This window comes from Epinephelus lanceolatus, chromosome 20 (assembly GCF_041903045.1).
Source record: "Epinephelus lanceolatus isolate andai-2023 chromosome 20, ASM4190304v1, whole genome shotgun sequence".
NCBI classification, from domain to species: domain Eukaryota; kingdom Metazoa; phylum Chordata; class Actinopteri; order Perciformes; family Serranidae; genus Epinephelus; species Epinephelus lanceolatus.
The window spans coordinates 23148307-23436664 of NC_135753.1; the positions used below are offsets into that span (position 1 = coordinate 23148307).

General features: G+C 41.9%; 15 protein-coding genes and 1 non-coding gene across 19 annotated transcripts in view; 8 read left to right on the forward strand and 8 right to left on the reverse strand.

The window, feature by feature from the left end:
• The first annotated feature begins 15683 nt into the window (after positions 1-15683).
• On the forward strand, positions 15684-21709 carry LOC117264265 (uncharacterized). The gene is made up of 6 exons (XM_033638111.2): positions 15684-15921; positions 17579-17626; positions 20289-20399; positions 20727-20843; positions 21084-21164; positions 21249-21709. The coding sequence occupies exons 1-6, from the start codon at positions 15799-15801 to the stop codon at positions 21318-21320; spliced, it is 552 nt and encodes a 183-aa protein (XP_033494002.1). The 5' UTR covers positions 15684-15798; the 3' UTR covers positions 21321-21709.
• Positions 21710-33500: 11791 nt separating this feature from the next.
• On the reverse strand, positions 33501-35786 carry LOC144458847 (sperm-associated antigen 16 protein-like). Its single transcript, XM_078162501.1, has one exon. The coding sequence runs from the start codon at positions 35682-35684 to the stop codon at positions 34875-34877; it is 810 nt and encodes a 269-aa protein (XP_078018627.1). The 5' UTR covers positions 35685-35786; the 3' UTR covers positions 33501-34874.
• ndufb4 (NADH:ubiquinone oxidoreductase subunit B4) lies at positions 35772-38621 on the forward strand. The gene is made up of 3 exons (XM_033638112.2): positions 35772-35981; positions 37445-37588; positions 38470-38621. Exons 1-3 carry the CDS (start codon positions 35805-35807, stop codon positions 38530-38532), a joined length of 384 nt encoding a protein of 127 aa, XP_033494003.1. The 5' UTR covers positions 35772-35804; the 3' UTR covers positions 38533-38621.
• A 1738-nt stretch (positions 38622-40359) lies between these two features.
• Positions 40360-49946, reverse strand: hgd (homogentisate 1,2-dioxygenase). The gene is made up of 14 exons (XM_033638315.2): positions 49796-49946; positions 48506-48577; positions 48087-48175; positions 47876-47981; positions 46063-46122; positions 45890-45981; positions 45750-45784; positions 45557-45636; positions 45118-45217; positions 43507-43631; positions 41663-41767; positions 41442-41568; positions 40824-41005; positions 40360-40732 (listed from the first exon to the last, which is right to left on the reverse strand). Exons 1-14 carry the CDS (start codon positions 49808-49810, stop codon positions 40589-40591), a joined length of 1332 nt encoding a protein of 443 aa, XP_033494206.2. The 5' UTR covers positions 49811-49946; the 3' UTR covers positions 40360-40588.
• Positions 49947-63549: 13603 nt separating this feature from the next.
• On the forward strand, positions 63550-70900 carry arxa (aristaless related homeobox a). Its single transcript, XM_033638223.2, has 5 exons — positions 63550-64117; positions 64400-64964; positions 66271-66316; positions 68007-68338; positions 68917-70900. The coding sequence occupies exons 1-5, from the start codon at positions 63928-63930 to the stop codon at positions 69182-69184; spliced, it is 1401 nt and encodes a 466-aa protein (XP_033494114.1). The 5' UTR covers positions 63550-63927; the 3' UTR covers positions 69185-70900.
• A 4291-nt stretch (positions 70901-75191) lies between these two features.
• On the reverse strand, positions 75192-158617 carry pola1 (polymerase (DNA directed), alpha 1). The gene is made up of 37 exons (XM_033639364.2): positions 158444-158617; positions 157866-157993; positions 156368-156464; positions 156201-156278; positions 155994-156109; positions 155787-155849; positions 155398-155499; positions 155135-155288; positions 154872-155040; positions 154585-154757; positions 154349-154461; positions 152633-152746; positions 152452-152526; positions 152209-152347; positions 151943-152097; positions 151536-151620; positions 151331-151392; positions 150540-150629; positions 150306-150422; positions 150046-150221; positions 149822-149951; positions 149088-149207; positions 148913-149003; positions 148702-148832; positions 148431-148580; positions 146340-146462; positions 125862-125894; positions 124738-124830; positions 124427-124632; positions 124175-124307; positions 122870-123001; positions 122460-122634; positions 121667-121848; positions 112507-112638; positions 99800-99916; positions 88850-88946; positions 75192-76222 (listed from the first exon to the last, which is right to left on the reverse strand). The coding sequence occupies exons 1-37, from the start codon at positions 158490-158492 to the stop codon at positions 76086-76088; spliced, it is 4437 nt and encodes a 1478-aa protein (XP_033495255.2). The 5' UTR covers positions 158493-158617; the 3' UTR covers positions 75192-76085.
• Positions 158618-160696: 2079 nt separating this feature from the next.
• On the forward strand, positions 160697-180607 carry pcyt1ba (phosphate cytidylyltransferase 1B, choline a). 2 transcript variants are annotated; one of them, XM_033638362.2, is made up of 8 exons: positions 160697-160862; positions 171637-171736; positions 174457-174573; positions 174681-174832; positions 175835-175913; positions 175999-176141; positions 176377-176565; positions 178038-180607. In XM_033638362.2, exons 1-8 carry the CDS (start codon positions 160782-160784, stop codon positions 178260-178262), a joined length of 1086 nt encoding a protein of 361 aa, XP_033494253.1. In that variant the 5' UTR covers positions 160697-160781; the 3' UTR covers positions 178263-180607. The 2 variants fall into 2 exon arrangements, with proteins under 2 accessions (XP_033494253.1, XP_033494254.1); XM_033638363.2 differs by lacking the exon at positions 160697-160862 and adding an exon at positions 165200-165371.
• Positions 180608-180615: 8 nt separating this feature from the next.
• Positions 180616-195351, reverse strand: pdk3a (pyruvate dehydrogenase kinase, isozyme 3a). The gene is made up of 12 exons (XM_033638922.2): positions 195100-195351; positions 191653-191794; positions 191466-191537; positions 190022-190206; positions 189844-189933; positions 187614-187691; positions 187315-187391; positions 187080-187181; positions 186890-186997; positions 186647-186760; positions 184401-184521; positions 180616-181238 (listed from the first exon to the last, which is right to left on the reverse strand). Exons 1-12 carry the CDS (start codon positions 195200-195202, stop codon positions 181204-181206), a joined length of 1227 nt encoding a protein of 408 aa, XP_033494813.1. The 5' UTR covers positions 195203-195351; the 3' UTR covers positions 180616-181203.
• Positions 195352-201215: 5864 nt separating this feature from the next.
• slc51a (solute carrier family 51 member A) lies at positions 201216-213121 on the reverse strand. Its single transcript, XM_033638412.2, has 8 exons — positions 212915-213121; positions 207140-207291; positions 206980-207053; positions 206545-206703; positions 204653-204764; positions 201972-202118; positions 201633-201738; positions 201216-201480 (listed from the first exon to the last, which is right to left on the reverse strand). The coding sequence occupies exons 1-8, from the start codon at positions 212988-212990 to the stop codon at positions 201335-201337; spliced, it is 972 nt and encodes a 323-aa protein (XP_033494303.1). The 5' UTR covers positions 212991-213121; the 3' UTR covers positions 201216-201334.
• Positions 213122-224378: 11257 nt separating this feature from the next.
• Positions 224379-237276, reverse strand: zdhhc20b (zDHHC palmitoyltransferase 20b). Of its 2 annotated transcripts, XM_033639102.2 has the most exons (14): positions 237124-237276; positions 233700-233726; positions 233251-233345; positions 233034-233154; positions 232878-232947; positions 232696-232728; positions 230650-230770; positions 230069-230104; positions 229679-229811; positions 227366-227492; positions 227089-227178; positions 226850-226962; positions 226699-226746; positions 224379-224494 (listed from the first exon to the last, which is right to left on the reverse strand). In XM_033639102.2, the coding sequence occupies exons 1-13, from the start codon at positions 237239-237241 to the stop codon at positions 226703-226705; spliced, it is 1128 nt and encodes a 375-aa protein (XP_033494993.1). In that variant the 5' UTR covers positions 237242-237276; the 3' UTR covers positions 224379-224494; positions 226699-226702. The 2 variants fall into 2 exon arrangements, with proteins under 2 accessions (XP_033494993.1, XP_033494995.1); XM_033639104.2 differs by lacking the exon at positions 230069-230104 and having other exon boundaries at positions 237124-237263.
• A 1426-nt stretch (positions 237277-238702) lies between these two features.
• Positions 238703-241560, forward strand: LOC117264543 (arylamine N-acetyltransferase 1-like). Its single transcript, XM_033638574.2, has one exon. It carries the CDS (start codon positions 238872-238874, stop codon positions 239727-239729), a length of 858 nt encoding a protein of 285 aa, XP_033494465.1. The 5' UTR covers positions 238703-238871; the 3' UTR covers positions 239730-241560.
• Positions 241513-260421, reverse strand: LOC117264764 (E3 ubiquitin-protein ligase MARCHF6). The gene is made up of 25 exons (XM_033638984.2): positions 260025-260421; positions 259375-259474; positions 255829-255902; positions 255494-255637; positions 254936-255008; positions 254635-254803; positions 254064-254253; positions 252334-252395; positions 252183-252215; positions 252029-252080; positions 250463-250521; positions 250288-250368; positions 249837-249905; positions 249456-249530; positions 247959-248093; positions 246600-246820; positions 246147-246284; positions 245846-246065; positions 245269-245338; positions 244857-245038; positions 244368-244502; positions 244124-244213; positions 242664-242796; positions 242146-242281; positions 241513-242065 (listed from the first exon to the last, which is right to left on the reverse strand). Exons 1-25 carry the CDS (start codon positions 260041-260043, stop codon positions 241975-241977), a joined length of 2751 nt encoding a protein of 916 aa, XP_033494875.1. The 5' UTR covers positions 260044-260421; the 3' UTR covers positions 241513-241974.
• Positions 260422-261454: 1033 nt separating this feature from the next.
• Positions 261455-261528, forward strand: trnat-agu (transfer RNA threonine (anticodon AGU)). The gene has a single exon. It is a non-coding gene; the product is annotated as a tRNA-Thr (tRNA).
• Positions 261529-263222: 1694 nt separating this feature from the next.
• cmbl (carboxymethylenebutenolidase homolog (Pseudomonas)) lies at positions 263223-266598 on the forward strand. Its single transcript, XM_033638236.2, has 6 exons — positions 263223-263348; positions 264365-264579; positions 264693-264800; positions 265459-265601; positions 265735-265826; positions 266071-266598. Exons 2-6 carry the CDS (start codon positions 264365-264367, stop codon positions 266248-266250), a joined length of 738 nt encoding a protein of 245 aa, XP_033494127.2. The 5' UTR covers positions 263223-263348; the 3' UTR covers positions 266251-266598.
• A 13-nt stretch (positions 266599-266611) lies between these two features.
• On the reverse strand, positions 266612-271263 carry cct5 (chaperonin containing TCP1, subunit 5 (epsilon)). Its single transcript, XM_033638235.2, has 11 exons — positions 271020-271263; positions 270526-270586; positions 270186-270350; positions 268937-269135; positions 268614-268806; positions 268164-268313; positions 267953-268072; positions 267571-267756; positions 267339-267476; positions 267001-267181; positions 266612-266909 (listed from the first exon to the last, which is right to left on the reverse strand). Exons 1-11 carry the CDS (start codon positions 271122-271124, stop codon positions 266782-266784), a joined length of 1626 nt encoding a protein of 541 aa, XP_033494126.1. The 5' UTR covers positions 271125-271263; the 3' UTR covers positions 266612-266781.
• Positions 271264-271454: 191 nt separating this feature from the next.
• The window catches only part of mtrr (5-methyltetrahydrofolate-homocysteine methyltransferase reductase), a 36502-nt gene continuing 19598 nt past the window's right edge, over positions 271455-288358 (forward strand). Inside the window, exons 1-10 of one of the 2 annotated variants that reach the window (XM_033638234.2) lie at positions 271455-271539; positions 273187-273331; positions 273516-273669; positions 273852-273969; positions 274081-274597; positions 274674-274787; positions 274888-275041; positions 275235-275323; positions 279908-280088; positions 285844-285886. In XM_033638234.2, coding sequence (XP_033494125.2) covers positions 273188-273331; positions 273516-273669; positions 273852-273969; positions 274081-274597; positions 274674-274787; positions 274888-275041; positions 275235-275323; positions 279908-280088; positions 285844-285886 — 1514 coding nt within the window. In that variant the 5' untranslated portion in view covers positions 271455-271539; position 273187. Of the gene's footprint in view, positions 271540-271701; positions 271944-273186; positions 273332-273515; positions 273670-273851; positions 273970-274080; positions 274598-274673; positions 274788-274887; positions 275042-275234; positions 275324-279907; positions 280089-285843; positions 285887-288358 lie in introns of those variants that run through there. The other variant, XM_078162687.1, reaches the window with a different exon arrangement.

The window sequence follows — 288358 nt, forward strand, 5'->3', positions numbered from 1 at the left end:
TACAGGTCACAGTGTACGCTTGTGAACCGCATCTCGTTGCCGTCGCCATCAAAGACAAGAAGTTAAAGTGCCACTGAAGTTAAGGTTTTTGGCTCAGAATATGAGAAAAGGATAATGGTCTTTTTACCGTCTTTACCAAGAGTGTCTCTCCGTTAGTTTGGTGCTACAGTATGTATACACATTTACACTTTCATTCAGCATAACGTTTGCCAACCTTTGTTATCTCTGCGATTACAGATAAATTAATGACGCTAGGCTCCAGAAGTTAACGTTAGCTTAACTAGAGCTTTTAAAGCCTTTAAAGAAGACATTTAACCATGTGTGAGTGAGCGCATAAGTAAGTGTAATGTAATTTGAAAATCTGTTTCCACGCATGTGTTAAGACGTAAAGAGCATAATTTCCATCAGCAGGGCTGACCTCTCTGGAGTAGAATTTCATATGATTACCCTGTAAACTACAAGTGGCTGTAAAGCAGATGTTAACGAGCCCAGTTAGCATATTCACTTCACAGTTCTCAATCAATGGACACAATTAATAACATACATGAGTTGTTGTAATTGGTATTAAAAAATGAAAGGCCTGAGATAACACTGACCTCTGGGTAAACATATTGATTTTGTATTAAAGCTCCGTCTTTTAAACCACCAATAATACGAGTGTTAAATCCTCTGCCGAGATGAGCAACACATTTCCCCGCTCACTCGTTCAGTCTGCAGCCCCCTCGGCGTATTCCTTTTAAACATACATTTTCTTTGTGTTTGTCATTGGCGAGGTGGAGGTGAAGCCTCGGCCCACTCAACATGACTAATTGCCCATAAGTGGTCATCCCAGTGTTGGAAACAAAGCATCACAAATAACAAACAAACAAAGTGATTCACACCGTGCATTGTTCTGTTATTCACAGTGTGCAGTAAAGGGAGGAGAGGGTGTTTCATTTTATAGGGAGAGGAAAGAAAGACAAGCTTGTCTCACATTTGTTTACAGACAGATGGGCTTCATTTTTATATTTGATAAATGCCTCCAGGTTGGATGGGGCTTCAGTGGCGGAGGTCATGAAGCCATTTCCCCTGTTACAGCTAATAAACAAGAGCTGATGGTCCTCTGGCCTGGGGTAATGAATAAAAGCAGGGGTTGAGGAAAATCACACTCGTAATGGAAAACAACTGCTTTAACTCCTCGTTGCGTTGAACATGACTCAGCCGTGAAGGTTAGTGCTGGATGGAGCCAGTTTGCTAGCGGATGTTCGTTGAGGCTGATTTGCATTTGAGAGCAGACAAAAATGTAATGCATGAACACGGGAGGTCATGGAAAGTGAAGTGTCTGGACAGCAGGAGGTCAGATATTCCTGTGAGAAACGTTAGGCTGCAGCTTCAAACCTCCTCACAGTATGATCATTTTCTGGCTGGATCCCATTTCACTGTGTATTTCATGAACAGTGCAAAGCTTTCAAGCTTGGCACATACACTTAAAGATGTTCCTTTTAGTCCTCCGGTAGCCCGTAACTAATTCTTTTCCCTTCCAGTGTTTAGAAACCACAACATATTGACAGTCTGGTCAATCTCCTTCCAGACTATATTAGTCACACAGCACAGAAGCCGGCTAACCCCCCCTCCTTTCCTGTGTTTATTTCACAAATGTGGATGAGTGAGAGTAAATTTGCCAGCAGCTCCACTTCCCGGGTTGCCTGCCAATGGATTTCTCCAGCCAAGTTTAGCCACAGCTGTTTACAAAAGAGGTGTTTTTGTTTCTAGCCGCCCAGATTTAGCAACACTTGTTAACACAAACCACCAGCGAATGAGCCCCTCGGCTTCAGCAACATATAAGGGCACCTGGACATCTGAGGAAATGTAGGTAAGATAATGAAATGCCTCATTTATCTTCCAGTCCATTAGCTGGCTCAAAGCAGACTAGCACCAGTTTAAAAATGCAAAACGCCACAAATTGAAGCTGCACTAATCAACATTTTTATACCAATAATGGATCAAATTACTATGTGCAATGTGAGAGGGTCGACCGTTGTGAGAATCTCACAGAGAATCGTCACCAATGTTTCCCACAGCTTCACAATTTAACATCTTTTAGCTCATTATTTTGGTTTTACAGCCCTTAACTATGTCCTATCAACTTAGTCTGAAAGCACTCATCAACCAAGCATTTCAAGCCGTAGCACACAGCTGAATTCAGAAAATAAAAAGTTCTAGTAGACCCACTGCAGGCTACCTGCCCAGCAACCAATGGCAGAGGGACCATTAGCGGCTAGCTGGTGAACACAGCAGAGCAATCAGCTGGTAATGAGCTACATGTTTTATTCCAGAGTTAATGAAGACTAAAGCAGAGCTAAAAGGAGATTGAATATCACACTCACATTCACCAGGTAGTTTATAAAGTGAATGTTGGTGTTTTTATGAGCTTAAGCTGTTTTCTCATACGAGAAAACAGCTTGTGGGAGAAACAGGTCCGGACATTGTCCAGGTTTCCCTTGGACTGTCCTCGTCAGAAGTGTTCTCACCTACAGGCAATACTCCACTTGGTTTGGGTAAGGGATGGGCCTGGGTAGAGCATGCACGAGGCAGACTATGACGTGGATCAAAGAGCCAGTTCATAATTGCCATTCCTTGAATTTGTCTGAGGATTTTGGTGTTGCACCTTCCTGACAGAAGTTCTTGAAGCTTGTCGTCTCTCCAGTTGGACATGTGTTGCTGTCTTCGTGTAAATTGCCCTTCTTCTTCATTTGTTTTCTTATAGTTTTGCACAAGCCACATGTTAGAAACATCATCCATGCTTGCTTACTTATGGTGAATTCTTTGGACAACTACCGAGTCTATGTACACCATAGGCTGTATAAATAATGGACGGAGCCTCGAGTTCGGCATTTCAGCCCATCTTGGTGCCAGAAATGATCATATTTAGACAAGAGGCTGCTGCTGTGGAGAGGCGAAGGGAGGCTCTGTCTCACAAGCCCTTTTTAGACAGAGGTTGAGTTATAGAGCCGCTATAAAGTCCCTTCCTTATGCCTCCTTTGCATTTTTACATAGAACCAAACGACGGCGACATAATTTTACACACACACACAGCAGTGTCGGCCTCTAATGTGACTTATAACATATGTGTCAGCGGCACTTTCTAAACACAACAATGGCATAAATCACTCACAATCATTTACCTTCTCTGTTATATGGCGGTCGATCTTGTCCTCTGCTCGGAGGGTAAGAAGCTTCCGAATCTCATTGTTTTCCCAATTTGCAGACATTTATGACTGCTGCTCTTCGTCTTTGAGTTAGCCACTAACTGCTAACAGCTGTTTATCAAATCTCCCACCAACATAATATGTACTTAAAACGTCACACCTATTCCAACCATGGTCATGTCTTTCCGTCTATACATTGTACACAGATCTTGTTTCAGGGCTGTTACTGTTCGGCCCAGGGGCAAGACGACTCTGTCTCCCCTTTATGCAATCATACCTTACAGAATGGCAAGGCGGCACAATGGCATGATATTCCCCCTTGAACAGGCAGTGTAAAAGTGTCTACAGACCACAGCAACAAGAAGCAACACCACAAAGTCTGTTTAATTTCCGATCCAAGTGATTCACTCAATTGCGTTCTTACATACAGCACCTCAGGGTAATATCTACTGTAGATACTTCCAGGTTTACAGTGCATGTGTGAACAAGGCTTTAGTTACCAGGTATGTGAAGATTTCTTCATATACTATGCAATTACTGAACTCCTTTTCTGTAACTGAGAACCTTTGACACTGGGTTCTATACTTGCAACAAATTAGGACAGTAAAAGGTAAGCACATGAATACCAAATATTTTTACAGATTTTTACCACATTGAAATTCTGCTAACGTTGCTCGTCCACTCTGGGGAGCAAGTTGGTTTGCTGCCAATCATCAAAGGCTGCAAGACTCGCAAGTTTTTAGTATGCGGACAAAGTAGCAGACCAAAGTTCTCACTTCAGTGCAAAGACATTTGACATGTGGTGTCGGACACAAAGACACTCAATCAGTTTTAAAAAGCAAAAAAGGCCTGTTCATGGTGGTCAAATAATTACTTCATTCTATGCGTTGACACGAACAAAGAGAATTTCAATCCCTTACTGCACCTGAGCAACACATCCAGAGGAAAACACCTCTTCATGGATCCATATTCACCCAATAAAAACAGCCTGTACTCTGGTTATGATACGTATACAATAATGCATGCGTGGCAGCAGCTGGAGAGAGCTGTACAGCAAGTGCACGTCACACTGAGCCATCCACACCTCGTCTCGCCAAGATACCAGATACGGTCGGCTCTCTCCTCTCGTCAAAGGCTTCAACCCTCGGTGGCATTGTTTGAATCCAACTCCTTGCTGCCATGGTAACCAGAGCAGAGAGAGGATGGGATAGAAATGAGAGATAGTGAGAGGCCATGACCCTTACTACGTCTGACAGTCCTCTCATGATATTGAGTTTGGTATTCTGGCTGAATGAACAATGGGCAGTGTGTGGTGATAATAACGGGACGTGCCGGGTTCAATTGATCACTTTCCTAGTTACATCACTGCTTGTGTAATGTACAATACAGTACCACTTATATATGATCATGTATGGTGGGGGTATCCTGCGTCTTCTCAAAGACACTGTATGGTGGAAATGATCTTTTGAGAGATTTATAAAACACATATTGACACTCTTACACTATGTTGATCAAGGAGAGATATCCTGCAACTGATTTACTTTTGTAAACACATTTCCCTCCAACACGCTCATCCTCCTCAGGTGCTGATGTTCTTCATTTTACATATGCTTTTCAATGACCCCTCTAATACAGTGGTTTCTAAAATAGGGTGCTGCAGGATTTGTTCATATCCGTAGTTTAACTACATTTTTATATCATGTTTGAGTGAAAGCTATTTGGATTACAGGAAAGGTTAGCTGTTGTACAGTGCTCATTCAAATAGATCAGTAAAAGCTGCTGACTCCAAATGATTAAAAACAGACCTAAACATCAATGGGTAGCATGGTGGTGCAGTGGTTAGCATTGTCGCCTCACAGCAAGAGGGTTCCTTGTTCGACACCCAGAAGGAACTCTTCTGTTCTCCTGTGTCAGCATGGGTCTTCTTGGGTGCTCCGGCTTCCTCCCACAGTCCAAAGACATGCAGGTTAATTGGTGACTCTAAATTGACCGTAGGTGTGAATGTGAGTATGAACAGTTGTCTGTCTCTATGTGTCAGCCCTGTGATAGTTTGGTGACCTGTCCAGGGTGTACCCTGCCTCTCACCCATTGTCAGCTGGGATAGACTCCAGACCCCACATTCCCTAACAGGATAAGAGGTGACAGAAAATGAATGAAAATGAGACCTATGTATCACCTAATATTGATGTTTCTAAGTTACATCAGCATCATTTGTTTTGTTAGTTCAGTAAGTTCATATAACAGATGAAACATCTAATTTTTAGCCAAAATGGTACAATGCAATTGCCAGAAACCACCAAAACCTTGGTTATATAACATTTATACATTATTATGTAGCAGATATGTTCAAACTTTACTTGTTAATGATGCTGTGGTTAATATGTGGTTATGTTTAGGCACATACACTACTTGGTTATGGTTAGAAAAAGATGAAATTCTGGCTTAAAATACCAACCTTTGCTGACACAATCCCAGCTGGAAATTCCGCTGATGCCTAACAAAAAAACAACCGGTTTTGTTGTTTGGTGGTTTTGAACTGTACTCTGCATTGGTCTGCAGCTTGGCAGCCTCCCATACAATGTAACATATCTGTGGTTTGCAGAAATGCCATTCACATTTCCTTCTGGCAACTGGGCTGAAAGGTAGCATGTGTGTCATGTGTGTGTACACATGGGCCAAAAACCTGGAAAACCACTGTCTTACAAAACAGAACTTATTACTGTTTCACACAAGTTTGGAAGCTGCTCCCCTTAAAACTTGTCTTGTGTTTTTATTTTGGTCCACAGGAATTTGGCTGCCATTTTTCACATGGAAGAAGGAAAACACACTGACAAACAACAAAACTGACCCCAAAATTAAATGTGTCATATGAAAATAGCTACTGTTCAACTCATTTGTGCCCACAACTAATATTTCGAATATTTTTGGGTGGAAATATTTTCCAGGCATTCCTAAGTATAACTCTGAGAACATTTCCAAAATTGGTCAGTTTGGCTGAATAGAGAGTCTTTCTTATCAAACTATATTTAGTCTTTGAGCACATGGGACCACTGTTTTTGCTACATATTTTATTATATTTTAGGGGCAAAAAGAATCCCATGTGCCCACAGACTGAATATAGTATGATAAGAAAATGACACGTTGAATATCAAAAATATCACACACAAATATTTCATATGGAAGACAACAAACACAATGTAAGTTCATTCATTCATTAATTTCCCATAGCCGCTTATCCTGTTAAGGGTTATGGGGGGGCTGGAGCCTTTCCCAGCTGACATTTGGCGAGAGGCGGGGTACACCCTGGACAGGTCACCAGACTATCACAGGGCTGACACATAGAGACAGACAACCATTCACACTCACATTCACACCTACGGACAATTTAGAGTCACCAATTAACCTGCATGTCTTTGGACTGTGGGAGGAAGCTCGAGTACCCAGAGAAAACCCACGCTGACACGGTGAGAACTTGCAAACTCCAGTAAACACACAGAAGGGCTCCTCCACCCTGGGGTTTGAACCAGGAACCCAATTGCTGTGAGGCAACAGTGCTAACCACTGTATCACCATGCTGCCACAGTGTTAGTGTTTTTGATCATTTTTCAAAAATCCAAACAGTATCCCCCTTTTACACTGCATGTTTGAAGCAGGAGTATGAAGTCATTATGCCACCTCACCTTCTGTATATAAGGTATGATCATGGAATGTGAGGTCAGAGTAGTCTCGCTTTTAATCCACAACGGGACGTAGTAACAACGCTGAAACGGTGTTTGTATAAAAAAGGACATCGAGAAGGACTGGACCATGGGAAGGACGGGTGTGAAGTCTTGACGACGTGTTATGTGTGTGACACACTGCTGGAGATTTAAAAAGTAGCTGCTAGCAGTTAGCGGCTAACTCTAATAAGAATGACAGCAGCTGAAAATGTCCCCAAATTGGGAAAACTGTGAGATTCAGGAACTCTTTACCTCTGAGCAGAGGACAAGCTTAGCTGCATATTAAAGATGCAGGTTAATGCAATTTTATGTTATTGTTGTTTTTTAGAAAGTGCCCCAATGCATATGTTTTATGTCACGCTAGACCCCAACACCGATGTGTTACATGTCACACCTGTCATGCCTCTCTAGGTTGAATGATACCATAATGCAGTCTATAAGCACACACTGGAGCAGAATGATGCCGCCATCATTTGGCTCTATGTAAAAATGCAAAGTAGGTATAAAGAAGGGACTTTGTAGGGGCTCTATAGCACGATCTATGTGTGAAAATGGCTTTTGACTATTGATAAAAGGGTGACTTTTCATGGGATCTAAAAATGTAGAAGTTGTATTCTTAGATACTTCCCTGAAGTGTGTCCATACCAGATTTCAAGACTTTAAACCAATCAGAAATGTGCATTTTTCCTTATCATACTAACTAAAGTCTTTGGGTACAATGGGGTTAACAGCGTTGAAGTTGTATTCTCCTTTAACTAAGGCAACATTCCTGTCAACAATGCAAACTACTTACATCCTCAAAATCAATGTTAGCACCCATGTTTAACTGTCACATTTTGTCAGTCGTCATAATAAAACCTAAAAAATTAATTTCGAAGCAATAAAGTGTCTGTAACCCAGCAAATGTTTCAAAATGCTCCTGGCCTACTTTCTTGCTTTTGTGGAGTAAGAGAGGAGTTTTCCACTATTTTCAAACCACCTTAGACATTTGTGTATATGTGTTGACTCCCATGAGACACCACGTCTCTACAAAGCCTCTCACCACAGTGACTTGTATTTTAATTGATTATCTACAGACTGAATGTTTTCTCTTCCTGGGAGCTTTGATGTCTAAATTGATAACTCAGGGTAATCTGTAGACGGATCTCGAGGACTGCATTTGGCATGAAGGCATATTTCATCTGTGTGCTGTGGGAAATTGAGGGCTGTGATTGCTGAGTGCCTTTTATTCAGCGAAATCCTGTGGCGGGCACTGGGAGTTCAGATGTGAGATTAGAGACAAATACTGTCAGTAACTGATGATATATTTAAGATTCACTTTGAGCCAAATGAGCGCTCCTCAGCGTGCTAATACTCAAACAGCCAAGGACACATAAACGGAAAGTGAAAATGTAAGAGGCCAGACAATAATCCGTCTTTGTTCAATGACAAGTGCACAAATTGCAGCGCAGCTGAACTGCTTTCCCCTTCAGCCTCGTTCTTGGCTTCCTGCGCTGTTTCCACATGAGAGGATTGAAAGCCTTGCTGCTTTTCTCTCACTCGCACCTTTCACAACGCTGTTACCAAAGCAGCCTCATGGAAACAGAAGGGGACAATGTGCTGTAGAGGAGTATTGATTTGTAATCAGACCTGTGAGCCTGTCCAGCTGCTCAGAGCGGAGGGGCCAGACATGAGTTTCAGTCTTTCACTTCTCAGCAAGAGGTCATGACCCGACATAAAGTATACACACACAGTTCACACCTCGCCCTTCTCTCCTTCTGTCAACACACACATACAATACCTGTATACAGAGACGAGACGTGTTTGGTTCGCCAAATGGAGGCCTGAAAAGGACAAACTTCCCCCCGATGCACATGGAAGCTAATTGACTGTTGACTGTGTTGTCAATGGTTCATTTCATCTGAAAGCATCTTATATGACCTCCCAGTGTGAAGCAGATCTACTCACATTGGCTATTTTTTTTAGCTTTCACAGGCATGTACAAATACACATGTAGAGCTACAAAGGGCAGCTGTAGTTGGTCATTTACAGCAGGATAGCACTATAAAGCTCTGAGCTGAGACCCGACACAACCCTTTAATAAATAAAGTGGGAGAACACGTTTTCGCCAATACAAAAAATAAATCTTAGTTTCCGAGGTTGTTACTCATACTGAGTGGTCATACAGAAGGCAAAGCAAATTATAGAGGCAGGGCAACTACATACAAAGAACATGGAAACAATTAGAAGCACATTAGCCCAACTGATGAAAAGGTTTCAACTCGAGCGAAAAATTTGCGGGTATCCCTGGACTTTATGAATCTGCTTTTTTAAATGTATGGAGATGAAAAGAGACTGGAGGGGAATAACAGAGAGATCAGACAGATGCTGAGCTGAACACAAACTTGGTGCATCTGTTGTTTGCTCGCTAACAGCTATTTTACAGCTGGTACATTGGCCATTTGGGGTTCAGGTCAAATTACTGCACAAGACTTAAGCCAAAGATTCACTTCACTTTGTGTCCAAACACACCTTTAATCGAAGAGTTTGACATTTTGGGATGTGATTTCTTGCAAATGGTTAGATGACAAGATTGATACCACTCTCATGTCTTTTCATCATGGATATATAAAGGGAACTGGATACAGCATCAGAGACTGGGCCTTGTTTATTTCTATGAAGGCTGCTCAGAGGCACAAAAAAGTTGGATTTCCTGGTATAAAATTACCAGAACTTTCTGCACTGTGGAGCTCATAGAGCAAGCACACAAGCTTTCCCTTCAACCTCACCTCCAAAAAACAATAAAGGCTGATTTAAGCCCATTTCAGACCGAAGATTCATGATGACATGAGTTGAAACTTGCAATGTGCCGGTCTGCAACGTTCTCAAAACCTGCCAGTTTACACCAAAACTGGCTGTGGCTGAATATAATTTGTAACTTGTTGAAATCGGAATGAGGATAGTGATGGTGAGATACAGTGTCATTTCCAGTAGTAATGAAGCAGCAAAATTATAAAACGACCCGATCTTCAGATGGGCCGCATTTGTAGTACATACACCATAATAATTTAGATGACCGGCACCAGTTTATCAGTCTGTGTGTGTGTTTGTGTGTGTGTGTGTGTTTGATATACACACATACAGGGAGCAGCAGCAGGGACCCACCGTAAGGATGGAGGCAGACAGCCGTTCCAACAGCCATGGGGATGTAAAGGAGACAGACCTGGGCTCGGCAGGGACGGAGGGCTGTCTGCCACAGCAAGCGAAGATTCCATCTGTGTTGCTACAAGCTGATTGGCTGTTGAAACAGAATGACATGCCTTACATTCTAAAACCAGCTACTGGTGACTTAACTGGTGACACCATCAGCCGATGTGAGTCGAGCTGAGATGGGCCAGTTCACACTTCTGCAACTCTTCCCCGCTACGTTCTACAATGGTTTTGTCTTGTCGCACATCTTTGGTGTGAACTGGGCTTTACAGATGTCTCTTTACAGTGTAAATCTGTGGGACAAAGTCTTTTTGGGGCCCCAGGGCAACACATGACGAAACCAGAAGTCGTAATTCAGTTCAGCCACTATGTCAAATTGGCTCCAAAGCCCAGCATTGTTCTTGGGTTCTTGCTTTTCATTCAATATCAAGTTAGCAATCAATCAGCTAAGTTTAGTGTAAAGACCGAAAGTAGTATGAAACAGAGGTAGCCTGTTAAGCGATGTTTGCTTTGGCCAGAGGCAGGCTAGCTGTTTCCCTGTTTCCAGTCTTTATGCTAAGCCAAGCTAAGCTAACTGTCTCTTGACTATAGCTGCAAAAAAGTAAAACAAGCGTATTCCCCAGGACCTCAATCTGTTCCTTTAACCATTAAACCTTTCACAGGCCCTGATAACCCATTTAAACAAAACAAATATTTAAACTTACCCCAGTCCAATGATGTTTCTAGTTTTTACAATCATTAGCCTGCTTTCACCAAAGAAATAGTCCTTCTGAAAAATGGTTCACAGCAAGGTCTGTGGAATTTTTCTTATTTTCTTAATTGCAATCTGCATTTACATAACAGCAGGAACAATAAGGTGAGGTTAAGTAATTATTGTGTACATCAGTCCGATTCATATCCACTGTCCCCAGTTCAGACATAAATCCAAATTTCATCCATGTAAATCCAAATTATGTTTAGGTCCGAGTGACTCCAACAGTTTCTTCCACCTCTGCAGAAAAAGATGAGACCTTCCATCAATATAATGTCCTATTGTTTCCAGAGTCACAACCTCAGATGAAGGATTTCCACATAGAAACTGAGGGAGGGTCGTCCCTGACCTATTTCACCATGATGGCTTTCCTCGCCTGCATTAAAAGCGACTGAACCACTTCCTTATGTTGTTTAAGCAGGTCCAAGCAGGTCTGTGGATTTTACAGAATAACAGGGAATATGTGTCTCGACAGACACGATCCATTTAAACTTTGTACATGTTTTTCAGCACTACTAGCAAAATTCCATTCACCTCCAGCATTTGGGCGGAGGCATTACTTTCCCAAAATCTGGGGGAAAAACCCCAAACTATCTGCATGAACAGATACCATCAGAGTTAAGTGAGAAAAAGGTTCTCTGTAATTTGGGTGAACCAACCCTTTAACAAATGGGGCCGTAAGAGACTCGATGTTTCAATTACATAATCCAAAACATCCATTACTTTATGAGTCATGTCTCCTAATCCAGATGTTGTTTCCTAAATCACATTTCCTGTTTTCTCTCATCTGTCATCCCGCCGCCGAACAGCTTTGTTGCTTACCCTCATGCAGACACAAACACATTTCTACAAGTATTTATGTGTTACAAATTACCTGTCTTCTCGTCTCTGGTCAGAGCAGACAATGTGCAGTGAAAAAAAAAATGTGTTTTTTTTCTCACAAGGTCAACATCTGCTAGCCATAGAGAATCATCCTCAGACTCGCTGACAGCAGCTCAAAGCAGAGCCGCTGGGGAACGACACTAGGGAGGTACAGGGGGGCGAATACTGAGAGTGGCTCTGCATAGCAATTTTTTTTACAGTGAACTCCCTGAGATGCATTAAAAAACTTTAAACTTGAAAGTGTAGAGTGAATAACAGGGATTTGGAGTATGAAATAACTCTCCCTCGCTGTGATTACTGTCTCTTTACACAGCCACATTGTGGTCTGTGAGAGGTTAATGCAAACTTGTAACCTTGGTAACATGATTTCGACATGTCTTAGAAGACGTCATCTGATGTTTTGTTAAACTAAAGTACAGACTATGACTCTCAATAGGGCTGACACTGAAATTAATTGCCTGGTGTGTCAGTAAAATGGCTGACATGTTTGTCCACTGGAAGACTTAAAGGTCCAGTGTGTAGGATTCAGGGGGATATACTGGCAGAAATGGAGTAAAATATAATCAGTATATTTTCTTTAGTGTATAATCACTTGGAAATTAGAATGGATGTGCTTTTTGTTACCTTAGAATGAGCTGGTTATGTTTACATATATGGACTGTACTTGTATAGCACCCTTCTAGTCTTGCAACCACTCGAAGCGCTTCTTACATTAAATGTCACATTCACACACACATTCACGCACTGGTGGCCAAGGCTACCATACAAGATGCCACCTGCTACACAACAGCCGTTCACATGTGTTCACGCACAGATGGAACAGCCATCGGGAGCAATTTGGGGTTCAATATCTTGGCTAAGTATACTTCGACATGTGGACTAGAGGAGCATGGGATCAAACCCCCAATCTCTGATTAGTAGACGACCCGCTCTACCTCTGAGTCACAGCCGCACCAGCAACATGCAATGGACACTACAGGGCTGGAAACCTGGAAAAGTTGTGGAATTCACGGAGTCATGGAGTCATGGAGTCATTGAGTCGTGGAATCAGGAAAACCCTTGAAAGCTTTGAAAAAGTCATGGAATTTTGTTTTGTGTAATCAAATTAATTATTGCGGTAATCTTTCGTACATAAGGAGCGGATCCTCGGCTACAGAGTTCACCATGTTGCATCGTAATGTTTCCACAGACACTGACTCTATTATAGGGCCATTCCCATTTTTGCATTTTCATGTCAGCCACTGTAGTTAGCACCCCCTACACAATGAAAAACACTGATTTTTTTTAACATGTCACTGCTATATTCTGTGTTTTTATCGGTTTACATCATCGGGTCCGTTTGTTTTGGAGAGGAAGGGACCTCTGCTAATAATTTGGCTTTGAGTAAAAACCTCCTGAATGTTTGGTTTGTAAGTTATCAGAGAAAAAAGTTGAGCACATGTTAGCAGGTATTGGGCTAGTAGCCCAACTCAGACATGCCGAACAGCATTGGAGAAACACTGATTTGTAACATGAAACTGCTTTATTCAGTGTTTTTATCAGTTTAAATCACCAGGTCTGTCTGTTTTGGAGAGGAACAGAGTCCTGCTGATAATTCGGCACCTAGTAAAAACTTCCTGATCGTCGTGATTTGAAGTTACCAGAGAAAAAAGGTGAGCACACTTTAGCAAGTGCTGAGCTAGCACCCCGTCTCAGACATGCCAAACAGCACTGAAAAACACTGATTTGTAATGTGAAACTGCTTTATTCTGTGTTTTCATTGGTTTAAATCACCAGGTCCATTTGTTTTAGAGAGGAAAAGACCTCTGCTGATAACTCGGCTCCCAGTTTAAACCTCCTGATAGTCTTGATCTGAAGTCATCAGAGAAGAAAGGTGAGCACATATTAGCAGGTGCTGGGCTAGACAAACATTGATTTGAAAAGTGAAACTGTTTATTCAGTGATTTTACAGGGTTTAAATCACAGGATTTGTTTTTGAGAGCAGGAAACCTCTGTGGAATTCAGCTCCTGGTAAAAACCTCCTAAGTGTCTTCATCAGAAATAAGGTGAGCACAAATTAGCAGGTGTTGGTATAGTGGCATATCTGTGATGTGCCAAACAGCATAAGAAAAACACTGATTTGTAAGGTGTCACTGCTTTATTCATTGTTTTTAACCATTTTAATCACCTTGTTCATTTGTTTTGGTGAGGAAGAGACCTCTGCTGATAATTCGGCTCCTGGTAAAAACTTCCTGATCGACTTGATCTGAAATTATCATAGAAAAAAGGTGAGCACATATTAGCAGGCTCTGGACTAGCAGCACTGGAGAAACACTGATTTGTAACGTGTTTTATATCCTTTATTCAGTGTTTTCACTCATTTTGATCAACTGGTCCATTTGTTTTGGAGAGGAAGAGACCTCTGTGGATAATTCAGCTCCTGGTAAAAACCTCCTGAACACTGAACACCAAAGGGATTCTAATCAGGAGAAGTTTCAGCTGGTTGCAATCTGCAGCCCTCACCACTAGATGCCACTAAATCCCCCTACATCTCACACACTGCTCCTTTAAGTCCATTTCAGATTGGCTGCCAAGTAAAGCAGTGTTTGCTGTTTTGAGGTCATTTTTCACTCTTCCCTTCCTTTGTCTCCTGACTAAACATCTCCCACATCAATTCACATCATTAGCATGGCTGCTGTCTAGCCAGTGGTCTCGCTGAACCTCCAGGGAAAAGTGTGCAACAACACTTCCTACACAGCGGCAGACATATCTCAGAAGAAAAAAATAAGGGGGGAGAGATTGGGGAGCTGGGGATGAAGATGAATAACTATCCTTCATTCTCCCCACTCAAACTGTGACTCACTGGGAAATTGCCAGAGCCATTACAGATGCTTTCACAATCTTTTTTTCCAAGTTTGTTGAGTAAGAAGCAACATCTTTGTCACTGATATGCTGGAGGACAGGGTGGTGGTATACGGGCTTGTCTTGGGCAGGAAATGAAGGTTATTTAATTTGAACAATTCTCACAGCAGTGCTTGTTTCCAGCCTCAGCAGGAGACAGTTCTTCTTTGACCCAGAGCCTGAGGCTTAAAGACGTTAGACTAGATTCTCTCCTGCTCCCACTCACTCTTTCCATCCTGTAACACACCTTGAGACAGGGTGCCTATTCATCTATAACATGCCCCCATCAGGAGATACAATCGTTACGGTGTGCTCTTTTAAAGGGCCGTATAAACTCCCGCAGAGGTACAATAACTCTCCTCAACATGCACTCCACCTAATGTAAAACATGCTGTACCATTTAAAGAGAAATAAATTCTAACACACTAACTTTGTCTGTTTTCAGTTTATTCTTCCCCAAGTGATTGTGAGTATTTTACCTAATAGACCCATAATGATTTTTATCCACATCTTACAATCCTTCGCCAGTGTTCAGTCAACAGAAGTCTGCAAGTTGAAAGATGGATTGACAGTGTTGATAGCTGTATATTCCACTGAGAAGTCTACTGAGGAGTAATTACTGTAATTCTAAAAGGCTCGCTGAAGTGTTTGGATCAGCACAGATCTGAATAAACAGCCGCTGTACGTGTACATTTTTTTGAAAGCACAAGGAAAGAGATTCATCCACACTGATCCAGGAGACTAATTCGCTGCATAATGCCACATTTCTTCAAGACATTACAGGAACCAAACCACCAATTTTTCATTTGTTGTGTACAGAAGTTTGACAACACAAGTTTCCCCTCTCTCTCCACTCTCTCTGTGCTCTCTCTAATTTAGACACACACACACACACACACTTTGGCAGGAGCTACAGTGCAGGCATAAGTGGAAAATCTCCTCTTTGAGTAGGGTTAGAGGGGTAGGGGGGAGGCAATTTTTAAAGGGGAGGCCCCTCAAGATGTCTGACATGTTTCTGCAGGACCGCAGGCCACTGGCTGGCGTAAAGCACAGGCTTGTGGTGTGCTGTTTGTCTGCGTGAAGCTGGCATGGCCTCCCGTTCCCCTGCATCTGTTCCCCATTAGCAGAGCCGAGAGTATAAAGCAGGGAGCTGACAGGGGCTGGGAACACTCGAGTTCCTGCCTGGATCATGGGGTTTACTATCTGGCTGTGCGTGCTCTGCCTGCAGGCGAGCCTGCTGTCACACGCCCTCGACTGCTCAGGAGCGACGCAGGGAGAGCTGTGTGTCAGCGGACAGACCGCAGACGGACAGGTAAGAGACGCACTTCTAATGGATGTGATAGTTAGGGGAGGACAGTGGTGAGCAAAGGTGTTCATTATTTATCAGTCATCATCTGTGCTGTTGTGACACTACACAGGTAAGTGCAGCCTGTTTGAGACTATTTAAATGTTGTTTGTTGCTGCAGACTACATAATAACCAACTCTTCTCTCAAATGGAAGCAAAAAGAATCTGAATTATCAGCATTTTCTTTGGCAAGGACGCTACAGAGCTCTTTATGTAATGCAAGCTGACAGTGAAACGTGGAGCTACATCTCTAATGTTACGTTAAGTCAGTTTGATTTTCATTTTAAGAGAAGAGTGTGTTTAAATTTGTGGAAGTGACAGTGAAATTACAAAACAGTTTAGTCATTTCTGTCTCTTGTACAAGCTTAAAAATCTGTCCAGCTCATCTGCTCCTTTAACCAACATTTCCTGCATGTGACTGGCATAGATGTACTGAGGGAAATCATTTAGGATGCATCTTAAATGATCTTATATTAATCTTTAACAGTTTGAGTTTCAATTGAAATGACCGGCAGAGTGTTGATTTGTGCTCAGACACAGTAAGGTCAGTGTTTATACTGTTTGGGTTAAAGGAAGCCAGTAACTCTGCTGGAATGTAAGTCCACTCTGACTCTTTCGAAAGACGCTGCCGTGACGATAATAGTGGTCAAGTGTGTGTCAGGATGGCAGCAGACGTGTACAGTCTAACCCTGACCTGTGGAGACATATAATTTTTTTTTTCCTTCTAACAGAAACAAACTCTCATTGTAATGGTTTTTACAGCCACCACACCAAAAATATACCCCTCCGTGGAACAAAATCTTTCAGCTCCCTTTTTTGGCTTTTCATGTGGCCGGCGGCTGTTATACTTTAAACTTGTGGTCAGCATTTTTCTGTGGACAGTCCTCGTGTTCTGTCCAAAGTAATCACCCTCATCTGGACAACGGGTTCGACAGCTGCGAGGAGGAGTGAGGACGGTTTTCACCCACACATGAAAGAGCTTTCATTGGGGATTCTGTCCTGTCTGAAGGCGTTTGTGCCACATATGTGCCTTTTTCTGCTGCAGTTATTTGTATTGTAATTACAGCACGCGCAACTGTGAGCTTCACATGTGGTGGGGGACTAACTAATAACCGATGCAGCGCCTTTTCAGCGGCTGCATTTGGTTTAGTTTACTTCAAGTTTCCCACCGGGGTCACTTGTGTTTATAACGGAACACATTAAATGAGTAATTTATGGGACTCGTCAATGCATTATATGTGCGACAGCAGAAAACCAGATAGACTGCAGCAGGTTTTGATGGAGGCTAAATTTTGTCCCATATCCTACACACACACACACACACACACACACACACAGATACAGCCAGACAGAAATGCTGCCATGTGTGATGCCTTGGGGGCTGAAGAGTTATTTGTTTTGTCAAGTACTGACATACATGGTGACATTTTGTCAGACAGGACAATGTGTCCTGGTTTGTCTGGGTCAGGACTATTTTCACACGGTGGGACTGAATGAAAACCAATGTGAAGGACCTGATTACTTAATGGTTACATATAACATTAATGTATTAAAATGTGCTACAGAATACCAACAGCATCAGTGTTGACTCTCGCCCCTCTCCTCTCCTCTCCCTCTTCTCAGTATGAAGATCAGAAGCAGCAGAGGGCGCTACCCTTAACTGACGAACTGGTATGTGCCAACACTTAGTGTACTCCTTTACTACACAAGGTTGTTATTGCTTCAGTCTGAAACCTGTAGTGCATGTGTGAGAGGACTCCAGTTAAGAGCAGGTTTTACTCTGAGGCAGTCTGGTGCGTGGTCATAGGAACAACACATCAGGAATAAGGTAAGGGAAAAGACATTATAGTACTAGACAGACGAGGCAGAAACAAACATCAGAGGGAAATTTAGAGATAGGTTGTTGAATTCATTCTTTCTTATATAATAGAACAGTTATAATGATTCACGCAAACTTGAGAATTAGATGACTATATTACTAATATAGAGGTGATACCATGGAATTGTGCAACATACAACAGCTCATATAATATTAACAAATTAGCAACTTGTGACTTATTTTACGTGCTTAAAGTGAAGTTAAGTGCTCAATGTAAAGTTACTTAGGTTTAGGAAAAGAAACATTATTGGGTGTCTTTAGTTTTAGGCAGCTAAACTTTCGTAGGCAACCAGTGGCTCTTTCCACCCTCTCCAGTGGCTTCCTGTGGCTTTGACAAAAAAATATGTAACTGAATTATGGTTATTTTTTTAACATTTTAATTTCACTTATCATCGTTGTAAACCTTAAGAAGTTGGTACATTCTGCAACTGTAAAAATGTGTAGCCTACACACCAGATAAGAAAAATGTTTTAACATTTCGTCAACTAACTGTGCATCATACGTTGATAGCCTGGCACCTTTTCCTCAAAATTTTGACAAACCTCAATAGCAGTAGCTCGTCTTGAGTCTCCCTAGCTCGGCTAGCTATGGATTCCAAATCCAAAAGAAGGAAAAGTCTTGGAGGAAATAAAGTATTTAATAGGGTGTGGACAGGTTTGTTTGCTTTTACAGCCAACGCTGCAAAGTTAAAGTACGGAATAATTGTAAAGAGCCCATCGCAGAGTCGCCCCCTTGTGGTAAAACATATTAATGAATGCTCATTTAAACCTGTTAATAATATGGATAGGCTAATATAGACTTAATTTGGCTGTGTTACCTTTCCAGATAGATATTTTTTAATTATTTTGGTAAAAAAAATGTCTCTTTTGATAGTAAAGGTTGCCGACCCCTGGTTTAGGAAAACAAACATGGTGACGTTGTGCCTTAAAAATGACTCAGAGCTCATTTTGTCTCACACAGTTTGAAACACAAGCCTCCTGGTGGGAGGTGTGTTCTGTGACCGATCCACCACCCCAACCTGCCTCCTGAGGGCTCATTTATGCTCAACAATTAGATATGGAGACAGACAGAGCCTTTGATCTGCACTCTGCTTTCATTTCATCCATTTTTGTGCACATCTTCTAAAAGCTTACAGATACGCACAAAATGGAGTAACACCACCGGAGATCATGGGGGCAGCGTAGAGAAGTTCAAGTAAGATACAACTGTAGGAGACGACAGAGACATCTGTAAATAAGGCGTAATGAAAAAAAAATTCTGTCCACATGTTGGGATGTATTTAAAGGCCTCAAAAGCCACTGCCATCTGCCTCTGGTGAAAGGTACATTATTACGACCTCCTAGCCTCGTTTGTTGTTGTCTGAAAGTTTTGACTCCGCCCTCTAGTGCCATCTGTTGGCTGTATGTCAACACAAAGGACATTTGGAAGTACAAGGGTTGTGAGGTTTACAACATTTGAAACACACGTATCTATTTTTGTATGGAAAGGGAGCACAAATGAGCCTTTAGATGAACCGCTTCCTTTACTCCTATCAATGCATTGGTCACATGATCACAGCCTTCCCAATTACATGAGTTAGACATGAACCACTGGCTCTGGATAACGTGTGTACAAGTTTTGGTACATTACTTTTGATGGGTTTACATATGAACAGTGCATGAGAACAGCCTGAATTTTTGATAAAGCTAAACCATAGAAGCTAAACACAAACTACTGAAGTCCCTTATAGGCAGTAGCAAAGCCCTGCAATAACATATGCATGTTGCAATTACCCGACAGCTCCAGACTGTACAGCTGTTGTGCCACAGCGCATTCTCAAATACTCCACAAAGCTCATTCCACAATAAAAACTCAGACAATCATCAAAATGTAGGTCAACAGCAATCACTATAAGCACTTTAAATGGCAGCGCAAATGATTGCAAGGCAAATATTTTGCAGCTAGTGTCTTTGTTTTCAGCCAAATGGAAAAAGAGAAACGGTAGGAAGTTATTATCCAATGCTGGGAACAATCTTTTCATTTCCACACTTATATAACTCGGAGGGGGGAAATAAGCTTCGATGGAGCCGAGGCCCTGCGGTAGCGTTATAAATTTACCACAAAGTCCTAATTGGCAAACTGAAACCTGTTGTTTCTCGAAGTGACAGTCCATTCATTAGGAAAACGAGTGGATCGATTACAGTGCTACGTTTGTGTGTAGATCAATGAGAAATGCAGGAAATGGTGGAGCCGCTGACATTAATAGTTATGCCGTTTCCTCCCATTAATGCTGGAGTTTGAGTGCCAATAAAAAAGGGAGACTGAATGTGACAAGGAAAGGATGAACAAAGCAACGCTCTGCTCAGTATCCACCACACACAAGACTTCATGCACTTTCCCACACAGGGAGACGTGTGAGACTTGTTGTTTCCTTCTGTGGTTGTGGATGTGGTTGTGACTGTCTCACCCTTGTAGGTTTTGTTCAGACGTAAGAGACAGTTGGAGCGGAGGGGTCCCACCCACCTGAACCACTCCAGCCTGCCTGGGACCGTCTCCGTCAAAGGCTTCCCTAACACTCTCATCCAGGTAAACCGCATATGTTAGTCACGGAGAAGTCAGAGTGAGCAAAAGCCAAATGTGTGGGAGGGTGGTGACTGGTTTGCAGCGGTGGCTGTCGCTGCCAAAGGTCCGGAGAAGTTTTAGTCATACTGAATCATCTGTATGTGCTGAAATCCATAGCAGTGATCCACTGAGACCACATTTGCTCACAAAAAATGATTAAAAAAGTACCATAAGAGCATCTAGAGGGGGAATGTGTGTTTTCCAAATTCAGTTTAGTGGCTTCAAACAGAGCACAAATGTGTGTACAGGATGTATTGATGTTCACTAATCCCTGTGTCTATGGTGTCTCAGACTGATAGGTCCAGGCGGCACTTGGTTCAAGCTGTGAGTAAGAAAAAGAACAAGCGTAAATCCCGCGTCGGCTCCTACTCTCTCCTTACCAACGACAAGCAATCCATCCCCCTACAGGTGAGTCTCCATGGCAACCCCCGAGCAGAGGAACAGCTGGGGCAAAGAGGCCGGATGTGCAGGCAGAGTTTTAAGGCCACCTTACTTGGTTTTATTGGATCGCTGTGGTCAGATCATTGCTGCAATCTGTTAGCTGACAATGTGATTTGAGTTTTGCAGTGGAAAATGTTCATCATGATGCTGAGATAAGTTAATGTCCTCTCAGAAACATCACTCCTCTGTGTGGGATTTCACTTTCAGGTAACTAGAGCGAGGAGACAGGTGAAGAACGAGCCACCCAAGAGGGGGAGCTCAGGTCGTTCTGGGGCTTTCTCTGTCCTGGTGAGTCATCGTAGTGTTTATTCCCCCGTGCACAAATTTGCATCATTTAATAAATATTTACATGACGTGTTCTTTGCTCTGCAGGGAGATCCACAGAATGACGGACAGACCGACAGACCCAAAAGAAGCACACAGAAGAGGAGTGCTGCAAAATAAAATGACTAACAAGGGGTGTGCACATTCAAGTGTGTCAGATTCTTCCCCGAAAAAAAAAAAAACACAAACTGAAGATTGGTGTGAAAATCTGACATTTGAAATAAGAACTTCAGTTTTTATTCGGTTTGAGTAATTATGGTGTGTGTCCACCATTACTGTTTTAATCAGTCAGTCTGCACTAACGGATACTTTTTCTATACTATTTTAAGTTTCTAATATATTCCTGCATGTTATAAAATCACCAAAGATCCCATATTATTATTATTATAGTTTGCCATTTTGTTTGAACCTATTTAATCACAGATTCCTTATGAAGATTTGGGGTATATTTTTGCAGAAATGTTTCATGTGTTGTTGTATCAGATTCCAATAAAAGTTTAGTAGAGACATATGGTGTGAGAGTCTTTAAACATTAAGCACTTTACGCTCCACTGGAGCCTCCTCCATAAAATTGGATAATAGTTTTACGTTCAGTAATCGTATAACAGTAGCAGCTCAGTCTTTCCCTCTGCCTTTCCCAGAATGACACGTTACATTTCCCACTCAAGGGTCTGCGAAACTGCCCATGACTGATTCATAAAATTGAGTATCATGGGGCTGAAACGCCACTAAGTCCCCAATTACAGATGGCAAGTGTTACATGTATGGTGCATGGTTGGCAAAGATGGCAGCAGGATAAAGCAGCAGGAACCTCTTTGCTATAAAAGGTCTTAATCCATTTACATTACAGCAGCCAAGGGCTAATAGCCTGTGCGTGTGAGAGAGAGAAGGAGAGAAAAAATCTAAATGTAGTCCAGACCATCTGTTTCAGGAGTCAAACTTTGTCTATTTAAATATCTTGTGTCATTTTTAATTCATTTGGCCAGGAATGGAAACCAGAAGGTTCGTTTGAGTGTTTCTGCAGGACGCTGACGTAAATGTGCGCACAAAATCTGATCTTTGTGGGCTGCTCCGCATCTGGGTCTCTACCTATTTACAGCATATCAGATTAAACGAATCACCTGTGTCACACTTAAAAAAAAAACACAGCTCTGCACTGTGATGATTGCACGCTGGGTTAAAAATAAAAGCAGCAAAAAACGATGCCTAAAATTGCACTCAGGCCCACCCAAACTGATTGCCACCAGGAAATCCAGAGCATGAGGCAATCTGATGAGGAAAAAAGCCTGTGTAAAAGTGTAAGGCAATCTAAATGAAAAGGATGACTCATCCTCCGCTCATTTACCGATCAAAGCTCTCAGCTCATGACGTGGGTATGCAGTGCTCAGTCTCATTTTTATGGCTTTATAGACACAAACACAGAGCAAAAGGGAAAAAATAACACAACAAAATGTTATTTATAAACATGACATTTTCCCTGAAGCACATAATTGGTGCTGAATATGCTTCAGCAGCTCGCTCACACAGAACACAGACAAGCGTAAGGTCCTGAGCTGTTGACATGGCCACCAGACAACCTGGATTAGCTGGTTGTGAACTGTCTTGGCGTCGTCTTGGTGACAAACAACCACAGGATGCCATTCAGGTTTCTCAGAAAACAGCGATGCTCTGATAAGAACCAAGAGCTTATTATTCCTATTTAGAGGCAACAAGAGAAACACAGCCTCAGCTCACTCCCTCCGTCATCATCTCACACATAGACTCCTGTGACAGCTGCCAGCAGGGTATCTCTAACCGACTGTACCCTTGGGCTAATGCATCCTGGGAAAACTTACGGTTGATGGCTTGATGGAACGAGGCAAAAGCGTCCGAGTGTATGCGTATCAGTTGCAGACAGCACACACAAACACACACACAAAAGGGATCCATTGTAAAAAGCAATATTACGAGCGTAGACGCGTCATAAATAGAAATCAACCGTATAAACCCATTTCCTCTGGTGATGTCAATGTTAAATTAAAGTTCAGACTTCAATCCGAGCATGCGTCACCATGTGTGGTCAACACAAAGGGAATCCTTGCAGCATATTTCAGTCATTGTGGTTGCGTAATGGTGTGTGTGGCATTGTTTCCGCTGTGTTTTTGGGTTCAGTCATCCCCTCGAGAACAAAGCTGATGATAGTCACCACTAACAAAATAATCTGGAAGCCTTCAATCTATAGTATTGTGGTAGGAAATTGCGCAAGCAGAGTGATATGTCACAATTTCCCATAAAGGCTTCAGTCAGGTTCATATGTAGTTAGTGGCTTACAGTCGGCATCCTTTTTCAAGGAGTAGAAACCACGGGGTAAGTATTAGTTTCTGTTGACAGGAGCATCTCATCCCAAACAACATGCGATGTGGGAAAAGAGTCACAAACAAGTTCTGTGTTAGCAGTGGGGAACAAGTTTATCCTCAAGGAAGATAGGATCACCATCTGAGTCAGGAACACACTGATATTATGCAAGTGTCTTTCATTTTTATCACAGCATGAATTACAGTGTTGTTCTATTTAAATCATAATTCCACCTTACTACAAAGTGGGTATTTTTATAGCTTTGGTGACAAAGTTGACTCACAGAGTTACAGCGGCAGGCAAAAGTTTGGTCACCCCTGGTCAAAATGTGAATAGTAAAGTAAGTAGAAGATCAACTGATCTTCAAAAGGCATGAACTTAAAGATGAAACATGCTTTTCAACATTTTTAGCAAGATTTGTGTATCATTTTTTGTTTTGTACAATTTTAGAGTGAAAAAATGAAAGCAGCTCCATGCAAAAGTTTGGGCACCCCAAGACATTTGAGCTCTCAGACAACTTTTAACAGGGTCTCAGACCATAATTAGCTTGTTAGAGCTCTGGGTACTGAGCTCGTGGGTATTCTGACTCCTGAGACCTCGTCCCAACAATCAGGAGCAATGGGCTCCTGTAAACAGCTGCCTAGCACTCTGAAAACTAAAATAACCGATGCCCACAAAGCAGGAGAAGGCTATAAGAAGATAGCAAAGTGTTTTCAGGTAGCTGTTTCCTCAGTTCGTAAAGTAATTAAGAAATGGTAGTTAGCAGAAACTGTGGAGGTCAAGTTGAGGTCTTTCTGAGAGAGCTGCTCATAGGATTGTTAGAAAGGCAAATCAGAACCCTTGTTTAACCACAAAAGACCTGCAGGAAGTTTTATCAAACTCTGCAGTGGTGATGTACTGTTCTACTGTACAAGTATGACCTTCATGGAAGAGTCATCAGAAGAAAACATTTCCTGCGTCCTCACCACAAAATTCAGCATCAGAAGTTTGCAAAGGAACATCTGAACAAGCCTGATGCTTTTTGGAAACAAGTCTTGTGGACTGATGAAGTTAAAATAGAACTTTTTGGACACAATGAGCAAAGGTATGTTTGGAGATAAAAGGGACACCTGTCCATCTGTTGAACACGAAGGAGGATCGATCATGCTTTGGGCTTGTGTTGCAGCCAGTGGCACAGGGAACATTTCATGGGTAGAGGGAAAATGGATTCAGTTAAATTCTGAAGATGAACAGAGGATGGCCTCTACAACAGGACAATAATCCTAAACACACCTTGAAATCCACAATGGACTACCTCATGAGGAGCAAGCTAAAGGTTTTGCCGAAGCCCTCACAGCCCCCCAACCTAAACATCATTAAAAATCTGTGGATAGACCTCTAAAGTTCAGTACATGCATGAAGATGGTCCAAGAATCTCACAGAGCTAGAAGCCTTTTGCAGGAAGAATGGGTGAAAATACCCCAAAGAAAAACTTAAAGACTCTTAGCTGGATACAAAAAGCATTTAGAAGTTGTGATACTTGCCAAAGGGGGTGGTACTAGGTCCATACCATGCAAGGTGCCCAAACTTTTGCTTCAGCTTCAGCTTTGTTTGTTATTTTGAAACTGTAAAAGATTGAAATTAAGAAGTAATCTTGGTGTCAGGGAATATGGAGCCAAAAGGCTGAAGCAAGAAAGCAGCTGAAAACAAGAGCAGTCAGATGATCATACAGGTTTTAAATAAACCTCTAGTCAATTTTCACCTGGTTCTACGCCTCTAAATCACAGGCCACATCTCTGATTTCTTCAGCAATTCAGATACAGTAGGTCTGCTGCTATGCCTGTCTAGAGAAGGATTAATCAGTCACCACTAAATAGGCAGTAATAACAATGGGAACATTAGCTTCCTACACAGCTAGCTGGCTACATTAATCAAAATTAGTAAGAGAAATATTCTGACAAGCTTGGAAGTGACCGACGAAGCTGCACCATTTGCTGTGAGGTCAACTCAGAAATAGAAACTCTGAAAGGAAAACTCTGGTCCTCTCTCTTGTCAATAAATGTTTGATGACAGCAGTGGTGAAGGATTCTGTTTCTATATGATACTAATGACAAAAAACTACTTTTATTTTCGACATCAAACTTCTCAAGTAATCTGGAAAGGAAGCTAAAAGACTCTTACTGAGGTATCCATTCTAATTTTTTAGTGATTGTAAGTTTGACTGTAAATATGGAGCCAGATTCTTTTAAATAATCTTTTAAATTCTTTTTTAATAAAGTACTTGTTTTTTTTTTAAAAAAAAAATCCTGAGTGAGGATGTCCCTGGACTTCCCTACAGAGGTCTGGGATAAACCCTGAATGTCCTTGAATGCCCCTGAGTAATGATCGTATTGTATCTAATCTCATTAATACATGCAATCCATACAGCTGCTAATAACAGCTTCACATTCAGTGTACAGATGTAAGAGTGGGATTAGTGTTATCTAACTCTCAGCAATGAGCGTATTGCCCAAAATGTTTAATGTGAAAAAGGTTAGTTTAACTGCTCCTAGCAACCACTGCAACTTTTGTGTCGACAGCAAACAAAGTCAGTGCGACTGGAATGACTTCTGGTGGGTTTGACAAATTGGCTAACAAGATGTCAGGCTCAATGAATGACATAAAACAAAATGGCAATGAAGTCTGATTATCAGGCTCAGCCAAACTTATTGAAAGAGAAAATCAATGGTAAAATGTTGTCAACATCCATCACAGTTTACAGACTTCTTAACTGGAGTTATCAATTAACTCTATTGCATCAGGCAGTAAGAGTAAAGAAAGTATTGTAGCACCTGCAGACTCTCTGTAAAATGTGATATTTTGTGATTGACAGTCCGGACTAGGTATTCCCTGCTCAGTATTCCTAGAGTGGTTCTGCTTGTCTGTTCTCTGTTCCCACTGACCTCAGACTATGACCACGCTCTCAGGCTGAATTTGGCTCCTTCTCTTCATCTCCTGCCACTTCCCATCAGATCAGATACAGGGCGTTGGCTGTCTTCCCTCACCTCGTGTCACTCTTCTCCGGCCTGACATCACCTCCCCCAAACAGCCTCCCTAACTCTGCCTGTCAAGACTTCCTCCAAATGCTGTCACGGCGGGCCGGCCCTGTCACATCGCCCTGGTCCTAATGAAGGAAAGGCATAGATAGACAAACAGAGATGTATGTGTGATATGTGTAAGTCCTCAGTAACAGAGCTGTGATGTCAGCTCAATATATCAGCCTGCTGACCTTTCAACATGTATGGCAGCGGAGGGGTTATTTATGGGCCGATGCAGAATTCATTGACTTTTTCAGGCTCTTGCAGCCTCTTATTATAAACAAAGCCTTTGTCGGCACATCCAGAGGCAGTCTGCCACCTGCAATCCCTCCATTTTCTCACTGAAAACAAACGTCTACAAAATGTCTCTGACACTGCAGAGACCCTGATCAAACTTCTAATGACATCTATCAACTACAGTTAATGCAAAGCGTTGATGCTACAGTCACAGTGCATCTCGTTGCTAGTAGGCTACACATTACCAATATATTTACTGTATATATAGACGGCTATGATGTTTGTAATGATTTCCATTAGATTTAACTAACTCTGCATCATTAAACGTCAGGAATTAAGAAACACTAGTGTTGGTTTAAGGGAAGAGTTCACTTTGGGAAATTATTACAGAGGGCTAGACGCAGCCTGTTCTCATTCCCAGGGTGTCAAATATTGCTGCTTGACACGCCTGTTGATGGGCAATATCGATGCCAAAGACACCCCCCACCACGTCTTTATGAGATATACCATGCTTTCTACCATAGACTGTATATAAAGATGGACAACATGACAGCTCCCCAAAAGTGAAGCCGAAACCAATCCAGTCTCACTCCGAAGTCATCGAAGTCTGGCGCTTTGGCAGTGACTTGCGGCAGCAGACACTCATGGAAAAAGCTGTCCTTTAACGTTGACATGATACACGGCCAGTCGCCATCATAGTTTAACGGCGCCTGGCATGAAAAAGCTGATACCATGTCTGAATGCTAAATATAATGGTAGAACCAGGAGATGATTAGCTTAGCATTCATTTCATTCATTTATTTTTCCGTAAGCGCTTATCCTGCTGGGTTCACCCTGGACAGGTCGCAAGATGATCCCAGGGCTGACACATAGAGACAGACAACCACTTACAATTACATTCGCTCCTACGGCCAATTTAGAGTCACCAATTAACCTGCATGTCTTTGGACTGTGCGAGGAAGCCGGAGTACCCGGAGAAAACCCATGCTGACATGGGGAGAACATGCAAACTCATGCGAACATGCGAATTCCCCTACCCAGGTTTGATCCAGAGTTGCCAGTCAACCTCATGAACATGACAGACTTAAGATAACTGTTGTTAAAATTATTGTTGGTTTGTTACCCTTGGTCAGACTCAGGCTAGCGGTTTCCCCTTGTTTCCAGCCGTCATGCTAAGCTAAGCTAACAGTCTCCTGGCTTTAACTTCATATTCACTGCACAGACATTAAAGTGGTATCTGTCTCATGAAACTCTCAGCTGGAAAGCAAACAAGCGCATTTCCCAAAATGTCAAACTATTCCTTTGGTGAAGTTATGTTCAGTCGACTGATACAGCTTGATCAGGGGACTTTGGCATCCAGAGGCAGTGGCTCACTTTGCCAGGCTGGAAATGCAACACTGGCTATGGTTGGAAAATTACTCATCATGAAATGTCAGGAATCGAGAAAAAGCAGTGTTGATTTAAACTTGACCACCATGCATTTTTTAGTTCAGTTAATCTATTTAAAAAGGTTTCTTGAGACTTCCCTCAACCCAATAGAAGCAAAATAATTACAATCTTGACCAAAATTGGTTTTACAAGATGCTCACGTGCCAACGACAACATGCTGGATGCTGTTCCTGACAGCTCAGGCATCAAGAGTGCCCACAGCCTTCACTATTAGTAATTCACAGGCAATAAATCTCTTATACTTTGGAGTGAACATTGCCAGAGAAATCTTAAACACTGATGCACGAGCTCAGCACTGAAATGAGCATAGCTGAAAGAAGAATGCAGGATTTTGTCAGTTCCATCTCTGAACAATTCATCTGTGTAGCTCTCCTTGAAGATGATGGATGCCTGCTGAGTCACTGCCACGGCCCCATCTCTGCCCTGCTCAGTGCATTAAAGCAGAAAATATTGCTGAGTGTGACCCGCTGCCCACTGCATAGGTCCATAGAAAGCTGATTTATTAAGAAGGGAATACTCTTAGACAGACTGAATCAATTTCACAGATATAGATTAGAATGGGATGGCAGGGAGAACTGATGATGAATTGAGAAAGCAGGATTTCTTAAAAATATATCTTGAGGAATGAGGAACCAACACATCATATATATGCCTGGTAACTAGACTAAAGCAATCTCTCTCAATCAATCAATCACAATTTCAGGCCTGGTGAAATTCAGCTGCATAAACAGGACAAAGGATTTGGTGAGCAATAGGTGCAGAGGCAGAGAGATAAAAGGATGCGAGGCAGGTTTGGTTCAGCCCGAGCCAAGTGGGCTGAAACGTGAATTTTCTCCCTCTCATTCTCCTTTCTCTTTGGTATGACACAAAGGTCGTCGCGGGCTGTAAAGTGGACAGGGCTGTCAGTGGAGAGTGGAGCCGAGGGGGCAGCACAGGGAGTTGGGTGAGCAGGGGAGGAATTCCAATCAGCCTGAGGCGTTTAAGACGGACCCACAAAGTTAAGAACTTCCATTAAGTTCCCTTCCACTAAAAAATGTGTATGTCTTATGCTTATGCCCTCTAAAATGTCTGACGTTGACAACACTGATTTGTATCTGTGCAACGTTGGTCACCAGAAGGGGCGGATGCCTGTGCACCTCCTGAAAATCTGAGATCCAAGCGTACCAGGGGCAAGCAAGCTTAGGTACGTCACTAATAGGGCTTTTTGCTCTCTGCTTTTTGCAGATGATGTGATCCTGTTGGCTTCATGAAACCGTGACCTCCAGCAGGCACTGGGGCGGTTTGCAGCCGAGTGTGAAGTGGTCAGGATGAGAGTCAGCACCTCCAAATCTGAGGCCATTGTTCTCTGCCAGAAACCTGTGGATTGCCCCCTCTGGGTTGGGACAAGTTACTACCTCAAGCACAAGAGTTCAAGTATCTCAGGGTCTTGTTCACGAGTGATGGTAGAAAGGAGCGTGAGATGGATCGGCAGTTTGATGCTCATCTGTAGTGATGCGGGTGCTGTGCCTGACCATCGTGGTGAAGAGGGAGCTGAGATGGAAGGCGAAGCTTTTGATTTACTGGTCCATCTACGTCCCAACCCTCACCTATGGTCATGAGCTCTGGGTAGTGACCGAAAGAAATGAGATCGCGGATACAAGCAGCCCAAATGAGTTTCCTCTGTGGGGTCGCTGGGCTCAGCCTTAGAGATAGGGTGAGGAGCTCGGACATCCGAAGGGAGATCGGAGTAGAGCCGCTGCTCCTTACTACACATTAAATTAAATAGTGCTTGGAGCAAAACTATACAAATAGTCTTTTTTTCCTAGATCAGGGTACAGAAATGATCAAATGCAGGTGTATTTTTGACTGGAGAAGTCTACATACTACTTGGTACTGAGTTATTTCGGTCTATAACTTAGAAGTATCGAGTACCGATACCCAGCGCTAGTGACTAATATGAAAGCAAAAGGTTGTCTAATACAGGAAACACATATTGGAGGAACGGACATTGACACAACACCAGCAAAGAAACCAGAAACCTCCAGTGCAGAGCAGACTTGTAGGTACAGGGAGTGGAAGTTTGCATTAGTACAGTGAAAGTTTTGACAGCAAACATAGTGGAGTGTGCAGTTCTTGGATGTAAACTGAACCAGTGAAAACACACTGCAACAGCTGATTTGATCACAACCACTAACACTGTGCCAGTCACTGACAGTTAGCCTACAAGCTAACAAACAACATAAACAAATAAAAGATTAATCTGATATGTCTGCTAGTTGCCAATTCTGGTGCCCAACAGATTACTTATCTGGGTCTAGGTCTGACTGAGGCTCAAACATTTATGGCTGAATCTCTCCAATGTTTCATCTAATGCTAACGATAGCGATCTTGATGCACATTACTGCTCTTTCATCAGTCAATCTGATGCGAGTCTCACATAGCCAGACCATAGACTGTATGATAAAGATGGACAACAGGACAGCTCACCAAAAATGAGATGAAACAACATCTCGTTTGCCCTCTGACTGGCTGCAGTATAGCTCATAAACCCTGCCCCATTCTATGTTACCCCTCCAAATATACACATTAATTGTCTCTGACAGTCAGCTGCATCTCAGCCTCTGCTGTACAGAGGCATGATCTGTTTGGAGACCAATAAAAGCCAAATGAACGTGCATATTTAGATACAAAAACGGCAGTAAGCATTACCTAATGTGTATTTCTTTAAATCAGGTGGAAGGATTTTTCAGTCAAAGTTGAGGCAACAAAGATGTGATGGGTTAAATTGTGATTTGCAGAGCGCATTCCATTGATTCCAATAGACATGACACCAAAGTCTGGCGCCTCAAACGATGTCACTGTCGCCATGACTGTTCCTTCTTTTATATCTTCCTTGTACAGTGGGAGGGAGTTGAGACATGGTGTCCATCTTTATTTACAGTCATTGAGCCAAAATTTTAGCCCTGCGCCAGCATTAGAGAAAGCAGAAAGTGAAACCTACCGCATGCAGTGGCAGTGGGCGAGGCAGAGGCCAGATCCAGAATTTCTCAGTGAGGGCGAAAGAGTAGATCTGCTTCCAACCTCTTTTCAGAGTTATTCTTTTTTACATTTTATGTGGGAAAACCATGTTAAACGAAATATATTCATAGCAGAGTATTTTTACATGCGTGTCTGGAGGGAGACTTTAAAGGCTGTGAAAGACAACCATGTTTCCTCGGATGAGAAGTCAGCAGGAAGGAAGAAGTGGGCAGCCTGGAAAAGGTAATTTGGGCTTGGGAGGGACAAACTGTTGGCTGAAATTGCAAAACCTCCTGTCTCCAGCCACCACCTCATTGACTTTGTAACCATTTGTGAAATTTACAAAGGCTCCAAACTGGCCCAATTATGTTGTGCAGATGAAAACAAGGGGGGAAAGGAACATTACATTCCTAAGTTACATTCCTCAAGGGCAGCGGAGTAATGGAGTCTCCGGGCCAGGAAATATTGTGAGTAAGTACAAAAGAGCAGCATAACACATTAGGTCATTGTCTCTGAGTCTGCAAACCACTTCAGGGACCTTTGGTGAAGAATAAGGAGAAGAGTACTTTTAGTTTGTGGTCGGAACCGAAACCTGCTTCCACTTTTCAAGCCAGGCTCCCATGTAGAAGTCGTTTTACAAAGCACCACAAAATGACTTCTGATTACTGGGAGTGATTAAGTCTTGCAAGGTAGCACAGACTGCTGATAGAAATCCTCCAAGTCTTTTCATTCCTGTTCTCTCCATCTGTAGCTGCCTCCGTATCTAGATCGCATCTTTAGCGCTCTATTATCTGTCAAAAGCTTTACACGGTGAGTGCATCAAAATAAACGTCAGTCAGCATCACTGATGTGTGATAAAAAAAAAAAACAAATGTTCTGTCGTATGAAAGCAGTGTGGAAGTTAATAGTGAAGGACGCGGGTTGTACCCACAGCTCAAAAACTTCCCAAAGTTCAACTCCAAGTCCATGAGGTCTTACGGGTGCCAGCCAGGGCAGAGACATATTAATATTTCATCTGAGGCTATCTCTCTCTCTGAACATTACGGAAACAGGGAGACGGGAGGCTCGTCGGCCCCGGGAGTGTGGTCTCACATTGAATTTTGAAGTCATAAATTGATGTTTCAAAACTGCAGAGCGGGTGGCGCTTTAGAGGTCCTGAGAGGACAATAAATCACTTGGTCACACGTACTGTAGCTTTGCCTCGGCCTCTCTGGATCAAAGAGCTCTCTCAGCAACTCTGTACTCCACAACTCAAGTATGAAGTGTGAGAGGAGGGAGAAAAAGAAGTTCTGTGTGAGAAGTTATATGTCTGTGTTGCATAATCCAATTGTAAAACCACTGGGCTATCTGTGAACAGGCGGTGTGACAGCTCAGCTTTACTTAAATCCTGTTGTCCTGGTGGAATAACAAGTACAACCAGATAAATTCTCATGAAACAAAATATCTGCAGGGACGGAAAGTTGCGTTGTGCTAATCCAATTTCTTATTGTGACAATATCTGTGCATAAGGGTTCTTGTGTAAAGTCACAGTACGTAGCCTAAACATTACAACAGTAGCTCCATAATGTCATTGCCTACTGTATGCCCATCCAAACCCCAACACTAACAACTGGTAGCATTACTGTGGTTGTTTTTAAAGGGAACATGAGCACTCGTATGAGAAAGAATGGCACTGGTATTTTACTGGTTTATCTTTGCATGCAGCTCAGCAGATTCCTGCCTCCCCGCTCTTACAATGTCTTCTTCCTCTGGTGGAGCTGCAGTTAGCTGATATCACAGGCTGATGTTCACCCTGAGGCAGTGGAAACAAAGCTAGTACAGACTGCTCTCTTGTGGTTATAATCTATAATGCAACATGTTTGAGCTTGAGTGACAGGGCGATGATAGGTGGCTGATTAAATGAAGGTCTGTATTGACAAATTAGGCAAAGAATCAAAAACAGTTATAATAACACCACACAGGACACACTTCCTAATGAGGGATTTTGGGGCTTTGTCTATTATATACCAATACATTTATGGAAAAATGTATGATTTCTTATTAAAAAAACATGTTTTCTTTTAATAGCTTCTATATGTAATAAGATACGTTGACTCAAAATCAGTACTACAAGTTATTATTACTACACAGGACACACTTCCTTATATGGGATGTAAAGTGCTTTTTCTATTTCATATTAATATTTTGGGACGCTGTGTAAAACATGAATAAAAACAGAATGCAATGATTTGCAAATCTTTTTTGACCTATATTCAATTAAATACAGCACAAAGACAAAATATTTAATGTTCAAACTGATAGACTTTACTACTTTTTGTAAAATTCATACTTATTCTGAATTTGATGCCTGCAACATGTTCCAAAAAAAGTTGGGAAAATCACCATCTACAATCCATAATATCATCAAAAGATTCAGAGAATCCTGAGAAATCTCTGCATGTAAGAGGCAAGGCTGAAAACCAACACTGAGAGCCTGTGACCTTTGACCCCTCAGGCTACACTGCTTTTAAAACCGACATGACTGTATAAAGGATGTTGCTACATGGGCTCAGGAACACTTTAGAAAACCACTGTTGGTGAACACAGTTCGTCAATGCATCGACAAATGCAGGTTAAGACTCCATAAGGTTAAGTGAAAGCTATATATCAACAACATCCAGAAACATGGCCGACTTCTCTGAGCCTGAGCTCATCTAAAATGGACCAACACAAAGTGGAAAAGTGTGCTGTGGTCTGACGAGTCCATCATGGACGTCGTGTCCTCTGGGCTAAAGAGGAAAAGGACTATCATGATTGTTACCAGCTCAAATTTCAAAGCCAGCATCTGTGTTGGGACGGAGGTGTGTTAGTGAATTTGCATATTAGCTAAATATTTAGTTTCACCCAGAACATTTAGATTTAACATTTAGATTTATATTTAGCATTTAGATTTAACATTTAGATTTAGATTTAATATTTAGATTTAACATTTAGCATTTAGGTGCCACATTTAATATTTAGATTTAACTATTTAATATATTTCTAAGTTAACAAATATTGCTGTAAATGTGGTAAAAGGTGACGTTAAAAAATTCACAATACTTTTTTAAACATTGTTTGAAGCTAAATGTGGCAAAATGTTGATGTTATTTTCAGCGTGAGCCACTTTACAAACGGCACCCCTTATGTTAGTGCCCATGGCATCACTGGTAATTCTCACATCTGTAAAGGCGCCATGACTGCCATAAGACACAGGTTCTAAAGCAACATATGCTGCCATCCAGGCAACGTCTTTTACAGGGATGCCCCTGCTTATTTCAGTGAGACAATGAGACACAATCTGCATGTTACAACAGCATGGCTTTGTAGTATAAGAGTGCAGGCACTTGACTGTACTGCCAGCATTGAACATGTGTGGACCATTATAAAGCACAAAATGAGACAAAGGAGACCTTGGACTGTTGAGTAACTAAAGTCGTATATCAAGCAAGATTAGGAAATATGGTCAAAGAAAATGTATGGTTTTTATATATATCTTCCATGTTGTGTATTGAGTTACTCAAAATCAATACCAGATATGATTACTGTACTAACAGCATACATGTGAGACCAAATATTAATTTCAACAAGCATTTGCCCTCCCTGACTTCACCCTGGTCTGACTCCTTGGAGCATGTGCAGGTGTAGGAGGTCTTGGTTGGATCCCTTGATGGGTTGCCATGTTGACACTGCTCACCGCTCCTTCTTCACCTGCATCCTTCCAGGAAGAGATGTTGTGTTGAGCTGCCTGTCCCAAGGCTTTATCTCTCTCCATAGTCAGCAGCATGGTCTGCTTTAAAGCGGCTTGGTATTTCTCATTCAACCGCTTCACTTCAGGTTCATAGGTGCTGCACTGCATCTTCAGCCTCCTCATCTCCTCGATGAGCCGGGTTTTCTCCTGGACCACACGCTTGTGTCGCAGCCGGTGGAAGTCTCTGTTTCTCAGGACCCTGAGCAGTGTCTCAGCTCCTGCAGCGGCTGCCAGTCTGTACTCATCCCCCTCCCGCTGCGCGTTTTTCAGCTCACTCTCCAGACGCTGGTTTTCAGTGTACACTTCCGGTACGACACCAACCCGGTCTGTATCCACCTGCCCTTTCTGCACCATCTCGGTCCACTCAGTCTGGAAACATTCGAGTGTTTCTGTCATACTCATTTGTGAAAGAAAGTTGCGTAAAAAGTCATCCACAGCTTCAGGTTGGTGTGTGATGGAGGTGGCGGTGGGCCTGGGAGCAGCACCCGCAGCAGCAGTGGCCTCTGCGCGGTCTTGGATAGCTTTCACCGTCGCCTCCAAATCTTCCTCCCCTTCTGTCAAACTCCACTCATCCTCTAAAGACACTTCCTCATACTGAAAGTCATCATCACTCTCATCTTTCTCTTGTTTTCTTCCGCTCATTGCTTCACTTGCTCACATTCAGCAGGGAAAAGTTTAATGTTGCTATGGTGACGATCCCGCCACTCAACGCGAGATTTCACGAGTTCGCGTTCGCCTCGCTCCATCCGTTAGCAAACAATCATGGCGGACTACAAAGAGGCGCCCTTGGCTTCTCGGCCAAAAACACTGGACCCAAATGAGTATTTCAGCATCTCGCCGGAGCACCGTCGCGCCGAAGAAGACAGGGCAGCACTACGAGCCAACCTGAAGAGGCAGTACCAGACGCAACTCAACAACCCGCACAGACAAGAGCTCATTGTAAGTGGCTACATGCTAGCTAGCAATGTCACCCTTGAGACTGGCTGAGGCTCGCTGCTAACGCTAGCATGTCCGAGCCCATGTCATAAAAACCCAGTTTTACTTAAGTATTTTGGTATCAAGCTTAGGGTGGCATGTTTATATGTATGTTGTGTAAACGGGGGGCTGGATGGAATGAAAATTTAGAGTCTAACTTACACCACAGAAAGAAAATATCATCGACAATATAAAGTATGTTGTAGCCTAACTTAAATTATGTTTAAAGTAAACCCCTCCTGAAGTGCTACAGTGTTGCCATGTGCTATAGATAGACTAAATAAACACCAAATGACATTGCTGCTATCACAAAAGAGATAATTGCCACATACCTGTCTATTCTGTTCAACCGACCGTGCAGCTAAATTGACCCCAGCCCTTCGAGCTTCAATCAGTCAAACTGCAGTGGATCATTTGTTAGCAGTGTGCAGGTGTCCTCTCCTAATTGACATCCAGCTGGTCAAAATATGTCCCATGTAACACAAATATACAATTGTTCTCTGTCCCTGAAACTCCTTAACTTGTCATATTCAATATTTACTTAGTACATGTACTTAAATTACTTCTTCTCCATATTGTAGCTCTGTTACTGCTATATCTGTCCATTCTGTGGGCTTTTTCACAGCCAATGTTTTTTGCTCGTCATAGTAAGAAAGGCACATGTGTTACTTATTACATTAATGAAAGCTCAGTTTTGTTAAACCAAGCCAGCAGGCACAGTACCAGGACCCTTAAATTCAAGCAGGTAAACATAATTCATTTATTCATTCATTTTACATAACCGCTTATCCTGTTAGGAGTCGCGAAACAGCATGCACCTATCCCAGCTGACATTAGACGAGAGGCAGGGTACACCCTGGACAGGTCACCAGACTAGACAGATAACCATTCACACTCACATTCACACCTACGGACAATTTAGAGTCACCAATTAATCTGCATGTCTTTGGACTGTGGGAGGAAGCTGGAGTACCTGGAGAAAACCCACGCTGACATGAGGAGAACATGCTAATTCTGCACAGAAGGGCTCCCCCACCACAGGGTTCTGACCAGGAACCCCCTTGCTGCTATCATTGATTTTATTATTTACACTTGTAAATTTTTTATTGTTGACATTTCAAAATGCAGTACGTGAAAAAGGCCTGTCCTTGAAGAGGGATCCCTCCTCGGGTTTTTCCCTTTTACTCTTGTAAATAAATGGAGGACTTTAGGATAGAGGGTGTTGTACTGTAGGCTGATGTATTGTAAAGCTTTTTGAGACAAAGAGAGCTCACAACAGTTTTGTTTTAGCATGACATCAACCTTAAAGTCCTCGTATCTTTGTTGTAGTAAATTATTGTTTTTCCTTGCATTTGTCTCTTGACGGCAAGGATTCAGTGTGTACAAAACAGTCTTTGAGATTTCATTGCATACTTCTGTCTATACAGGAAGACCCTGCCTTGACACGCTGGGTGTATGCTCGCGCCAACCCCTACGCAACCTTCAGGCCCACATTCAAGACATCTCTGCTGGGTGTCATGTTTGGAGTTTTCCCTCTCTTCGCCCTTTATTACATCTTCAAGACAGACAGGGTATGGATCAAGATGCACTGACCTCTCTTTGCTTGTTTATCAGTGTTAAATGAATGACACATCTCACCTGTGGCCCCCCAAGCGGCCTGTGTACTAAAGATACAGTAGGACATGTTTATGTCTGCACACATTTATTCACAGCCAAATATTGTTGCAGGTTAAAGTAATTATTCTCAGTGAGTGCCACTCTGCTGCAGGTGTATGAGCTTCATTTACAGCCCCTACTGCTGTCTTTTCATTGCATCTATCTGCTACTCTATTGACAATCCTCAGTGCCAGACTGGTGGTCAAAATGTCAATGATTGTAGTAGATATAATGCCATAAACAACAAAGCTTTGGAATGAGAACACATGATGTAATTTTACTGTGTTATAACACTAATATCAATTTCTTTAGCCAGCTAAAAACACTGATAATCCATTCACAAGAATAGTTGTCTGAAACAATCCTAAAATTGAATAATTGGTCATTATGGCATCACAGATCTGAAAAGCTTTTTGCTTGAGGATTGGGCCTCATTATTCCCACGTAGGTGTGCAGTTGATCTTTTTTGTCACAGCTCCATTCACATTAGAAATGAATGCTTCATTTGAAATGCTGCTTGCTTTCATTTTCCTCCCCATTGTCATGGTGATTCACCCTCCAAATCTCTGCCAATAGGAATTCAAATGAAAATTTGGTGCAATTGTCGCACTGCTGGGCTATCATGTTCGTCTCCCTCTTTCCACTGGGAGAGGGGGAAAAATAACCTGACAATCACAAAGCGCTCACTCATAAAACATGCAGTTGAGAAAAATGTCCGGAAGGTGAAGAGGGTGATATGACTTTGTTGCCATGGAAACTATATTAACCCATCATCTGTGTGTCATCTTTTGCACAGGACAAGAGGGAGGAGCAGATTAAGGCCGGAACCCTCGAGCGCAAGTACGCTTTGTCATCATGAGCTCTGATGTATAAAGACCTCCTGTATGTTCTGGTGATGCCAGTGTGTGTAATTATTAAAAACCGAATAAAATTATATTGTCAAAAACAGTTATGTGTTTTTTAATGGTGAGGCAGAAGTGTGAATGGTGGGAAAACACATGGCATTGTATGATATTATAAATGTGTGCACAAGTTACATGACCACAGACCAAGGTAGGGACACTGCACAAGTTTTAGTTTGGCATGTTAACCAATAGACAGAGGGGTGGTGAGCCTCACCACATCCTTGCCCCGTTATTGCATTTACCCCAAACGGAATTCCTTTGCCAGTTACTCCACGTTCCCAAGTAAGGTTATTCTGGTCTGATGTATGGCTTTGTGACGGTTCTATTGGTTACCAACTTCAAACAACAAGCACATTCACCTTGCTTGATCTAAATCACCTCGACTGTTTCCTACAAAATGCACATATCTAAAAAGACTGTCTTCTGTTGAGCCAGGAACATAGTACAACCTCCCTTCCCCTTAACCTTGGAGGCTGTGGCAACAGAGCTGACTAGGCACCCTTACCTGGTTAGCTGTACCTCCTGCGCCACAACTAGGAGATCATAGATGGAGTGCATTCATAACAAAGGTCAAGTAGCCTGACCTCGATGCCTCTTTTAGGCTTTCTGCTAACCTGACTGTTACCTTAAGCATAACTATCATCCATTTCCTTTACTGACCAAGGCTAACAACAAAACTCCTAAACAGGCTGATTTTCTTGCTCATGAACAAAATAACTGGACTCCGTTGGAAAAAATAGGCATTTTAGAACACAGGAGTTGCTGCATTGCAAATATACTTAATATAGCGTACACCTGAACAGATACAGGTTTTTTAGGTGTCTAAAACATGTTTTGCTGCAGCCCCCATCCATGGCAGTACATTGCTGAGCTTCTGTGCTTGTAGATTTGGTTTATCAAAGATGCTAGCAACACAATACATGAAACAAGCACAGCAGAAACGTCTGATAGGTCAGACCATCGTGTTTAACTATACACCTTTAAATGTTACAGCTGAAAGTGACAACAGAAATTAACAACTTTGCCGACTTCACATATCTCTGCAATTTAAAACAATTACCCGTTGTCTACCTGGAAGTGTTAGCACAAGGTCATGGAATTTAGTCTATATGGGTACATTTTCTGTTTCAAAACTGAGACCACTACAACAGAATAAAGCTCACTTGGGTATAAAGGAAAAAACAATCTGTGGGTCCACAAGATCAGGCTCCCATTGATTGTTTGTGGAGCAGTTCCAGACTTTATACCCAATGACATCACAAGTTTGAGGCTTACTTCTCTGGTGTCTGGTTTTGAGAGAGATTGGCTCGTGTTGACAAATATTGACTGAATAATCCTGGGCCATGAAAGCGAAATATTAGAATTCTTAATTTAGGTGGTGTTCCCTTTAATCTCCAAACTGTCAAACTAAAGCAGGAGATAGACACAAAAAAAAATCCATTCATTTTCCATAACTGCTTATCCTGTTGGGGGTCACGAGGGGGCTGGAGCCTATCCCAACTGACACTGGGTGAGAGGCAGGGTACACCCTGGACAGGTCACCAGACTATCACAGGGCTGACACATAGAGACAGACAGCCATTCACACTCACATTCACACCTACGGACAATTTAGCGTCACCAATTAACTTGGATGTCTTTGGACTGTGGGAGGAAGCTGGAGTACCTGGAGTAAACCCACAGGGTCTGAATCTGAATCTAAGACTTTTTAAGGACCTGTAGACACACTGAATTTATGCAGCCTCATTGTGTTTTTTATTTCTAACACGACGACCAGCAAATCTTTGTCATCTTTGTTTTTATTGTGCAATTCCAATCTTAGTTGTCTGCATAAAATAAATGACTTTATTCTCTCTGTAATGCCGGCAACAGACATAATCAAACAACACAAAGGAAGCCAAGTTCCTCGAGCATTAAATTGCTTGCAGTGATATTAAATGAAGTGAAATTACATTTTTTGTGTATAACAACTATATTTGGTTGAAATTCCTTCTGAGTCACATTGTTGCTCTACTGTTTGCTGGGCTTCCATTTGGGATTAAAGTGGCTGCGGAGAGGTTCCCAGCAGTGGTAGTAGCTCTTGTCGAGTCTCTGGCATGTCTGTAGACCCCACTTGGTGACGGCCATACTGAAGGACGACTCAAACATGAAAGCCTGAGTGAGAGAAATACATGACAGATATTATCAGTGGTCACATTCAACCTGTTTCAAAAAGTTGACCTTGAAAGTTTTTAGTTTTCTTTACCATGGTTCCCTCGGCCACCCTCTCAGGTTCAAGCTTAGCAGTGCTGTTCTTTTCAAAGCAATCAGCGTCCGGTCCGTGTGGGGTCATAATGCTGTGGAGGCTGCCCCCGCCCGGCTGGAAACCCTCCTCTTTGGCCTCATAGTGGCCTTTGATCAGACCCATGAACTCACTCATGCAGTTACCTAAAGAGACAAGCAGGAGGAGCTGTAACACAACACTGTGCTGCTGTGTAACAGGGAGGCTGTAACACTGATCTCCACCAGATGGCCTTACAGAGCCACAGTGAAAGCAGACAAAAGGCGCTGTGGATGCTTCAGCTGAAAAGAGTCATAAAGCAGGTGGATTGTTATCACCTGCTGTCTTGAAACTGGTTGGGTAAATGGACATGTTAGCTTCTGGCTGGCTTGTTTCATTTCATGATGGACTAAAATGAGTCTCACTAGACAGAATTTGACATTTCCATTCAAATTAGGATTCAATTTCAGCTCCATCTCAGCAACCTAGTTGTCAAAATTCATTGTCTCTGCCTTTTTTTTAAGTCTTCCTCTCCTTCCTCTGCAAAATGAGAACAAACCACTTTAGAGTTGAACAAAAGAATGTGCGTTATCGTGGACTGACGGTGATAGTACGGTGGACGGAAGGTGTGGTCGGCCACACCCCACCGCGGGGGGAAGATGACAAAGTCAGCGATGGCCACACCTGGTCGCGTGGATTTGGCAGTCAGCACAGTGAAGATAGATGGATCCTAAAGGAAGATGAATGAGTGCAATTAACGTCAAAGGCAGTTCATTTCTCGTATGTATATCAAAAGGAATGCAGTATTTTGGAGTGTCTCTCACCGCGTGGTCAAAGGCCACAGCATTGATAACCATGAAGTTCTCCAGGTTATATTTGTAAGGTGTGTAGTTCCCGTGCCAAGCTACCACATTGAATGGAGAAAAATCCTACAAGCAGAGCACAGAGCCAAACAAATAAGACGAGTCTGCCCAAGCAACAAACACAATAGACTTTAAATTGAGCTTTTCACAGGGAAAAAGGAATAATGAATAATGTCTTTGTAATCTTAAATTCCCAGAGAGAGTACTTCTTGACATAAAGAGAAAAAAACTGGTCGTAATGAAAAGGGTTGATTGTGAAAGAGGGTGTGCTTCTTTCATTCTTTCTTCTCTTTCATTCCCCCTGTTCTTTGTGATATGAGGCTCCAGGTATTATGGGGTAATTGGCTTCACAATCAAACTTTCCCAAACTTTGAGCATTTTGACGCTTGTGGCGGGCGCAGTTATGGGAGGAGGGAGCGGCAGCAACAGTGGGTGCAGAGATATTTCTTTATCTTGATTGTTAAAACCACAGCAATTTCATATAGTTTCTCTGTTCTGATAATGCCACTGCGAAAAAAGACATTCAACAGCAGCTCTAAAATCAATATAGTTCATTACAACTCAGGCTGCCTCCTGAGTGACCTCCGTGCTCCTCGCACACACGCTCACGTACACTTGCACCCGTGAGCAGCGAGCGCACACAAACAATAAAACACATATGCATACACAGTCACATGCGCAAGTAAATTCATTCACATTACATGACTAATAAACACCAAAAAATACCTTAACCACACATGATTTACAGTAGTTACCATACAAAGAGGCCTTTGGGAAACCCAGTGCAGGTAATCTCTTGGACATTCATCTGCGGTAACTCCACTACATTCGATTAAAATTGAGGGAAAAATGGAGGAGAGCAAGCACTTGCACACACATGCACACAAAACACAAACATATTGGCCCAGTCAAGCAAATAATAAGTTAATTTGAGCAATTTCAGCACTCTGCGGGGGAACAAAACAGCAGGACCAGACGGGAGCAGCAGCATCTTCCCTGAGGCCCGCGTCCCCCACCTTATTTTCCTACCCCTGTAGCCTCACCCTCCTGGCTCGGGGAAGGGTGGACACCAGGAAAAGAGTGTCAGGTGCAGCCAGCAGCCTCCACCTCTGACACCGAGCATGTAACAGGGGGCGGATACTCAAGTGGAGGCAGCGAGGGAGATGGAAACATGTTTTTCGCTATAAAAAAGACAATATCTTGCCCTTGTGTACTTCATACAATGAATAATAACAGTGTGGTTTGACATGGTTTCCACGGTTACGACCTACCCAACCCCCGCCCATGACAAACCTCTCCTCCCACCTCCTCCCTGTCTCTGTAGAAAAAAAAAACACCTCCTGTCAGACATTATGTGTCGATCCAATTATGCGCCCATCAGGACATTTCGGGAGGGGCGGGATCATTCCCCGAGTGAAATATGGTGAAATTAATGCTTAACTTGGGAAAGGTTTTTCCTACAAAACGAAGCTTCACAGGTACACTGTCTGTAACTCCAGAATGCCTTAACTAATTATGAGTGATTAAGGCTCATAAGGGAGCCGAGGCGGAAACCTGCTGAATGGGTAACAGCTAACACTTCGATATTAAATCATCAGGGATGGCAATTCAATCGGCAGGAGCAGCTAATGGATCATATGCTTCACTTGGACGGTTTCCTGTTAGTCATTGTCGCGGTTCGATGGTGTTTACTGAAGCGAGCACAAACCTAAACAGGGTAATAGGGCAAGTGTGCCATATAGTGCCTGTGTACATGTGGGCGTACTGACACACACCAACTGAGATGTCACATAAAAAAAAAACACCTGTTGGCAGGCGAAGAGCTTTCCTTGGTACTTGTTGATGACGGTGTAACCTGTGGCTACTTGGCGATCCTCGTACCAAGCGACTGGAACCTGGAAATCTCTTGGGTTGGCCAGACCATTGGCTCCTGCAAAACACATGCATAATCAGACATAGGCACACACACAAAAATAAAAATCTCTATAAATAATACTACAGTCACGCTAACATCTGTGTGAGGCTGTACCACAGACTGTATAATAAAGATGGAGGAAATGACAGAGCCCCAAAAGTGAAGCCAAAGTGTTGCAATCGCCCCCTGGTCGCTGGCGTCAGTTCAGGTCATAAACCCCGCCCCGTCCATGTTAGTGGACAGTATGTTCAAGTGTTCATTTTTTATTATGAGATTAGTTTTAATCAGGTATTTGGTGCTAAAAATGGTGGGTTGACATTATTTTTGACATCTGTGTGTGCCAGTCGTTGTGCTCGCAATCATGGCGCTGCTCACGATTGGTCAGACAGGTGAATGGGCAACTTGATACTGCAGAGATCGCTACTGCACAGACTCTGGCTTCAAAGGACCTCAGCAGCGCAAGATGGCGGCAGCTGTATCCAGGATGCGAATATGTGATTCCTAGAATGGCGAAGGCACGATCTGCCCTACTCATAAGTGCTATATCGTAGGCAACTGGACTCGCTTGAGTTTGTTGAAGACGTTTTTGAAGAAACTCAAGCGAGTCCAGTTGCCTACGATAGCACTTAAGATTACCTTGACCTGGATGACTGAGAATCTTCACCGACAAGATCTGCCCTGCTCTGCCTTAATCTGCATCTGGTTGTCTTAAACCTCCTACAGACTGCAAGATTCTGACAAGTGTATAAATTTAGTGCAGGCTACACTGTGCGACGTGGATCTAATAAACTTGGGTACGACATCAGGTTTGATGTACGCAGACTGTACAATGACGAAGCCTACTGAATCTCAGGCTACGGCATACATCCACTGATGTCCATACGCTGCAACCAAACATCATCACCGTGCATCACGTTGGGTCAGGTCTGATATTTTGGGCCCAATCAGAACGCAAGTATTTACTGACGTATTTTATGTCGTAGAACAAAATGTGAAATTATCTTAAACTTGAGTTGACCACAGACCTTATTTCAGGCATCCAACTAAAAACCAAAGAATACTGACTTCAAGACGAGGGAAAGAAGAGTGCTAAAATGCTAAATAATGTCTGGGTTTTGGGACTCCTTCCTGCACCACTCTATTTTGGCTTCATTTTTGTACAGTGAGAGGAAGTGGAGATGCGCTGTCCATCTACAGTTACTGGGCTGTACTTTGGTGATACCTTGAGCTAAATGCTAACGTCAGCATGCTAACATAATCACAGTGCTAACAAAATGTTAATGTTTACCATTGTAGTTTAGAGTGTTTGCATGCTACCATTTGCTAATTAGCTCCAAACACAAAGTACAGCTGAGGCTGATGGGAATGTTATTGTTGGGGAGAAAGTGAAATCCATTTCAGATGACTATACCAGCAAGAAAAATACATAAAGAGGTTGTTGTGCAGCTTTCAGGAAAGGATAAACATGCATTACACTCACAAACATCATACAAACACACACCTATAGGTCCCAGGTCAGGGAGTTCAAAATGGGCTCCATACACCTCCAGTATATAGCCTCTGGTTGGTCCAGACACATCCACACTGAAGCGCATCCCTTGCTGGATAAAACACAGAGGAAGTGGTGGTGAGGGGATATTTGTGCCGTTATAAATCACATGTGAGATGTACAGATGCTGAGGGGACTTATGGGTTCATACACTAATGTGTTTGGGAAAACACACGTGCTGCAATTGCAACTCCCGGTGGTCAGGCTTTCTGTACCTCAAACCGCTCTCCACTGTTATTTATCTTTAAGGTCATTTTTGAAAAGCACCAAACCATGTCTTTCTAAATATGGTAAGTGGGGTGCGGAGAAGGGGGAAGGGGGGAAGGGGGGGCAGACACAGTGGTAGATTTCTGTGTGAGAACTGGAGGGAGATGAAAAACATAGACCTCACCTGGATAACACAGATCTCGTTCGGCTCCACCATTATCTTCCCAAACTCTGTGGTGATCAAGATCTCACCCTGCTGAGGGACTGGGGAGACAAACAAAGAAAAGAACATTGGAGGGAGAAGAAGGGCCAAGGATTGAGCTATCATTGTTCTCCTGAATGATGACAGTGAAAACATCAACAGTCCTTTTCCTCACCAATCAGAAAGTCTCCGTCTGAGTTGTTGAAGCACCTGGAACAAAAAAAAAAGAGAGTTTGGAAATGAACTTGAAAGCATTACCGCAGATTTTGAAGCCCTTTATATATGAAAGTGCACATATTCATTCGTTACACTCACCTGTCAACCATGGAGGTGTTGCAGGTGTACACATGGATGCCGATGCCATTGCGAGATTTGGCATCTCCGGCACCACAGACAGTATGCAGACCCTGCAACAGACAAGAATCCCAATCAGTGAACTAAGGACCTTTAATTAACAGATAATATGGAGAAAAAAAAGTTCAACTCACAGCCACAAAGTCCACTTTCTTCTCTGCTGACTTGGGGATGATGAACGGCAGCCATCGCAGCTGTGAGAGAAACCTCAGAGTCAGGATCTACTTAATCAGTACATACATACATACATTACATGAAGTCATTGGTTCAGAGACGTATAAAAGTCCCTCATATGTTTATTCACTTTCTAGCAGAGAGCTACATTAGAAGATCATCCTCATGTCTGTAAATATGAAGCTTCAGCCAGCAGCCAGTGCTGGCTAGTCACTGCTTAACCTATCTTGGTTTATTTAAAGATTATACAAACCAGATATGTTAATCAGTGAGCTTAGAGGAGCTGGCAGGTGGATTTTGTTACCGAACATTGCCCATGCAAAATCAAAGAGGATCTTTTGTTGTGGTGGACATTCAAATTAGATATATAGAGCAAGGAAGTCTGTGTAGGGTGGATGAGTGGGAGGGGTGGTGGATACAAACATGGACTTTCAACCTGGAGACTGCTGTTTGTGTCCTGTGTTACACCAAAAGTCAACATAGTTACACGGCTTCACAGAATTCACTTAACAACACAAAGTAGTAATGTAGATACTTAAGTTTAAATGGTAAATGGACTGCACTTGTATAGCCCCTTTCTAATCTTTCGACCACTCAAAGCGCTTTTCACCGAGGCTACCATACATGGTGCCACCTGCTACTCAGTAACTATTCACAACCTTTCACACACCGATGGAACAGCCATCGAGAGCACTTTGGGGTTTGGTATCTTGCCCAAGGATACTTCGACATGCGGACTGGAGGAGCCGAGGACAGAGCTGCTGATCTTCCGATTGGTGGACGACCCGCTCTACCACTGAGCCACAGCTGGCCAAAGTTTTCAGGGTTCATGTCACTTCTCTCCTATACGAAATTATTTTACCGGAACCTTAACAGTTTTTTTAGGTTTTGTCAACCTAACCAAGCTGCAACAATTTCACGTCAAAACTGCAACCATTCGTAGAAGGCTTTGCATTGTCATTATTTTAGTGTTGCCAGTATGTAATCTTAACACATTTCGTGCCCAACACCATGTGATGCATTGTTAAGAGGTCATGTCCATTTTACGTGTTTCTGTGAGACTGTGTTATATTTACTGCACAAATAAGAGTAGTGTTAATCTTCCCATCTGCCTCGTTGTAAGAAAGCATATAAGCCTGTTTTCCCATAATCTCAAACTACTTGTGTAAACTTTAAATACATAAAAATTAAGGATGTTGTTTTGTTTTTTGTTGTAAACTTCGACTTTGTGCACAGCAGGGATAGGCAACCTGCAGCTCAAATACCTTGATATCGATATTGTGACGATGCTGTGGGGTTAGCTATTGGTGCGTTCACAAAATATTCACCCAATATGTGGACACAATGACTGAGTGGGTAAAGTCAAAAAATAGAACAGCTAGAACAGTCCGGTAAGCTCAGAAAATTACACCACATTACTGTAATGCAGCCTTTAAAATCAGGAAAGGACAACACTAATGTTATTACGATATCCAACATCTAAAACAATGTCTAGGGACATATCAAGATATAAATATAATACTGATATATTTCCCAGCCCTAGTTTATCTTGATTAGTTTATCTAAATACAGTTGCTTGCCCAACGTAGCCAGCACAGGTACACAAGAGATTGCGCACCTCACAAGATGGTACCCTGTCCACAAATTTTAACGCAGCATGACATCAACTTAACATTCTCTACAAAGACATTAAAAGACATGTTCAGGGGCTTCAACAAGATTCACAGTATTTCTGTTTGAAGAGACAAAATGAGCAGGAACTCCTTAACATACCTGGTTGGGGTCGGGCTCCACCTCGTTCCAGTTCTCTGTCAGGTTTCCACAGGGCACTGCAGCAAAGGGCTTATGTTTGACAGACGGCAAGATGCGGTAGAACCAGCTGGAGGAAGACAAAAAACCATGTTAAGTCGTTTCTTATGTCTAAGATCCATTTGGTCTTATAGTGGTGACTGAGCTGATTTAAATGTCAGACACAGATGGATACCTCCTCTTATTGGTTGGCCGTGGGCAGGTGAAGGCAGAGCCGGAGAGCTGCTCAGCATAGAGGCCGTAGGGACAGACCTGAGGGTTGTTCTGTAGAGACATAACACAGTGCAGTCAGACACAACACATGTATGTGGTGAGTTCGCACAGGTCTGTCTGAATCTAGCGTTTGATTTTCTTCTTTTAGAGGCAGTTGGTGAAATAATGATGAACGAGTCAGAAGATGTGCAAAACCAAGGCAAGCGATGCATCTCAGATTTTCATATTTCCCTGTGAAATGCTCAAGTCACACCTCCCAACTCCCATGGTGCCACATTAAGTATTCATGCAATCCACTTCAGCAAAAAACAGTAAAATTAGTGGATAAATATTCAAATGAATGACTGTCACAATGTGTATTTCTGTGGGTGTGTTGGTTACCTGTCCCTCAGGTAAAGATCCGGGACAGCGAGGGTCTTCGGAGGAGAACTCATTCCCAAACCCGCTCATGTACTGCGAGAGCCAGACAAAACATTCGACACTCGAGTAAGTTAAAGTGAAAAATAAAAAAAAATCTCATGTAAACACCATGCGGCTTCATTGTAATGCAGGATAAATGTGTTCATGCTGGTTATAATTAAATTTGAAGGCTTGTCATTAAGGCTTGTCTTTTTGTTAATTGTTGTCATATTGATTCACATTAGATCTATGATAAAACAAACTGCAGTTATGCCAAATTTCCCCCCTTGCAGTCATCCATTATTTTTGTTATTGTGTTACAGAGACAGACTAATTACACTAACATCCTCCACAGTACTTTTTTGATCAATATTTCAATTATGATAGGATTATTACTCCACTATCCTTCTGTAGCAGCACTGTCTTCCCCTATACACACACAAAAATCCTCAAACTTGGCACAACATAAGGAAATGTTGCTGAGTCATTGTTGGTCTGCAAAAAAGCACATTCACAGGCATGGATGGGTTCCATATGTGCGCGTTCATGAGCCTCTGGTGCGAGCGTAAAAACAGTTGAGAGACTCCAGTTTGTGGCTCATGAAGGAATGTTATGTAGAGATGGATTTTAATCAACCAAGGCGTTGACTCGTGTCAGAGCTGCAAGACGGATAGAAGATTTAAAGGCCAACACTAAAAATGCATGAACTGTCAGTCATAATAGGTCATTTAATGTTAAATATTTGATCCTAACGCCTTCTTCTACAGACATTAGCATCAGCTAGTGTCAAGAAAATGATGCTTTATTCGGATTTTAACGCTTTGAATTGAAAACCAGATGAATAAAATACACAGGGAACCAATACTTGACTTTTATGTTTGGACCTAAGTGGTAAAGATTATCGCAAAAATACATTAATGCAATGTTTTCTATTGGAATGAGGGTTTCCCACTGACATATTATTGCTCTGTGAACTTCTGGAGCATCAGACATCTGGGCAGCTGCTGAATGCTGCACTCTGATTGGTCACAGGCACCTCCGCCCTTCAGTCAGCCGCACTACTTCAGATGTCAATGATGGCTCCATGCGCAGTTTAACTTTAAACGCAACATGCAGATACTCTTAGATGTCCTTTGTTCTCTAACCAATCCGGGGTAACAGCATGTTTGCATGTTTAAGCAAACTCAGTTGCACTGATCTGAAACTTGCTGCTCCAAAACACATAAACATGTGTAGTGTTAATAATGTTGAAGACAGTGAACGCAGCCTTACCTTGAGTCCAGCCATCGTGCCGTCTGTTTAAACTCTCCTTGCTGCTGTTAAAGTAGCTTGAGTGGTTACAAATTAACGCGCAGTCCGACTCCTGGTGTCTTCCCTTCGACCAAAATCCACTGCAGGGGCGCGTGCATGCCGGTATATGAACTGAGTGGGGAAAGGGGGTTGGATTTGTGCTCTTTCTCAATATGGGTTTAATTAGGCCTTGACAGGCTCCGTGACGCAACAGCGGGGTCTCATGCCGGATGGCCAAAATGTGCGCAAACAAGGACCAGTGTAGGTGCCAAGGCAAACAAGGACCCAGACTGCATTTAGAAGCTTTGAGTCCTGCATGCAGGTAACAAACAGGGCAGATTTAATACGGTTAAAGATTATATCTCATGTTATGGTTTCCAGGATCAAAACTGTGACCCTGAAATGAGTTTTAATCCTAATTTTCATAAAGAGAGAAAAATAGGGATGCTCCATTATTAGTATCTAATTATATAAATGCTTCATGTGTATTAATAAAACAAAGAAAACAAGCAGCCTATAAATGATGGTGTAACACATTGATATTAGTCTGTTATAGCGTCCTCGCATGATCAAATTGTGGTGACCTCACATTGGACTGCTTACGCAATATGGTGCCATGCACATCCTCACGTCCTGCAGAACAAACAAAGAGTCTACTAGTACAGTCTTTTAAATTGGATCCCAAATTTGCTGTAGCCCACCTTTTATTTTAGTTTGTTCTGAGCACTGCAATGGAGGCCACCATCTCTCCGGGTTTAACGCGCCACCGGTTCATCAAGTTGTCCATAATTGCGTCATGCTTAACACACGCTGAGTTACTGCTTTATTTAAAGGGAGTTATCATTCCTGTACAGCGGCATGATTAATTGTTATTGGCTTCTCTTAAAAGCAGCATAATACACGGCGTCACCTCTGCACGCTGCAGCGAGCAATTCATTCATGATATGAGCAGCAGAAGGCCTCCAAAAAAAAGGCCTATACATTACTTTACGCAAAATGTATTCGCTTCATTTCTCGGAATAGATGGTCAAACGAGGGGTACCTAATGTCCCCCGTGCAGCATGTATCAAAAAGAATCAATTTCCCCTCTCTCTGTCTTGCCTCGCTTCCCCTCTTGTCTATTTCTTTTCTTTTTGGGAGGTGTTGGGGAAGGGTAAATGATGGCAATTCTCATAGCGAGGCGCAAATAAACTCGCCGCGGCAGAAGTAACTGTTCTCCGGCGAGGCGTGCAGTCAGGCCCGGGCCCCCCGCTGGCAGCCAGTCAGGGTGCTGTGCCAAAGACGAGAAAGCCCAATGGCAGGAAAATATCACGTCCCAGTCTCCGGAAATTGATCTGCTCCTTGTATGGAGAAAGAAAATGAGCGATTTTAATTTCATCCCCGAGTCTGATGATAGAATTCTAGAGTATTTGGGTCCAATCCGGATGGTGCCTGTGTGTTTTAAGAGAGGCAGGAATAGCTGGAGACGGCAGAGAGGAGACTGTTGTTGCCTACTGACAGTTATATCTATGCATGCGTAAGTGGGCCATAAATGCTTTGTTATTAGATGCCTGCTGAACTCAATGGCGTGATGGTAAATGGTACACTCACCTGGCACAGTCTATCCCCATATGCATAAACAAGCAATCTCTCTCTGTCTCTCTCTCTTACACACACACACACACACACACGCACGCACGCACATACACACACACACACACACACACACACACACACACACACGCACACAGTTACAAGCATACTCTGTGATGTGATGACATCCTTGGTGTTTCATAGCACATGCAAATGCACAAACTTTCATACCTATTTATAATGAATGTGCTATTTTTAACCCCTTCTTCTATACTGACACATTCTTTAAAGAGTCATTTCAACTAAAACACATATAAACATAGCAACCCACCTACCCATGGTGGAATATATGCGGAATTTATACTTCTGCGTTGAATTGACACCATAGCTACGGAGTACGCTCTGCATCGACGTAGGGCCTACGGTGAACCCTACGCTGTAGCCAGATGTGCACTTCCCCAGAAATGTAACTACGTGTTGTGGCAATACAGACCTTCTGTTTCCCTCAGTGGGAAAAAAAGCTTTTATTTACTTTAATTTCACTAATAAGAAACATTAAATTTTGTAGATAATAAATCCTCCAGAAAAAATAGCATTTTAAGTCATGTGTGTGATTTATCCTGGTTTCATATGAGCAGAGGAAATCTCCGCTTGTCATTAGGCTAATTTATACAATGTAAAATGCCATAGGCTTGTGCTAATAACATTAGCATGTTGTATTTGTCTGGAAAACGTGTTTAGTATAAGATGGTTGTTTTGTCAGTGAACCTTGTGAGTTGTTAGAGACCCGAATTTTGTAACTTTACCTTTGTTAAATGTTGCTGTTGTCCCTGGCTTCATATGAGTAAAGGAAAAGTCTGCTAGCCGCTAGGCTAATTTATACAATGTAAAATGCAATAGGCTTGTGCTAATAACATTAGCATGTTATATTTGTTTGGAAAACGTGTTGAGTATAAGACAGTTGTTTTGTCGGTTAACCCGATTTGTGTACTTGTGTTTGAAATTGTCTCTATTAAGCCATGTTTAATGTGTGTTTTGAATCAACTAAACTTTATAGCACTTCACAGAATCCTCCTCCGCTGACTAGTGTTTTGGAGGTGTAACTGCAGAGTGACACAGACACAACACCACACAAGTAAAAATGCTCACAACTGCGTAGGCCAGGTGTGTATGGTCTGCTACATAAGTATAAATCCCGCTATAGTCATGGACATTATTTCAGTTTTACTGGCTGAGATTAAAAGGCACAGTGTGTAGGATTTAGTAACATCTGGCGGTGAGGTTGCAGAACCGAAACTTCTCCCGTGTACCAGGTTCATAGGGAGAATTATGGCCCTCTCTAGAGCCAGTTTTTGGTTTGTCCATTTTGGGCTACTGTAGAACAAGATGGCGGAGTCCATGGAAGAGGACCCGCTCTGAATGTAGATATAAACGCTCATTCTAAGGTAAAGAAATAAATGGTTGTCATGTTTAGGTGATTATAAACTAATGAAAACATAGTTATGAATATTAAGCCCAATCTCACTCCGAAGTCGTAGAAATCCAGCGCTTGGGCAGTGACTTGCGGCGTCAGAAACCAATGAAAAAAGGCATCCGTTAACTTCAGCATGATACGTGGCTGGTTGCCTTTATAGTTTACCGGTGCCCAGCGGTATCGGGGGAAATGTGGCAGGAGGACGAAAGTTAAGGTGGCGAAAGTCCGAGTGGGGCGGGCGGGAGGGGTGGGTCATGGGTCCAACAAAGATTGACTTTCACCCGCCATTAGGACTTAATTGTCGTTGACAGTGTTTCACTTTTTATACTTATCGGGTCCTACTGATCCCAGACAGCTAGGAGAAATTAAAAATGCATACTAAACAAAAGTTCGGGTCTCAGGAGGATATTACATACCCTTCCTGCCAATATAGATGGCTCTAAATCTCACACACTGGACCTTTAAAAATACCTGCTTTCAAGACTTCGTAACATGAAAGGAATTTTGTTAGTATGGCTCAAATCATCCAAAAAAATTCAATGAAAAAGCATCACTGCAATGTGTCTCTTCCAGAATCAGTGTCCTAGTTACTGCGGACAATGAAGACCTCTCCGTGAGCTGCTTCCATTACGATAAAGCACCTTTTGATGCTTTGAGCACCACAAACAAAATTCTGCTGTATTGAAGAGGTGGCAAATATCTCAAACACATAAAAAACCTCAGCCTCGTGAAACTGAATCTATCTGGGTGGACAAATGCTATTATGGGTATTTGAGAAAATATGTTGTTTTTTTCTCTCTCTTTATGGTGTTATTTGGGTGAATTGATCCTTTAAAAGGCCCTGCACACCCACACAGCTGTTGTCAGTTATTCCGGCTAATTAGAGTTGGGAATTGCTGGGAATTATGTGAAGTCACCAAACTCAATGCAAGAGTAAGAATTATAAAGATGTAATTTGTCCCGTCCCAATAGGTACGACAAAGGTAACAGAAGAGTCCGGGAGATGTCTATCGTTGCAGGGTGTGCCTGGCCTTTTATAGGACTAATATAGTTGAACTATATTAAGTCAGTACGATGGCTTCTGACACGCACTGTAGCTTTTTTAATACGATACATAGAGTATACTTTACAATATGCGTCACTTCTATGGTCCAGAATTCCTTAAGGGATTCTCATATGGTCAGATCTTAAGGATAATGTGTAGCCAGTGTTATCATGGTTAAGAAAATGTTTTTATCAGAGCCTGAGCATTGTACTGTGTACTTTTGATTAAATTAATCAGGCAGTTGCAAGTAGCACCAACTAATTAGTGTGTGCTTACACACTTTCCTGCTCTTGTTTCTCTGTGGTGATGAGATTCTTTCATCTTCCCTTTATTCTTCTTTGTGAGGGGGAAAAGCAGCTGTCAGATCTACTCTTTTACACACAAAGCCAAGCAAAACACCACTTTATACAGTATAGATGGGCGTTGAATCTACACAAAACACAAAATTGGGTCTTTTGTTAGCCTTCTGATATCAGACAAAATTCAACCATCATTGCAAACCACATCAGCAATTTGAAAAATGGTAGCGATGCGATTTGTTCTAATTGGAGACTTCTTTGTGTCCTGCTGAGTTGTTACAGCGACGTAAAAATAGTTCAATATGTGAGGATTAAAAACATTTAAACTTAAGTTTGGGAAGGACACAAGTATACGCGACATCTGAATTGTCACCACCCTGGCCTCAGCTTGTGTATCACTGGTGGTTAACTGCTGTATTTGGATGTCACATCTAACAAGAAATAGCTTGGATTCTTGTATTTTTGTAATTACAGCCCTGTTACACACTATTGCAGCTTAATGTTAAATGACTCCTGACATGAGCCATCCAGCACCCCACACACACACACACACACACACACACACACACACACATTTGACAGCTCCATTTAACGCTGATTAGATTTGCAAGGACATGTAGTATACCCTCTCTGTCTCTCCCCGAGTAGGTTGAGTATCTCCTGAATCCTATCTATCGCGGTAATGTTATGCAAATGGTTTAATATGAAGATAAAAGACTGTTGCAGCGTGTGGCGCTCTCCTGGTTCACAGCCTCGTGTTTCCAGGACGATAGCTCTAACGAGGAGGGCACTATTTGGGAGTCATTAAATGATGGCCTTCCTGACATGCACCCGCTCACCACCACCGCCACCCGCCCCGCGTTGGCCATTAAAGTGGCTCACACCCACACCAAGACACACGCTACAGACGCCTTTTAGCGCCAGCTCCCAGTTTCTTACACATCCCAGTGTCACAGAATAGAAAATTACACTCTCCTCCCACAGAGAAAATTGCTTTGGAATTGCTTGGTTATAAAGATGTGCTTTAAAGAGAGGGGGGTGCATGCAATAAAAAAGGACACACACAAACACAATTACTTAAGCACTCTAAGGACAATTCTTACAAGTTAATCAGAGGATTTACCAATTATTGATGTCAAAAGGATTTTGTTGTGTATCTGTTTGTGGCTTATGTTTATGTACTGCATGTGTTTGACTTTGCATTTATGGTATTTAGTATGCATTTGTCTCTGTTGTTATGCTGAATTATGGCAGAGCATATACAGTACACATCAAAGCAATCACCAAATGATTTGCTGCTTTTTCTACGCAGCCAAAAATGAGTTATTAAACAAAACAAGATGCGAAAAGAGCCACAAACAGGAGGACCGATGTTAGAGGAACATAATGTAATGCACCACAGCAGAGACACAAGTGGAGAATTGAAGACAACAAGGTGAAAGGTGTATCGGCGTCAAGAGACAAGAGAGGCGTGACGGAGATGCAAGAGAGAAAATACAAAGTGGAAAATAGCAGAGAAGACAGAAAGAAGGAGAGAAAAGACACAATGTGGTACAGCATAGATAAGTCGGAGCAGACAAGGAAGGAGATGAGTGGGGGACACGTTGTAGCTATTTGTGCGCTTCCTGTGGGTCTCCTCCATTAGCAATGGAGATGTGAACAGAAAATATCTCTGTAGGCTACCGTCCTACAAGACCAAAAACACGACTTTTGTCTTGCCAAATTCAGTTGAGACTTGAATCTCAATCAAAATTACCACAGAAATGTCTAATTTATGTGAAAAATGCTTTTTAAATTTGCAGTAAATACAAAACAGAGCTAAAAACCAAGCAAGTGTGCAATAAATGTACTCTGGTTTGTTAATCTGTGGACAGAAAGACAGCCAACAAGACAGCTAAAGCAACAGAGCTATGTCAAATGTTAGCTAGTGGGAGCGCTAGTCATGGCTAGCTAAAGCTAATTGTCAAAATTGAGTTGAAACCTGAATATGAATCAAAATCACTATAGAAATGTCTAAGCTCTGTAAATCAGCTTTTTAAATTTGCAGTAAATACAAAACAGAGCTAAAAATCAAACAAGTGTGGCTCTTGTTTATTAATTTGTGGGCAGAAAGAGCTAAAGCAACAGAGCTATATCAAATGTAAGCTAGCTGTAGCGCTAGCCGTGGCTAGCTAAAGCTAAAAGTAGCTAAAAGCACTTGTTCATTTTTCCCCTTGCTGTTGTCTGTACAGCAAGTGTAATAGCAATTTTTATGAAGCACTATCTTTGTAATTCATTTAGTCATTCCACATAACTAAATGGGGCAGTAAATCTAGCCATGATGGAGAAACAAAATGTTAGCTAAACTGCTAAATCCAGCTAACTTAATAGCAGACTTAGCAGTGACCACCACCTCAACATTTAAATCTACCATTAGAAAATTATGTCATATGATCTGACATGACAAGGCTTAGCTACTTTGTAATCATGTATTTAAATGTTTAGTACATTAATTTATGATAATTATCTTGGAATACATATTAATAGTGGAGAGACAGACACGTAGCAAAACAGGTGCAGGCTATATTTAATTTCAAGGGATCGGAAATAATCTAAATAAATCTTATTTTCTGAAACAATTTAGTTAGAATGACCAAAAAAAAAAACATTTTGTATGTAGATATTGCGTCTTCAAACCCTTGCATTTCCTTAAGATTCTCAAAGGGCAGAATGCAGTGTCGTGCTTTTTTTGGAATTATTGAGGTCTATGATAATGTTTTTTTGCATGCAATAATCAGCCTAAAAAGGCATAAAATCAAGGCACTACCTGAGTGTATAAATTGACAAGCCTGAAAACTTAAAATCAGTTTTCCCCTCTCTGCCTTTGTAGGTTAGGACAGTTTGCAAATCTGAATAGAGCAACTGCAGTTTATGGTACATTAATGACAGACGTAGCAGTATTAGTTAGAAATAGTGACATAAATCTATGGTACAATCATATGGTACTCACACTATGCAAACACTTTCAGCTGTCATTTTAAAAACTGGACTGAGTTGTGAATATGTATGCACGGTTCTATATATTTGTATTGACCTCTGCAACCTGTTACCCTCCAGAGATGAGCTATGTGGTGGCATGCTGTAGTTAACATGCAATGCCCTGTGAGCAGGTAATGAGGCGTACTGAGCCACAAATTTCCAGCTATAGGATATTCTGTCACACTGTCTCTGGAGCCGACCCAGCAACACATCAGACACCTCATCACAAATAGAATTAGCTCCCTGGACAGAACCAAAATGACAGTGGCTGGATGTTTGGCAGGAAGCGTAATGGCATTGGGGTGCTGGTGGTGTTTTCCTTGCAGGGGAACCAAAGGGCAGGAGTGTGTATCAGTCCAGACACTTAGTGTGGTGCCAGTTATACCATTCACCCCTCCCTCTGGAGTGTGTGGACAGGTAGTGAGGATGCCTCCTCTAAATCTGCAGTTTAGCTAGGTAGTTTTGAGGGGTGGTGTGAGATGTGAAGAGGGAAACTTGAGGTGAATGGTCTTCGGACAAGGAATGAGTGTGTTCAACATCAGAGGACGAGGAGGGTGTGTTTATAGCTGTGTGGTTTTCTCGTCCAAGTGTGTGTTTGACTGGTGCAAGTGTGTGACTGATGTTATATCAATCTGCGAATGATTGTGTGCGAGTTTTCGGTGTGTACGTGGACACGCGCACGTCTCTTGTCTCTGTGTATGCTTGTGTATACGTGTGTCTGTCCCCAGCACCATCATTAGGTCGTAGGCAGTCCCAGTGTTGGGGGTGTAGCTTGGCAGCTCCTGCGGCCTCTCAGGCCAATTTAGGGGGAGAAAAGCACTTCGATCCTGGCCTGCAAGTCTGAGGGTCCCCAGCGGGAGGCAGCGCAGCCCTGCAATCTATATTGGATTTATTCCTTTCCCATCTACAGGCCCCACACACCCCACAGAGAGGAAGTCTCAACTGCACTCTCTCTGTCCCCTAAGACAATATGTTATGGTACACACATGAGTACACATAATCGTGTAAACACACACATGCAGACACACACTCCGAGGCACACACACCTAGTCTATCTTCAAGGCACACTCCCCCACAGCAAGGAAGTTATATCGGCACACTTTCTGTCCCTGTGGGAGCTGCACCGGGGTCAAGGTATACTGAGATTTGTGAGAGACAGACAGACAGACAGACAGACTGAGAGAAGCGTCCAAGCTATTGACACAGTGAGTTATTTGAGGCTGACCATTGTTTCTCACATGGAAAATATTGTTCAGATTTATAAAGGCCAGGGTGTAAAATGCATTTTTTATCACATTAAAGCAAGAAAAAAAGAATTTACATAAAACTCAGACAAGGTCAGGGAGAAACGAGGTTCTTAATTTAGTCTAATCAACTGTCATTTGCATCGCGCCATTTGCGCAAGGTATTGCCACTAACTGAATAAATGGACTTCTTCAGACTCGAGGGGGGGCACTCCGGTTTTGATAAGCTGGCAACATAACTGATTTGCATATATTACTTTGATTATCTCATTACTAGGATGATTCTTGCGGAATTTTTGACACTCGCGCAATCGAATTAAAATTAAGGCACGCAATCAATAAAAGGGCAACGCGGCTGTGAAAACACACGGCACCCCAGGTTTGTATGGTCAACTAGCGATGATGATGGCGGTTATGATGATGATGTGGCGGGTGATGATGGTCATGATGATGATGATGATGACCTCTTCAGCTCAGGAGCTCCTGGACTCCGTAGTGGGTTTACGAGAGTCTCGGGCTCTTGATTCCTGTGATCAAAGCAGTAATCAGTGGAGACAATGGGGGCCGTGAAATTGCCGCTCTCGTGTGGGTGACCTATCCACCTGCCATGAATCCAAGAGTGGCCCGCAGGCGGCTCATGTTCCCCGCAATCGATAATAGCGCTCACATCTTTCCTCCGACTCAACCCATCTGTGGAAAGATGAAATCATGCGTAAAGACGCGCACGCCTCGGATAATTTTGCAATGCAGCAGCCACAATAACCTGGCGCATTGTGGGGAGCAGGTACAAGGCGTGAGGACCATCGGTTCAGCTGAGCTCCAAGGTATGATCAGGTATCATCTGTCACCAAAACCTCTAAACCTGCTCTGACGAGTGACCTTGAATACTTGGCTTTGATTCTACTTTATATCTGGCTTTAAAAACCTACACTTCTCTCACACGCTGGGTGATTGTCTTTGTGTTCTCGGGGCAAAATCTACAATCCTACATTATGACAAGTGGCTCATTTGTTGCCACACACACAATTTGTCTGAGGGAAGAAGATTTGGAGGCTCCTTCTCTCGTCTCCTAATAGACTCTCACTCGTCTGCACACTAACGGGAGCAAAGGCACACGTCCACGTTTTAAATTCGTGATGTAAATAATTATAGGCCTGGAAATTGATTTCCTTACGACCTTCTCGAGGAAAGGAGGCCTCCGAAATCCCCCCCCAAAGAAAGCTACTTCTGTTGAAGCATTAAGTCATTAATTATTTTCCTTACATAAGGACAAATTATCGAGTCAGTTGAACGAAATTAGAACCCTTTGTTTCTGATCAGACCGCATTACCGCTGGAAATTACGGATGATGGCTGCGTGCGCGCTCGCCTTTGTTGTTTCGATCATCGCCTGTCGCTCTGAACTCGCGCTAACAAAGTCATTAAATTGACTCCCTCTCGCTCTCATTATGCGGGCTGTTAATAACCGCTAATTAACTTTGCTTACGCGCGCCTTAAAAGCCTCCCACCCCTCCCAACACACACTCTCTTCCTCTCGCTGTCTCTCCTTTCCTTCTTCCCCCTGCTTGGCCTAGAGCAAGTGTCCAATTATGTCAGAGCGGGAGGATGGATGGAGGATGAGTCGTCGTCACCGAGGCCACGAGCCGGTGGTGCACGTTAGAGACCAGTATTTACACGTGTTGCATAGGGACGCACTTGTGGGATGACATAAAAGTGATTCTGGCATGTGCGCATGCACGCATGTCTCCTACAGGTGGGTGAGGTGTTTAACTTTAAATAAAATAATTCATCTCCATCATGGTTTGGGCAATATGGATGCAGAACATTATTGTTTTAAGTGTATGTGCCCTTACATTATAATAACTGGGTCTTACCTGGAAGAGAAGTTCCCTATTCCGTCCAGGAGATGGCGCCAGCTGAATGACCCGCAAGGCAAATCTGCTCCGCGATCTGCTGGTCCTAAATGATGGACCTCATTAGTATCACTTCCGTGGCCTTCACTGGAGAGGACGAGACCTGCGCTGAGAGGGAGCAGAGACACCCTGCATCACTTAAGAGGAAGCTCTTAAAATGTATGTACTCATAGCTTTTAGTGCACAAACCCTCCTTCTATGTTTAAATCCAATAACCAAAGGTGCGTGACACCAGGGGAGCCACAAAGGCCCTGCGCACCAACACGCAGTGGCACAGCAGCAGCAGTATCTGAGCTTGAAACGAACAGAAAGCATGCAACCCGGTGTTTCCCCTGGATATTATCAAGTTAGGATGTTATGCAAATACAGGGGAGGCGGTGGCGAGGTGGTGCTGAAACGGAAGGCGGCCTCTCTCCGCCATCTCTTCACCTGCACGTCAAATAGACGGAAAATTGAAAATGTGAAAATTGCGCTCAGACTATTCCGTCCCCCTCTAATGTATGCGCGTAATTAGTGCATTTAAACAAAGCGCGGATGTCCTGCTGGCTGAAATGGCGGCTGACATCTCTTTTTCCACAGGGTTAATAACAGTGTGCGGATAAATGAATCAAATTGTGGCCCCCAAATTACAGAGCGACTCTAAATACCCGTCTGTATTACGCACGTCTGTTTGTGACCGCGCAGGAAAAGGCATAACATTTTTATATTGTTATTACACTCATTACATTGATTTGCGTGCAAATAAACAAGCTGGGAAGTTTGTGACACCAAAAAAAAGTTGCGGATGGGTTGAATGTGACACCATCTGTTTGGTGACAGTGCATCTGCCTGTAAAAGGCCTACTTATACTAAAACGCACAGGAGAATGTTGTGTTTGCCTCACAGCATTACCATAACAGGCTTTAATAGAAATGCATGTTATATTCCTGCATTTTATAGTGTCAGTGTTGGTTAATATTTTGTGAGACTGTTTAAAAAATAGAAGATAAATCAAAGCGCCTGCACCTTAACTAAACAGATCAATGGCGCCCTTATTCCAGGTTCAATCACAAAAGGGTCACGACGCTGAAAAATAGATAAAAGAGAAAAAAAGAATAACTTGTGCAATTTTCTGGACATATATTTTATTGTTATTTTTCGTTTGCTGCTGATGCTGCAGCCCGGGCAGATACATAACGGAGGGGGGAAGAAGAAGGAGAAGAAGGGAGAGAGAGAGAGAATGAGAGAGTAAATTGCAGCTTGCTGAAGTTTTTGGATTGAATTCTGAAAATGATCCTTTTAACAGTGATGGGCTCTGAGGCGAGGATAAGGGTCATGCCATTCACAGCGGGTTAAATAGACTTTCATTTAAAATTACATTCTCGATCCATCTCTCCCTCTCTCCCCCTCTCCTCAGCGGAGTCCCTGCGTGCTATCCCGGCTCCCCGTGCGGCGTCTCATCACCGACGCGCCACCCTCACTTTTTAAGTCAATCCACAATTTCAGCAGAGAGCAGGCGAGTGGAGAGAGGGGCACAGAGAGCAAGAAAAGAGATAGATAGATAGATAGATAGATAGATAGATAGATAGATAGATAGATAGATAGATAGATAGATTTTAACCCTATTAATGTTTGCTTTTCCCCTTTTTAACACATTTTTCACATGCTGCAACCCGAGACACTTTTAGGCAGATCCCACTGTTGATATTTCTATTTCTATGTGACTCCATCTCTGACATGGCTTTCACAGGTGCTCTGTGGTTGAACACAAACTCCGCGCCAGATTTTTTGGTGTCTAATCTTGGCACAGGGATTCAATGGTGTCTGTATGGCCTGGGGAAAAAAATGTAATTTATTGTGCAGCTATTTACAGTGATGGCTGGTGATTAAGACTACCAAAAATCATCATGGAACACAGGCCTACTCAGTTTATTCTGTTATTATAGTATATCCAATATTTTCGTTTATTATCAGCTATTTTTTATCATTATATAAAAACGTTTTACACTAGTCTGCAATAACAGTTAAATTATTATTAATATTATTCTTGATTATTGCATCATCATTATAAAGTAGGATAATATAAATAATATAAAATAAAAGTGTGCCCATGTTCAGGCCCCTTAAGATAGGAAATTATGAAAAGGTGTTCCTACTTTAACTTTAAGGTACTGCAAGCAATATCAACAGTTAACTTAACACTGTATCCATCTATTTTATTTTTATTTTATACAATTAGTTATGTATATATTTAACAGGGACCGTGCACAGCTAGGCCTACTTGACTGCACCAGAGTTAGCAATAAGCTAATTTTCATCTAGTCCCTGGACAGGAAACCAGGAATAATGTCTCTGATAAAAGACACTATTGTAATAGTCTAATGCTTTAATATACTGTTCTGTTTACTGACTTATAAACAGGATATATGTGTAAATAAAATGCCTTGTTGACAGCCAGCAAGCACAATGTCAAGATCTTGACTTTGAAGCAGCTAAACGGAATTTTAGCCATCATTAATTTTATTATTTCCTACTGTGATGCGTTCAAATGCCTTCTTTAAGGAGGAAATAAAAGCCTATTGTGATCCCAAGGGTGCAGATTTTGTTGAATATTAGAGGGGGATCATTTGGGGGCCTTCCAGTAGAAATTTTTAGGCATCCAAACATAATTTCCTGTATTTAAGTGATTTTTTTTCTGCATCAATTTATGGTGTAATTTTTTTATTTTTTTATTTTTTTTCAGAATAAAAAACCTCTGCTACTGTAATGTTTTAATTTTATTTAGGGGAGTGTGTCCCCTGTGTGCCCCCTTGCAGTCTTAACCTCTGTGTGGTCTTATTTTATTTATTTTATATATAAATTGCAGAAATATATTGTAGACCGACAGTCAGTGTGCTGAAATTAATGTTACAAAACACACCTGCGCTTAGTTGCAACTGTTGCCACTTCGCCCAAAAATAGTCTTGCATTATCAGATAATTTAATTGAAGTGAATATGATTTTAGCTGACCCCTCTCACATGATAAAAAAATTAGGGTAAAAAAAATATATTTTTAAGTTTATCTACCGAGTTCGTTCCACGCAGGAAAAGCACTCCATGCCGGGTTTTGTCGCCTTTCCCTCAAATTAACTTTAATGTAAAATATATAAAGCAGCCCCGCGCTGTCTCTCTCCCCACATACACACACACGAGCCAATCAGGCGCTCAATAACAGCCTACACGTCTGCTGAGCGAGCGCGCGGAGCGGAGAAGCGCCTGGCAGAGCGGAGCTGAGCGCGAGGAGCCAAACCGCTGCCTGTCATTAGCTGAGAGTGTGACAGAGGAGTGACAGAGCACAGAGAGGGAGGGAGGAGGAGGAGGAGGAGTGAACGGTCCCGGTTCAAACACACACACCGGCCTGAGAAGAGAAGGAGGAGAAGGAGAGGAAGAAGAAGGAGAAGAAGAAGAAGAAGAAGAAGAAGGAGAAGAAGAAGAGGAGAGCGCACCGGACCCCGAGAGTGTGTGAAGGAGAGTGGGAGAGAGTGGGAGACTGACAGGCGTTACCGAGACGAGACGAGCCGAAGCGTCGACATGAGCGGTCAGTTTGAGGAAGACCTCCACGACAGGGGCGAGAGGAAGAGCAGTAAATCCCCGACGCTGCTCTCCTCTTACTGCATAGACAGCATTCTGGGCCGCCGGAGCCCCTGTAAGGTCCGGCTGATAGGGGGGCAAAGTTTGACGGGTCTGCCCGGCAGAGGGGAGCTCGACAAGACGGCTGACAGTAAGTTTTATTTGAGATTAAATTAAGAACATAGTATTTTCTAAGTTATTTTGGAGCATTGTGAGGGATAAACATGTGCAGCCTTGTGCGCAAAGTTAATGCGTCAGGGAGAGTTGGTTTTTATGGAGCAAGCAGGTCGACATGTTTAACAGTGGATAATGTTTTTAAAATAAAAGGTTTCCTTATTAGACAGCTGTTACAAAGTATGACAGGGTTGTTACAAGCCTATAAAAACTTTATTCATATGAACATTTTGCCATTTTGTCATGCCTCCCTCTCCAGGGCCAACCAAAGACCCCCTTTCTCTCGCCGCTGACATGCACCTGCCTCCCAAGCTCCGCCGCCTGTACGGCCCCGGGGGGAAGTACCTCCACGACCACGCAGAGACACTCGACAGGGAGCGGCTCCTCCTGGAGCAAGCCAGCGACAGCCTCAAGATCAGCCAGGCGCCGCAGGTGAGCATCAGCCGCAGCAAGTCCTACCGGGAGAACGCGTCGCTGAGCCGGGGAGAGGGCGACCAGAGTCCCGGGGAGGGCTCGGAGGACGGCAGTCTGGGGCTGGTGGAGCTCGGCCCGCTCAAGTTCGAGGAGGACGCGGGGAAAGAGGAGGAGGGCTGCGGGGACGCGGCCGCGCTGTCCCCGAAGGACGAGGAGAGGGAGAGCTTGAACGCCGGGGATGGGGACGTGAGGGACGGGGAGGACAGCGTGTGTCTGTCGGCGGGCAGTGACTCGGAGGAAGGGATGCTGAAAAGGAAGCAGAGAAGATACAGGACTACCTTCACCAGTTACCAGCTGGAGGAGCTGGAGAGAGCTTTCCAGAAGACACACTACCCCGACGTCTTCACCAGGTAAGACACAGTAAAATATTTATTTAATGCTCATAAAAATTAAAAAAAAAAATGCTGTGAAATTCTAAAATTTTGTCTTCAGTAAAATAATTATTGTAGAAATTTTGCACTACAGGCCTGTGCCTTTTTTTAAATTTAAAACCATAAAAACTAGGCCTAAGAATTTTAATTTACATACATATAAAACCCCTATAATTACACTAATATACTAATAATTGTCTTATAATAATTATATTATTAATAATTTTATTTTTATCGTTATATACTCTGTGGCTACGTTTCAAATAAAATCCAAGCAACACAGAGACACAAAACATGCACCGTGTTCTCTAATAACTCCTTAATTTAATGTGATAATTAAATGCATTTAATTTTAAATAAACATATAAAAATTCCAAAAGCATCCCCAGTAATTCCACACGTGTTTAACCGGACACTGTGCGGATCACACCTCATAAAATGCCTCAACACCAAACCCGTGCCCAGCATCAGCGCACACAATGGGCCCTGCAAGTGCAAACACTGGGGACGTTTTGTCACCTGTATCCGCTCCTGTTCATGTTATTCTCAGAGGGAACAATTAACAGGTGCAGCTCAGGTTACCTGCTGGACATGATACTCAAAAAAAAAGGGCCTCACCTCAAGCCAAAGGGCAGATGCACACACAAACACACATTATATGAGGGTTTTATAAATGCTTAAAAATACTTTATTAGATTTTTTTTTATGTAAAGGAAAATAAGCCATTTAAATAAAAATTCTGCACAGTAACATTTTGATATTTGACACATTTTATGCTTTAAATTAGAGGCTTTCTGACACAATAACTTGCATTTTCGATTTTTTTTTAACCATTGGGATTATTCATATTTTCCAATCGATTTACTTTAAGGCGACTCGTGGCTCTAATTCACACTGCCAGCCCATCTTGCAGCTGAAGGCAGCGTCGATTGCTTTGTGGCAGGCTAGTTTAGATGTCATTATTTCAACCATTATGTTGTTACAGTGACAGGCCTGTGCTGAGGAAAATCTAACAATCACTAGGGCCTATTTCCACCCATCCGTGACAGGGAAAATAGAATATGGCTATGGCGTCTTTTCTGCAGTCCATGCGCCAAAGGAGGAGAACAAAAAAATCAAGCCTATTTTCGGTCGCCTATTGTTGACAGTGAACAACAGGAGGGGACAAAACAGCAATTCTGCGTTGCTTTCCAAAACGGCTGGCCTGTAACCTTGAATCTTTTTTCCTTTCTTGTCTCTCTTCCTCTTTTTTTTTTCTTTTTCTTTTTCTAAATATTCTTTTCAGAGAAGAGCTCGCAATGCGCCTGGATCTCACCGAGGCCCGTGTGCAAGTAAGTGGCTCTCTTGTTTATCTTTATCTGCAAAAGAAAAAGCCTGTGACTTGTAAATCAAATAGAGGAAAAAAGCGAGAGAGAGGAGGTAAAAAAAAAAATGTTTTATGTCCTCTATAAAATGTCCCCCGGTACACAGTGCTGGATAATAACCGGTGATATGCGTCACTGATTGAGGATCAGCGATTACGGGCCAATTTGAGGCGGTAATTTATTACAGTAAAAATGTGTTAAATGGCCCCAGTCGCTGCGCGGGGAAGGTCTTTCCTGTTATTGAATGTTATTACACGCGAAGGGACGTTTTAGTGGCAATTAAGCCGACGCTGGCGATTCATAAAAAGCTCACTTAGTGCAGGAGCAAACACTGTCTGTATTCCCGGGATGAGATGGTGTTTGGATTCCCTTCAGAGGGGACAGAGAGGGGGCGAGATGTGTGTGTGTGTGTGTGTGAGAGAGAGAGAGAGAGAGAGAGAGAGAGAGAGAGAGAGAGAGGGGGGAGATGTGTGCAGGAATAAGAGAGAGAGGGAGAGGAGGGGGGGGGAGAAAGAGGGGAGGGATAATGCTATTTGATTTCCCATTATGTGATTGCAATAGACCTGCATTGATCCGATGCTTTGCACTTGGGAGCGAATGAGAGACCATTAAAGGTGTTTGCTCCCCGCTCCCCTCCCCTCCTCCTCCTCCTCTCTCATCCCACTCTCTCCATCCCTCCCTCCTCTTCCTCGCCTCGCACTGAAAGCGTGGCTTGCATGTCGAAAGCCCGGGCTCATAACCAGAGAGACAGTTCAAACACGGTGGACGCTCCGGGAGGTTATGGCCGTCGGTAAAACAACAGATGTCTCTTTAGGGGCCTGTAGGTGAACAAATCACTTAACGGGCGCCATCAGGAGGTGATAAAAACTCATAAATTCCCGAGGGGCTGTGTAATGCTAAACAGCCCTCTGGGAATAATGTGTGTGTATTTGTGTGTGTGTGTGTGTGTGTGTGTGTGTGCGCAGGGCCTGTCGCTCAAGCCAGCTCGTTCAATCACTTTGCTCATGTTGACATTTTGCTCATTGTGAGAGCCCCGTGCTTCTGCAGAGCAAACTGGGCAACAGTGGATGCGTGGGAAAGTTAAATACTCTCTTGGATGGAAGTCACTTGTTCTGCGTCTCTTAAGAATTTAATTTAAAGCGCATTAATTGTTATTGGAGCCAGTTCAGCGGTAATTTTCTGGATCTTTTGTTAACACCGCTCTTAATTATCTCCCCCCTCCACCAGCACCAGCACTCTGCAGCCCAGTCTGCAGGGACAGGGGGGTTTAATTAGACAGAAAGTAGATTTAAGGGACCGTGAGCGGCAGGGTTTACCTTGCATGTAATTACCCTTGACTTTCCGCCTATTGGCCACCACCTGAACTAGACAACTATTAGACTACACTGACACAACATTCAATAGAGTTTAGTCATGTTAATTACAACGAAGCATTGCTGTGAGAAGCAGGGCAGGGAGTTATAGTTTTCATTATTTATAGCATGGGAGAGCTGCATAAGCAAACAGCTATATTGGCATTTGTGACTTGTTTCCAACTGAGCACCCACTCCTTCATTTAGAGAGGAGGAAGGGCAAAAACACACCTGAACTTGTAGAATTTGCTATCCTCCCTCTAACTGCTCATATTAATGTGTCGTCACCTCTGTGTGCCCCTCAGGTGTGGTTTCAGAACCGCAGAGCCAAGTGGAGGAAGCGTGAGAAGGCCGGGGTGCAGGCCCACCCGTCAGGCCTGCCGTTCCCAGGCCCCCTGGCAGCGGGCCACCCTCTCAGCCACTACCTGGAGGGAGGGCCCTTCCCTCCCCACCACCACCCTGCCCTGGAGTCAGCGTGGACGGCTGCTGCAGCTGCAGCCGCCGCGTTCCCCGGCCTAGCCCCACCGCCGCACAACGGCTCCGCTCCGCCCCTGGCGACCCCGCTTGGCCTGGGCACCTTTCTGGGCACAGCTGCCATGTTTCGCCACCCTGCCTTCATTGGACCCACTTTTGGCAGGTAGGCTGAACCCATGCACAGAGCTCCCTTGGACCTGCTATCTCTTCTTTACACTCATGTACACCTGAAACTGTGTGCCATGTTCATTCACATGTATGGAGAAATGAACAGCAGACACCAGGCTCATAATAACCTCAACACATCATGTGACTCTAATGACTGATGGTCGCTGTGGTCGTCAGTCACACCACACTACTGTTTATCTCACGGTGACTGATTATAAATATGTTATACTGTTAACCATTCACAGTGGTGTGTAATCACTCTGTCAAACGTCTTAATGAATTAACCAAACGTGTGATCCTGCCAGACAAGCTGTGAGGAGGTGTGACACGCCGCACACTCCATATGCCACAATTAGCCTCTCATTTGCTCCCGTCCTCTCTGCTATAGAGAATTATTAACATTGTTCTCTCCACGTTATCCTTTACGTTAAAGAAGTCAGCTTGAATAGATGATGTAAATCTATTTAGAAATGGAGAGGAAGTAAAACACATCAGAGGGACAGTGAAAATCAGAATGCTATTTAAACTTTAAACACATTCAGCATCCATAAATGTAAATCTGTCTTCCTACAGGCTCTTCTCCAGTATGGGTCCCCTGTCCAGTGCTTCCACCGCTGCAGCCCTCCTCCGTCAGCCCGCCCCCCCTGTAGAGAACCCCTCCCACGCGGGCCCCGTCCTCCCCGACCCTTCCTCCTCCTCGTCCTCCCCCTCTTCCGCGGCCGCAGCAGACCGCAGGGCCTCCAGTATCGCCGCGTTGCGCCTCAAGGCCAAGGAACACTCGGCTCAGCTCACCCAGCTTAACATCCTGCCCGCCGGAGCCGCAGGGAAGGAGGTGTGCTGAACACTCAACACCAGCTCTAGGCCTCCCTGTCCCGGGCTTACGTCCCATTCCATCACACACCCCCCACCCACGTCCCCCCCTCTCCAAAAACCCATTCATACCTCTGGAGGCTGATGTCCTGACATCCCCTTGTTCAACCACCCCTGTTACCTCATGTTTCCCCAACAAAATAGCACGACCAAATTCAAAAGAGCACAGGCTAAAAGACAGTGAGTGTGTGTGTGTGTGTGTGTCTGGTGATGACAGCTATCGTAATTTTGTTTTACACTCCATACACACACCTCTCTGAATGACACCTCAGTAACTTGAAGAACAATTACAATATTTTATGACACAGCTAAAAAGATTTTCCTAATATTACTTCACACTACATATAATCCACATCTTTTTTTGATGGTGTGCCACATGAATACACACCACATACAAAATATAAGTACACACAGCTGCAATGAAGGAATTTAAAAAAGTATACTTTCCTAAAGCACAAATTTGGAATACTTGTACTTTAGTATTTCCATGTGATGCTACATTATACTTTACATTTAATTTATTCTACACCTCATTCATTTAGCAATAATTAGCTACTTTAAAAAATAGGATTTTACACACTAAACACATGAATTTATAAAATATTAAGCACTGTAACTGCTGCCCAAAAATACACCTACAACTACTTACACATTAAAGCATCAGCTATAATAATTCAGTAATGTAAAATACAGCTGTATCGCTCACAGGGGCCATTTTTCTGCACTCTTAAAGTACATTTTGCTCAATTTTTTTTTGTACTTTTACTCAAGTAACAGGACTTAACTTGTGAGAGGGTGTATGTTTTGCCCAAGGAAATGATCTGTCATCGCACACACATACACAAACACACACACATACACACAAACACAGAAAGAGCTGAAGAACCGCAGGGGAACCCAGACTTGTAGAAAGGATTCCTGTGCTACTTCAAATGTGGACAACTCGAGTGCTCGACATTAACACTGCTTAATCTGTATGCATTGATGTGGGCTGAGCCAGTCTGCGTCTATAATAAAGGCGAGTTGGAGGAGGTCCCCCCCGCACCCCACCCACACCCCCCCAGAACCAAAGGAAAACTGTCCATAGACCTTCCATAGCCTTCTCTACAAGCCTGACTCCTCTCCGCTGCTCGCCTGTCCACCAGTCACACTCAGCAGCACCACTGTGCATAAATACCTTTTAAATCTCTGACTCAAACCAGAGTTATTCAAGGTCGTTTCCAAGCGTCAGATTTCTGTAAATTTGCTGCAATTTGAGATTTTTTTTTTCTCTCCCCCCTCCACCTCAACCCCTCTCTTTGATTATCACAGCAGTGGCACTTTCCACTGAGTCTGACTCCAGGACACGCGAGCAAAAGTTGAGACCTGACAAACTGTACATATTGTGTAAAAAAAAGGGGGGGAGAAAAAAAAGTACCACAAAAAAGGATGATTTTCAAAACAAGGTCGTGTATATTTCAGGAGACCGTGTTTTGATAATTTGCACTCCGTGTAGTGTTTAATGAATGTCGCCCTGTGTAGAATTTCACCTGTGTTTATGAATTATTAGGATTTTTAGATCATTATTTATGTCAAAACTTTTCCCCCCCGAGGAACCGAGTGAAGGAGATTTTGTTTTCTTATTAAGTGATTGTAAGTTTCCTGGTTTAATAATTGCTGATTTGAATAAATTACACTGGTAAAATGAGTTATCTTTTATTATTTCAAATTCCTTTAGAGCTGACATAGGCCTAAACCAGGAAAAAAATAAACAATGTGAAATAGAATATTATAGAACTATTAATAAAAGGTGTTATGAAGAAAATGTGTTTGCTGTCTTACATTGAAGAATAATTCTGCAGAATGTAAATTCTTACATAAATAAGTGTTTTTATACTATAAATAATTGTAATATTAACTGAATAGTGCACTGGAATGTAAAATAAATGCATCAGACTGCAGTAGCAAGTTGTCTGGTGGTAAAAAAGCCTGCTGGGAAGGATGAAAACATTTCCCAAAGAGGAATTTATCGCTGCAGAGAGCAGAGATGGAGGCGTACTGCTCCACCTGAATAAGAGAAAATGCGTTAGGTGTATAATCCAGCGCGCTGCGTGCGTCTATCCTCTTCAGCCGAGTTGACAAAATACTGACCATATATTCATGAGCTTAATCCCCAACATGTGAAACGCGCGACAAAGGCGAGGGGTTTTCAATTAGATCGCCCACTTTATGTGGGGGGGCCCGTCACAAAACTTCCTTTAAACCCCTTTAAAGGCGCTAAATTGGTCTTAACATCTGTAATGCCGTGTCGATGGAAGCGGGTCCCTTTTGTCATTAATGAAGTAACAAACCACTTCATCAAACGGCTTTCACACACACACACCTCGTAGAGTTAATTCCCCCAAATCCACCCCCTCCACCGTGCATTGGATCCCACAACTATTGCAGCACCATTACAGCAATCAATGGTTATTCTCCTCTGTTTGACCCATCCATGGTGCCCGAGCACACCGCGTGAAATTGCGGATTAATGTAGTCCCTCTTTTTATTGTGTGCATCTGTGAAAACCCTCTTCTTATTCCTTCCTTCAGGTCTTGCAGGTCCTACACCTGTTAATCACCCAATTTAGTCCAAACAAGCAGGAATTAGACGCGATAAGGGACCGATGGAGGAATATTCCTGCGCATTTACGCGCACAAAGTCACGCAGCTGCTCCTTGGTGCATAATGCAAAAAAAAAAGCAGAGGAAAAAAGAGAAAAGATAAAAACCAATTTTCTCCTGTGCGCCCAAACCATCTACGATGTGTGAGCTCCATGTTTTTTAAAATTCCCATTCTTTTGCTCAAGCCCAGTGGAGCGTGTGTGTTTTTTCCCCCTCTGTATGGCCCTATAGGGTTTTGATGAGATTGTCCGGGGGAGTTTTAATCTTATTGTGAATATAACTAATGAATGGCAAACCAATTTGTCCCTAATATCTGGGGAATGCCGGGAGGCGGATGACCTGCTGGGAGCGAGGCTTAAACTTTCTTTGCAGCGCAAAAAGGCGAGAAAATTGAAATGCTGTCGCAGGGCAATGGCTCTGGATTTATAAAGTCACACTTGTTGGATGTGTGCTCTTTCATTCAAAGACAGGCCTGCACTTCGGATTAGACCACGAGGCTTCTTATTGCATGAATGATCATGATAATGAATGTTGATATATTAAAAAAAGAGGTGAATACAGTCCAATCATGCGGTGTTTTCTTGCAAATTGCCTGCACAGACGAAGAAGGAAATCTACATGATTTGGTGGATTGTGTCAACGCGCTGGGCCTTAATGCTGCCCCCGCCTCTCCCAGGTTAATCCAGGTGTCCAGAAAAGTGTAAGTCGTGCCTATTTTCATCACCGCCCGCTCCTTTCTCCTTCCCCCAGCTGTTGGACTTGATTTGGCCCGTGATTTGGATTCTCCCGGGCCTCGTTTCTCCCACCACGACCCTGCCTGAGAGAATAGGCCCAATCACTCCACAGCCTCAGCCGGATCAGTCCTCACTCAGTCCCCGGGAGAGGAGCTCTAAAAGGCGCTTTGATGAACAGCACCCCCCCCCCCCCCCCCATCCCCTCCTCTCTATCATCCCCTCCTCCTCCTCCTCCTCCTCCTCCTCCCCAGGCGGAGAACCGGCCGCGATGAAAGACCTGAATAGCAGGGCCATGGCACTCCGCTCCCCTCTCGGATCGCCCCTTAATTCCCCGTCTCTCTTGCTCTCATCCAATTAGCTCAGTGTATTAAGCGGTTTATCGTCTCATAACCGCCCTTTCAGCTCCAACAAGGGAGACACTTTGCAATAGGACCAGCTCTCCTTTTGACACCCTCTCTGCTGCTTGTATGTTCCACCGCGCTATGAATAACAGGGACAGAATAGGGGACTAATTCCCTCATCAAAGCCTACCTTGTACATCGCTGGTCAAAACGACAAGCAATAAAGCTTAACGCCACAATACAAAGAGACTTGTTCGACCTTATTAGCTTAGCTGGGTCGAATTAATGCAGGGGGACTCAATTTGGTTGACTACAAAACGGGGGCCCTCAGCCTGGCAGTGGGAATGGCAGGTCCTGTGCACATCTACTGGGAGCTGATTAAACCCAGCAACTGTGGGAGAAGTGCCGGAGCTGATATGATTTAATAAATATGTAAAGTTATGAGCAATAGGCTGCAAATGCACCGAGACACTTTTCTCTCACACACAGCATGTTCTATCCATTGCATAGTGAATCATGGTTTAAGTGTTCAGCCCACTTAAGGTTGCCTTCACAAGTCACAGTGGTTTGAAGTGATTTGTGAGGCGTGCAGTGTTTATGGAAATGCACGCGGCAGGATGGAGTAAAAAATCCCTCCACTGTATTAACACAAAGGAGAATTCTTGGATGGAAATGGTGAAACACTTAATGTAGCGAGTTACAGGCTGAGCGTTAACTACAGCAGAGGAAACACAGTATTTAGGGAGAGGAAAGCGATATGACAGTATGCATGCATCAGCCTGAGAATATCAACTCCTGTTAATAATGTTGGCATAATATACAGACACACAGGTATTCAGGTCACTGAATTAGCCAACAGCAAACACTGCTGAGTTATTTTATTCATAAACACCTCTCAATTGATTTCCCACAGAATGAACTATATCATAACACCGCGTTAGAAAATTACAAACACCATAATAGATGTTTTTATCTCAATCGTTCACTCCTATTTAGAAATCAACACTTGTTTGTTCTCCTGAAATCAAGTCAAACTCACAAAGTCCCCATCTGTATATTTAAAGAGTACAGCTTCATCTTTCAATACTTACAGTACATACGACTTCTCTGCCTGTGTGTGTGGCGCTCGTCCACAAACCACTCGCTCCTTCTGAAAAATGAAAATACATAGTTATGTGTTAAAAAAAGGGCAATTAATTTCATATACTGGCTGGGCACTGTAGTTTTTAACAAACGCTACTCACAGAGGAGGAAACCGTGCATTTGGTGGGGACTATTTACAGCTGCGGAGTAATACACACTTCTAATTCTAGTGAGAATCTAGGCTCATAGATATGAAGACGCACGCCAGCCAGTGCAACTGTGTGGCTCATTGGTGTGTCTTTAATAGTTTTGGGACAATAATGGAGGCCTATGGAACAGAGGAATATCATATACTGTATTGTACATTAAACTTTGGCTACACAGCTTTAAGTCAGAAATCAAATACGTCATTATCAATATTGCGACACTATTGTAGGGTTGACTATTTGTGCTTTCACAGAATATTTACACAGCGAGATTGTTGATAAATAATCATCAGTAATGTGGATATAATGACTTAATGTGTCAAGACAAATAATAAAACAGCTTGTAAGTTCAGAAAATGACATCACTTTACTGTAATGCAGCCTTTAAAACTAAAAAAAGACGACACTTCAGGTACTTTGATATCCAAAATCTAAGCAGCTATCTCGTCTCACATCATAATTTTAGTTTAGTTTAGTTTATTAGTTTAGTTGACAGGGACCATGTACAGAACAGGTTCTATACCAGAGTTAGCTAAATAGCTAATTTGCATCTGTGGTCCCTGGGCAGGAAGTTAAAAAGACAATAAAACACATTCTAAACACTACAGACAATATCAAAAACAAATATAATATCAATAAACTTACCAGCCTTAGCACAGGTATCACTTCATTGATGGTTTTGCTCTTTTCGTAGGACTTGTTTGGACTGATAAAAATACAGAATATCGCCTGACTTTCACTTTAAATATGGCGTCAAATACAGTGAAGGAATGCTCGATTTACGCAGCCAGATGCCCTTACAGTATAAAAAGTAAAGATTATTTACATTTTTTCTAGTATTTTTTATATTAACTTCACTTTTGTAGTGTTACAGAGCGCACTGGTTAACAGAAGAAACATTAAGACACTACAAGATATCCATCCACTCATCTCCATCACCCCCCCCACACTGCAATAACACAAGATTAACATCTTATCCATTTAGGTTTTTATTGAAGATTCAGTATCAAAATTGTTCTCATCAATATCAAAATACCCAACACGACATATTCTGGTCATTACAAAAATCGTTACATACACCCACCTGAGCGACACAAGTGGGACACACACAGAAAATCACAGGCATTAAAACACAATCTGCACAGAGGGAAGAGGGGAAGGAGTGAAAGGGATGAAATGGCTTCAGTTAAACAGAGGCAGTGGAGGAGAAGGAGATCAGATGTTCGATACGTAGACAAAAGAGCGAGGGAGCAGCGCGTGTGGCCTCCCTCACCCCGTCACTCCCTGCATCCTCCTTACTCCTTTCTTTTATCCTCTGATCTGACACACACACACACACACATACAGAGAGACACACACACACACACTAGGGATGAATGGTGGTAATCAGAACAAGTGTCCGATCGCTGCAGGCATCCAGTGGTCTTAGTGGCCGGGGTCACTATCATTGGCTAATTAGCCGCTTTTTGAGGATACAGGCTGATCTGAGGATATGTCATTTTCACACACACTCACATACACATCTGGGCACAGCTAGCGCACCCCCCAGCACACACACAATAGACTGTCATTTAGGTATGATTGCTAGTCCCCTTTAGGATACAGAGTCAGGGTGATGGGGTCAAGTCATGAGCGTCTAAGTGAAGGAACTGACAAAAAGGTGAGATTAGGTTTGAAGTTAAATAACAAGCCCATTAGAGCCGGGGAACATTGTACAGGGATGAGGAGGTCAAAGCCTAAAATCGCCATCCTTGCTTTACATTTGGAAACCAAAAACCAATGTAGTTGAATGTGCAAATGTCCAGCTTTGAGTCAGATGTCGGAGCTTCGTGGCAGGTGTTGTCTTTACGGACGTGTGTGTGTTGTTTTACTTGAGGGAGGAGAAGGCCTGGAAGAGTTTGGCCAAGTTGATCTCCGAGTAGCCACTGGTGGCCAAGGCTTTGTCCGGCACTTCCTTCAGCCTCCGATACACTTCTTTTTCTTTGTACCAATGCTTTTGATGATCTGGAGGTGAGAAAAGAAAGAGAAGAAAGAAGAGTTATTGCCAGAGCTCAATGGAAGATCATTTGGTTCCTCAACTGCATCAAAGTCAATACCACAGGCGACCAGGACGTGTGCATCTCAAACTGGTGAATGATTCACTCTTGGATGACTCTCACCCCCCTCTATCGCTGTGATTAGGTTCTGCAGAGTCCTACTGGAAGAGGAGCAGAGTACACGCCGGCTTTGTCTCGTCACTAATAAACACAGAGGAGCGTTTCACCCTTAACTGGAGAGCTAACAGATCCAATGTTATCTACCAGTAATGCTATCACTTTGAGGGGCACTGCAGAATTGGACAGATGGGTCGATGGCAGCGTGTGCACACACACAGGATCATGGGATCGATAAAGATGCCCAATGAGAGCATGAAGTCAATATCTTGTCCCTGTTATCCCTTCGGGTGGGCCGTAATAAGGCCAGAGAGAAGACTGAGAGCTGCTATCCTGACCAAAACCAAATCTTTACAATATTATACTGAGCGTCAAGTGTAGATGAAGTATCATGAAACCAAGTAATAACACACTATCACACCAAAGAGTGCAGCGAGATACATCGGGAATAATAGTGTGTTGACTGGAGAGGTCACTGGTGAAGAAGCAGGAAGATGGAAATGGGATAAAGTTTGGTTTAGTCTGAGCATGATCTGATTTTACAGTATTAGTCTGGTTTCTTTCATATTTAATATGAATTAAGTTTTTCTACATGTTCATTTTATTTAAAACATTTTGGTCCTCAGATCCTCATCTGGCAAAAACAGGGCTCATACTCATTTTAACCAATAAATTTCCATAACTTTTCCATGTATTTGAAGTAAGATTTGTGTAAGGTAACATAAAAAATAAAAATCCATGTCAAGCTGGCCCATGTCTCCACATGACTTGTAGGACTAACATTAGCAGGCATTAACCACCTTTAGCACCCACAGTACTGCAGGTGGAGCTTGTCCCTTGATGGTGGATAAGAGGGAAGCACTTCAGCTGGTATGCTGGTCACCAGGGTAAAAACACAGGTGATGGGGATTGATTCATAAGGCAGCAGCAGCCTGTTGCCCGACATTAGCTCCTTTAGCATGGCTAGCTAGTGCTCCCTCTCCCATGTTTGAAATATCAAGATCAATACCATGATCACAATTAACTTTATTGTCCCACAGAGTGGAGAATTTGTCTTGGGCCCTATACCCATGCTGAAACCATAGATATACAACATGCAACACAGTACACAGACAAATCAACATTATACCCAGCGTAGCATCATATGCTAAAAATACCTCTACCAAAATGCAAATCGGCAAATAGTCATAACCCAGTGCCAGTCCTGGCTTTATCTGCCATTATTTAAAAGTCATAGACAGATATATGAATGAATTTTGAATCTGTTCAGCCAACATTTCAACATTAAACTACACAATTTACATTTTGTATGTCCTGGGTCCTGGTCTTTCACATGCCATGCCTTTTATGTGTCCAAGTGAAGTCAGACATTAATACATTTGCATTTTCCTGGCTTTACGTGACAAAATAGAGGCTGCAACTGAGGTCGGAATCTGACGTTATCCAGGAAGAGAACATAACATCAAGTGACTTAATGACCTCCCGAACATTAACACCGTATATACAGTACATTTATTCTATTATACAGGTATTTGGGAAGGGCATTTCCAAGACTCTTCCAAAACTTCTCTAGGTATAGAAAATGCCATTTTCAATTTCCATTACTTTTCAAGTTTTTTTTTAAGACAGTAAGCACCCTATAAAAATCTGCATAAAGTATCAGTACCGTATACTGAATATGTGCAACACAGCCCAGGAAAAACAGATCCAATCAGAGGTCGCCAACACAGTCTGCAGAATTCTTTGGTCCACTCATAGTCCCTGTAAGATTTTTTTAAGTGTAAAAACTTTGTCGAACTGCAAATACATTAAAAAAAAAAAGAATGCTAAAATAACTAGTTACCACAAAAAATAACCAATGAGTACCAAAGTACCTCAAACAGGACTGCAACTAGAGCGGAAACAGTCAGTTGATTAATCAATTTGTCAATCAACAGAACATTAATCTATTCAGTAAATATATTGATAAACAATAATTTTTGAAGCAAAAATGTCAAAAGTTAACTGGTTATTGCTTCTGAAATGTGAATATTTGCCCCTTTTTTGTCTGTATTCAAGTAAAGAAAATATTTTTGGCTTTTCGGACTGTCGGCCGCACTAAACTGGCAATCTGAAGACAACACTTTGTTGATAGAAAATTAGGAGAGGCGTTTTTCAATATTTTCTGGCACTTTATAAACCAAATATTTAATTGATTGAGAAAAATAATAATTGAGAAAATAACATTTAATTGAATGAGAAAATGTATAAATAATACAGTAAGGTTGAGCGATGTGACAGTATATATACCATGCGCCAGTAGAAATGTGTTCACCAGTGGAAATTTGGCAATACCGTTCCTACGGCGGGAGGTATTCACAGCAGACTATGTCACAAATCAGGGCTGGATTTTTGCGTGATCTCTTGATTCCCCCATGATTTCATGAATCCAGCTGCCTCGCAAGGTAACATTATTTGGGCTGACATGGAGATGGAGAGTGAATTTGTACACAAAAAAAACCCTAACACTTGAATCTGTTGTCCTCGGGAACCTTAAAGCTTTCATTTTGACAGAATTTTATTTTTGTTTTGAGTGTTTTGTTATAATTTACGTGTTGTCTCATGTGAGGATGTTGTGTGAAGTTCCAAATAAAAAACAAAATAATCCAATGTGATGAAGTACAGTATGATTATTTACAGTTTAATTTAATTTACAGAGCAATTACTGTTTACTGTACTATTTCCCTGATAGAAAATTACATAGAACCTGAAAGAAGAGTTTGAACATATCACCCCCCAAAGCTACATCACTACTTGATGTACCTAAATTGTTTTGTCTGACACACTGTACAAAAGTAAGAAAAAGTCAAATATTCAAATGACAACAATATAAAAAAGAAAATCCTCACATTAGAGAGGCTGGAACTAGTGAATGTTTAGTAACTTCGCTTAATAAATGACAAACTGATTGATACTGATTAATCAATTGTCACAGTCGTTGTTCATCAACAAATAATCAACAATTTTTTCAGCTGTAGTTCAAATCCTGAACATAAATGATAAGAGTTAAAGTGTTTTACTAAAAGCAAACAAATTAAAAACTTGTTTAACATAATAAAACGCTGGTTATTTATCTAGATCACATGCTGTATACACACACACACACAGTGACACACACAGACTGTCCATATGGCCAGTTGTCATGTCCTCGCCATCTCCACAGCCCTATCTCCTGTCTCGTCCTTCCTGCCCGCTGCATTAGTGGCTGCTGGATAAATACCAGCCCACTGACTGCCCAAGGGAACAAAGGTTAGATACACAGAGATCAACAGCGAGGCACACACACACACTGAGAGAACATGCGCACAGACGATTGATGGTAGTTAAACACTTAAAAAGCATACTAACTCACAGTCATGGCGACTCAAAAACATCCATGTGACAAACAGTAATCACACATACACATCGAGGATGGTGTGGTTGACTTAAACGCCAGCGGCAACTATTACCAGATAATCCTCATGTTAGCAAGGACATGGATGGAGGGAGAAAAAGGGGAGAGGAGAGGCAGGGAGAGACAAACTAGTCTATTTATCTGGGGAATAGAAGGGGGGGTGATGATGCATGATCAAGCGAAAGCAATCATGTCATCATTTCTGAAAGGTAGGAGAAAATAATTCTCCCCCTCCTCCCCTCTTTCCCCTTCCTCACTCCTTTCTCTTTTCCACCTCAATCACTGTGTGGCGAACAGATAAAAGAATGATTTAAGAGTCACGGAGAGGAAAAGAAAGAGGGAGAGACCTTGCTGCAAGTCGGAGCACAGTGGGGAGTGTAGTTCAAATAAATAGCCTCCCTTAAAGAGCGAGCGTGAGGCGGAAGGAGAGAAGAGAGGGGAGACGGCGTCGCTGGGAAGGCCGAGACGTGGAGGAAAAAGGAGCAGAGTGGAAATAACGAGAGAGAGAAAGAGAGAGAGGGAGAGAGGGAGAGAGAGATGACGACTGGAGTGAAAGATGGAAAATGACGCATGGATAGAAAGCATACTGTCGACACAAATGCAGCTTCAGATCCCCCAAAAACTTTGCCTAATTGATTGCATTAGACATCATCTCTCTCATCCTCACACACACACTCACACTCGCACGGACACACACACTCACGCACGCACGCACAGTGAGTGTATCAGGGGTTATCTTTGCTCTAACTAGGTGTTGTCACACACTCGCGCATACTCTGGCGGTGCTGGGCACGAGTAGATCGGGGCTCTGCACGCTCTAACTAGGTGTAAATACAATAACAAGCCTGTAATTAAGTGAGCATGATGAAGTTAATGGAGATCGGCCATTCCGTCGGCCGCCTCCATGAATATTCCATTAGGCTGGTGGCGACGGGCAGCTGGAATAGCAGTTAATTTAATCACCACTCGGAGCACAGGGAAACTTCTTTGTGTGAGTGTAATTGCACAGAATGAATAATTGATTTGACAATCGCACCCGCGGATTTTGCCACCCCGCTTTGTATCGCCGGAGAAAGGGAGGGGAGAGTGGAAGATGAAGAGTGAGAGAGAGGGAAGAAAATGGAGAGGGGAGAGGAGGAAAAGAGGAGGAGAGACAGAAGACAGAGCGAGAGAGAGAGGAGTGGGAGGGTAGAAGAGGACCGAATGCAGAGTGCTGAGAGGTGGCGGGGAAGCTGTCGGTAAATGGATCATTAGAAAAGCGCAGCTCAAGGACAATTTATATTTTATCAATGCGGCAAAATTACATTATTGCTCACACACGCAATCATACTGCCCACACTCAAGATTGAGACCTGGAGGGGAGGGGTGATGGAGGGAAGAGAAAGGCAACAGATAGACAGAGAGGGAGGGAGGGGGGGGGGGGGGGAAAAGAGAGAGCAGAAGAAGAGAGAAGAAAAGTGACATGAAATGATTTGAAAGTCATTGATACGGGATGTTCCCAGCTAAGGAACGGACAGCATGTTTTTTTCATCGTGTGTGTGCCTCTGTGTGTGCGTGTATAATCTATTAGAGATCTCCTGCAGCGGATGAAATTACCTCCATGTTTTACTCAGTTGCAGCAATCAGGCACAAAAATGCAATATACATGTAGATAAGACAGGCTTGCAAATGTGCGCGCGCGCGCACACACACACACACACACAGTGTAGCGCTGCAGTGCGCACACACGTTCAAGCTGATCAAATTACATTCGGCGCTGACTTGGAGATCCTTTATGTCAAGCTATTTTAATTGAATACGCTTTATTGTGTATGTTCAGTACACATGTAAACATACACATTCTGACTTTTCTGAATGGCCAAATGGACAAACCATAAACACCCAGATATGATCAATCAATACGGCTTTACAGCTACTGCAGGATATCATGGCGCACTTTTATCTTTAAGCTCATATTTCTGAGTTAAGTAAACATTAACAGACGGGGCTGGTGATTTTCTATATTGTGTCTGTCAATAATTTTTATAAAAAGATCAAAACCAACAACGTGTTCGTCGTCTGAATACTTTCAGATGTCCTCAGCCTGTCTGTGGCTCTGTGGGCCTGAGTCATTTAGTCAGGTTGTATCGGCCTCTGGCTCATAAAGAAGCCCTTGATTTGTTTAGGCAGATCTGAACACAGCAGTCGCACTTTGATGCATACCAAAAGAGCCGCAGCTAGACGATTCTGAGGAAGTGGTCTCAGTCCAGGTCAGAAACAAATTCTGGCGCGGTTCATGAGTGGTGTGAACATGATCTAACCACGATTTGACCCAACAAGAAGGTGATTACTGCAAGTTTGGTAGCTCATTGGTTATACGTGTCTGGGGTGAGAGCGCCACTAGATGCATCACTAAAAGCTCAGGTAAACTGAACCAAGGGGAAAATGCAACAAGTTAACAAACTCATCCACTGACTCGTACCAGAAAAAAATAAACTGTATCTCGGAAAATGCCCTCAGTCCCCAGCATTCATTCCTACTTAACACAAATATCTTTAAGAACATGTAAAATTCTACATTTTCATATTTAAAAAGGCTAAATAATTCCCTACAACAGTTGGGCACTGTACATTTTGGCAAAGTTACTCAGATAAAAGGAAACTGTGCATTTGTTGGGAACTATTTTCAGCTGTGGATGAATACACACGACACCAGAGCAACTGTGTGGCTCATTGGTGCGTTTTCAGGCAATTATTGATATATAGGATTGATCAGGCTTTGGCTACATAGACGGTACCTTGTAAGTACAATCAGTTCATTGCTGGTTTTTGGCCCAATGTAATTTGGTCCTGTTGCACAAGAAACAATGGTTTTGGACCAGGTCTGCAGCAGGTGGGACGAGTGGGATTGTTGTCGATGAGGAGTGGCAGGAAAACTTTCACATGTTGAAACCGTGCGTACAAACGTTTCAGTAGAAATCCGGGATTCATCAATATTTCCTTACCTGAATTTATTCCTACTCTGCAAACAAATTTAGAATTGCCTCAAAACCATATGTGCTCACAAATGATGAAGACTTGGCTGTCTCAGAAAATGTAAATACGCAACTTTTAACAAAATGCGTAACATATTAACACAGTCATTCATTAAAAGTCTGCACTAGACAATATTTAAAACTAATAATGTACTAATGGACTGGTCGAATGTATCCAATGACTATGAAATTGACAACCTTTCGTCCTCGTCAATGATTAATTACATTTTTTTTACTATGAACACAGAATGTCCCAGTTCTTGTTTTTGTTTTTCTTTAATAGAAATTGCTCATATGTGCATTTGTAGCCAGCTGCTTAATTGGTAGCCTATTAATAAGCAGGGTATTTAAAAGATTCTGATCTACCTCCAAGCAGGTGTTAAGATGACACATCTAACCTTGCTGGAAGATGTTGCAGTTGGTGCCTTCAGGAGAGAGAGCGCATCATCAGAGATTGGAATGTTTGAGCATGTTTAACAAAGAGTGACGAACGGTTTATCAACTGTTTCCAACTGCCTTCACATTCACAGATGCTCACCGAAGCTCCAAAACTGGTGTGTCAGTGCGTTAAAGGAGCAATAAGCGAAATTCATCATTTCTAGATTGAAGGAATTAAAAAATTGCTATGTGAAGAACTAGAGGTATAATTTCATCTGGAGTATAGCATGACCTCACACACCCTCTCTCTGTGTTGATCTCCAGCCCATTGTTTACAAGCCGGTCCGGCTGCGCGTTCATGTACCTTCATGTGAAGTCCCTCTCAGAGCCCTTGGCCCTCCCTCCCTATAAAAGGCTACAGCCAGTGAGCAATGGCAGCGCATATTTTCGAAATGAAATGGCAGAGAGCGGAACAAAACTGGGGCTAACCGGTGCTTCCTCCTCAGGCTCCACTTCACTCAGCTGCCCCACAGATCCGCTGCCTCTCCCACTTTAACCTCAATAGCAATCCGGAACTAGCTGGGAGTGGCTGGCGAGGCATTAGCCGCAGCATGACCGGAGGGAAGCACAGCCAGTTAGCCTCCGCTAGCTTCCCAACTAGCCCCGGCTCTCTGTTTGGATCCAACCGGAGCACCGAGGCCTCCGAGCAGAGGGAGAGGGAGGAGTGGCTCATGACACACTTCGTTTTGGTCTACAGGCAGTGCACAACAGCAAACCTAGCAGTGAAACGATTTCGTTTTTTGCCCCTTTAATATGTTCATAGAACAACTACCAGGCAAACAAATTTCCTTGTTCCACTTATTAGTAAACGAGGCCCAATGTGTGCTGATAAATCTCTATAGGTATATGGCCACACTCCCACAGGGACAACACAACAGAGTAGAGTAGGGTGTATAGGATTGTATGTCTCCTCCCTGTAATCTGAGCAGTGTGGCCCCTGGGTGTGTAATGCAGTAATATGGGGTATTACTGCCCCAGGACCGAGGGATAACACCTTAAACCTATATTTTATAGCAGCATGAGTGTGTGTATACATGTATCTTCCTCTATTTGAGGGAAGCAGCGGCATGAGTGTGTGTGTGCAGGATATCAATCATTTAGTGGAGACACTGGTTTGTCACTGTTACTAGACAAGATTGACTGATATAGTGACACATTGTAAACCCTTTATCGACAACAGTGACCAATACCCGCTGATGAACGCAGAAAAAACATCCCTGCTATACAAGCAGAGTGATTATATAGTTGTCATGGCGTTGTGTTGTAATGTTTAACTGTAACTTTCAGTGTATCATGTACAAAGAGTGATATGTTTGACATTATTGAAAACACACTAAAACCCAACTTACATCAATCTGGTGTTGCTACACATTTTTGTGTCCGTCACTGTGACACCAACTTGTTGTGACTGTTAACTCTGCAGAGTGCTGGGCGGTGCTGTGTACTGGGTGTTTCAGCCACATATTCTGTCTTTCAAACAGGTTTTTTTGGGATGATGTAGGGAAAGTGAAGGTCTTGTGTTTGGGAAACCAAACCATCAAACAGGAAGAGTGATGATTTGATGGACTGGCCGCTCAGGGAACAGAGGGAAGTGGTTGCTTCTCAACTGCCAGAGCCCGTAACAAGTAAACATGACGGTGTCTGAGCATGGTTTAGTGGTTGAGACCCACAGATGGTGGGTGATCCAGTCCCTCCAGGACCTTCTGTCCTGTGTCCCTCTCCCCTGCCCCATGGCAATGGCACTCGGTGATGGCAGTGCCCCTCCCCAGCAGGACAACACGACATGCCACACTGCAAAAGCCGTTCAGGAATGGCTTGGGAGAGGTGACAAAGAGCTCTAGGCATCAATCTGACCTCCAAATTCCCCAGATCCACTTCAATCGAGCACCTTTGGGGCACACCGGTACCCCAGAGGTCCTGTGTCCTCAACAGGTCTGGCCAAGTCTGATCCACGGCCTCTGACCTGTTGAGGCATTGACATAGGGCCTCTGTGGGTGCCCTATGGTCTCTGGCACAAGGGTGGCGAATCCTCTAAGTCCTTTAGGACCTTTGAGTTGGGAGGTGGGGCACAAACACCAGATCGGCTACGGCTGCCCCTTGAAAGTCGGAAATTCGAATCATCAGTCTGAGACTCCACAGCAGACTGAGATTGCTTCAGTGCTTCAAGTCGAGCTGTGTGTTGTTGTTTTTTTTGTTTTGTTTTTTGGCCAGTCAGTGTGCTATGCCATGTTGTTCTAGGGACATTTTAGCCCCCAGATTTTGCTGCGGAGTGAGTGCTCTTGACTTCAGGCTCCTCTGTGGCACAAGCAGCAACAGACATGATGCAGCAGCACAGAGGAAGAGAAACTTTCCACCGTAACACTCCAAGACAGCATTATCTTCTCTGCTCTGCTTGGAAGTGGTGAATCAAAAGCCCACAGACACTTAATACAATACAGTCTGTGGCTTTTGTTAGATATCTCGTGTCGGCAAAAAATGTTGCAGATTTCCGATCCGTCATTAGCGCAGATAGCTTGTTAACTATATTACATGAATGCCACTGTCTCACTGAACGACCCGCGGAGCCCCATTCAAACTTTGAAACTTAGAATGGGGAATATTCATACTCAATGGCCGAATCTGATTTGACTGACAGAATTCTGGTACAGCGCTAAAGGTGACATCCTGAGCTCTCTGTCAAGTAACATTAGGTTCAGGAACTTTACTTTGAGGGGTCTTGGGAACCACTGGTCTATATTATCGTCTGCACGGTGTTCAACGTGTGTCTAATTTTGATATAGGAAGTGGACAGACAGCACGTGAGAAATATCTGATTGCTGGTGAACACACACAATACAGCCGTCACAAGAAAAGATGCTGAACTGCTAACACTATACGGTGTGCTTTCTATATGTACAGTAAACTGTATGCACATATTTCCATTGTTTAACCACCAGGTAAAGAACATGCCATGAGGAACAATATAAGACTGAAACTCAGAAGAGAAAGCCCAGCGCAGATCAAAAACACAGCAAAGCTCGGGAACATAAAGAAAGGCGGAGGCCAAAGAATTGATTGGCGATGATTTCCTGCATCTGGGCAAAGACAGAAATAAAAGAAAGCAAAAATGGAGGCTATAATCATGTTAGTACTCCTTCGCTGCCCCCTCCCTCTACGCCAGTCCAATCCCTCCATTTCAGCTCCCTCCATCTTCTGAGTGGTCATCTGTTGATTACACGTTATATTTACCTCTGCTGTCTCACTCTTTCGCTGCCTCACTCAGGTCCTGACTGGCACACACACTCACCGAATCCGGGCATACATACATAAATAACATACATACATAAATATTTAATCAAATAAATAAATCACTCGGCCCGGCGGCCCTTTCTAATCAAGTGACATCAATCAGGGAGAACTATGGGTAAAGAGGCCTTGTGGCTGACGCCTACTGAGCGCGCCCAGAGCGCTGGAGTAGCGTCTATTTGAGTCCAAGGGGGGAAATATACGCTCCATGTCCCATTATAGGAGAAGGGCTATCCTTTCGTCAGCGCACCCATTACTCCCCCTATCATTTCCCCAAATCTAAAACCTGTTTTCAATCAACACAGCCAAACGAGTGCCTGTCCAAGAGAGCGGGGGAGAGAGAGAGAAAGGAGAGAGAGAGCAAAGGAGAGAAAGCAGTAGAGATGGACAGTGAGGGTAAGGGTAGAGGGAGAGCGATGGAGGGCTCTTTCCTTCTTTCTTCCCGTGATTGGAGCGTTTTGCATTCTGTATGTGTGTGTGATTGAATCCGTCTCCTAAATTAGGGCTGTCGACTCGAGGAGCTGAATGTCCTTAACCCCCCTCCCCATATCCAATGCCCATACTCCGCGACTTGTGTGTGTGTGCGCGTTAGTGTGTGTGTGTGTGTGTGTCACATCATTGGTGAATACTATAAGTGTAGCCTGGGTAAAAGGTTTACTTTGAGCCATTGATTGCTAATGGTATGTTGTATGTGTATTTGTGAGGAAGCATTGTTAGGACATCAAAATTCAAACTTCAATAGCTGTTCTAGTAACTTGATTTCAGTTCCAAAGGCGGTGCTGCAGAATAATAAGACAGCGAAAAAATGAATAAAATGATAGAATTGTAAAAAAGCCAGCCTGTTTTCACAACTAGCACTGCACAAAACTTTGGAAATCAATCCTGTAACAAATAGAAAAGACTTCTGAAAGTTAGGTACAAGACCTAACGTTAAGTACAGAAACAGACAGCATGTATAAGGGGTGTAACACAGAAGTCACAGTTCGTTGCCAGTTTGGGTCAGTGAAAAAAACACAAATGCATAAGGATATGTTTCTTTTCATTTACTTTTAACTCTTGCTGGTGAGTGAGAGAATTTTGGAAACTTTGGTAAACTATTTTCATTATTAAAATAAAGCTTCTGTATTACACTGTTCAAACACTTTCCTAAAAGGCAACAAAATGGAAAAGCATCTTTTATGACATGAAATTGCCTTTAGCAACGTTTGAACAAGAATCTGTAAAGAAAATGTGGTGGCAGGACACAGCTGTGGCAAGACAGAGGAACTGGGGCAGACAGAATCATTTCATAACTCAGATAGGTCATGTTCAACAGGTCAGATAGTGATATTTAGGTGGATGATGATGATGAAGAGGAGGAGGATGTGGAGGACAGAGAGGGTGTACAGCTCCGCCAACACATTCTCACTCCAACCTCGTCACATATAAAATGTTTTGTCATGGACTTTCGACGTCCAGATACGATGTGCAAGGTACCCTGGGAGTGTTGGTTGTTGATGCTCTGGGACGCTGTGTCAAGTTCTGCCTGTTACATGCATTGTCTTCTTTCAAAATACACTTCTGTTTTCACAGAAAGTTTAACGGTTACACACAGTCTCTTTCAAAATAAATGCACTATGTCGGTACAACACCGCAGACTGACCTCTTTTTCCTTCAACAACAAACATATGGTTGGGTTTAGGAAAAAAGAACAGGGTTTGGTTTTATAATCACCACTCTCCTGGTTGAAAGTTGGTGTTTGTTGGACTGATCCACCACCACTCCTACCCACTCTACATGGACTTTCGCTGCCTTAACTTTCGTTCTTGTCCCGTTCCTCCCGATGCTGCCAAGCACTGATAAACTATAACAGCGTTCATCCGCGTATCATGCCGACGTTAAAGGACAAGGAGCTGTTTGTCTGTCATCTCGGTGATCAGCACATCTGGGTGATGTTGTCGGCGGAGCAACACCGACACACCGTCCTCGTCTAATACACTACTCTCTCTCTGTTGCTGTTGTAGCTGAACGGAAAGCCACAGACGGGTCCTCCAGCTCTGCTGATTCATTTGCGCTCATCATATTGTAACTGACTTGCATGCCAATGGGTTTGTTGTGCTAACATCAGCATGTGCTGTTAACGGCGTACGACTAAAGGTTTCTGGGCAAAAGTTGCGCTTGTGAACTTTGGTTCCGCATTACATGCATCAATCAACATGCCGTTTAGTCAGTGTGCGGCTGAGAACACTGGACTTTCACCCCTGTAACGTGATGGTTTGGCACAATTAAACCATAACAGCCCTAACGTGTGTGTGTGCATATAGACTTACTTTTCTCATCACCCTGTAGTACTTTGGCGACTGCGTGTTCCCAGTCAAAGATGAATCTGTAGAAGCAGATCTGGTTGTAAAGGGCCTTCTCGGAGTACTGTAGAGAGAACACACAAACACAAAGCAACAGATTTAAAAATTGGTGCTTGGACAAAAGCACAATGTGAACGAAGCCTGACTCACAATCTGATAAATATGTGTAATAATAACTTTAACAGATAAATTGTATTTAATGCGAATGAATCATGTCTTGGCTGATAACTTCACCAAGTAATAAGGTCAGTATTGGTGCCGACACTGATCCAGTGCATCAGATCAGTGCCTCTATACAAGAAGTGCAAACAACCTGGTTGCAAAATGCCTGCAAATGCCACCATGGCAGGCAGTCACATCTAAATAGACTGTCAGGGCTTGACGCTAACTTTTTTCCCAAGGAGCACATGTGCTCCTAAGTTGAAAAAGTAAGGAGCGCACAAAGAACTTTAGGGGCACAATGTAAATTGATCAAATAATGTGTTTTCCGTAATAAACGTGATGCAAATAGACATTTACAAGCAAAATGATTTAATGAATTTGTATACAAAATGTACAGAAAGGTAAAATCATCAAGTTTTGAAAAAGTATTGCAATTTAATTTTGTCTTTAATGTTATTATCTTATATATATTATCTTTGCAATATAATTATCTTATATAATGTTATTACTATCCTAAAACATTCTCCAGGTCCTCTGAAGCTCTGCAGGACTTAAGCCTCTTTCACACAGAGCGCGATTTTCGCGGCGCCCACCGCAGAGCAAGCGGAGAGCAAGGCGTGCAAGACAGGATTTGGGGTACAGGCTCGTTCAGGAGCTACAGCTCCATGGTGACCACTTCTGGGTCTACTTCAGGCTCTTCTCTGCTATTGGACGCGCCGAGGTGTCGTCACAGCACGCTGCAGTGAAATTAAAAAAAAGTCAATTTGAGCGCAGGCTGGCGGCACGCAGACGCCGTGGCATCAGCTCGGCGGCAGAGCAGTGTGCTCTTGCGCCGCGGTAGCACATACACAATGAATGGGGTCGTCGGCGGAGGTCTGCGCTTTGCGCGCTCTGTGTGAAAAGGGCTTTATTTCCACCCTGCCCAGCAGCGGTACCGTGGCGAACGGTCCCTAACTGCGGGGAGAACGGAGCAGGCTTCCCCGAAGGTCCGCCGCTTCCTCCACACTTTGACTTATTTCCACCCTGCCGACAGTTATATTCATTGTGCCAACAGTGGCTTGGAAAACCGCCCATAACCGTGTCACACGGGGAAGAGGGAAGATAACCGCAACATTTGCGGTTAGATTATCATATTTTTTTATTGACAAAAATATAGGCTGCTTCGGCTGTTTTTTTATGCGCACATGTGCCCCTAAATATTTTTTACAGTTCGCACACTTATTTTTAGTCGCAAATGCGAGTGAAATGCTCGCACTGTCGAGCCCTGAGACTACAGTATTATCTACAGATGTCCCAACTGTACAAAATTTATTATTTTACCTCTCTTTCTCATGAGCAAAGCATTCTGCAAGTTCCTCCTTTCTACCCGATGCTGACCGGTGTATAGTCGTTAAAATGACAAACGTTGGCAGCGGGTCAAATCAGCTCTTGCTAATTAACGTCAATTCAATGAGTAACTTGATAACAGGCCAAAATTAAACTTGGCTGTTGTCTGGATTTTGGGTTCTTTGCAGCCGCAGTCTGTCCTCAGCCAAAGACTGTTTGAGAGAAAAGTAGAATCACTCTGTAGCACCACTGTACAATGATAACGACTGTTTTTGTAGTCCTAACAACAACAGAGTGAGAGTCTTCACGTAAGGGCCGGAGTCACATTCTCACAGGTAAACTTTCATTCATATCGTAAAAATTTATCACCTTAATAGTTTTTAAGGACCTTCAATATTTGGATCATGTAGCTTGTGGAAAAAAAGGTGTGCCAACTTCAGAAGGATACACCTTTTATTTCCATGAGTCAGCTACGTATTTAATCAACATGTACGTAAATTTAAGTATCAGCTCAGACTCAGTATCACAACTCAGCAAGCTAAAACAGGAGCCAAAAACTGTTTATTTTTCCTCATTTTCAATTGTGAACTTCAACTTCAAATTATGTAACACAAGGACAACAGCTCATTTAAGCTCAAATTCCATTTATCTGTGTAACTACAAGGCTAGCAAGTAAGCTCATCATACTGGATTAAGGCAAATGTAAAGCTCTGGCAGCCCTACACCAAAATAATAAACTTTTCCATAGTTACCACAGACTGATATTTCCGGAAAAAGGGAAAGATGTCTATCGGCTGCGATTGGTTGTTCGTCATCTCATGACGTGGTGCATGCTGCTGGGTTCCAAAAGTTGAATTCTATCTCGGGGTGCAGCCATTATACCATGAAAAAAAGGTGCTCGGGAATGCGTGCGCACCTTGACAGCATTGCTCTGACGTTTAAGCGCGCATCCACATCGAAAACATTGAATTTGAGGGAACAAAAAACACAGCATGTGTATGACCCCTAAATCTGCTTTTGCTGCTGGATGCTGAATTATATTAACGTTACAAACAAATACACTTCCCTGGAGACAACAGGCACCAGCAGACAGCCTACAGGAACAGCACCCCTCTGCAGCTGCATCGCAAAGTGTGTAACTTTTATCACTACTAATGTTACCACTAAAATTAATACCTCCTCAAGGTGCCTTTTACCAGTGTTTCTGACTGCAAGTGGCCGTGACGAAGGTGTTTTCAGGGGCAGTTTGAGTGATTTGGATGCACCAGGCAATCGCCATGATGCTTTACTATTCACCCTTTCTCTAACTGGGAATGTTGGTATCAGCAGTGGTAAAAGACGGACCTGTAACTTCTGTTTGTATGAGCAGTTCAAGAAAGCAGCATTAAAACAGGCAAAGCAATCAGCTTGATCCCAACAGGCCAAACTTGTGTTTCAAACTCCCTTTGACCTCATTTAACAGAAACGCATACAGTCACCACCTGTTGGATACAGTTACCTCACCAACAATGCAACTAAATCATTATATTTCCTCTTTGTATAGTTATTAATCTTCATTATTTTGGTCTAATAAGAGTGTTTAGTCGAGATCATGACAGGCAAACAGATTAATAAACCTCTTCTACCAGTGTGAGAAACAGGAAGACTGAATGTGACTCTACAGAAGCGCACTCGGCTCATGCGACTATACCTCTCTGAAAACATCTCCCTTCCTCTGTGTGACACAGTAAAGCAAGAAAACAAATTTGCTTGCTTTGTTAATCTCCACTGCAATTAACTGGAGCCACACGACAGCCTGCCAGAGGGGGGGGGGGGGGGGGGGGATGTAGAGGAAGAACAAGACAGAGAGGTGGGAGGGAAAGAGGAAAAGAGGAAAAAAGAGAAAGGGAGAAGATACAGAAAGAAGTGAGAGATGGTGAGAATCGGAGACAGTGAGGAAGAGAGGGAAAGAAAAGAGGGGATCAGGCCTGAAATACCCTCCCTCATAATAGTTTGTTGTGATAAGCCATTGTGAGAGAGGCATGCGAACAGCCGAGGCTGTCAATTTGATTAGCCATTATACTGCATGTTTAATTGCAGTTATTGGCTCGTCATTTCCCTGCTACGCTGGAGAGGGCACGCTAAGCCCCGACCCCACACTGCCATCAGGTGTGTGCTGAGTGCTTTATTATTACCACCAGGAAGAATCCCCTGACAATTCCTGTGTGTCAGTATCTGTGTGTGTGTGTGTGTGTGAGAGTGAGAGTGAAGTGAGTTTGTGTGTGCCCATTATACCTGCCAATCGGCAATGTGCGTAATTGTAATTTCGGTTTTTACTGCTGTGGCGTAATCAAGTGGCAAGAGTATCTAATGCAACTAAATGCAAACTATGCGATGTGTGAATGTGAGTGTGTGTGTGTGCATGTGTTTAATGGCTTTCTATGGCTGCCCACATGGCACACACAGCTGTTGACCGTTGATGCACTGCCTAGTCAACAACCAAACCATGCACATCCCATAATGGAGCCTCGGTTACGGTTGCCAAGGTTGAACAAGCTCGATCGGCACAAACACTGCACACCACTTCTTCCTCTTGAAAATAAAACACACAGAACATGTGCGCGCGAACACACACACACACACACACACACACACGTTCAAACAATATAATGCTGATTGTGGGCGGGCCAGTCGCTGCATACTGATTGACTGACAGGTGTCAAAAAGGCGTGGCTAAAATGTTACAAGGTTGTTATTGAATTTAGAGCCCCTCAACCCCACCTCAGTCTCACACACACACACACACACACACACACACGCCTACCTCGTCATTCAGCTCGGTGCTTTGTTCCTGCACTGACACCATTTCAATTTGCTCCACAAATCTGCAGCATTTTCAGCCTGACTGCCTAAGGAGCAAACCAGCTGTGAAATTGCCTCTCTCCCGGGAGCGTAGGACCCCCCAGCCCCCACCTCGTACCCCTTTGCTCCTTTGCCTCCCTCCTCCCCGACTGACTCCCCCCCTCCTGACACACATATACACATCCCGGGCGTATGTACACACGCACAAACACAGTTAAGCCAAAAAGGGAAAGGGAAATGTGTGTGAGAGCAGAAAGACAGAATGGAGACAGGATGTATAGAATAAAGAAGAAAAGTAAGAAATAAGAAAAAGAGGCTAAATCACGCAAATTGATCCAAATCACAGAGCAACAGTCTAAAATGGCTCGCACAATGAAACAAGCACTCAAGACTTCCTCGGAGTCTTAAAAACACCTGTCTCCATCTTTTAGGGGACACGCACATGCACACACATCCGACCTCCAAAGAACTTTTGCACACTATACTGTCGCTCAAGTACACCAGTGAAGCAGTTAATGAAAAGGTAGTCAGTCAGACAATATGTGTCTGTGTGTAAGCGAGGAGAGATGGCACAAAAACAAAAACACACAGAGTTTTATAGCGGACGGAAAAGTGTGCACGCCGCTGAAAAGCTACGACCATTAAATGCCTTGACATGGATATGGCTTAGAAGAAAATATCGCAGCGACGGTGACACAAACAAGGCCTCGGCGTCACACATCTTTGCCCATACTCCGGCTTAGCTGCAAACACGCGTTGTAAATAGTGAAGCTACAATATCTGAGCCCACACACAACTGCAGCTGCAGAAAGAGAGAGGGAGTGAGAAAGGGAGGGAGATGGAGAGAAACAAACATACATTTTCCCTCAGCTGTGAGGCCACAAGGCTTTAAAACTCTTGAGCTTTTTAGATGCGATGAGCGTTATTGCCGGTTGTGGTAGTCACGCCGATCAGCTTCACAAGACACCATAATGAGTCAATATATGTAAATCTTTACTAGGCAAACACGGCGGGAAACAAAGGCATTTAACTGGTGCTCTCGCCCGCAAGCCTCCAACGATTCAGCACCGGTAATTTCTCCCCATTGAAAGGCATAATTGCCTGCTATTTGAAGATATTCATGCTCAATTTTTGAAATTAATTTCAATTGGAGGGAAATGTAGAAATGTCAGCTCCAGTGAAAGGGATTTGATTTCAATTATCCTCGCTCAAAGGACTGTGATTTCCAAATACACTTAAGCAAAATTATGACAAGAATTTTTGTTCGGCAAAATTCAGTGTTTAAAGAGCGATTAGGCGATAATGGGGCAGCTTTGAGCCGGCAGTGAATGCAGCCGTCTCCCTCTGAAAGGCACTCAATTATCTCTGATTGCTCCCGCTATAATGTATCAAATAGAGATACCTGCTATTGCCGTAATTTGTGTGAAAATTAACATGCTGCAATTTCCACTAGAGGGAAAAAGGGAGCTCTAATGGGCGCCTGAGCGTACATCAATAAAACGAGGGGAGAAAAAGAGAGCGACAGAAAGGGAGGGTGAGAGGAGGAGAGAAAGAGCAAGCCAGGAGAAGAGAGAATGAGTGTAAGAGCTAAGGAGGGAGGGGAGGGAGAGAGAATGAAAAGAAAGGAGCAGGGGAAGAAAGCATTGAATAAAAGGGGGAAGAAAAGGAAAGTCAGGACAGAGATTTGAGACACGGTGAGAAAAAAAATAGCCCATTTGAGTTAAGCGCTGTGGAGGGAGGGAGAGGAGCGAGGGAGAGATGAGGAGCGAGGGAGAGAGGAAGAGAAAGAAATTTAATTTACTGAAAATATTACAAATTGCACCTGTGCATAACTCCCCCAAATTACCAACCAATCAAGGCAGAGTGCCTATTACTCTCCCATTACATGGAGATCAGATCACGCTCTGAATCTGTGTCCAGAGAGAGAGGGAGGGAGAAAGAGGAAGAACCGGAGTGAGCGAGACGGATGGAGGGAGGAGAGGAGAGGAGAGGCAGCACCCACAGCGATGCTAAATGTACCATGATGCAACAGAGAAAAAAGGGAACGCAGAGTCACAAACAAGACGCTCCTTTACAAAAGCGCTGGCACAAACAAGTGTTTTTAGCGTGGCAAAGAAGAAACTGATTGTCTTTCTGGCTGCTGCTGATATTAGCGTGATAATCTGTGATGATACTGGCAGATAAAAGGCAGAAAGGGAACGTGGCCAGAGTGATCCAGCTAAATGCACAGACATCTGATGGAGCTTCCAACAACGAAAGAACTCTGAGTGGGGACTGGTGGATGCCTCGTCTTCCCTGGTTGTTTGAGAACAGACTATTCACCAGCAGCTCAAACAGCCACAAATGGCCTCTTGACTGCTTTGCATAATTGGCAGCAATTTAATATGTAAGGCTGCTGGGCTATTAATCTCCATGCACTGGCTTGATTCAGATAACAGTGTTACCTAATACGGAGGAGTCAGTGTTAGCCTAATAAGAACCACGTTATACCATTTCCTCAGGAGGAAAATCTCTCTGAGGTCAGATTTATGGGTCAGCAACATTTATTGGGGTTTAAATATCCTACTAAAGGGCACTTCAGCAGGGCAGATACTTGCTGTACTGCCAGCCTACAGTGTGCCAGTGACAATATCAAAGACCAGTTCAGCTGTTAATCATTAAATAGATACATGTCAAAGCATTAACGCACTCAAAAAATTAGGTTTTTTTTCTGTTTATGTCCCCTAATATGTCTGACCTTGACTATACCAAATTGTATCTGTGCAAAATTTGTCACTAGAGGTGTTTGTCTGTGCACTTCCCGAACATCTGAGGGTGCTTTCAGACCTAGAGTTGTCTTGCTTTGGTCTGAATCAGGGACTAATTTTGTTCCAAAGTTGCATAATTGCCTAGAGTTGGTTCGTGTTCTCACGGCAGCATTTACATGCAGACCAGATCAAATGCCTTGTGCGAGAAAGCTGCTCTTGATTGGTCAGAATTTCCATGCGGGAATAATCCAGGAAGTAAACAAAACGTTGAAGAAGAGTACACTTGCAAGATAAATGTGACACTTTCTAATGTCACAATGGAGGGACAACTAGACAAACACAAGACTGTTCGTAACCAGACCAAGACCACCTCTTCAAGAAGGTCTCAGTCTGGTTGTTTTGATGCGCACCCGAGTGTGATTGCTGTGTTCACACCTGCCCAAACGAACCGCACTTAGGGGGAAAATGAACTTGATTTCGATTGAACTGAACCAAACAGGGCAGGTGTGAAAGCACCTTGAGATATCCTAACCCTAACCCTAACCCCAATCAATGTCTAATACAAGAGGAACATACTGACTGGGGAACAGACTTTGACAAAACACCAGCAAAGAAACCTGGAAACTTCAGCGCAAAGGGGACGTGTCAGTACAGAGAGCAGAGTTTGCATTAGCATGGTGAAAGTTTTAACAGCAAACTTGGCAGAGTGTGCAGTTTTTGGATGTGAATTGGACCCCTGAAGCTTCATTCCACTCTCAAAACCCCACCATAACAGATATCATTGCATGTTTCACAAACCCTAATGCTGTGTCAGCCACTGCCAGTTAGCCTACAAGCTAACAAACAAATAAAAGATGCTAACTACACTTACAATTCTGACACATTTGCTAGTTGTTGATTATGGTGCACAACTGGCTCTTCATCTGAGTCTGGGTCTGACTGAGACTCGAACATGTATGGGTAAATCTCCCAAATGTTTCCTCTAACAGTTAATTTAGCCATCTTGATGTACGCTGCGCTTTAACTGGTCAACTTAATGCTAGTCTCACATAGCCAGACCTATCTCCACACACAGGGTTCCCACACGTTTTCAAGGACAAAATTTTAAACTTTTCCATGACTTTTCAAGGACCCATATTAACTTTTTTTCTTGCCCCATCTTCTTGGCGTTTTTTTAAACGCATCAGATTCAAACTCTATTCACACATAATTTCAGCTACCTAGAATACATGATGGAAGAGACAGTGCAGGGAGAAAATGAAGAAACATACAAAATGGTAAACAAAACGTCACACATCAGTGCATATTAGAGCTACGTTACATCATCAGCTGCAGAAAGTAAATTTGCCGTTATGTTACATTACATGGAAGCTTATCCATGGCAGATTACTGTAACAATATCATTCCACACATCAAAATTCCATGACTTCTCCAGGCCTAGATAATGTGACTGTGAAATTCCATGACTTTTCCAGGTTTTCCATGACCGTGGGAAGCCTGCAAGGATCATTTTACTGCTGGAGAAAAAGAAAATTGAAAGCAAAAGCTACCACAAGCAGTGGTGGGTGAGGCTGAGGCCACATCCAGAATTTCTCAATGAGGAAGAGAGAGTAGCTCTGCTTCTGGCCTACTTTTCTATTTTATTGTATTTTATTTTATGTTTTTTATGTTACTTTATTTCATTTTTATGTGGGAATCTCACAGTATTCATAGCAGAGTATTTTTCATATACTTTAAAATTATGTCTGGAGAGTTACTTTCAATATTCAACCACATTGTATCGTCTTTCTCATGTATCATTCTTCCACTGTTTCTTTTTTCATGTTAAATTGCTTTAGGGTAATTTTTCCTTTATCTGATCTGAGGGAGTAAGGACAGAGGATATTACATGCTGTACAGATTATAAAGCCCTTAAAGGAAAATCTGGGCTGAATCTGGGTATTGTTGCAAACAACAATACAGCGACACATAAACATTTTGTTGAGTCAAATTTGTTCATAAATGGATAGATTAGTAGTTTTAATCAGCGCTAGTTCTGTCTTTAAAAGGTCACAGAGTCTTCAGTGGATATTCACTTTGCTTTCTATTTCTGCAAACCGACTTTGACGCCATGCTTTTTAACCGTTTATTCCCACCTGACAAAACGGTACAAGCAGTCAGTAGGTTATAACACAATGCTAACATGACCAAACCAGCATACTGCCAAGAACGGAGATCTGTCAACCAGATGACGGCCCCATGACTGAGCGCCATCACAAGTATGGCTGGGTACTGTTCACATTTGTACTGATACCAACACTTAGCATATGGCACCTGTACCTAATGGCACATTTTTCCCGTACTTTACACTACAGGATGACACTGTCATGTATGTCTTGGAGGAAGCACAGTTCACTGTAGTAATGTCGTGAAATGGTGTTTTATTGGGCATAAACGTAGCGTGCATGCATGTATTGTAAGTAGACTTGAAGTGTAAATAAACAATTCAGATCAAAGTAACGCCCCTAAGATGCAGCTGAGTCGCAAACTTGCGTGGAATTTGTGCAGACAGCTGCAGAAATTAAAATGAGAGTGTATCTGTTGCATGAAAAGTGCGACAAAAAACGCATCTGACACCCTTGGAGTTTAGACACCTGGCTAGCTTTGCATTTCACATTACAAATAATGCAAGGACCGTAGTCTGCATTGAGTTATGAAAAGTGTAACCACACTTACAACTGCTTTCAGCTCGCCACTCCCTGACTCTTTGACTTGAGAATGTTGCAGAGGTGACATAGTTTTGCTCTTTTTCTCTCTGTACTAGTTACTCTTTCACTCAGATGCGCTGTCAGGTTCCAAACTTTGGCACAGATTGACTAGTACCCTTAAAAGTACCAAACTCTGAACTGAATTCTACTGCTAAAACACAGGGAATCTACTTCATGGGTCAGCTCAATACAGACTTAGGTTTATAAACATATAGTAATGTAGAATAAATTGGCCAACTCTGTGTAAACTTTGCTGATCGAGTTTGCTGCAGGTTTTCCTCCTCCATCCTCCTCAGAAGTACATAAAGACATATGTTCTGAGAGAGTGCAGAGATCATACAGAGTGGTTGAGGAGCAGGTAAAATGAAGAGAGGCTACAGGTTTTAAGGTAGAGAAAGGGTGCATGAGTGAGCACAGAGAGTTAAATGTTTTATTCATCCCACAGTTTAAAGTGCCACGGCCCTCAGGCACAGCAATGGCCGCCTAAGTGGCTACAGTGACAGCAGAAATTGGCCTTCTGGCTTACAACCTGTCGCCACAGAGCCAGACACAGCAAAGCAGCCAGGGGGGACAGATAGGAGCAGAGCACACAAGATAAAAAAAATTTGACAAGAGAGAGTTAAGGCATGGGTTGAAGCAGGCATGTTAAGAATGGGACAGAGAAAGAGAGGACAAAAAAATTGATTGAACCGTCACGCTCAAATTGAAAGGGAGAGTGTTTCTTTTAAATCCAGTGGTCAAGCTAACAAAGTGTTCATAAGGTGGCTACGAGAGCTGCGGACACACTGTCACACAAACACACAGAAGCTGCAGGACAAAGAGAAGATTGCTTTTATCATCGTGTGTGTGTGTACATATATATGGTGAAATGTGATACTTATGAGTAAAGATGTACAGAACATATGTAGGGAGAGACTTCAGCTCCATAGCACCATCATCTGGACAAAACATACAGAATACACAGTGTGCTTTGGTGTGTGCAGTCATCTCAGCCTCAGCCCAGAGTGTGTGTTTGTGGCTCCACTCTGGTGTTCGTATTTCTTGGGTCTGCATAGTTAGGTGTGTTTAAGTGTGAATTGTGATGTGTGTGTTACCTCGGGTCTGAGAGTCGCCCTGCTGCAGGCAGGGCAGATGGGTCCGTGGCGGGAGAAGGCAATGGGCAAACGTCTGGTCCTGTTCTGACAGGCCTGGTCTTCACACACCAACCAGCCCTAGGAAAGACACATCAGACATCTTATTTCCAACAACTGTGAAACTCCCAAACTTTAGTAGAGCTGCAACGATTAGTTGATTAATCATTTTAAGTTATATTTTGAGCAAAGTGCAAACATCCTCCAGTGGCAGCTTCTCAAGGGTCAGGATTTGCTGCTTGATATTTTGGGGTTTTGGATTGTTTGTCCAACGAAACAAGATATGCCAAGGTGCTAACTTGGGCAATGGGTAAATAAGATGGACTTTTCTTTTTACTTTTTATAAACTTAATGGTTAATAAGAATAAAACAGATAAATTGCTGATGAAAATAATCTCACATTGTACCTCTCAACCTCTGTTGAGTTGAAATACATCCATGACAAAAAATATCCCATCATCTGTTGTTACCATTTGATTAGTCTGATTTCCGCTGAGGTTTCAGCTGCTCTGAAGAAGAAACTGAAGACTGAAAACCACAATATCGTGCAGCAAAGTGATTTTTTAAAAACACTGCTGAATTTACCCCTTTGTTTCTTCTCATTCTTCTATTTTTTGGGCTGTATTGGCTCATGTTTTCATGCAGAATGGTCACGGTACACATAGTATGTCGACTGATACATGTAAGGTGGAGTCAGAGTTCACAAGCTCTTATGGCTGTATGCCATCAGCAAACATATACTTAAGTTAGCACAACAAGCGCATCGGTATGTGATTCAGTCACACTTTGTCAGGCACAAATGAAACTCCGGGGCTGAAAGAGTCTACGAGTTCCCGTTCAGCTACAACAGCAACAAAAATAGAGCTGTGTATATGAGCTGTATTTCTGCGCTGGTCCATCATTGAAGGAGTTATAAATGGAAAGACCACGCATGTTCGACGGGCATCACCCAGATGTGCTGATCACCAGAAATATGAAAAAAGAAACCAGAGCTGTACTTCTCATCACCACTGCTTTCAAGCAGCCTTTAGACGCAAAAGCAGAAAAGGATTAAAAGACTACTGAAGCAATTAGCATTTACATTGGCATATAGCCAAGGTGGAATGAACTGTAACACTTCTAATGCACAAGTTTTCTGTTTTATTCTTCTATTTATTTAGTATTTTCAATTATATATGTGTGTAATACATAATATATTTTATATATATATATATATATATATATATATATATATATATATATATATATATATATATATCATAAGATATACTCTTCAGTTTTTTTTAGCTTATAGTGTCCTGCTGCCTTTTGGCAAAGTGTTTGAAAATAGTTTACCAATACTTTGCTAGTGGGCAAAATGTTACCTCAGTCCCCATTAAGAGGGTTTTATCTGTCTGATACTTTCACTGCTGTTTGTTTAAAATGAACTAAAAGAAACAGATCCTTATGCATTTTTTGTTGTTTTCCTTTCACACTGTGACTTAAAAATAAGCGGCAGTCTCCTAGGCTGAGAATAAAGCCAACACTGAAATGCCAAAAAACTGCAGTTCCTCTAATGACCACTAGAGGCTGGCTCCAGAATCCCCATTAATGTCCACGTTAAGATGTCCTTTAAAGCAGAAATAAGCATGTTAACAGCCTGGTACAAAAACAGTTTTGGTCTCTATAGCTATTTTCTTCCTCCATGGCAACTGTAGAGGAGCTACATTATTTTTATAACTCGCCAGTTTACATTTTTATTAAAGCTTAAAGTTATGCATAATTAAGTGCAGGCTGTTTTGAGTGACAGGCTGTCTACTGATAGTGTCCTCAGCCTCAGTCACATCAACCCCTCGCTCCCCAACAGCTCCAGTTTTCCACCCAAATATGGTCACAAATCAAGATGGCGAAGGCCAAAACACCCAACTCAAGGCTTCAAAACTGGAGTCCACAAACCAATGGGTGACATCATGGCAGCTATGTCCATCAATTTTACAGTCTCTGCTCCTCAACCGGGGTACAAACCGCACAGTGACTTCTGTGTTCTGTTACAGCCCTAGTGATTTTTAGAACATCCATCAAACTCCCTCACTTTTCCACTACTGCAATACTCCTTTGAAATTACTTTAAATTCTAGCTTTCTCATGTCCAAAGGAATCCCTGATGAAAATATCTCACCAGAAAAAAGAACATTCAACTACCCTCTGTGATTACTTGTTTATAAATGTGCTTGTGTTGCCATTTATTTTGTTGATAAAAGGTGTTCTTAAAAATTGACCAAAAAAAAAAAAACTTTTGTTGCCTGAAGACACTTTAAAAACTGTTTCTAGTAATGAGGACATTTTGCTGAAAATTGTTGCTTCCATTTAGCGGCCCTAATTCTGCACAACAGAACTGACAAGAAAAGTAGCTGGAGGAAGAAAAAGAGGGGTTGTAAAATAAAACCAACTGCAGGAGACAGGCAGAGAAAGAGGGAGCAGACCTGAGGTTTACATCTGACTTCACATCCCACCCTGCTCCCTCTCTTTACATTTGAATGTATCTTCAGCTGCTGTGTCGGGGTCCTGCTCCATGAGTACTTGTCAGACAGGCAGAGCAGTGGACAGCCAAAACGGCAGTAGTTAGGACCCCCTGGGGTGAGGTAGTGACCCTGGGCAGGTGCTGTGGTCTAACCCTCTCAATCTCCGCGTATTCTTCTAGACCCTTCCACCCCCTCTGCTTCTTATGCCCTGTCATTACTAAGGGGGTTTAAAGGGGAGGGGGTTAATGCCCAACTAATGACAGAGCATAAGACCCACCGCCATCAACGCCTTTGCTCCCCCCCCCCCCATCTATCCTTCCTTCCTTCCATTCACTCAAAATAAACCCCCTCACAACCACTGCACCTGTCTTTCTATCCACATCCCCCTCACACATACAGGCATGCACTGTCTCGCTCATTGATTTTCATCTTTGGCTTTGTCTCGTCTCTGATCAGTTTTGAGCAAGAGCAGCAACTAAAAAAGAAATGGTGAAGATTCTGTTTTTCTTTACAGCTGTTTCTACAGTATATAAAGCATTTTCCCCATCTAAACCTTTTCACATCTGATAACTTTGAGTCATTTCAGGTGTAATTAAGCTTTGACATTGTTCAACATAAACTCTCCTCACGATAAATTAAAGTACTTTACAAAGCAAAACTAGTGATTGCAAGTAGGGGTGGGTGATATGGCCCTAAAATAATATTACGACATTTTAGGGTCTTTTTGCGATAATGATATTCTTGACTATATGACATATCAATTTAAAAAAAAACATTTGATTATTAATTTAAGAAAATCGAATTGCAACAAAATGTCAACCCAACCTAACCCTACACAGAACTCTAGTGAGTAGAGAGTCGCGAATGAGTGAATGATTTCGGACATAACCCTGGACAACCTGAACTCACATGGGTTCAGGAGTGAACAGCACTAAGTGGACAAACAGGACTGTGGTCTGGACTCCAACTTGGCTACTCAAGAACATTTAAGTTTTTTAAATTTATTACAATGCAGATTTGGCATAAAGTTTGGAGTCACTGCCATAAATTGGTGATTCTCTTTTGCAGACTACAAAAGGTTTTCCTCCAGGATTCTATTTTTGTGAGGTGCATCCATGTTTCCCGACCCAGCAATGTAATTTTTCCAAGAAACTGATTAAAAGCACATGGACCTTCTAGATACAACTGTATTTAACCTCAAATCTCTCGACACACCTCGACTATATACAGACGATCTCCTACCAATGATTGATGTGACTTCTCAAAACAACTTGCTGCATCAGCACCAGTGATTAAAGATTTGCTGTATTTGGGCAGCTTTGTTAAGTCTTTAATTTTGAAATTAAAGATGCTTTTCTTGTGTGGAAAAAAGTTGCACATTTAGGTAGAACATTTGCAACTAATACCTGTTTTACACTACTTGGTATTAACGTGGATTCTTCGCTCACCAACAGTTTTAGGAGCTCTCCGACAAAACCCCCAGTTTGGGGGCAAATCAGTGCCGACTTTGTGCTTGCAAATTGGCACTTGTGTGAACTATTCAAAGACACAAGTCAAGAAGAACACAGATATCTAGCATGCTAAATATTGGGTCTGTCAGCCAGCTACAGCAAGGGCACAAGACACGGGTAAAAGACAGCGACAGGCTGCCCAGCAGCTCTTTCCAAGGTGTGTGTGTTTGAGAGAGAAAGTGTGTTGTGGTTCGACTCGTGCATCATGGCTTTTTCCATCGGGATTGTTTCTGGTGAAAGATCTTGTAGTTTGTGACCCCTGTCACTGGTCAGTCATGGAGTGTGAAAAAGCAAAACCACAACAACTTGAGGACTTCAAATTACACGACAGCAAGTTGTGTAGTGTGAACAGTACAAAGATCTGACGACTTTAAAAGTTGTGTAGTGTAAACTTAGCTTAATCCAATACAGAGTACAGGTAGTGAGCCACACTGAGTCAACAGACCCGTAACAAGATGGCCATTATGGTGTATGTTTTGTTTTTAATGCAATTAAATAGCAAATGTAAGACTAGACGGGAGCACAGCGAGCTCTCTGATGTGGGCTTGCAAAGTCTGGACAATGGCTGCCTTCACATCTGGATCATGTGGTAATGTTGCAGACTCCAGTAGGTGCCTGCAGCAGAGCTTTTTCTTCAGGTCTTTCACCACAGCCTTGCACACTTTCTTGGTCCTCTTCATGTGTGGGCAGAAGCCCTCAGTGACGGTGAGTCCCACCAACGTCTGGTTTACCAGTCTCTTAATGTGGGAGACCCACTCCTCCTGGCTGTGGCTCTGGAGAGAGTGATACTTAGTCAACACTTTCGCTGTCAACACAGTACCAAACAACCAGAGCTGGCTGCTGCCTCAGTTGTAGACTGCAGAGACGTTTGAGGTTGGTCCGTGGAGACTTTAGAGTAGTCTTCCTGAGGTTGATCTGTGGTGACTTGAGAGTTGTCTTCCTGAGGTTGGTCCATGGTGACTTTAGAGTCGTCTTCCTGAGGTTGGTCCGTGGTGACTTTAGAGACTTTCCCTAGGACTGTCTCAGGTATCTCTTGTTCAGATATGGCACTTGTCTGTTGTTCTTATTTATATTCTTATCTTATACTTATAAATCCTCAGTCTGGGAAACTATGTGCCTTTGATCTTTGGTGAGTCATAGATTATATAGTCCCTTTGTCTCACACCTGCACACACCAGTCAATCACCTCTAAATGCAAACCAAACACACACATATGTCCCAAATCAATTAGAAAGTCCCAAAGTTCACAGCTTTACCCACAAACCCCAGCTCCAGGACTAATCATCTAAACACCTCTGTTGCTCTTGTAAAAAAAAGCTGAGCATCATGGGAAATGAAACTGCTCTGCGGTCTTTGATAAAGACATAGGCAGGACAATGGTTGGTGGAGGTGGGAGATAAGGAGTGTGAGCGTGTGATTTTCAATGGGTGGCTGTTTGATCTTCATCTTTTTTTTGTGTGTGTTTCTTATGACACAAGCCTTGGCACACACAGCTGTTCCCATGGGACTCACAAGAGAGATGAATGAACACCCACACCCACACACATATACACATACACACACACACAAAACACACATATATACACACACACACACACACACACACACACGCTGCATTCAGTTTGAGCACAAACATATTAATTGTTTCCCATTCACTTGCATTAAAATGATTTAATAAGACACACATCAAAGACTCAAGTGCCCAGGACTGAGGGGGGCTGAAAGGAGCAAAAGCTACCCACAATGCCCTTGTGCTCTGCTACTGTGGCCCAAAACCCATCCACAACAGATTCAGAAAAATATAAAATAAAGTGAGATTAAGTGCAGCAGACCCATGTGAGCCATAGAGAGAGGACTAAAAACAAGGAGCACAGGAGGAGCGAGGAAGGGAAAAAACCCTCTAATTGAGGCATTTCGCCGGAGTGAGGGTGGGGGTGTACAGTCGGACGTGAGAGAATAAAGGCTCATAATTGCATAATTACTGCAGTGGATACCTGACATACTGAATGCAGACGTCAAATGAGTTCCACATAATTTAACCAAACAGAGGCAAGACCAGGCCACGACAGGGCCCACCACGAAATATACCCTCTCTCTGCTGCCTCATCTTTGTCTGCTGTGTTTTTTTTAATACGTTCATCTCTGACATCCTTACTTGGGCTGTCAAACAATTATTCTTTAAATCGCGATTAATTATCAAATTTCAATAGTTAAACCATAATCGCACCTTTTCATTGCATGTTCAAAATTCCATTATTTTGCATTTTAAAACTGTTTTTAAATGAAGCAGTTCTTATCAGTGTTTTGATTGGGAATCAAATTAAGCAGAGAAATTTACTGTATGATCTTGACTTTGAGACATATTTCTGTCTTTTTGGGGGGAGATAGCAGCTCTGCAGTGGATGCTACATAGAAGTGGTATATATTACCTGAAAGCTGGAAACCCAAAGATTAGTTTGAGATTCAGCTGAGCAATTTAGCCTTTTCCACCAAACAATTTCGGTATGGTACCTTTGGAACCGAAAATAACCCTTCAGACGTGGTACCTAGACCCTAGTGTTTCCACCACAAACAATACTCTTAAATGTGGCAGATTTGTTGTCACTCACTGCTCCGTCCAGCACTCACTGTATTACCTCATTACCGGTGACACAGATGGAAGTCTGCACCTCGTTTATCGTCCACAGAACGAGACTACTAGGGCTGACCTTCGAATCCATTTATGGACATTCGAAGCGGCGCACACTGCAGCACAATCAAACAGATGCGCAACTCAGAGCATCAGAAGTATCTCTGACACCAGACTCAGAGCGGACCGTGATACTGGAAAATGCATATTAGGCCTACTAGTTATTACTTACGTTTTTCAAGTGATTTCCCAAATTTGTTGTTGAGTTGTGATATGCCAATTGCTTTTGGCAAATCTGGCACTCTGCTTTCTGGGGGTTGTCGGGGGCATATTTTAAAGTGCAACCACACATCTGATAACCTCTTGGACATGTCTGCCAGCTCTGAGTGCGCTCGTTGTCAGTATCGGACTGGTGGGGGTTAGTGTTGCGTTTAAGGCCTCCCCCCAAAAAAACGGGAAAAAAAGCGCCGAAGCTTCGAATTTTTTTTTTTCCACAATCAAATCCCGTGCCATCAAACGAAGCTTCGAATTTTTTGGGTCAGCCCTAGAGACTACACACCAACATTTTCAGAACAAAATAAAACAGGGTGCAGTGAGAGTCTCTCTCCATGGGATATTCAAAAATAGCGGGTTTGTGGTTTTAGTCGTTCTCAGGCAAGCTCAGCGGTTTAGCATTTAACATCCTTTCATTTTATAGTTACAGTAATAAAACTCTCCACAATATGAACAGTGGTTACGTGAGCCTCAAAACCAGCCACAACTCCACCTTTTAGTACCAGATCTGTGTGCTAGGTACCCCAACAGAGGGGGGACCAAAAATGGGGACGGTGCAAAGCGGTTCCATTGGTACCATCCACAACTTTTCACAGAGGAAATGGAAAAAAAGCATACCGAACTGTACTGAACCGTACCGTACTGTTCAGTGGAAACTTAGTTTTTGGGAATTACTGAATATATGACTGGATAAATGACTTGGATTATACTGCAGAAGTTGTGTGTGTTTTTATATAGTTGTTAAATGTGGCCCCCTATGACTTAAATCCATCAAGAACTTTTCCAGTTTTTGGATTCTTCATTCACCATGAAGGCATGCCAGAAAAACAAAGTTTTCTTCATGAATCCAACGTAACACGGGATGAGTGACTAATGATCATTTGAGGAATGAAGTATTCCCTTAATCTTATAGCGACTACTAATCTGTTAATTGACTAATCATTTCAGATCTATTGTTACTGTTAAGGCAGTGGAGAACCCTCTCTGACATGACTGCAGGAGCAGAGGAATCCACCTGACACACACACACATGCACACACACACACACACACACACACACAGACAGACAGACACGCACGCACGCACGCACGCACGCACGCACACACACACACACACACACACACACACACACACACACACACACACACACACAAAGCACCAGAAAGAGCTCTAACAGTTTTTTGTGCTTCAGCAGTCAACACTTCCAGCTCTAAAGTGAATAGACCTAAAATCGGTCTACTTCACAAATACGCACTTTCACTCTCTATCACTTTCTCTCTCTCTCTCTCTCTCTCTCTCTCTCTCTCTCTCTCTCTCTCTCTCTCTCTCTCTCTCTCTCTCTCACACACACACACACACACACACACACACACACACACACACACATACACACACAGTGAATAGAGCTCAAACGGTTCCACTTTGTACCTCCTCCGCTTAATCAAAGCTTCTCTATTCAACAATTTGACCTTTTGTTCAAAACAGGATTATCACCTTCTCTGGTCTTCATTCACCCTTTCTCTCTTTCCCTCCCCCTTTCTTCTCTTGCCCCTCAGCCCGTTTCCAGGGGCGACCCGCATGACGAGGGTAATTGCAATAATTTGTTAAATGCCATGGCAACGGTGGTTAGATGGGAGGGGTTAAAAAAAAAAGAAAAAGAAGAATTGGGTGGTTCAGGAAACAAGCGAATCTCTCATTTTGCCAAAGACAGCGGGACGAGAGACGGAAAGGATGACAACAAAGTGTGTGTGTGTGTATGTGTGTGTGTGTTTATGAGAGTGTGTGTGCAAGAGAGACTGAACGAGTGTTTGCCCATTCTCAGGGTGCTGGTTTATTGATAATGGTGGGGATGAGAGTGTGTGTGGGGGGGGGGGGACAGGAGGTAATTTCACTAATGATTAATGTCTCTGTGGTCCTAGCTGAGGACGCCAACACACATGCACGTATATTCGTGTACACACACACACTGCATACACACACACACACACACACACACACAGAGGTGCAGAGCTTTCACTCTATCTGGCTAGACAAACAGCTCTATTTGAACTCTCCCTCGGCCTGAAAGGAATCCTTAATTACACAATATTACCCCTCTTCATTGCCCCGCTGTGTGTGCTGTGTCCGCTGCTGTTCAGCCTCCAGTAGTGTGTGTGTGTGTGCATGTGTGTGTATGTGTGTGTTGCTGTGTGAGGTGTAAGTATTCAGTGGTAGCAGCTGTTTCACACATCGTGACAAAGGGGTTGAGGGGGACTCGCTCCCCGCACATTCACCAAACTAATTGATTTCTGTTCAGCACTGTGGGAGAGTTACCCCCACATACACACACACTTTCACAGGCGGTACATTCCACTCACTCAAGACCAAGGTGTTAGAAGCTACCAGGAGAGAAAGCGAGAGGGAAAGAGTCCTCTGTAAAGACAACACAGGAATCCCATTTACTTCACTGGCTGCTCGTCACACTGAGCTCGGTGACAACCTGCTCTGTTCCCTGTTTTGCTTCACATCTTGTTTCTACTAGGGCTACAAGGAATCCCAGAATTTCCCAGAATCTGTATAACAGGATATAATGATACGGCTCATGTACAAAAAGTCAATGTCCAGGGTTTTCTAAGGCCTTTACACACATGCACTGCAAACCTGATATTATCTTGACATTACCCAGACGAGCTCAATGTTAAGGCCTTTGTACAGTGAGTCATTTTTTGTCCGAAATTGTCGCATGTCTAAAAATAAATACTACCTCACATTATGTCAATCATGTTTGCACACTGAGTCCGAAACTTTCGTCCGTCATAAAATTTTCAGAACAGGTTCGATTTTCAAGCCTTTAGAGACGTCTGACCAAGAATCAGTGAAGAAAATGTGGCAGCGGGACACAGCCGTGACAAGACAGAGGAACGGGGTGCACAGAATCATTTCATAACTCAGACAGCTGACTTTCAACAGGTCAGATAGTTATGCTCAGGTGGATGATGATGAAGAGGAGTAGGATGTGGACTGCACACAGACAGTAGCCATGTTTCCATCAGCCTGTTTAGATGCGTATCTAGAAGTGTCGCATCGGAAAATTATGATGGAAACGCCAAAATTAAAATTAAAATCCCCTGATTCGCACAAACTAAAATACGCTCGCTTTAGCCGCTTAGCCGTTTTGGTTGATTCGAAAAAATGTTGATTCGTAAAACGGGGGACGGAAACAGTTATGTTTGAATTAAGTCTGACGTAGCGCACCTCTCTCCATGGTGATATCCACACTCCGGGTCGGGAAGGCAGTAATGCATTTACAAGCTGGTTGCCAACCGCCAGAAAATGTAGAAGAAGAAGAATACGAGACATGTTTTGTTTCTGGTTCTGCGGAAAACTCGCACCAGTTCGTAGTTTTCACCAAAGTCCGTACATTTAATGGAAACACACAGGATTCGTATTTCTTTTAATGCACATTTCCCAATGATTCAAATCACTTTTGGATGGAAACATAGCTAGTGTCTGGCTGTTATTATGGACATGGCAGCTGCAGAATGACTATAGGGGAAAAATTGTGTTTTTTTGGCGATATTTTTGGCCTTTTTTTTTGGTTGGGGGGGGCATCAAGTGTGCAACCATTTTAATTACTTAGTGTTGATGTAAGTCAGTTTTAATAACTGAGTAATACTGTACGTTATTTGTCAAGTGATAACCTTTCCAACATTGTGAAATCTGGATATACACTGCTCAATTACGGGAACACCTAATCGTGACAGTATAACACCAAGTCAGTTAAACTTCAGGGATATCAATCTGTCCATTTAGGAAGCACAAGTGATTGTGAATCAGTTTCAGCAGCTTTGGTGCAAATGAAAGTGACAAAAGGTGCAATGGAGAGGCAAAAGCAAGACAACCCGCAAAAAGGGAATGGTTTTACATGTGGTGTCCACAGACAGTTGCTCTCTCCTTATCCTTCCTGTCACAGTCTCAAGAACATGGAGGAGATATCAGGAGACCGGCTGTTGTGCACTGTCGTGCAATGGTGCACGTTTTGCTGCCTGTAACATCACCCAGCATGACCGGTTTGGCGGTGAGCCAGTGATGGTCCTGGGAGGCATATCTTCGGAGGGTCGCACAGACCTCCATGTCATAGCCAACAGTACCCTGATTGCTGTTAGGTACCGGGATGAAATCCTCAGAGCGATTGTCAGACCTTACGCTGGTGCAGTGGGCCCTGGGTTCCTCCTGGTGCAGGACAATGCCCGGCCTCATGTAGCCAGAGTGTGTAGGCAGTTGTGTTGCAGTTGAGTGTGTAGGCTGGATGACGAAGGCACTGATGCCACTGACTGGCCCTCTTGTTCCCCTGACCTAAATCTAATTGAGCCCTAATGGGACGTTATGTATCAGTGCATCCAAAGTCACCAAGTACCTCCACAGACTTTCCAGGAGCTTACTGATCAAGGTCTGGGGGGAGATCCCCCAGGACTCCATCTGCTGACTCATCAGGAGCATGCCCAGATGTTGGGAGTGCATACGCGCCTACAGATTTTAATTTTTTTTACTTTGATTCAATCGGTCAACAATAAAAACAAATATTTAGCTGCAACATTAAATTATTTCATGACATATCTGGATGCATGCATATACAGCATGTATTCAATCACGTGGCTGAGCACACATTTGCATGTCTGAACTCATTTATGATCCAAGTTCTTCTATCTATAGATCTGAAAATCTGAAAAGCTCATAATGTAGGAAGCACTGATCTGTACTTTCACAGCTTGCATGCTTTTGAGACAGCAAAATGTGTCTAACTACAAAATAATTTACCCTGTAAAGAGTATAATCCAACATACTAAGTGTTCTTTCAAGCCAGGAGTAGTCCTGTATTACTGAGACAAATCTGCTTGATCTTTAAAGTCAAATACATTTGATTTGTTGTATTTTTAGTTCTTGCTGATTCTCCAATGACCCAGTTTTCCCAGATGTATCATTTAAATTTCACCTTATCATCTTAAAAAACTGGCGAGGAGTGCATGTTAAACTTGATATTCAAAGTAAGAATGGCCATTTAAGTATTTTCATGGATCATGCTCCTTCAAATCTCTCTGGTGCTCTTTTCATTTCGCTAGCATAATGTGCTCTTTGGTTGAAAATGTCAGCACAGTGCCCTGCTGAGGTTTCCTTCATCTCTTGTCCAACATCTTTTTGATGGCTCTCTTACCATTACTGCATCTGTTGAATCCCACATTGTGCTAAATACAGTCTAACCCTTTCATGAACACTTAGTGGTAGGTCAATTTTCATAAGTGTTGACCGTTTTATTAGATACAGCTCAGTTCCCCTGAAAACCTGACGTAACTTACTGTACTGAAGCATTAATTTAGTATCTTTAGTAATGTGTTGATAGACAGCAGAGCATAAAGCTTAAATGTAGCGTTTGTAGACCAAAGATTTTCATATAGTGTAATACTTTGATCACAGAAAGCACATGATCTGAAGATGTGTGCACTGGTGAACTAACTGCAAGTTGCTTAGGAGAAAAGGATTTTAAAAAGGAAGAAAAAACATCTGGACAGCTGTGCTAGCCTCATAAGTTGCAGCATTAAACTCTGGATGAAAACTAAATGAAGTCCATTTGTGGCCCTGCAGGTGGTGAAGAAGAAGACATGAGTGTTTGTGTGCTTGTGTTTTTGAGTGTGTGTAAAGCAGTTTGATAGGAGGAATCCGTAGTATTCATCAAAACCTCAGTCACACTCACAAACTGGCAGACAAACACAGAAATACTCACAGAGTAGTATTTCTTGATATGTCGACGGATGTCAAGTAGCAGTTTGTTGCTGATGTTGACCTGGTAGTCGATGGGGCGGCTCCCACAGGGGATGTGACAGCATCGCAACAAGCTGGGCTCCAACTTTGATCCCTGAAGAAGAGAAAAAGATTAATTCATAAACAGACAATATCAGCTGAAGCTATCAAGCAAATATCTTCAGTTTTGTTCAAAATACCTGAATAAAAACAGGTGACATTATTGTTGACTATAATCCATTCCGATAGTATACACAAATACTGTAGATGGTTTAAAACCTCTGCTCATAAACACTGTTAACAATGATGATTGTTAGGAAAGCCTGAGCTCCAAAGCTGCATTCATGTGCAGCTGAATCATCTTGAGAAGAAAAATGACCTCACTTCTGGAAGACTTGTGAGTTCAGTGAGTTAACCACCATAAAACAATTGAGGAGACACTGAGCTGTTTTTCTTTACGAGACAAAAGTAAGGATCTTTGAAAACCCACAGCCCCCACACCGAAACTGCATTAGCGGGAGCTGTGTCCCACCATTTCTGTACATTTCCTACACCTACGATCTAAGATCACACCCACTTCACGCCATGATTGGTCAGCTGTTTGTAAGTAAGGTGTTTTCACTCCTGATACCAGTACTTCTTCCAATTTTTTCAGATAAATCAACAAGTGCAACACTATATATGCCTTTCAGGGGAGACTGTGTGAAAATGTACTCCATTATCCCCATTTCTATATGATATCATGTGTCCTCCCCCTCTTGTGATGGTCGGCTTTTTATCCCACCTTCAAGTGTGATTGTTTGGAACAACTATAAACGATTTTGATTTCTGACAAGTTCTGGCAACATGTGCTACAAAACACTTAATTTCTAATGTAATTATGGATAAAGTAGCCCGTTCTAGTCCGATACGCTGTACCACTATAAGATTAAGTGCCGGTATGCAGTACCAGGAAGAGGGGACAGCAGCTGCCTGCAGAAAGTTAGAAAGATATTCTGATTAAAACTTTCCTGGATGAATAACTCATAGGAGCAGCATTGTTAAAACACAAAAAGACACCTCATTCCAACTGTAGTCAGGCAGACATCGAGCTACAACCATATCTTCATCAAAATGAGGCGTCCTCCAAACTGGACGATGAAGTTGCTCTCTATGTGCAACTGGCTGTGAGATGAGGGCGCAGGGACCGTCTACAAAGTGCAACACTGACAAGAGATACTACAAAAAGATGCAATGGCTACATTTTACAGTGTAGCTTAGTGTCCCAAAAATCACTTCACACATCAAAGGTCTCCTGTTGTTTATACTACCACACTTGGTTCAGAAAAATTTGCTTCTGCATAATTTTGGGGAATTTTCATTGGAAAAAATATGTCATAACTTGACTGTTGTACAGTGTAGTGTCTCCAAATATTCAAATATCACTCTAAATATTCTATTTTAATGTGCCTAATGTTCTGAAATTTCAAAGATGAGACTTGTAAGCTCTTAAACAGCATGCCTCAAAGTCTGCTTGCTGGGCCTGAAGTTATAATTTTAAGTAACTGTTGAGCGCCTATGGATACTGGGTTGCTTATCTACTATGAGACTAAGGCCTCAAATACACAGAAAGCGTTTTGCAGGTTACAAAATGTGAGGTGCAAAACAAACAAAAACGATGTGCTGCGCCTTTTTATTGTTGCCAGGCAACCACAGACTCACCTCCTTATTATAACCTTCCTGTGTAATCAATCTATTGTTTATTCATCTATTTTAGTTATATGATAGTAATTAGTATCTAGTAACTAAAATGTTCAGGCAGAGGGTACTTGCTGTAGTTCTGGTGGGTGAGAGGCTGTCAGCAAATAATTTGTTGGGCACAGGGAAACAGAGATCTGTGTGGGTACATGAGACCCTAAAAAAGATGGTGGATCATGGGGAGTACCACCAGTTGGTCCAGGAGCTTCTCCTCAATGATGGCTGTTTCCAGGCGTATTTTAGGATGACCCAGGGACAGTTTGACAACCTGCTGTCTATTGTCGGGCCGTATAGCTCTTGGTATCCAGCAACAACTACCATCAGTTTGTCCTCCATTGTTTACCAACTGTAAACTTGTTGTCTCATCATCCAATTGGCGGAGATGATCTTGGGGCGCTTTTCTGCTCTGAGTTGAAGTTTTTTCAACCTAAGGAGTTCAGAGCACTCCAGCAAAAACGCCAGACACCTACAGCGCAGCAATGTGAGATGCATCACAACACTAAAACCATGAGCAAAAAGTTTCATTCTCATTAAAAACTGCTGCTAAAATACTTCCTGTGTGATCGGGGCCAAATTCTTCTAAACTGGATGGAGCATAGAGCAGCCTGCTTTACAAGGGACTCCTGGTTGAAGGAATACCTGGACTGACTGAACATGGAATGAGCAGCCTGCCTGTTAAAAGACTTCAATAAGGGGCTGAAGGACCACTGGGACACTGTCTGTACACTTTTAAATTACACCCCACCCTTTTTTTTTTAAATTACTAACGCTTTGTACTGTTTTGTGTGTTCTGTATTATTTCTATTCTTGTGCCTTCCCTATCTGACTTACCCTTGTTGAATGTGTGTTAAATCTATAAGAAAGACATAACAATAAAACTGTTAATAACAGAAAGGTCTGATGAAGAACGTGTAGCTCATACCTCACCTCTGTGGTAATATAATTAAATACTAATGGGAGCATAGCGCAGAATTTCTTCTACTTTCACCCAGGTTCCACTTGGCTCTAGCAGCACAGGTAATAGGATTTTATGTTCTGCAATTATGTGTCTTACTGAAATGCACCTTGGGAGTTGTAATTGACATCTGTGCATTTGAATTTTTATCAAAGAACTAGATATTTTCCAACACATTTGCTTGTCTTCTGCCAATCCAAGCCATGAAAGTGCTCCATCTGTGAGTCATCTCAACCTGTCTATGGAGAAAATTAATGAGATTTTATCTCCATGAATTGCACATGATTGAGTCTGTTGTTTTGAGTCTGTCGGTACAATGGCTATTAGGGAATAGCATTTACTACACTCACACTGCAATAATTACAATCTGACTCCCACCAGATTTTAGGAATAAATATAAATATATGTGTGCACAGGGGTTCATCAAAGCTAAGCAGTTACGTAACATAGCAACTTGGCCATTACCTTTAAACCTCCACAGAGAACATGTCATAAGTGTGGAAGGTGTGAGGGCTTTAAAGTACCCTGGGGCCAGGAAATTTTAACTTTATTATGGCCTGAAGAAAACAGGTCAACGTGACCTCAATACCCCTGAATTGTCCACTTGACAGCAAGGCTTATAGTTGAATGAATGCAATGAAAAAAGTAGCCACAGTACATAACAATTACACTAAATATAACAGCTTTAAACACTTGCTCCTTTAAACCTGAACTCCATTTAACTGTCGCGTTGACAGCAGCAAAAAAAAAAAAAGGTTTCTGCAGAGAAGTCAAGACACACAAGTATGCATGTGACACCCCCCCACCCAGCCACACACAAGTTTTTTGTTTGCCTACATCATTCCCTTCATGGAAAAAAACCACCAGATTTTCTGCCAGTGCAAGTCAATCAACTCATTTGACTCCCCTAATATGCAGCTACATTAACCCCCTCCATCTCCTCCTCCTCTTCCTCATGTGTTTTTTCTTTCCTGTCTGCTCTGGATGAAAGCAGCCTCCCTTCTCCTCCTCCACTCCTACTCTTTTATCTCTCTTGTTTCATTCCAAACGTCATTTTGATAACAGGATTCTCCCTCCTGAACAAAGTTGTGCCTATAAAAATTATACAACGCTCACTTTCCAGTTAACTTACTGATGTGCGATTAAATGAAAACAGGAAACACCCAAAGTAGTTTCTGTCTTGTGTTTGAGTGAAACTTATGAGACAAGTTCAGATAAAGGATGGTGTCTTTTAACACTCATCACTCCTCCAAGTGCCGTCTACAACCCAACAACTGTCATCATTACCACTGTGTCTGCACATTAACAGCTTCTTCTGCATACATGTAAAACAACTTGCACTCACAGTTTAACATGGATGCTTCACACACATCTTCCCCCCGACAGCACAGAAGATCTATACAATGAGCACAGTTTCAAGGTGAACACCCAAGATTAGTGTCACCATTTAATATCTGACCAAATGTAACCTCTTCTGTTCCTGATATACAACATTGAATAATGGATAGAAAACAAGGAATATTCCGATCTGATCCCAAAGATTGGGATCAGGGCCGATCAAGGCATTTTCCAACTGTTCAGGATCAGCAACATTGAGCTAAATAGAGGATCCTATCCTTTGTTTAACATCACCTGTCGCACAGGTGTTTTTACTTGTGGAGCTTTCACCTAGAGACAAGCGGAGTGCAGCCATCTCCAACTCTCCTGTTGTCTTTCTCTCCTCCACTTCGCCAGCTCCCGTGTGCGTGTAAAAGCAGAGACTGAACCCCGCCCGTGGAAAAACACAACACACCATAACCAACAGCAAAAATGCAGTATGAGACTTATGTATTTTACCAAAATTATGAGCACTCTCATTTCAGCTCTGTGTGAACGTCTCCTGCGTTCATGGCACATGGCGTTTATCCACAGGCAGGAGAGAAACGGACAGCTGTGCCAAACCAACGATAACCACACTCACCACACCACTTCAAGGTGCAACAAAAGCCCCAGGAGCAACAAGTACATGAGAGTTTTATATTAATGTAGCCTAATACATGCAAAAGATGTCCAGATGACAAAAATTAATTGATGGGGCCACTCCTACAGAAAACATTACAGACCCTTTTAGGGCCGAAGTCACAATGATGTCATTTCATTATCTGGAGGCACTCTCCACCACAGGGCTGTAGGCTACACAGAAGTCTTAAAATGTCATCTTGTTGTGTTATTGGGAGCCAGAATAGAAGGAGTCATGGCCCAAAACTTAAATTTTATCACACACCAGCCACCACTGCCTGTCAACAAAAACAAAGACTATGGTTAAATGTGATAAGACAAAAGGACTGGACGGAGGTGATCATCAAAAGTGTTCACATGTGCAGCGCACACTTCATATCAGGTTACGGAAAAAGTATTTACTGTTGTAGAAAACATTATGTGTATTAAGGGTTAACATGTCCATCTAATCAGAAATTGAGGTGGTATTAAGAGGAATATTGGATTTCTCTGTGACACTTACCTTTTAGTGCATTAGCTAACGCTGGCTTTGACAGCAAAACAAACTGGAGGAAACAGTTGTCTGTTGGAAAATATGTCATCCTCCTTTGTAAGATTGGCACAGTAATAAACCACAAAGCTTCCTGTCAAATGATCCATCCACTGAGTGAGAGCATACAGGTCGGCCAGTCTGGTCCCGTTGGTCAGTGTTTACTTGTTCAAGTAACACTCATGGTGTCACTCCCGGATAGTGAGTGACCTGACATGGTGTGTTCAGAAATTAAGTCTGACGCTCTATGCTAAAATGAGAACAAAATTCTAATCAATTCATTCTTGAGTCCAAGTGTACTTTTGTACCAAATTTGAGGAAATCCCCTCAAGGCCTTCTTGAGATATTGCACTGACGGGAAGAATAAGACACAATGACCTTGACCTTTGACCATCAAGTTCTAATCAGTTCATCATCAAGTCCAAGTGGACATTTGTGCCAAATCTATAAAAAATAAAATAAATCCCTCAAGGTTTTGCTGAGATTTTACGTTCACAAAAATGAGACAGGCGAGGTCAAAGTGACCTTTACCTTTGACCACCGCAATCTATTCAGTTCATCACTGAGTCCAAGTGAGTGTTTGCGCCAAATTTGAAGATATTTCCTAAAGGTGTTCTTGAGATATGGCATTCACAAGAATGGGACAGACGGAAAATGCTGGCACAGAGGCATAAAAACATTTACAATGTCAAGTGTCATCACTGACTTTTTTTCTTATCCTTGTCTTTGTCTGATGCTCGATTAAAACTGAACTCAGGAAATCCCTGCAGCTTTCTCCAGATTTTTCTCCCTCCACACTTAATCTTTTCATCCTCCTTTACCCTGCTACCCCCCATCAAACAACTTTCCTCCTCTGTCTGTCCTCCATCATCCATCACCTCCTCCTCCTACCATCTCTGGCTCTGTGTCAGTGGTGGAGTCAAGGCCCATCTGTCCTCCCCTCTCACTGAGCTGTTAGACCATGTTCACCACCCTAATTAACTTACTGTCTTATCAGTTTCTCCGTGTGTGCGTGCATACCAGCCTCTGACGCATGCTGGAAAATTAACACCAGTAATCAAACGGATCCTGGATGTTCATTGTGAAGTTTGGAATTATTCCAACCAACATTTCAAGACCATATTCTGCTGTTAATCACCAAAACAGGAAGTTTCATTTCTCTTTGAATGTGCACAAGCATTTAATTAACTACAACTGAACATTACAAAGATTTTCTGGCATATTTCCGGTGCCAGTGTGTGTGCCCCTCAGTAAAACATAGCAGTGTAATTGCTAAAGTGTGCAATGATATCAACCTTTTATGGAGTGTGTGTAAAATACTCCTTTTTTAATTTAATGCAAGTTCTCTCTGCCAGCAGAGGAAAAAGGGTTGTCAGTTTTATTAGTGTGTTTCAGACAAGAAAAGGCTGTGTGCCCTGCTCCTCATTAGAAGCAGATAAAACACACACACATAGACACACGACCTTGGCCTGACAAATGGTAGGAGATCAGTGTGTGTGTGTGTGTGTGTGTGTGTGTGTCCATAGAGCAGCAGGGGTTAAGGAAAGGCTTTTCAAGTTGTGGAGTCCAAACTATGCCAATGAAAACAGAGTCCGTATTGGAGCCAGGCAGCTGTCTAAAAATACAGACAGAGACACAATATGGAGGATGACTAAAGCATGAATCCTTCACAGGAAGTCGGACTGAAATGCCTTCGGAAAAACCATTCTTCCCCTCTCAGACTCTTTATCTGTGTCTCTACTTATTAATCCATTCAACACACCATCTGTGATAAAAGCAGTCTTTTCACTTTAGTCTTTCTCAGTATCTTCATGAGGTTCTCTGTGCGGTTTTGTGCGCTGCACATAGAAACACGACTCCACAACTGATTGTTCTGCTGCAGCCAAAGTGACCTGGTTTTAATATACATGTTGCCATTTTATAAGGTACACCTAACTAAAACTAATGCAGTCTAACAGACCCTTTTACTGTTGGTAAACAGTATGACATTTTCTGGTGGACAGGGCTTAGCTGGAGGCAGCCCTAGCTAGCAAGTTCTGGTGGCTTGTTTAAGACAGTGGAGGAAGATGATGCGATTGGTGCGTTCAGAAATACTCATTATGAGTGTCAAAGCACACTCTGGTACAAACTGGGCCGTTCGTAAATTCTGCACAGGCGAGCATTTTTGATGATCGCCTCCGTCCAGTCCTTTCATCTTATCACATGTAACCACAGTTGTCTTTGTTTTTGTTGATGGGCAGTGGTGGCTGGTATGTGATAAAGTTTATGTTTTGAGCCATGACTCCTTGTATTCTGGCTCCCAATAACACAACAAGATGCCATTTTAAGACTCCTATGTAGCCTACAGCCCTGTGGTGGGAGGCATGGTTGCATCCAACTAACATTTTCAAGGCTGTAGGTTGTGTTGATGTTGAATTGTACCATCTTATACTGACAGATGTTTTTACTTTTTTGTCCATCCAATGTATATCAATGAGGGTAGGCTAAATAACAGAACCCCCCATGCAATGGTTTTAGCTTGATGTAACTGGTGACCTGGCAACTGAATGTATTTCAACTGCAGCCTTTCTCAGATAGAAAATCATATGAAGCTGTCTTGGCAACATTTCCTCCGGGATGTTGTAAACTCATGTTAGGTTCCGTATATTTTTCGTTCCTCTTGGAGAAAATTGTTTGTAGAGACTAATATTTAAATATCTCTCTCTAACTGCAAATAATATGCCCAAGAACTCGTCTTGGTTTTTCGGTAAATGGCCACAATTACTGGCTAAATGTTATCAAAAAAATCACAATGGATAAGCTACAACTGAGGAATTAACAATGCATTGACATATTTTTATGGAAGTATATTGTAATCACTACAGGAAAAATATCTTAGTTAGTTAATTTATATGATTATCATCTCATTAAATTAGAAACACAAGAAGTTTTCTTTCTGTGAGAACTTTCTGTGATAATTCACTTGGTAATTCAAACGTATGCAATTTATCTATTTTGCCTATAAAAAGTAATGAAAAAGGAAATGTTAGCCTTTCCCACTAAACTTCCATTTACATTGTCTGCATCAGCACAGCCACAGGATGCTGTGTTTACATCACGCCCACCCTCGTGGCAATTAAAGGCTTGTATAATTAAATATAATTTGAAAGATTCAACAAATTCACTCATGGATCACTCGTGGAAAAATCTAAAATGTCCATTTAGCCAAAATGTACAGAAATGTACAAATCAAAAGTTTCATCTCGATACAATGTTTTATCGATTGTTGTATCGATCCAGATCGATGGATCAATACATCCCTAGTAATGAATTCACTTGAGGAAAAAATATCTGCCCCGTTTTTGTTCATAGCTGTAGAAAAAACATGTAAAGCCCAGTTCAGACCAAAGATTCAAAATGCGATGAGTTGAAACATGCAACTACTTGCAATGCGCCACTGTACAAGGTTCAAAAAATCTGCAGATTCACACCTATGCAACTAGATGAGATGGTGTATCATCTGTATGCAACAGTTCTCTGCACTTGCAGCAGCAGCGACCCACCGTCCGACTGTGGCACACCATGAGGACATAAACAGAGGGCTTGAAAGGGACGGAGCACCTGCCGCAGCAAGTGAACCTGCTGTCTAAGTTAATTTGGACTCAGCTAGCAGACTTCACTACAAGCTGGCTGTTGAAACAGGCAACGTGCTTTCCACTCTAAAACCAGTTGCTGGTGATTTGACCAGCTGAGTTGCAGATGACATCATCAGCCGACAGCCGAGCTCAGACGGCCAGTTCACACTGCTGCAACTTTTCTCTTCAACGTTCTAAAACCACGTCTTGTCGCAAATCTTTGGTCTGAACCGGGCTTAAAAACACAGCACATGATTAATAAAAGACTTCTTTGATAACTAACACTGTGTGTGTGTAGACTTCTACTCACAGCTCCTTCAAAGACACTGTCGTAGATGTTGTCAGTGCCACACTGGGGGCAGGTGAAGGTGAACCTCTCGCAGTCTTTGTAGCGCTCCTCGTCAGTCAGCTGGACCGGAGCTCCCAGCGTGCCATCGGCCTCTTCCTCCCTCTGGTACTGCTGGTGAGCCCGGAAATGACTCGGGTCCAGACCTGGTACGGACACAAAACAATTCTAGCTTTCACCACAGATTATTTTATCCTGTCACATATCTTTCTTTTACATGAATCTACAATAATTAAAACAAATGTTTACACAGAAACGAGACATAGCAGGTAAATAACTTTGTAAATTCCCCTCGAAACATTTTAATTTTATGACTATTAGACAACAATGAAACATCTGTTTTGTACTTTTAATAGGCTGTTGTGATAGTAGGTGTGACAGCTTTTCTATGTTTGGCTGCCTCAGCTGTCAACAGACTATAAAATAGGAATTATGACCAACACTAACACATACATAAAGAGAGATTAGTACTATCACTCAAAGTAAGCTGTGCCCCACAAATACCTCTTGGCCAGTGTTTATTTATAAAACAGTGACTGCAAATGAGTCATTTAATTACTGTAAGACCTGCTATTCAAGTTGAAGTCAACAACACCAATTAAAAACATTTCCCTCCTTAAATTTTAATTAAATACTTTCATTGAACATTTGACTTTTTTTAATCTGTAATCGCTCATATTTTGAAGGCAAAAGGAAACCTGAAATTCCTCAATAAACCCACCCACTCTCATAAAGTCTTCTCCAGTCATTAACTTACCCAGCCATGTGGCGATGAGCACGCCGTCGATGCCTTCGATGGGGTCACAGATGCGCGACACCACAGGGTGGACCTGCTGGGCGAGGTAGTACTGAGTGTCCAGACTGAGACCCTCCTGCTTCTGGAGCTGCTCCAGAGCATAGGCTCTCTGACTAGCTGCCAGCGTGGAGCCGTCCTGGGGGAGAAAGAAAAGACACGCAGTGGTGTGAGTGGTAGCTTGTACTTTAAACTATAGTGTATACAACAAATCTATCTTTAGATATTCCTACATTGGTAAATATGTCGATGATGTTCAGCACATTCTGGGATTTTAATGATTAGGTGTTGAAATGTAATTATAAAAACCTTAAAAAGAAAAGTGGACCAGTGTCTCAAGAGATCATATTCATGTTTCTGTCCTACACACACACCTTGCAGATGATGTAAGAGACTGTATCTCCAGCTTTAACCCGGCGACCACCCTGGGAGTTGATCCACAGAGCCACATGGACGTGAGGGAGGCTCTTCTTGTCTGGATAGTCCTGAGGATCTTTAGTCAGAGCCTGGAGGACAAAACATGACAGTGGCAATTAACAGACAGGTAATAACAAATACATTAGAATAGAAAACACATCCAACATTTCCAGAGCCTCACATGGGCTGTGCTAGTTTGTCTCTATACGTTTCCCTACATGTGACTTGCTGGTTGCCAAGAGGACGCACATAACCCAGCTTACTTAAAGGTAATACTTTTTTACTTTACTCCTCTTCATCCCCTATGGGACACAAGGCTTCAATAAGCTCTTTCCATTGTATTTGATTTTTGTATCCCTCCCCATGACAGGTTCATCTTTTCCAACTCCAGTGTCACAGTTCTGCACCAGATGGTTTTGGGCCTTCTTTTGCCTGATGGTGTCCATCTTAAGGCAACTCTCATGATCCGGCCCAGTTCCATTCTTAGCACATGGCCTAGCCATCTCAGACATCTGTGTAAGATTTCCTCTGTGATGGTGCGGCTACCTGTTTTCTTAACCTACAGGTACTCTGCAAGTGACCCACAAAAAAGGTGATTCATAGGTGGTATTTTGTCCTCGTTTTATTTCCAGGTGTGGTTCCCAGTTAAACAAAGAGTGGGGGGAGCAGGTGATGATGACAGAAGTATATTAAAATGAAATGATAATAATAATAATTTAATTTAATGTTTTAATCCTCTGACTGCTGATTTTGTGTGTTGGCTCTGTTTTCTGCACCACCTGGAATATGAGAGCTGCTTCAATCAGGTGTGTCACTTACAGGCACGTTAACTGTGGAGATGTGCTGCTCAGTATTGTGAAAATAAGCAAAAATGTATTTATTGAAATCATATTTCTTGAATTACTTTTGTTTTTAAATATATTATCTTAGTTTCAAAAGTATGCAATGTCCCAAAATGATCACTTTAAACGTCCTGCCTTATAAAATCCCGACCTCACCTGTGCACTATTATTAGCTGAGGGCTACAAACCTAGAAATGTCCTGAACACAGCAAAATAATAGGAAAATAAAAAAATACCGCAGAGGGCTTGGTCTCTGCAGATAAGTGCATCGCTACACATTTGAAATGGTTCAGAAATGATGACTGAGAGGGTTTATTTTTGGGTCTATACAAAATTTTTAAGGGAAAATCATGGCTAGTACACTGCTAAGGCTTTCCCATTTAGGTGTGAAAACCTACATACATACAGCCATGTCCTCACCTTGTGTATCTCATACTGGTTGAGCGGTATGGTTCCAGCTGCTACTTTCTCTCCCAGCTCCACCAGGTGTTTCTGGATGTTCTCCACTATGACATCACGACTCTGGTCCGACAAAATTTGACCGATCACATAGCTGAAGGAACAGAGGAGAGGAGCACGCTTTATCATGCGTAACAAGTAGACACATTTTAAGTGCTTTTCAATGTCCGATATGTAGCTTTCGGTCACGACGGTTTGGTTCATCTAACATACTTGCCACATTCCTTGGCCAGGTCACACCAATCTCTGCGCACGATGTCCAAGCCTTTGAGCTCCTGCTTGACGCTGTATCTTCCTTCGCCGTGGTTCTCAACCACCAAGGCAGCATATTTCTTCTTCTTCAGCAGTAAGAGCGACTTAAACACCCCATCGATGTCGATCTCCAGCAGTTTGTAGAGCTTATTTACTTCAGCCTTCACCTGGGAGTGACAAACACACGTTCAGTGAAAATGTCAAATATAGAAACAACCGAGAAAAAGGAACATACGATGTCTACTGCTGGGGGAACAAGTGGAGAAACACACCTTATTGCCAAGCTTAAAGACTTCCTCCAGTGACTTGCTGTTGGTGTTGATCATAATGGAGTCAGTGTCTCCATAGATGACTTCCAGATTCATCTGAGTCACACAAGAGGAAAATGACATAGGAAAAAAGGAAGTATGTAAGTTAGAAACAATATATCATCTACAAACCTAACAGAATATACTATTTCTCACAACACTAACTGTACTTCTATCTAAATTTCTACTTAGAACTTTTTATTAATACCTAGAAGCTCATATATCGTTGCGAATCATGAGCTGCACTACTGGACTTCTTTCACACAGATATTTTCTCAATTCACTCAGTCTAAGGTATTTTAATGTCAACCGTCTAATCAGGCCCTCCAGGGTGTTGTGTTAGTTGTTGCTATCGCAGCAATTGACGCAAATTCTCTGTACAACCTTGCAATTTTGCCCAATCACTACAACTTTATAACAAATTTGACTCTTTGGAACATGTGAAATCTCTTTTCACTGTAGACCTATGCACAGTGTATTAAGTCGTTCAGCCAGTCTCTTTCTCATGAGACTACTGCTGCCAGAGTGTAAACTTCTTGCCGTTATCTGTGTCACCTACACAGTGACACAGCTAACATTACCCAACAGTTGTTAACTTGTTTAACCACAGAGCTGAGCCATTTCGGTGTCGGTGTGACATTGTTGGGACTGTTTAACAGCTCTGTGTTGGATGTTAGCAGCTGTTAGCTCGTGCTAACCAGGCAGAGACAGCAGTAGGAGAGCAGCTCATGGAGAGCGTTCTACAGGACTGCGTCAAATTGTAGCAACAGCTGATCGTGACAGCATGCATCGCAATTTTTTAGGAAAGCTACTGTGAAATCAGGTGTTTCAGCCACATGAATCCCAGAAAAAGCCTGCGAAATCCTCGAGGGACTGACTAATATGTCTCATCCCTTAGCCTGCCTCTGTGCTGCTGTAACATGTAAATCTTACATGTTATTATGTATTTAAAGAAACTGTTATCATTACATTCAGTGCTATTGAGGTGAATGTGATAATTTATCCTGATACAGATCTTAAGTCATATCTTCCAGAGTTTTCTACATTATCATTGACTAGATTTGTATATTAGCTTGTTAATAACTCACCTTCTGAACCATGTCTTTGGTGTGCATGAGAATCTGCAGGAGAGAGCAGACACGACAGTATGAATGGAGACTGATACACGCAACAAAAAAGCGCTACTACGCACACAACATTTCAACACAGTAAACAAACAAATCACTCAGGAACAAACAATGATTAAATATGAAGTTTCTCTGTTATTTATTCTGTGTGCGTGGCGCGTGTGTGTTTGTGTGTGCATTTGTGTGGACACTGGAGCGGAGCAGGTGACTTGCTTTTAAATGGGGGATAACTGGCTAAGAGGGCAATTATGAGAGCGTGCTGTGACAGGCGTCTTTTCAACCCACACACATCCCAGCCGCGCAACACACACTCAAACACACACGCACACCTTAATGACTTGTAATGGCCTTTATCACCCGCAGAGTGAGTGACGGACAAATAAGAGAATTCTGTTAACGCAGGTTGTCCGCTCTGTGTGTGTGTGTGTGTGTGTGTAAGAGGTAGAGATCTGAGCAGCAGAGGGATCCCAACAGGTGGGGGCCCAGAGGAGGGGAGGGCCGGGTGGGGGCTCTGGGTGGCTAATCTGGGGGGGTCGTAGGGATGGAACGCAGTGTGACCTGTCACCAGCAATCTGCTCCTCAATCAACCACGGCCGCATATATACACACCCCGACTCACACTGTGCTCCGTGTGGGGACAAGGACGTGGCTATTTCAGAGTGTGAGGAAGGGGCGGGGTCGGGCTGCGGCAGGACCGGGGGGGTGTTCCACTCCCTGAAACCAGAGTGGGACTTAAGCATGCTTTATGGGCTGCTACATACCACTGTACGGCGGGGGGAGTTTGAGTCATTCACAGAACAGCCTCCTCCATTAGGGACTGCAGTCAAGGTCAAGGTCTCACCACAAACACACACATTCACAATCACTCACACACACACACACACACACACACACACAAATCTTGGCCCAGGCGTACAGGCACTAAATTGTGCTGCTGAGCTTTAATGCAGACAAAACGACCCGCCTGTCTCCCGCTAGTTTATGTGATGAAGAAGGGAAGAGGAAGATGAAGATGAATAAAATCTTAGAGCAGGCGTCAGACTGTGTGTACAGGTGGATAAATCTTCAGAGCAAAATTATGATTTCTGAGACATTTTCAATACCTGTAAAAGCAAAACATTATGCATTGTTTGTGGCATAAAAGTCTTCAAGTCATGAATGAAAATGCTTTTTTTTCTCCTGAGTTAAAATGTGACTCAGAGGTGCATTTAGCGAGCGTAGAGCAGGTTATTTAACATACAGACAGAAGCTGAAGAGATGATCATTGTTGCGAAATATAAAGCAAAGCATAAGCACAGAGCCCAAACTAGACATGCACTCAGTCAGTCCCTTTTTAGGATCCCACACATTTGAATAAAATTTTGACCATGAAGTGTATCAAACACGCCAACTAAGAATGGCTGGAGTCCAAAGTGAAGCAGGCTACTAACACAAAGGTTGCAGATACATTACAGTAAATGTCACGATGGGACAATTTGAGCATAGATACTGAACAGGATGTTCTTCCGTCCCTAAACAAATACCAATGAGGAGCGAGGAACTTCAGCTGTGTCTGTGTCTCCATTGTCTCATGTTTGGTTCAAATTTCTAATGACACACACATAACAGAGTGTGTTAATGAAATGGTGAAATTGTGGCTTAAATGGCGAGCATACAAACACAATAATGGGGCTTCTTGTTGGGGGAGTTGCACTCACAAAGAACCTGCACATGAAGCATATAACAGGTCTTGGGGTACCTTAATAACCAAATGTCCTGTCTACAAATATCAGCGTTGTTCTGAGCCATTTAATCTGCACTAAGCATTACATAATGTGTGGGCAAATGTAATATTCTATTACAGTCTATCACTGAACTATACTATATGACAGTGGTTCCCAACTGATGGGGTTGCAGTCCCAAACTGGGTCGCAGATCCAATCTGAATGGACCACAAGTGACTCACAAACATGTTTGTAAAAAACACACCTTATTTTTAAGAAAAGTGAATTTCCAGCACAGAGCTTTTTTTAAGTGCAGTTTCCTGTTGTACAGTGAGTGACTAATGGGCAGCTACTTAACAGAGACAGCAAGCTACTGTAACTCAACAAGTATGATGCTAAATGTGTGAACTAATGACAAAGGAGAAATCTGGACCCTGTGGCTGGACCTGCTGGGAACCACTGCTATATAATATAGTGAAATCTTGAAATTTCAAATGAATGGGAGCGGAACAGCGGTATCCAGTAAAATGCCTCAACATGATCCAGCAAAGTGCTGCAATGTGCCAAATCAAATACATTCGAGCAATCATTCCCTGATGATTACATTGCATTTTGTAGTTTACCTAGTTGGCAACCTGTGGAGCTGAAAAATGAAGTCAACACAGGAGTGAGGTTCCTAAAATGGCCACCTGAGGCTGGTTTCAAAAGCAAGTCAATCCCCATAGACACCATGTTAAAATGCCCAACTCTACAAGAGACATAAAAATATTTAAAGCCTGGTATGAACTCTATCGCTAATTTCACAATTCCTAACAACTTAATAGGAAGGGAAGTTTTATAAACCTCACCTGTTTACATTTTATCAAGGTGTACAGTTATGCATATGGGTGACAGGCCTTCTGAGTGTCACCACAGTCCAAGTCAAGGATGCTTCCTTGGTAGGACCAGTACTTCCAAGACAGATCCTACAGAGACTGGGCAAGAACACTTCCTAGCATTTGGTGAGCAAACCTGGCTAGCAAGTGCCCAGGTGTGCGTCATCAAAGAGGCCTCGCCTTCATTTCCGACAAATCATGTGCATGGAAATGTAGGTACTTCATGCCCGCAGACGATGCACACACGCACACTTGTAAATTCTCTGAAGGAAGGACTCTGTCATCAGTAGAATTCGAAGGATCCTTGACATTGGAACAGTTCTTAGGCGGGATTTGATGACGTAGCTTTCCTTGACTTTGAGAAGCACCATATGGGTCAGATTCACCCCTCACTTCTCCATACTCTCATCCAAATATGGTCACTTCTGGCTCCAAAAGCCCAAGATGGCGATGGCCAAAATGCCAAACTCAAGCCTTCAAAACCAAAGTCTATAGGTTTACCTTGGGATCGCCACGATAAGATAAAAGTAAAAGCTGCCCTAATCATTTTCTAGATTTGTAAAATCCCTTCTCGCAATATTATAAACCGCCGAGCAGTGTTTTGGCCACTGATAAGACTTCAGATTCACAGATGGCTACCTCAGCTTATATGGAATGTCAAATAACATATTGTGTCATGGTGTTTGTCAGCACATGGACACTTCCATATTAAAATCTAGCCTTTGTTATAAGCAGTGGGCTTCTCAGTAACACTTTTCACCTTGATAAAACAGTAAAGGAAAAGCAGTGAAAAAGGAGAGAGACAGAAGAGGAGACTGGAATGATCAGAGAATAGACGGAAGGAAAGGGCAGAGAAGTGATGAAGAGAGAGATGTGGGAAAGACAAGAGTCAGAGCGACGGCACCGTGAGGCCAGCGAGGTGAGAATGCGTTGATGTAATTGATGTGTGGACTCATTTAGACAGGTTTTCCATATGCTGTCAGTCCCAGCAGGACAGACTGCTATAAGGAATGAACCGCGTGAAAGACAAGTCGTTTGACCATGATGCAATGTGTGCAACTCACTGTGTGTGTGTGTGTGTGTGTGTGTGTGCGCTCATCTTTAAACACATACCAACACACACGGTATATGGACCAATGCAAACACATAGCCCTGGGGGGTACAAAGAGCATGTGTGTCTATCGACCCTCTGATGACTAAACTAGTCACCACCGTGCATGCCGCTCATACTGGGGCAAACAACTGAAAAAGCCTGACTTGTATTACTCAACATTATTCTGATACTGTGTCCTTCAGTAATACAACTGAGTCTCTCCGATTAACCAGATGATCAAAATGGGATTAATGTAGAGCTGTTAATCCATTAGTTGATCTGACAGCCAAACGTATTAAATAACAGTTTTATTTTCTTTAAGCAAAACTTCAGTGGTTCCAGCTTTTCAGATGCAAATAATATCATTATAATTAATATAATTACACTTGGACCAGATAAAATGTCTTGCGCGAGAAAGCTGCTCTTGATTGGTCAAAATTTCCATGTGGGAAAAATCCAGGAAGTAAACAAAACGTTGAAGAAGAGTACACTTGCAAGATAAATGTGACACTTTCTAATGTCACAATGGAGGGACAACTACGCAGGTTGATTTTAGCACTGCTCATCGTGGACTATATTGCAGTCATTGTTCATTTTAGTCAAACCATACAGTTTGAAAACGAGGCGCGGCTCCAACTAGAAAACAATGTTTTGATGCATTGGATGTGCTGAATGTGCATATTAAGGCAGTACAGGAGGAGGTGCACATTAATAATCCTCCAGGACTGTAACATGCTCGTGTTTAACCCAAACAATGTGTCATGTGACTGCAGTTGGTTCGGATCGGGGTCAGAACACGAACCCCACCAGAGTTCATTTGTAACCAGACCGAGACCACCTCTACAAGAAGGTCTCGGTCAACTGAACCGAACCAAACAGGGCAGGTGTGCAAGGACCCTTAGTCAAGTCGAATCTCCTCTTCTCCTCATTTGCCTCATTTTCTGCTCAGTACATATAAAAACCTGTTACAATCTCCTAATTACTATTTCCCTCTTTTTATCACACCTAAAACATCACTCAACTTTCTTGTGTTCCTGTCTCTTTCACTTCTCAGCCTCTTGGTGTTAATAGAGTGTAATTAGACTGGACAGTAATTGAGCAGCTAAGTGACAAGTGCCGCATGGTGTGAAGGATCGGGACAGAAGATTTGTCAGGAGAAAAGATTTTTTTTTTTTTTTTTTAAATTCTTAATCCCTATTCTTTGTCATCCTTTCCTTTCAGGCCACAACACAGGTGAGGGCTGTGAGAGGTCATGAAGGTTCAGAGGTCAAATGAGATGGCATGCCTCTTCATAAGCATATAGTAAAATTAATTCTGCTGTACTTGTGTGTGCACGCTGCCCTTAACCATTGACTCTGCCTGTTACACACATTTAGACAACAATGTAGTACACATGCAGAACAATAAATCCAGCGCGCATAAATAGGAGAAAGGCAAGGACAAAAAAACACTGGCTTTCCCAACCACTCACTACTAAATTTCAGTGTTGTAAAGGGTTAGTTTCTGACATGGATCCTACACTCAACAGATGATGTGTTCCATAGAACATGGGAGACTTTTATGTCCTATGTTCGTACTACTTCGTAGAAGTTCGCTGTCAGAAAGGGCTGTCTGTTTGGGAAGTACTGAACATATGACTGGATAAATGAGACTTGGATAAAACTGTATGAGTTGTGTGTAGGGTTGGGTACCGAAACCCATTGCCAGTATGGCATCAGTTATCATGAGGGGCGGATCTATGTGCACACCCAGGCCCACCCAGATTGACAGCTTGCCCACCCAGTAAGATTCATGGAGGAAAAAAAAAAAAAAATCATAATTCATAACGAATTATCATAAAATCTGCTTTAAAGGTTTGTCATTTCTGTTTTATTGAGAAAATTCAAAAATTAAATAAAAATAAAAAAGAACTTCCTCTCTTGCGTCATTGACGATGTTGTGCACACGCTTGAGTTCATGAGCGGTCAGAAGGTGGGTGCTGTCGGTCATAGGTACTGTAGCAGGAAGCTGGAATTGTTTAACAATGGCTAAACAGTTATCTTTGAGCCACTTTTTCAAAAAACCACGTCTACAGACAGAAGAAAGTTCGGACCAGGCTGTGCTTAAAGAGGATGGTCGTCAGGAGAAGTTAATTGGCCCGGGGAATGAGGGGGAAAGAGTCACCACGTCATCATCGCCATCCCCTAGCCTTTGTCCTAACCGGGCTCCGGCTCCGACCCACCGACCGCCACTGGCCGCATCTAGTGAGCCAATCTGGACACCGTTGGATTTATCACCCATGGAGGAACCAGCCACTCAACCCAAGCTGATAGCATTCCCAGCTACTGTCATAGGTGGGAAATTGCGGTCATTTAATGCCAACTGGTATGGGAAGTACAAGTGGACTGAGTACAGTAAAGAACAAGATGCAGTGTTTTGTAAAGCTTGCAGACATTTTCCGGAGATGCACACTGAGACTACGTTTATAAGTGGCTACAAAAACTGGAAACGTTTCAGAGAGGCCTGCGACAAACATGAGTCTAGTAAGCCACATGCCATTGCGCAAACAAAACTGGCATCATCAGGGACAGCCACGGACCGCAAAGCCACGGGACAGTGTTGAACCAGCTGCACGGTGATGCTCCGGCATTTGTGGAGAGAAACCGGGAACATGTTAAGGTTGTCCTGGACATTGCTATGTTGTGTGCCAAGCTTGAAATCCCGCTCAGAGGCCACAGAGAAACTGAGGACGCGCTCAACAAAGGTAATTTTTTGGAGCTTTTTTAGTTCATGTCAAAATATGCACCAGAAATTGATAACCGACTGAAGGAGCTGCCACGAAATGCCACATTGATGAGCCCCCAGGTTCAGAATGAGCTGCTTGAAGCCGCAGCATCAATCCTACTTCGTAAGACAAAGGCTGAACTGCATGGACAATATTTTGCAATACTTGCAGATGAGTATAAAGATCTGGCGAAACGAGAGTTAGTTGATGTCTGTGTGAGATTTATTCATGGAGGAGTCATCGAAGAGCGGGCAGTAGGCTTTGTTGAGACCGCAGATTTGTCTACACAAGGAATATCACAAAAGATCCTGGAGGTCCTTCAACCACTTGGTCTGGATGCTTCTCTCTGTGTCGGGCTCTGTTTTGATGGAGCATCTGTTATGTCGGGACACAGGGGTGGGGTTCAGGTTGTCCTGAAAGACACTGCAACTCGCATTGGCTGACCTTAGTGTTGTGCAGTGCAGCCAAAGAATCTGGGCGTGTTAGCACCTTTTTTGACACTGTGAATCAAATACACAGCTTCTTCACTGGGGCCCAGCGGCACGCTCGATTTATGGAGATCCAAAAGGAGATGCACCCTGATCGTCAGAGCATGGAGCTGGAGAGATCGAGCGACACCAGATGGAGTTCAAAATCTGGGTCGGTGCACAAGATATTGAAATTGTTGGATGTGCTACTGGAGGTTCTAGCTGAATGTGCAGAAGGCAGTGGACAAACTAAAATAGAAGCAGAACAACTGTTGCAACAGATGCAAACGAAAAAGTTCATTTTCATGCTTGTGATATTTTGCAAACTTTTTGAAAACAGTGATTTTGCCACAAAGGGGCTGCAGAGCTCAACATTATGCGTCACAGACTGCATATCCCTCATAGAAACGCTGAAAGCTACATATGTGACTTTCCGGGATGATTCAGATGGTGACTTTGAAAAAGTGCTGAGACTGACAGAAAAATTGAGCATGAGATAGCTAACTGCGATGTGGCTGCTTCTCGTGCGCGCAAGCTGCCTTCAAAGTTTCGCACATCTGTTGTCACCACGACATTGGGGAAAACATCGGCCATCACGAGTGATGCTGATTTAAAGGCTTTGTGGAACAGTGTTCAGGACAGGCAGGTATCGGAGTTAAACAGCTGATTTAAAGAGGACACATATGGAATCATGAGAGCATCGGCCTCTTTTGCACCTGGATCTGCCACTTTTGGAGACAAAGACATTCTAAAAGCTCCGTGTGACTTGTATGGGGTTGAAATAGCTGATGCTGAACATACTGTGTTCACTCAGCACATCAGACGGAGAATGGATCAGAACAACTTCCCCACACTGATGGAAATACTGGACAGCTGCCCGTCGGACATTTTTCCTAATATGAACAGTCTGTTAAGGGCCATCATAACGCTCCCTTTGACCTCCTGCAGCGCTGAGAGACTTTTCTCCGCTACCAACAGGATCCAGGCGCGCCTGAGATCATCTATGCTCACTGGACGCCTCAACAATCTGACACTCCTGTCATTTGAAAAAGAGATGATTGACAGTTCGGATTATGATGACATAATCAACGCTTTTAACTCCAAGCCCAGAAGACTCCGCCTTGTGTAGCAACTGCAGGTAAGACTGTTTTTTTTTTTATTCTTATAATAAGGCTTCATCAAATATGTCAATATATCCAAATATGTACATTAACTGAGAGTTATAAAACAGAATCAAGCATCACACGGCTTTACAAATATGCCGAAAATAATGTGTATGCATATTTCTGGCTTTGTGCGAGCACACAGTTTTAATCATGTTTTAGTATGTTCTTGTTACTAAATCCACAGATATCTCAGCTTTAAAAATAATCAGGCCCATCCAAATTTTTGCAGGCCTAACCATTAGCTACGTTCTGGCGACTGGTTATCATCAGTCAAATATATTGTTCAAAACCAAATTAAAATTTGTCTTTACAGTTTAAAAAAAAAAAAAAAAAAAGCCATTCTTTAATGTCATTGACTGTCATTTGTGCTAAATTCTTTTGGAAGTATCAGTTCAGACACTACTTAGTCACCAGTACTGTTTTATAAATATCATTTTAGAACAAGTATTGATACCAAACCCTAGTTATGTGAGACTTTGTAAATAGATGTTCTGATATAGTTTTGCCATTTGTTAAATGTGGATCCCAAAGACTTCGGAGTCATGCAAGAAAACCAAAATTTTCTATACAAATTCAATGTAACATGGGGTGAGTAACTGATATACAAATGGTCATTTGGGGAATAAAATACTCCTTTAAAAAGGCATTAAAACATTTCTAGATAAACCTTCAAATTGAAGCAAATGGCAGCTTCAACACACTTCAGTCTGTAGCTGCAGCTTTTTAAGACCAACCAGTTTTGGACCTGACAGCAGTATATGAGAGTGCTGTGGAGAGTTCTGTTCCTACAGTATTTCAACACTGACTTGCACAGCTTACAGGTGACATTTTCACTTTGTGCTCCCCATTTTTAAAACATAATGTACCCAACAATCTGCCTTGAGACTTAAGGACATAGACTTTGGGGCATCTGACCCTGCCAATGTTGCTAAAAGATGTAGTTGGGTTAAGTGGTGCTGCCGTAGTGTGTAACACTCAAAGCTGCCATGAAGTGAACAAGGGAGACAACCACAGGAGCACAGGTCCATGATAAATGACAAACATTGTCCAGTTGACTGGTGGAGTTGGATACACCTAAATCAAGGTTTTCAGAAGAGAAATTAAGTTGGAAAAAGTGACAGAGGTTGGAGGTTTGATATTTTAACAATTAACACCGTCTACACTTTAATACCTTTAATATCTCAGTGTAAAATCTGCACTTGCCCGGTCCCTGACTCGACGTCTCACAGCTTGAAACCCCAATTAATTTAGTGCTTTTAACAATGTCTCATGTCTTTTCATGTGTACTCGTGTGTCTGCACATGAGCTGTACCCATTAGCTGTGCAATATTGCACCCTGTCATGCTAATTGATGAGTGGTTCAGCCTTGTTGTGATATCTGGCTTTTCCCCAGCTGTTGCTCAGCCATTTGCTTGCCTTATCTATTAGTGTTACGTGTCTTGTTGTCATGTCGCTCTCATGTTATTCTTTATTTCATTCCACTACCTCCGCCTCCTCATCAAAATATCTTTTGTCTTTTGCCAGGCTGTCATTTTAAATAAGAATGTGGGTCTTAACTGATCTGCATTGAATAGGTGACAAATGGTTTATAGATTGAAAGGAAGCAATAAAGATAATACAGAGATACACACAAAGATGATACCCCTCTACACACACACAGACGCACACACACCCCTCTGATCAGCAGATCAGAGGCAGCATGTTAAACCTCAGTGCGGCAGAGGGCCCTTGTAAAAAGAGCCTGGGGCACCAGTGACGATTGTTTTGAAAAGCACTCAGCTGAAAAGCATTTTGGGATGACAGTCGGCCGACTGAAATAGCACCTGTGGAGGAACACACCACTGTCAGAGCTGGGGGGGTGGGGTGTCGTACGCACAACACATATACAAGGCGCATGGGTATGCATGCACATACACACACACACAAACACACTCTCTTTCACTAACACAATCTCACACACAAAGATGCATAAAAGATCTGTAGTCTCTCTTCTGCTGGTGTGAGCTCTCATGTGCACACAGCTCCGTACACGGACATGCAGAGAATGAAAAGCCCTTTTTTTTTTCTTTTTTTTTTTTTACTGAAATGATTTCACTTGCATGCAAGAATGCATGAGCACAAAGACACACACACACACACACACACACACGACAGGGACTCAGGGTCCTATATTATGCTTGGAGGATAAGCAGAGTCGTCAGAAATGGATTAGCCTTGTAAAACAAATTTGGTTTTAGTTCTGAAAGAATGGAGACATGTTGTATTTGGGGTCTGCTGGTAAAACAAAGCACAAACAGCTTCAATGAAAACAACGCATGAGATGTGACAAGTAAAATCTGCTTGTACGAAATATGTAAAAGTAGGGATGCACAGATTGTGAAAATCTTGGCCAATTACAATATTTACGACACCATTTTGACAGATAACCAATAGCTGATACTGATGTTTTTATGTTGCTGATTTTGTTTTTCATTTATTCCCGAATTTGTGCTAGATAAACAAAGAAATCATAATTATTTAAAAAGAGTCATTCAGTCCTTCAGTACATTGCCTTTAAATGAGCAAAAATTCAATCAGAAGTTTATAAAAAGTTTATAACAATAGGGTATGTCCCCTGAGGCGTCGCTAGCGAGTTTACTACATCCTTTCATCCCAATGGTATCTCAACTGAAGATTACTTTTAGTCCAAAACACATTTTTTTGTTATTCCCAGGACGACAGAACGCCGTTAGTCTCAAGCTCTGCTTTCGAGCCTGCACAAAATTAATGTGACACCACAGAAAAACATCAGCAACTGCCATCTGTGAATGTCATCTTATTTGTTGATAGGCTGATGGCAGTCGACAAGGCAAACATCAGCCGATACCAATGTGCCGCCGATAAATCGGTGCATCCCTATGTAAAAGCATGAGGAAGTGTGAGGAAAATGGCATATGACACAAGCATCAATGAAATAACACCTTAAGACTGCATAAAACAAAGGGAACAATAATGTTGTAAAATCATGCGACTTTTCAAAACTGCACAGACGTTGTCATTCCTGGTTATATTTGATGAAGGTACCACCAGCTAAGCTGCTTTTGCGGACCTCAAGTTACAAACAGATTCATATGGGGCCTAGAGTCTGGAGTTATAGTTTCTAAAATTCCTGTGTGATGTCACACAAACACACAGACACACACACTTCTATCTTTGTGGGGACCCCCCCCCCAACATAATGCATTCCCTAGCCCCTTACTTTAACCTTTACCATCACAACTCAATGCCTAACCCCAACCCCAACCTAAACCTTACTGTAACCTGAACCCTAAAACCAAGTCTTAACTCTCAAACAGGCCTTTGTAGACATGAGGACCAGCCAAAATGTCCTCACTTTCCAAAAATGTCCTCACTCTGTTGATAAAACATGTTTTTGGTCCTCCCTATGTAGCATGTACAACTGAACACACACACACACACACACACACACACACACACACAGACACAGACACACAGACACACACACACACACACACACACACCTGTCCTGGCAGATGCCATTGCTGTGTTCTCATGTCTGCTACTGGGAGGGTCAATCTGTTGTAAAGCTGTGTCTGATTTAATACAACCGGCTGAGATCACAAACACCGGCGTTCATCGAAAATAACTCGACAATGACAGCAATCCTCCCGCTGTCTGATCAATTAAAAATGTGGTACTTTAATCGTTGGAAAGGACACATCCCAGTGTGTCATTTCATCCATGGCACACTCAAAGTAGCCACCAATGAATTCTTAAAATGTTGCCAGGCAAATGGATAATGTACGTGTGGATGATCAGAAGAGCTTATTTAAATGCGAGGCAACAGATGAAATGATCTTTGGTATAGAGTTCCCCAGGAATGAGTCCTAAAACCCAGAAATGCCTTAGCATGTTATCTCAAACGGTTCCCGCGTCTCGAAGTCAATATGTTCTTTGAATTGATTTTTGGTTTGATGCCTGAAATAAGGTCTGTGGTTCACAAAAGCTTAAGAGACATGCATGTTGATCTACAACATAAAATCTGTTAGCAAATACCCCACTGTGAATTTAGAAGCTTTTATGCGTCTTAAAAAAGGTGGTTGCTTACAAGTGGCTAAATTAGACTATAGAACGTCGCCACACCGAACATGGCTTTACAGTCTTGTTATGGTGGTGACGTAAGCTCATGCGACCGTTAGCTTTTTACTTCTGGCAATTGCATTTAAGCTTCAATAATCATGGAAAACGCGTTTTGTTTGTGAAGATTATCTTGCTGAACAAAATGTTAAATATTTCTGCAATAATTCAATGGAAAAATCATGTTGACTTTTTAATGAGGGAACCAGTGCGATGCCAACTTCCAGGTCGTCCTACCGAAAAACATCATCCCTGGAGCGCTAATTCTAATCATTTTTATTAATATATTTTCAACTGATCTTTGAAGTGTCTATAATAAACTTTTTTAGTATGACTATGCTGATGACTAGCTGGTGAGAATAGTGGAGCATTTAGCAGCTAAAGAGACAGATAATTCTCTCAGGAACTGGTGGAGACCAAAAACAGAACTAGAAGAGAGTGAATATTTGGGCAAGAAACACAACTCCTAAAACAAAATCAGCTTATGTAGAGTAAACATGTTATATATAGCCCTTTTCACATATGCAGTCTCTCCCCGACATGTTCAGGAACATTTCCTGCATGGGGTCAGGTGTAAATTGAAGCAGGGGTCGATATAAAGAGAATTCTGTGCTGCCGATTCCCCATCTCAAGATTTAGTAACATTTCAGGAAAAATGCCAGTATGACTGTGTTGTTAATGAAAGCAGTAATATTAATGGGACAAGCACGTAAAGGGGTATGCCCTTCTGACAAAAAAGACTTCATGTTGAGCAAGCAAACCAATCACTAGTCGCCGCTGATAGCGTATTTGGATCCAAGACTTGTTTATGGCTTAGCATGTACACCAATGGTTGAACAAGCAATGTAAGGTCTTTAATTTGCTTTGGCACCCCAAAAAAACAACCTCTCTTCTGCCATGTTCCCGAAAATTTTAAGACACGTCTTTTGCCACGTACATGTACATCTGGCGTCACCCTATCTTCTTACCCTTGCTGCATCTCTTCCAGCATTGGCGTGGCATGTGTGAAACGGGGCAAGAGGGAAATGTTCCTGAATGTAGTGCATGTGTGAATAGTGAAAATAACAAGCAATGCCCCAAAGGTTATCCCAGTAATTTACTGGGAACTAAGTGTTAAGGAGGCTCAAGTTTCAATTTCCTACCTGCCCTAAACTTAGGAAGCAGTAAATGTCAGCATATCGTTTTATTTTTGGTTCAATAAAACAAATGCAGCAAAGCAGAGCAGAGGATTGAATTCATTAGGGTCATAAATCAAGAAATGTTAAGGTTTTAATAGAACAGAATGTATGTCTCACCTACTTGTCAAGTCAGCTACAACCATGTACTAATTGTCCTCTCATTTACAACTCCATCAGTGGCCCTGATAAAGACACCATATGTCAGATCAATCCGCAATGAATCATAATCCCTGCCATTAGCCAGGTCTCACATGGCCTCATTAGCAGGTGTTGCTAAAGTCGCAGTTTGGATTCTGAAACCTTGTCCTGTCCACTGTCAGCCCTCACAGACAAGCTAATGTCGCCAAAATAGCAGCACTGCTCCCATGTGACTATTTGTTAAGTCCACTCCTATCAGCAGTAAAGCCGGCTCTACAGACTATGGGACCATGGAAACATGCAGCCCGCAATTCCCCAGACATGAGCACGCATGTGTGCACCGACACACATACACACATCAGTGTAGGCAGGCTTATGTATTCTTAAATCTAATTCGGGGAAATGTAAAAATGACCCTTGTGATTCTGAGACCACAGCAGCAATTGAGACCCTGAATGAAAGAAATGGGGGCAACAATATTTACGCGCTCCACATCACGGCGCAGCCTGACAGACACACACACAGACGAGACATGATAGGCTGGTTTAGGTATTTCTGCGTCTAATTCGGGGAAGTGATTTGTGATTCCTGAGACAAGAGGAATGATACAGAACCTGAACAAGGGACACCGGGGGCAACAATATTTACTTAGACTTCATTACAAGCACACGCACCCTCACACATACACACAAGTGCGCACTGAGGTTTAACCTAAGCCAAACTTTGACCTCTCCACACCCTCGCTCCGTTACCCAAGCCCGCTTCCATCCTTCACTCTGCATGCCATCCAATAATGTGAACTACGAGCTCCTGTCAGGCTGTTTTTAAACACAAGGACAGAGACTCAATTACAGCAGAACGGCTTTCCGGAGTCATCCTCCGTCCTGAGACACACACACCTGCTAATGGTTGTCAGATTTGCTGGCAAAAGGGTCAAAGGTCAAACCAATCTGCATTCCACAACAATCAACGGCTTCAAGCGGCCTCTGTTGTTAACATCACTCGATTAGGAGGACTTACACACACTTACAAATTGTGCTCAGAGACGAGAGGGTTAACGCGGATTCTCAACAAGTGGCAAATCTATGAAAACTGGGAATAAAAAAAGAGCTACTGATTAATTCTGTGTCTTTACTTACACTAAAGGACACCAAAGATGAACTACACTCCAGGAAAGCAGCTTTTGTGGTGCCCTTGACTGTTAGCAGACACTTCTCTATTTGCTATGACTAGCAACATTAACACCAGCAGAGGAAATTAACACCAACAACCGGCCAAATGCTGTAGAGTTTTTCCTGCAATGGATCTCTAAACCGCAAAAGCGTCTGCAGAAAATCCTCCATTCTTCACATTTAATTCTCTCTATTTGTACAGTGAAACTGAAGTCAGGGGTACACCATCCAGTGGCTGGCAGACAATAAAAGTCTTCCTAGTATGACAAATGCATTTATCAGCCTATTATAACCACATGCGTGTAAGTTGTCTGTGTTTCATATATCGGTTTCTCTGCACCCAACTGTTCTCTGGCGAACATACAAAAGAACCCAAAATAACGCTGAGGGGTTGAGGGGGACATCAATCTGTGGCTGTGTAATCCTAAACCTTCACCTTCCTCTTAATACCCATCATCCCCCCCTTAATACCCACACATACCAGGACAGAGTAGGGCCACAACAAATGGTCCCCCGACAAAGGGCAGAGTTCGGCCAGTAGCACTTGTGCGCGCACACGCACAGACACATGTACATCGACACATACATACAGACACAGATAGATACAAGACATACTCAAGGAGCTCGCACAAGAGTCGGGAGGGGAGCTAAGTGGGGGCTTTCCCCTCTTAACTTGGCAAGTCTGATCAGAAGAGCCACCGCCAAGGGTCTGTCATCCCCCCTGTGAGCCCCCTCATCTGAACCCTCCCTGGGCTGAGAAACCACTGGGGCCCCCGGGCCTGGCCCGTCCTGCCGCAGGGGGGTTAGGCCTCAATTTAAAACGAGAGTGAGAGAAAGATGAGAGCTAAGCCAATCAATAAATACACAGAACACATGCACATTCAGCCGCACACCCATCCAAACAGATGAAGGGAGCGCGCCGAAGGGCGGGAGGGTGGATTTACACCACGAACAGAGAAGTGGTCTGTGTACGTGTTGCAATTACAAAAATAAAAAGCCTCCTAAATCATGATATGAAAGTAGAGTGCAAATGTGACGATTAAAATGGGGGCCGGGGTGCAAACGGCAATACCCACAAATACACTAGAAACCCCGCTATAAATGCCAGCTGGCCTTTCTGGCTCGCTGCAGTCGGAAACTACCAAGAACTACTTGGCTTACGGTTATTAAACTGTTGCCTGAACCAAACTGCTCTTTGTGTCTTTGCCCGAGCCAGTCGGTTTATGTATAATAAAAATTATAGTAATAATAAACTTGATTTACAGGGCAGGAGATGTCACTTAAGGAGCTTTACAAAAAATATAAAAATGCAACACATTACATAAGGAGCACACAGATGAAAAAAATGAAATAATAAACAATACCTAACAAATAAATGTCCAAAAACAAATTTATCAGAGTGCTAAATTATACTCGACAACATTGTTTACAACATCTCATTTACAGTGGGAGTCCCTGGTTGTCGTGTTGATGCTGAGCTCTCCCAAAACACACAGCCTGCAGTATAAATAGATCCGTGTCTAAGATCATGGATACAAAGTAAACAAAACACTAAGATTGTGAAAACTGGGATCTCCTGCTGCCTCAGCAAGCTGAGGTCCATGCCATGTACTCAGCACACTGTGGGCTCGGCTCTGACTGATGACCTTTTGATGCACATCTCGCCAATCCGGTGTATCACTGCCCACTGTAAGCAGTGTACTAATGCAACTAATAAAATACAATCCAATTAGTTTAATGTCCCATGATTAAACTGGGTAACTTCAGAAGGCTGAGAGGAAACTGATATTGAAGGAGGTCATCAGCAGGTTTCAAGAGCAGCTTTAAAGACACAGTTCAACCCAAAATCAAGAATAAATATTTTTCCTCACACTTGTAGTGCAATTTATCAGTCTAGATTGTTTTGGTGTGAGCTGCTGAGTGTTGGAGATATCAGCCGTAAAGATATCTGCCATCTCTCGAATTTAATGGACCTAGTTGGCACTCGGCTTGTGGTGCTTAAAGCGCCAAAAAAATATGCATGAAAAACTCGTGAAAAAACGAAATCATGACCCAGTTACTCAAGATAATCCACAGACCTTGTTGCAAGCACTTTCATGTAGAAACTATTTTCTTTCTAGCAAACTACACCTGTCAACCGTATCACCACGCAGAAGGAAGCGTGCATCTACTGCTAACTCGCCTAACACCCCTGAGCTAGCTAACATTACAGCTCAGCAGAGGAGGACACCATTAATGTTTATATCTCGTGCTGTCACAAGCACGAGCCTCTCGTCCATGAGTAGATGCACGCTTCCTTCTGCATGGTGATACAGTTGGCGGGTGTAGTTCGGTAGAAACAAAATAGTTCCTACATGAAACTGCTCACAACAAGGTCTGTGGATTATCTTGAGTAACCGGGTCATGATTTCTGGAAAGAGACATTGCTGTTGAGTTATTCAAGCATATTTTTTGGCGCTTTAAGCACCAGAGGCTGAGTGCCATCTAGTTCCATTATATTCGAGAGAAGGCAGACATCTCTAATACTCTGCAACTCCCACCAAAACAATCTAGATTAATAGATAGCTCAACAGGTAAGTGAAAAATATAAATTTTCAGTTTTGGGATGAACTGTCCCTTTAAAATGATCTGAAGCCATTTAAAGGTAAACAAATTTATTTAAATCTATCAAAATATATGTGAACACGGCAGATATTCCAGGCCAGAAATTGTTACATGAAAGGGAAACAAAAGGATTGTTTTGATTGTATCAAAAGTGCAGCAGTTTTCAAATCAGTCACTGTGATTCTCTGAATCTGTCTCAGATATGATACATAAGACACATTCCTTCAAGGTTTCGTCTTAAACTCTATGTTTCGACCCAATGGTCGAACCATTTGGGTCGTTGCTTTTTTAGTCATTAAAAACAAAACTGGGAGCTCTAATTCAGTGTGCAGATTTTCTTCTTCTTTCTGCATGGACCCCTATTAGGGCCATAACGGTACATGTATTTGTGTCGATCCGTTCGGTACGCGACTTTCGGTTTGGCACGACCCTGTACCGAATTTTTGGGCACAGGACATTATTTTATTTTATTTTAATTCCGTTTTTGCCACCCGAACCATTTAAAATATCTAGTTCCCCGACAGACATAATTGAGTGACGGAGCGGGTCCGACCGTAAATCTCTGCTTTCACTTTGTGCAGCGCATTCTCGCATTTTGACAACATGGCAAGTGAGCCTGACGAACCTGAAGACCCACCCGCAAACCTTAAGTCATCCGTTTGGGAACACTTTGGTTTCAGGGTAAAATACGAACATGGAAATAAACAAGTGGACAAGACAAAAGCAGTGTGCCGGCACTGCAGAACAGCAGTCGGGTATGTACTTGGAAACACGTCTAACATGCTAACGCATCTAAAGCGGCACCACCCGAGTTTGAACGTTAACCGGCACGACTAGAAAAAGTCACGCTAAATAAATAACCAACGCCATTGGAGTTGAGTAAAATTGTTTAAGCTGCACTTTAGATATAAGCATGTTTTGTTTACTGCACTTTAACAAAGTGGGAAAGCTAAGTAAGTTCCTGGTAAAACTGAATCTGAGCAGGCTTTAAAGCTGACCAGCTGCACTATACTTTTTATTTTATTTGAGTAAAATTGTTTAAGCAGAAATTTATATTTATATTTTTCATTCAAAAAATGTGTTTAAAAAACAGCAGAATTTTATTTTTCACTTTTATATTTCTATTTTCATTCAAATAATGTGAAAAAGCAGAATTTTATATATATATTTGTTTCATCCAGAAATTGTGTAAAAAGAGTTAACTGCTGTGGTGGTATGTTTTAATAAGGTTATCAGTAAGTAAAAGATATTTAATAGTTGTCTATTTTTTTCATTACTGTACCGAAAAAAAAAAAAAAACGAACCATGACTTGTGTACTGAGGTACATACTGAACCGTGATTTTTGTGTACCGTTACACCCCTAACCCCTATTATCTAGCACCTGACCTAAAACAGGATTGGATGTGCGCACATCTACTCTGTCTTCTGTTCCTCTTAAACTCTGACACTGTTTATCGATTTGTTCCCTATGCTCGGCCTAAACCCTCTGGAGAAACAGTTTTATCATGTGTACAGTCTTCACTTCTGGAACAACCGGTAATAGTACCTAAAAGCATCAGTGCTGAGACTGACAGCTTTTCACAAAACTTTAAAATATATTTTCTAGTTTTATTTTAATTCTCTATTCTATGTTTATACTATTTGTTTAGTTACTGTTTCAACTCATACATGTATATTTGTGTTTATATTTATTTCTAATGCAACATAAGCGAGCACCAGTATGTCCTTGTCAGCATATTCTCTAACTACTCAAGTAGCTGAAGAGTAAACGGTGGATCCAAACAGGAAATGTTTGTTTTATTATCTCACTCTGCTTAAATCTCTGTGGCAGAACACTCTTGGTTACTTGTGTAACCAGTGCTGTCAGTGAGAAAACTGCAAGAGATAAAGAGGTAAATATTTAGAACACATTTAACGCCAAAATTATGCTACAAGAGCAGAGGAGAAATTTTGTTGAAGTTTTAAAAAGGTAACTGAACCGAGTCTGTTTACAATTACAACATTTTGATGTTCCTAAGGGCACCTTGCAAAGTGCAGCAATGTCACCACCATTTCAGACAGTGTAAATGGAGCTGACTTTGTGGCTGAGAGCAGTGCCACTTCCTGGATAAAATACAGCCAGAAGGAGGTAAAATGTAATAAACCCATCCACCTCTGGCTGCTGACAAAGATACAAGCAGTAAGTCTGGAGGGGTAGAAACTCCCACCTGTACCAGTGAATCAAATCTGCACCTTTTACAATGTAGCTCTGTCAGCCGAACAACGAGCGTGACTGGAGGCACAAACGGACTGACAAAATAACAAACACACACACACTGAGTTACTGCCCTGCCCTCTATTAGTGAACACAATAAGTGTGTAAGGGGATCTTAATGAAGGACTCCCCTGAGGCAAAGCTCGACGCCTCTGCTGAGGATGTGTACTGTTAGAGCTCATTAAATGAACATGAGTACAACCACTGACATGGTGGGAGAGAGTGTGTGAGTGTGTGTGTGTGGTGTTCAGTTACAATACCAGATTTAGCCGTTTATGTCACGCAGCACACATGCCGCTGTGCGCCAATTTATTGAGCGCGCACGCCCATTTTGTTCCGTTTGTGTGCGTTGAAAGAAGTCATTACACAATCAGACTTTACATGGAGCGAGTGCAAGCTTCATGTGTGCGCCTGTGGCATTTTGTTAGCGGAAAATACTTACACAGAGCTATTGATATCACAGACAACACAACAGGTCTCTGATTCTGACAGAATGAACTTGAGGGAATAATCGTATTCAGAAGAGGGAAGGGCACGGGGTGAGGGAGGAAGAGATAATGTTGTGGAGAGAGAAGATGACAGATGTGAGACGGGAGGAAAAGAAACAGAAGACGAGGAAGAAGTCAGAAAGAAAAGGAAACCGTGGAAGGAGTGGTGCACGCTGTGGAAATTGATGTAGCAGTGCCCTCTTGTGGATGAAATAGGCAATATTTAAATTCTGTTGAGGTGACTGCTTCCTCTGTGTGTACTGTAATAAATGTACCACTTCCTTTTGAGCATGGGTTTCTGTAGGTTCTGTATTAGCCATCAGAGGAGCAACAGCTAAAACTTTCGGCCTCCATCAAAGCTACAGAGTCACTGATCTGTGCAGTGTGGGTTACACTCACCTCTCTACCCTTGTGTGTGACCAGGGCAGCGAGTGGCTTGGCGTAGAAGCGGCTGTAGCTGAATCCCAGGCAGCCGTACATACTGTTGGCAGTCAGCTTCAGAGCCTTTTGACGAATGTCGTACTGATGGAAAGACAGACTCGAGTTAGGCCAAACAGATAAAAGAATAAAGGTTGTCTCAGAGATAAATAAAGATCTTTGACAAGTAAGCCAATTGTGGTTTTGAGCCTGGATGTAGGCATTAGTCTTTTCAGCAAAATAAAAATGGTTGACCATTTTCTCAAACGGCACCAATGTGCCTACTGAACAGCTGTTCGCATAACTCTGTGTCTTTGCTGAGAGCAGAAGATAATGTAATGCACTCAAAGATGCCCAATTGCTGTCCATCTGTACGGCAGTGTGATCCAAACATCTTTTCACTAATATATGGTTAAATAAATATGCTACTTGCTGCAGTGCTTTGGATTTTAAGGATGACAGAGCAACACAGAAGTATTTTCCCCATACTTTGGCGAAAAGTAATGACAGTTTGGGACATAGCATGCATACAGATGGATGACAAAGTTGATTTTTCTGCAGGAGTAGTGTGAGAAGTTCCTGTGGATGTTATATCCTCCTGTGAGCCTGTGTCCTCATATGAGGACATCACATTTTGGGTTTACTTGACCGTATACTATTCTGCTTAAATTAGACCTGTTGTCCTTGTTCATGGACACTTTTTTGTGCCACCTCGTGGTCGTAAGAGCACAATACTCTAATCCATGTAAAAAAAAAAGACATAGGTGTCCACATTTTACACCAGCAAGACTATATCACATCTGTTTACAAACTCTCTCACAACTCGTGCAGTATTATCCCAGTCTCATTTATCTCACCTTATGTTTAGTACTTCCCAAACAATCTTTTCAAACAGGGAACAGAACTAAACGATAAACTTATCTATGCTCTCTTCAAAGCCAGACTCCAGTGACAAAAACAGCAATTTTACCTCACTGAACGCAGGAGCTGCTAGTCCACCACTGCATCAATCAGTTAGTGCGTTTGTGTTATTTTGTGACCTTGGTGTTTTAAAGGTAGTTTGTATTACCCAAAGCCACACAATAACACAAACAGATAACCAATTGAGGCAGAGGTAGAGCAATAGCATCAATGTTATGCAAGGTAAAATTACATTGATGTTTTTGTCAGTGGAGTCTGGCTTTGATGGGAGCTTGGAAAGTTTTGGGAAGTACTGAGAATACAAGTGGATAAGACTTGGATTACACTGTAAAGTTCTGTTCACACCAGACGCACATAAAACAATTCACGCTACTGAGTTACATGTTAAGTCAATGTAAAGATGCAATTACACGTGAATTCCCGCTAGGCAGCATGATGGAGGTAACGTAAATGACACAAAATATGCAAACTAAGCAGTGCAAATGAAGCAAGTGGCTCAATTGTGTGTCATACGTTTATTCGCAAGAGTTGAAAAATTTGAACTTCATATAGCCAATAAGCATTGAGATCCTCTGGGGACATTTGACGCTAAGGACGTACCAGTGGAAGTCCACTCATCGATTCAGTGATTTCACTGTGTTACACCAGTAAGCACAAAATATTCAAGCATTCAAGCTCAAACTCATTCAAAAAAATTTGCATCATGTTTGAGTTGCATTGAGTTAGAGCGTGTAAACTGACTTTTTATTTAGTTTTGCTGTTATTAAACAGTCACCCATGACTTCAATTCATCAAGAATTTTCTCTGTTTTTGGATTCTTCGTTCAATGTGGAGACGTGCGACAAAAACCAAGTTGTCTTCACAAATTTAACGTAGCACAGGGTGAGTAATGTTTATACAAATGCTCATTTAGGAGTTTAAGTATTACTTTAAGTGAATTCAAACAGATTACAATCACAAGAAGCTACAAGAGACAAACATTTTAAAGTTTCATATGAAGTCTCAACTAACTTTAAGAATAACTAACCAACAAACAGGGAAGTGAGTACCCATATCAACTTGAACTCAATAACTAAATTAGAAGCAATACAGTATGTAAACCATCTGTGTGTTTCAGTGTGCATGTGTAGGTGTGCGTGTGTCTGTGTGTACCTGCAGGTAGAGGTCTGGGTTGATGTCTTGCTGTTTCATCAGCTGTTTGACTTGTTTACGCCGCTCGACAAGCTTCCTGATCTCTTTGGGCAGGATTCCCATGTCCAGGTCTGAATCAGGAATCTCAGGAATCTCCTCTGGGTCATCCTCCTGTAACCACGGAGACGAGAGTTGGATGTGAGCTGGAATTAAATCAGGCTGGGGACCAGGATTTTGAGGCTCTACAAATCAATATACCTGGGTTCAATCTATAAATCATATCATAAATTACCTCGTCCTTCTTGTTCTTCTGTGTGTTATGAGCCTCCCGCTGCACAGTGGTGAAGCAGATGTTGAACTCTTGGATGATTGAAGGATACAGGCTGTTGAAGTCAAGCAGCAGCACGAACTTGTCGTAGAAACCTGCAGAGAGAGGGTGGTTATCGAAATATGTACAGAGACAGAAAAAAAGACAGACTTTAAACTAAAAAAAACAGACGTACCAACTTTAGGATCCAGCACCAGCCCTCCAGCATAGGCTGCCTTCTTCTTCCGCTTGCCTTTTCCTGTTTCCACATCTTCCTCTCCCTCGACCTGGGACACAGGAATGAAGAGATAAAGACAATGAGACATTTGTCCAACTAAAAAGAAGCTATGTGTGACTGTGTGTGGCTTTACCATTTCCATCTGGGCCTTTTTGAAGGACGGTTTGTCAGGGACAATGTAGTTTTTGTCATGGAAGGCATGAAGCAATAGGAACTCGTTTCTCTCAGAGCGACCGCCCATCAGAGTACGAGACTGCAGAGAAGAAGCAGAGGTTGCATAGGGCTCAGGGGTGATGGCATCTTTATGTCCCATTCTAAGTCTAAAATGTCATCGTACCCCTCTGTATTAAATTTCGTAGTTCTCCCTGAAACACGCTTTTGATCAAAACACGGCAGCTCTAAATCTCGATAAAGGCTTTTAAGATTTAAAGCTTTTCTCTTCATTCAAAGGAGAACCAACTCTTGCTTTTGTCTGCGAACTGTTTTGTTTCTGACTTCAATTTTTAGTGTTTGTACCTCAGCTGTACAATAATTGAGAGGAGCTGCTGCCTGGAATTCACAAACCTCAACAATTGTCCATCCCTGTCTTTTGTCAGTTGTGTTTAAAATGCTTTTTCCAAATACTGTTGGTAGTGCAGACTCTTTTTCATTCAGAGAGCAAAATGCATTTTAAGTGTGAGTTGTGTGAATGGTCATGTTACGACATTCACCAAACTGTGAAGTGACTACAGTTTTAATTGTTATTTGCATTTTCTGTTTGAGCCAAACAATAAGACTCAGAAGATAACTCTGTTATTACATTTGATGTATATTTTTCTTTTTTTGAAATTGCAGATGATGAAAGCAAATAGTGTTGGTGTGGCTTACCATGACGTTGCCAGCAATGTTGGTGATCTGCAGGGCCAGGGGCAGCACATTGAGCTCACACATCATCTGGAGGATGAGCTTGGCGTCTGTCCATGTCAACTCCAACAGGTACAGCAGGTCATGAGAGTCACTGATACACAAACACACACACGTTTTTTTAGGAGACACACAGTTTTTGGGGGATTATGTTGAGGAATTGCAAAAAACAAACAAATAATTCTAACTTGTAGAGATTCCTGATGTTTTCCTGAGGGACTGTGACTCTCTCCATCTTCAGCACTTGTGCAGCCAGTTCAGTCAGATGGTAACTTTTACAGCGAATCAGCTCTTTGGCTGAGATCTCCACGTCGCACACCAGACGGCCACAGGTTGCACTCTTCTCTGCGAAGGCACTACGACCCTGCCACCGCAAACAACATTTAGTGATGTGCAATGTGGTGCAGAAACCAACATAAATATTGCTAAGGATTTTTACTCTTCTTACCCCTAGTTTGGGCATATTGGCCCTCCTGAGGCGTCCCATCTTAGACCAGTGGGGAACCTTGCACACATTGATCCTCTGCAGAATCACCTCCAAGTCAAAACCAAAGATGTCATGACCCTGCAGGAGAAGAAGAAGAATTAGCATACTAATTTTTACCCAGATCAAACACTGCACCTTCATCTGGGCAAATTATTTGTCTGTAACCAATTCAGGAAAATTGCATCTTCTACTCACCACCAGCACATCAGGGTCGATTTTGTGCAGCTTAGCCAGGAAGAAGCCGAGCAGAGTCCGCTCTGTAGCCGCTATCTCCACTTTGCCATTCTGGCGGGGGAGTAAGAGTCACATCATCAGTGTTTTTGTCACACATAATAAAAAGAACACAGGGTTCCCACACATTTTCATGCATAAAATTTCTAAATTTTTACATGACTTTTCAAGGACCCAAAATATTTTTTTTTACTTAAGTGCTTTTTGAATAAAGTTTATTAAATTGAAGGCTGACACCCTCTGTCTGGTCGGTTGGTTTGTCGATATGCTCTTGGCTGACCAAATCCTCATGGTCGTACAATCGCTGATGTAACTTTCATAAGCAGCCGTGTGTCTGTTAAAGCTTGTTTTCCCAGCTGAAATGCTGGAGGCGCAGAGTTTTTAAGCAGAGATGCTATAATATGGAATATCCACATGGGTAAAAACGTCAGCACAAGGTCAAGTATTTGCTCTCTCCCTTGCTCTGGATGAAGAGAGGGCTGAAGAGTGTACGGAGAGAGGGCAGACCAGCCGGTCTATGTAGCCAGCAGTTTCAATTTCTCCTCCACTGCTGCTGTTTTTCACTACTTGTACATTTAGGATGTAACAGTCACTTACATCCACCCTTCCTCTACTGTGATTGTACAGTTGGGTAAATATTGAAAGTGATGAGCACAGCAAGCTGAATAACTTTCAACTCTTTGCAACCAGAAAAAAATGCCAAACGTGTGACACACGTTATATACATAAATATATAAACCAGTTATCCTTCTCACCTTCTTCCTCACGGCATCTTTAAAGTCGTAGGGGAAGATACAGTCAACTGGTTTACTGACCACTGCAAAGAGAAGAAGGATATAACAGTTTGAAAATATTCATTAAGATCCTTTCAGACTTTCACTCGTCAGCTGAGCTTTAAAAGTCTATTACACCTACATGTTCCAAGGAAAACCTTCAATAACAGAGGTATAAATAGCTTACCACAAAAATGGGTCTGGTACGGAGGCTGAGGTGGAGCTTTATCCATATGGAACTGGTAGTGGACCAGTGCAGCCAGAGACACAATCTGCAGAAGAACAATTAGATCAGGTCCCTGCTCACAAAGTCTCTCAGCTTGAAAACTTTTTCCAACAATGTCTGCACAGCTGGTTGCTCAATCTATGTCCACACAGCTGGTTGCTCAATCTATGTCCACGGCAATATTTGGAGTAGCTCTTCTAGATGTTAACTTAAACAGAGCCCAAGTGGACATTGTTTCTTTTTTTCCTTACATCTGTCGGTGTATCTTTAATGAATTGCCAATAAAAATACCTTGTTTAAAAAAATGTATCTCAGTTTGTTGGAGCACATCATAAAATTTAAAGTTAAAAAAAAAAATTCATTGTGACCTCATTGTGGTGTGTCTTGGAGTTCTGGACGGTCTTGAGGCTGATGGACATGACGGTGATGGGTGGAGGTGACAGGTCTTTGACCACAGTGACCAGGTCACTCCTCAGGGCCAGAGCCTCCACCTTACACCAGCTGACCGGCTGGCTGATCAGCTCTAACACAGACACAGCGGGCACAAGTGAGTATTCCAACAAGAGCTTCAATCAATCATTGATATGAATACAAATCATGTTAAAATAAATGGACAAAGGGACGTCCTCCTTACGTGGTGTCTTGATATCCAGCCAGCAAGGCCCTCTTATCTTCCTGCTGAGAAGGAAGTGCTCCAGACTCGATGTGTTGGTTCCAAAAATGTGGGAAAATGTCGCCCCCTTAAGATCGGACGGCAACGCAGGGAACTCAGCCTGCAAAAACAATATTTAATACATTGACAAATGGGTAATCACCAAAAGTCGACCACATTTCTGGATAACAGCTTAACAAGATGTATGTGTACACATCCACTCACAGAATATCTGACTTCCAGGTACTCGCTCTGAGTGGGAACATCAGGAATTTCAAAAGCGTAGCTCTTCTCCACTTTCTGCAGAGAGAAACACAGAAACAGGCACCATGTGAAACTTACCACCTGCCAGAACCTGACATTCAAGCTATACAGTAATTACCAAATACCAAAGGTTGGCACTGACCTTGGATTTGAACTTCATGATCTTGAACTTCTCGGAGAGTTCGTTAAATTCCTGGTAGACATCCATCATTCCTACAGGAGTGTCGGACACCTCCCCGGTCTTTGTGTTCACTTTCTGTTTATGAAAACAGCCAAACAATTGAAAGAATATCAAAAAAAGTAGAAGTGATTTCACACACAAAGACATTGTCCTATAGCTTTACAGCTTTTTTAAACTGGGAGAATGTACTTTATCCTGAATCTTAAGCCCTGTTCACATGGGCCTAGTTTTACCTGGGGACATCATGTGATTATGAAAATACACCCCCACATCTGTGTTTCCTTTCCATCGTGCTATGTGTGCAACCCATCGAAGGAGATTTAAAAAGTAGCTCATAGTGGTTAGCAGCTAACTCAAAAGAAAAGAAACAGCGGCCGAAAATGTATGCTAATTTGGAAACAATGAGGTCCGGGAGCTCCTTACCCTCCGAGCAGAGGACGAGATCAGCCGCCATCAAACAGGGACAGTAAATGACTGTTATTGTCATGTTATGTCATTGTTATTGTTTCTGAAGTGCTGCTGACACATGTTACATGTCATACTAGAGGCCAACACTGTTGTGTTACATGTCACACCCCTAATGCCTCTTTTGATTCCGTAATGCAGGCATGCTGTCTAAAATCCCACACTGGAGCAGCATGATACGCTAGTGTCTGGTTCTGTGTAAAAATGCAAAGGCAGCATGAAGGAAGGACTTTGTTGCGGCTCTATAGTGCGGTATCTGTGTAAAAAGGGCTCCTATTTCACTTGGGTTTACTGACATTATCCTCGGGATATGTTGTCAAGGCTCTGCTTAACATCAACATGGTCTGAATTTGCTCCCAAAATTCTGACAAATCTTGAATGCATAATTGCCAACACAGCATCCCAAATCCTTGACCAGGAAAGAGGTAGAGAGAAAACAAAACACCAGAATACGACCCAAAATCATGAGACGCTGTTTTGCGTGGGATTGATATTATTATATGATCTCTGTGTTTGGCACAATATAGTACCTGATTCCCACAGGATTAAGACGACAGATGTCCTCCACAATTATTCCAAATTACTAGAGGTCCCCAGATTATTCTAGTCCAGTGGGAATTGGGCTTTATATGGCATGATTTACAAAAATGAAGTATAATCTTACTTGTTGAATTCCAGCAAATATAATAAAATGTCACACTGATAGGCATCTTGGAAAATTGACGCCAAACAAATCTCAAAATGAAACCCTACCTCTCATCACAGTATCAAATATTAGGGCTGCACAATATGAAAAAAAAAAATCATATAGCAATTATTTTGACAGATATCATGATTGCGACACGAGTCATTTTAACTGAAAAAGAACTGAAAATGAAGAATTTGTGCTGGCTTCTGTACCAAACAAGCATGTTCCTTTATGACTGAAATATGATTTATAGGCCAGGTCATCTCTGCTGCACCACAATGCGTCATTTAAAATGGCAAGTTGTGACACATTTTACCTTTATCAAAAAAAAACTGTAGTGGCAATTTGGAGACTTTACTTGGCCATGTTGCCATTTTGATAACATTTTAATTAACTGTACAGCCCTGGTAATCGTTGGGTTTTCCAAAAACGGTACAAAGGGGTAGCTGGTTGTTTCTTAAAACATGGTCATGACCTTGTTTCCATAATATACTGGCAGTAATGTAACAGAGTAGTTAACTTACATATTCGCGAGGCAGGATGTACATGGTCCTCTCAATGTTCCTGACACTGACACAGCAGCTGACATGAGACTTTGCAGACTCAATCCACACTTTTCCAAATAGGTACACCACACCTAGGCCACAAGTGAGTCAAAATATCAGGATGTGTTCAACAAATCTGAACAGAATGCTGAGATTATGAAACTACATGATATAATATCCAATATATATTTCCTCTGGGTGTGAATATGCCTCACCTGGCTGGCTGTAGGGGTCTTCAAAGGCATCCAACCAATAGAAGCGGAAAACCTGCTCCCCGTCTGCACCCTCCACCAGTGGGAGTTTGCTGGAGTCAACCTGTATCTCTGCTGGAGCCTCGCTGGCTGCACCCTCCTCCTCTTGGCCCCACGAGCTTCCAATCCTGCTGGATCTAGAAAAACACAAAGGAAAAAAATTTGAGGTCTTGACATGTTAGCTTATTGTTTGTAAAACACATCTATATTTCCTACTAAAGTAGAAGCAAACAACAAAGATAAAGCCTTACAATAAGACGGGGTCCTGAGGCTCTGCTTTGGGCTCCACTTTAACTGCCACTGCTGCGGCTTTAGGCGAAGGCTCGGCATCATCTTTAAGTGCTGGCTTCTCCTCCTCCTCAAGGCCAACCTCCATCGGCTCATCGAAGTCCACCCCATCAAACGCCAGAACATCATTAACTGAGAAACACATTGTCATAAAAGGTTAGTGTATTCTTGCTGCTTGAAGCCAGAAAAGAAACAACAAGCTAGCAGCTGTATCTGTCTTTTTTACCATTGTCTTCATCCATCTCCTCCACTTTTGCTTTCTGCTTCTCCACAGGCAGCGCAGGTGTGGAGGGAGTGAGGCGGGCTGATGGCCTTGGGGTCGGGTCAGAGGGTGGTGGCCGGATAACTTTGGCCTTTAACCCCATAGCTGTGGGTGACTCCTAGTAGTAGAGGTGACACATAGTTAACAATTATTGAATTCACACTGTAGAATTTGGCCGGTGATGTAGTTTACGGACGCTTCCAGTCATATGATAGGTTAAACGATACCTTTGGCATCTGAGGTTTGATAGAAAAGGGATTCATGGGTGCGCCAAGAGACTTCTTTTTCTTCAGAGTGACCACCGGCGGAGGAGCCAGAGTTGTTGGTTTCTAGAACAACAGGGGTAGAGACAGATTTGAAAATCAGATATTAAAACATATCACAGTAGGCACAGGCAAAGAAGAGGTGGAGAAGCTGGCTATGACAAAAAAAGACACCACCGCTGTGTAAAAAATCTAGCCACCAAAACTATACTAACTGATGTTGGTCGAAGGGGACACCCCTTCGACCAACATGACTTGCTCACTCATTATACATCAGCTACAGGCCTAAATATAAATGTGCAGGAACCACTTGGCTGTTTGTGGGAAACACCTGACTCCATACTGCTCCATACCTCAGAGTGCAGGTCCTGTAAGATGTCTCCTAATAGGTCATCTTTGGACAGGTCGACATCTTTCTGCAGGAGACAAAATGACGCTCATGGTCAATGCAAAAGAAGGAAAGACTGTAGGACATCTCTCATGTCAAGTTAAGATCAACACAGAGCAAACTGCGGGACATTTGTAATTGAAGGAAGTCAGTGACACCAGCAGACACACACCTCAGCAGGTCTCTTGACATTACTGTTCATGAAGAGGCTCTTGATGGTGTTGGGCTTTGCTACAACAGATTTCTTCACATTTTTCTTAGAGTCTGCTCCTTTAGCACCACCTTTGCCTGCAAACACAAACAAAAAAAAAATCACTGTGTACAAAACTATTTACTGTACATTACCTCGCACTCACAATACACGTAAGTTGTTGTTTACCTTGTTTGTTTTCAACGATATCATCATCCAAATCATCGTCAAAGATCTCTCTTCCATCCTCCACATATCCTGTTCCATCTGAGAGGAGAAAAGGCAAAACACATGTTTACATAAGACCTCTGCATCACATATATTCCCACAGTGGACACAGGGGGACTGAGACTCACCATCATCAATAATCCAGTCATCCTCTTGTCTTTCTCGTACCAACTTCGAGTACTGATGTTCGTCCACCTCCTCGTACACACTTGTCAGCTCCTCCACCTGGAAGACATGAACACTGGTTACAGGCTGTGTACAGCTACAAACAAATTAAATTTAATACTTCTCAAGACAGTTTTTATACCAATTATAAAGAAATTAAAGACAAAAGATGCATAGGAAATACACACCAAGAGTAAAAATATACTTTTTCAAAGTAAACACATTGATGTCAGTTCAACAGTAAAGAAAATGACACAGATGATAACTCTGTGCTTACCACTCTGCAGGTGCAGAAAAAATAAACTGACAAGCAGGCTTACTATCAAGGCCTTAATTTAATGATGCAGACTCATTGCTCAATCTAAATACAGAGAGGGAGAAAATAGGGTCATTGCACGCTTACAGGTGCTGTGACGAAGTTGAAATAAATTGAAAGAAATTCTCATGTTGCAGTGACTAAAAAACATCTCAGACCCCCCCCCCCCCCCAGTTCCCAAGCCAAGTCCCTATGGGCCAAGCTACTGCCGCCCCCCAAAAGCTGCCATGACCCGGATTCGAACCGGGGTTGCTGCAGTCACAACGCAGAGTACTAACCTCTATAATTACTGCAACTGCCTTTATTCCTGTCTTAATCAAAAAACCTTGCAACGACCACAGAATCACGACCACATCACACCAGTTCTAGCCTCTTTACATCTTTACATCAGCTCCCTGTTTGTTTGAGGATTGACTTTAAAATCTTATTAATGACTTTCAAGGCTCTTCATGGCTCCAGAAAACATTTCAGACCTGTTAGTCCCTTATGAACCTCTGTATAGTTTGAGATCCTCAGGCAGAGGTCTGGAATGACCTGCCCGAGGAGATAAGTCTCTCCTAAAAACGTACTTCTATCAGAAAGCCTATCCTGACTTTATCTGAGCTGTCTGTTTTATATATATCTTATTGATGATATTTCCCATTTATTATCTAGATTGTAGTTTTGTCCTTCCTCATTTTATCTTTTACTAGACGACATTTTATGACATGTTGTTTGTTTTATTCTCTTTGTGTTTTAAATGTGTTTCGTTTTATTGTACAGCACTTCGTAAATGTGTTTCCTCTAATGGTCCTCTATTACTGTCACAATTTCATCACACACAACTATATATGGTTTTTCCAAACCTTTACAGACTTTCCAGACCTGGAAAACATGACTGTGAAATTGAGCCAGCTCCTTTGACTGGGCAACAAGTTTCCTCCTGACACAGGACTGCTTGTTATATCCAAAGGCAAAGTCAGATGAACTTTGGCAATGGATCCTAACAAGTACAAGGTGATGAAGCTCTGAGATTGAATGTGTCATTAAATGAGATAACACTGAACTGATGCACACTGAATTGGATTTAATACAAACAATCACAGCCACATTGTGTGATGTCGACTGCTGCGCACCTGTGTACAAACAACACTTAAGCTTCTCACCTCATATTTGATCTTCTCCCCCTTCTTGGCCTTCTTAAGCTGGTCCAGAGCAGACTTCCTCCCCACTTTCTCCCTCTTCTCCCGTCTGGAGCGAGACCTCGCCAGACCAGCAGCATCACCTCCGTCATCTGAGCACAGGGACACATGGACGTGACGCAGAAGCAAGTATGGACATGACAGCTCGGTGTGGAGAGACTTATCTCAACACATACTCCACTAATGTGCACAACACGGTTACTTTTGCGTTAAGAACACGAACTGTTTTGACTCATTTCTGTGACGGACACCAAAGATGCAGTGGAGACAGTCATGTCAGAGAACGACAAACGGCTGTAGTTAGCTAACATTAACGTTATCTCACACGATCGTTATGTCTTGTTATCCTCTCTTAAACTTTTGCAATAGTTTCATATTGCAAACTGTTAGCTTAACTAATGTTAGTTCAGGCACTTCAAGAAACACTCAGTATTACCGGCCTAAGCGTGTCCCTTGTTGTAAATGGCAGTGTAAGCTAGCTAACATGTTAGCTAACTTCTTCGCTAAACTCAGCTAGCAAGCGGCGCGAGACCAAAACTCACCGGCGTCCGGGCCGTCCATGTCTTTCTCTGGGTTTGATACCGGAGCCATTTATCTTTATCTTCTCGCCGTTACCGTTTGCTCGCCGACTCCTACTAACCGCGTCAGAAACAAGTCAACACAACAACAGGGCTGTCCGCGCCAATTCGCCTTCCCGGGGAAAGTCATATGCAGGAAGTGACATCACGCCGCTGTCAGCCAATTGAAGGAAGCGTTATTTCCGCTCAGTCCGCGCGGGGGCAGTGTTGTTCAGCTGTCGTGTTGACTCCACATGTGCCAGACCACAAACAAGTACAGTGTTTGTACAGTGTCTGAGGCAGGTTTACACTAAGGGACTTTTAAATTTAGTACATTTATCTGTCAGAAATGGTTCATTACTCTGTAAATTCACATTGGAAATACTTTTTATAATATTTTTATGAGCCATACTGTAAACCTGGTTCTGCCATCGTACATATTTTGGATTTACGCCTTACTGTTATCGTAGATTTTATACATTTGTACTCTTTGTATTTGCACTTTTTCCACTTTGTATTGCAAAAAAAGCAAAGAAAAGATAAGGTGCAGTCTTATCTCATCTTTTCTTTCTTATGATACAATCAAAAATCATATGATGCTCAGTAATAAGACCGCTTAGAACTTAAAATGGCCGATTGTTTACACTTTTCAAAAAGCAAAAAGCACTGTATTTATTTGTGCATCTACCTCACACAAAAAAACCACAACTACAAAAAAGTGTGGATCCTAAAGAAATGTAATCTAACCAAAAAGCAAAGGCACTCAAAGTACACAGTAAACGTACAAATAAATAAACCCAAAGCAATTATGCACAGCAAACAAATACAGCTCTTGTGTTGAGGGATCCTACACCGACTAATCTTTAAGGTATTTATGATATATCCTCACATCTTTTCTCACAGGTTTACCTTTTATTGCAAATATTAATTTTCAATAAAGGGAAACCCCATAGATAGCAGACTTATTAGACATATCCTCATGAGAACTTTTGTTTGTTATTCAGTTTTAATTTCTTCTAGCTATTTGGGATCAGTAGGACTTGATAAGTATAAAAAAATAAACATTGTCAACGATAATAAAGTCCCAATGTCCTCAGTTAACAGCATCTTAGCTTGTTACTGTTGCTAAACTTGGTAAAAAAAATTTGTCGTCATATCAAACTACAAACTTAAATTAATCTTAAATAAACAAGTTTAAAGCATAAAATGTGATCATATTTTGTTCACTTTTGTCTCATGATCAGCTGTCTGACTTGGCAGACATGGCTGCCATCTTGTTTTTACATTTATTAGTGTATTGTGCTCTTATAATCACTATATGACACAAAAAAGTGTCCTTACAATGAAGCAAAATGAAGTATAAGGTGCAGGAAACCAAAAATGTGACGTCCTCATCTGAGGACACAGTGTCACAGGAGGATATAACACTGTGGTTTCAGCATTTTTTTCCTCTAAACATAACAATTGTATTGGCATACAGAGAGACATATGACAAAACTACTTTTTCCATCAGTATAATATTCCCATGGACAGGTCTATTGTCTAAGGTTACTGAGGTCATGGTGTTGGTATTTTCCAGGCAATATTATTACAACTCTGTTCTAAAATTAGCACCCTCAAATTATAGGATTAGGACAGTAGTCTCCCCCTTTTTTTTAAAAAAAAAAAAAAAGTGCCTGTGTATCTCGGTGAAGCTCGTTTCCATGGCAACCAGGCGGGACTTTGTGGGGCACAATGGGTTCCTGTCCCATAATGGGGCCACAGAGACACTACAGTGAGTCCAACAATGAAAAACAAAGCGTGTTTTGTCCTTTATCCTCACAGCATATTTTGGGCTTTAATGCCATAAATCAGTGTGATTATTTTAAACCTGCTCCTATAACACTATAGTGGGTTTAAGTCCACTTTATCATATTAATGTGTAAAGTAGAATTGTTTAGGTGCTGGTTAATGTTTGTTGTGGTTGATCATTTTTGGTTCAATTTTTAATAGGTTACAGTAGGTTACAAGTTGCATATTTCATCCATGAGTAAAGTCCTCCACTGCAGAACAATAGGACTTCATGAATATATACACTAACAGCCGTATGGTGTCCTGTAAGGTCTGCTAAATGGACCGTAGCCCACAGTTGTCGCAGCTCATCAGCGCTGAGCAGCTGATCTGTCCTGTGGACAGACTGGACAGACGGGCTGCCGTCCCTCTGCTGCTCCTGCCCACTGTGCTGGAGCAGAGGCTGCCTCACACCGAGCAGAAACTAGACAGGGAAGCAAGTGGAACATAAACCTCTTACTTTACATAGGCTACTTGTTTGGTTTTGGACAGCATGGTGAAACAGCGACGCGTCAGAGCGCGTTCCTGCTGCGCAGCTGTTGCGCCTCTCTGTAGCAGAAGAGGAGCAGTAAAGGTAGGTGTGCATGCTGGGTTTAATTTCATTCTAATCTACATAGTTACTATAGTCTGTATGCTAGTGGATAGTGGTGGCTATGGTATGCTGGTGGGTAAAGGGAAAAAAGTAAAGTAGTCTAGTGTGTGTATTCCGAGGCAAAGCTAATAAGACCTTGTTTTAATTCTCATATTTAATTTAATTAATTTAAGTTTTTTTTGTTTATTTTATTCTACTTTTTATTTTGTTGCCAAATAGCTAACACACTTTTGAATGGTGCTTCTGTTGCACTGCTCGTCAGACTGCTCACACATGGGTGTGACTGTGGTGGTTACAAGGAGATATGCTATCTCTAACTGTATGTCAACACGAGACTATGTACATACCAGACACCCCATCGAGCTTTACAATAATCAGATAGTATAAGTGATATCATGGTTATCACTGAAATATTAAATTAGTTCTGCAAGACGCTGAATCTTGCACCCTCTTATAACCCTACTTCTTCCTTTCCAGGTCAAATTGTTAATTTATAAAATAAAAATGATGCTATATATTCTTCTTTTACACTTCTCCATATTTCACATTTGATCTACTTTGATCCGGAGCCAGTGGATAAGTAGTGATACCCAGAATCATCTCACTGATGGTGCTATGGACCACTCCACCAATCCTCACTGCTCATACTGCCAGACTGCTGTAGCTGCTCTCTCATTGGTCCTTTCCTGTAGCTCTCTCCTCTTTTCCGTCGCCATGGCGAGAGCTCATCAGCTCTGTACACCAAGATCGTCTATTGAGACAATGACTCACTCACGGACAGAATAATCCCGCACAGATAGGCTAAATAATGTCTTCTCTTCTCATGTGGCTCATTTCTGCCCAGAGGAGATGATATCCCTACAGTGCATGGCGGATTATCAGACAATGGACGAGACACACACATACGTTGTGGTGGTTTTTGTAGTTGTTTTTGTTTCTTTGCAGTTCCTTTGAATCTCTTTGTAGTCTTTTTTTGTGTCACATTGTGGTTGTTTTGTATGTCTTTGTTGTCGTTTTGCGTCTCTTTGTAGTTGTTATACATCTCTTTCTGGTTTTGTGTCTCTTTGTGGTAATTTTACGTCACTTTGTAGTTATTATGTGGTTGTTTTTGTAGTTATTTTTTGTCTCTTTGCAGTTCCTTTGCATCTCTTTTTTTCTGAGTGTGACTTTTTGCGTCGTTTTGAGTCTCTGTCATCCATTTATAATAATTTGTGTCCCTTAGCAGTTAATTTGAATTTTTGTGTAGTCTTTTTTACGTCACATTGTGGTTGTTTTGCGTCTCTTTGTAGACATTATACGTCTTTTTAAGGTTTTGTGTCACTTTGTGGTCATTTTGTGTCTCTTTGTGGTTGTTTTTGTAGTTATTTTTTGTCTCTTTGCAGTTCCTTTGCATGTCTTTTTTGTGTGTGTTTGTCTCTGAGTGTTATTTTGAGACTGTCGTCTCCCCCCTTTAATAGTTATTTTCTGTCTCTTAGCGGTGCCTTTGAATCTCTTTGTAGTCTTTTTTGTATCTCTTTGCAGTTCCTTTGCATCTCTGTTTTTGTGTGTTTGTCTCTTTGTGTCATTTTGAGTGGCTGACATCCCCCCCCCCTTTTATAGTTATTTTGTGTCTCTTAGCGGTTCAGTCTTTTTTGTGTCACATTGTGGTTGTTTTGAATCTCTTTGTTGCTGTTTTGCATCTCTTTGTAGTCATTATAAATCTTTTTTGTTTCGTGTCTTTTTTTGGTTGTTTTTGTAGTTATTTTGTGTCTTTGCGGTTCCTTTGCATCTCTGTGTCCATGTGTTGTTGTTTTTTGTGTCTCTGTGTCATTTTGAGTTTCTCTGTCATTGTTTTGCCCTTTTCTATAGTTGTGGTTGTTTTGTGTCCATTTTTGGTGATTTTGTGTCTCCTTGTGGTCATTTTGTGTCTCTTTGCGGTTGTTTAGTGACTTTTTGTAGTGGTTTTGTGGTTGTTTTATGTCTCTTTTTAAGCCATTTTGTGTCACTTTGCCTCAGTTTTGTGTCTGGTTGTTTTGCCCATTTTTGTGATTATTTTATATTATATATACAGTACAGGCCAAAAGTTTGGACACACCTTCTCATTCAATGCGTTTTCTTTATTTTCATGACTATTTACATTGTAGATTCTCACTGAAGGCATCAAAACTATGAATGAACACATGTGGAGTTATGTACTTAACAAAAAAAGGTGAAATAACTGAAAACATGTTTTATATTCTAGTTTCTTCAAAATAGCCACCCTTTGCTCTGATTACTGCTTTGCACACTCTTGGCATTCTCTCCATGAGCTTCAAGAGGTAGTCACCTGAAATGGTTTTCCAACAGTCTTGAAGGAGTTCCCAGAGGTGTTTAGCACTTGTTGGCCCCTTTGCCTTCACTCTGCGGTCCAGCTCACCCCAAACCATCTGGATTGGGTTCAGGTCCGGTGACTGTGGAGGCCAGGTCATCTGCCGCAGCACTCCATCACTCTCCTTCTTGGTCAAATAGCCCTTACACAGCCTGGAGGTGTGTTTGGGGTCATTGTCCTGTTGAAAAATAAATGATCGTCCAACTAAACGCAAACCGGATGGGATGGCATGTCGCTGCAGGATGCTGTGGTAGCCATGCTGGTTCAGTGTGCCTTCAATTTTGAATAAATCCCAACAGTGTCACCAGCAAAACACCCCCACACCATCACACCTCCTCCTCCATGCTTCACAGTGGGAACCAGGCATGTGGAATCCATCCGTTCACCTTTTCTGCGTCTCACAAAGACACGGCGGTTGGAACCAAAGATCTCAAATTTGGACTCATCAGACCAAAGCACAGATTTCCACTGGTCTAATGTCCATTCCTTGTGTTTCTTGGCCCAAACAAATCTCTTCTGCTTGTTGCCTCTCCTTAGCAGTGGTTTCCTAGCAGCTATTTGACCATGAAGGCCTGATTGGCGCAGTCTCCTCTTAACAGTTGTTCTAGAGATGGGTCTGCTGCTAGAACTCTGTGTGGCATTCATCTGGTCTCTGATCTGAGCTGCTGTTAACTTGCCATTTCTGAGGCTGGTGACTCGGATGAACTTATCCTCAGAAGCAGAGGTGACTCTTGGTCTTCCTTTCCTGGGTCGGTCCTCATGTGTGCCAGTTTCGTTGTAGCGCTTGATGGTTTTTGCGACTCCACTTGGGGACACATTTAAAGTTTTTGCAATTTTCCGGACTGACTGACCTTCATTTCTTAAAGTAATGATCGCCACTCGTTTTTCTTTAGTTAGCTGATTGGTTCTTGCCATAATATGAATTTTAACAGTTGTCCAATAGGGCTGTCGGCTGTGTATTAACCTGACTTCTGCACAACACAACTGATGGTCCCAACCCCATTGATAAAGCAAGAAATTCCACTAATTAACCCTGATAAGGCACACCTGTGAAGTGGAAACCATTTCAGGTGACTACCTCTTGAAGCTCATGGAGAGAATGCCAAGAGTGTGCAAAGCAGTAATCAGAGCAAAGGGTGGCTATTTTGAAGAAACTAGAATATAAAACATGTTTTCAGTTATTTCACCTTTTTTTGTTAAGTACATAACTCCACATGTGTTCATTCATAGTTTTGATGCCTTCAGTGAGAATCTACAATGTAAATAGTCATGAAAATAAAGAAAACGCATTGAATGAGAAGGTGTGTCCAAACTTTTGGCCTGTACTGTATATATTATTATTAAATTATTATTAGATTATTATATATTATATATATATATATTATATCTCTTTGCAGTTCCTTTGCATCCCTTTGTGGTCTTTAAGCATCTCTCTGTAGTAATTCTGAGTCTCCTCCTGGTCGGTAATTTGAATGACATTTTGCAGGTGAAGGCCAGGGGGCCCCTGACACGTATGGCCCCTGGGCTTGTGCCTAATAGGCCTGTTCCGTTATCCATCCATGCCTACAGTTGCACATAAATGATGGATGAGTGACCCCCAAATCAACTGTGTTGCACTTGTAATTTCCACACGATTGCAATCTATCCAATCCAACTGTAGGTGTCTCCTTCCCTTGTTTTTGCACAACCATCAATGTTAGTGAACATCTTTAACACCAGTGTTGCCTGCAGACCCATTTGTGACACAGATACGAAGAGTCTATAGGTTTATTCTAAAGCGTCTATAGAGAGAAGCAAAATCGATGCAACTTTTTTAACTAGATATATGTGCAGGAGCATCAAGATGAGAGCAGAGATTATCCTCTTTTGTGGTACCAAGAAGTAGCTGTGGAGTGAGACCTCCTCACTGCCTCCTCCTCTCTGCAGCAGGGGATCAGAGAGGTGGAGGAGGAGGAGGACAGACAGAGAGGCAGAGCAGGGAGTGGGCGGGGGGAACAGAGGACGGAGAAAGAGACAGAGTGGTGAGAGGAGAGAGGCAGCGTCTCACTGATGCTGAGTCACATTACAGAGGGACCACAGCCGCATCCCATGAGTCTTTGGGAATCATGGAGGAGCTCGAGCACACCTGCCCCCATCCCCGGACGGTAGGGCATTTGAATGTGTGTGTTCTGTCGTGTGTTCATGCCTTGCAGTGTGTGTGGCAAACAGACACAGGGAGACAAAGGGACCTGCTTTCTCCCCTGTTACGAAACAGATCCCCTATAGCATGAGGCTGTGGGATACACTGAGAATGCTGAGTGGACAGTGTGTGTGTGCTTGAGTGTGTGTTTGCCAAAGAAGGAGGGGGTTCACACAATGGACAACATTGCATGAGTGTCCTGCTGATGGGACATTGCGGCAGTGAGGAGAACCTCCTGTGTTTGGATCCTCTTGTCTGCTTTGGTGTAATTCCTCATCCTGGCATTCATGTTTGTCTCCTCATATGTGCCTTCTCCTCCTCCCTACCTTCACCTCAGCCTCTCTGTTGTTGTGAGACTCTCTGTCTTTACTGCCGGTGTTTTCTCTTGGCCTTGTGTTTCTCTTTTTTTGTCAGCTTTAATCCTCCTTATGCCAGATGTTCTTTGCTTGTGCCAGAGTGGGCTTTACTGTGCACGCTCACGCCACTCGCCCTGATAGGCCTGTGCTGTTTGTCCCCTGGTCAGCGAGTTTAAGCTTTACCATCTGCTCTGTGCCAAGTGTTTGTAAGCCTCCCCTCTATTCTCACCGTGCCCAAGGATTCATGGATGATGAGGGTGCTCCCTAACCACAAACTCTCTGCTGCTACTAGCTTTGAATTTTGATACCTCTCTAATGGAGATCTTAAGCAGTTAAAAGGTTTAACAGTGAGATTCAACTTACGGCTGCCAGGTGGCATGCACACTGGGAGTTTTTTGTGTACCTTGAATGTAAATAAGATGGCAGAGTGCATAAAAAGCATCAAAATGGAGTGTATTTATCCAAAAGGATCCCTCTGGCCCCCCGACAGAGGTCCAGGCTAAACCCTGAATGTCCTCAAATCCTAGAAATGCCCCTGCGTACACCTGATCTGTGCTGAGCTGCTGTGACTGGATTTACCTCTCTGCAATCACAAGTGAGGACAGCAAATGTCAAAAGGTTGAAAAGAGGCAATTCATGTATTATATATACTGATAAATATTAATATTTGCTTTTTAACTTCCCACTGGCTTCCTGCCATTTTGCAAAAGCAAGTTGAGTATCCCTGGTTTAACATGACCTGACAACATGTTCGAAGCCAAAAAAACAGCGGAAGGATGTGCAAGTAAATGGGACGTGGGAGGATAATCTATAAAAGGAGTCTCACATGGATGGCAATATTAAAAAATGAATGTCTTCCTTCTGTTTCTCCTGTAGCTGTAACTCTTTACCTGCCAATGTGTTGCCTACTTTTAAATATTATGTTACACTGATGGATTGAAATCCATTTGTCCACACTAAATGGCCTGTTTCTAGGTCTCGAGATCGCCGCCCACGTTTTAATTGCTCAGCAATTCGTATAATGAAGTGAAAGTGAAATTGCATTTCATCAGCAGCAGCTGACCATAAATAGCTGACCGGACCAAATAAGCATACCGCCGAACCATTATCGCATCAAAATCAGGAAGTGTGTCATGTGTTATATGTTTTATTGGCTATGCATGAACAAATATATTTTGCTTATGTTTGCCAAAATCCTATATCAATATACTTATGCTTGGGGTTGACCTTGTTTTACTGTGAGGGTTGTTTTCTGTAGTGGACGTCTGCAACATGTCATCAGTTCAAAATCATGTTTATAAGCAATTCTCATAAAGTTAGGGGAAATACTCGTAAATGTAAAAGTGATACAACTGTGGATTTTGAGCTTCTAAAGATGTCCCATGGTCTCCTGGGTCTCAAACATAGCAGGGTTGAACAAGCTGCTTTAAGGACATTACACCTCCCCAGATGTTTATGCTTGCTTCTTAGAGCTCTTTTTGCCATATATTAGTTTAGGAAGGACCTCAAGTTTGAAAAGGTAAGCTGTAATGCAGTTGATAAAAACATCCAGAAACAGGCAGGTATCTGAAAATCGCTTATCCGGCCGGGTTGCGGGGCAGCAGGCCGAGCAAAGCACCCCAGACGTCCCTCTCCCCAGCAACACTCTCCAGCTCCTCCTGGGGGACCCCAAGGCGTTCCCAGGCCAGATGAGATATGTTATCCCCCCAGTGTGTTCTGGGTCTGCCTGGGGCCTCGTACCAGTGGGACGTGCCTGGCACACCTCTAACAGGAGGCGCCCAGGAGGCATCCTGATCAGATGCCCGAACCACCTCAACTGGCCCTTTCAACGTGAAGGAGCAGCGGCTCTACTCTGAGCTCCCTCCGCATGTCTGAGCTCCTTACCCTATCTCTAAGGCTAAGCCCAGCCACCCCACAAAGGAAACTAATTTCGCCTGCTTGTATCCGCGATCTCATTCTTTCGGTCACTAACCAGAGTTCATGACCATAGGTGAGGGTTGGGCAGCGTAGATGGACCAGTAAATCGAAAGTTTTGCCTTCCAGCTCAGCTCCATTTTCACCAAACCACTGATCCATCTCGCACTACATTCTATCCTCACTTGTGAACAAGACCCCGAGATACTTGAGCTCCCTCGCTTGAGACAGTAACTCTCCACCCAACCCGGAGAGGACAATCCGCTGGTTACCGGCAAAGAATCATGGCCTCAGATTTGGAGATTAGCCCAAACTAAACTGAAAACCAACTGGGATAATACAATGAACTCAGGGAAGAAATCCCAAAAGAACACAAGACACCAGGCAGGAAGCGGCGTAGGGAACGACCCCAAGAACACTGGGATGAACACAGACAAACTGGTATATATACACAGAAAACTAATCACATGCATGAGACATAGCTGGAGCAGGAGGACACAGTCGGGCGTAAGGAGGGAAATGGAGATTGGCCAACAACAAGGGTGTGGAGAGGAACACTAGGGTGGAGCAGACAAGACTAAAACAGAGCAGGTGTAAAGGGAAGACTCTGGGAACAGGGAAGGACTAACGAGACAGGTGGAAGACAGGTGTGACAGAAAACAGGCAAGAAAACACACAAAGGCAGGAAGTAAAACCAGACATGACACATGAGGAGAGAATCTACAAAATAAAACAGGAAACAGATTACTCAGAGGAGGTCACCTGTTTATAGCTCATGTTGTTGCCTGTCATACAGAGATGGATAACTCGAGAACTGTCTTCAGTGTGACAGAGTCCCATTAAAGTATGATGATAAAGTATTATGGTAAGAATTTGTGAAAAACTTTACATTTCAGAATAATTTGTAGCCGTTATTTAAACAACCTTCTCATTAAGAAACAGTCTTTTCGGAAACTTTTGGGAACACAGTATTTCATGCAATGTGAGCACCACAGGTTAAATTTCATTGACCTCCACTGAATTCAGGAATGTGTGCGCCCCAACCATTGCAGTTTGTAAATCCAGATTGGAAACCTTATTGGTCTTTTGGCATTTTTAACTAGGGATGCACGATATTGGATCCTTTGCCAATATCTTATATGCCGATATATAACAACTTATTTGGCCAATAACTGAAACTGATGTCGATATATCCACTTTTTTCCCACTTAATTTTAGTGATCATCAAGTCTCTTCTGTAGTGGAATTAACATCATATTATGCATGCATACTCTTATCGTGATGGCCCACCAGCAGACGGAGACATGATACACAATACTTTTCAACGTTTGTAATAATTATTCATTGTGAAAAATGAGGAAAAGCATGTTCGGTGAATTGAATAGATTCAATAGTCTATTTTAAAGACCATTATCGGCTGACACCGATGATGTATCGATGTTATCGTGCATTTCGATTTTTAACTACATTTTTTTTTAAACCCAAGGTGTTACAATTGTATCATTAATATTATTATTTTAAATTTTGTGTGTGTTTATGGCAGTTATATGCACTTTTTTCAGATTATTTGAGATCACAGAGTGCCTAAAATCTAGGGGTGTAACGATACATCGATCCACATCGATACATCGATTCATTGATTAACGATCCGATTATATCGATGCAAAATGAAAACATCGATCCATATCGTCATCTTAAAGATACACATTTATTTTGAAATTCACATAGCACGTCTGTGTCACCATTTCTGGGCAAGCGCGCCTCCGCTCAAACAACAAACAGAGCTCAGAAATAAAATGGTCAAATCATATTCTAGTTGTTTTTGTGAGTTGATGTAAATGTTTGTGTTAGATGGGCATATGATATCGCGTCATATCGATCACAGGCTCCTGAATCGAATCGAATCAAAATCGTATCGTGACAGACTTTGTGATATCGGCAAACATCGTATCGCCATCCAAACAAATCAATATAATATCGTAGTGATTTACACCCCTACTAAAATCATCTGTACATTATTTGGGAAAAACATTAAAGGTGCCAGGGAAAAATGATCACCCCATTTTGTATCTAAGTGTTCTCCAATGGGATTGGGGGAAAAATCAGGGCAGCAGCATTGCATAAAGGCATACAGTACATGGGTAATTATTGCATAATGATCACATAGCCTAGATAAGAATCACAGTTCAGGGGGAACACAACTAATTTAGAGAAGCAAAGTAAACAGAAGAGCTTTAGACGACATTACTATTTTTAAGTTACATAATGTAGGTAGGGTAGGACTTTGGCATATAATGGCATTACTAATCTTGAACTCTATTTTTTTGTAATATAATGCCGGAGTAGATTTCATAATCCAATTGTTTATCTGACAAATCCATGCCATGATAATCTGGGCTGCTCTGATTGCAAATCCAGGATCCCCAACAATGCAAACTACATGTGGTCGTCAATACTCTGGATTTGATATTCGGCTAACAAAAGAACATTTACTCCATTATATTTGGTTTATTAAGGGCCACACATTATTACAATATTCAACTGGGCCTATACAAAAAATATTAATGTATGAATTTTTAACTATCTGTATCAGTATTTGGTGCGCACCCATTTCCTAATTAAGAATTTAATTTAATTTAATTTAAAAAACCTTCAGGGGGAACCTATTTGTCTTCGTTCGCATGTATGACACATCACATTATTTTACATTATTTCCCATTTATATGGATGTGTTATTGATGCTTTGATGTAATTTTAAAATGTTTAAAATTAATTCTTGAATGATTTTGTTGAGAAATATTTCACCAGTAATGGCTGTTTGTCAACTGTAATTTGATATTAGTCAATAAAAAGAAACATTTATGTCATTATAAGAGTGATAACACGTTATAGAGGCTATCGTGCACAGATAGATGCACCTTGAGATTTTTTGGCTCGCCCTTTGTTGTGCTTTGGGCACACAAAGATTGGAGCAAGTAGAGTAGAGCCCCCCTGCACCCCACCTCTGGTTAAAGCTTCATTTTCCTTAACGTATTAACCTGTTAAGTTTTACTCTCCAAACCTGTGCTGCCATTTAAAACCTCTGATTAGATATCTAACTGTCCCTATCTGTGCCTGTGGAACATGTTGTCACGCCAGACTCTGATTTGGTTGCTGCTCCGAGAGGATATGTTGACGTCAGTTGCCTGCAGTGTCCACAGAGATTGTATCTGTTTCCATTTTTTCACCCGCCTCTCACACTCCCACAGCTTTCTGCTCTGTGCAGACTCCGATTCTCATTTATTGGTGTGAATGAGATTCGGTGAATATTCCCTGCAGTCAACAGATGGCACACAAAGACAAATTTCCAGGCGTGCTCACACTGCAACACTTTAACCTTGATGTAGCTTTGACAAGCGCAAACAAGTAACGTCTATTATTCCAATCGTCCTTTCTTGCCCTGTCTGTCTTTGAGCCACGTCCTGCTGTCTTTTATTCTTTCCTTACCTGCTTGATGCATCTGCAAATGATCATTGTTTCCTCCCCGTCCAGTTCACAGCTGGCAGTCACCTGCGTCACGACCTCTTCCATCTTATTCGCTCCTGTGAAATGAAACTAATTTCCAAGAGGCCTTCAACTACGGATCAATAGCTCTGCCCTTGTTTTCTGACACACACACACACACACACACACACACACACACACAAACAGTGATCAATACCACTGAGTGCAGCTCTGGCTGTCTCTCAATCCATTGTCCTAGTATGGAGCAGGCATCGACTGTGGTCAATAACCTAATGGAGGTTACTGTAACAGGAGTAAGCGTGGAAACAGAGACATATCATGTAGCACTGAAGGGATGCAGGTGTTTCAGATGAACATCAGTCTCTCAGACGTTCATTCATCCTCCTAACTAAGATGTTTGTTCTGTATTTGATCTCTAACCCAGTCTCTCTCTCTCTCTCCGTCTCTGTGTCTCAGACTCTGACAGAGCCTGCCATCTTTGCCCGGGAGACCAGTTGTGATTGTCGCGCCCCTCATGAGAAACTCACTATCACTCAGGCCCGCAGAGGCACCCCAGGTATACACAGCAGATCTCCTCCTGCTTGTTTTCCTTCTCTGATCCATTTCCTGCAGCTGCTCTTTTTCCCGCTTTCATGTTTGTCTCCTCAATCTGTCCTTTCTCTAACTACATTTACTCACAATGCTATCATCACTGCTCCTGCTACATTTTTTACGATGATACTGTACTGCAGCTACTGATAGAGCACCTGCTACTGCGTCTACTTCCTCTGAAGCTATTAGCTCATACCACAACAGATGCTGCTGCTAATGCTGCTGCTACTCCAACGGTATCACTATCACTGCAACTATTACTTCTACTACTGATGCATTTTACAAGTGATGCTAATGGGAGCCTATCTATGTTTCCCGGGTTCTATATTCCCCACTTAACCCTGCAAAAAAGGTTCTATGTTTCCTTTTTGTGTAAGCGGGAAACATAGAACCCTTTTTGTGTAAGTGGGGAACATAGAACCCGGGAAACAGGGATGACCCCATGCTAACACTACTGCTACTTACTCCTCTTATATGGCCTACTTATTATAAGTACTGCTAGTACAGCTGCCACTGTGTCTACTACTATCTCTAAAGCTAACTTTAGTACCGCTACTACTGTTGCAACTCCAGCAGTCTCACAACAATCTGACACTGATGCATTTTACCTACTAGTTATGCTAACACTAATATATACAGGGGTGAATTGAGAAACGGGGCCCCTGGGTGCAGACATGCAAAAGGCCCCACCACCTCTCCTACACAGGAACAGGAACTTTTTGTAGTCATTTTGTGTCTCTTTGTGGTTGTTTATGTGACTTTTTGTAGACGTTTTGTGTCTTTTTGCCATTGTTTTGTTACTTTTTGTAGGCCTTTTTTTTGTCTCCTTGTGCTTGTTTAGTGATCATTTCAGTAATCATTCATCATTCAGTAATCATTTTGTGGTTGTTTGGTGTCTTTTTGTAATCAATTTATATCTCTTTGTGGTAATTTTGTGTCTTTTTGCAGTTGTTTTGTGACTTTTTGTAGTCATTTTGTATCTCCTTGCAGTTATTTTGTGACTTTGCGTTGTCGTTTTGTGTCTTGCGGTTGTTTTGTGTCATTTTGTGGTTGTTTTGTAGGCTTTTTGTGTCTCTTTATGGTTGTTTTATGTCTCTTTTCAGTCATTTTATGTCTTTGTTTTTTCTCTTTTTGTAGACCTTTTGTGTCTCCTTATGGTTGTTTTGTGTCTCTTTGTGGCTGTTTAGTGACTGTCTATAATCATTTGTGGTTGTTTGGTGTCTTTTTGTAGTCATTCTATGTCTCTTTGTGGTACTTCTGTCTTTTTGTGGTTATTTTGTGACTTTTGATAGTTGTTTTATTACTATTTATAATCATTTCATGGTTGTTTGGTGTTTTTGTAGTAATTTTGTGTCTTTTTGTAGTTGATTTGTTGTTGTTTTGTGACTCTTTGTAGTTGTTTTGTAGTTGTTTTATGTCTCTTTTAAGCCATTTTGTGTCCTCTGAGGTTGTTTTGTGTCTCCCTTTGGTCATTTTGTGTCTCTTTGCAGTCCCTTTGTGTCTCTTTGTGGTAATTTTGAGTCTCTTCCTGGTCAGTACGTGTTAATTAAGGCGACATATTGCTGGTGAAAGCCAGGGGGCCCCCTAGCACTTTAGAGCCCTGGGCCTGTGTCTGATAGGCCCGTTTAGTAATCCATCCCTGACTGTACTACAGGGGTCTTCAGTGTTTTTCAGAGCAAAGGACCCCTTAGCTGAAAGAGAGATGGAGCAGAGACCCCCTGCTTAAGCATACATGTGGAAGACACAGTGAATCATCAGACTTTTCTGTATCTGTGGATAGCTACCTTAGTAAGATGTCTGACCCCAGTGAGTGGCACATAGCCTGTCTATCGTAGGGTGAAAGGAGGTTGTCAGAAAGAAAGTCATATCAGTGTCAGGCTATATAGTCTTGAGCTGTATTTGCTTTTCAGGTAGGTAGGGAGGAAAAACTTTTTCATGGAGATAGTTTGTTGCAAAAGGCAAAATATGTTGCATTCATGTTAATGTGTATTTTTAATTTTCAATTTAGTGGCTTGTATTTCAAAATATAGGTTATATAAATATATGTGGCCTGCCACACAATATTGGTTTATGAAGCAAGATCACTTTGCAGTTTTTCTGTTCACCTCACCATGGCAGGACTATCACACAGTTTGTACACATGCACCAAGTAGGAACTATACAGGTGGAACTAATGGGTTCTCATAAACAAACAATTACCCAACAGCAGACATTTCCTGTTAGGCAGCAGACATGGCCACAACACAGAGGCGGAAAGTCAACAGTGACGGCTGCCGCCTGAAAGTGGTGGAAAGTCGAATGCTTTTTCCCTGAGAGATGAGCAGTTGCATCTGTCTCATTCATATGTGTGTGTGTGTGTGTGTGTGTGTGTGTGTGTGTGTGTGTGTGTGTGTGTGTGTGTGTGTGTTTAATCACCCATATGATGCAAGACTCAGCCTGTTCCCAGGTATTTTCACATGATCTTATCTTGCCCCATTCAAAAAGTTTGGAAACCCCTGCTGTACTGATACTACTGCTAGTGCAGCTGCTACTATCATTACTATCACTACTGCTATTACTTTTGCTTCTCCATCACAACTGCTCTTACTACTGATGCTAACGCTACGGCAACTGCTGTGGCTACCACTGCTACTACTATTACTTACTTGATTTTTTGATTTTTAGTTTTATTGCTGTGTGTTTCAGTGGACCGGCCAGTCAGAGTCTACGCAGACGGCATCTTTGACCTGTTCCACTCTGGACACGCTCGTGCTCTCATGCAGGCCAAGAACCTCTTCCCCAACACCTACCTCATAGTAGGAGGTAGGACAGACCCACGGAGACAACACACACTCATACTGTACATACACAAATCTGTCTGATAGTGATGTGTATCCGTCTGTGGTTTCTCTCCCACATGCCTGGAACAGTATGCAGTGATGAGCTGACCCATAAGTACAAAGGTTTCACAGTCATGACGGAGCTTGAACGATACGAAGCGTTGAGGCACTGCCGCTATGTCGACGAGGTTCTGAGAGACGCACCCTGGACTCTCACACCGGAGTTCCTAGAGAAACACAAGGTGTGTGTGTGTATCATTGTCTGCAGTAGTGTCAAACTGTGCATGAAACATCTAGAGGCTGTAATCACATTCTAAAGCCTAAAGTAACCTCTAACTGAGTTAGGAGAAACTCCTAGAAAATAAGAGCTGTGTCAGTTCTTACTTTGGGATTCCTCAGAGTAATTCACACGGCTTTTAAGGGCTAAAAGTAGGTAGTAAGTCTGAGAGAAGTCAGAGGCAGTCCAGGACTCCTTAAATACAGGTGCTGCAGGTAAAATGCCCTGTCCCCCATGATCACTGCTTACCTCTGGAACTGTACCCCCCACTCTCAATCTGGCTGCAATTACACCCACCCTCAAAAAACCCGGTGCTGACCCATCTGACCATAACCACTACAGGCCCATCTCTAACCTTCCCTTCAGTTCCGAAATCCTGGAGAAGGTGGCTGCCACGCAACTTCAGTCCCTCAACTCAAAGAGTTTCCACAAACCCTTCCAATTTAGTTTCCACCCAAAATACGTTACTGAAAAAGCCCTGGTTTGACTCACCAACGACCTCCTCCGTGCTCACCACCCTTACCCTCCTTGATCTAAGTGTCTTGTTCCACACCATCTCCCACCCGCTACTCCTGGAACGCATCGCTGATGTTGAGATCACTGGTGTTTCACATTCTTAGTTTGTGGACCGCTTTCCTCCACCTCCACAACATTTCCAGACTCCATCCATCTCTGTCCCAGTCCAGCACTGAAGTCTTGGTCCATGCATTTGTTACATCCTGTAATGTCTACTCCCCACCAAACTCCTTAACAGGCTTCAAATCATTAAAAACTCTGCTGCCCGGATTGTTACGAGCATCAGATCATCCGACCACATCACCCCCATTCTCATCCAACTTCAAAACCGAATTGTCTACAAAAACCCTCTGTTCACCTTCAACGCCCTCCACAACCTTTTTTCACTTCATGTCTGTGTGCCAGTGCAGTGTTTTCTGCCGTACGGTCATGTCCTTTGATTGTTCCTCAGATCGATTTTGTGGCTCACGATGATATCCCATACTCCTCAGCAGGAAGTGAGGACATTTATAAACACATCAAGGAGGCAGGTCAGTGTGTGATAACAGGAAAATATCTGTGTGTACTTCCTCAGGCAGTTTTCAAATCCTGTGTGTTTTCATGTGTGTGCGCCAGGGATGTTTGTGCCGACACAACGGACAGAGGGAATCTCAACATCTGACTTGATCACCAGAATCGTCAGAGACTACGACGTCTACGCCCGACGCAACCTCCAACGTGGCTACACGGCTAAGGAGCTTAACGTCAGCTACATCAACGTAAGAGCATGATCAATTCTTCATGTCACCATCATGGTATAATGGGCATGTACATGCATTGCAAGAAATGTAAGACTTTTACTTCCCATTATATTGGTTATTACTTCAAATGGGCTGTACTCCTCTACAGATGTTAACCAGTCAGGATACAATTAGACTAATTTCTTGTTCTTCATTGATGTGTCCATTTGCAACACTTGCATAATGGCTTCTCCTTGACATTTAACTCCCACAGGAGAAGAAGTACCGGCTGCAGAACCAAGTGGACCGAATGAAGGAGAAGGTTCGCACGGTGGAGGAGAAGAGCAAACATTTTGTTTACCGTGTGGAGGAGAAGAGTCACGACCTCATTCAGAAGTGGGAAGAGAAATCCAGAGAGTTTATAGGCAACTTCCTAGAACTTTTTGGACCTGACGGTACCTGGGTAAGTGACTCTTTGATAAAGGCAGTTCACATAGTTTCAGTGGACAGCATATATGAGCATGTCAGGAACCAGTTAGGTACTTGAAGTGGTTAATTGGTACATTGGCGCCTTTAGTTTGCCTGCTAGTTCACTCCACTGAGTTTGATGGATATTTTTGGCTGCATAGGAGGTCATGTGGGTCAAGCATGCTTACTGTATATAAAGTCAATAGTTTCTTAGTTCATATAATTTATTTTCTTCTAAGTATATCTCATGTTGTATTGATACCCTGTGGACAAAATTATAGGACTTTCATTGTAACCAGAGGTGGATGAACTACTCAAGGGCTGGTTGCACAAAGCACCTTAACTTTGCTCCTTATGACACTTAAGGTTAAGTTTTTCCTTAGTTGAGGAAATTATTTAAAACTGTCGCACAGAATCTTTTAAAAGGTTTCCTTAGTCAGGGAAAGGCGTACAGTCATTTACTGCACTGAAAGAGGTCTTACAGCAGTAAATTTCTACTGTTTCCATGGAGACCATTTGTTTGCTTGAACATGCACCTGTGATAGCCCAGGCTACATGTTGTATTCTCTCACAAGGTCGGCCTGATAGTAAAAAAATGGCAGAGGATAAGAAGACATGAAAACCACATTGGTTGGAGGAAGAAAAAAAATCATACTTTCTAATTCTACTTCCATCTGTATGTCCGTCCATCCCATTCAGTGAACGCGATATCTCAGCTTCAGGAATTTCTTCAATTTGGGACAAACATTCACTTGGACTCAAAGATCAACTGCTTAGATTTTGGTGATCAAAGGTAAAGATCAGTGTGACCTCATCTGTCTCATTCGCGTGAATGCGATACTTTAAGAATGCCTGTAGAGAATTTCTTCAAATTTGGCACAAACGTCCACTTGGACTAAAGGAAACTGATTAGATTTTGGTGGTCAAGGATCAAAGGTCAAGGTCACTGTGAGTTTTCATCCATCCCAACCTCAGTAAAGCGATATCTAAAGAATACTTTGAGGGATTTTCTTCAAATTTGGCACAAACTTTCACTTGGACTCAACAATGAACTGATTAGATTTTAGTGGTCAAAGGTCAAGATCAATATGACCTTGTATCCATCTCATTCTCATGAATGCAATATCTCAAGAGGACCTTGAGGGAATTTCTTCAAATGTGACACAAACATCCAGTTGAAATGAAGAATAAACCGATTAGAATTTGGTGATCAAAGATCAAGGTCACTGTGACCTCAAAAAACAAATTTTTGGCTATAACTCAAGAATTCCTGTAAAAAATATGACGAAACTTCACACTGATGTCTAATAGAATAAAGTGATGAAGTGATGACATTTTAATTTCAAAAGATCAAAGGTCAACTTCACAACAACCATGCGGCATTAATTTTAGTTTATACATTGACTTTTGTGCAGTACGTACTGTACTAACACTCACTCTGCTTCTCCCTCCTCTGTCCCTGTACAGAAACAGGTGTTTCAGGAGCGCAGTGGACGAATGCTGTCCTACGCTCTGTCTCCCCGAGAGTCGCCCTGCAACAGCCCTCCCCGCGAACTGTCCCCCCTGCGCTCTCCCTCACCCCCGTCTCCCCCCGTCCGCTGGCACAACGCACGGCCCTCGCCCCCAACCTCCCCCAAAGGAGCATCTGCCTCGATAAGCAGCATGAGCGAAGGTGATGAAGATGAGAAGTAGATGGACTGTTGAACACACACACACACACACACACACACACACTTCACTCACAACGCACTGCCTGAGAACTGCTCACACACACAGTCACACACACTCCGACAAACACTGGCTGGATACTGAACAGTTATCCTCAAGGGAGACGGCGATCATGGGAAATGTAGTTCTTTGCTGCGGAGCCGAGAAGCCATCACTGTCTCTGTTGTCTGGGCAACCAAGCAGACAGAAGCAAGACAAAGGAAGGAAAGGATTTACGAACATGGTGTCACATATCGTACGCAGGTGCGGAACGCTTCGCAGCATCTTTCGGGAGGATTTGCTTCGGATTGTCCAGCGCTGATAGAGACTGTCTGACAGCCTGCTCATGACATCACCTCATCGCTTTATGTCCTGTTCTGTTTAGTTTAGCATTTTTACTGAGATGCCAAGATTTCTTGTAACTACTGTGATCACAACATTTGAATAGGCACAGTGTTGCAGAGCATTGTGGGTATTGTTCAGTTCAACAGGTCACGTGAATCAACGGGAACTGGATTCATTAATCACTGAGTTATTTTGTGCTTGTTGAACTGAGAGTAAGGAATAAAAGAAAAGACACTGCACACCCCAGATTAGTAGAAGTGAAGTGTTGGACAACTTCTTGGCACTTAAACACCATTTTAGCACAAATGGTTGGCAAGGATTATTAAAATTGGTGATCAACAATTCTTAATGTACTTGTTCCCACGCTACTGTAATGACCACTAAAACGGATTAAAACTAATCCCTGAGAAAATCATATGAAATTAAAATTAGCCTCTGGGAATGGCAGCCTGCACATTCCTGAAATTTATCCAAAACTGAGATTATTGTTTAGAAAAAGGTCAAGTGAAAGGTGGTTTTTATCACCTTGGTTGTACAGCTTTGTCTGAAATCAAACTATATAATCCTAGTTGTAAAGTTCATGTGACAGTAAGAGTTTTGAAATGACAAAGGAAACAAAGTTTGCTGTAAAATTAGACACTAAATCGAGCCCCTTACGTATGGAGGATGAAAAATGACTTTTTAATAATTAAATAAATAAATGTATAAATTAAAAAATGCAGGAATAAATAAATATATAAATAAGTAAATAAAAGAATAAATGCAAAAAAATACAAATAAAATAATAGTATAATTATGACATTAATAAATAATACATAATTAATTCTAATTATATTATACATATATATTATATAATTATTTATATAATATAATATTATAATTGTTAATTTTAATTATAATTAATTATACTAATAAGAAATAAATAAATGAATAAATAATTAAATCAATGTTGAAATAAATATGGAAACAAATCTACAAATGCCTAAATAAGTAAAAGCTTATAATTAAAGTGGAAACAAATAAATAAATATTACATTTATTTCTGCATTTCAGTGTCTGTATGTTAATGAAATAGGAGGTCCCAACTTCTGCATTAACTTTATTCATGCATTTATTGCTTTATTTCCATTTTTATTTCAGCATTTATTTAGTCTTTTATTAAATATTTTCTATATTAATCTATTTAGTCCTGTATTTTTTTAATTTATTCATTTATTTATTCATACTTTTGTCATTTATCGTCCTCCATACATAGATCTGAGTCTTGAACAGCCTTCACTTATTAGCTTCTTGAATGTAACCTGAGTCTTTAGGACCACATCTACAATATAGCTTAAATGTAACCACTCTAATTTCTAGTCACGTCATATAAACACACAAGTCCTTCAGTTGACCACACAAATACCATATCTCGCAGTAATGGATTAGTAGAAACATTTGTGGATTTCCAGTATTAAAAAGCCATGCATTTTTTTGACAGTTTGCCATGTTTTATCTTTCAATGTTCAGAAATTCTTGCTCTTTGAAATTTGATGTCAGCTGTGAATCAAACCCAGCAAACGTGGAGATGCAGCCTTCCTCTAGGACTCTGATGATACTTGAAATATACAATAATTGAAGCCCTCCAGGTGAACTGTCAGGTCCTCAAAAGCCGGATCATCATCACCCTTATGTTTTATTTGCAATTATTGGAAATGTATGTAAAAACTTAATTCTTTGGTTCAGGTCTGCTCACTCACACCAGGCTGCCTGGAGCGGACCTCTCTTCCACCCCAACAGTACAATAAATACCCAAATGCAATGTAGAGACCTTAATGTCCTGTACGCACTACATGTTAATCTGCACTATATGTACAAACTTTGGGAATGTGTGTCCTTTTTTATTTTTTAAATTTCAATGTTCAAACGGCTTGGTATGTAAATAAATCAAAACTCTATAACTGAATGTGAATAAAAACGCACTTCACCTTTGGATCAAACCACAACAGACGCCTTGCACACAACAGCAATTTTCTTTATTGTCGGGTTGACAGGTTGATCTCATGCTGCAATAACATTATTAGACTGATCTTATCTTTTTTTTTGGTATATGTTAATGATGCATTAATTGCATATTTCTGCATGAACACCTCCACAGCGAGGAGTTCATGCATACAAATACATCTGTCTAAGCTGGAGGTACAGTAGGATGGAAAACAGAGCGATCACTCCACACTGGCTGCATGTACAGCAAACACATTATTATAGTTATATACACAACATTTTCTAAAACCAGAGGTACAGAGACGGTCTTTAACAGTAAAGGTTGACGACTACTGGAGATTAAAGATCCTCGGGCCTCTAAATCACAAACCGAAACTTTGACAAAGGTGAGAACTCTTAGAACAGTCATTACATGTGATGATGACTGACTGAAGGTGGTGAGGTGAGGCATTTAGATGAAGAGGACTAGTTGTTGCTATATAACACTTCCTCTACAGCAGGTTCGTCGCTGAGCGTCGCTCAGTGAGACTGGCAGGTTATGAAGGCATTGGCAGTGATGAATTCTTTCAGTGAGGCTGAACCTTTCCGTACTGAATCTTCATCTACTCTCCTTTCTTTTCGCATCAGATGGAGCTAAAGGAGATGAGAGAAGGAGGTCACTTCAGATTATTTAAATGCTTAACAAATGGTGCCAGGTTTGGGCCATGTTCGATTTAGGTGAGGTCTTTTTTAGTTAATTATATTGCTTCTATGACAGTTTTAGGAGTGCAAGATACGACCTTGGATGTCACCTGATCATAATTAGTCTTCCATGTACAAAGAAACGTCTCGATAGAGGTCTTAAGTGATTGTGTGAAAGTTATTTGAAGAATAAATATACACCTCGGGTCAGTAAAGTGCTTGAGAAAAGTTCCTGAATGTGATTTATGTGATAAAAATCTGATGGTTTGACGCAATATTTCAGCACCAAGAGATATGAGAGCGTTATGCATTCACTGAAGAAAAAAAGCTTTTTTGACAACATTATTATCCCAGAATTCCAAGGAAAGTTTTCATAAAAAAACTATACTCTTGTTTTTCTGAATTAAAAATATTATTATTATCGCACGTTGAAAAAATATGGAGCTCCTAAAGTCCCGGAAGGTGATTTTTTTTTTTTAAACTTGTGCGCACAAGATGATCTTTTGTTGATTAAAATATCACCTTCTGGGACTTAGAATTATAAAGACTCATTTGTTGTCCGTAACTGCTTATCCCGTTAGGGGTCGTGGGGGGGCAGGGTACACCCTGGACAGGTCACCAGACTATCACAGGGCTGACACATAGAGACAGACAACCATTCACACTCACATTCACACCTACAGACAATTTAGAGTCACCAATTAACCTGCATGTCTTTAGACTGTGGGAGGAAGCTGGAGTACCCAGAGAAAACCCACGCTGACACGGGGAGAACATGCAAAACAATTAACAAGATTATTACGTCATTAATTGAGAAAAACAAGCAGATTTTTTTTCCATGAAAACGTTTCTTAGAATCCTGAGATTATCTGATCCATCCATTTTCATCCGCTTATCCGGGGCCGAGTCGCGGGGGCAGCTGGACGGGCAAAGCACCCCAGATGTCCCTCTCCCCAGCAACGCTTTCCAGCTCCTCCTGGGGGACCCCAAGGCATTCCCAGGCCAGATGAGATATGTTATCCCAATCTGGGATCCCTTCTGGGTCTGCCCTGGGGCCTCCTACTTAGTGGGACGTGCCCGGAACACCTCCAACAGGAGGTGCCCAGGAGGCATCCTGATCAGATGCCCGAACCACCTCAACTGACCCCTTTCGACGTGAAGGAGCAGTGGCTCTACTCCGAGCTCCCTCCGGATGTCCGAGCTCCTCACCCTATCTCTAAGGCTGAGCCCAGTCACCCCACGGAGGAAACTCATTTTTGCCACTTGTATCTGCGATCTCATTCTTTCGGTCACTACCCAGAGCTCATGACCATAGGCGAGGGTTGGGACGTAGATGGACCAGAAAATCAAAATCGAATCCCTGCCATAATCTCATTAATCCAGAAAAACGGGGCAAATATTTTTTTCTCAAGTGAATGCAGTTTGCTTCCATTGTTAGTTTCCCCTGCTGGCTTTTCCAAACACTGCGTGATTTTCTTTGTGTTTAAATAAAGAAAATGAAGTGGACTGTCCATATGCTTTAAGAAATAATTAAAGAAAAATCTTTAAAAGATCATTAAAAGTAATTCTGTTCTGATGAAACAGATAATTAGTAGTAAAAGACAACATAGTAAAAGCTTGAAAAGGTAGTTCTTTAACTGTGTCCCTGCATAAAATAAATAAAAACCCTGTCAGGTATCAGATCCTTCTGCATTTCACCTGTATCTTCCGATTCTATCATTTCCACACGTGGTAATAAAAACAAAAAAAGCACATCTTAAAAATACACAAGCTTTGTTTCAAACTCATTCAGCAGACTGTCTGTGTTAGTAACACTACGGGTGAGTCACAAGGCTGGCTGGATGAAGCGCTGTTAGGGTCACAAGTTCAAGCTGAGAGCTGCAGGTTGCGTATCGATCACAGCGGGTCTAAAATGTTGGTAGGATGGTGTAGAAAGGAGATGTAACGATGTATTCCCACGTTTATAGTCCTCGTTAGATGCAACAGGTCCATTCCTCTCTGTGCAGGTTTGTACGATACATCATGCTGGTGTGGCTGAAGCTACTAGGCGTTTACTTGGCATCCTACAGATGCTCCTTTGGTCCTTTAGTTGATCAATCAGGGTGCAAAGCTGGCTTAAAAGCAGAAATGGCGCGTCAGTATTGTCAGTATTGTCAACTGTGTAAGAGGGAGTTCAGGTGACTTTTACATGTGAGAGGGTGAGATATAAACAAAACACTGAAATAAAATTCTTCCATTATAAATAAACTTTAAGTTCTAGTGGAGCCTTAAAGGCAGATTTTAACATCAAATGTTAGATGTAAGGCTTTCTCTCTTTGACATGAATCTTCATAAAATAAAATGTACTCCTGATGCATTTGTTCTTACACTTTTGTAAGTTATCCCTTTTTCTCATCTACAGGCAATCCTGTCTTCCATTCTCCCAGGCTTACATACAAACAAGTCTTTGCTATGCCAGTGACACACTGGCCTAATTGTGCGTTCAGTCAAAAAAGTCTCCCAAAGGAAGGAAATGAAACCTCCTCCTCTTCCCATTCGCACTGAAACTCAAACCCCCCGACTCTGCTTGTGTTTGAGAGGGAGAAACTGAATACAAGCCCTCGCCGACGGTGGGAGAGACACTCAATCAGCCGTGTGAGGCTTATTCAGCGGCCTCGTCAGCAAAGAGGAGCGAGGCCAAACTGCATGAGACAGAAGGAGAAGTGAGAGTGATGCGGTGAATTTAGTCTGACGTAATGGCCCAATAGTGGAGGAAACGAAGCCGACATTAGTAAAGATTCACAACAGTGACTAAATGACAGTGGGGGGGGGTCTATAATTTGGAAGAGGTTCATTTTAAACTCCATCCTGGGAGAGCCAGCGTTTATGCCACAACATGCTACACTGATGAATGTCGTTGCCATTGAGTACAGACACAAGTCAAGGTCAACCATCGTTTCCAAATCTTTAACCACCGGAATGTGAAATCAAGTCTGATCCTGAACCAAGTGTTTACCCAAGGGCAACAGTTCATCGTGCATGCTCCGGGCAGAGTGCGGCCGTTTGGGCTTCCAGCAGAGGGTGGGGCTAGCAGGATCAGGCAGAGTTATCTGTTGGCTTTGTATTTTGACTTGCTGGCATCGCGCGGCTCTTTGCTGGGGTTGCTCCAGTCGTCTGCCTCAGGGCTGGTCTTGTAATGGCGCCACGCTGATTTGTTGAAGACGGGCAGACGCTCAAAGGACTCGCTGGAGAGGGCCTTTACGTGGAGGGACAAAACATAGAACACAAGAACTCGCAGTTATTTATCTTTAAAGAAAAGTTTGGTGTTTGTTTTCATACCGCAACTTAAATGACAGTAGATATAACAATGAAGCTAGAGACGATTAGCTTAGCTCAGCATAAAAATGGCAGTGAGGAGGTACAGCTAGCTGACAATGGCACTTCCATTATTGCACAGACTAAACAGAAAAGGTAAAACATGTTAAGTAGTAAGCTCTAGGGTTACTGGTAGGTGGTTTTTTTGTTTTTTGTTTTTACACTCTAAAAGTGTTGGGCTCGCAGTTTCCCCTTGCTTGTAGTTTGTACGCTAAGCTAAGCTAAGCTAAACTAAGCTAACCGCCTTCAGTATTTTTAAAGCCCGACCATATCTTCCCATGTTTTTGTGTCTAACTGACTAATGGGAATAAGAATTTTTGAAATTGTTTACATACCAAACTTAAATGATGTTAAATATAACACTGAAGCTAGAGACGATTAGCTTAGCTTAGCATAAAAATGGCAGCAAGAGGAAACAGCTTGCCGACAATGGCACTTCCATTATTGCACAGATTAAACAGGTAAAACATGTTAAGCAGTAAGCTCTGGGGTTACTGGTAGTTTTTTTTTTCCTTTCTTTTTTTTTTAACTTCAAAATGGTGACGGGCTAACAGTTTCCTCTTGCTTGCAGTTTTTACGCTAAGATAAGCTAAGCTAACCGTCTTCAGTATTTTTCAACCTGGACCATATTTCCTATGTTTTTGTGTCTAACTGGCTAATGGGAATAACATTTTTTTTTAAATTGGTCCAGTATTTATCGAGAGGGCTGCAGCCGACAGCCGCAAAATAGGCTGCAACATTATCACTCAGGGTAATTATGCACCGTCAATGTACATCCACCAAAAGTTCTTTATTTTGCTACTGACAGGCTCAGGATAATATTATAGGTGTCTGACAACATTATGGAAAGAATCCCTAAACAGATAAACCTTTTTGTTAATGAGTAAGATCCTTTATGTATAACTAAGATCAGCCCCAAAATCGCTATCGCCAAACCCACCAGACCATTTAAATAAACTATCTCAAGGCAATTGAATCAAACGCAACTGGATTTGGGTTTGTCTTAGAAGACGTTTCACCTCTTATCCAAGAGGCTTCATCAGTTCATGCTTGTCTGACTAGGCTGGAACTAGTCTGACAAACTGGTGTGGAAGCACCCAGGTATTCCACCTCTGGGGAGGTCTTCACAAGGCCAATTATGTCACTGGTTCGTTAGTGCTCCAATGGTTAATAAACTATAATTTTATCATTGTAAAACACACTTAATTCAAAGTTGATCGAAACAAAATAAAACTCATAAATACCACAGTGGTTTGTCTTTCCACTGTTCAAACAATCACCAGCTCTGGTTTGGTTGAAATAAACCCTTAATTTACATGGTTAGATGGGAAAATATGCTGGCTCTATACACCCTAAAATTACTGTTTATTTGAATGGAGTCTGGTGGGTTTGGCAACAGTGACTCTGGGGCAGTTTCTGGTCAAACAAAAAGGATCTTACTTATGAAACAGGCTACAACAGAACCACTCAGCACAATTATGCACAGACAATTTGTCCTATGATAGTCTAACATTGTTATTCTGAGTCTGACAACGTTACAGAAAGGATCCCTACAGAGATAGTTCTTAGAGCGATATCCTTTTTGTTTAGGAGACACTTGGAATAATAATATGAGCCTATCAGTGGTAATAATAAGCACTTATAGTGGCTGTACATTGATGGTACATGTTGCCTCCAGTGGTTACATTGCAGCCAGTTTCGCGGGTGTTGGCTGTAGCCCTTTCGCTTAACACTGGACCTATTTCAAAACTGTTGTTCCCATTAGTCACTTAGACACAAAAACATAGCAAAATAGGGTCCAGGGTGAAAAATACCAAAGTTACCCTTTAACAGACAGATGAGAATTGTATCAGTCTTCTCATCTGAGTCTTGGCAAACAAAAAAGGGAATTAGCTTATTATCCTAAATGTCCAACTGTCCCTTTAATCTCTGACGTAGCTAAGTCACGTCTTAAGGACACAGAATAACTGACACAACATGCTCCCCATTTGACTAGCTCACTTTACCTTCAGATAGATGACTGCATCAGTGCCAACGCCCTCCATGGAGTAGAGTTTCAGATCCCCCTGGAAGTATCTGGCGTAGAGCCTAGAAATCGGCAAGCCGTAGCCAAAACCAGCCTGGGAGAGGGAGGGAGAGTGTAAGAAATATATTTCCCAGAGGTCACGCCACATTTAACAAATGTATGGGCCAAAAAAGTTTGGGAATGGTGACCGGGGGTCAATACTGATTTGATTTTATGTGTGTACCAGTGGGACAGCTCCTGGCTCCAGGCTTGGTGTAGGAGCAGTGGAATACATGTAGTTAAACAGACGGTCTATCTTCCTCAGAGGGACTCCTCCTCCTCTGTCGCTGATCTGAAGACAGAACATGGCAGAGATGGAGCAACAATCCCACAGATTATTTGTTTAATGATGTGCGTACTTGTGTCCGCTTTACCTTTATGGACAGATCTTCTTTACCCAGAGTGACTTTGGCCTTGACTGGTGGTAATTCCTCATTGCTGTTCTCATAGAGCTCCACTGTGGCTCTCATTGAGTTCTGCAAACACCCACGGAGCTAATTAACTCAGCTCAGCACAAGTCCTTACAGAATTATAGTCACATTCAGATTTAATTACACTTAGAGAGCACTTAACCAGCTAAGTTACCGCCAGTGATGCTGCACTGCTCACCTTGAAGAGCTCGAACAGCATGTGGAACAGATGAGAGGGCACATACACCGCCTGGATGGGCTTTTTCGGGGCCTTCACTGTGAGACAAGAATAACAGGGGTGTTGGAAGATCACACACTGAGCTGGCTCTTTTGAAGTTAATGAGATGGTGAACATTGTAATCAGGATGGGACTAAATTTGGACTCCAAAGCTGCACCCATTCATTCTAGACTACACAGTATACACTGCTTCATTTCAGCTATGCGACAGATTACAGGGATGAACGGTCAAATGCATGAAACCATAAAAAAAATCTTACTGTTGAACTCTTCGATCTTCAGCCCGGGTGAAGCCAAGTAGTATTTCTCACACAACATCTTCGCTGTGTCGTAGGCATCTGACAGGATGTAAAACAACATGAGTTAGGGCAGAACTGGCAGAATATGTTCATTGTTTACATTTAGATTCCAGTCTCAGGTCATTAATGTAGCTGCTGTTCCTCGCCGGGTCACTGAGAGGGCAGCTTTGGATCCGTGCTGCTGGTTTTCTTTAGAAACTATCATTATGTAAACATGCTGTTAAGTGCAGCCAAACTTGTTTGATTCCGGTCACTGTTGAGAGTTGCTGGTGTGATATAACTGTGTCTCATAAGGACAAACATTTACAACAAAGCAAAAAGTTCAACCCATACAGCTGCTTCAGAAAGTATTCAGACCCTTTCACTTTTGCAATTTATTGTGTTGTAGATTTGAATTTTGGGTCACTATTGGAACATGTTTACATGCTTTTATGTTCAAACCAGAAACTTCCAAGTGCATTTGTGCCAAATTAGAAGAAATCCCCTAAAAGCATTCTTAAGATATGAAGAATGGGACGGACTGACCAACACTTATAGCACTAATCTAAACAAGGTTACAAAGTGCTTCACAAAGTGCATGAAAATAAGACATCAATTACAATATTTACAAAATGTTAAGAGCATCGAAAACTAGTGTGTACAGAGGCAAAAACAGAATAAAAAGGAAATAAAACACAAAAGTTACAAATCACAAAAGTACAAATCAGGCATTGAACTTAACTTTAACTGTCCCAGTTAAAATATGAGCTGCAGCATTATGTATTAGTTGAAGCAAAACTACTGCGGATTTCCTGAGGCATGTAAACAGTGCATTATGGTCAGGAAAAGGCACAGCTGATTTAATTTTGGTAATGTTTCGTAGGTAGAAGCAGCAATAATGAGATTATTGACATGTGATTTAAAGTTCAACTGAGAATCAAAAATGATGCCTAAATTTCCGTTGATTTTACATTAGTTGCCAGAGGACCAGTAAACAGTTGTAATTTCTTTGCTAGGTGATCAGGGCCAAAGATTATTACTTCTGTTTTGTCTGAGTTTAGCTGAAGAAATATTCTAAGTCATCCAGTTTTCAACAGAGGTGAAGCACTCCTTTAAAGTGCTAACATTAGCTAGTTTAAAGGACAGGTAGATTTGGGTGTCATCAGCATAATAGTGGTAGGATACCCCACTAAAATGGCTGACAATGCGTCCTAATGAAAGCATATAAAGTGAAAACAGAAACTTCCAAGTGGATATAATGCCTCTGGCCACGGCTGACGCTGACACTGACCATTTTAGCACCAGTCTCTTTAAGCCTCCCTTCCGAAAAATCCCAGCTCTGCTCTGATTGTGGGTCTTCTATATCTGACCTCTTCTTGTCTCTGTTTAAGTTTAAGTTTATTTACTTTATTAATCCCCTGAGGGGAAATTCAATGTTTTCACTCTTGCTTGTCAATTACACACAGGTCCGAAAGACACACACTTGCACAAACAGGACCTATACATGCACAAAGTGGAGAGATGTCAGGGTGAGGGGGCTGCCCTTGGTGAGGCGCCCCTAGCGGTTGGGGGGTTCGGTGCCTTGCTCAAGGGCACCTCGGCAGTGCCCAAGAGGTAACTGGCACCTCTCCAGCCACCAGTCCGGTTCCCAACCCAAGTCCCTATGGACTGAGCTACTACCGCCCCAAGCAAGTAAAGCAGGATTAATACTTCTGCATCGAATCAGCGCTGTACCTACAGCATAGGTTCTGCGTCAATGTAGAGCTTACGCCATACCCTACGCCGTAGCCTGACATGCACCTACCCAGAAATGTAAATACAAGTCATGGCTATGCGGACTTCCTGTCTACTTTTGTAAGCTGGAACCATTTCCCTCTGTGGAATCGAAGCTTTTATTTTCTTTTATTTCACAGATAAGAATAGCATTTTTTGCCTTGTGTGTGATTTATCCTAGCTTCTTATGAGTATAGGAAATCTCTGCTTGTCTCTAGGCTAATTCATACAATGTAAAATGCCATAGGCTTGTGCTAATAACGTTAGCATGTTGTATTTGTTTGGAAAACATGTTTGGAAGACAGTTGTTTTGTCAGTGAACCTTGTGAGTTGTAATTGAGATGAATTTTGTAATGTTACATTTTATGCATTTAAAATTACATCTAAAACACAATCAAGTGTGCAAAAAGTTAATGAATGTTTATGACTTCAAACTCACCACTGACGACTTCAGCCACACTGCAGGTGGGATCAATACTGCCTATGTGTTTTGGATGTGCAGGGTTAGTGTCGTTACCAAACAGGAGAGCTGCAAGAAAGACAAAACAAAAATTAACTAGCTACTCAGACAGACTGTATGATCATAATTCAAATAAACACAGATTTCTGAGACTCACTGTGCTGGTTGATGAGCATGCGGAAGGAGATACGGTTGGTGTAGAAGCGGTCGAGGAAGTACTGAATGTTGCTGCTGATAAAGGGGTCAAAGCCAAACTTCTCCTTGTACTCGATGACTCCCTGAGCCATGGTGGGAACCACATCGTTGTGACGGTTGCGGATCTCAATCAAGAGCTCCAGGAAACTAAAAATAAAAACATTTTAAGAAGAGGAAATTAAATCCAAAATATTAACACAATCACCAATGAGCAACCTGTCGTCATTTTGAGGATGTTACTTAATAAATCTCAAGAAAGAAATATGTTGCTCAACAGTTGCATCATTTTTTTGCTATTTTTAAAGGCCAGAAAAATGATCAAGAGGAATATCAAGCTTAATACCACACTTCTTTCATTTCCACTGAAGCAGACAATTCTTGGTAGTGTGTTTTCTAAACAGACGGTCTTATCCGAATTCCTGTCTGTGTTTATCAGTAATGTGTGGCTGTTTATCTCAAAGGTGTGGTTACAGTATAAATACGCACTGTTACCTGGACAGTCTGCACAGATCTATGTGAGCAGAGGGGATTAGCTGCAGCGGACCACAGACATACGTAGACCCAGTATGCAACAGCTGGGTGTCTCACACAGCTGTGCTTACTGTACATTATACAACAGTTAGTTCCGGCCCTGCAATCTGATTGGTCGAGAGACAGTAAAACCGTGATGATATTGGAGTACAACATCACGGTTATTTCACTGTGTATGTATCACTCCGCCTCACAGCTGATTGCAATCAACAATCAAATCAAAACTGACGGTTAGTGTCAGTTAGGTCAGCAGTTGCGTTGTAGGCTAATTATTTCATCCACTGCCAAACAGCCAAAAATATGGATTTATTTCCTAAAATAAGTTTTGAATTGAACTATGAATGGTCATCAGAGGAAGATGAGGGAGAGGAGAAGCTGAATCCATCTGAGCACACATCCAGGTTTGTCAGTGTTTCATCAGCGGAGCTCAATGACTTGGAGAAAAGCAACATACTGTCAGATCAGAAGGCAGAGTCGGCTGTGCCTGTGAAGCGACAGTCCACCATGCAGTCACCAGAGACTTATTTCACCGGCTGCACAATTAATGGAAACGTGCAGATAATTGTGTATAAAGAGTAAGTGCCTGGCGCACCATGTCTGCGTTACATAGCAACGGTGACAGCGTCCTGAGGGAACTATTTTTGTTGGCGGAAGACAAATAAAATGCTTAAATTATCTATTTTGTCCTCATTTTTCAACATTTCTTAATCAGCCTTGTTTATTTAACTGTTGAACTGTTGCCTGCGGCCTCGTGCCTACGACCGAATCACAGCCGTGACGATATCACAGCACAACATCACTCCCTCTCGTGTGATATTGCTTAATCATACTGTACTTGTGTTCATGAATCTTTAATAAGGGAAATATTCACTCACTCGTTCAAAGCGTGAGGGTCCTCTGGCTTTCTGTTCTCGTAATCAAGCAGCTCCACAAAGCTCTGCATGTACCTAACAAAGCAAAGAGGTCAAAAGGCAACTTTTACAGACACTTATCAACATTACTACGATTATAAACCTTATCGTCTGGAAGGAAGATGAAGTGTACTTCTCAAGGATGTCTCACCATTTCTGCACTAGTCTGATGGAGGGCTGGCTGAGCAGGTTATCAGGTAGCAGGTTGACCTCTCTCATGGTGTTGGCCAGCCGCACTGGAAGCTCCTTGCGCAGGAACATGTAGGATGTTTTTTCACAAGCATTGTCCCTGCCTGAAGAAAAAGTATTTGTCATAGATGCACCATTAAAAGTGGCAGGACAATCGGGAAAGTCTGGTATAGTTGCCACTTATGGGAATTAAGTTTTCCTGCCAAGAAACATATTTCAGATTTTTTTTTTTACCTGTCTTGCTACTCACAGTCATAGTGGCTCCTTTCAAAACCACCAGACCTCTTGGGTGTGACAAACCCTTCCAACAATGATGGAGTAAAACCAAAACGCAATTAAAACATTCCTGAGAAGTACTGTTCTCACCCAGTTACAGTGAGTTGAATAAAAAAATTGTTTCACATGTGTGAAGTTCTGTATTAAAGTGACTTGTAGAGGAAGTAGTGAGGCGGCAGTTGCTCAGTCCATAGAGACTTGGCTTGGGAATAGAAGGGTCGTCGCTTCTAGTCCCCATATGGACCAAGTATGGAGCATGGACTAGTTGCTGGAGAAGTGCCAGTTCATCTCCTGGGCACTGCCAAGGTGCCCTTGAGGAAGGCAACGAATACGTGCCCTTGCTCTGACATCCCTACATTTGAACTGAACGCCTTTATTGTCATTGTGCTTGACAATACAACAAAATTTGGAGCGCTACTCCACCATGGTGCGTACAATAAATACAACATAAAAAAGGAAACAAATAAAACATTAACAATGAAAGAGCAATAATGAAATAAAGTGCAGGTGTTGACGTGCAAGAGGTGGCAGTGAGTGGAGTGAATTTGTTTAAACTGAGCATAGCGTTAGTTCAGGCAGTTCAGCTCACATCCTACTGTAGCTACATCAGCTGATCTCAAACAGCCCAATCAACTGATGGAGCAGCTGATTTATGGAAGGGTGTCAGCTAATAGATCACATGATTCCTTTCTATGCAACCAATTGGTGAATCTCATTCAAGGCGCCCTATTTAAACCTGCCTGGCCTGCCTACTGTTGCTGCTTCCTCTGCAAGCTGCTGTGCAACCTGCCTCCACCCCAGCTCCTCCTTTTCATGATGTGTCTGACTTATCAATGTCATTTCTGTATATTTGATGCTGCTCTGTTCTGTTCCTGGGGGGTCTTTGCTGCTGCCCTCCCTGCCTTAGGCTTTCCATGTAAGCGCATGGAAGGGCAGAGAGGTATGCTCTCTCTGCCTCAAGCTTTCCTCATTTGCACGTGGAAGGGCAGAGAGGTACGCTCTCTCCGCCTTAGGCTCTCCACGTAGGTGCGTAGAAGAGGCTTTCTGCGTAGGCCTGAGGAAAAGCAGAGGGGCCCCAGTACAGAGCCATACCACCAAATATAATACTGCAAATGGAAATAAAGTTTTCTTTGACTTATGTTCCTGAGTGAACTATGTTTCTTTAGTGAAATTATTGCATTTGGGAAGAAGCTATTTGCAAATCTGGTGGTTCTGGATTTGATGGACCTATAAAGAAGGTAACAGTTTGAACAAGTGGTGGCTGGGGTGTGTATTGTCCTACATGATGTTATTGGCTCTTGAGAGAGTGCGGCTGTTTGCAATGACTGAAAGAGAGGGGGGGCTCTGAGGAGCCTTTTTGTCGGCAACGGAACACCCACCAAAACCACACAGAAATACAGTATGAGCAGATGCTCTCGATTGTGGATCTGTAAAAGAACACCAGCAACTTAATGCATGTATTGTTTTTGTTTGTGTATGTCTGCATATTTCATGCTTTTAATGCATGTATAGGTCCTGTTCATGCATGTGTATATGAACAGAGTGAAAATAATTGAATTTCCCCTCAGGGATGTATACAGTATATCTTCTTCTTCTAAACACACACCACCCATAGCCAAAATATAAGTATATGGCTGTAGTCAGTCTCAATTTGCAACCTTTAAACATGATACTTTTAACTCTGCTAACTTGCTGGAAGTGTATTTTCTGTCTGCCAACATTAGCTTTACAAGGAAATCATAAATCTTGTTACTCAATGGAAAGGGGGGAGTCATGAAGAGGTTAGGGGGATTTATGTTTTACATGTAAACAACAGAAACTGAGTTACTGTGGTGTAATATTAAATGTCTTCCTTGAGAACGACTATGACTTTGCTCTTTTTGTACCTCACCAGATTCACACAGCAGCATGTGCAACCTATTAACCCTTGGCCTAGGGAACCACTTCACTCAGAGCAAACTGGTTGGAGAAATTGTTCCAGGTTTTTCTAACTCTTAAAAAAGTAACAATGGTAAAGTATCAGCAAATCATGCATTCAAAGGAACGTCTGCAGCTTACAGGAAGTATGTTGTGCAGATATCGTGTTGCCCTGTGTGTGACCTCAACACCCCGACACACAGACGCAGTAAGAAGTGCCGATTTTAGCGTCTTTGGGATGACAACGACATGATCTGGCAGAGTGAAAGGAAACCTCTGGTCAAAGGAGCAGCTTCCACTGATTCAGCAACATAAAGGGAGGGCTCTTCAATTATAAAATGGGGTAGTGAAAGCAATAAACACTGACTCAGCCCTGGAATGACACACGCACACACACTCGGCTCCTTGGACGACGTCTCATTTGTTCCCTTCTGAAACACACCTATGCTGTTTGCCCAACTCCTCTCATGCCATGAGGAATTGTTGCGAAAAAAGATCCTTCCTGTACTTGCACATCCAATCTACAGCTGTGAGGATGAATTACGCAACAGTGATGACAGTGTTTAATCAGAGATGGATTAAGAAGAGTGTGTCTACCAGCACTGTCATCTTATGTTTCAAGTCTCGTGCCAGAGGGAACATGCCTACGTGACTCTAGGTGCAGACAGAAAAAAGCACTGCATGTATAAAAACAGACCTCTCGTGTAACTTTCAATGGTGTAACACCAAAGTCCAGTGATTCATGCTGTGAGATGAGCTCCTATAAATGGAAATAAACCTGATAAGATGAGTAAACATGAGTAATTAAAAAGCCAGGGTGCTCATCCTCCTCCTCCTCCTCCTCCTCCTTCTCCTCCTCCTCTGCTTATGGGCCTGCTGCAGTGACAATACCTGCATGGATTACTGTCACATGTCCACATAGTAAACAAACCTGCAACAGAAAGCAGCCATGCAGAGCCATCAGCATGCTCAGGACTGTTTGTGCTGTTCTGGTGGTGAAATTAAACCCCAAATTCAGTTGCCATGTGATCATAGCAACGTGTAATGTTTCAGGGCAGCCTGGAGAACACTTACACTATTAATAACAAGTAAGGAATTTTCTGTGACACTTGAAAATGGATAGATATTGTGAGTAAAAATGATAAAATACAAGGCCCCAAACTGTCCTTATCATCAAGTCCTTGCTTTAAGATGCCAGCCCTGCAGTGCTACTCACCAAAATCCAGAAACTGTTTAATGGACAGCGGGGACGGAGAGAACCTGGAGTAATACTCGATTTTGGGGTTGGAGTTTTTCAGCAGAGACCAGAAGATCCTCATTTTGAAAGTTTAATGATGCTGCTGCCTGGATGTGACGGAGAGAATGACATTCAGGAAAAACGCCACCGATTCATCCCCGGTACTGTTGACAGCCACACCGACAGTCCTGCGCTCTCAGCGGTGTCCACATCTGTCCCAGCCCGCGGACATCCAGAGGACACGACACCAAGAGATGAAGAAATGTCCATAAGGGTACAGACGAGACACAGACAGTATATTCTCAAGAGGGCTTCCTGGATCTACATTGTTGAACATTGAGAGAGGCTCAACACTTTTAAGCTAGCCGGAATTAAACGTTGACTTCCGGTTACAGGTTTTCAAAATAAAAAAGGCTGTGGCAAATTTACAAGCACTTGAGAAAAGGTGGTGCCATTTTTTAAGCAGGCAGTCTTTACTAATTGTTTATAATGGCTTTATTAATGTTAATAAATAATGTTTTAATATTTTTATATAATTATAACCAATTTATACGAAAACCATGTGGGCTGCCATGTTTTACAAATGTCCCCTGCTGGTTAATCTTCCCAACACTTGCTTTTTCTCCAAACTTTCATTTGCAAACAATTAGGCTAATGTACCCACTCTAGAATAAGGTAAAAGGTCCAAGTATCATTGGGTACTTAGTAATTCATTTGTAATTTAAAAACAAACCAAACCAAATTTGAAGTTTTGTCATTTTTTGTTTTAAACCAAAACCAAAAAAAAAAAAAAAAAGAGAAAACAGCCGTTTTTCTTTTGTTGTTACAGAATAAAAATACAAACAATCAAAAAAACAATCCAGAGCAGTCCATTTGGGTCAGGATGCAAATAGTTAAAAACAGAAGAAAACATAAACAAACAGAACAATATATAAAAATTGGGAAGCATGATATTGGATTTTTTTGCCGATATCTGATATGCAACAACTCATTTGACTAACAACTGATGCCGATATCGATATATCCACCTTTTTCCCCACCTAATTTTAGTGATCAATAAGTCTCCTTTTAGCACTGTTGCCTCACAGCAAGAGGGTTCCTGATTCTATCCCAGGAGGGAGCCCCTTCTGTGTGGCATTTGCATGTTCTCCCTACTTCAGCGTGGGTTTTCTGCAGGTACTCCAGCTTCCTCCCACAGTCCAAAGACATGCAGGTTAATTGGTAACTCTAAATTGCCCGTAAGTGTGAATGTGAGTGTGAATGGTTGTCTGTCTCTATGTGTCAGCCCTGTGATAGTCTGGCGACCTGTCCAGGGTGTACCCTGCCTCTCAATCAGTGTCAACTGGGATGGGCTCCAGCCCCCCCGCAACCCTCAAGAGGATAAGCAGTTATGGAAATGAATGAATGAAGTCTCCTTTCTAGTGGAATTAACATCATATTTTACATGCATACTCTTATCACGATGGCCCACCAGCAGATGGAGACATGAATTAAAATACTTTTCTCTTTTCATATTGGATGTACTTATTTTGCATTTGGCTGGCACCTCTTGCCCCATCTTTTATCTCCTCTATTATAAGAAAACATATTTCTTGAAAATTATATTTATATTGTTATATAATTTCTTGGAGTATTGAATGTAATTTGAATCAATTTTGGGCAGATTATTTCCTGTGAATACTGCATCGGAGATGAGCTTCTGTGATATATTTAAGACCTTTTAATCTGATTCTGTTTAGTATAGGCCTACCTTTTCCAGTTTATATAATCATACAATAGTAATTTTCTTTTCCCTACACTCAGCAATTGTTATATGCCTTTTCCGGCTAAATGTTTTTTGAAAACTTGTTTTATACCCCTTAAAATCAACAACTCCTCGTGACCCCCATAGATGCTCTGGCGACTCCCAGTGGTGATCTGGACCCTCAGTTTGGGAACAAGTATTATTAAAAAAAATAATGAACAAAACAAAATTAAGCAGCATTCTATTGATATACACTTTATTACAATAATGATAATGTTTACAGTAGACAGTGAAAGTAACATTTTGTTACATAATTTTTTGAAATAGGGGAGATAAAAAATGGAGCAACAGGCACCAGCCAAATGCAAAACAACTGTATCCAATGTGAAAGGATGTCTGTGAGGCCTAATACATGAAAATGTCATATGCTTGTTTGTCTTTTGACCTCTGACCTTCTGGAAAACAAATTTGAGAACATTTATTAGCAACATAACATTTACAACAGTAGCCATCATGGATTGTAAGAACCCTTATTTTCATTTACTTGCTGATTTGCCAAAGTTTTATGAAAGTGAAAAACATTTGACCCTTTAATAATGAATTGACATTTGTAAATGCAGCTTTAATGGTTTTTAAAGTTTCACCCATGAGGCTTTATAGTAGAAAGCTAGCTAGTTGTTATGAAGTGTCATGGGTGAAACTTAGCTGTGTAGTCGTAGCTTTATAGCTAGTTAGTTAGCTAGTTAGCTAACTAGCTACTATAAAGTGTCATGGGTGAAACTTTAAAAACCATTAAAGCTGCATTTACAAATGCCAATTCATTATTAAAGGTTCAAATGTTTTCCACTTTAATAAAACGTTGGCAAAAACAAGTTATCAGCAAGTATACATGTAGCTAACTAGCTAGCTAAATATATAGCTAGATAGGTAGATAGATACTTTATTGTCCACTTGGCTTCAATACGCCACAGTAGGCTTAGATGGACTCATAAAGACAGTGACTTAACTGTTCATGTTTTAACAGCCAGATAGCTTTTTCACACCTTGCTCTTTTAAGTGTTTTATGACAGATAAAGCAGTAAATTATTAATCACTGTTTAACGCCATCAGTCACAATATAATTGCAACTGGCTAGATGTAGTAATGATGACTATTTTTGATGGACCATATTAACTCAGAGTTGTCAGGGTTGCTCTCAGAATACAGACTGATGTCCAGTCAGTCCGTTTAAACTGCAGACGTTTTAGATTTTCTGTACAGCTGGAAAACATTTTTATTTTGAAGGCTTAAATTTAAGACTTCCGGTGTATACGGACGGGCTTGACGTGTTTTGGCAGCACGTACGTTCGAAAGTCTCGACTCAACCGCACTTGGCCCAGGCTCTTTGATGCACTACGGTGATTGGCTTAAAACCCGGAGGTGAGACACAGCAACAACCCAATTGGACGGCGGTGTGTCAATCAACATCTTCTCTGTTGCCGTGTTTATCTGCAGCTACTTACTGTAATACATGCAGCATTATGTCTACACACGGTCACTGGGGTTACATTAAAAATATATACAACATGTATTGTACTTATATTGACAAAATGTCTCATTGGACCGTGGAAGGACTTCCGTGACGTAAGCTACGTGTGACGGTAATAACAACGGGCCAGGTGATGATAATCAGGCTCCAGTCCCACACAATGCAGCTGTCTGGTATCTACCAGATTTTGGTTTCTGCTGCCACCTAGTGGAGAAGTGTTTAGCACTGTCCAGCAAGAGGTTTCCAGGCCTGAATCTGCCAGCCAGCTGGGGCCTTTCTGTGTTGAGTTTGCATGTTCTCCCTGTGTAAATGTGGGTTTACTCCAGGTACTCCAGCTTCCTCCCACAGTCCAAAGACATGCAGGTTAATTGGTGACTCTAAATTGCCCGTAGGTGTGAATGTGAGTGTGAATGGCTGTCTGTCTCTATGTGTCAGCCCTGTTACAGTCTGGTGACCTGTACAGTGTGTACCCTACTTCTCGCCCAATGTCATAAACTTTATTGCTTTTTATAAATGTTTTTCTGTTTATAATTTATGTGGACAAGTATTAAGTATGTGGCTTCCACAAGAAATTAAATGAACATTATTATTTCAAACGCAAAGGAAGTTTTCGTTGGTTTATTGCCTTGCCCGAGTACACGTCAAAACAAAATTAATCAGCATCCAGTAGTGGCTACAGGACCAGTCACTACAATAAATATACACTCATTCTGGGTTTGATGCCTGCAACATGTTCCATTAAATCAGAATCAGAATTAGAAACACTTTATTGATCACGTATGAATAGAAGTATGTAAATATAAAGTAATACATTCAATATAATAGAAATAAAAATGTGCATTAACATTAAGACAGTAGGAAAAAGATATACATCTTCACTTGCTGGGGCAACAAAAGAATGGGGACGATGTGGAACGCTCAGAAAGCACCAGTTTGGACCATCTTACAGGTGAACAGCTGAATTAGTAGCAGAGTAAAGTATCATGACGGGGTATGAAAGTGGCATCCTCGAAAGGCTCAGTTGTTCACAAGCAAGGACGGTCCCTTTGTGAAAAACTGCATCAGCAACAGTCCAACAGTTTAAGAAGAACGTTTCTATAATATCATCAAAAGATAAAAACAATCTGGAGAAATCTCTGCATGTAGGGGGCAAGGCTAGTATTGAATGCCCATGACCTTTGACCCCTCAGGCAGCATTGCATTAACAACGGACATGACAGAATAAAGGATTTTACTCCATTGTTGGAGAACGCAGTTCGTCACTGCATCTACCAATGCAAGTTAAGACTCTACCATGCAAAGTGAAAACCATTTATCAACAATATGCAGAGTTCTCAGAGCCCGAGCTCATCTGAGATGGACTGCCCCTGTCTCAACTTTTTTGGAACGTATTGCAGGCATATGATTCAGAAGGATTGTATGTTTACAAAAAACAACAAAGTGTATCAGTTTGAATATTCGATATCTTGTCTTTGGATTATATTCAGTTGAATTTAAGTCAAAAGGGCATGTAAATCATTGTAAATAAGTGGTGACACTTTATTTTTGGGGTCCCATTTTTTTCTTGTAATCTCCTAGAATTCAACTGATATGTAACTGTAAATTCATAGAGGTAATTTGGTGCTTTACTGGTAATAAATACCCAGAGACTCTAGAGCCAGTGCACAGTAGATAGGCTAGAAATGTGTCCACCAGCAGACATACAATTCAGCATACATAGAAATCTAATTACTACTAATAAATTAATAAATAAAACCATGTTTTGTTTAAACTGAGCAAATTAACAACTTAACACTAACCCCAAGCATCACCCTTTCTTCACTTTCCCTATATTTATTACTGAATCACATTTATTTCAAAAGACACTTCCTTTGAGGTTACAAGGGGAATATGGACCTATAATATAAAGTGTTACCATTATGGTCTCTTTTTTGGTAAAAACTAATTAAAATTACACAAAGTGGGAGCAACTGTAACTGCTGCATAAGGCGGGATTTTTTTTATGCGTCGTGGTGACGCAGACCTCCTGTCTGTTTTTGTAAGCTGAAACCATTTCCCTCAGTGGAAACAAAGCTTTTATTTACTTTAATTTCACAGATAAGAAACAATAAATTGTGAAGACAATAAAGCCTCCACAAATATAGCATTTTTAGTCTTGTGTGTGATTTATCCTGGCTTCATGTGAGCAGCTAATTTACACAATGTAAAATGCCTTGGCTTGTGCTAATAATGTTAGCATGTTATATTTGTTTAGAAAACGTTTAGTATAAGACAGTTGTTTTGTCGGTGAACCTTGTGAGTTGTAATGGAGCTGAATTATGTGACGTTACCTTTGTTAAATGTTGCTGTTGTCCCTGGTTTTATATGAGTAGAGAGAAGTTTGCTAGCTGCTAAGCTAATTTATACAATGTAAAATGCCATAGGCTTGTGCTAATAACATTGGCATGTTGTATTTGTGGGGAAAATGTGTCCAGATAAAGACAAGTGTTTGTCTGTGAATGCTGCGAGTTATAGTGAAGATGATTTGTGTACTTGTGTTTGAAACTGTCTCTATTAAGCCATGTTTAATGTGTGTTTAATGTGTGTTTTGAATCAACTAAACTTTACAGCACTTTACAGAAACCCCCTCCACCGCCGACTGCAGAGTAACACAGACACACCAGCGCACAAGTATACATGCTCACAGCGGCGTAGGCCACGTGCATAGGCGCACAAGTATATATTCCGCTTAAGGTGAAAGACTGGTGTGACCTGTCGATCAAACAGTTTTTCAGAGTGTAGACCACTGTGACCCTAATTGAACACCCACAAGATACATGTACATATAATTTATATAACATTTATTCATATCGACTTATATAATCTCATAATCAATACATGGAGGGAATAAAAATTACACACACATACACGCACTCACACACACACACACACTCATAGAGTTCTCAAGCAGATTGGGGCATTGTAATCATCTTTGTGTTTTCATTGACGTCTTCCTCTTCGGGTAAGGGATCATACTCTCGGCGGTAGAGCAAACGTGTTACCAGCGTGATGATGAACATCTCCAGGATCAAAAGCTGCTGACTCATCACTGTGGAGACGGAGAGGTGAAAACACAACAGGCGAGTTAAAGGAGACTCCAAGGAGCCTTTCCTAGTGTTGCCAGTAAATGAATACAAGGATGGATTTACTCATCCTTGACGGGAACAAATGGAGGAATTGTATGGATGGATGTTGACTCACTGTATCCTCTGGCTGCGGGGGAGAAGGGCGGTGCGCAGGCGATGGTTCCGTTCAGTGCCAAGATATTGATGATGGCTGTTTGCAGCTGGCTCAGGACCAGCACCAGCTATAAACACACACACACGTGCACTGTTTAATCAAACACAACACTGGAAAATCCTGTGAAAAAAAAGCTTACGACAGCCCTATAACCTGACATGTTATTAGAAGTGTTTACCTTCAGCCTCATATATATATATATATATATATATGAGTGGCAAAGGTTACTATCCACCATGAGGTGTGTAAACAGCTGCTAGTGTGCAGTACGTATGTTTTAAAGCGTCTCCTGTGCCTTACTTGGTACATGGCGTACTTGGGGATGATCTTGAGTGTGCGCAGGGCAATCCTCAGGTGCATGAACAGGATGGCTACAGGCCACAGGGCGATGATCGTCAAGATGCCCACGAATGGGTTGATCCATATAGCAGCTCCTTTGATGGACAACTGAAACGTGGTCACACACACAGGAGAGTCAGGAAGTTGGCAAAGTTAACAAAGAATAATTCTGAGACAATGTGATCAGATAAGCAGGGAGTCATGAGGTGCTGCTAAAAGAAGATATTTTATTTAATCACCGGCACCATCGTTTCCCCATATTTTTAAATTAATAATACTAACATTGTTATCTCTCTATAAAGAGTCTACAAAATGGATGTAGTTGCGAATGCTTTTCTCTCCTCTGCTGTCATCTTTCCTGAGGAATACTCAACTCCCCACATGACCATTTGTAGTTCACTAATGAATAAAACCTTTTCTCACATGCTTCCGGCAATTGAAGAATCCAAAAATTGAGAAAATTGTTATTAAATGGAAATCACAGGCATCCACATTTAACAAACAAATACAATGCATGCAGTATAATGAAAGTCTCATTGATCCAGAACGAAAAATGAAAACCATCTATGCTCTCTTAAAAACCAGACTCCATCCAGAAAAAGGTTTAGTTTATGTTATTGTGTGACACTGGTGTTTTAGAGGTTTAATCCTGGTTCACCAGAGTCATACAATCGAGGCAGCAGCGAACCAGCAGCTCAAGGCTGTTCAATAAAGGCTGGGACAAGGTCACTGACCCCATAGGAGTGTCCATTTCTTTCATACAAAGCGAACATAAAGCTTTCAGCATGTTGCACACTAGTCCCACACCACAGCGGTCAAAAACCTTTTGCTCTTCTGGGGTGAAGCACCTGAGGGCAACAATGTTGTTCCTACCTTTATACACTGAAGCTCCAAATATCAATACAGCACCCCCCAGTGTGCACCCATAGTAAATACAATTCATGTCTGCTGAGTGACATGACATATTTGGCTCTTACACTAACTAATTACAATATAATGTTTTTAATAAAGAAAGCATTTGTCTATGGACTTCTGTTACAGAGTTTTTCAATAATTGCGTGGTGTGCACCAAATAATATTCAACAATTTCTACAATCAGGCTTCCAGCTCACCATCTGCGTCGATAGTTTCCCGTCTCCAAAATGTTTGTAAGCATGGGTCAAAGCTTCTGCCATCAAGTCTGTTTTTATAGATCACAACTTTTGCATGGGAAATGGCGTTTAACACTTTCAGGCCTCGTTCTGTGTCAACGCAATGTTTACAAATGAGGCGAGGCAAGTTAAAGGTTTTTGTCAGTTGGGTCTGGCTTTGAAGAAAGCACAAAAAACTTTCACTTTAAGTTCAGTTCCCCCGTCACAGGCTGTGTGTTTGTGAGGTACTGAGCACACCACTGGATAAATGAGACTTTCATTATACTGCACGAGTTGTGCGAGAGTTTGCTGCTGTTAAACAAAGTCGCCTATAACTTTAATTCAGCAAAAACGTTCTCCATTTCCGGATTCTTCATTCACCAGAGGCAAGAAAGTTTTCTTTACAAATTTAACAAAAAGGGTGAGTAATAGATTAGAATATATCTTTATGTCCACCATGGGAGGAAATGTGTCTTCAGCTCACCAAAACACAAAAGACAACATTGTAAAAAGCAGACAAATAGTCAGTAAGACAAGCATATAAAATCATTACAATACACTGAAACACTGTAGATCAGCTCATTGTCTGTCTATGCTTTAAAACCCATCAGTCACCTTGTTGATTTACGCATACTGATGGAACTTGGGATATATTTTAGTCGCCAGAGGGACTCTACAGCGCCTCCTGGAGCTCAAGAGCTCAAACTGGCTGAAGAGAGGTTGGGAGCTATCTGCCAACATACTCCTCACTTTCTTCAAGGGCTTTTGAGGCTTGCCAACTATTTTACTTGCCAGTGTCACAATCTTAGAGAGTTTATTCTTGGATGTTGAGTTAAGATGACCATACCAGGTAGGAAGGTGAAAACACCACAGTCTCGTATGCTATCTCTCTCTGTGAGCTCACATGGGAGTCCAGAACTGTACCCAGGTATTTAAAAGTTTCCGCAGTAGTTGTATAATTGATATTCAAATAGTTATTAAGTAACTAACTAATGAGTCTGCTGTTGTCGCTTTATTTCACATTTACAAGCCACAGGAGGTGGAACCAGAGATTTTCTTGTGTGAGGCGCAGCACGACGAGAAGAGGGACTCAAGCAAACACAGACAGTTTGCATTTTAATGAAGTAAGAAGGTAAAAAAGGGTGTTAATGTTCTGTCAGGAATCTGTTAACGCTTCAGTCATGCATGCTAACTTTAAGCTACCAGGCAGATGTTTAGCAGATGTAATGTTTAACATGTTCACCATGTTAGAGAGACAACAATTGCGTTTATGAGAGTGAGTCATGGATTGTTGATAATGATGCATCGGCACTGAGGCAAGATTATTAGTCTGTCTTCTGCAGAAAATATAAAGAAATGCCTTGTAAATCACAAGCAAACAGTAAACACAGTGGGAATCTGGCGTGTGTGACTCATCATCTCATAGCAAAAAAACTTGAGCAAATAAATAGAAAATAGAGATACAATAGCATGGAAGGAGAGGCCTCCATTATTTCCATGTCAACAACTCACATCAGCAAGGTCAAACGTCCCGTTGGTCCAGAGGACAATGGAAAGGATGGTGAAGGCAATCTTCAGGAGGGCAAACTGAAAGGATCCAAGTTTGAGCAGGAAGAGTGAGCGCCTGGATAGGGAACAGAGGAAAGTATTTTACAGAAGCCACTGATGACAGATAAATGGATTTAGTCTCCAAAAAGGCATTTTAAAGACTCGTCAAGGTCCGAAATCCCTGAACTCATCCTGTACAATTACCGCAGGATGTTTAGAACAATTCAGCATGGTCCTCACTGGCCTCAGGCATGTCCATTATCACGCCCCAACATGTGGAACAACAACATCAATAGTCCTCCTGTGATGCAAGATACCATGGAGAGGAAGCTTGGCATTGAGTGTCTTGGCTTGACTATCATCATGGTGTATAGTGGGAGGGTTTGGGTGAAAGGATTTGCACTGAGTGAACGCCTGTCAAGCAGTGCACATTTGTCTGCGGTTGCCTGAACAACAGAATCTAAACAGACTGTTCCTGCTAAACACGCAACAAACAAAGCAGCACGACAGATTTGTGTGAGAGCAGCCGGCGTTAACTCAGCCAGAAATGGGCATGATGTACCTGCTGTGTACAGACAGCTACAACAAACACTGGGCCCTGCCTTTGAAGAGGTGAACGACCAGGAACGTGTTCAACCTGCGGTGGGGTATATCTACTCTGAGTGTGTGTACAGAGGATCTCTGAGGTTATGCAATCTTCAAACAGGCCAAAAATGACATCAAAGCGCGAACACATGGTCGAAACCATCTTACAAGCTGCACAAGACCTGTGCTTCATTAGCACTGCAGGATGTTACTGTCACCACCTCAGCAATGCAGCCATTTCTCATATCAAGAGATGGTTCCGGTTTATTTCAAAGTGGTGCACAGTGTTTGCCAGGAAAGCAAAAGCACTGAGTTCCACAGAAAGTAGCCACCTAGAGTGGCCACTATGACTGACTGCATAGAGATTAAAATCTGCAGCAACTTGCCAGCAGACCTAATCACCCTGCACACTCATCCACACATGCCAGTATGTTTATTGTACATGTATGACGCTGGTGTTCACTGCGGATGTATGGTCTCCTAAGGGAGCTTGAGTCATTTCAGGCTACTGGTCGACCGTATTTACGGGAAATACACCAGGTTAACATAAACTGGAACTTTCCTTTACAGCGGCAGTGTGCCAAATATGAGGACCATGGAACAATAGCACTTTCAAAGAAACATTGTCCCCCTTTGAACCGCCAGTGAGCTTTTAATACGGACAGTTAAAGACTTTTTTAAATGCCCACTTTTTCAGATTCTTGCCGAGAACTTGAGAAGAACATGAGAAAGTCAATACCACTCTCATGTCTGTGCAGTAATTATGTAGCTGGTTAGCTTAGCTTAGCATAGAGACTTGAAGCAAGGGGAAACAGCTAGCCTCACCTGTGTCAGAAGTTAACAAAATCCACTACCAACACCTCCAAAGCTCAGTCTTTAACAGGTTATACTTTGTTTAATCTGTACAAAACCCAGGGAAACAGGGGTCAGGTTAGCTGTTTCCCCAATCTCCCATCTTAGTGCTAAGCTAGGCTAATTGTCTGTTTAAGGAGCATATATGTCAGGAATCAGGTCAGGAAGGACCCAAATGCAGAGCAGGAGGCAGGTTTAAGGTTTAACAAACTAACTACAGCTGATACCAAAACTCCTGAGGCCTCTCCTGCTGAGGATAATGGGAGCTAATTTGTACATACACATGTTGGGAGCTGTCCAACGACACTTACCGCTGATATCAAACTAAATATTTACTGAGTGTTCCTCAGAAGCTGTTCACACCCAGGGAGTTTGGGGAAATAAGCAGTGCACGTTGCACTCGTTGTATATTTATTTACCGTGTGATGGCGGCGCGTGGCAGGCAGGGGCAGCAGCAGCAGCACGGCCCTGTACTGATCTTGAGTGTATGTTTCCCTGCTCGCTTCAGGAAGGCCTCGTCACCACCCAACTCCTCCAGCATCATGATAAGGAACTTGAAGACCACAACGGCAAAGTAGCTACAGGGATAAGAGGAGAGATTGGTAAACAGAGGGAGGTGAAGTGAAGAAAGCAGGAACAATGAGAGAAGGTGGAAGAGTCAGGAGAAGAAGAAAGTAAAAGCCACCCATGTTGCACAACACGGTCACTGTTTTCTATTAAACCCTCTGGAGGCTATGAAGTTCAAGTTTCAACATGTGGTCTTTTACTGTGGGGCTCTGTGGGTAAAAAAAACCCACACAGCTCAAAGAAAGCGGGAAGGTGAGTAAAAGAGAAGCAGAGAAAAGGAGACTCACCAGCCGGAGGTCATATCAGTAAACATGGTGGCTCTGGGGATCCACATTCCCAGACAGGACATGGTGCCAATCACCTGAAACAGAGAGGAGAAACCAAATGAAGATGAAGACACAATATATTTGACCATTAATATCCACAGTTTTTCAGTGTTACTCTTACCGGTGCCGCCCCCGTCACCCAGATGATCACACTCTTCTTATTGGCGGGCACTTTCTTATAGATGTAGATGCACTCTTCAATGAAGATCAGCATGGACACTACGGCCATGAAGGTGAGCACCGAGTATAGGATGATGCCAAAGAGGTCCAGCTCTACAGGGAGAGATGTGAAATTACAACAAATTAGCATTGCTCTAATTTGAGCTGGGACTCTGGACCCAGAGGTCGTTCTCTGGAAATTGAAACTTGATAAAGTCTTTATGAAGGTAATATGTATTTATGTTAGCCTTGAAATGTTTGTTCAGGCAGGCTTGATTAATCGCTGCTGGAAAATAACTAGCAGTGTTAAAACAAAGAATGCTGCATGTCCTGACAAGGCGAAGAGTCCACAGTCATACCAGCAGCTCTGCCAGGCTGTACTGAGGCACAGAAGTACTTTTCATTAGTATATAATCACATAAAACTAAGAATCATTGCGTATTTGTAAACTTAGAGTTCTTCATATCTACTGTACATATGGCGGGTCCTCGTCCACAGAGTTCACCATGTTGCACCATCATGCTTCTACAGTAGCCCAGATTGGACAAACAAATCACTGGCTTGAGACGAAGACTAAAAATAATGGACCCAGCCAACATAATGTCACCCATTGGTTTGTGGACTGCCGTTTTGAAGCCTCGAGTTTGGCATTTTGGCCGCCACCATCTTGGATTTCTCGAGCCAGGCATGCAGATTTTTAGACGAGAGGGTGGAGCTGTGGAGAATACGCACGCTCGTTCAAAACACAGCAAGGAGGTCAAGTTGAGTGGCCTGCGGTGAGGCCTAGCAGACGGCCTGTCAGTCAAAGTGGCCACGCCCTTAATCATTCAGAACTTCAAGCCTTGATAACATTTAAACGGAATCGTTATAAAAAAAATCACTCTGAATTGGAGCCAGCCTCCAGTGGCCAGTCGATGAACTGCAGTTTTTGGCTTCACTCGTCAGCCCTGGAGGTTGCCACCTGGCTCTTGATAGGGTCCTCTGCATTTTTATGTTACCTTAAGGCCACCACAGGTAGTTCCACTAGTGATGGGCAAAAATTAACAAACAAATCACTTTGAACAACTATTTTTAGTGTCTGGTATGTAATGGTTGTAAGTTTTAATGTAAGAACAACATGGATGCTTCAAAGAAAATGTTGTATTTTATTGCTCAGAGTGGCTTCCTAACTTTCTGTGCCCAAGGCACACTAAAGGGCGAGCCAAAATCTCAAGGCATATCTGTTTTTATATCAATAGCTTCTATAAGGTGTGTTATCACTCTTATCACGATATAAGACAATAAAAATAAGAAAAATCAGACAGGTAGCTTTCGTGATTCTTCTCTTTCAGTGGTAGGTCGTCTTCGCTGGTGCTTTGTAATTTGCTCTGTACAATTAAGTGACCCATTGTTCCACTCACAGGTTTCTCCTTTTAAATGTTATCATCCCTCACACTGGCTGCCAATCACGGCTTTTGATGTGTCACACAGTTAAAATTACCACGCGTAAATGGCGACAAATACGTTCCCTGTGACGGTTTTAGGTTTTAGTTTGCCTCTTTATTAGAAAATGGGTGCACATAACATACTGATACAGTCAATTAAAAATTCATTCCTAACTTTTTGTGTAGGTCTAGCTGAATATTGCAAAACTAGGCTAATGTGTGGTTCTCAAAATCACAAAATCACAAAATCCCACAGCACACCTGAGAACCACTGGTTTACATTGGTAACAACACGTTGATAATGAAGAGCAAAGGAAACATGATCAGGAACTCATTTTTATATCATTCCTACTCCACATGAATGCAGCACATGGTTGTGGAGGTAACTGGGACTGCTTCCTGGCCCTCGAAGAACAACAGGTAGTTGGTCGATGCCTTTTCTGTAACATCGTATTGAGGTTATTTAATTTAAATAATTTTAATTTAATTAGTTAATTAAAAACAGCAATGCAGGAAAATCAAGTGCAGACGGTTGCCATAGACTTGTATGTTGACAAAATAAGACAAGCTAGAAGTTGGATGGATCCTCCAGCTTTAGCATCTGTTGGACAGTGCAGTGTTTTCATCATGTCATATGATATATACGAGCGTGATGAGGTTCGCATCATCAAATTAAGACAAACAGAACTGACAGTCAGAGATGGAAAAACAAGCACATGTTTGACTTGTGATTCTGAATCTGAAAGCAGCCATACACATGTACATTATCAATGCATGTGGGAGGCATTTTGCACAATGCAAGAGAAGCAGGGTGTAATTTCCTGGAATAACGTAAGAGGATGAACTCAGCAGATGTTTCAGACAAAGGAACATATAGGAGATGGCAAAGAGTGGGAGGAAAGGTTGCGCAAATTGTTCCAGTGTGTTCCCTGTAACTGAGCAGTAATTTATTCCCTGGTAGTCAAAGCCATTAGTGGAGATCAGTACACAAGCAAACACAAAAATATTCCCTCTTTGATGCCTTCTGTGTGTATACGTGGTCACTGTGCCCTCGTGTTGTTTGTTCAGCTCCTTTTTAATCATTTGGAATTCCTGTTGATAACGGACACAGCGGCCTTTTTGAACCATTCCTAAATTCTCATAATGATGGTCCATTCCGTTTTCCTTCATCTCCTTTAACAACTTCTTTGCTTCTATTTTTAAACATTTGACATCTTATGTAATTGCACATGTTCAGCTTTATGTGGTGAAGACCCTGACAGTGTTTTTCACTGACAAAACTGATCCAGATGGTACCATCAAAACTTTAGCCCACCCAGAACTACATTTTTGAGGCTGATACCAAGACACAATATTTGGGAGAATATGGGAAAACAACAGGTTGGCATCCCCCCCCCCCCCACATAACATTCATGGATCTAAATATTTTTAACAAGAATCTCCTATATCTGAATTGTACTTGCTGTATACAAAGTAAATGTAACACACAGTATGCAGTGAAGGACTTGTATCGGTGTCTGTCATAAAGAACACTCAATGGAAATTATTATTATTATTATTATTATTATTATTTGCCTTTTTCTTTTTAATTTAATATTATCATTACAATCGTTATTTGTATTTATTGATGCTGTTTGTGTACCTATTCATTTATTTTTCTATACCTGTGCGTGTGTTAGAATTTTTCACTTGCTTTAATACAGCTTGTCATCATGTATGTATTTATATTTCATATTTTCATTTTTAATTTCTTTTTGTATAATGTTGAAAAATTAATAAACAGTCTTCTTCTCTATATTTAAAAAGAGATTAATGGTTAAACTATTTAAACACTATGTTTACTAGAACTACGCAATCGTGTTACATTTATTTTATTCCGTTTCATTTTTTATTTTTATTTTTTTTAAATTTCTTCTTTCCTATTTAATTTTTGTTTCTCTTATTTAACCTATTTATTATTTAGTTACTCTTCACCCCATAAGATGTACATTATCTATTTTCCTTGGCTAAACATGGCCAGGATGGGCTCTCTATATAGAGTGATTTGTACAGAATCTATGATTTATTCCTTTTATATGTGCAAATAAATAAACAATAAACAAACAAACAGATTGTTGACAAAAAAAATAATTTTAAATAACTCTGACCAGGATAAGTAGTGATCTGGACATTTAACAGCTGAAAAATAAACATGACAGAGCTCTCTGTTGGACAAAACAACAGTGACACTACTCCTTAATTACCCAGTTGTTATTTATTGGCGGACACTAATACAACATATCTGCAATAATCTGTTTATATACTGGCCCGGCCAATTTATCGATCAAGCATTATGAGATTACACCAGAGCAGTGGCTACCAGCTGGTGGGTCACGGTCCAAAAGTGGGTCGCCGGTCCATTCTGAATGGACTGCAAGTAACTCGCAAACATGTCAAGTTTGTAAAAAACACAATTTATTTTCAAGTACAGTGAATTTCCAGTACAGAGATTTTATTCTGAAGTGCTGTTTCCTGCTGTAGAGTGAGTGAATCTCGGAGAGCTACTTGACAGAGACAGCAAACTAGCTCAACAACATGGCCAAACTCAAGTGTGATGCTGTATATTTTAAACTGTGTGGACCTTGAACTAATGACTGAGGGTGTTTTCACATATAGTCCTTTTTAAATGACCCGAGCTCAGTCCTCTTAAATGTGGAGAAAAGGGACCAAGTTCTTTTTGTGTTCACATTGTCAGTTCATTTGAAAAAGGGCTCAGTTCTCTTTCTGGTCAACTTCAGCTCTGATGGGGCCTCAATCCTCTCTCTGTTCACACCATAGCCTACATATAATATATACAGACATAGTTCTGTTTTTACTTTTACTTCTGTGGACCAAACTACTCCTAGTCCTGCATCCTTGCAAGCGTTACAGGCGGACATGGTTTCGTCTGTTCTATCAAGCGTCCCAGTGCAACAGTGTGTGATCTAGAGGGCTAAATACAACAGCAAAGAGCAAAGTGAATCTGGAGCGCGTTGTGCTCACAAGGCACAGGTTAAGCGAACTGCAACGCGGAGTTGTGAGCTCTCTTGGAGTGTTCACATACGCTAAAACCAGCTGGACCAGTAGAGAACCACTGCACTAGAGTATGTATATATGTATGTACTCTCATGAGTAAACAAAAATGGAGAAAATAGATCTTAAAATAAAATACAAAACTTATTTTGATTTGAAAATTAGTGTGCTTATTGGGTTACACATTATCTGTGATCTAACATTAGACAAAATGGGTATCTTTAAACTTCATTTAGGCTTCATCATGAAGTGGGAAAATGTTTTTTTGCTTAAAGAATACACTTCAAAAAGGTTAAAAAATGCACACAAGCCTGTAGTGTTTAACAGCCAAAGTGCATGATGCAAAGTGCTGCACACAGAAGGCAGAGACTGAATTGATTTTATAGGTTTTTTAAGATAAGATGGTAAAAAACAGCAGCAGGCAGTGGAAAACAAAATCTTAAGGTGCGACTTCATAAAAAAACCTCAACATAATGCGATAATGACTGCACTTTAATGTACACCCATTTATTATGATTCATTCAGAGATTTACTGCTTAAGGATTTAAGTAATAAAAATATTGCTAAGCTCGGTTTAAGTGGATTTTCTCCTGAACTTGCTGCAGATGTCAGGCTGCAGAAAACCCCCGAGGAGAGTTATGAGCAGTGAAAAGCAAAGTGAAATGGATTAGTCAACATGAGTCAGGAGCTACAAACCACCCTGGTGAAATGGATTAATGGATTTTCTTGATAAGTTTATTGAAAAGTTATAACCAGCAGCAGAGGGCTGAGCTGTGTCTGAACAGGTAACTGGGCTGCTTGTGTTTACAGCATGTTTGAGAAGAAGGTACAGCAGAGATCCTGAGAAAAATCCAAGGGTGCCCAACACAAATCTTATTTTTTTATACAGAGAGAATATAAAAGTGTGATCTGATGAAGTTTGTCTGCTTCTTAAATGTGGATAAATCTGTATACTATCTTTAAAACCCATGAGAGGACCACTAGAGGCTGTACTAAGGACATCAACCACCCCACACTTCCCAAAGTGGGAATCTAGACATGCATCTACCCGTCATTAATCACCACCACGGCTCCAGTTTAGACCCATTCCTCCCACTGTCACCACACACTGATCTACAGTTCAGTAAGCAATAAAGATCCCACCCCAACACAGATTCCTGCAGCTGATCCGGTGCACCGAGTGCAACCGCTTCTGCAAGAATCATCAGGTGGAAATATTTTGGAAAAACACTGCTCAGCTGTGTCAGAGCCAGTCTACTCACTGAGTATGATGTCGATGGCGAGGGGAGGTTGCTGCTTGCAGCTCGGGTCAGTGGTTATGTTCAATCCGCTATCCATGATGGCTGCTGTCGGGAGGTTTTCCACAAAGTTGTCCCTTTACATCCGCAGATGCTCGGTGCGCAAAAGTCTGGACCCGCGCTCTGCCTCCTGTCCAGAGTTGTGAAGCGCGTCCACAAACTTTCCACGGAGGATATCTACCTCCTGGGCAGTGGGCACCCCCACAAACACTTACTGCAATCGCTGGACCCGCCTCTTTACCCCGTCACACGACTGTGAGTCGTCTGCCAAATCACCAGCACACCAGCCTCACAGTGAAGCCAGGTTACCACTTATTAGGTTAGTCACCAGTATACAGTGTAATATCATCATATGAATAAGTAACAGTGAAATATATGGCTGGAGGCAACAATTAGTAAGTGAAATGTGGAGACTGACTTAAGTGTAGTTGATTCAAAACACACTTTAAACACACATTAAACATGGGTTAATAGAGACAGTTTCAAACACAAGTACACAAATCAGCCTCACTATAATTCACAGACAAACACTTGTCTTTATCTCGACACATTTTCCCCATAAATACAACATGCTAACGTTATTAGCACCAGCCTATGGCATTTTACATTGTGTAATTTAGCCTCGCGGCTGGCGATCTTTTCCTCTTCTCATATAAAACCAGGGACAACAGCAACATTTAACAAAGGCAACGTTAACAAAATTTGGCTCCATTACAACTCACAAGGTTCACTGACAAAACAACTGTCTTAAACTAAACACATTTTCCCCACAAATACAACATGCTAACGTTATTAGCACCAGCATATAGGATTTTACATTGTATAAACTAGCCTAGCAGCTAGCGAACTTTTCCTCTTCTCATATAAAACCAGGGACAACAGCAACATTTAACAAAGGCAATGTCAACAAAATTTGGCTCCATTACAACTCACAAGGTTCACTGACAAAACTGTCTTATACTAAACACGTTTTCCAAACAAATATAACATGCTAACGTTATTAGCACAAGCCTATGACATTCTACATTGTGTAAATTAGCCTAGCAATGAGCAGAGATTTCCTCTGTTCATATGAAGCCAGGATAAATCACACACAAGACTTAAAATGCTATTTTTGTGGAGGCTTTATTGTCTTCACAATTTGTTGTTTCTTATCTGTGAAATTAATGTAAATTACAGACCAGTTAAAATGATTGTTTCTTGTGAAGCACATTTGTGTTAACAATACAATAATATGTTGACTGGCTGCTACTATTTTGAGCCCAAGTTGTAACACCTTATTTGTCCCTTTTTACCTGATGTCGCACATTATCTGACTTCACTCTACAGTATAAGTCAATCTCTACAATTAAGACACTTTCCCGTTTTGTTCTACAACATACATCAGTAAATACCCTATTTGAGAATTTCGAAGCTTCTATGTGTCTTAAAAAAGGCGGTTGCTAACAAGTGATGCAAGAGACGCAGGCTTTAAACTCTGTGTGGGTGTGAACCCTTACAAAGTCGTTGAGGTCACATGTGAGTCGTTGACCCACCCGGCCATCATGTGTGTGGTCAGGGTTAGATGGGTCCAGGTGTGAATGGGTGTTAAGCTTAACACTCAGAGCTGTGTTCTGGGTCTGCCCCAGGGACTCCTACCAGGTGGACGTGCCTAGAAATCCTCTCACAGGAGGCATCCAAGAGGCATCCTGATCAGATGCCCAAACCACCCCACCTGGCTCTGTTTGATTTAAAGGAGCAGCGGCTCCACTCCAAGCTCCTTCTGAGAGGCCGTTTACACGTACACGGTGATTTTGATAAACGGAGACATCTTCCTTCGTTTGTGCCCTTCGTTTACACGCAAACGGAGATTTCTCCTCTGAAAACGAGTCTTTCTAAAAACTCCGGCCAGAGTGGAGATTTTGGAAAACTCCGGTTGCGCGTTTGCACGTAAACTGAGATAAACGCAGATGAACGGAGTTATAGGCAGCCCACGTCACAGTATGCGCTGGAACTTGTGCCTGTGTAAAAAGTGCGACCTATGTTGCTATGGTGACAATGGATACATGGAAGGCTTGAGCTTCTCGTTACACTGCCACCTACAAGTTTGGCATGCTCTTGTGTATATATACACGGGTAAGTGTAAACGAAGATCTTTTTGAAAACGGAGACGGTGAAATGTCCGTTTATGAAAATAGCCGGCAACGTGTAAACGGCCTCTCAATGTCAGAGCTCCTCACCCTATCTCTACGGCTGAGCCCAGCCACCCTCCGGACGTCCCACAAATGCTTGATCTGATTGAAATCTGGGGAATTTCAAGGACAGGTTGAAACTTTGAGCTCTTTGAAGTGTGTTGCGGTGGTAGTTTTGGAGAGTGTGGTTCTGTTGGCTAGTTTATGGTAGCACCACTCCACTGAGCCAACAGTCCTTCCAACTTAGTCACATACATAGTCTTTATCAGTGTTGAATCTCAGATGTGCTCCATTCTTGGCTCCTCTGCTTGTTTTCCGAACAACATATACTACATTTCTTGTGAAATTTGCGGTGCTGCGTTTGACTCAGCCAGTCCTTGCAAGTTACATGACACATGGACATATTGTTCTAATAGGGGGATTCCTGTTTAACTGGGAATATTTCCACAGGATACTGGGAAAAAAAAATTCCAGTAGGATAGATAATAAAGCTGAGGATCAGGAAGGGGAAGGTTTACAGTGCTAGGTATGTGTGTGTGTGTGTGTGGCGGGAGGGGGGGGGGGGAGGGGGGGGGGGGGGGGGGTTCTTAAGAATGGAGCCCGTGGACAACACAAACACAGTCACTCACATCACATGCCCCCTCGTTCCCATGGCAACACATGCAGCCGTATCGTCATGTGAGGCATTTGCTGCAAATCTTTTTGCGCCCTTGGCTGCATTTGAATAATTTTCCACAACACTGAGAGGCTTGTATTGAGGTCCAGTCACTGAATTTGAGCTAGCATTACACTCAATAGCGACACAGTCTGAGGTGCAGTTGTTATCTCTTATGAGAACTTGCCCTGACTTTCTTCTTTCACTTCTTAACATCACTTCTGCCCTGAGTTATCTCACACACAGGTTTTATTGTGAGTCACAGCTGCCTGTCCGATCCGGCAAACTTGGCCTCCAGAGGTTAAAATAACTTGAACACATTTGTTTTTGCTTTGCTTGCAGATCAAATCGCTTTATCCTTGAACTGCGTGTGCAGGCACATTTGAGGAATGATTGTGAGAGAGGACTGAGGGGCACAAAACGGGCAAAACCAAATAAGAACATAAAGTACCTTAATACCCGCCCCAACACAATGTAGCATATCAGAAGTTTGACGCATCCCTGTCTCACTTTTGTGATCATAGAATCACTCAAGTCTGAGCAACTTTTGTTTCCTGCTGCGTCAAGGCACACCTTGGCTTACGTCTTTGTTCAGAGGGGGTTCAGACCCAACAGGAGGGATTTGTCCTGACTGGCCTGAGTTTATGAAATTGACAAAAAGAGGTCCAAGAATCCACAAAGCAGCCACAACACGGCGTCACTTACAGGAAAATGACACATTTAAATGAATTCTGCCTCAGTTTGGATATGAACAAGTCTCTTGTTAAAGAGAGACAGACTGTGAGGACAATTACATCACAGGAAACATTCTTGGAAGATGATTAAGTGAAAAGCCCAGCTCACTATGACAGTTCTGATTTCACTGGTATGTGAGCAGCTGTAAGCCAGACACTCTGATCCACTAAGAGTCACCAAACTCCAAACATCGTCACCTGATCGCATTATCCATTGAAGGGTTGATGCTCTGACCTCCTGCCATGAGACACTGCTGGCTGTGTTTGTACATTCTGGTGTTACAACCCCAAATCACAGTTTAATGGCGGATTTTCCCTTTAATGGTTAAACCATCCAAAGGTCTTTAGGGAAACTGCGGCTGCTTTGGCCTTGCAGAGTTAAGAGTTGTTTGGTTTTAACAAGTTAGTGTTTACTCTGCTGAAAAGACTGACACGGAGGTCATTGTCTTGGTAGCTAATGGACAAGAACCTTATTAACACACATGCACAAAACAAGCAAAATCTAAGAGATTAAAAATACAGTTTTTTTTCTTAGTGATGTGTTTTTTTGTCAAAAGATTTTTTTATTCCTTTGCATCAAATGCAGCCATGACTTGGCTTTTAAATTACATAGTATATGCCAGATCATGCTGTCATCAGGTCTGCAGAACAGATGTGATACAACAGCAGCGGGTTCTGTCCCCACATGCCAATTTAGGATTTACAAATAGCCATGTCGGGCGCTGTTGTAGAGGAAATTAAAGCAAAGCAGGAGGGGTTTAAAAGGGATGGCCGAGCAGTCAACAGCAGAGGTGAAGGGCCTCGATGTTAGACTGATAGCAAAGGTGAAGGTTCATCTGGGTTCCTGAATCTCATTCCACACAATATGTTGCCCGCCTTCAAATACTTTAAATAGCATGAAACAATTGGCCAACAAACAAAAGTACAAAGTTTATTGATTCTTAAGTTTATTTACTTTATTAATCCCCTGAGGGGAAATTCAATGTTTTCACTCTTGCTTGTCAATTACACACAGGTCTGAAAGACACACACATGCACAAACAGGACCTATACATGCACAGAGTGGAGAGATGTCAGAGTGAGGGGGCTGCCCTTGGTCAGGCGCCCCAAGCGGTTGGGGGGTTCGGTGCCTTGCTCAAGGGCACCTTGGCAGTGCCCAGGAGGTGAACTGGCACCTCTCCAGCCACCAGTCCACGCTCCATATTTGGTCCGGACGGGGACTCGAACAGGCGACCCTCCGGTTCCCAACCCAAGTCCCTATGGACTGAGCTACTGCCGCCCCAACCACTGTCTTTCTCTGACAGCACAAGGCCAAACACCATAACTGCATGCTGTATTTGCATCTTTGTATAACCTCAAGTCATGTTTCACGTCAGGAATTTAGTCCTTGCAGATGCCCACACTAAAAAAGCCATTACACACAAACACTGTGGAACACTGGCCTTCTCTTATTCTCCTGTAACAATGTAGATTCTGCTGTACAGTCAGTGTTTGTGATATTTGACACGTTTTATTGGAGGAGACAAATGCACACTCTAAATATTGAGGGGGACGTGTCCCCTGCGTCCCCTCTGAAATCTACACCTGTGGTTTCATATGTTGAAACTTAACGTTTGTTTACATTTCTTTTTTTCTGTTGTGATTTGCTGTAAGGTTTTGGCACAAAACCCCTTGATTACAGTTAGAAAAACATCATGTTTTGGCTGGAAATGTTCCAAAGTCACATTAAAAATCACCCACTTATGTGGATCTCGAGCATGTTCTGTGGCTTGGCAGCCGTCTTACCTAGATGTTACGCCATGCACGATCCCCTCCTCCACCTGATGACAAACTCAGCTCATATACATGTAATCTCAACTACGTCATACATATGAAATGTAAATGGAACATTACTTTGGAGAAACGTACAATGCCAAAAGACCACAAGTTTGAAATCGAAAAACATCTGGAGATGTCATTCTGCAGTTACACCTCCACAACACAAGCGGGCGGTGGAGGTTTCTATCAAGCGGCTGTAGAGTGTAGTTGATTCAAAACACACTTAAAACACACATTAAACACACATTAAACATGGCTTAATAGAGACAGTTTCAAACACAAGTACACAAATCAGCTTCACTATAACTCGCAGCATTCACAGACAAACACTTGTCTTTATCTGGACACATTTCCCCACAAATACAACATGCTAACGTTATTAGCACAAGCCTATGGCATTTTACATTGTATAAATTAGCCTCGCAGCTAGCAGACTTCTCTCTACTCATATGAAACCAGGGACAACAGCAACATTTAAAAAGGTAATGTTAGAAAATTCAGCTCCATTACAACTCACAAGGTTCACTGACAAAACTGTCGTACACTAAACATGTTTTCCACGCAAACATAACATGCTAACGTTATTAGCACAAGCCTATGGTAGGGATGCACCGAAATGAAAATTTGTGGCCGAAGCCGAAGCCGAATAATATTAAACGCTTGGCCGAATACCGAATATCGTTGTTTAGTTTTTCATTAGTTTTTGCAGATGAACCCCCTCCAGATTAGTGTTGTCACGGTACCAAAATTGGATCCCACTGTACAATACCAGTGAAAGTATCACGGTTCTGAGTAGTATCACGATACCACAGCAAAAATGAGGCAGATGTGCCTTTTGTCATTTACAAAAAGATAAATCACTTTTCTATTATAGGCTACATCAATGATATTTCAATGGAATAAATTACTTATTGACTTATTCATACTTCAAAAACAGCATCAATCAGTGATTAACATAGGGGGGATCAAAATAAAATAAATAAATAAAATAAGAATCAACCAGCCACCCTCCTCCCCTGACACATCCCTTCATAAGTAAAGAACAGTCCCTAAAGTGCGGTGAGGTTTGTGGGCCGTGAAAGGCTCGTTTCTCCTCTGACACGTCACATACCTGTATTCGGCTGGCTTGGCTGTTCAGGTACTTCTGGGCAGTCATGACGCCAAGAAGAGGATATTATTGGAGCCAACTTCTCCGTCGCCGGTAATGTTAAGCCGATGGCCGCCGTATTTGACAGGAATACATTACTGTCTGTGTCTGTGACCCCCGTTCAACCCACAATCGGTGGGATTCGCCTTTCGTTTCTGCTGCTGGTTGAAATCTGTAGGCTGCTCGCACAGCGTGTTGAATGATTTAAGCCTATTTTGCTCGCTCAAAACTATTTTCAGTTGCAAATGCGCGTGCGGTGACAGACGGATCGCCACACTGCCGACATTTTACTCCGCGCGTCACGGCACACTGTTTGATTGTGTTATCAAAACACGCCGCTATTATTCGGCCTTGCTTTTAACTTATTCCAACGAATACCGAATGTGTGTTTTTTTTGCAACATTCGGCCGAATATATTCGGTTACCGAATATTCTGTGCATCCCTAGCCTATGGCATTTTACATTGTATAAATTAGCCTAGCAGCTAGCAGACTTTTCCTCTACTCATGTAAAACCAGAGACAACAGCAACATTTAACAAAGGCAACGTGACAAAATTTGGTTCCATTACAACTCACAAGGTTCACCGACAAAACAACTGTCTTATACTAAACATGTTTTCCAAACAAATACAACATGCTAACATTATTAGCACAAGCCTATGGCATTTAACATTGTATAAATTAGCCTAGCAACGAGCAGAGATTTCCTCTACTCCTATGAAGCCAGGATAAATCACACACAAGACTTAAAATGCTATTTTAGTGGAGGCTTTATTGTCTTCACAATTTATCTGTGAAATTAAAGTAAATAAAAGCTTTGTTTCCACTGAGGGAAATGGTTTCAGTTTATCAGACCTCTGTAGCTCGCACCTCAAAAAGCTACATTAGCCGCTGTTAGCATAACACCAGGACGGTTGGCAGTCAGGTTGCATTATGGCTATTGTAGTAGCTAGAGTTTCACAAGGAAGAATGTGAGTATAAAAATAATATATCTATATATATATATATCTGACTCTGACACACTGATTTTCAGCATCATAAGCCTGATAATGTTACAGGAATGCATCAGTTTTAAATTCATCAAAAGACCGCTGACAGCAAAGTTAGACGGGAGGTTTAAAAAAACATTTATTGTTATTTTCACGTTAATTGTGTAGAGGCATGTACTTCATTCACAAAATAGGAACAGTAAAATTAATCAGACAAGAAAAATATATATGTAGTCTTTTTCTTACATTATCAATATATATATACACACATTGTAAAATAGGACATTGTAACAAAAAGAAACCAAAGTGTAGCAATAAGCAAGTTATGATAGGCTACATCTGCAGTGTGAATACAGATGCAAAATGTTTATACAGTCTTTAAAAAAATTAAATGAAATTAGACTCAATTTTTTTAAATCCTTTCTCTGTTTTCACAGCAGTTTTTATGGCTTCATTTATAAAGTTGAGACAGACCAGAGTAAAGCTTATTTAAAGGAACACTTCACCCCCCAAATGACCATTTGTATATCAATTACTCTCCCCGTGTTACACTGAATTCATATAGAAAACTTGGTTTTTCTCACATGCCTCTTTGGTGAACGAAGAATCCAAAAACAGGCAATGGGGATTGGTGTTAAACAACAGCAAAACTGTATTAAAACATCTGTTTACAACCTCTCAAACAACTTGTGCAGTGCAATCCAGGTTTTAATCATTCGGTCGTGTGCTTGGTACTTCCAAAACACATGTATTTTCACTAAAATATTACGAACACATCCGCGTAAAAAGTCTAGTAGCTTGCCCGAGCTGTTTATGCAAGGTGTTTTCAACAGTAACGTTTTCGTTAAAATGCATATGTTTGGAAGTACTGAGCATACAACTTGATAAATGAGACTTGGATTATGCTTGAGCGGTGTTAAGAGTTTGTGAACAGATGTTTTGATATAGTTTTGCTGTTGTTAAACGTGGACCCCTTTGACATCAATTCATCAAGAACTTTCTCTGTTTTTGGATTCTTCATTCGTCGTAGAGGAATGAGAGAAAGCCAGGTTTTCTTCACGAATTCAGCGTAACTTGTGTGATTAAATGAAATACAAATGATCATTTTGGGGGTGAAGTATTCCTTTTAAATATGACGCACCTAGCAATAATTGAAAAAACCCCACAGTCTGTTTTAACACCATCACCATAATCCCCGTTATCATGGTAAAACACTTTTTTTTTTTTTATTACACAAGTTAGGCGCCATGCTTTTGAGCATTAGTCAGATGTTATGTATGTACACAGACATGTAAAAATCTCATGGCTGCACAGAAGCATTTCTCCCAAGACAACAATATTACAAAAGAACACTCAATTAAGCATTACAAAATACACACGCGCACTTTAGTCTCTAGGCCAAAAGCCTGGAGAGATAATATAGGCAATTTGTAAAACGACGAGACGACAGGTCCAATGTTTCAGTCAGTGGCTGTAAGTGATGAGGGGAACAAACCAGGCTCCTTAAAGATGACAAAGAAATATTTTTGTCTTTTTTTATGTTGTTTTTTTTTTAACTAAATGTTTAAAGTGTGAGGTTTAAAAAAGATCTACACATGATCAGAACCTTGGCTTGGATCGCGATCTCTGACCGTAATTTAATCTGCTAAAGATTAAACCACAGTGTGATTCTGATACTCAGCCACCATGAACAAATGTCCTCCAATCACTGCTTTGTAAAGAGTACTTATAAATACACTCGGGCTCAAAAGATCAAACATGATTGGAAGGACAAAACGTAAACATAAAGTCCAAAGAGCGGGCTGTTTTTAACGCTCCCATCATTCGATCAGATCCCCCCCACACTGTCCCGTCTGTGGTACATTCAGCACAATGATTACCGAGAAACACACAGTACGACACCACTAGCTCACTCAGCACGATAGAAACAGCTGTAAACTTTTACATCACCAGAGTCGGGTGGGATCTAGTTAGTAGGAGGCTCTTCCAGCGACAGTCAGGGATGTGATCAGACAGACACGAGTGATGACAGACATCATTTGCTGGGTCTCCCTCCGATGTGAGTCGGAAGGTTGCATAATAAATAACAAAATTCCTTGGTAAAAGAACTTAATCCTGAACAGCTGTTATTTGGTTATACTGACGAAACTGTCCAGTTTTTAACAGATATGCATGTGTGTGTCCTGAAATCTAATTAAGATACAGATTTTGTTCGACCCTCTGAGTCATTGTCACATCCCAGGTGTTCAACACTGACACAATAAAACAGTTTAACACAAACTGAGGCTCCTTTAACAGTTCAAGGTCACAACACTGAGCTGACCCCAGGTACATACAGAGTAGACGAAGTGAGAAGAAGCTGTAGTCGACACCTGTTTCACATTAGATCAGATGGTTCAATTCACTTTCATTCCAAATGAAATCCTAGATGAGTTGTTACAGGAAAAAAAAAATGCATATTATTTGCATGTTGTGAGAAGATTTAATTCTGAAGAAGGCTGCACCTGCAAATTAGACTGAAAGTGAATTGAGCCCTGAGCCACATGTTGATAAAGTTCAGAAAGACCTCCATCTGAATGAGGGCAGATAACAGGAGCTGTGTCGCCACCTGCCGGCCAGCACTGGTATTGCAAGGACATCATGACCCGCTACGGGCAAGAGGGACAGACAAACCTTGTAGAAAATATTGCGCCACACAGATTGGTTAATAGAATTTGGTCATGATGATATTGGCCAGTGAGGTTTAGATAAAGCTAGGATGCTGTAAACACTTCAGGTTCAGAGGTCAGAGCTCCTGACAGGTCAGCCCTTATTTGGCAATGAGTATTGGTGTCTTAGTAAAGGCTGAAGCACTGAGCTGTAGAAAAAACAGGCGGTAGACATTGCGGGCTGCGAATCACCGGTCAGCATACTTACATATGACTATAAAAAGAACAGGAAGTAACGGACGCTGCACATTGTTTGAAACGCATCTCCCAGATCAGACTGTTCGTTAGTAAGCAGCAACACAGGTTGGCCACGAAAACACATCAAGCCGATTCTTTTAGTTGTTAGTAGACTGCCACTTCAACTGTTACACACATTCACACACAAACAATATGCTATAAATCACATGATCATCCAACATCCATTATACCTGGGATGCTTTTTGGATATGATTTAAGAAAAAAAAAAAAAAAAAAAAAGCAGCATGTTGTTTGATGGACGTTGATAATCTACAAAGTGCAAATGTGCCACCTTGTGCTCTGATATCCAAGTCGCCATCCAAAACCTGGCAACAGTCTTCCCTGTTGTGCACTGGGTCCAGTCCGCTGAACCGTGCAGAAGAGTCCTCTGTGAGATAGTCCAGGTTTTTGGTGGGAAACATCCATCTCAAGTTGCGGATCACAGATGCGCTCCAACATTATGTGTTAAAAATAAATGACAAAAAAAACCTATCACGCAGTTAAACTGATCCATCTCCTCGGGATGTACTGCCTTCCTAAAAACATAAATGTTCAAACAAATACTTCTCCAGCTTGTCCCCAACTCTTCACTGCAGCTTTGCGACTATACAATGAGTCCAAGTGCACCCAGGAAGCTTTTGGCACCAAAAAGTTCTCTCATTAAACACCAAAAGTAGCTCATATTCCTTCCAGGATTCTTGATTTTTTTTTTCATCAGCGATAAATGCTCCACTTGTGAGAAAAACAAAACAGCACGAGGAAATATGTATACAGCTGAATGTATGAGTGTTAGCATGTGTGTGTGTGTGTGTGTGTGTGTGTGTGAGGAGGAACTATCACATGTCCTGTGGGGGCAGGCGTGAGATTTGCTTCTGACACTGCATGCCAAGATGCCAGTGCCATAGATGCATTACTGTGCTGTGATGGGCCAAAAAAAATAAAAAATAAATAAAAAAAAAGCATTTCCATAGTTACTGTGAATGGGTCTGTGGGGATGGGGTTGCGCTGGGAGACTGTTGCCACAGTGACAAACATAACTGTTGCGTTGCTTAAGGCATCGTATTAGATGACTGAGGAGTTTCTCCTGTGGAAGAGAAGAAACAAAAATGATTAGATACATGACTGCTGATTACACTTTATATTTACATAACTGTGCAACTGACTGAGAAGGCGGAGCTGCTTTATGTTCTGTGGCTCTGATTGGGTGATTTACTGATTGACAGTTGTTCCACCAATCGTTGGTTGGTTGATTTGTTGATGGATTTGTTGATGCGTAGTCTGTTGTGTGCGTAAAAGAAAATTAAGCAATGAATGGTCTTTCTATTTTTGGTTAGAAATGGAGAGATCAATAACAATTATGGAAGTACAGGGCACGCAGTAGCTTCGTGGGTAGACCAGGTGTCCCATATACAAGAGGCAATGTCATGCTGCAGGGGCCATGGATTCGAGTCCAACCTGTGGCCCTTTGCTGCGTGTCATCCCGTCTCTCTCTCCCCCTTTCACACTGAATACTGTCCTATCAATTAAAGAACAGTTTCTAATTGCTGTCGTTAATGCTGTCTTTATGTCCTTATGCTGTCTTTGTCCTGTGAATTTTATCCTTTTGTTGGTTTCAAAACATCCTGCCAAAGGACTGCAGTTGGAAATCAGCCAGCTGGCTAACACGCTGATTAATGTGCGTTGTCCTTAGACATAAAATAAATGAAATTAAATGGTGTGCGTGTAACCTTAACGGGGTTGTAAGCGAAATTCAGAGTGCATTAGTTATCTCAACAAGGCTCTAAACATGACAACAACACAGAGAAGGAGTGTGACTTCATTCTCTGCACAGGACATCATTACTGCAATATATCTTTGCATAGCAAACAGTGGATTACTGTTACATTAATGCTCTGAATGTTGCAGACAGAACCTTTAATTTGGAGTTAAATATCATAACTTTGTTAAATGTTATCACCCACCCATTTCCTTGTCATGCTAGGCCAAAGAGCCATGATAGATCAATTCAATGTTATATATAACTTGGATTATGGTAGCTACAGTCGACCACTTCTTTGCTATATTTTCATCACTTTGGCTGCAAAGTTCATTTTGTTACAAAGGGATACAATGATGATGATTCTTCCTTGCACACCTTAAATATATGTCAACTATAAAGAAAGAGTGCCAAGGTGTCTGTCAGTATCAGACACTTAAATTTAATGGTTTAAAAACTTTCTTAAGGTAATTTCTGGTCAAATTTAAGACAGATTAAAAATCATCTTTCTCTTATTCAAGCACTGCAGGTGAATATAAATATGTGCTCCTGTTCAGAGGAAGATTTAATGTAGGAATAAGGTTATTAGAGTAAGTTAGGTTAATCTACATAAAGTAAAAAGGCAGTATTAGGTTCAGAGGTAGGTTTAACGATTTGTAACATCAGACATGTAGACTTTGACATGAATTATTTTGACAAAAAGAAATTAAAAGACAGATAAATTACATTAACCCTTTGAAACCTGGAGTAACATCACTTTTCTTGTGCTGCTTTCAGACGCCTTTTGCAAGTATTTAAACCTATGAACCTTGAGCACATTGGGGCGATTTCTTTCAAAGGTCAATGAGAAACTTGGTAAGAAATGTCTAACAAGTTGAAGAAAAAAACAACAACAAAAAAACGGGAAAATGAAAAAAGCTTGGAAAAAAATATACAAATATATATATATATATATTTATAATCTTTATTAATACATATTTTAAATTATGGTACAGAATTATTTGAATTTTAAAGCATTTCTTCCAGGTCATTTCCTTGTTTGTTTGTTTTTAACTTTCTTTTTCTTATAATTTTTTTAAAATTCATTTTTACTACTTTTCTTGTTTGTTTATTTATTTATTTATTATTTTTTTCCAAATTTTTTTGGGTCATTTCTTCTTTCATTGCTCACTGCCTTCTTCTCATGTTTTTGTAAGAAATCAAGCCGATTTGCTCAGGTTTCAAAGGGTTAAATAAAGATTAAATGTTTGTGGAAATTAACCTCACAAATTCAAATTTAAGACTATTTAATGACTTTTAAGGCATGTTTATGAAACTGAGTTTAAGGACTTTTTAGGACCTGCAGACACCCTGAGTTCAAGTGGAAAAGACCAAAGTGTGTGAATCAAGTCCTCGACAAATAACTAATCAGACACCCTGCAGCAATTCAACTTCCCACATCAGCATAGAAAATAACCTTGGGATATTTTTCAGCAGTGACATATGCAAACAAAAAGTCAGACTGTACCCAGACTGACGAAACACACATTTACCTGGTTAGGACTCGCTCTCCAGGGAGATTGTAATAGTTTCACTTTCAGCTGTGAAGCCAAACAGAAAATGTGTTACAGTGACAGATACCAGACGGTGAGCTGTTCATGTTAATTTTGCTGGTGAAACATTACCAACCCTGGTAGAGCTCACCTGATTTGAGGGTGTTATTAGCCTGATGGTCTCCGATGTTGTTGGCATGCTGGTCGTTGCTCAGGAGGTGATCCTGCGACTCGCTGACGGGGCTCACAGGGACATCAGCAGCACTGGAAACATGCCCAACACATAAAAAAGCAAAATGAGCCGGGCATCCACAACTCATTCAAAAACATAAATCCTTTTCAGAGCCATGTGTCAAATGATATATCTTTTATTACACTGTGATTGATCACCTTTTACTGGGCTCAGGCTGCAGGGTCACCGTGGCCTGCTCTACATCAGCGTTGACCAGTCGTGTAGGGAACGTCAGACCATCTCCCTGACTGTTGTGAACAAGCAGGACAGGAGAAAGTCAAGATTAGCAGTCTGCCTGCAGGGCAACAAACTGCAGTTGCAAAACATCTGTCAGACACATTTTTAAATACTTCAATCACAGAATAAATGCTTAGCTTGAATCCAGTATAAGCGCTACAAGAGCCTCTTTATCATGTCTACATTTGTCTCCTTTACCTGGTGAAGATGGGCAGCAGCCAGTACTTCTTCTGGTCTCCAAAGACCTGAGCGATATTCTTTCGGAAACCCAGAGAGAAGCCGTTCTTATCAGAGCCCGTCCTAAAGACTGGTGCTCTAAAAGCCTCTGCAGAGAGGGAGCAACATGGAGAGAGAAGCAAGGACAGAGAACACCCAAGGTCATCAAACAACCGACAGATTAAATTTCAATTGATGAGAAGAAAAGGAGTGGACTGAAGAGAACAATCTGTGTGTGTGTGTGTGTGTGTTTGTGTGTGTGTGAAGTGGTTATCACTTTCACATCTGGAAATTCATTTTCTTGAATGTTACACAGCCCCTCCAGGATGTTGTGACTACAAAAGTAAATGCAAATTCAACCAGTCCCTGTGAATTCTGTGCAACACTGAATTTTTGTCCAATTACTGCATCTTTTCTGCAAATTTGACCAATCATTGTAGTTTCCTGTGAGCTTCGCCAATCACAGGAGTCCCCCACACAACATCACCACTTCCTTGTTTCTGGATGTGAGGATGCAGATGAGCGACATTAACATCTTTTATTTGCCCCCCCCCCCAAAGCAAACACACTGATTGACAAACACTCTTCTACTGCAGAACACACTCTGAGACTGACTGAAACACGTGGACAACAGACAAGACAGATCACCATGACACAGGCTGCTGCATCTTGATCTTTTGCACGTGTGAAAAGAGTGAACCCTGAGTTACATTAAATATGCATGCCTCATGGTAAGAGCTGTAAGAGCCACGTGTGCATGTTTTTATATTTAGTAAAATATACCTGTGTTGATATGACATATCATACAGGTTCTGATGATATTTACACAACCGTTTCTGTATATTTAGAGTAGTGTTTGGTAGTGGACTATACCAAAATTATATTTATATCAACTTAAATTATGTGTTAGAATACAGGCACAAGTTATTTACGCCAGGTGTGGTGCCATAAGGCAGTTTAGTGCTCACGACAAAAGGAGAGTATGGACAACTTGCTGTGCAAACACGACATGAAGTTTGCTTTGGTTTGGATCGTGTCATGCACTGTTGACGTGTAATATCGGGCAATACGTGAGAATATATAGAAACAGGACATTAAGTCGGTAGTAGATTGGAGGAGGTGTAATTTTCGAAGGACTTGGCCTGCTGTTTTGTTTCTTTTTTTGTATTCTCAATAAACCTTGTTCAATCTTTTCCCTGCCTTATGTGAGCACTGTGGATCTGCAGTGAAGGAACAGAAACTCAAGTCAAAACCAAGACGCCTCACAAACTAGTTGTCTTAGGAACTTTGATATGTTGACACAGCCACTATAGTAAGGATAAATCACAAACTATTGCCTTGTCTTGCCTTTGATTTTTAATGAATTATACAAAAAAATCAACTATTTCTTTCTATTCTCACTTGCTTCTCAGGGCTCCAGACTAAGTAGGAGCACTGTAGACTGGAACTGAAAATTTTAGGACCACAAGCAGAAAATTTTTAGGCACACCTTAAATGGTCCTGCAACACAGTTATTCACATTTTTGACAATTTTAACTGTACCATAAACTACATGTAGTCTACTGTATATTAACATTAGACTAATTATTGAAGTAGCATCACAGAGATTTGTGGTCAGTGGGATGTGAGGATTCTTAAAATAACACCTGTACATATGTGAAGCCCTGACAATATCTGACTGATCTTTATTGAACGCTGTGGTCTTGGGTTTTTTTTTTCCTTTAAAAAATATTAACCTTATAGTCAGACACAATTTATCTAGCCTCTGTAGTTGAGGGGACAGGTCGACCTGATGTGATGCTGATCTACATGAGAATTCATGTAAAATGGAGGTTGAACCATGAACAGAAATTACAGCTCACCTGTAAAGAATTTTAGGAAATTAATCTATCATAATTTAAACAATTGGAGACTGAGAAAAAACTGATGTATGAGTCCTGTCCTTATTTACATACATGTCCGTTATTGAGTGTGTGTAGCCTGTTATATAGAGATGTATTGATACATTTTTGTTTAGTCACAAAAAGGCTATACAGGGATTTATGTCTGTCAGCTGCTTGCGGTCTCGCCCTTGCAGACTTAATGTGATGACAGTAAATACGTCACACTACGTGCAACTGAAGTCCACGAGGGCTCAGTCTGCAAGTCCAGAGGGTGGTCGCAGTCGGGAGCCCTGCTTCTGCAGTTTTCATTGCAAAAAAACCCCTGCCTAACACTGCAACAAGCGTCACACTTTTTTTTTTTTTAGAAAAGCCACAGTAAATCAGACATTTACTGAATGTGTGCGTTTGTTACCTATAGTGGACCTGTTCTTCCCCACGAGCCACAGGTGGTAGCTGAAGAGGGACAGAATACTGATGCAGAACATGGCCGCCACAAAAAAGAGAAACAAGACATGGAATTTGGCGTGAGTGTCTGGCAGCTCATTCTGGGGAAGAGACGGGACAAAAGGAGAGCGAGACACAAATCAGTAACAAATTCACATCGAGGATATTTATGGAAAGAAAGACAGAAAGAAGAAGAGAGAGAACGTTAAAAAAAGGGGAGAAAAAAAGCAGAGTAATAAAGAGAAACAAAAACGGCTGTCATGTGAACCACGTCACTGCACGCACATCACGACAAAAACCATGGCAACGATGGTGAGGCACTGCAACACTAAAGGCTTTGGAGGACAGCTGGGGTTACCTTTGGGCAGTTCTCTGCCGATTTCCTCCGGCAAAGCTTTAGTACAAACAGAAACAAGACTTGTTAGCAACACCAGGAGAGAACAGGTGGGAGGGGAGGAAGCACTTAGAGATCAGCGGGCAAACACATGTCAAGGCCAAGTCGGGTGAACGGGGGAAAAAATGAAAGAAAGAGTGGGTGAGTGTACAAAGTGTGCCCAGAAAGGAGAGAACAAAGGGATGAAAGAGGAAGAGATGGGGAGAAACTGAAGTGCAAAAAACGAAAGGAGGTGTTTGCGCCTGCATGAGTGGTGTGACTGATGGTTCTGATAGTGGAGAGGGAGACAGCAAAGAGAGAGATCAGAGAACAATGACCCAGTGTGCGAGAACTGGGGATAACAGACGGGGATACAGAGAGGGGGTCGGAGGGCGAAGGGTGAGAGAGGACAGAGAGAAAAGAAAAAAAAACACAGAGGAGCGGTACAGCTCAGCACCATGCACAACCAACCCAGAGGATGCTCATCCAGGCTCTGACATGCAGCTGAATCTGCATCCTCTGTAGCATCACACACACATTCACATTCAGGGCGCGTTGTTACTCACTGTCCAAAACTTTATGAAATATTGCAGCACGGTGGCTGCAATGAATAAACAGTACACCAGCGAGTAAGCCAGGAAGAGGATGAAAAACTTGTAGTTGGAGAATCCCACACAGTTGTTCACCCTGGAGACAACAGACACGGAGAGGTCAGGTTTGACATCACTTCCTCTGAGTGGAGATCTTATCTACCCGAACTTTGAGGGCTTTGTGTTGCTCTTACACCAGGGCGGTAGTTTGCTTTCTTTAGCACAAAGAGCTCTGCTGCTTCTTGTATTTGGTTAATCAAGGCTTGAGAATAAGATCCATGTGGATAATTAAGTTGTTTTTGAGCAGTTTTGAGCATGTTGAACTAAAATAAAGTATTTGTAACATTAACTATTAGGTCTTTAAAATGAGTAGGGAACGAATGAAAAAAGCCATCAGATCTGACTCCTTATACTCGTTAACCTGCATGAAGCAAGCGAAAAACACTTGTAATACACATATGACTGTACAAGAATAGCAGACATAGCCACTGTGATGTCACCAATTGGTTTATGGACCTAAGTTTTCACTAGGGCTACAACTATTGATCATTTGCCTCATTAACTAATCTATTATTTTCACGATTAATCATTTAAGCTTTAAAATTAATAAAAAATAGTTTAAAATGCTTATAGCAATGTCTGGTGTGTCACGCTGGATGTCAAGGACAGGCCGGAGAACAGGTAAACAGTAGAGAGGAGCATGGAGGCCAGTGAAACATCATGATGGTTACCTCTTTTTATATACCTCTTACTTAGTCTCTCTTGAGCGACGTTTGAGTGCTGCTTGGGCTAAGACAGACAGTATTGTGTTGGCTCGTCATTGAGTCTCGCCAGTAAAGGAGCTAAAATTAGCGTGTTCACCCAGGTGTTGTCTTCCCATCATTGCCGATTGGAGCCGGAGGTGATAAATATCCATGTCGACTGCAGTCATTCGACGCGGGTGTGAATGCCAATTAAAACGTTTCCCATTACATTAAAAAGACAGATGTTAGCGGGTGTTAGCGGGGTTCTTGTGCAGTGGGAAAGGGGCTAAAGAAAAGCAGCTAATTCTCACATTTAAGAAGCTGGAATGAGCTGATGTTTGACATTTTTGATTGATAAATAACCGAAAAACAAATAATTGATTATCAAAATAGTTAGCATTTTTTTTTCTCTTTTGATTGACTAATCAGATTTGATTGGATTTTTTTAGGCCCGAGTAACTCGAGGTGACCATATTTGGACCAATGTAAACGAGTGAGTTATAAAAAAATTCTGCAGCAGCTGTCATGAAGGTGAAAGTTAGCCATAGAGACCAAAACGGTTTTTTGTATCAGGCTGTGAACATGTTTATTGCTGCTGTTAAGTAGGGCTGCCACTAACGATTATTTTCATTGTCAACTAATCTGTCGATTATTTCTTCAATTAGTCGACTAATCATTTCATCGAAAAATGTGTTAAAATGTTGAAAAATGTCAGTCTGTCTCGCCCAAACCCCAAAATTACGTCATCTAATGTCTTGTTTCATACTCACGCCAAAGGGTTTTAGTTCACTGTCACAGGAGTGTGTGAAGCTGCCAATATCTGAACGTAAGAAGCTGCAGTAAGAGTATTGTGGGGTACTTTTATAGTACTTTTCTATGAAAAATTACTCAAACCGATTAGTCGACTACTAAAATAGTCACCGATTATTTTAATAGTCAATTAGTCATCGATTAGTCGACTAATCGTGGCAGCCCTACTGTAAAGTTGGGCATTTTAACATGAGGATCTATGAGGACTTTGGCCATTCAAGGAAACGCAGTTTTTGGCAATTCCGCATTGGCTACATTTTTCAGACCTGGAGGTTGCTGCTTGGTAACACCATAAGTTTTGCCCAGGAAAAGTAAAAACGAAAGGGATTAACATTCAATAGCTTGATGGGCCTGTTGCATTAATGCTTGGCATGAAGTGTCATCCAAACTCAGAGGGGTACAAGTAAGAATAACACGTGAGATGTCATCAATATACAGTATATCTATTTGTTGAGCAGGTCTTACATACCAGGGACAATGGTGGTCCATCTTCAGCACACACCTGCCACACCCAGCAAGAGAGCAAAAAAAAAAGAAAGGACAGATTAAAAAACACAAGAAAAGATCAACATAAAAGCATCAGAGATGAGAGAAAGGGAAAAATATTGTCATTGAATCAAAGCTTGTGTTCAATAAATACTGTTTTCTTACATGTCACAGGCGGAGCAGTGATGACAGCGGTCTGGCTTGATAACTTGACAGCGGTCACAGTAACGGATTGCTGCATCGTGTCAACACAACATCTTGTTATTGAACAGCTCCGACACACATTCACATTTAGACACACACACAGAGACACAGACGTACCTCCGGCTCCTGTGCGGGTATACAGAGGCAGACTGGTTGCGGCTCTCCACAGGATCTCTTGCTGGGACTCTGGCCTCTCTTCCTTCTCATAGCGCTCCTTCTCAGCCTTGGGCAGGCAGAACTGGAGTGAGAGAAGCAGTTTTTTTTAAAAATGTCAGCAGGGGATTAAAGACACGCAGACAGAGTAGGCTTGTTTTGGAGAGTTGAGTTATTGTACCTCTTTGGAGGGGTTGGCAGGCTGAGTGAAGATGGTCTTCCAGTAAGACCATACAAACATGATGAAAGAGAGGTGGAAGAAGATCAAGTAGACAACTGCAGGGGAAGATTAAACAAAACATCACCAGTCAAATATCCTACACCAACAGTGAACACAAGCATTACCATTAAGGAGCTGATATAAGAAACTGCTGCTGTCACTTCGGATGCATCACTGTACATCTACATATTAAATTAATGAGAGAGGAATGCTGAATGAGGAGCCAACATCAGCACTTTGAGAGATCACGTTTTCTGTGCCAGCCTTCTCTTTTTTAGCTAAGTGTACAGAGCATATTTCACTGGACGTCAGAGAGATTATCCCAATACAGGGCAAAGTGGCTTAGTCCTGTAAACTTACATTCACAATGTGATACACAAAAATGACTGTGATTCACCCAAAACACTTACTCTGCTCTCCTATACTGGGGATGGTGACTGTGAGGGGAAAAACAGAGAACAAAAATGTTAGATAAGGAAGACCTTAACAGTGACAGTTATACAGTAACATTAAAATCAGTGGTGATACATCTGATTGTAGGCTTCAGAAATGCTTTACTACGTATCCCCAAAAATTAAACATGGATATCATGTTAATAGTAGGGTGGCATGGTGGCGCTGTGATTAGCATTGTCACCTCACAGCAAAAATCCTGGTTCTAACTCGGGGAGCTCTTCTGTGTTGAGTTTGCATGTTCTCCCTGTGTCAGCGTGGGTTTTCTCCAGGTACTCCAGCTTCCTCCCACAGTCCAAAGACATGCAGGTTAATTGGTGACTCTAAATTGTAGGTGTGAATGTGAGCATGAATGGTTGTCTGTCTCTGTAGCCCTTTTTAAACAGGAACTGTGCAAATTTGCAGGAAAGCCCAGTCAGTCTTTTTTCAGCATTGGCAGTATAAAAACAAAATCGGGGAGTTCGGCAAAATGGCCTGCCTACCTACATTTGTTTATATAGAATGCGCCTTTTTCGGGGCAATGGGGGACATGAGCAAGTTACAAAACGTGTAGCTCAGCGTGTGACGTAATCAGTGATGTGGGAGGGAAGCCGCGGCTGGTCAGTCCTTTAGCAATTCTCTTATAAGTCAGCCCATTCTTCACCGTCCCTGTCATCTGACGGTTAATGGCCTCTTTGTTTGCGAGGGCAAGGAGGGCACACAATTCCTTGTCTCCCCAGTTGCTCATCTTTACAGTGTCTGTCAGGTTTGCGTTTCCCTCTTGCTACTAGCTGCTCGCTAATTCCTGCTATCAGCTGTTTCCTGTTTATCCACTGCCAGTGGGTCTCACATGCAGCGTCATCAACAGCTCCTCCCACAAGTCTTCAACAGCCCCTCCAGTTGCGGAAGGCCGCCTCGGTCTGTTTATACTAAAAGGGTTCCGCCAATATGTCTACCCTACGAGGCAGAAAATTGGACACCTCGGATCAACTCGCCAATACGGCTCTGTGTGTCTAAACGCTCGCAGCTTGCCGGCAAAATAGCCCAACATTCGCTGAAAATCTGGCAGTGTAAAAGGGGCTAGTCCCAAAAGGTGATATTTTAATCAACGAAGGAATCATCTCATGCGCACAAGTAAAAAAAAAAAAAAAAAAACCTTTTCGGGAATTTAGGAGCTCCATATTTCTTCGACGTACAATAACAATAATATTTTTAATTCAGAAAAACAAGATGAAAACTTTCCTTGGAATTCTGAGATAATAATGTCGTCAAAAAAACATAACTTTTTTTCAGTGAATGCATAACGCTTTCATATCTCTTGGTGCTGAAGTATTGTGTCAAACCATCTGATTTATATCACATAAATATAATGGATGCATATAATGTCATGTAAATAACCAGGTGCCTCTGAAGTCAATAATATTTCTTTCCGTTCTCGCTCTGTCTCCGTCTCCAAACGCCATCTAGTTGCCTTTTCACTATCCATTACGTGTAAATGCTCTTTTTGTACGCTTTTGTACAGTTATGGCTCCAGACTGTGGATGCGTTCCAAATTCGCAAACTTTTTCTTTTTACTTTTAGTACGCACTGCAGCTGCCGTTAAAAAGTGCGTACTGTTGCATGGAGCATGCACACACTCCGGACATACTACTTAATCATAACATTAGGCACTGAACTTTGACCCTCTTGCCTTTATATCTGTTACCTTGGAGATAAAACAAACGCCACTCACTGAGTCCCCCTGAGACGAGATCAACCCGGACTTTGCAATGTGTGTAGTTTAACTTTAAGGTTATAACTTCACAGATTGTAGATTTTAACATATTATATTTGCGACATTGAAATTACATCTACAGTTCCCTGTCATTGTTATTTTTATACTTATGTCCTGTTGTTGTTTGTGATATTTCTGGTTATTATCTTCACCTAAACCATCAATACTTCTATTATTACTGTTTGACTGGTCATCAGTTACTTGAATGTGCTGTCATCTGTCATTGCAGGCTCAGGCGATGTGACATATCGTCCACTGTGCAGAGGATTGTGGGTCAGATTAGCCATAAAAGCATGCTGGCTTGCATACTGCAAAATCCGACTGGATGTAGAAGAACATCCTGGTATTTCTGGCATATTGCCTTTGACATACTATGGATTGGGACATACTAAATCTTTTACTGGCACACTATATAATATGGTAGTGTGGATATTGGAAGGCACAGTCTGTCTTCACTTCCCAACACTTGTATTTTGAGTGCATTTGGTTGCCGAAAAACAAAGTCAATGATGAATTTGACTCTTAAAGTTGCTGTTATGATTATTATTTTAAACTGTCGATACCTATTGAATTGATAAAGTTATTGTGAACTCATTTGGCGACGTAATCATGTAGTGAAAATCTCATCTCATCACATCGTCACAGCCCTATTTACATTTTTCCTCAAGTGGACAATGCAATCTCGCCACAAGCTGCATTCACACAACCTTATCTGATCACATCTTATCGTCCATCTTGTGAAGAGACCGATCTCTCAACTAGTGTTTTCTCAGTCAATATTGGACTTTCAGTTTCAAATTTTAGGCCAATGTGGGAGAGAAAAAGTCCATCAAGTGAGAAAAATGGGAAGTGGAACATCAGAAATGGACAAACCCCAAAGTAACTTTCATTATTAATGTTCTTGTCATTTTCCTTCCTTGGAAAAACACTGGATAGTTTTAACTTCTCAGCTAAATATCCTTTAATTAAAACAATCTGCTAAAGATTAATCACAGCTCCTAACTGTGAAGCACGCCCTGGACAAATAAGCTGTAGGGTGGGGATGGAGCACATATGGACTCAAGTTAAGCCACATTCAGACCCTGACACCAGATCTTATCCAGTGGAGGTTTCTGTGATCGTAAAATGAAAAAGTTTGGGAAGTTAAATCAATCAAAGTCAATTTAAGGATTAATGCTCCCCCATTTTCTCTCATCTTAATACCCAAACTCTCAGGGCTAAATCAACACATCCCCCGTGCCAACTAATTACTGGTAGTCTGGGGAAGTATGCATCTGGTCCGCCGGCCAAATACCGTTTAGTTGGCATTTTAATTCTCCATCCAGACTCCATTCAGCTCGACACAAAACAACACACAGGCAGCGATATTAACACCACGGAAGTTTCTCTGTGTCCAAACCACATTCCCCGTTAAAATAAGGCGACGTAAAGCGGTGGCAGCGAGCAGATAATTAGCTGTATCTACATTTGGACAGGCTCGCCAACACCATTGTTGAGCTGCAGTCCATTTACTTCCTCCTGGCCAGCAGCAGCAGCAGCAGCTGTGTGTTTGTGTGGACAGCTCAGTGGAAACACCGGCGGCTTAACGGCTGTAACGAGGCACCGGACGGCGGCAGGACGACTACTTACATATACAAAGCTCCACCACGTAGGCGTAATACGACCAGCAGACGACCAGGGCGATAAAAATCACAGGTATCCATGCTAAGCCCCGTTGACAGCATCTCAGTACGTGTGTGGGCGCCATCTTTCTCCCTCTACTGGGGAAAAGGGAGTGTCGATGTGTGACGTCACCGGAGCAAAATGAGACTAGAGGTCAGAAAATATTTTTGGGGGAGAATTAATTAAAGACTGAAATTAAGCCTGGTCATTACACTCTTCATGCCAAAATAGACTCTCAAATACATGTAATGAGCATTTATGACATATTCTATATTGTGGTGTGTGTATTTTATTGTGCCTTCCATGTTTATACTGTGCATATAGTGTGGTTGTATGATGTTTTGAACTACATATTTTTAATAACATTTTAGGTCTACATGTAAAAGACCAACTAGGTACAAGAGCTGAAAATTAGCAATAGCTATAAACTCAACACATCCGTCCCATACTCTGTATTGGAACTATGTTGCATCAGCCCTTTCAAACAAAATAAAATAAAGTAAGTAAATAAATTAAAAGAAATTAAATTAAATAAGTAAATAAAATAAAATAAACTTTTTTTTTTTTTACATTTCCTTTTATATAATTTTATTGTGCCTTTGTGTAACATTTATCAAAAAAAAAGGGAAATTATGTATTTTTTAACAATAAAGTTTTGACAAAAAATAGTCTGGAAAAAATCATGATTTGGATCCCTTTTTTCAAATCATGATTTGAAAAAAGGGATCCATTTCCACCACCACTGCTTTTTTATTTACAAAAAAAAAAAAAAGAAAAAGAAAGAAAAAATAGAAATAGCACATTTTATAAACAAGGGCAATTGAAAGTGCTTTTACAGAGCAATAAAATATAAAACATAGGAAAGGATACCGATTTACGATAAAATAGCAAAGAGGAAAAGATATAAAAGGTAAAATTAATTACTAAATGATTTACAATTTAAAAAAAAGAGTTTTATTTTTTCCATTTATATAATTTAATTGCACCTTTGTGTAACATTTATTTTTAAAAATGGGAAAATTATATGTATATATATTTTTTAACAATATTGTAAGTTTTGACAAAAAAAATGTCTGGAAAAAAAATCATGATTTGAAAAAAAAGGATCTTTTTTTTCCCCACCACCACTGCTTTTTTATTCACCAAAAATAAATAAATAAATAAATACATTTATTTATAATAATGATAATAACAATAAAGTTTTGACAAAAAATGGTCTGGAAAAAAAAGTCATGATTTGAAAAAAAGAAGAATATTTCTCCACCACCACTGCTTTTTTATTCACCAAAATAATAAATAAATTAATGTAATAATAATAACAATAATAACAATAATAATAATAATAATAATAATAATGATAATAATAATAATAATAATAATAATGACAATAAATAAAAATCCCTAAACCTTATACTTGTCAGAATTACAAGCTGTCTATAGGTGCTGTACCTATATATAGCCTATTTATGTATTCTTTTACAAAGCAGCAGCTGACTGAGGGGTGGTGTCACTGACTTAGTGCCTGCCCCTCAGGAGAACTACATCAGAGGAAAACAACCCAGCAGCAGGAAGCACTCACAGGAACCTTCTGTACTTTGGACCATTGACCCTTCTTTATTTCTAGACTTTGTTATTAGTCACCTGGACCGCGATTCACCAGGAAGCTTAGGTCTAAAGTTAAACTAATATCCTGTAACACATTAAAAACAGCGATAATGACTTCCGCTGAGATGCACGTGGAGACCTATTTGTCGCGCATCGGGTTTGCGGGCCCAGCCGAGCCCAGCCTGGAGGTGCTGCGGTCGGTCCACACCTGTCACCTGCTGTCGGTGCCGTTTGAAAACCTCACGGTGCACAGCGGCGGGCGGGTTCACCTCGCTCTCCCTCTCCTGTATGACAAGATAGTGACGCAGCGGCGGGGTGGTTTCTGCTTTGAGAATAACGGCCTCTTCTCCTGGCTGCTGTCCACACTGGGCTTCCAGGTGACTCTGCTCTCCGGTCAGGTGAGGAACCACATCACGTGTCGCTACGGGCCACCTTTTGACCACCTGGTCCTCATGGTGAGCCTTGATGGGCAGCGCTGGCTGTGTGACGTCGGGTTTGGTGCCTCTGGTTTCAGTGCTCCCCTTTCCCTGGACACCAGTGGCCCCCAGGAGCAGGGCCACAGGGTGTACCGCATCAGAAAGGATAAGAAGATGCACTTTGTGGAGTGGCAGCAGGAGGAGAACAGAGGGGCACATGGAGACTGGACGCAGATCTACAAGTTCACCCTGGAACCTCAGCGGCTGGAGGACTTTGAAGAGATGTGCCAGTACCATCAGAGCTCCCCCAGCTCCATCTTCTTCTGCAAGTCCATCTGCACGATCTTAAAGCCAGGTGGGAGGCTCAGCTACATCGGCCGCAGACTGACCAGCACCACGTTCCCAACAGAGGGAACAGTGTTGGAAACCACAACCAGGGAACTTAAAGATGAGGAGATACCTGGTATTCTAGCAGAGGAATTTAAAGTTGTACTGAAGTCTCCGCTCATACCGAAAGATGAGGAAATCACACCTCCGCCGGTCATGTATTGATCATGCTTCCACAGGGGACATCTTTACACCTCTGTAGGCCAAGTGATGTAGAAATATATCTCATCAAGATCGCTACAAACTATCTTTGACTCATGAAGTAATTATTTGAAGTAGAATTACCACCTCATGGTTGTATGCCTCCGTGCACCAGTCAGGTTGCATGTACAGCTTACATCCATCAGTGAAATCAGGGATGTCACAGTGAAGTTGACCCTTGACCTTTTGAATCTATATTGGGTCTGTTCTGAATTGCATACTTTTTTAAAAAACTTTTAGTAGGTACTGCAGCTGGCCTTAAAAAGTATGTACTTTTGCATGCAGGACATACTACCTCCCCACAACATTACGCCCTGAACTTTCAGAGTCATCAGAGTGGATGTAGTAGAACATCCTGGTATTTTTGGCATACTGCATTTGACATACTATGTATTAGGACATACTAAATCTTTTCCTGGCTTACTATATAGTATGGGTATTGGAATGCAGTCAGTCAACACTTCATCATTTTATCCCAACAGACATTTCTGTGCAATTTTGTTATATGTATGAATTCTTGCAGTTTTGTAAAAAACGTGTTGAGTGCAGTGACCTTGATCTTTGACCACCAAATTCTCAGCAGTTTATCATTGAGCCCAGCTAGACATTTGAGATATCCCATTAACGAGAAAGACGGACAAGGTCACAGTGACCTTTGACTACTAATCAGTTCACTGTTAAGTGGACATTTGTGCCACATTTGAAAAAATTTCCTTAAAGGAGTTCTTGAGATATTGCGTTTATGAGAAAGACATATGCAAGATCACAGTGACTTTGACCCACAACCACTAACATGTAATCAGTTCATTGTTGAATCCGAGTGAACATTTGTGCCAAATTTGAGGAAATTGTCTCAAGGCGCTTTGGAGATATAGCATGAGAATGAGATGGACGTTTGACTGCCAAATTCTTATCAGTTCACTGTTATGTGGATGTTTGTGCCATATTTGAAGAAATTCCCTCAAGGTGTTCTTGAGATATCGCATTTACAAGATAGACGAATGCAAGATCACAGTGACTTTGACCTTTGACCACCACAATGTAGTCATTGAATCCAAGAGGACATTTGTGCCAAACTTGAGGAAATTATCTTGAGGCATTTTTGAAATATTGTGTGAACAAGAATGCAACAGATGAGGACCTTTGACTGCCAAATTCTAGTCAGTTTACTGTTAATTGGATGTTTGTGCATTTGAAGAAATTCCTTCTTGAGATACTGAGTTCACGAGAAAGCTTTATGCAAGATCACAGGGACCTTGACTTTTCACGACCACCAAAATGTAATCAGTTCCTCATTGAATCCAAGCAGAAGTTTGTGTCAAATTAGAGGAATTTATCTCAAGGCATTTTTGAGATATCGTGTTAACGTGAAAGAGATGGACGTTTGTGCCACATTTGTATAAATCCTTTAAGGCATTCTTGAGATATTACATTTACGAGAAAGACAGATTCAAGATCACAGTGATCTTGACCTTTGACCCACGACTAAAAAATGTAATCAGTTCATCCTTGAATCCAACTGGACATTTGTGCCAAATTTGATTAAAATTCCCTGAAAGCGTTGTTGAGGTATCATGTTCATGAAAATGGGAGAAATGGACGGACAGAGAACCCAAAAACATAATGCCTTGGCCACGGCTATTGCCAGTGTGGAGGTGTAATAAAAACCTGCTACTCCATCATCAACCTGTTGAACAACCACTACATGTACAGTACTTGTCTTGAGAACACATGAAACACAGGAGGATAAATTGTCAGTTTGATTTAATAAATTATACATTACACTTTTAAGATGTACAATGGTCATTGCATTAATCCATGTCTGTCTTCTTTTTTAAGACAAAGTCTGCGTTCAAAGTATTTACACATGTACAATTATCAGGCAGCACTTTACAAAGCAAGGCATGAACGACAATACAGATGTTGAGCTTCGAATCAAACCTCCAACCGTCACTCTCCTGCCTTCTCCATTTGTCTGAGGGGGATCACTCAGCTGCCCCGTGATTATAATACATTTTCCCCATCCCTCCTTTGATGGGCGTCAAAAGGGAATTCAAGGAATTGAACGACATCCATCAAATCCACCGAGATCCACAGGCGATTCAAAAGGATTACGGTCCGAGGACTGAGCTGAAAATCAAAAGGGTGGGGGGACAGGATGTACGCAGGGTAACAGGTGCAAAACTGTGGCAACGTGTGACACAAAAATCTACTCTGCGACGGGGTTGGGGGGTGGCGGGACTGAGCTTGCTCTTCCAGCTTTCCGTTCGTAGTTGACAAGCCTCTGCCCAACCAGGTACCTGTGAAGAGAGATTATCCCAATTATTATAACCTCCAAACTGGTAAATATGTGATGGTTTCTACGCTGAAAGATCCTCACTTGTCGTTCTTGATGTGTTCATAAAGGCGTTTGAACTGTCGGATCTGGAAGGACAGGATGCCAATAAGTGAGACAACCATCAAGAGAAACGGGTAGATTCTCCTTTGCATCAGAATCTCCATCTCCGGGGTAACTCCTGAAAAAGTAATGCACTTGGGTTATGAATTGTTTCAGTCGCATTAGCTGACACTGTAGTCACTGAAACCGTCATCGGGAGATAAGACGGATTACAGTATCTTAGAGAAACCTCTGTAATTTAATGTAACTTCATAGCTCGCAGCACATTCACAGGTTTAATCTAATGGAAGCTGTCAGTGCTTTAAGTGGATTTAAGTGAGCAAGGCCAGGGCTTTATGCCTCTCCTCTTGCAACTGATATTATATGTATTACTCAGCACAGGGGAGAGTGTTCACTGATACTTGTCTCTTAGTTTGGTGCTCCAGTTTTGGAGGAAAAAAACAGCAATAATTTCAAAGCAATAAACTTTCTAATTGATTCCTGTGTTCACATGTACTCACCCACAGCAGGGACCACCCCAGCAGCGATCACATATGGCACGCACAAGGACAGTAGCAGGACTGAGATGACCGGAGCTGCCAGTTTACGGATGATGAACTGGAGATCAATGTTGCGAATTCCGTTTGCATAAACCTGAGGAAAAAGTACACAGCTGTTATACCGTGCGGCCAATTACAGCGTAATTGATCCTTCTCTTAAGCTTGATTAATAGTTGGGAGCTTGATACTTTTGATGAGTGTGGCTTGATAGAAATGATGTATTTTCGACAGGAAAAAGTGTCACTTGATGTTTTCATGTCGCACAACTGGAGAATTTTGTTATGTCCCAGTGTCCTGTGTTCACTCTCAAAATACAAAGGTTTTGGCGGGTCCTTGAATGCAGCATAGGCATAGCGTTTGAGTCGTGGGTTGGATAACTGGTCATTAGATTTGATCAAAACTGATAGATGGATAAACACCTGCTTGCAAATGAAAACTTTTAGATACAGAGCTAATGATGGCTACGTTTCACTTTCACTGTGCCTGATGTTCTGCTGCTCCCCCTGTGCCCAGAGTGCACTCCTGATGAACAGTTAAGCTCCAAAAGTAAAAAATCTATACGTGGCAGCAGATCGTGGCGGTAGGGTTGCAACGGAATGAGATTTTCATGGTGCGATATTCCATCTCAGAAAATATCTCGGTTTCACTGTATGACGGTATTACAGAATTTATGTTATCAGTAAGAATGACGCTTAAAGGAATAAAAGTGGCGGGGTTATTTTTGGTTGAACAAACATTTTATTACTGTAACTGATGATCTAAGTATGTGTTAAAAGTCTCCCCTTGAAAATGACTAAAATAAAGTGGACATAATCCGTCCAGCTGCATTTTTTTTCAATATCATAGATGAGCAAAATATACATGGTATGCTAACTGTCAACTTTAATATCACACTGGTATATTGCTTCAACCCTTCAGAGTGGGTGACCACAAATAAATCAGTGCATGAAAAACCCTGAAAAACTCCATATATACAGCGAGATATTCATGTGATTTTTAAACAGCTGTCTCTGCAGATTACATTTCACTTAATGCGACCTTAATAGGCTCAGACCTTACAAAAACGCAGGGGGGCTCTGGTTACCATGGAGACGATGAAACCTTTCACCAAAGCATAAACAGAAAACATTGTGCTGCCCAACCATAAATCAGGCGTTAACCCTCTCTTTAGGTGGGAAAGAATGCAGTGTCAGTTAGAAAACAGCACATATGGATGTGGTAGGGATCTACTGTTTGCTTTAAGGCCGTCAGCGCAGAACATGGGAACTTTAACTGGGGTTCTCTCAAATTAAACTACAGACTAAAAGCTGTTCAGTCAAATTTGTATTCAAGTATTTGTTTCTTATCCCATCATGACACTAAAAACTATTTACAGTAGTGAATACTTGCTGATCAAAAGAGCAATATCCATCTAAACCCACCTGCTCAATAACAGTCTTCAGCCACCACTGAGGGCCCATGAGGGTGATGGCAGCAATGATTTTGGCATGGAGCACTCCAAGAGCCCAGTCCTGTAGATAACATAGAGATTAACGGATGGCCATTGATATAAGAAGTGAGAATTATATGACAATGCTAAGGAGCCACAAATGGGCAACAACAGTGAAGCACTAGAAGGAAGCCTCTGTAGAGAGAGATGGAGAAAGACAGACATACAACACAGACCTGCCAAGGGTAGAAGAGGGGTGTTTGATCCAGGGGGACTCTGAGCGGAGCCACAATGACCAGTTCAAACAGCAGGCCCAGTAGCAGCGGGATGACCCCAGCGACCAGCAGAGCTACAACCAGAGTCTTCAGAATCTGCACGAACAACATAAAAATATACAATGAACATGATTAATCATAAAACTTCAACACTCTGATTAAAGGAACAAGTATGATAGTTTAAGTGTTATTCTCCTTTGATGGCACCAAATTTATTCCTAAACTGCTGCAGCACTGACAGAGTTAATGTAAAGGTTGGGATATTACGACTACGCAGATGGATATCGACTAATGATCTTGTAATAAGCAGCCAACCATTTAACAAAAACACTGCATTAAGATCCACCTCTCAACAATCCAATAGCTGGAACGAGAACAACACATTACAACACACCGCTCTGCTGCCCAGCGTTGGTGTTTGCCAACAATGGAGGCTGCTCAGATACCTACCATGAGCGTCCACTCCTGGACTTTACGTGCAATGACGGTGCGTCCCTGGGGCATCCACGCCAACAACACAGTGACTCCGCGGATAGACAGCCAGCAGACATACAGGCCGCACGCTGCTGTGTACAGCTCGTGGATTTTGGAGTTTCCTGTCCAGAAGGACATCAGCCAGCGGCCGGTGAACACTGAAACATGACAAAACAAACATGACCTCTCATCAACTTTTTAGAGTAATCCTCCGGTCTGGTTGATGAAGAAGTGAAGTACTATTTGAGCTAGAACTTAAAGAAAACCCACTTAAACAGCAGAGGCATGCATAGTATATATATAGATTTACCCTTTAATTATGGTTTGGGTGTGGGTCTTCAAGGCAGAAAATAAATAGCTGGCTTTCTTTTATGCCACCACATCTTACCTGGTAGGGTGAGGCACACCAGACTGGCCACCAGCAGAGTGATGCACATGAACGCTATCAGCAACACAATCTGAAGAAGAGAGGACAGTGTTAGAATAACCGTAGATGTAATAAAGTAACCAAGCTTGGACATATCTGATCATGATCCTCCATTCTCTGTAACACTACAGAAATGTGTCTATGCTGTATTTCATAAACTACAACTGGAACACGTAGGACAATTGTAACATCAAGGCCTTTGACATGAAGGAGGAGTTTGGTTGCATGGCGTCAGTAAGTGGTACCTACAGCTTTAGCACACTTCTAATGTTGTGCTGAAAACCACAATTACCATCTAGCATGTCTTTTTTAAGGAGACTTTGTGGGGAAAAACCTACAGTTTTTATCTTATATACAGCTATGAATGATAACACATTTCGACTTATGTTAATTAAGTTTTGTGCATTATCACTTCAGAGTATGTTAAATGGAATTCATGCAAGAATTGTGAACAAAAATTCATATAATTGCGTCAATCAAGGCATGTGAGCGGAGTGGAGCGATAGTGATAAATGTGAAAACCACAGGACTTTCTCACCCTGAAGGGGAAGCGAAGGGGTCTGTGGTAAGGCTGGAATCCAACTGGTCCCCCTTGCTGCAAAATGGCCTGATGGGCTGCATGCAGGCCCTCGCCAACAGCTGGGGCAGGGTTGTTATTGTTGTTATGGTGACCAGGAGGAGGGTTGTTGTTATTGTTGTTCACGGGCTGGTTGGCATCATTATCCTCCTGCTCCCCGAGGAGGTAGGAGTGCAGGTCTCTGTGCAGGTAAAGATGTGAGAGCGGTTACAGACGGCCAATCAGACAGAAAATAAAAGTGTATTCAAGTTTATTGACTTACAGTAAATATCCAGCACTGACTGTCCAGGCCCTGACCAGACCTTTGAGCCACTGGCGAGTGTGTCCCTGCTCCAGTAGAGCTGGCAGCACAACCTGGAGTAATAATAGCTCCAAAGACAGCTCACTGACCGGGGCATCACTGAGGGGACAGAGGTGGACAGGTCAGAGAAAGCCATTTCAACAGAGTGTGCTGGGGCATGAACCACAGACCTCTGTCCACAGTTGTTCCTTACAGCACATACTCATAAGGGTCACTGCTGCTTGTTTTTTTTTTTTAAATCATGTTTGTTTTACAGTCAATATTTCTTTTGTTCAAATTGTACTGTGGTAAGATGTTTTGGCTACCTGGCCTGAGGAGGAAGTGGTTTCGTGCACCATTTCATAAGGACAAAGCTGCAGCTTTCACACAGCTCATTACTCAGTGGCCTTTATTTTTATTTCTCCTGCTGGTTACCTGTAGAGCATGACGTTGTACGGGAGGAAGGTGGGCAGCAGTAGTTTGATCAGCCTGATGGGCAGCCACAGCATGAGCAACACGATAGAGCCGAACACAACCACGGACAGGATGAACCGCCGCAGGTGTCTGTAGATTGGCAGGTGAATCATCTCCTGCACTGGATTAAAATCTGGGTCATTGAGGTTTCTCAGAAACCACAGCACTCCCGGCCTCAGCACCTGCCGAACAAACCATACAAGTTAAAGGGAAATTTCGGTTTATTTCAACCTGTCTCCTGTTGTCCTAAATTTGGTTCAAGTGACTAGTGACATACAGATAATAGTTAGCATGTTAGCCGTTAGCCTAGATACAGCCGTAGCGTCAGACCTGTTAAAATGTAAGTGAACGGTCATCCCTTCAAGTGCAAAGTTAGTCCACTAAACAAGCTTTTTCTCCACAAAGACCGCCTCATATCGTTAGGATAAATGTCAGAGAACATATAGAAAACGACATGTAAACGTGTTGTCTTACTTTACCGGCGTGGGGCCATGTTTGTTTACAATTTAGCTCTGCTTCCAAAGCGCGGCCGAAATATCGCAAGAACAAGCAGCGATCTCATAGCGTGCCTGAACAAGCAGCAACAGCGGGAAGGCAGAACTGGACGGTTGCCTGAACGGAGGAGGAGGAGAGAGAGAGAGGCGCAACAGGTAACGTTAGAGGACGAGAGGGGAGGAATGGCTGCCACAAGGCTGCGTAGCTCTGGAGATTGGTGGTGTAACGTTTCCTGTGAATGCTGTACCCCAGTGCCCACAGAAGAGGAATGCCTCTGTTGCAAGGAATGGGACCGGTTGCAGCCTTATTTTCAAGGTCTGGATGTGACTGAGGACGAGACACCTCCACCTGGAGTAACGTTAGTATCCAGCTGGGCTTTATCTAGAGCTGGCGAGATATATTTCGGCTGCGCTTTGGAAAGCAGAGCTAGATGGATAAACAAACATGGCACCACACCGGTAAGGTAAGACAACACGTTTACATGTCATTTTCTATATGTTCTCTGACATTTATCCTAACGATATGAGGCGGTCTTGGTGGAAAAAAGCTTGTTTAGTGGACTAACTTTGCACTGGAAAGGATGCCCGTTCACTTACGTTTTAACAGGTCTGACGATACTATGCGCCCCGGCTGTATCTAGGCTAACGGCTAACATGCTAACTATTATCTGTATGTCACTAGTCACTTGAAACAAATTTAGGACGATAGGAGACGGGTTGAAATAAACCGAAATTTCCCTTTAATGTTCAGCTTTTTATCATAAGCAGAAATTATCCTGCAGTAAACTAATTTAGGAAAGTAGCTACATTAAAAAAACAATCTTACCTCTCTCAGTAGGAGGATGAAAGAAGCAAAGTAGAAGACATAAACCATTCCCACAAGCCAGTGCAGGAACATGGTGGTGCCAGGGGCTGATTTAAAACTCAACTCTCGGTCTTTCAGGGAGGCATCAAACATCTCCTGCAGGAGGAGGAAAAGAAAAATATTAAATAAAGACCACATTTAGACTGATTTAAATTCAGTGTTGGCTCTGAGATGATGCATCCTAATTGTCTTTGCTGAATTAATGCACAGTCGGCTGGAAGATAAAATGTGCTATGAATATCATTTGCACGTCTCATATGCTTCACAAATCAGAATCAGACAAAGCTCAAATGTGTTTTTGAGAGTACAGGCAGGATGAAGGATTCCTCCACTGCTGCTCAAGTTAAGTCCGATTTTTCATATTGGTACTACTCACTTATGTACAGTCGGCAGCAACTTTATTAGGTACACCTGTTCAACTGCTGGTTAACGCAACTCTATGCATGTAGGCATGTAGACATGGTCAAGACGACCTGCTGAAGTTCAAACCGAGCACCAGAATGGGGACGAAAGGTGATTTAAGTGACTTAGAACGTGGCATGGTTGTTGGCGCCAGACGGGCTGGTCTGAGTATTTCAGAAACTGCTGATCACTTATTCCGCACAGTCCACTTTCAGGCTTCCACAGGTGAACAGCTGCCGAGCAGGAGGGACATGGCTCCCTTCTGCTGCGTAAACGGCTCCACCTGTTCCGAGGCAGGTTGATTGACTCAGGACAGGCTCATGAAAACATACCCACTGCTTTACAATGTGTTTCACACAGTAGGAGGAAAAGCTGAGGTGGCCACTTGAGTTGGAGGAGGACACGGGAGTGTGCTTAGTGTCAGAGAGTGAAAACTTGCTGACACACGGAGACTTGCAGACGACGAGAGGGAGGGAAAGAGCCACAACGCTGAGCCATATGTGACACTTTCCAGTTGGTGGAGCCAGTTTGTTTTCTGTTTTTCTGCATTAATAAATGTATGAACTGTGTGATCAGCAGCATCTGCTTCTGTCTCTGTCTCAGCTCTGTTTAAAGCCACTTCAATGGCTATTTGGCAGACGCCTCTACGGGGTAGAGAACACCACTCTCATTTTAGCAAAGTGTGTTTAAACAACATGTCAGCATCCCCTGAAACCTCACAGGAAAGAGAGGTAAATGCAGAAAATTAGACGAGCTGTCACTGACACTAGAGAAATCCTTTGAGGCTGGTAGAAAACATGGATAGCATTTCAGAAAAGTGTTTGTCACTATAAAATATGTATCTGTAACTACATAAGCCAGGTTTTTTGTTTTGTTTTTTGTTTGGGAGAGAATAGATTGTGATATTCAAAATAATAATAATAATAATAATAATAATAAAATAATAATAATAATAATAAAAAAAGGCTTCCAAAAAACAAGAATGAGATAATCTAACAGAATAAAACAGACATATTGAAAGTCAGGACAGAAAGGAGACAAAAAAGAGAGTCCTACTAAAGAGCAGATGTCGAGCCACCAGCCACAGATGAGTGGAAAAACACCAATCTCCACAACAACCAGCAGAGAGACCTGTAATGCAAGCAGAAGTTTGTCTCAATTGCACAAATGTAGATATATTAAAAACTCAAAATCCTTAAAAAAAAGGTGCTGAAACCCAGTAATATGACATTTTCCTTTCAGGCACTTTTCAACAGACCAAGGCCGCCTCAAGCCTGACTATTACGATTATGTTTTGCGCTTACTGTACTGAAGTATTGTTATTATGCTCTGTTCAGGTAGTTCATTCCAGCGAGCAAATACATCCGTCCATGTATCCATCAAGGACGGTGCAGACACGAGTTACACATAGAGGAAAATGCACTTAAGAGGCGTTACCTTGACAACAATGTAGCAGACTCCCAGGAGACGTCGGGAACGCTGGAACCTGACCAGAGCAGCCAGTCCCTGAGACAGCCATTAAGGATCAGCACTGCTCACACACACACATAAACCCACACAGACCTAACAGAGTAAATTCACATGCACCGTCTCTGCTTGTGACAGGATTATGTTTGTTAGAGTGCAGGGAATTAGGGCTTTCATTATTGATTAATCTGCCCATTACTTTCTCCATTTATCATTTTAATAAAATGTTAGAAAGTCAGGAAACATTAGCTGTGTAATTTCACAGAGCCTCAGGCAAAGTCTTTAAATGGTATGTAACATCTGACAAACAGTCCAAAAATCAAAAGCTATTCAGTTTATTATCATGTATAACAAAGAAATGCATTAAATTAACAAATTTATCTCCTCTACTGGGGCTTGATGGTGTTAGGCGAAAGGATACATGACAGAGGATAAGCGTCATGGCCAGCAGTATGTAGCCCACGATGGTTGTGATTAAGCCCTCAAAGTGCGAGGCTTGGACCTGCAGAAAGTACAACATTGAAGTAATTAATTACAGTCTAAGAGACACTTGAATATTGCGTAATAATGCAAAGTTAATTACAGCAGTTTCTTACATATTCCTCAAAGCCGAGACCCACGACGGAGAAGTGTCCAATGTGGTAGGGACAAAATGCTGAACGAGGGGAAAAAAAGAAGAGCTTTATATATTAATCATATATATGCAAATGCAATCAACCTGCACCACTGCTGTAATTACATAACATGTCTGAGATATTGGTGTGACAAAAACAATCAGGATCACACCATTGTAAAGTATTTGGTTTCATGTTTAGTTTTTTTTGTGGTATGTTGGGGAACAACAATACAAAATAAATATCTTGATATTTTATAATCTCCTCAAAAGCACTTCATTAATGCTAGGACTGATTAGACAAAATCGAACAGAATATTTCTAATCTAATACCCTCTCTGATGCAATAAAGTTGTATGGATGACCTTTTCTTCCCCATAAAATATCAACACAATAACGACTAAGTGGGTTAAAGCAAGCATTAAAACAAAAAAAGTCTGGTAAGTTGATAGATTTACATCACTTTACTGTAATGCAGCCTTTAAAATGAGGGGAAAAAAATCACCATTTATGCCACATCATGATACAACGACATCCAAAATCTAAGATGATACATAGTCTTACGTCTCAATAACGATACAATATCTTCATATTGCCCAGCCCTGAATGAAAATAAGCCTTTTAAGCTTCATTTGATTTTAGTTCTTGATGATTGTAATTACTGCTGTGCAAAGTTATTCTGTACTTTTAATCATTAAAGATATTCAATCAATTAATCTTTTAGCGTTCTCAAAAAATATTGAGTCATTGATACATGCTGATTTCTGAATATTTGAGATGGTTTCAGCACTCCTTTTCTGCACCATCGATACATTGCTACCAGCTGCGCTCTCTTGCTCTTTTTTTCCCAACAGCAAACTGACACACACCTGCAGCGCCCACATAGCTCCTCCTCCTCTCACTCACTAACAGCACTATCTTCTCATCTCTCGTCTCATCACTCATCTCATTCGCTCCAGCTGAAAGTTTTGTTACAATCTGTGAGAATACTATTTAACTTGATCTGATTTTCTTTTACTTATTTCTTACTTGTAAATTTATAAGATAATACAGTTTTTTGTTTTTTTGCACTTTATTGACTTTTGAATGTGTGACTCAGAAGGTTTGTTCAACATGTGCTCTACCTCAAGTTTTAATATTCGGTAATTTTCCCCTGTTGCAGGGTTTTGTTTGGGGAGTTTTTCCTTATCTGCTGTGAGGGTCCAAGGACAGAGGGATGCTGAATGCTGTAAAGCCCTCTGAGGCAAATTGTTATTTGGGATATTGGGCTTTATTAATAAAAGTGAATTGAAAAATTGAATTGAATCTCATGAAATCTTCTGCTCTCTGCCACTAGTCAAGAAAAGCTATCATCATGTAGCTTAGTCACATTTTTTCTCTCAATAAAATCTACAACTGTATGCCCGCATTATTGGTTTTTCCCTTAAGTATCGAAATGCTATCAAATATAGATAAATTTCAAGGTATTGTATCGAAGGTAGAAATCCCAGCACTGTGACAACACTACAATCTTTATGCTTGTGATGCGTCCTTGTTTTAGTGTACTCACCAAAGACCAGGATGAAGAGTGTGTTGAGAGACACTACCCAAAATACATGCTCCTACAAGACAAAAGAGTCCAAGTACAAGTTTAACTGACAGACTCATCATACAAAAGTATAAAAGAAAAACATCACTGACGAATACGAATTATAAAGACTTACCAAAAATACCAATGAACCATCCAGGCCAAGCATCTACAAGGGAAATGAAAAGATTTTAAGTGCTTCATGTGCAGACTAGATGTATAACACAAATGGAAAAACCTCTGATGGTGTTTTGCAAATTGTGTACAAAGTATAGGAGATCAGTTACCCTCTCCCAGGTGAGTTCCTCCGCCGCTCTGTCCCACTCCAAAGCATTCCAGTTCATGTCATCTACAGAGAAACACATTCACTTTAAACACAATGAAGATTAATACATTCACAATCATATCTTTATAAACAACATAACTCCATATCATTGCCAAAATTAATTCCATGCATATCTCCCTGCCTGTCAGCTAAGGCCACAGCATTACAGAGCACCATATGGAGACCAGACAACACTGTTTTTATTTAGAAAAATAACACTCTAAACACTGTTAAAATTACATTATTAATGCTGCGGTGGGAGAATCTGTTCGCAAAACAACCTACAGTTAGAGTTTTCCCACTGCATTCATTTAGCTGTGCTGACACCCCACAGCTAGAATAATGTATAATACAATCACAATTCATTATGAGCCTGTTTGGCCAAGCCTGCTGCAAAATGAGTCCATTAACCATGGCGAAACAAAACAAGTAAGTGGGATATGAGTGCTACGGGAAGCATTGTGACATATCGTTACATCATTCTCAAATTAATTGTATGCTCTCATGCCAGTGGTATTGTTTGCTCTGGTGTTTCTTAGTGAGTGAAAGTGCATTTCCATAAACTCTGTAGTTTTCTATTGTAAGAGCATGCTGCATCAACAATACCCCTTTTCGACAGTCATGGCTTGGCTTGGTTTGGGTTGGTTTAGTTTGGGTCGTCAGCCTAGCACAGCAGCTTGCCTTTATTGAAGAGCAGCTGCTAACAAGGTTCCGCTAATTCAGTTATAACATATTTTATTTCCTATAGGTTTTTCACAATAAAAGTCCCCTGTTATTTTGTTAAACAAAAACTCTTATAGTGAAGCAGCAAAATAAGTAAATGTTGGGTTTTCGAGCAGCAACTTCACACAACTTCTAATACGGCAGACAGTGAACATGAAACAGTAAAATAAAGCAGATATCTAAAGTAAAAACAGGACGCAGGAGAGAAACTAAACTCCAAAAACCAAAGAGATTCAGTTAGACGCTACAAAAGTCCTGAGAGCTGAACATAGAGACTTTTCAATACGCCTCTCTCTCTCTGGTCTCCTGCAGACAGAGGTGAGTGGAGTCTTGCAACACACACGCTTGTTTGGGAGGGAGAAGGGGGATCGTCAGGGGTTGGCTGGCTGCAATCAGTGAGACGTCATTGATACCCGCTTGAGGGTGGGCGACACTGCTTTTAGACCTGCTCTAGAGTAGGTCCACCTCCTGCGCAGCTTGGCACGTCTAGGCTGACACTGGAAAACCAAATTGGCACGGCACGGCATGGCTGTACTCGGCGCGGCCAAGAATGACAATGGAAAAAGGGTACAACAGTCTTGTGTGTTGGCTTTACTGGCAATGAAGCAATTTGGAAACATTTGGTTCATGACCTTCTTCGTTTCATTTGTGCATGAACCGTGCACCACCTTCTGTGTTTTGTGATGTTAAGCTATGTTATTTTGTAAGGTAAGGTAAGGTATTCCAGTACATCTCCATAAAACCTGTCCAGGCAGAACACAATGTGTAGTGTGATGGACACACAGGCAGTGTGCCAGTCTCAGTCATAATCACTGTTTGTTTTTGCTAATACACGTCTTGAATACCGATAAAACACCCTTAACATGGCCTGACAGCTCCTGTGATTTCAGTACTGATCAAAATTACAACTCTATCTGCCAGAAAAACCAGGCACTCTGATTGTGTTTAATTTCCTTCTCAAATTCCAACCTTGTGCTCCATTATTGGGGTCTGCATCTTCAGCTGCTGCTCCCTCCTCTTCTTCCAGCTCTGGGTCATCACCCTGGTCTGGGGGGACATCAGGGGGCTCAGGCTCTGCTTCATTCTGGGCTGGCGGATCAGCCGGGGCTGGCTGGGCTGCAGGGGGCTCATCGGCTGCTCCCTGGCCTGCAGCTTGTGCCTGTGGGTGAGGGGAAAGGAAAGGATACATGGCTTTAACGTAGGAAAAGGCAGTGGGGATGAACGTGTGTGTATGCGTGTGGTTAAGATTGGGAGTACACGTGTGTGTTAGGGAAGTATACTGCTGAGTAGGATGGATTATGGTAGGGTATGGCAGCTAAATTAAGCACACAAAGAACTGTGTGTGTGTGTGTGTGTGTGTGTGTGTGCGCGCACCATTAACACCTTCATTACTCAGTTGGTATGTTTAATGTCTGGCTGAAAGAGCTGACTACTGTGCATACTCGGAGAAGTCAGCGTAACTGAATGACACTTATTTTTGTTTGTTGACAGGAAATAACTTTGCTAGATTAACTGACTGGCTATCAGTTAATCAAAGTACCTCATTGGCTTGTCCGGCTGCATTAGGCGGTGGCGGCTGGTGCTGCTCTAACCACTGGGGAGCGCCACCGTGGACTATCTGTTCTCTGAGCCACACCAGGCTGATAAATGCACACAGCGTGCAGGTGACGACGAAGCAGCCTTGTAGACAATCTGCAAGCAGGTTCTCTCTGCAGGAGCACAAAGGTTAACACTTATGCAAACATGCAAACGCACGAAATAGAGCTTTAAAAGTAAACTTCAAGACAATGAAAAGAATAAGTTGTGTAGTGTGTCGTAGGAGAACTGGTAACATCACTTACGTAGAGAGCATGTCCAGCGGCAGTGTCAAAAGTGAGCTCACGGAGCCGGTAAACAGACACTTGTAGATGCGACCTGACAGAGAGAACACATAAATAAATTCATTTTGCACATATTAAATACATTTTTATTGCTGTATTGAAACCACTTACATAATATGTGTGAAATAAATAGATGTAGCCGACATGTTTTACATTGAGAACTGAGGGGGATTTACATATATTTGAACATGCACCACATTGCCTCTTATGTAATGCTGCTAAAGCTGTAATTCTCTTGATCGTATTAAAGCATGAACATGAGCTAATATGGGAAGCTTATGTCACAGCCACTGTATACAATATCATCTACTTTCAAATATAGTACACGAAATTATGAGCCATTGTCCCGCATCGCTTTGATGGATCAATTTATGAAGAGAAGAAACACATGAATGTTTAAGATAATAAAACCAGCAAACAACTGATACGAGTTGTGAGAAAGGTGCACTCTAATATTATGCGGCCTTGAGTACACTCTCTGTTCATCTCTTTATTTGTGCCTGTGTGTGTGCTGCTCACATGCAGTGAGAGGAACCACCCCGAGCCATGCGAAGGCCACCAGTGTGTAATGGAACCAGTAGCGGATGGCCGTGCCCACACTGGTCAGCAGGCCGGCACAGATGTCCTGGATGGGCAGACGTGAGGGCATGTCTGGGGAGTAGACTGAGATGGAGAGAGGAAAAGAGTCAAAATGGTGTATAAAACTCACTTTCAATGAATGAATAATCACATGTAAATAGGACTGATATAACTAGAAAAACAACCATATGGCTCTTTCTGCAAAACTTGTTTAGGAGACCCGAGGCTGTTCAACACGTTAAAGTGGATGATCCATCAATGTCACAAACACTTACTTGGCGTGAAAGCAAATCTGTGCTTGCATAATTCACAGTACTCCTTTCTGCTGTGCTTCAGCCACTGGACCAAACTGCAAAGCAACATTTAGACAGTCAGAAGCAGAACACAATTCAACAAACTGAAACATATGCTAGTTTTTATAATATCGTTTTTTACTACCATGAAATATTCAAAAATTATCAACTGAAAGGCAAGGGTATGTGTATGTGTATGTGTGAGTATGTATATATACATAGTTTGTGAATATGTGCATAGTTTGGGTGTGTGTACATATTTTGACAAAGCAAAACACACGTGTCATGATTGGATAAGGATATGAAGATGAGATTGTTTTTACTCTTTACTGGTAGCATAATTATCTACAAAGGTCTCCTCCTCTCCAAAACAAATGGACCAGGTGAATACAGCAGTTTCACGTTACTGATCAGTCTAACTCCAGAGCTGCTCATTGCAGTTGGACTTCTTACTATGGTGGCCGACAAGAAAACACAAAGTTATTACACAATAATCTAGTGGTTTTCAAACTTTTTGTGCCCGATCTCAAGGCACATCTGTATTTATATCTGTGCACAACAGCTTCTATAACGTGTGTTAGTACTCGTCACGACATAAAACTATAAAAATACGGAGAAGTAAGACAGGTAGTTTTCGTGATACTGTTGGGTTTGTGAAATGTGTGGTTATCACAAAATGCCATGGCACCCCTGGACTGGCATCACGCACACCATTTAAGAAACACTGCTATCATCTATTGCTGCGGATATATCCCCCTACATCCTACACACTGGTCCTTTAAACCACGGTCTAGGATGTAAACATTGTAAGACCAAGACAAAGCTCCATAGTGTTGACCTGATATAACACACGGATATGATGTGATGAAGACGCACTCTTAGCTGTCATGATCTTTGGGCCCAACAGACACTGACTGAGCAGTTATCATGTCAAGTCATCATCAAACACTCACTCTCTGATTAACAACAAACAAGAAGGGCGTATCAGTTATGTCTAATCTGATTCATGCTTGTATGTTGCTCATAGTAACACCACCCTAGCTTGTTGTGACATCGGTCAGACTCTGGGATTAACAAATGGGTTATTACGTAAGAGTCGTTACGCCATCCGATTCCTACACATACAACAGCATATAAAACCTGTGCTGTTTGACCTACACAGAACAGGGTTTACCTAACTTTCAGTTCAACTTACATCATCCAAGGTTCCCACTTTCCATCCCTGACCAGCTTTAACACAAAGCACATTGTAGCACATATGTCTATTATGTGAGTCAAATGTGAAACAACCTAAAATTCCCAGAAATACCCGAATAATTATTAATCTATTCTAATCCAGACCAGCAGTCTGTAGTGCATAAAGCGTGCCTGCTACCTCAGAGCTGCCTGGGGTTTGTCTCTATTTGATTTTTATTCATTTAAGTAAACACAGTACACTAGGATAAACATACCGTAACTGAGGTTAACTGCGGCCAACATACCCTCAGCACGACTACACAATAGCCTGTTATTCTAAACTTTGTGGGGGTTGGATGTGAACGAATATGGATACAGACTGGGGTACAATTACCACAGAACAATCCAGGGCCGCCCTTTGCTTCTGCCTGGGGATTTCTATGCACCTGACCCTCTTGTAACCAGTGACGCTCGCACACAGGACAGATGAGAACCCAGCACAATCTCCAAAATACCTGCAGGGGCTGGTATTGTTTTCACCATGTCAATACCACACACGGGGTCAGTAATCTGGGACACTGTGCAACCTGGATGTGACACAGGATGAACCTGTTCTGCATCCTTTCGCGGTTCTTCAGTTACATTTAGTATCAAGCCGCCACTAAAGGAACAATCACAGGGCCAAATTAAGCACCAAATGATCCTATTACTTGGCAACCATCTTTAAGTATAGAGCCCAATTAGGAACAACCATAAAAAAAATTTAAGTACGTGAATCATTACACCTCGTTCTTTCATTAATAATAAGTTGTAAAGCATGCATGTATCACAATACTGTGAATAACCTTCACAATCAGTTGTTTACAGTCTATCTTTACTACAACTATACACAGGGTCACTTATAAAGATAAAGTTTTGGAGTGACTAATGCAACAAGTCAACACAGTGTCCAGTCTTTGCCGAATTACTTACAATAGATTCAATGTTCTTTTTGTGTATGTGTTAACCTATCTGTAAAGCAAGGAATCTGCGCCTGTATGTACTGTATACATGTGTGTACTTCTTGCTGGGGACCCAATGGTGTGCATTGTCAAAACTGGTGCAATTTGGACACCCAAATGGACACCTATTAATACTAATAACTTTAAATAAGGCCCAGTAGCTCTGTGCAACAACAGGGACGGGGCTTCAGGGCTCTGCGGAGGATCGACCATATCTCATAGTGCATTTCACCAACGTTTCTGATCCAAGTAGCCATGACTAGGGCATGTTTTTCTTTGCCATACTAACTTATAATATTGAAAATGTTACCCCCAGCAAAATACCTCCATTAATCAATTCATATCTCACAGTGCATTTCAACAATGTTTCTGATCCAAGTAGCCATGACTTGGGTATGTTTTTCTTTGCCATACTGGTACTTAGAAACAGTGCGCACAACTCAAAATCTCAAGATAATGTTGGGTGCACAGTTGCGATAAAGACTAAACAAACAAACAAACATACAAACAAAACAACGGCACTCACTGATCCATCTTCTTTTGTATTTTAATTGTGGACAGGAAACGAACGCCTTTCAGCATAAAGCCAACATCAGCCATCTTCACCATACTAACTTATAACACTGGTAACGTTACCCCTGGCAAAAATACATCCACCAATCAATTCATGCTCTGCTTTATAACAGCAGCAGTTATGTCAAAAGGGACTAATACACCTATTTGGAAATTAATACATCCACAAAGTAGATTTGACTCTTGTTTCTGACCACAAGTGGGTGCAACAGGTGAGGTTGTCAGGGCGAATTTAGTGATGTGGGAGTCCAGGGCAAACTTTGCCTTACTTTACTCTTCACCCTTTCTCTAACAGGGAACGTTGGTAAGTTATTGGCAGTGGTAGAGGAAAAAACTATTAGTACCACACAGCAAAAGTCCTATATTAGAATTTTTAGTCAATTTTCTGAGTGCAATGTTTTCCTCTGAATTGGAAGTACAAGCACACAGTAAGTACCATTAAGTTGTGTAATTCTGAAGTGCTACAAGGGCCTTTTTTTTAGTTTATTTAAGGGACAATGAAATAGAATAGCAACATATCTAAAGATCATAATAAATCTAGAGCTTCTTTGGGCGTCCAGACGTATTGGTCAGAACCAAGGGACGTGCAGTGCTGAGAGTGAAGTTGTTTGAGCTGTTCTTAAGAAAGCTGCAAGCAAAAATAACACAGCACTTCAGCTGTAATGAACAGGCATGTTTTGAAAGGGCACTAGTGTTAAATTAAGGGAGAAAGTTTAGTGGGGAGGGGTCTAGGGAGAAAGGGGGGAGGTCACACTACTGAAGAGCCTCACACACTTACCATTCCTGGTGGATAAACTTGATACTGCCAGTGCAGACACAAGGGTGGTACAAGGGTTTGTCTGGGGTCCCCTCAGAGCGGCACACACGACAAATATCCGCTGCAGACACAAACAAACACACACATTATATGTATGCTAGCATATGGTAGAAAGGCAAAGCAAACAACTCAGAGATATGTAGACAGAGTAGGAGACAGAGAGTAGGAGACACAAGGGGGACTGGGTGTGTTGTGGCAAGTTTCTTAGGGTATGAGAACACCAAAAGTAGTTAATGCAAGACACTTAGACAAGCAGGATGCATCAATCTAAGTGAGTTACACTGGTTAAGCATAGGTCATACATCATGAGACTGGTGACATTACCAATAACCTCTGGACCTCTCTACGCTCCCTTATATTACACTGCTGCTTCCCCTGATCTTACATTAAGCTCAGCTGCATTAAAATAACATTTAGCAATAATTTCCCATCTTCCTGCATTAACCTAACGTTACATTAACAGGCTATTAAGCTATGCTACTCAGCTAAGTTAACCACTAGCAGGCCAGCCCAGCAGCAGGTTCGCAGTGATGCACTTGCGAAGCTAACGCTAGTTCACCCCAGCTGAGAAGCGACGACAAGCTACGTCTCTAGTTATTTTAGTTATTTACCTTCTTCGGCAGTATCCATGTTGTTCGCTAAGCACCGGTCACCGTTTCTTCCAGGAGCAATTTGTACAGCGAACCCATCCACGACACAGACAATATCGTTTAGCTAGCTAAATTAAGCTAGCGAGACGAGTGTATCCTTATTTGTCGGATGCATTGACAGTCATAAAATGGTTTCCCCACGGACTTGAACACCAGAGCTAGCTCCGTTGTGTCCTCTCACATCCAGTCTGTGTCCGCCGCTCAACGAGATGTTTAATTTTCACGGTGTTTTTTTCTTTTCAATGTAAAATAACGTTACATCCTCCGTTTTGCTGAAATGACAGTTTAAACATGGGAGACAAATGGCTAGCTGAGCTGGCTAACGCATGCGCTAACGTCACTGCTGCCTGCTCCTGTCACAACAGTTTGACTTTACGACAGCGGCTCAGGTTTGACGGCAGGGACACTTCCATAACAACCGTCACGTGGTTACTGAAATGCAAGCCATATTATATCTATAATTATAATACCACTTCAGCCTCGCTTCTAAACACAAATAAAATGTTGTTTGAGCCTACATTACATAAAGTTCAACTTAATTTCATCGACGTGACTGTGTGATAGCTGCAGACACTGAGTATCAAATATCAAACCATGTTGCACAGCGACATCTGCAGGATGTTACTTTAACCAACAACTTTTATATAACAAGTTGCACCTTTGCACTTTACAGAGTGGTTTGGAATCAGATCCAGCTTGTTGGAAATATCTTACTTTGGTATTTAATAGCAAAACAACTCATCAAGTGTCAATCCTCCATTTTGAAACTTGGAAGGTTGATGGTATGTGTGTATATAAGTAAAACACATTAAAATAACACACATACAAAAGCCTATAAACACAGATTAAAGCGGATTAATGGCATGTCCATAAAGGGCACATAAGCACAGAGCAAGCATGCAACTATAGACAAAAGCACATAGCAAGGCACATAAACAAAAACAACAAGACATAGGCATTATTAATAAAACAATGATATAACCAGTTAACCAAAAACATGTGACTTAAATTGTTACAAACTGCCACCGTATTTTACTTGCGTTTAATCACTACATGTGCAGTTTTTGATGAAGAAAAATTGATCATATTAAGTCAATAGTTTCCCCGCTTTTTGTTTCAATATTCATATATTGTTTATATTTTTATATTTCTAAGTGATGTGTTTCAGCAGCCCAAAGAAAAGCCTGCTGTATCAAATTGAACTGGATATTTTACAATAACCAAGATAGCGACAGAGACAAGGACGGACAGCAGATCAGCATGAGCCTGGCATGGAAAACTGCTTTACGCAATTTTACCGTAACACTTATTAGTCATTGAACAGTGATAACGTAATCGTGACATGTCGCTTGGCATGAATTCGTACTGTGCTACCAAGCGGGTACAGCAGTGGCGCCGTGGCTTAGTTGGTTAAAGCGCCTGTCTAGTAAACAGGAGATCCTGGGTTCGAATCCCAGCGGTGCCTTTTGAGAGGCATGCCATGGTGGTGCATACAGATTTACTATATGAAGTTAAGCGACCAGCAAAAACTCAAGGTGTATTTCCTTGTGCTTGTTTGACACCAGCAAACATTGCTAGAAGTCCTTGCCAGAGGCAACTAAGAGTACTACAAGGGAAGCCTCTGTCTCGATTGCCAGAGTTAACTGTAAAGAGGGATTTATACTTTTACGGCACAGCCTTTGCTGTTGTGAACAATTATACTTGTGTGGTTTTGTGTCTGTGTCACTCTACAGCTTCACCTTCAAAACACGAGTCAGAGGTGGAGGTTGCTGTGAAGTGCTGTAAAGTTTATTTGATTTAAAACACACCCCAAACACACATTAAACACACATTAAACATGGCTTAATAACAACACAAGTACACAAATGAGCTTCACTATAACTCGCAACATTCACAGACAAACACTTGTCTTTATCTGGACACATTTTCCCCACAAATACATCATGTTAATGTTTTTAGCACAAGTCTATGGCAATTTACATTGTATAAATTAGCCTAGCAGCTAGCAGACTTTTTCTTTATTCATATGAAGCCAGGGACAACAGCAACATTTAACAAAAGTAACGGCACCAAATTTGGCTCCATTACAACTCACAAGATTAACCAACAAAAACAACTGTCTTATACTAAACATGTTTTCCAAACAAATATAACATGCTAATGTTATTAGCACAAGCCTATGGCATTCTACATTGTGTAAATTAGCCTAGCGACGAGCGAAGATTTCCTCTGCTCATATGAAGCCAGGATAAATCACACACAAGACTTAAAATGCTACTTTTGTGGAGGCTTTATTGTCTTCACAATTTATTTTTTCTTATCTATGAAATTAAAGTAAATAAAGAAGAAAGAGGCAGGAGGTCTGCATCACCTTGGTGCGTAGTTACATTTTTGGGGAGGTGCACGTCAGGCTGCATAGGGTACAGCACCTATGTCGGCTCTACGTCGACACAGAGCCTATGCCATAGGTATGGCGTCAATTAGATGTTTTGAAGGGGTAATTGCAGAGTGACGCCGACACACCACAGCACAAGTATAAACGCTCACAATGGTGTTAGGGCGTAGGCTATAGCGTAGGGTCTGCAGCACAAGTATAAATCCCCCTTTAGACTAGTCATCTAGTGGGCTGGATTGGACTCTGACGGGCTGGTTCTGGTCCATGGGTCATATGTTTGACACCCCTGATCTAAAATGTATATACACTGCAGTGTTCAAGATAAAGACCAGAGCAAAAATATCTCAATTACTAGCTTGCTACTGTTCAGCATTTAATTTGTTCACCATTTTAGGTCCCAAAACTCTTATTATACCACAGTGCTATTGGTTATGGATTTGATTGTTTTCTTGTTTGCTGTAAAAGGAATCAGTCAATGCCAGATTAATCAATCAATCAATCAATCAATTTTAATTTCAATGTTTTCATGGCTTTTTCTGGTTGGGTTGACAGAAGGAACTTGAGGCTACCACAGAAATTTTATATTTTGACCATATACTTTTTTCACTATTATTATCAGCTATAGCAACGTAATTGAAAAAGACAGTACTGACATTTTATTTTAGTATAAATTCCACCTGTCAAGTGCTCTTTGTATGTTATATTTAGAAATATGGACTCATACAGCTTTTATTTTGAAGGTCACTGCAGGAATGGTATTCTGTGATTGATCTAACTTGACTTTGGTCACACCAGCATTACGATCATCGACTCTGGCTGCGCAACTTTTTTAACCTCGCGAACGACTTCAGATTGTTTCCTCTTTCACCGCTAAATCTGACAGCAACACGGTAGGTGTCTGATCCATGCAAACTGATTTATACATGCATATCTAATGTTGACATTCATTTGTTTGAGGCTAGGAAGATATAGTGGAAAAGGTTTGAGGTGCAAAATGCTTTGTCATTGTGTCATTGAATGCTTATGTAATCAGGTTGAAATCAGTGGCGCCCCCAGAAAGTTTTCACAGCGGTGGCCAGATGGGATCACTGAAAACTTGGTGTGACAAACCAAAAGCAGAAGCCAGTTGAATTTCATGAATGATATTATGCTGTTTCTACTATATAGACTGGTTGAAAACTATGTCTGTATGAGAGTTAAGGAATCACATACTCATATACTTTGGTGTCTTATTATCTTAAAAATATTTTAGATAATTAAGATAAAAGAAACATATCACATTTTTTCACATTTCACAGAAATGTAATTTATTTATTTTTGTAACATGTCCTTTGTAGTTGACACCAAGTCAATCTTAAAAAAAGAATATTACATTACATTTACATTAAATTTATGTCCAATAAATTTATTTTTAAAGGTATTTTGCTTGCTTTTAACTGCTTATACATAGTGTATGTGTGTGTGTGTGTGTGTGTGTGTGTGTGTGTGTGTGTGTTTAAAAGACAAATAATCACACATCTTTTTTTTTTTCCAAGATAATTTTCAACGAAATCTTTTATGACTCTCTCAGCGCTGTTTTCTGAAGTATGGAAAATGAAAAGGCCCAAGGCCCTCTGTCCCTGAAAGAGGACATGGCTTAAAATGTTTATTTTGAAAGGCATAGAATTAACATACACTTCTAAAATCTTATTTAGTGCCATAAACATGTTTGCTGCATTCCCCCTTTTGAAACAAACACTGACCGGGAAAAAGCCTGCTCCAGTTTAAAAACCACCACACAGAGGCCTCCTATATTATACATATGTGGCTGGTTTAAGTAACTCCCAGTGACTTCCAGGTCCAAGCACATGAGAGAAACAATATTTTCAGTGATGCAGCCTCTTATTCCCTCTCCTTCTGTCACCAGATGGCAAATGAAGCCAAGCCATGCCCCTGTGATATCGGTGATCGGATGGAGTATGGAGGGCTCGGCCAGGAGGTCCAGATAGAGCACACCAACGCGTATGTGGTGAAACCATCTGCTGCATCTGACAAGGCCATCATTGTCATACAGGACATCTACGGGTGGCAGCTTCCCAACACAAGATACATGGCTGACATGCTGGCTACCAATGGATACATGTGAGCAGAAATCAATATTCTCTACACTATACAGAGTGGACAGTGATAGTCTGCTAAAAGCAAGTACAGGACATAAAGGCTGTATGACTTGTTTGTTGTTTTCCTCTGAGCAGTGCTGTCTGTCCAGATTTCTACGTCGGAAAGGAGCCATGGAGTCCATCACATGACTGGTCCACATTTCAGGAGTGGCTTAAAGACAGAAGTCCAACAAACATAAACAAGTAACAAAAAGCCCATTTACACTTTATTAACCTGCTGATGTCCATGTTTTCCCTCATACCTGCAGGGCTATTTATTAATCTAGATTGATTTGGTGTGAGGTGCTGAGTGCTGGTGATATCGACCATAGAGATCTCTTCTCTTGAGTGTAATAGATCTAGATGGCACTCGGCTTGTGGTGCTCAAAGCATCAAAAAAATACATTTGACAAACTCAACAGCAATGTCTCTTTACAGAAAACACCTCAGAACTCTAAATATTCCACAGACCTTGTTGTGAGCAGTTTCATGTAGGAACTATTTTCTGCACCCATGAACTGCATCACCACGCAGAAGGAAGAGTGCATCTACTGCTAGCTCACCTGGCACCACTGCTCAGCTGAGGAGGACACCAATAATGTTTTAATCCCATGCCATCATGAGTACAAGCCTCTTGTCTATGAGTTGATGCACACTTTGTGGTGCCAAAATAGTGTATTTGATTTTGGGGTGACTGTCTCTTTAAGGATGTCTTGTCATTGTTTTCACCTTTATAGTCATTAAATGGGGCCATTTTTTCTGTCATCTGGTGTTTTGGAAGGCTTGCTGATAACATGCATTCATTCTCTTCCTATACATATTCGTTTTAAGACATCTCGGTTACAATATTTCCTTTCTCCAGAGAGGTGGACACAGTGCTGAGGTTCCTCAAGGAGCAGTGCGGGGCCAAACACATTGGAGTAATCGGCTTCTGCTGGGGTGGGGTTGCCACACATTATATCGCCCTGCGGTATCCAGAAGTCAAAGCAGGAGTGTCATTCTATGGTATGTCGAAGGGTCAGTTTACTTATGTTACCTGTGGCAAAATGTGTGTATTAGAAATCAGCAATCCTTGTTTACAAGTTCTGTTCGGTTGCTGTACATTAGTTTAACGATGGGCTTGTGTGACACTGTGCAGGCATCATCCGTGAAAAAGAGGACAGGTACGAGCTGAAGGCTCCTACGCTGTTCATTTTTGGGGACAATGATCACTTTATCCCGCTGGATCAGGTTAGTGCACATTAACTTTGTAGCTTTCGTAAATGTATGATACAGGTACAATATTGTCTTTTCTGGTGGTATAACATGCCCGATGCTTCACTCTGGTACTGAAAATGGCATCCATAACTCAACATTTGTATGCCTTTATGTTAAAATGCAACAAACATCAAACATTTTTAAGTCAGAATGAAAGTCTTTAAAAAGTCATCATCTCTGCTGTAAAACCACTGACAACCATCCTTTTGCTCTGCAGGTGAATTCCCTTGAAGCAAAGCTGAGGGAGAAATGCACAGTGGATCACCAGGTGAAGATCTTTCCTGGTCAGACTCATGGCTTTGCCCACCGCAAGAGAGAGGACATCAACCCAGCTGACAAACCCAGTATCCTGGAGGCCAGAGCGGACATGCTCAACTGGCTCAACAAGTACATGTAACTGAAGTCAGGAGTCAGCACAGACAAACCTGAAAAGGTCAAATGTAAAATGTAGAGGTGCCTTTTCACAGCAAGCTGAGGGTGGGGTTTGTTTGATTGATGACATTCCAGTTGTTTCAGAAATATATGATCTTTTGAATGTCCAAATGTTCACGTATGAGGATTGATAATCATGTTACTGAAATGTGAATATTAATTGTGGAGCCAAAACTATTGAGCACTTTTGCCTTTTGCATTTTTTTATGCATCAACTTATAAAATTTTTGTGTAAATTCTCAACTTTTATAAAGACATGTAATAAACACCTAACGTGGAATACACACAGAAATATTAAAGGCCTGAAATCAGAGCGACAGAGCGTGGAACTTTCAACAGACCAACATTTTAATGGTGACTTTTGATACTACAACAGCTTGAACATTTTGTATCAAATGATAAATAGCAATATGCAGTGCGGTTTGGACATGATGCTCGGGGAAGTGCCTAAAACCTCTAGAACAGCTCAGAAATCTTCAAATGTTTCAGGAGGCCTTCAGTCTTCGCTCTCTCCCGGGCTGCGGATGTCATCAATCTTTAGGATCATCTTGACGACCTGTGTAGCCAGCAAGATCTGCTGCTTCTTGCCGATCAGGGTCTCGACCACGTGTTGCTGCTTCATGTCTGTGTAGGAGGAAACAAAAAAGCCATTAAATATCATGTTCGGCTTTGACGTTAAAGTGGTGTTAATATTGTGTGACAGTGGCGTCCTTACCATTGGTGTTGTTGTGCAGACAGTCGATGCCGAGGAAGGCGTTGTTCTCTCTGACCTGTCTGGCTCTGACCTCTGCCATCGTCTGGATTGGGTTCAGCCCGCTGTTCTCAGCCAGCGCCATTGGGATTACCTCCAGAGCATCGGCAAATGACCTCATGGCATACTGCTCCAATGATGGGCACTACAAAGGAGAGGAGCCGAAATAAAGACGATCAGAGCAGCAAGAAACTCAGAGCTTGCCATAAAGTGTCAGAAACATATTTACTCTAATTCTCAAGAAATACCAAATTTAATTTTGCTCAAGTCCAAAAGTATCTGTAGGTTTTAGTGCATCTCACCTTATCTGCAGCCTGGTTGACAGCCAGAGCACATGCAATCTCTGAAGCTCCTCCTCCATACACAACACGGTTGTCTTTGACCAGATTGCGTATTACACACAGAGCATCATGGAGAGCGCGCTTGGCCTCTTCAATGATCTAATGAGACAGATGAAATACAAAGTGAGCCAAGAGAAAGAGACAACATACACTCATATGTCAACTTTGGGGTGAAAGTCCCATCTGTGTTTACCATTTTGTTGCCTCCACGGATGAAAATGGTTACAGCTCTGGTGTTTTTGCACTCCTGGATAACCAGCATGCGATCCTTTGTGGTGCCGAAAGAGATCTCCTTCACTACACCAGCTGTACCAAGCTTCTCTGGTGTCAACTCAGAGAACCGCGGCACGATGCGGCCTCCTGTGGCTATGGCGATCAGCTGCAGAGAAAACAAGTGACATGGATAATTAGACAAATACTAAAGTGATTTGTAGTTTGTGTTCATCAGCAAAACAGCTCAGCATGGTCATAATATGTGAATACATGGTTTACTAAAGTGATGATGAGTGGAGAAGTATTTTCTTCATCCCTAACTTTACATCAAGGAGTACTATCACATAAAAAAATCCTCTCACCTCGATCTCAGGCCCTCCGACCCAGCGCACTGCTGGCAGCTCATTCTGCAGCAGAAGGTGGTTGGCTTCATCATCAAAGCCCCACTGGCAGATGGCCAAGTTAGCACCATTGCTTTTGACCTAAAAGAGAGATGCGAGTTTACATTTTAACATGTGCCAATGGAGACTTTAAAAATCCAGCTCTTAGCGCCTGAGATGCTGCAGCACGTACCTGTTGGATCATCTCCTCAAACTTCTCTTTTTCATATGTCTGGAGAGCTTTGTAGTCCTCCACAGAGGTCACATCCAACTTATGCTTGGTCTTCGGCTTAGGTGGCTCAAACGGGCAGGTAAGGATGGCAATTTTAGCATCTTTCAGAACCTGAGAGGCGACAAAGAATAATGGGTGTCAGCATCCTTATCCTACAGTGCTGCTGGCCACAGCATTGCAAAGCTACTAACAGTGTCCTTATGAGTTCCAGACTTTTAAAAGGCAAAGCCTAAATTATTTCCATCAAAAATGTTGAAATACTGGGATATTTTGTGATAGTTACACAGATGGAGGGCAGACACACATATTTCATTTGTCCTATGCACTGTTGACTGATTCCATGCTATCAAAGACAAAACCAGAGACAGAGCTGATGACATCATCCGGGAGTGATATTCCCCTTGTTCGTACCTTGGGCATCTGAGGGTGGCTGAACTCCTTGTCAACTATGACTCCCTTGATGAGCTGTGTGTCCTCCAGCTTGCCTCCCACTTTGCCCTCCATCTTGATGAGCTCAAAGTCTACATCCTTCCTCTCCATGTCGGCCACAGTGAGGATGGCATTCACTGCGATCTCTGCCATCTGCCTGTGACACCGGTTGATACTGAAAGACAACAGTAGAACTTAGAGATGCAATATCTAAGCTGATGTCACACAGTACAGTTATTACTATATATGGTCTCCTGTCATGGCAGAAATATATGATAAGGAAATGTAGCTTCTGAGTAACTTACATTTTGGATCCCAGCGTTGTCATGGCTGTCTCAATGAGTGGCTCTGTGTTGTTGACATCGCAGGGTAAGGTTTCAGCAATTTTGTCGAGCTGCTCGATGGCAATGCGTGCGGCCTGGTCATAACCGTCGGAGATCCTGATGGGGTGGATTCCACGGTCCAGCAGCTGCTCAGCCTGTTCAAGCAGAGCCCCAGCCAGCACTGAGGAGAATAAGGAAAATACAGTAGGGTAGTAATACCAACGATTGCTGGAATATACTTAAAAGATGTCAGGTTGCCTTGATCAGAGCTGCAATAATTTAGTTGTTGTCAAATACACTATGTAAACATGCTTTAGCATACTGCTAATGCACACCGTTTTGTTCAATATAGTTCCAGGATGCTTTGAGGTCTTGGTGCAATGATACAGCCAACATAATATACATCAAGACATAGAGACGGTGTTAACAGAAAGTCATGAATGTGATCAGAGATACTTAATTGATTCCCGGGGGAAACTGTGATTTGTTACAGTCATTCCGATGTAAAGAAAAGAGTAAGTGTATGAAATCGAAGTGTGTAAATTTAAAGAAATAAAAATGTGCATTAAGCTACAATGTATAACACTAGTACTAAAGATATTAAGAATAAATATATATATCTTCACTGTGCTGAGTCTGGAAGTGTGCAAAAATATACAAATATGTGCACTGTGCTGCATTACACTGTATTAACTAGTGTTACATTAAGAAATATAAAACATGTATCATGCTACGTTGGTTAACACAATATATACATCACTAGAATAAAAACAAGAATAAGAATAAACATAAGAATCATCTACAGTTATGTGCATTGTATACTGTATAAATATATACATTCAAAAAGGTGTTGGTGAGAGTAAAGTTGTATACTGAAGAATATTGCACGGTTGAATAATTGCACACATTACTGCACTGTAAAAAACAATTGTACCATCAGTCACAATTGCACCGTATAAACATAATAAATAATTATGAATCATAAATGCAAATACGTGTATTTAGGCCAGACAAGTCCAGAGAGGACCCAATAATCTCTCCTCTACAGTAACAATTATTGTCTCCTTTCCAGTAACATCCATCCAGGGTGGCATGATGTCATTATGATAATCCCAAATCAATCCCTATGCCTTATGCATCTACATTAGGACCTCCTGCACACCTAGCCTAATGGTATAAATCCACCTTTACAGCCAAATCACTCTAGATCCCTCATCTTTCTTTCCCTTACCAACAACTCCAGTGGTTCCATCACCAATCTCATCATCCTGGGATTTGGAGAGCTCCACCATAAGCTTGGCAATCTGGTGGTCCACATCCATCATGCTGAGAATAGTGGCTCCATCGTTGGTTACAGTCACCTCTCCATCCCTGTCAACCATCATCTTGTCAAGACCTGCACGCAAAAATGGAGAACAGTGATTTAGGGGAAGTGTGATGAGAAAAAGCTGTCACAACTGTATGAGAAAGGGATACCAAATTTACAAAGTCTCTTTATTTTAAGCATCTATACGCTGTGTGTGAGGGATGAGGGAGTCAGATGTGACCACACTGCATTCATTTGTACTCACCATTGGGTCCCAAAGATGTCTTGAGAGTTGACGCGACAGCCTTGGCTGCCATAATATGAGACTGCAAAACACAAACACAATTCACAATGTCATCTCACATTTTAGATAAAATCTCTTTATTGGTCTATATCCTAAAACAGATTGAGGTTGACATCTACAAGAATGAGTTCAAATTTTCATATGGCGAAGATGTGCATCAATAATGGCCATTTTTGGGCACAGCCCTGCCTAACAACACCCACCGGCTAAACGCTATACGGAAAGCACATGGGCCTTGATGCTAGCATGACTAGCTAATCCTTTGGATAATGCTATCCTGTTGCTATTGCACCAACAGCTCAGCTTGTCAGTCACGTATATGATTGTAAATCATAACCCTATATATCTACACGCATATGGTGTTGGCTTAACGTAACCAACGTCATGCAACTAAAAGCAAAGTAGCATCTTGCTAACTGCCATGCCGCATTTTCCCGTTAGCTAGCCCATTGTACCTTCAGTGCGTCAATGCCCGATAACCGTGTCTTCTTGTCCTGGTCTTTAATTATGATGAAAGGCCTTCCATACTCATCGAAAGCAAGTGTCCCCAAAGCGGACATGTTGACTGAGGGATTGGGACACCTAGTAAGTGTTCACGGGGTAAAATAAGAGGTTTTTACGATGGAAATCTGGAGTGTGGCTGAAGTGCAAGCCGCACGGGTCTGCCGGCGACTTCTGGAAGGATCCACGGGCGGGGAGGGCGGAACCAAGTAGCCTTAAGTCGGTCTTATTACAGATTTAAATACACATTTACATAAAATGACAACAATAACTAACGAAATGTTTTGAAATTAGTTTAAAAGCCAAACACAAGCTTTTCAGAAAGAATACTTTCGGTTAAGAACTAAAAACATCTTTTCTTGTGATATGGTTTCTTCCGACACGTCAAACTCCCTGATCTCGCGAGAATGCCAGATATGTTATAATTCATGAGAGTGACTGAACTGAGGGGTTTTTAGCAGCTGTTATATAAAGGTAAAAAAACATTTTCTCGGAGATTTTCACACAGCATTTCCACTTGCTCCTAAACGTACAGTACTTATATTTAATAATATCTGAACTTAGTTTTAAATAGGCTGAGTTTAGCTCGAAAATACACACTATCCAGGGAACAGAAGTTGACATACGGCTTGTCTTCAGTGTGTCGGAGATGGCAGTTATTAGCTGCTAACATTTAACGTTAGCTAACACATTCCTTTTTTATTTGAGCATTAGATATGTTAAGATGAATAAATTGCTTGAATTCACGTGCACTTGGGTAATGCTACGTTAGGAACAGACGCATCGTCCGGGTACTATATGGTGGTGTTAAGAACTGTTGTGGTCCGCAGCGTTGCGAAGGAATTTCTGTGGCAGCTGTCAGAAGTTGGAGTATGTCGGTAAGATGGGATAGCTTTAAAACACAGCTGGACAACTCAATATTTACTTTTTAAATCACCTTAATTGTTGTTATATTGATTTAGTCCAGCTCTGTATTGTTTACACCGTCGTGTGTGTTGCACCTTTCTTTCAGGGCCTCTCAAATAACTGTTCATTAATGTGTTTTAGGAGAGTCAGGGCCTTACAAGGGATTAGGAATACATGGCTGCTTTTGAATTAGCACCAATGTAAATTTGACTCATAAGACTACCTTAATACGTTAGGTATATAAGGTGTGGTAGTAAACACAGTATAAGCAATGATTTAATACATCTGCAACAATATTTTGGCAGCATGTCAAGGCACATATGGCTGAATTCCATGTAGCTGGTTCAGTTTCAGGGTCCTGGTACTGTGTATGCATAGTTTACTGGGACATTTGAATACAACAAAGCCATCTTCAATGATATTAGTAATATCACCTGTGCTTTTCTTACTATGACAAGTCAAATTTGTGAAAAAAAAAAATAAAAATCTGCGTTTACGTACTCCACCCACCTAAACATTGTATCCCAACTGATTGCAACAGTACCCCGGATGACGGTAGCCCCTCAGCAAGACAATGTACCATGCCACACTGCAAAAACTGCTCAGGAATGGTCCAAGGAACGTGACAAATAGCTCAAGCCATAGACCTAGCTTTCAGTTCCCCAGATCCTTATCTGATCAAGCATCTGTGGGACAAACCAGTACCTCAGAGGTGCTTTGTCCAGGCCTCGACAGGTCAGAGCCAAGTCCGAACTACAGTGGAGCTCTGACCTGTCGAGGCCTGGAGACAGGACCTCTGGGGGTGTCCTGTGTTTTCTGGCACCAAAGCGTTGTCAACAGATCATTTGAGTCCTCTGGGTTGCAAGGGGAATTTGAAAACCAGGTTGATGCCTTGAACTCTTAGTCACATCCCAGGGGTCATTCCTGAGCAGTTTTTGTAGTGTGGCATGGTGTATTGTCCTGCCTGAGAGGGGGGTGCACTGCCATCAGGGAGTGCCATTGCCATGAGGGGGTGTATTGGTTTGTAATGGTGTTTGGGTGGGTGCTGCGTGTCAAGTGGCACCTGCATGAATAGCAGGAGCCAAGGTTCCTCAGAAGAGCATTGTATTGTAACAAAATGATCAATGTTATTCACTTCACCAGTCAGTGGTTTGAATGTTTTGGCCGATCGGTGTATGTGCATCAACAAATCACGTTGTTTCCTATATTCTCTAGCATGCCCAGTCAAGCGAAGCCTCGGTTTGTGATTCTCTACGGGTCTCAAAAGGGCCAGGCTGAGTCTCTAGCAGAAGGAGTAGCCGAGGCGGCAGAGGAGCAAGGACTTGTTGCTGAGCTCAGTTGCTTGAATCAGAATGAGAAGGTAGCGTTGCACATTATAAGCTTTATATTTAAAACTTGATCTAGCTCATGGCTGCTGGCACACAATAACACATCAATAATATCTTCATGTATGTTTTGCCTGATGGTTTTGTGGATATTAATTTGAGTTTTCACGTTGATTAGTGGAAACACCACTCACTGATTAATCATATAACTGGTTCCAGTACAATTTAGAGAAGGAGCATGCCCCAGTGATCTTTATTGTGTCTACTACTGGAGACGGGGAACCGCCAGACAATGCCCTGCAATTTGTAAAGCGCATCAAGAACAAGGCCCTCTCCGCTGACCACTATAAACACCTTTGCTATGCACTTTTAGGTAAATTCTATGATGAAAGTCTGAGGTAGCTTTTCTTTAATAGCCCATATGTGAATATGGGGAGCTTGATATGCAAAACATATTTGTGTAAATCATTATGATGCAGAGCACTGCATTGTGTTTACTTTCTGAGCAGTTGCTGGCTTGAGAAATCTTCATCTGTTTTCCTCTGTCTGCTTCAGCTTTAGGAGACACAAATTATGCAAATTTCTGCAACTGCGGGAAGACAATTGAGCGTCGTCTACAGGAACTTGGAGCCAAACAGTTTTACCCGACAGGATATGCAGATGATGGTGTAGGGTAAGTTTTGCAGTATAGACATCCAACTTTCAGCATTTGACTTTTGAGCCAACCATTCTCTTTCTTTCTTATTTATTTATTACACTGCTGTGTGTAATTTGTTCTCTCCAGGCTGGATGTGGTTGTGGACCCTTGGATTGAAGGACTGTGGAAAGCAATCAAAGAAGCCTTATCCAAAATGGCTTCTGATAGGACTGGTTGCTTCAAAGGAGAAGCAGGGGATTCACCAAAGAAAACTCCTGATTCATCCATACCAGATGTCCAACTAAACCTCTTGAGCATAACTGACCACCAGAACTGCGAGTCGACCAGAGCGTCTGTAGAAACGGTTTCCAAATCTCCAACCGCTGCTTCATCTTCAGCTTCTGCTACACAGACTGCCGTTTCTGATCTTAGCCCAGCTTTTCCTGCAGGGAGCCCTGGGTTGGCATCCCAGTCTCATGATACTGCCAGTGTGTCTACATCAGCACAGGAGACACAGAACGGGGACACTGGAGTTCCCCATGTTGCATTGGCAGCCTCACTGATGCGCTCGCTGCCCCCACTTTCTGAGTCCTCTCTTAATGTTCCTGCTCTGCCTCCTCCCTACCTCGATGTTTGTCTTCAGGAGGCGGATGCTGTGGAACAGGTGAGGAATGACGAAGCTGATAAAACCAGTATTTGTGCCATATTTCACCTTTCATCTCATAGATGTTTTCCTTCAGGTTGTTGGACCGTTAATCAAAGAGACTCTCCATGAGGTTCCCGTATCTAAGGCTGTTCAGCTGGCCAGAGGAGATTCAGTGAAGACGGCTCTTCTCTTAGAGCTCGACATCTCTGTAAACTTCACAGAATAATGTTTATTTCTGAACATTTTCTTGACCTGCAGTATTTAGATTTAGATGCAGTTGGAGTTAAGAGCTTCTTTTTCATTCTTAGGCTCATCAAATGACGTATCAGCCCGGGGATTCGTTTGATGTCTTCTGTCCAAATCAGGCAGCTGAGGTGGAGGACTTGCTCCACAGATTGGGCCTTCATGACCAGAGGAACCATCAAGTACACATTTCTCTGCATAAAGACACTAAGAAAAAAGGTAAAGTGTGCTGGTCAGATTGTTTTAATATACATCCAGTGTACTCCTGACATTGTAACACAGTATTACAATTATCAACACAGCACTGACAACAGAGTATCTTAACAGTGACGGCACATTACAGACTTTGCATTTTAAAAGATCTATATCTATCTATAATGATTTCCACATGTTCTTTCCTCCCTGATTATAGGTGCCATGGTGCCACCCTACATTTCCCCGAACATTTCTCTGCTGTCCCTGCTCACATGGTGTGTAGAGATCAGAAGCGTCCCTAAGAAGGTACTGTGTGTGCAGACGTTTCTCTGCAGCTACTTACTTTGCAAATTGCATTGGCCCGGCCGCCTTTGGATGTGGCCCACTAAAACAACAAGTAGGATATCAGCATAATAAGAGGGAAGACATTTTTTAAGTGTCATGTTTTCTCCAGCGAGAGCACACTGCTTTTATCGCTGTTGTCAAAGCTCAGAGAAAAGTGTATTATATTTTATGAAGAAGTGCAATTATATTTGACACAGATGTTCCTATTTATTTTAGGACGATTTACTCGCTGAACTGGCCCACTTGTCAACCACAGCACCCTTTTTCAGTGGTGAACTGATGCAGAAATGTTGGAGGGCCTTTGGGGCAACAGCTGTTATTTGGGGGACAGGGGGACATTTACTGTGGAGCCAATGAGCTTTGCGAGGACACAAACGCACAGGGTCAGTTTGGATCAGGGGTTAATGGTCAATTCTGACTCAAAAGCACACTGCTACATTTTTGCACTGTTCTCAGTTCAGTACCTTCTCCTATGAAGAAGTACAATTATATATGACACAGACGTTCCCACTTATTTTAGGAGGATTTACTGACTGAACAGGCATGAGTACCAAAATAGTCTATGCCAGGACAGGGTCTGGACCAAGACGATTTGCTTAGGTTCAAAGTTTGGTTTGAAAAGCTCAGGCATGACTGGATTTCTTACGAGAGTAGATAGCCTCAAAGAATACTTAAACTTGCCTGGGCCATTAAAGGACTATTTCACTCTCAAAATGAACATTTGTGAATCAATTAGTAATGCAGTGTTACCTTGAAGTGAAGAAAACAGTCTTTTTCTCACATGCCTGCATGGAAAACGACAAACATATTGATTTATTGACTGATTTAGAGCCAGAAACATCCGTTTACAACCTCTGACACAACTTGTGCAGTATAATCCAAGTCTCATTTATTCACTCGTATTCTCAGTACTTCCCAACCACATCCATTTTTACTAAAACATTACGATTTAAAACTGAACTGAAAGTGAAACCTATCCATGCTTCTTCAAAGCCAGACTCCAGTACCAAGATTTTTTAGTGAAATTGCATGTGTTTGAGAAGTCCTGAGCAAACGACTGGAGAAATGAGACTTGGATTATGCTGCACAAGTTCTATGTGAGCTTGTAAACTGATGTTTTGATATAGTTTGGCTGTTGTTAAAGGAGGTCCTCAGTCAATCAGTAAACCAATATGTTGGCAGTTTTCCATGGAGGCGAGAAAAACAAAGTTCTCTTTGTGGGTGAAGTACTCATTTAACACAGCTGATATGTAGAGATGTCAAATTGCCACAGTGTGGAGCTTTGGCAGTGCCTAACGTTTGGCTGGGGATGAATGTCACCTGATTTTCTGACCCTTGCAACATTCTTTAAAACACTCTTACCGCAGTGACAGTAGCTAACTGGTGCATCTCGCTGCACTCCTTGTCTAATTTCCATCTCTCACGTTATTTACGCCCTCATCCTGAGTTTTACTAGGCGAGTTAAATTCATTATTTAATAAAAACATTATAGTCTAAACAAAATGAAAGCCATTAATTTCCCCCTGGCATGAGCTGCATCAGTAGTTTACTGCTCTGTGTAAACAGCACGCTGAATGACAAAAGGGAGACGATTTATAAAACTGTCAAAATATGGCAACAATTCAATTGCTTCTTTAATAAGTACAACAGTTTAAGTATTGCTCATCTTGCTGCATTGTTGGAGGCACAAAATGACACAGCACTTATAAGGCAATATTGTTTATATGAGCTTATAGTGGCGGCACAGTGGTGCAGTGGTTAGCATTGTTGCCTCACAGCAAGAGGGTTCCTGGTTCGATCCCTTCGCCCCAGGTTTAGGTTGGGGTGGGGAAGCCCTTCTGTGCGGAGTTTGCATGTTCTCCCCGTGTCAGCATGGGTTTTCTCCAGGTACTCCAGCTTCCTCCCACAGTCCAAAGACATGCAGGTTAATTGGTGACTCTAAATTGTCCGTAGGTGTGAATGTGAGTGTGAATGGTTGTCTGTCTCTATGTGTCAGCCCTGTGATAGTCTGGTGACCTGTCCAGGGTGTACCCCGCCTCTCGCCCAAGATATGATATGCATTAAGATATTCCTTGGTCTGTATGATGAATCAAGACACATTAGAGAAATATAACTCCTGATTTCTGCAGTGATTTTCTATCAGAGAATCTTTTCAACTATCCCAATTAAATCCGTAACGTGTCATAAAGACATCCTAATTGTAACAGCCACCATCGGTTCAGTGGCCTGCTGTATATAAGACATGTGCACAGGCTCATTTTCTCCCCCTGTGTCATAAAATTCCAGCACAGAAATTGATCGTCTCGGGTCAAACTGTTGTCTACAGACTTACAAGGCTGTAAGAGTTTTATTTTACAGCGCCTGTCTGTGTAACCCAAGCAGTTAATCTGTTTTACTAAAGCAGTTACAACACCTATAAGTTTTATACTTCATGATTTCTAGGATAGTGAAAGATAATTACCTCAGCCTCTTGTTAAGCACAATTCCCAGTTATATTTATAACGACATCAAATACAGTAAGATATACTCGGCGTATCTTGGCTTGCCATTTCTACTGAGACGAATTTGAATGTTATTACTGCAGCCACTCAGAGACTGAATCAGATGCAGTGTTTTTTTTCGACACTAGTCAAATAATGGTGAAGTGCTGCCTACACAGGACGGATTGAAAGATGGGGATAATAAGTGTTTCAGTGCAACTAATGCCACTAATCTCTCCATACATGCACTTATAAACTATAATGAATAGCTGAGATTACACAGAACACTTTGGCATGACAAATATTCAGAAGTTGTGATTACTGTATCGGAGTGATTAATGGCTGCTGAATAAAGCAAAATCACTCCAAAAGTTGTTCAGGAGTTGCATTTTAATATTTCTTCATGATCCCTTTATTTTTTTAATCCTTGTAATTTGCATCAGAGCCCACAAAAAGATTAACAATCACTGATGAAGCAGCAGTTAAACAGCACCTCGTCCTCGGCACATTTAGCATAGTAATTTGATCGCATTAATTGATTTTGATGGATTTGTTTTAAGGATTAAGAGAATGTGTCTTTGCCTCTGCTGATTTCTCAGTAGCTTTAAAAGCATTTAAAAAACTAAATGACAATTTTGTAAGGGCAGAAAGCGCTTTGCGAATAATAAAATGGCTGTGTTTTACCAACTGGGCTGGTGTCAAGGTTTACCTCGTGCTGAGGAAGAGTAATTTTAGGCACATCACGTAGGTGCAAGGCTTTCAATCAGACAGCATACATGAGGAAGAAAGTATCGCCTGCACATTTGCTCCTTGCCACAAAAGTCCGTGGATGGTTTACGTGGATTTAAGATTTCTTCTATTTTGCCTCTGCCTAAATGTAGGTGATGTCGACTGATATATGGCATGATATAGACGAAGGTTTTACAAAGTAAGATATATGTTTGATATTTTGGGGTGGCACAGTGCTGCAGTTAGTATTGTCTCCTCACAGGAGGAGGGGCCCTTCTGTGTGGAGTTTGCATGTTCTCCCCGTGTCAGCGTGGGTTTTCTCCAGGTGCTCCAGTTTCCTCCCACAGTCCAAATACATGCAGGTTAACTGGTGACTCTAAATTGTCCATAGGTGTGAATGTGAATGTGAATGCTTTTCCTGGGGGACGCCAAGGCTTTCCCAGGCCAGATGAGATATGAAGTCCCTCCAGTGTGTTCTAGGTCTGCCTCGGTGCCTCCTACCAGTAGGACGTGCCCGGAAACACCTCCAGCGGGAGGCGCCCAGGAGGCATCCTGATCAGATGCCCGAACCACTTCAACTGACCCCAAAGGAGCAGTGGCTCTACTCTGTGCTCACTTCAGATGTCGGAGCTCCTCACCCTATCTCTAAGGCTGAGTCCAGCCACCCCACGGAGGAAACTCATTTCCGCCGCTTGTATCTGCGATCTCATTCTTTCAGTCACTACCCAGAGCTCATGACCATAGGTGAGGGTTGGGACGTAGATGGACCAGTAAATTGAAAGCTTCGTCTTCCGGCTCAGCTCCCTCTTCACCACGACGGACCGACGCAGAGCCTGCATCACTCCATTCTACCCTCACTTGTTTCTCTGTATTTTATTGAATTCTTTCTTGTCAGTTTTACCACCCTGAGTAGTTTGGATAGTTAAACACACCTGCCATCATAGAGCTGTCAGTCTATTGGTGTGCATTATGTATGAATATAGGTGTGGTTTCAAACATTTTGACCTGATGTAGATCCATGTTGGCTTGAAACATCTTGCTTAAAATTGAATTTTTTTGGGAAGGTTAAAGTGTGCAGGCGTTACTTTTTTCTTCTTTTCATCAAGGTTTACCTCTGCAGTTTTCATTTACATCAAAACACTAACAAAGACTTACACTTTGTCCGTGTGCAGTGTGGCACTGAAATCTCTCCCACTCCTGTGTTATAAAATGTATTAAACACCTTTTTTTTTACAGTTGTGAATGGAAACCTAAGTCATAAGAGCTGCAAAAAATCTTGACCTAAGTGCAGAGCAGCTTCGAGTGACTTTACATCCAATTTCTGTGTCTCTGTCAGGCATTCCTGCGAGCGCTGGTGGAGCATACAGGGGACAGTGTGCAGAGGAGGAGACTGCAGGAGCTCTGCAGCAAACAAGGCGCCGCAGACTACAACCTCTATGTGAGAGACCCGAGCCTCAGCGTCTTGGAGCTTCTCGCAGCCTTCCCATCCTGCTCACCTCCTCTCAGCCTCCTCATAGGTCAGAGCGCCTGCTGTTATGTATCTTACTCAGCCATAAGGTCTGCAGCTCTCTGAGCCCATAAGAGTCAGGGGTTATTTAGCAGAAATCATGCTTGCCAGATGTAATGCACGTCAAGTTGCATGAGCACCACTCTGAGGTACAAAATCTGGTCAAACAGCATGTTATTTTTCATCATTTTTATTTTACTCTTCATGTCACATAGCAAATAAGTGTGCACAGCATTAATTAAGTGACTTATGAGAAAACACAAACATTCAGGCATATTTAAAAATGTTTTTCACTTTGTTTTTTATACACATTTATTATTATAATAGATGCATGTTTAATTAAATGCAGGCTTTCATGTTGCCTGAAGCAAGTGGGGAATTACAGTGATTGACATGAGATTGGGATTTACTCTGCACCTGTACAGAAATGTACAATTATTTTTCAGCTGTGCAGCTTCATCTATCTGGACATGTTTCACCCAGTAGGGGTCACTGTAGCCCCAGCAAAGCGAGCTCAATGAACCAAGTCTCAAGACTGATTTTGTGAGAGCATTTAATTATACTGAATGGTCAGACCGTGTACATCAGAGGGCTCCCCAAAGGATCAACACTCATTTCCTTGTCTCATTTTTAAGTCCATGTAGCTCCAATATGGTTCTTGTGTCGCAGTTTCTGTGGATATAATGGCAGTATTATAGCTGCAAGTCAAGAGATATTTTCTCAGTTTATACAGAACTTCCCTGCGTGCTAATAATATTGATCATTTTTTTGCTGCTGCCTGGCATCTATACCTTCCCTCCTTTGACCCCTTTGAGCCAACTGTTGGTAGAAAGCTAACATTTTCTCCCAACTCATTAAGATAGTTGGCCGGTCATTCAGTATAGATCTAATAAGCGTTGACTGAAACTTACCAGACAGTGAAATTAGTTGGGCACAGCTTTACATACAAGTTGAGCTGTCCTCTAAAACAGCTGTGTCACAGCTCTTGGCCTTCCCCAATGTCGGTTATTTTTGGCCCACTTGCCAACCACAGCACCTTTTTTCAGTGGTGAAATGATGCAGAAATTGGGAATCGGGCCGATCGTGCCCTCGTGAAAAATGTGGTGTTGGAGGGCCTTCGGGGCAACAGCTGTTATTTGGGGGACAGGAGGCCGCTTACCGTCGAGCCACTGAGCTCTGCAAGGACACAAACGCACGGGGTCAGTTTGGATCAGGGGTTAATGGTCATCTCTGACTCAGGATGTCACTTGTAAAACACACGGCTGCATTTTTGCACCGTTCTCGGTTCATTACCCCGAGCGAAGGGGAGGTGTTTGCTGATCAGAGTTTATGCTGTTATACACTAACTATAAATAATGAGGAGGGATGCATCTAAGCACAGATGTCTTTGGCCAAGTGCAGGCAGGGTGTAAAAGTAAATGCTGGATATAAATTGAGAAAGATACCTGCTTCCCAGAGTCAGCGCTCTTGTTATATGGTCCATTGTTTCACATAGTGTGTCAGATGAAAACTTTGGGGTCATTGCCCCAGGGAGCTGAATGCTGTCCATGAGCATCTTTTTCAATTTACTTTACCGCAGGGCTCAAATAAATTGTAAAGGGGTGCAGTTTTTTTTTCTTTAGCTTGATTGTGACCTGTGGAAGAAAGTGAAGTAAAGCGAATATCTGTCTGTATCCCAAAAGGCCAACGCTCCACTGTATCTCCAGAAAAGCTTGAAATCTAAAATGAAGTTTCCCGGTCACAGAGAACGCACCGCATCACATATATTCCCACTTTATTCATTTACGATATAATGAAATGCCAGGGAAAACCTTTAAATGGTTGTGGAAAACCATGAGCTTGCAGGTCTTTTTCTCAGAAGTAACTTGAAATTAGCATTTGTAGGCTATTAAAAAAAGAAGAAATCTTCCCAAGGAGAATTCTTCTTAATGCTTTAATGCTAACAACCTCCCTAATTTCATCCACAGCCAAAGAAACCATCCATATATCTTAAGAGGTATAACTTTTATGTCCAACCACATTGCTATATCATTTTTCCCCCTACTAAAATGGTACCTCTGCATATAAATAGCATCGCAGAGACTTCTGAGATGGAATAGATTATATTGTTGTGCAGTATGATCGATGATACCCCTGAAAATGATCATTTCTGAAAACATAGCGGGGACCCTGGGACTGTATTCTTTGGAACAGAGATCTTTTTTTGAAATACATATTCTAAGATGTATCCTCAAGCCACTCACTGCAACCAAAAAAAAGTGGCTTTGCACCCAGAGGTTTTAAAAGTGATATATCCTTTGTATCTACCAGCAGTATCATCATGGCGCAGCGATGTGAGATGATGGATTGATTGTCCTCTGTTTCGGACATGTGCTGTCACTCCGTGATAGAAAGGCAGCAACTCGAGCGGCATGCGGCTGCAGAGGATTGTGTTAACGTACATGATACACCGCCTGATGGAGAGGTGTGTGTTTCCATCAGGTGCTGATGGAAAGGATTGCAGGATATGTTGTATGTGGTGATTTGTCCAAACGGATTTTGCCCTTCATTCTGCTTTGTTTCTTTTTGAGAACCATTGAAAATGTAAATGTTTTTTTAATCCGCTCTGTTGCAGTTTAGGATTTTAATTATTACTGTGAGTTGCATCCACAGTAAAAGCATATTGATTATAACAAAGCAAGGCCAGCCTGTAGTCTTGGCTCGTTAATACATTTTTAGCCTCCAAGTCTAAATATTTCTTCTTTTTCTGGACAAAACTGCCCCTCACTGAAGTTTTTATTTCAGTATGATAAACATTTATGTAACGTTACATTAATCATAGGACTGGCATGATATCAGCTTATCGTGGCCAAAAGATTTCACTGTACCAATATTACTGTGATAGCCATTGAAAATTTGAAAAAAAAGGTCACTGTAAAATTCATCTTTAACTTTTTATTGTGCATTTCGTATCTTTTTTGGCAAATGAATTACACTCAAAGTATGAGTGTAGGGAGGTGGAAAGAGAGTCTGTAACCATAACTGTACAAAAGTATACAAGAAGGAGCAATTACACTTGCTCACTGTATAGTGAAAAGGTAACCAGATGGTGTATCACATGTGTATCATTAACTCAGTATCAGTATTTCATTTTTAAATATCATGCTTATCGTCAGTATTGTCATCATGACACCCCTGATCAAACATTAAAAACAAAAAGGCATCTTCGGGTAATGTGTATACAGAAGAAAAACATCATTCAGAACATTATATACACTTCTATGTCCTTCAAACTTTGAAACTTCAAAGACCTTGTATGCAAATTAGAAATAGCATAGTAAAAGGCCTTTCTGTGTCTTCCAGGCTCTCTATAAGTAACTGGCCAACTCAAAGGTACACTATGCAGAATTGTTGGTTAGTTTCTAAGCACGCTCGCTAGGGGTGGGCAATATGGCTCTAAAATAACATCACAATATTTCGGATTACTTAAAATATATATACACACACACACACACATTATCAATTTAAGAACATATAATTGCAACAAAATAAGTGATATAGTGGTTTTACATGTCAACCTAACAGTTTGCCCCTATTCAGTAAAAAAATGTAAAGCTGTGATGCTACCAGAACTATCGCACATTCACATATATGTAGTTTTTGTCGAGCTGCGAGTGGCATGTAGGTTTACATTACCAGAGGTTTATGACAAAATCAGTTGACGACACAGATTCCCGTGTGCGTACAGCGAGAGAGGAGAGGGAGAGACGCTGTGCTGCTGCCAGAGGAGCCGCTGAATGAGTTCCCTCTAAGTGGTAACTCGCTAAAAGAGTCTGAGAAGTCCGGGGCTGTTCATAGTATTTGTGTTAGTTCGACGCCGTGTCTCTTAGAAGCCTGCTGCTTACAGTCTGGCACCTAGTTGCTACCTTTTTATAAAGCCAGACCTCACCTGAGTGCTGTGGGGTTACACGCCCATACACATCCTGAACACAGAAAATAAGAAAATACAGGCAGAGGGCAGAGTCTCTGCAGAAAAATATGCCACCATATACTTCTAGTGTGTCATGAGTGATGAATTAGAGCGATTTCTTCTGTATGAGTCTATTTTTTTTAATATAATGATAATAAAGGAAGACATTTAAAAATGAAAATAAGCAAATTACTTATACATTTTTATAGGATTTAGTTAAATAAACCCATAGACTTACATTTAAGTTAGAGAATACATTATTTAACAACTAGAGATACCATAGATACACACTGATATCAACACACCACCTACCTACCACTGCGGTAGTACAGGGTACCAGGCTTGCTGCCACAAGCCACCCAGTCCCTGAATGACCAGCGTGAGCTCGGAGTAGAGCCGCTGCTCCTTTGTGTCGAAAGTGGCCAGTTGAGGTGGTTTGGGCATCTGATCAGGATGCCTCCTGGGCGCCTCCATTAGAGTTGTTCCGGGCACGTCCCACTTGTAGGAGGCCCGGGGCAGACCCAGAACACACTGGAGGGATTACATATCTCATCTGGCCTGGGAACACCTTGGGGTCCCCCAGGAGGAGCTGGGAAGCGTCACCGGGGAGAGGGATGTCTGAGGTGCTTTGCTTGGCCCGCTGCCCTCGCAACCTGGCCTCGGATAAGCGGATGAAAATGAATGGATGGAGGGATATGAGAGGGATATCTTTCTCATTGAACTCTTCAGGTATAATTTTCTGTATGATTGAGATGACTCATTGAGTTTTAGTTTTAGTTTCATCAACATAACTCTACTGGTCACACAAAGGTCTTATTATTTAGATCAGTTATAACAACATAATTTCCTGTACCATATTCATACTGTATCATCTTACAGGAATGCAGTTTTGGTTTGGTCCATATGTGATTAGCCTGTCATGCTCTGTAAAGTATTAGCCCTCGAGTTTGTTGTTTTTTCTTCTAGTATCTGAAGGAATCTAGATGAGTGTTTAATACAAGTCCGCTGTTTTGGCCTGTGTTTTTGTACAAACCCTTCTTTCAAACTTTTAAGTGCTTCATGCATCACCATTTAAAAAAAAAAAAAAAAAAAAAAATCCCAGCTCAAAGAGATGAAATGGACGTCAGAGTGCGGAGCTGTCTTGCTAACACCCTGGCCGTTAAGATGTCAGAGGAAGAGGAGAGAGCAGATTTAGTCCAGCTGTTTGTCTTTCCAAGCAATTTAGTAGAAAAATGTGTTATTGTAAGGCCTCAGCTGGTGCATATGGAGCAGCTTTACTTTTCCAGGTTCTTCTATCACCGAGATGCAAATTATTTGTAAGCGAGTACACTGCAAGCACATCACGCAACTCTCATTCGCTCTCTTTGCCTACATCTAGTCCTCGGCGGTGGTCATAGAATAGTGATAGGCAGATCTTGGTGCTACAGGGTGAAAAGTTCTCTCAAAAGTTCCCCTGATTTTTTTCTGACACATCCTCACGGTTGCAATGCACACTACATATTACCCAAAAGAGGGCACCTTCATGGCTGGCATTGAAATAAGGTCTGCATAAGCAATCTGTTTCCTACTGGCTCCACATCTGGACACTTGGGATTCCATAACCCTGAGTTTGTAATTTCATAAATATAGAAGTGTGTCCTAGAAACAAGACTGTAACCTGGGTGGGGGTTACTGTGGATAGATCGGGTAGGTAGGACGTCTCTGGAGACCGAGATGACTTTCACTTATTTTGTCTGCTCTCTGTCATGGGTGTCTGTCTGTGTAACAAAATCTTAGTGATGCAGCGGGGTGATTGACAGTTGTGCTTGCCTTTCAGAGCATTTGCCGAAACTGCAGCCCAGGCCTTATTCAGCAGCCAGGTAAGGTGACAGAAAAATAAGAATAGATGTTACATATCGTACTGCATGAAACTGCGTACAAATGTGCGCCTGTATAGAATTATTTATGTGGAATAAGAAGTATCTATGAGGACGTATGTCTGTCTTATTCTCACCACACAGTCATGCAGGCTGTCCAGTTTCGACTGGCTGCACACAAAGACAGATAAGTTGATAGTTCATGGAGGATTTTAATCATTGGATGTGTTTATTAAACATTAAAACCTCCGCCTAACTTTAAAGTTAGAGTCCAAGCATGAAGCTGTCCACATAAACAGTGTTTAGATATTGAAATATTCACAACAGGCAGTGCATTACATCGACTGACTCTTCCTTTCTATCTTTTTGTAATGCTGATGATATTTAAATTATGGCATGCTAAGGGAATAATTGATTCATCTCATTTATTTGAAGATGGGTCTCTTTTATCATTTGCACAACTGCAACAGAAATATGAACTCTCCTCCGCTTCTTTGTTTAGATATTTTTAAATACCCCCGATTAATTCTGCTCGGCATCTCTGACACAGCTGCCTCCTTTCACACCGGATTGTATTGTTGATGATGGGAGAGATAGAGGGAATTTTCTGAAAATCAAGTTGGATTTTAAAAAACATCCGAAAATCCGGACAATGAAAATAGAAACTGACAAAGAGGGCTGGATATGTTTTTTTGTGTCAGACTTAATAAATGTTGATGGAATTTATGACTTGCAGAGGATGTATTATACCACAGAGAAGATTGAGGGTGAAATATCATTTTTTTGTCGGTGTTGTAAGAAGAAAAGTAGTTTATTAGTTTTATGCATGTATTTTCACCTGGAAACCCTCTAATCTCACTTTGTTTATTAGGTACTACTAGAGAAGACAGTTTGCATTATAAAACATATTGATCTCACACTATTGGCGGCAAGGAAATTCATTGCTTTCCTCTACTATTATGCCAACTCCTTTACAGCGGTGGGTTGAGCTTTCAAATGATGGGGCATTTGTAGGGTTTATTATAACACCAAGGACAGCTCCATGAATTGTATTAAGTGTAGCATTTTCGCATGATGCTTGAAGTCATTTAGAAACTATTTGTGCATCTATGTCCCTTTGTCTAACCTTGAACACTGTTGTCCATGTGATGTGTGCTTTTGTTCAGCGCAGAGGGAAAAACATGCACAGAGGAATGCACTTTAAATACTGTGTAGCCTTTAGCTAGTTGAGCTTAGTTTGAATAGGCCCAAGTGTTCCTTCTTTTTGCCTCACTTAGCCAGTCATTGATTTGCTCTTCCTGTTAAGATAGTACCCATTAGGTTTGCTTTAAAGCTCATGTTCAACAGCAACATCTAAAGCTATGTCAAAACTTTGCCACTCCTCTCATTAGTCCGTCATTTAGCTGCTTGTTGTGTGTGTATGTGTGTATGTGTGTGTGTGTATGTTTGTGCACAGAGACATGGAACGGACAAGAGAGATGGTGGCTGTAGTTTATCAGATGGTGCAGAGACATTAGAGGCCTGCATTATTGATGCTGTGGTCAATAGAGGTCTCCAGTGGCCCACAGGAACTGGAGAGTGAGGGATGAGAGAGCGTGAGAGTTCTTCAGCCGGCTGTGAGGACTGGAAGGAGAGGAGGGAGAGGCAGTTTTATTGAAGCAAGCCAGACAGGAAGTTATTTTTTCTCACTCCCTTGGAGTATTTTTTTTAGCCTAGAATGAAGCACGTCATTGTCTTATTCCCGACCATTTATATTCCCGGGTGTGCTTGTGTAGTTGCCAGGGGTTATGTGGAAAGAATTCAGAGGCACTCAGCTAATTTAAAAATAACTGAAATTATGATTTGGTGTATATCTACGTGTTTGTATGAAGGAGGAAAACAAACAAATAGGATGATGATAAACACAAATATGATTGCAACTAGGTGTGATGTTGATTTGCAGAGGTGCAAATGGAAGCTTTACCAAACCAACCTAAACATAGACTTTTCATACTTTTGTATAAAAAGACACTGTAAAAATATTCACTTTTATATAATTATGCTGATGACATTGAGTAACGTCCAGTTTGAAATAAAACCCTAACATATCTAGAACTTGACTGGCTTTGTTTGACGAAGGCATGCTTAAAGGAACAGCTCACCCCAGAATCAAAAAGACATATTTTTCCTCTTACCTGTAGAGCTATTTATCAATCTAGATTGTTTTGATGTGAGTTGCAGTGTTGGAGATATCGGCCGTAGAGATGTCTGCCTTCTCCTTGAAATAATGGAACTAGATGGCACTCAGCTTGTGGTGCTCAAAGTGCCAAAATTTACATTTGAAAAATTCAACAGCAGTGTCTATTTACAGAAATCATGACCTGGTTAGTCAAGATAATCCACAGACTTTGTTGTGAGCAGTTTGATGTAGGAACTATTTTCTCACTACCGGTCTACAACCGTAAAACCGTGCAGAAGGAACCATGCATCTACTCA

Excerpts from the sequence above, each read along its gene's own strand:
- ndufb4 (XM_033638112.2), top strand. The coding sequence starts at position 35,805 with ATGGCGGACTACAAAGAGGCGCCCTTGGCTTCTCGGCCAAAAACACTG. Across the intron at positions 35,982-37,444 it reads CGCACAGACAAGAGCTCATT|GAAGACCCTGCCTTGACACG; the intron begins GTAAGTGGCTAC and ends CTGTCTATACAG. Across the intron at positions 37,589-38,469 it reads ACATCTTCAAGACAGACAGG|GACAAGAGGGAGGAGCAGAT; the intron begins GTATGGATCAAG and ends TCTTTTGCACAG.
- hgd (XM_033638315.2), bottom strand. Across the intron at positions 41,768-43,506 it reads AGCTCTTCGCCTGCCAACAG|GATTTTTCTCCATTCAATGT; the intron begins GTGTTTTTTTTT and ends CTCTGCTTGTAG. Across the intron at positions 41,569-41,662 it reads CTGTGGCCTTTGACCACGCG|GATCCATCTATCTTCACTGT; the intron begins GTGAGAGACACT and ends ATCTTCCTTTAG.
- cmbl (XM_033638236.2), top strand. The coding sequence starts at position 264,365 with ATGGCAAATGAAGCCAAGCCATGCCCCTGTGATATCGGTGATCGGATG. Across the intron at positions 264,580-264,692 it reads CTGGCTACCAATGGATACAT|TGCTGTCTGTCCAGATTTCT; the intron begins GTGAGCAGAAAT and ends TCCTCTGAGCAG. Across the intron at positions 264,801-265,458 it reads AGTCCAACAAACATAAACAA|AGAGGTGGACACAGTGCTGA; the intron begins GTAACAAAAAGC and ends TCCTTTCTCCAG.
- pdk3a (XM_033638922.2), bottom strand. The coding sequence starts at position 195,202 with ATGAGGATCTTCTGGTCTCTGCTGAAAAACTCCAACCCCAAAATCGAG. Across the intron at positions 187,392-187,613 it reads GAAGATCGAAGAGTTCAACA|TGAAGGCCCCGAAAAAGCCC; the intron begins GTAAGATTTTTT and ends CTTGTCTCACAG. Across the intron at positions 186,761-186,889 it reads AGCCAGGAGCTGTCCCACTG|GCTGGTTTTGGCTACGGCTT; the intron begins GTACACACATAA and ends TCCCTCTCCCAG.
- pcyt1ba (XM_033638362.2), top strand. The coding sequence starts at position 160,782 with ATGGTGAAACAGCGACGCGTCAGAGCGCGTTCCTGCTGCGCAGCTGTT. Across the intron at positions 174,574-174,680 it reads CACCTACCTCATAGTAGGAG|TATGCAGTGATGAGCTGACC; the intron begins GTAGGACAGACC and ends TGCCTGGAACAG. Across the intron at positions 176,142-176,376 it reads TTAACGTCAGCTACATCAAC|GAGAAGAAGTACCGGCTGCA; the intron begins GTAAGAGCATGA and ends TAACTCCCACAG.
- LOC117264764 (XM_033638984.2), bottom strand. Across the intron at positions 254,254-254,634 it reads CAGCCGGACAAGCCAATGAG|GCACAAGCTGCAGGCCAGGG; the intron begins GTACTTTGATTA and ends CCTCACCCACAG. Across the intron at positions 246,066-246,146 it reads GTCAGTGCTGGATATTTACT|AGACCTGCACTCCTACCTCC; the intron begins GTAAGTCAATAA and ends TTACCTGCACAG.
- cct5 (XM_033638235.2), bottom strand. The coding sequence starts at position 271,124 with ATGTCCGCTTTGGGGACACTTGCTTTCGATGAGTATGGAAGGCCTTTC. Across the intron at positions 268,314-268,613 it reads GCCACCCTCAGATGCCCAAG|GTTCTGAAAGATGCTAAAAT; the intron begins GTACGAACAAGG and ends GTCGCCTCTCAG. Across the intron at positions 268,073-268,163 it reads TTGAGGAGATGATCCAACAG|GTCAAAAGCAATGGTGCTAA; the intron begins GTACGTGCTGCA and ends TCTCTCTTTTAG.
- arxa (XM_033638223.2), top strand. The coding sequence starts at position 63,928 with ATGAGCGGTCAGTTTGAGGAAGACCTCCACGACAGGGGCGAGAGGAAG. Across the intron at positions 64,965-66,270 it reads TACCCCGACGTCTTCACCAG|AGAAGAGCTCGCAATGCGCC; the intron begins GTAAGACACAGT and ends TATTCTTTTCAG. Across the intron at positions 66,317-68,006 it reads TCACCGAGGCCCGTGTGCAA|GTGTGGTTTCAGAACCGCAG; the intron begins GTAAGTGGCTCT and ends TGTGCCCCTCAG.
- zdhhc20b (XM_033639102.2), bottom strand. The coding sequence starts at position 237,241 with ATGGCGCCCACACACGTACTGAGATGCTGTCAACGGGGCTTAGCATGG. Across the intron at positions 233,155-233,250 it reads CTGCCAACCCCTCCAAAGAG|TTCTGCCTGCCCAAGGCTGA; the intron begins GTACAATAACTC and ends CTCTCACTCCAG. Across the intron at positions 226,747-226,849 it reads TAATAACACCCTCAAATCAG|CTGAAAGTGAAACTATTACA; the intron begins GTGAGCTCTACC and ends TTGGCTTCACAG.
- LOC144458847 (XM_078162501.1), bottom strand. The coding sequence starts at position 35,684 with ATGAGCGGAAGAAAACAAGAGAAAGATGAGAGTGATGATGACTTTCAG.
- LOC117264543 (XM_033638574.2), top strand. The coding sequence starts at position 238,872 with ATGACTTCCGCTGAGATGCACGTGGAGACCTATTTGTCGCGCATCGGG.
- LOC117264265 (XM_033638111.2), top strand. The coding sequence starts at position 15,799 with ATGGGGTTTACTATCTGGCTGTGCGTGCTCTGCCTGCAGGCGAGCCTG. Across the intron at positions 20,400-20,726 it reads TCCCTAACACTCTCATCCAG|ACTGATAGGTCCAGGCGGCA; the intron begins GTAAACCGCATA and ends ATGGTGTCTCAG. Across the intron at positions 21,165-21,248 it reads CTGGGGCTTTCTCTGTCCTG|GGAGATCCACAGAATGACGG; the intron begins GTGAGTCATCGT and ends TTTGCTCTGCAG.
- slc51a (XM_033638412.2), bottom strand. The coding sequence starts at position 212,990 with ATGGATAGCGGATTGAACATAACCACTGACCCGAGCTGCAAGCAGCAA. Across the intron at positions 207,054-207,139 it reads GGGTGACGGGGGCGGCACCG|GTGATTGGCACCATGTCCTG; the intron begins GTAAGAGTAACA and ends TCTCTGTTTCAG. Across the intron at positions 206,704-206,979 it reads ACTGATATGACCTCCGGCTG|CTACTTTGCCGTTGTGGTCT; the intron begins GTGAGTCTCCTT and ends TTATCCCTGTAG.
- pola1 (XM_033639364.2), bottom strand. The coding sequence starts at position 158,492 with ATGGCTCCGGTATCAAACCCAGAGAAAGACATGGACGGCCCGGACGCC. Across the intron at positions 150,423-150,539 it reads TCGACCCTGATGTGCTGGTG|GGTCATGACATCTTTGGTTT; the intron begins GTGAGTAGAAGA and ends CTTCTCCTGCAG. Across the intron at positions 112,639-121,666 it reads ACAGTGTCTTTGAAGGAGCT|GGATCAAAGTTGGAGCCCAG; the intron begins GTGAGTAGAAGT and ends TCTCTTCTTCAG.